General features: G+C 43.0%; 1 protein-coding gene across 2 annotated transcripts; it reads left to right on the top strand.

Moving 5' to 3' along the window:
• Positions 1–57676: 57676 nt before the first annotated feature.
• Positions 57677–191520, top strand: LOC124544626 (glycogen [starch] synthase). 2 transcript variants are annotated; one of them, XM_047123227.1, is made up of 13 exons: positions 57677–57896; positions 58561–58719; positions 75820–76004; positions 95945–96136; positions 104137–104334; positions 120340–120602; positions 133260–133380; positions 133476–133642; positions 147127–147319; positions 157336–157510; positions 167518–167729; positions 181084–181284; positions 189531–191520. In XM_047123227.1, the coding sequence occupies exons 2-13, from the start codon at positions 58581–58583 to the stop codon at positions 189567–189569; spliced, it is 2085 nt and encodes a 694-aa protein (XP_046979183.1). In that variant the 5' UTR covers positions 57677–57896; positions 58561–58580; the 3' UTR covers positions 189570–191520. The 2 variants fall into 2 exon arrangements, with proteins under 2 accessions (XP_046979183.1, XP_046979185.1); XM_047123229.1 differs by lacking the exon at positions 57677–57896 and adding an exon at positions 58259–58381.
• Positions 191521–288358: the final 96838 nt, after the last annotated feature.

Here is a 288358-nt window from a genome sequence, read left to right as displayed (position 1 = left end):
CTTCAAATTTATTATTGGTCCTCGGTAAATCAAAATCTGACCACTCTGCACTGTCATCTTCGTCCGATTCATTTGAATCAGCTGACAACCGTAGCGTTCAACGAATTCCTCTTAGACGTATTCCACTATCTTCTTACGATTCTGCTTCACTTTCATTTTTTTGATATCGAACGTCTTCTTCCCAATCGGCCAAGTCGTCCAGAACGTCCGACATGACGTCCGCGCACTCATAGTAAATAATCCTAATGTCTCTTTCGTCTGCTATGATGAAAGGGCACAAGGACTTATAAAAACAAAACACTTGTTGACGTGTATAACTTATTGTTACCTAAACAAAACACCAACAGAACGCGAAAGATACTAATTGCTGTCGCCGGCCTCTGTGCGATACTATGCTCACAACACCACCGTGTTGTCGGCGGTCACTGAGCGATACTATGCACACGACACCACCGTGGTGTCGCCGGTCACCGAGAGATACTATGCATACGACACCACTGTGGTGTCGCCGGTCACTGAGCGATACTATGCACACGACACCACCGTGTTGTCGCTGGTCACTGAGCGATACAATGCACACGACACCACTGTGGTGTCGCTGGTCACTGAGCGATACTATGCACATGACACCACCGTGGTGTCGCCGGTCACTGAGCGATACTATGCACACGATACCACCGTGTTGTCGCTGGTCACTGAGCGATACAATGCACACGACACCAGCGTGGTGTCGCCAGTCATGGAGCGATACTATGCACACGACACCACTGTGGTGTCCCCGGTCACTGAGCGATACTATGCACACGACACGACCGTGGTGTCGCGGGTCACAGAGCGATACTATGCACACGACACCACTGTGGTGTCGCCGGTCACTGAGCGATACTATGCACACGACACCACTGTGGTGTCGCCGGTCACTGAGCGAAACTATGCACATGACACCACCATGGTGTCCCCGGTCACTGAGCGATACTATGCACACGACACCAGCGTGGTGTCGCCAGTCATGGAGCGATACTACGCACACGACACCACTGTGGTGTCCCCGGTCACTGAGCGATACTATGCACACGACACGACCGTGGTGTCGCGGGTCACAGAGCGATACTATGCACACGACACCACTGTGGTGTCGCCGGTCACTGAGCGATACTATGCACACGACACCACTGTGGTGTCGCCGGTCACTGAGCGTTACTATGCACATGACACCACCGTGGTGTCGCCGGTCACTGAGCGATACTATGCACACGATACCACCGTGTTGTCGATGGTCACTGAGGGATACAATGCACACGACACCAGCATGGTGTCGCCGGTCATGGAGCGATACTATGCACACGACACAACTGTGGTATCGCCGGTCACTGAGCGATACTAAGCACACGACACCACTGTGGTGTCGCCGGTCACTGAGCGATAATATGCACAAGACACCACTTTGGTATCGTTGGTCACTAAGCGATACTATGCACATGACACCACTGTGGTGTCCCCGGTCACTGAGCGATACTATGCACACGACACGACCGTGGTGTCGCGGGTCACTGAGCGATACTATGCACACGACACCACTGTGGTGTCGCCGGTCACTGAGCGATACTATGCACACGACACCACTGTGGTGTCGCCGGTCACTGAGCGAAACTATGCACATGACACCACCGTGGTGTCCCCGGTCACTGAGCGATACTATGCACACGATACCACCGTGTTGTCGCTGGTCACTGAGCGATACAATGCACACGACACCAGCGTGGTGTCGCCGGTCACAGAGCGATACTATGCACACGACACCACTGTGGTGTCGCCGGTCACTGAACGATACTATGCACACCACTGTGGTGTCGCCGGTCACTGAGCGATAATATGCACAAGACACCACTTTGGTATTGCCGGTCACTAAGCGATACTATGCATATGACACCACTGTGGTGTCCCCGGTCACTGAGCGATACTATGCACACGAAACGACCGTGGTGTCGCAGGTCACAGAGCGATACTATGCACACGACACCACTGTGGTGTCGCCGGTCACTGAACGATACTATGCACACGACACCACTGTGATGTCGCCGGTCACTGAGCGATACTATGCACATGACACCACCGTGGTGTCGCCGGTCACTGAGCGATACTATGCACACGATACCACCGTGTTGTCGCTGGTCACTGAGCGATACAATGCACACGACACCAGCGTGGTGTCGCCGGTCATGGAGCGATACTATGCACACGACACCACTGTGGTATCGCCAGTCACTGAGCGATACTAAGCACACGACACCACTGTGGTGTCGCCAGTCACTGAGCGATAATATGCACAAGACACCACTTTGGTATTGCCGGTCACTAAGCTATACTATGCACATGACACCACTGTGGTGTCCCCGGTCACTGAGCGATACTATGCACACGACACGACCGTGGTGTCGCGGGTCACTGAGCGATACTATGCACACGACACCACTGTGGTGTCGCCGGTCACTGAGCGATACTATGCACACGACACCACTGTGGTGTCGTCGGTCACTGAGCGATACTATGCACATGACACCACCGTGGTGTCGCCGGTCACTGAGCGATACTATGCACACGATACCACCGTGTTGTCGCTGGTCACTGAGCGATACAATCCACACGACACCAGCGTGGTGTCGCCGGTCACAGAGTGATACTATGCACATGACACCACTGTGGTATCGCCGGTCACTGAGCGATACTAAGCACACGACACCACTGTGGTGTCGCCGGTCACTGAGCGATAATATGCACAAGACACCACTTTGGTATCGCCGGTCACTAAACGATACTATGCACATGACACCACTGTGGTATCGCCGGTCACTAAGCGATACAAAGCCCACGACACCACTGTGGTGTCCCCGGTCACTGAGCGATACTATGCACACGACACGACCGTGGTGTCGCGGGTCACTGAGCGATACTATGCACACGACACCACTGTGGTGTCGCCGGTCACTGAGCGATACTATGCACACGACACCACTGTGGTGTCGCCGGTCACTGAGCGATACTATGCACATGACACCACCGTGGTGTCGCCGGTCACTGAGCGATACTATGCACACGATACCACCGTGTTGTCGCTGGTCACTGAGCGATACAATGCACACGACACCAGCGTGGTGTCGCCGGTCACCGAGCGATACTATGCAGACGACACCACTGTGGTGTCGCCGGTCACTGAACGATACTATGCACAAGACACCACTGTGGTGTCGCCGGTCACTGTGCGATACTATGCACATGACACCACCGTGGTGTCGCCGGTCACTGAGCGATACTATGCACACGATACCACCGTGTTGTCGCTGGTCACTGAGCGATACAATGCACACGACACCAGCGTGGTGTCGCAGGTCACTGAGCGATACTATGCACACGATACCACCGTGTTGTCGCTGGTCACTGAGCGATACAATGCACACGACACCAGCGTGGTGTCGCCGGTCATGGAGCGATACTATGCACACGACACCACTGTGGTATCGCCGGTCACTGAGCGATACTAAGCACATGACACCACTGTGGTGTCGCCGGTCACTGAGCGATAATATGCACAAGACACCACTTTGGTATCGCCGGTCACTAAGCGATACTATGCATATGACACCACTGTGGTGTCCCCGGTCACTGAGCGATACTATGCACACGAAACGACCGTGGTGTCGCGGGTCACAGAGCGATACTATGCACACGACACCACTGTGGTGTCGCCGGTCACTGAACGATACTATGCACACGACACCACTGTGATGTCGCCGGTCACTGAGCGATACTATGCACATGACACCACCGTGGTGTCGCCGGTCACTGAGCGATACTATGCACACGATACCACCGTGTTGTCGCTGGTCACTGAGTGATACAATGCACACGACACCAGCGTGGTGTCGCCGGTCATGGAGCGATACTATGCACACGACACCACTGTGGTATCGCCAGTCACTGAGCGATACGAAGCACACGACACCACTGTGGTGTCGCCGGTCACTGAGCGATAATATGCACAAGACACCACTTTGGTATTGCCGGTCACTAAGCTATACTATGCACATGACACCACTGTGGTGTCCCAGGTCACTGAGCGATACTATGCACACGACACGACCGTGGTGTCGTGGGTCACAGAGCGATACTATGCACACGACACCACTGTGGTGTCGCCGGTCACTGAGCGATACTATGCACACGACACCACTGTGGTGTCGCCGGTCGCTAAGCGATACTATGCACATGACACCACCGTGGTGTCGCCGGTCACTGAGCGATACTATGCACACGATACCACCGTGTTTTCGCTGGTCACTGAGCGATACAATGCACACGACACCAGCGTGGTGTCGCCGTTCATGGAGCGATACTATGCACACGACACCACTGTGGTATCGCCGGTCACTGAGCGATACTAAGCACATGACACCACTGTGGTGTCGCCGGTCACTGAGCGATAATATGCACACGACACCACTGTGGTGTCGTCGGTCACTGAGCGATACTATGCACATGACACCACCGTGGTGTCGCCGGTCACTGAGCGATACTATGCACACGACACGACCGTGGTGTCGCGGGTCGCTGAGCGATACTATGCACACGACACCACTGTGGTGTCGCCGGTCACTGAGCGATACTATGCACACGACACCACTGTGGTGTCGTCGGTCACTGAGCGATACTATGCACATGACACCACCGTGGTGTCGCCGGTCACTGAGCGATACTATGCACACGATACCACCGTGTTGTCGCTGGTCACTGAGCGATACAATGCACACGACACCAGCGTGGTGTCGCCGGTCACAGAGTGATACTATGCACATGACACCACTGTGGTATCGCCGGTCACTGAGCGATACTAAGCACACGACACCACTGTGGTGTCGCCGGTCACTAAGCGATACTATGCACATGACACCACTGTGGTATCGCCGGTCACAAAAGCGATACTAAGCCCACGACACCACTGTGGTGTCCCCGGTCACTGAGCGATACTATGCACACGACACGACCGTGGTGTCGCGGGTCACTGAGCGATACTATGCACACGACACCACTGTGGTGTCGCCGGTCACTGTGCGATACTATGCACATGACACCACCGTGGTGTCGCCGGTCACTGAGCGATACTATGCACACGATACCACCGTGTTGTCGCTGGTCACTGAGCGATACAATGCACACGACACCAGCGTGGTGTCGCCGGTCACTGAGCGATACTATGCACACGATACCACCGTGTTGTCGCTGGTCACTGAGCGATACAATGCACACGACACCAGCGTGGTGTCCCCGGTCATGGAGCGATACTATGCACACGACACCACTGTGGTATCGCCGGTCACTGAGCGATACTAAGCACATGACACCACTGTGGTGTCGCCGGTCACTGAGCGATAATATGCACAAGACACCACTTTGGTATCGCCGGTCACTAAGCGATACTATGCGCATGACACCACTGTGGTGTCCCCGGTCACTGAGCGATACTATGCACACGACACGACCGTGGTGTCGCGGGTCACTGTGCGATACTATGCACATGACACCACCGTGGTGTCGCCGGTCACTGAGCGATACTATGCACACGATACCACCGTGTTGTCGCTGGTCACTGAGCGATACAATGCACACGACACCAGCGTGGTGTCACCGGTCACTGAGCGATACTATGCACACGATACCACCGTGTTGTCGCTGGTCACTGAGCGATACAATGCACACGACACCAGCGTGGTGTCGCCGGTAACACAGAGCGATACTATGCACACGACACCACTGTGGTGTCGCCAGTCACTGAACGATACTATGCACACGACACGACCGTGGTGTCGCGGGTCACTGAGTGATACTATGCACACGACAGCACTGTGGTGTCGCCGGTCACTGAGCGATAATATGCACAAGACACCACTTTGGTATCGCCGGTCACTAAGCGATACTATGCACATGACACCAATGTGGTGTCTCCGGTCACAGAGCGATACTATGCACACGACACGACCGCGGTGTCGCGGGTCACTGAGTGATACTATGCACACGACACCACTGTGGTGTCGCCGGTCACTGAGCGATACTATGCACATGACACCACCGTGGTGTCGCCGGTCACTGAGCGATACTATGCACACGATACCACCGTGTTGTCGCTGGTCACTGAGCGATACAATGCACACGACACCAGCGTGGTGTCACCGGTCACTGAGCGATACTATGCACACGATACCACCGTGTTGTCGCTGGTCACTGAGCGATACAATGCACACGACACGACCGTGGTGTCGCGGGTCACTGAGCGATACTATGCACACGACACCACTGTGGTGTCGCCGGTCACTTAGCGATACTATGCACACGACACCACTGTGATGTCGCCGGTCACTTAGCGATACTAGGCACATGACACCAGCATGGTGTCGCCGGTCACTGAGCGATACAATGCACACGATACCACCGTGTTGTCGCTGATCACTGAGCGATACAATGCACACGACACCAGCGTGGTGTCGCCGGTCACAGAGCGATACTATGCACACGACACCACTGTGGTGTCGCCGGTCACTGAACGATACTATTCACACGACACGACCGTGGTGTCGCGGGTCACTGAGTGATACTATGCACACGATACCACCGTGTTGTCGCCGGTCACTGAGCGGTACTATGCACACGACACCACTGTGGTGACACCGGTCACTGAGCGACACTATGCACACTAAACCACTGTGGTGTCGCCGGTCACTGAGCGATACTATGCACACGACACCACTGTGGTGTCGCCGGTCACGGAGCGATAATATGCACAAGACACCACTTTGGTATCGCCGGTCACTAAGCGATACTATGCACATGACACCAATGTGGTGTCTCCGGTCACTGAGCGATACTATGCACACGACACGACCGCGGTGTCGCGGGTCACTGAGCGATACTATGCACACGACACCACCATGGTGTCGCCGGTCACTGAGCGGTACTATGCACACGACACCACCGTGGTGACACCGGTCACTGAGCGAAACTATGCACACTAAACCACTGTGGTGTCGCCGGTCACTGAGCGATACTATGCACACGACACCACTGTGGTGTCGCCAGCCACTGAGCGATACTATGCACACGACACCACCGTGGTGACACTGGTCACTGAGCGATACTATGCACACGACAGCACCATGTTGTCGCCGGTCACTGAGCGATACTATGCACACGACACCACTATGGTGTCGCCGGTCACTGAGCGATACTATGCACATGACACCACCGTGGTGTCGCCGGTCACTGAGCGATACTATGCACACGATACCACCGTGTTGTCGCTGGTCACTGAGCGATACAATGCACACGACACCAGCGTTGTGTCGCCGGAGATGGAGCGATACTATGCACATGATACCACTGTGGTATCGCCGGCCACTGAGCGATACTATGCGCACTAAACCACTGTGGTGTCGCCGGTCACTGAGCGATACTATGCACATGACACCACCGTGGTGTCGCCGGTCACTGAGCGATACTATGCACACGATACAACCGTGGTGTCGCCGGTCACTGAGCGATACTATGCACACGACACCACTGTGGTGTTGCCGGTCACTGAGCGATACTATGCACATGACACCACTGCGGTGTCGCCGGTCACTGAGCGATACTATGCACATGGCACCACCGTCGTGTCGCCGGTCACTGAGCGATACTATGCACACGAAACCACCGTGTTGTCGCTGGTCACTGAGCGATACAATGCACACGACACCAGCGTGGTATCGCCGGTCATGGAGCGAAACTATGCACACGACACCACTGCGGTATCGCCAGTCACTGAGAGATACCATGCACACGACACCACTTCGATGTCGCTGGTCACTGAGCGATACTATGCACATGACACCACCGTGGTGTCGCCGGTCACTGAGCGATACTATGCACACGACACCACCGTGGTGTCGCCGGTCACTGAGCGGTACTATGCACACGACACCACCGTGTTGACACCGGTCACTGAGCGATACTATGCACACAACACCACTGTGGTGACACCGGTCACTGAGCGATACTATGCACACGACACCACTGTCGTGTCGCCGGTCACTGAGCGATACTATGCACACGACACCACTGTGGTGTCGCCGGTCACTGGGCGATACTATGGACACGACACCACTGTGGTGCCGCCAGTCACTGAGCGATACTATGCACACGACACCACTGTCGTGTCGCCGGTCACTGAGCGATACTAAGCACACGACACCACTGTGGTGTTGCCGGTCACTGAGCGATACTATGCACACGACACCACTGTGGTGTCGCCGGCCACTGAGCGATACTATGCACACGACACCACTGTGGTGTCGCCGGTCACTGAGCGATACTATGGACACGACACCACCGTGGTGTCGCCGGTCACTGAGTGATACTATGCACACGACGTCACTGTGTTGTCGCTGGTCACTGAGCCATACTATGCACACGACACCACCGTGGTGACACCGGTCACTGAGCGATACTATGCACACAACACCACTGTGGTGACACCGGTCACTGAGCGATACTATGCACACGACACCACTGTGGTGTCGCCGGTCACTGAGTGATACTATGGACACGACACCTCCGTGGTGTCTTCGGTCACTGAGTGATACTATGCACACGACGTCACTGTGTTGTCGCCGGTCACTGAGCGATACGATGCACACGAAACCACTGTGGTGTCGCCGGTCACTCAGCGATACTATGCACACGACACCACTGTGGTGTCGCCGGTCACTGAGCGATACTACGCACACGACACCACTGTAGTGTTGCCAGTCACTGAGCGATACTATGCACACGACACCACCGTGTTGTCGCCGGTCACTGAGCGATACTATGCACACGACACCACCGTGTTGTCGCCGGTCACTGAGCGATACTATGCACACGACACCACTGTGGTGTTGCCGGTCACTGAGCGATACTATGCACACGACACCACTGTGGTGTCGCCGGTCACTGAGCGATACTATGCACATGACACCACCGTGGTGTCGCCGGTCACTGAGCGATACTATGCACACGATACCACCGTGTTGTCGCTGGTCACTGAGCGATACAATGCACATGACACCAGCGTGGTGTCGCCGGTCATGGAGCGATACTATGCACACGACACCACTGCGGTATCGCCAGTCACTGAGCGATACCATGCACACGACACCACTGCGGTGTTGCTGGTCACTGAGCGATAATGTGCACATGACACCACCGTGGTGTCGCCGGTCACTGAGCGATACTATGCACACAACACAACCGTGGTGTCGCCGGTCACTGAGCGATACTATGCAAACGGCACCACCGTGGTGTCGCCGGTCACTGAGCGGTACTATGCACACGACACCACCATGGTGACACCGGTCACTGAGCGATACTATGCACGCGACACCACCGCGGTGACACCGGCCACTGAGCGATACTATGCACACTAAACCACTGTGGTGTCGCCGGTCACTGAGCGATACTATGCACACGACACCACTGTGGTCTCGCCGGTCACTGAGCGATACTATGCACACGACACCACCGTGGTGTCGCCGGTCACTGAGCGATACAATGCACACGACACCAGCGTTGTGTCGCCGGTCATGGAGCGATACTATGCACATGACACCACTGTGGTATCGCCGGCCACTGAGCGATACTATGCGCACTAAACCACTGTGGTGTCGCCGGTCACTGAGCGATACTATGCACATGACACCACCGTGGTGTCGCCGGTCACTGAGCGATACTATGCACACGACACAACCGTGGTGTCGCCGGTCACTGAGCGATACTATGCACATGACGCCACTGTGGTGTTGCCGGTCACTGAGCGATACTATGCACACGACACCACTGTGTTGTCGCCGGTCACTGAGCGATACTATGCACATGACACCACCGTGGTGTCGCCGGTCACTGAGTGATACTATGCACACGATACCACCGTGTTGTCGCTGGTCACTGAGCGATACAATGCACACGACACCAGCGTGGTGTCGCCGGTCATGGAGCATTACTATGCACACGACACCACTGCGGTATCACCAGTCACTGAGCGATACCATGCACACGACACCACTGCGGTGTCGCTGGTCTCTGAGCGATACCATGCACATGACACCACCGTGGTTTTGCCGGTCACTGAGCGATACTATGCACACGACACCACCGTGGTGTCGCCGGTCACTGAGCGGTACTATGCACACGACACCACCGTGGTGACACCGGTCACTGAGCGATACTATGCACACAACACCACTGTGGTGACACCGGTCACTGAGCGATACTATGCACACGACACCACTGTCGTGTCGCCGGTCACTGAGCGATACTATGCACACGACACCACTGTGGTGTCGCCGGTCACTGAGCGATACTATGGGCACGACACCACCGTGGTGTCGCCGGTCACTGAGTGATACTATGCACACGACGTCACTGTGTTGTCGCCGGTCACTGAGCGTTACTATGCACACGACACCACCGTGGTGTCGCCAGTCACTGATCGGTAGTATGCACACCAGACCACCGTGGTGACACCGGTCACTGAGCGATACTATGCACACAACACCACTGTGGTGACACCGGTCACTGAGCGATACTATGCACACGACGTCACTGTGTTGTCGCCGGTCACTGAGCGATACTATGCACACGAAACCACTGTGGTGCCGCCGGTCACTCAGCGATACTATGCACACGACACCACTGTGATGTCGCTGGTCACTGAGCGATACTACGCACACGACACCACTGTAGTGTTGCCAGTCACTGAGCGATACTATGCACACGACACCACCGTGGTGTCGCCGGTCACTGAGCGATACTATGCACATGACACCACCGTGTTGTCGCCGGTCACTGAGTGATTCTATGCACACGACACCACTTTGGTGTCGCCGGTCACAGAGCGATACTATGCACATGACACCACTGTGGTGTCGCTGGTCACTGAGCGATACTATGCACCGGACACCACTGTTGTGTCTCCGGTCACTGAGCGATACTATGCACACGACACCAACATGTTGTCGCCGGTCACTGAGCGATACTATGCACACGACACCACCGTGTCGTCGCCGGTCACTGAGTGATTCTATGCACACGACACCACTTTGGTATCGCCGGTCACTGAGCGATACTATGCACACAACCCCACCGTATTCTCGCTGGTCACTGAGCGATACCATGCACATGACACCACCGTGTGGTCGCCGGTCACTGAGGGATACTATGCACACGACTCCACCGTGTTGTCTTCGGTCACTGAGCGATACAATGCACACGCCACCACTGTGGTGTCGCCGGTCACTGAGCGATAATATGCACACGACACCACCGTGGTGTCGCTGGTCACTGAGTGATACTATGCACATGACACGACCGTGGTGTCGCTGGTCACTGAGCGATACTATGCACACGACACCACCGTGTTGTCGCCGGTCACTGAGCGATACTATGCACACGACGCCACTGTATTGTCGCTGGTCACTGATCGATACTATGCACATGACACCACCGTGTTGTCGCCGGTCACTGAGCGATACTATGCACACGACACCACCGTGGTGACACCGGTCACTGAGCGATACTATGCACACGACACCACTGTGGTGTCGCCGGTCACTGAGTGATACTATGGACACGACACCTCCGTGGTGTCTTCGGTCACTGAGTGATACTATGCACACGACGTCACTGTGTTGTCGCCGGTCACTGAGCGATACTATGCACACGAAACCGCTGTGGTGTCGCCGGTCACTCAGCGATACTATGCACACGACACCACTGTGGTGTCGCCGGTCACTGAGCGATACTACGCACACGACACCACTGTAGTGTTGCCAGTCACTGAGCGATACTATGCACACGACACCACCGTGTTGTCGCCGGTCACTGAGCGATACTATGCACACGACATCACCGTGTTGTCGCCGGTCACTGAGCGATACTATGCACACGACACCACTGTGGTGTTGCCGGTCACTGAGCGATACTATGCACACGACACCACTGTGGTGTCGCCGGTCACTGAGCGATACTATGCACATGACACCACCGTGGTGTCGCCGGTCACTGAGCGATACTATGCACACGATACCACCGTGTTGTCGCTGGTCACTGAGCGATACAATGCACACGACACCAGCGTGGTGTCGCCGGTCATGGAGCGATACTATGCACACGACACCACTGCGGTATCGCCAGTCACTGAGCGATACCATGCACACGACACCACTGCGGTGTCGCTGGTCACTGAGCGATAATATGCACATGACACCACCGTGGTGTCGCCGGTCACTGAGCGATACTATGCACACGACACCACCGTGGTGTAGCCGGTCACTGAGCGGTGCTATGCACACGACACCACCGTGGTGTCACCGGTCACAGAGCGATACCATGCACACGACACCACTGTGGTGTCGCCGGTCACTGAACGATACTATGCACACGACACCACTGTGGTGTCGCCGGTCACTGAGCGATACTATGCACATGACACCACCGTGGTGTCGCCGGTCACTGAGCGATATTATGCAGACGATACCACCGTGTTGTCGCTGGTCACTGAGCGATACAATGCACACGACACCAGCGTGGTGTCGCCGGGCACTGAGCGATACTATGCACACGACACCACTGTGGTGTCGCCGGTCACTGAGCGATAATATGCACAAGACACCACTTTGGTATCGCCGGTCACTAAGCGATACTATGCACATGACACCAATGTGGTGTCTCCGGTCACTGAGCGTTATTATGCACACGACACGACCGTGGTGTCGCGGGTCACTGAGTTATACTATGCACACGACACCACTGTGGTGTCGCCGGTCACTGAGCGATACTATGCACATGACACCACTGTGGTGTCGCCGGTCACTGAGCGATAATATGCACAAGACACCACTTTGGTATCGCCGGTCACTAAGCGATACTATGCACATGACACCAATGTGGTGTCTCCGGTCACTGAGCGATACTATGCACACGACACGACCGTGGTGTCGCGGGTCACTGAGCGATACTATACACACGACACCACTGTGGTGTCGCCGGTCACTGAGCGATACTATGCACACGACACCACTGTGGTGTCGCCGGTCACTGAGCGATACTATGCACATGACACCACCGTGGTGTCGCCGGTCACTGAGCGATACTATGCACACGATACCACCGTGTTGTCGCTGGTCACTGAGCGATACAATGCACACGACACCAGCGTGGTGTCACCGTTCATGGAGCGATACTATGCACACGACACCACTGCGGTATCGCCGGCCACTGGGCGATACTATGCACACTAAACCACTGTGGTGTCGCCGGTCACTGAGCGATACTATGCACATAACACCACCGTGGTGTCGCCAGTCACTGAGCGATACTATGCACACAACACAACCGTGGTGTCGCCGGTCACTGAGCGATACTATGCAAACGACACCACCGTGGTGTCGCCGGTCACTGAGCGGTACTATGCACACGACACCACCGTGGTGACACCGGTCACTGAGCGATACTAGGCACGCGACACCACCGTGGTGACACCGGCCACTGAGCGATACTATGCACACTAAACCACTGTGGTGTCGCCGGTCACTGAGCGATACTATGCACACGACACCACTGTGGTCTCGCCGGTCACTGAGCGATACTATGCACACGACACCACCGTGGTGTCGCCGGTCACTGAGCGATACTATGCACACGGCACCACCATGGTGTCGCCGGTCACTGAGCGGTACTATGCACACGACACCACCGTGGTGACACCGGTCACTGATCGATACTATGCACACTAAACCACTGTGGTGTCGCCGGCCACTGAGCGATACTATGCACACGACACCACCGTGGTGACACCGGTCACTGAGCTGATACTATGCACACGACACCACTATGGTGTCGCCGGTCACTGAGCGATACTATGCACATGACACCACCGTGGTGTCGCCGGTCACTGAGCGATAATATGCACACGATACCACCGTGTTGTCGCTGGTCACTGAGCGATACAATGCACACGACACCAGCGTTTTGTCGCCGGTCATGGAGCGATACTATGCACATGACACCACTGTGGTATCGCCGGCCACTGAGCGATACTATGCGCACTAAACCACTGTGGTGTCGCCGGTCACTGAGCGATACTATGCACATGACACCACCTAGGTGTCGCCGGTCACTGAGCGATACTATGCACACGACACAACCGTGGTGTCGCCGGTCACTGAGCGATACTATGCACATGACGCCACTGTGGTGTTGCCGGTCACTGAGCGATACTATGCACATGACACCACCGTGTTGTCGCTGGTCACTGAGCGATACAATGCACACGACACCAGCGTGGTGTCGCCGGTCATGGAGCATTACTATGCACACGACACCACTGCGGTATCACCAGTCACTGAGCGATACCATGCACACGACACCACTGCGGTGTCGCTGGTCACTGAGCGATACTATGCACATGACACCACCGTGGTTTTGCCGGTCACTGAGCGATACTATGCACACGACACCACCGTGGTGTCGCCGGTCACTGAGCGGTACTATGCACACGACACCACCGTGGTGACACCGGTCACTGAGCGATACTATGCACACAACACCACTGTGGTGACACCGGTCACTGAGCGATACTATGCACACGACACCACTGTCGTGTCGCCGGTCACTGAGCGATACTATGCACACGACACCACTGTGGTGTCGCCGGTCACTGAGCGATACTATGGACACGACACCACCGTGGTGTCGCCGGTCACTGAGTGATACTATGGACACGACGTCACTGTGTTGTCGCCGGTCACTGAACGTTAGTATGCACACGACACCACCGTGGTGTCGCCGGTCACTGATCGGTAGTATGCACACCAGACCACCGTGGTGACACCGGTCACCGAGCGATACTATGCACACAACACCACTGTGGTGACACCGGTCACTGAGCGATACTATGCACACGACACCACTGTGGTGCCGCCGGTCACTGAGCGATACTATGGACACGACACCTCCGTGGTGTCGCCGGTCACTGAATGATACTATGCACACGACGTCACTGTGTTGTCGCCGGTCACTGAGCGATACTATGCACACGAAACCACTGTGGTGCCGCCGGTCACTCAGCGATACTATGCACACGACACCACTGTGATGTCGCTGGTCACTGAGCGATACTACGCACACGACACCACTGTAGTGTTGCCAGTCACTGAGCGATACTATGCACACGACACCACCGTGGTGTCGCCGGTCACTGAGCGATACTATGCACACGGCACCACCATGGTGTCGCCGGTCACTGAGCGGTACTATGCACACGACACCACCGTGGTGACACCGGTCACTGATCGATACTATGCACACTAAACCACTGTGGTGTCGCCGGCCACTGAGCGATACTATGCACACGACACCACCGTGGTGACACCGGTCACTGAGCTGATACTATGCACACGACACCACTATGGTGTCGCCGGTCACTGAGCGATACTATGCACATGACACCACCGTGGTGTCGCCGGTCACTGAGCGATAATATGCACACGATACCACCGTGTTGTCGCTGGTCACTGAGCGATACAATGCACATGACACCAGCGTTGTGTCGCCGGTCATGGAGCGATACTATGCACATGACACCACTGTGGTATCGCCGGCCACTGAGCGATACTATGCGCACTAAACCACTGTGGTGTCGCCGGTCACTGAGCGATACTATGCACATGACACCACCGTGGTGTCGCCGGTCACTGAGCGATGCTATGCACACGACACAACCGTGGTGTCGCCGGTCACTGAGCGATACTATGCACATGACGCCACTGTGGTGTTGCCGGTCACTGAGCGATACTATGCACATGACACCACCGTGTTGTCGCTGGTCACTGAGCGATACAATGCACACGACACCAGCGTGGTGTCGCCGGTCATGGAGCATTACTATGCACACGACACCACTGCGGTATCACCAGTCACTGAGCGATACCATGCACACGACACCACTGCGGTGTCGCTGGTCACTGAGCGATACTATGCACATGACACCACCGTGGTTTTGCCGGTCACTGAGCGATACTATGCACACGACACCACCGTGGTGTCGCCGGTCACTGAGCGGTACTATGCACACGACACCACCGTGGTGACACCGGTCACTGAGCGATACTATGCACACAACACCACTGTGGTGACACCGGTCACTGAGCGATACTATGCACACGACACCACTGTCGTGTCGCCGGTCACTGAGCGATACTATGCACATGACACCACTGTGGTGTCGCCGGTCACTGAGCGATACTATGGACACGACACCACCGTGGTGTCGCCGGTCACTGAGTGATACTATGGACACGACGTCACTGTGTTGTCGCCGGTCACTGAGCGTTAGTATGCACACGACACCACCGTGGTGTCGCCGGTCACTGATCGGTAGTATGCACACCAGACCACCGTGGTGACACCGGTCACTGAGCGATACCATGCACACAACACCACTGTGGTGACACCGGTCACTGAGCGATACTATGCACACGACACCACTGTGGTGCCGCCGGTCACTGAGCGATACTATGGACACGACACCTCCGTGGTGTCGCCGGTCACTGAGTGATACTATGCACACGACGTCACTGTGTTGTCGCCGGTCACTGAGCGATACTATGCACACGAAACCACTGTGGTGCCGCCGGTCACTCAGCGATACTATGCACACGACACCACTGTGATGTCGCTGGTCACTGAGCGATACTACGCACACGACACCACTGTAGTGTTGCCAGTCACTGAGCGATACTATGCACACGACACCACCGTGGTTTGCCGGTCACTGAGCGATACTATGCACATGACACCACCGTGTTGTCGCCGGTCACTGAGTGATTCTATGCACACGACACCACTTTGGTGTCGCCGGTCACTGAGCGATACTATGCACCGGACACCACTGTTGTGTCTCCTGTCACTGAGCGATACTATGCACACGACACCACCGTGTTGTCGCCGGTCACTGAGCGATACTATGCACACGACTCCACTGTATTGTCGCTGGTCACTGATCGATACTATGCACATGACACCACCGTGTTGTCGCAGGTCACTGAGCGATACTATGCACACGACACCACCGTGTTGTCGCCGGTCACTGAGCGATACTATGCACACGACTCCACTGTATTGTCGCTGGTCACTGATCGATACTATGCACATGACACCACCGTGTTGTCGCCAGTCACTGAGCGATACTATGCACACGACACCACTGTGGTGTCGCCGGTCACTGAGCGATATTATGCACACGACACCACTGTGGTGTCGCCGGTCACTGAGCGATACTATGCACACGACACAACCGTGGTGTCGCCGGTCACTGAGCGATACTATGCAAACGACACCACCGTGGTGTCGCCGGTCACTGAGCGGTACTATGCACACGACACCACCGTGGTGACACCGGTCACTGAGCGATACTACGCACGCGACACCACCGTGGTGACACCGGCCACTGAGCGATACTATGCACACTAAACCACTGTGGTGTCGCCGGTCACTGAGCGATACTATGCACACGACACCACTGTGGTCTCGCCGGTCACTGAGCGATACTATGCACACGACACCACCGTGGTGTCGCCGGTCACTGAGCGATACTATGCGCACGGCACCACCATGGTGTCGCCGGTCACTGAGCGGTACTATGCACACGACACCACCGTGGTGACACCGGTCACTGATCGATACTATGCACACTAAACCACTGTGGTGTCGCCGGCCACTGAGCGATACTATGCACACGACACCACCGTGGTGACACCGGTCACTGAGCTGATACTATGCACACGACACCACTATGGTGTCGCCGGTCACTGAGCGATACTATGCACATGACACCACCGTGGTGTCGCCGGTCACTGAGCGATAATATGCACACGATACCACCGTGTTGTCGCTGGTCACTGAGCGATACAATGCACACGACACCAGCGTTTTGTCGCCGGTCATGGAGCGATACTATGCACATGACACCACTGTGGTATCGCCGGCCACTGAGCGATACTATGCGCACTAAACCACTGTGGTGTCGCCGGTCACTGAGCGATACTATGCACATGACACCACCTAGGTGTCGCCGGTCACTGAGCGATACTATGCACACGACACAACCGTGGTGTCGCCGGTCACTGAGCGATACTATGCACATGACGCCACTGTGGTGTTGCCGGTCACTGAGCGATACTATGCACATGACACCACCGTGTTGTCGCTGGTCACTGAGCGATACAATGCACACGACACCAGCGTGGTGTCGCCGGTCATGGAGCATTACTATGCACACGACACCACTGCGGTATCACCAGTCACTGAGCGATACCATGCACACGACACCACTGCGGTGTCGCTGGTCACTGAGCGATACTATGCACATGACACCACCGTGGTTTTGCCGGTCACTGAGCGATACTATGCACACGACACCACCGTGGTGTCGCCGGTCACTGAGCGGTACTATGCACACGACACCACCGTGGTGACACCGGTCACTGAGCGATACTATGCACACAACACCACTGTGGTGACACCGGTCACTGAGCGATACTATGCACACGACACCACTGTCGTGTCGCCGGTCACTGAGCGATACTATGCACACGACACCACTGTGGTGTCGCCGGTCACTGAGCGATACTATGGACACGACACCACCGTGGTGTCGCCGGTCACTGAGTGATACTATGGACACGACGTCACTGTGTTGTCGCCGGTCACTGAGCGTTAGTATGCACACGACACCACCGTGGTGTCGCCGGTCACTGATCGGTAGTATGCACACCAGACCACCGTGGTGACACCGGTCACTGAGCGATACTATGCACACAACACCACTGTGGTGACACCGGTCACTGAGCGATACTATGCACACGACACCACTGTGGTGCCGCCGGTCACTGAGCGATACTATGGACACGACACCTCCGTGGTGTCGCCGGTCACTGAATGATACTATGCACACGACGTCACTGTGTTGTCGCCGGTCACTGAGCGATACTATGCACACGAAACCACTGTGGTGCCGCCGGTCACTCAGCGATACTATGCTCACGACACCACTGTGATGTCGCTGGTCACTGAGCGATACTACGCACACGACACCACTGTAGTGTTGCCAGTCACTGAGCGATACTATGCACACGACACCACCGTGGTGTCGCCGGTCACTGAGCGATACTATGCACACGGCACCACCATGGTGTCGCCGGTCACTGAGCGGTACTATGCACACGACACCACCGTGGTGACACCGGTCACTGATCGATACTATGCACACTAAACCACTGTGGTGTCGCCGGCCACTGAGCGATACTATGCACACGACACCACCGTGGTGACACCGGTCACTGAGCTGATACTATGCACACGACACCACTATGGTGTCGCCGGTCACTGAGCGATACTATGCACATGACACCACCGTGGTGTCGCCGGTCACTGAGCGATAATATGCACACGATACCACCGTGTTGTCGCTGGTCACTGAGCGATACAATGCACATGACACCAGCGTTGTGTCGCCGGTCATGGAGCGATACTATGCACATGACACCACTGTGGTATCGCCGGCCACTGAGCGATACTATGCGCACTAAACCACTGTGGTGTCGCCGGTCACTGAGCGATACTATGCACATGACACCACCGTGGTGTCGCCCGTCACTGAGCGATACTATGCACACGACACAACCGTGGTGTCGCCGGTCACTGAGCGATACTATGCACATGACGCCACTGTGGTGTTGCCGGTCACTGAGCGATACTATGCACATGACACCACCGTGTTGTCGCTGGTCACTGAGCGATACAATGCACACGACACCAGCGTGGTGTCGCCGGTCATGGAGCATTACTATGCACACGACACCACTGCGGTATCACCAGTCACTGAGCGATACCATGCACACGACACCACTGCGGTGTCGCTGGTCACTGAGCGATACTATGCACATGACACCACCGTGGTTTTGCCGGTCACTGAGCGATACTATGCACACGACACCACCGTGGTGTCGCCGGTCACTGAGCGGTACTATGCACACGACACCACCGTGGTGACACCGGTCACTGAGCGATACTATGCACACAACACCACTGTGGTGACACCGGTCACTGAGCGATACTATGCACACGACACCACTGTCGTGTCGCCGGCCACTGAGCGATACTATGCACACGACACCACTGTGGTGTCGCCGGTCACTGAGCGATACTATGGACACGACACCACCGTGGTGTCGCCGGTCACTGAGTGATACTATGGACACGACGTCACTGTGTTGTCGCCGGTCACTGAGCGTTAGTATGCACACGACACCACCGTGGTGTCGCCGGTCACTGATCGGTAGTATGCACACCAGACCACCGTGGTGACACCGGTCACCGAGCGATACTATGCACACAACACCACTGTGGTGACACCGGTCACTGAGCGATACTATGCACACGACACCACTGTGGTGCCGCCGGTCACTGAGCGATACTATGGACACGACACCTCCGTGGTGTCGCCGGTCACTGAGTGATACTATGCACACGACGTCACTGTGTTGTCGCCGGTCACTGAGCGATACTATGCACACGAAACCACTGTGGTGCCGCCGGTCACTCAGCGATACTATGCACACGACACCACTGTGATGTCGCTGGTCACTGAGCGATACTACGCACACGACACCACTGTAGTGTTGCCAGTCACTGAGCGATACTATGCACACGACACCACCGTGGTTTGCCGGTCACTGAGCGATACTATGCACATGACACCACCGTGTTGTCGCCGGTCACTGAGTGATTCTATGCACACGACACCACTTTGGTGTCGCCGGTCACTGAGCGATACTATGCACCGGACACCACTGTTGTGTCTCCTGTCACTGAGCGATACTATGCACACGACACCACCGTGTTGTCGCCGGTCACTGAGCGATACTATGCACACGACTCCACTGTATTGTCGCTGGTCACTGATCGATACTATGCACATGACACCACCGTGTTGTCGCAGGTCACTGAGCGATACTATGCACACGACACCACCGTGTTGTCGCCGGTCACTGAGCGATACTATGCACACGACTCCACTGTATTGTCGCTGGTCACTGATCGATACTATGCACATGACACCACCGTGTTGTCGCCAGTCACTGAGCGATACTATGCACACGACACCACTGTGGTGTCGCCGGTCACTGAGCGATATTATGCACACGACACCACTGTGGTGTCGCCGGTCACTGAGCGATACTATGCACACGACACCACCGTGGTGTCGCTGGTCACTGAGTGATACTATGCACATGACACGACCGTGGTGTCGCTGGTCAATGAGCGATACTATGCACACGACACCACCGTGTTGTCGCCGGTCACTGAGCGATACTATGCACACGACTCCACTGTATTGTCGCTGGTCACTGATCGATACTATGCACATGACACCACCGTGTTGTCGCCGGTCACTGAGCGATACTATGCACACGACACCACCGTGTTGTCGCCGGTCACTGAGCGATACTATGCACACGACTCCACTGTATTGTCGCTGGTCACTGATCGATACTATGCACATGACACCACCGTGTTGTCGCCAGTCACTGAGCGATACTATGCACACGACACCACTGTGGTGTCGCCGGTCACTGAGCGACATTATGCACACGACACCACTGTAGTGTTGTCAGTCACTGAACGATACTATGCACACGACACCACCGTGTTGTCGCCGGTCCCTGAGCGATACTATGCACACGACACCACCGTGTTGTCGCCGGTCACTGAGCGATACTATGCACACGACACCACTGTGTTGTCGCCGGTCACTGAGCGATACTATGCACACGACACTACTGTGGTGTCGCCGGTCACTGAGCGATACTATGCACATGACGCCACTGTGGTGTTGCCGGTCACTGAGCGATACTATGCACATGACACCACCGTGTTGTCGCTGGTCACTGAGCGATACAATGCACACGACACCAGCGTGGTGTCGCCGGTCATGGAGCATTACTATGCACACGACACCACTGCGGTATCACCAGTCACTGAGCGATACCATGCACACGACACCACTGCGGTGTCGCTGGTCACTGAGCGATACTATGCACATGACACCACCGTGGTTTTGCCGGTCACTGAGCGATACTATGCACACGACACCACCGTGGTGTCGCCGGTCACTGAGCGGTACTATGCACACGACACCACCGTGGTGACACCGGTCACTGAGCGATACTATGCACACAACACCACTGTGGTGACACCGGTCACTGAGCGATACTATGCACACGACACCACTGTCGTGTCGCCGGCCACTGAGCGATACTATGCACACGACACCACTGTGGTGTCGCCGGTCACTGAGCGATACTATGGACACGACACCACCGTGGTGTCGCCGGTCACTGAGTGATACTATGGACACGACGTCACTGTGTTGTCGCCGGTCACTGAGCGTTAGTATGCACACGACACCACCGTGGTGTCGCCGGTCACTGATCGGTAGTATGCACACCAGACCACCGTGGTGACACCGGTCACCGAGCGATACTATGCACACAACACCACTGTGGTGACACCGGTCACTGAGCGATACTATGCACACGACACCACTGTGGTGCCGCCGGTCACTGAGCGATACTATGGACACGACACCTCCGTGGTGTCGCCGGTCACTGAGTGATACTATGCACACGACGTCACTGTGTTGTCGCCGGTCACTGAGCGATACTATGCACACGAAACCACTGTGGTGCCGCCGGTCACTCAGCGATACTATGCACACGACACCACTGTGATGTCGCTGGTCACTGAGCGATACTACGCACACGACACCACTGTAGTGTTGCCAGTCACTGAGCGATACTATGCACACGACACCACCGTGGTTTGCCGGTCACTGAGCGATACTATGCACATGACACCACCGTGTTGTCGCCGGTCACTGAGTGATTCTATGCACACGACACCACTTTGGTGTCGCCGGTCACTGAGCGATACTATGCACCGGACACCACTGTTGTGTCTCCTGTCACTGAGCGATACTATGCACACGACACCACCGTGTTGTCGCCGGTCACTGAGCGATACTATGCACACGACTCCACTGTATTGTCGCTGGTCACTGATCGATACTATGCACATGACACCACCGTGTTGTCGCAGGTCACTGAGCGATACTATGCACACGACACCACCGTGTTGTCGCCGGTCACTGAGCGATACTATGCACACGACTCCACTGTATTGTCGCTGGTCACTGATCGATACTATGCACATGACACCACCGTGTTGTCGCCAGTCACTGAGCGATACTATGCACACGACACCACTGTGGTGTCGCCGGTCACTGAGCGATATTATGCACACGACACCACTGTGGTGTCGCCGGTCACTGAGCGATACTATGCACACGACACCACCGTGGTGTCGCTGGTCACTGAGTGATACTATGCACATGACACGACCGTGGTGTCGCTGGTCAATGAGCGATACTATGCACACGACACCACCGTGTTGTCGCCGGTCACTGAGCGATACTATGCACACGACTCCACTGTATTGTCGCTGGTCACTGATCGATACTATGCACATGACACCACCGTGTTGTCGCCGGTCACTGAGCGATACTATGCACACGACACCACCGTGTTGTCGCCGGTCACTGAGCGATACTATGCACACGACTCCACTGTATTGTCGCTGGTCACTGATCGATACTATGCACATGACACCACCGTGTTGTCGCCAGTCACTGAGCGATACTATGCACACGACACCACTGTGGTGTCGCCGGTCACTGAGCGACATTATGCACACGACACCACTGTAGTGTTGTCAGTCACTGAACGATACTATGCACACGACACCACCGTGTTGTCGCCGGTCCCTGAGCGATACTATGCACACGACACCACCGTGTTGTCGCCGGTCACTGAGCGATACTATGCACACGACACCACTGTGTTGTCGCCGGTCACTGAGCGATACTATGCACACGACACTACTGTGGTGTCGCCGGTCACTGAGCGATACTATGCACACGACACCACCATGTTGTCGCCGGTCACTGAGTGATACTATGCACACGACACCACTGTGGTGTCGCCGGTCACTGAGCGATACTATGCACACGACACCACGGTGTTGTCGCCGGTAACTGAGCGATACTATGCACACGACACCACTGTGGTGTCGCCGATCACTGAGCGATACTATGCACATGATACCACTGTGGTGTCGCCGGTCACTGAGCGATACTATGCACACGACACCACCATGTTGTCGCTGGTCACTGAGCAATACTATGCACACAACACCATTGTGGTGTCGCCGGTCACTGAGCGATACTATGCACACGACTCCACCGTATTGTCACTGGTCACTGAGCAATACTATGCACATGACACCACCGTGTTGTCGCCGGTCACTGAGCGATACTATGCACACGACACCACTGTGGTGTCGCCGGTCACTGAGCGATACCATGCACACAACACCACTGTGGTGTCGCCGGTCACTGAGCGATACTATGCACACGACACCACCGTGTTTTCGCCGGTCACTGAGCGATACTATGCACACGACACCACCATGTTGTCGCTGGTCACTGTGTGATACTATGCATACGACACCACTGTGGTGTCGCCGGTCGCTGAGCGATACTATGCACACGACACCACCGTGTTGTCGCCGGTCACTGAGCGATACTATGCACACGACACCACTGTGGTGTCGCCGGTCACTGAGCGATACTATGCACACGACACCACTGTGGTGTCGCCGGTCACTGAGCGATACTATGCACACGACACCACCATGTTGTCGCCGGTCACTGAGCAATACTATGCACACAACACCACTGTGGTGTCGCCGGTCACTGTGCGATACTATGCACACGTCTCCACCGTATTGTCGCTGGTCACTGAGCAAAACTATGCACATGACACCACCGTGTTGTCGCCGGTCACTGAGCGATACTATGCACACGACACCACTGTGGTGTCGCCGGTCACTGAGCGATATTATGCACACGACACCACTGTAGTGTTGTCAGTCACTGAGCGATACTATGCACACGACACCACCGTGTTGTCGCCGGTCCCTGAGCGATACTATGCACACGACATCATCGTGTTGTCGCCAGTCACTGAGCGATACTATGCACACGACACCACCGTGGTGTCGCCGGTCACTGAGCGATACTATGCACATGACACCACTGTGGTGTCGCCGGTCACTGAGCGATACTATGCACACGACACCACTGTGGTTTCGCCGGTCACTGTGCGATACTATGCACACGACACCACCATGTTGTCGCCGGTCCCTGAGCGATACTATGCACACGACACCACCGTGTTGTCGCCGGTCACTGAGCGATACTATGCACACGATACCACTGTGGTGTCGCCGGTCACTGAGCGATACTATGCACACGACACCACCATGTTGTCGCCGCTCACTGAGTGATACTATGCACACGACACCACTGTGGTGTCGTCGGTCACTGAGCGATGCTATGCACACGACACCACCGTGTTGTCGCCGGTCACTGAGCGATACTATGCACACGACACCACTGTGGTGTCGCCGGTCACTGAGCGATACTATGCACACGACACCACTGTGGTGTCGCCGGTCACTGAGTGATACTATGCACACGACACCACCGTGTTGTCGCCGGTCACTGAGCGATACTATGCACACGACACCACTGTGGTGTCGCCGGTCACTGAGCGATACTATGCACACGACACCACGGTGTTGTCGCCGGTAACTGTGCGATACTATGCACACGACACCACTGTGGTTTCGCCGGTCACTGAGCGATACTATGCACATGATACCACTGTGGTGTCGCCGGTCACTGAGCGATACTTTGCACACGACACCACCATGTTGTCGCCGGTCACTGAGCAATACTATGCACACAACACCACTGTGGTGTCGCCGGTCACTGAGCGATACTATGCACACGACTCCACCGTATGGTCACTGGTCACTGAGCAATACCATGCACATGACACCACCGTGTTGTCGCCGGTCACTGAGCGATACTATGCACACGACACCACTGTGGTGTCGCCGGTCGCTGAGCGATACCATGCACACAACACCACTGTGGTGTCGCCGGTCACTGAGCGATACTATGCACACGACACCACCGTGTTGTCGCCGGTCACTGAGCGATACTATGCACACGACACCACCATGTTGTCGCTGGTCACTGAGTGATACTATGCACACGACACCACTGTGGTGTCGCCGGTCACTGAGCGATACTATGCACACGACACCACCGTGTTGTCGCCGGTCACTGAGCGATACTTTGCACACGACACCACTGTGGTGTCGCCGGTCACTGAGCGATACTATGCACACGACACCACTGTGGTGTCGCCGGTCACTGAGCGATACTATGCACACGACACCACCATGTTGTCGCCGGTCACTGAGCAATACTATGCACACAACACCACCGTGTTGTCGCCGGTCACTGAGCGATACTATGCACACGACACCACTGTGGTGTCGCCGGTCACTGAGCGATATTATGCACACGACACCACTGTAGTGCTGTCAGTCACTGAGCGATACTATGCACACGACACCACCGTTTTGTCGCCGGTCCCTGAGCGATACTATGCACACGACATCATCGTGTTTTCGCCAGTCACTGAGCGATACTATGCACACGACACCACCGTGGTGTCGCCGGTCACTGAGCGATACTATGCACATGACACCACTGTGGTGTCGCCGGTCACTGAGCAAACCTATGCACACGACACCACTGTGGTGTCGCCGGTCACTGAGCGATACTATGCACACGACACCACCATGTTGTCGCCGGTCCCTGAGCGATACTATGCACACGACACCACCGTGTTGTCGCCGGTCACTGAGCGATACTATGCACACGATACCACTGTGGTGTCGCCGGTCACTGAGCGATACTATGCACACGACACCACCATGTTGTCGCCGGTCACTGAGTGATACTATGCACACGACACCACTGTGGTGTTGCTGGTCACTGAGCGATGCTATGCACACGACACCACCGTGTTGTCGCCGGTCACTGAGCGATACTATGCACACGACACCACTGTGGTGTCGCCGGTCACTGAGCAATACTATGCACATGGTACCACTGTGGTGTCGCCGGTCACTGAGCGATACTATGCACACGACACCACCGTGTTGTCGCCGGTCACTGAGCGATACTATGCACACGACACCACTGTGGTGTCGCCGGTCACTGAGCGATACTATGCACACGACACCACCGCGGTGTCGCCGGTCACTGAGCAATACTATGCACATGACACCACTGTGGTGTCGCCGGTCACTGAGCGACGATACTATGCACACGACACCACCATGTGTTCGCCGGTCCCTGAGCGATACTATGCACACGACACCACAGTGTTGTCGCCAGTCACTGAGCGATACTATGCACACGGCACCACCGTGGTGTCGCCGGTCACTGAGCGATACTATGCACATGACACCACTGTGGTGTCGCCGGTCACTGAGCGATACCTAGCACACGACTCCACCGTGTTGTCGATGGTCACTGAGCGATACTATGCACACGACACCACCGTGTTGTCGCCAGTCACTGAGCGATACTATGCACACGACACCACTGTGGTGTCGCCGGTCCCTGAGCGATACTATGCTTACGACACCACCGTGTTGTCGCCAGTCACTGAGCGATACTATGCACATGACACCACTGTGGTGTCGCCGGTCACTGAGCGATACTATGCACACGACACCACTGTGGTGTCGCCGCTCACTGAGCGATATTATGCACACGACACCACTGTAGTGTTGTCAGTCACTGAGCGATACTATGCACACGACACCACAGTGTTGTCGCCGGTCCCTGAGCGTTACTATGCACACGACACCACCGTGGTGTCGCCGGTCACTGAGCGATACTATGCACATGACACCACTGTGGTGTCGTCGGTCACCGAGTGATACTATGCACATGACACCACTGTGGTGTCGCTGGTCACTGAGCGATACTATGCACACGACACCACCATGTTGTCGCCAGTCACTGAGCGATACTATGCACACGACACCACTGTGGTGTCGCCGGTCACTGAGCGATACTATGCACACGACACCACCGTGTTGTGGCCGGTCCCTGAGCGATACTATGCACACGACACCACCGTGTTGTCGCCAGTCACTGAGCGATACTATGCACACGACACCACTGTGGTGTCGCCGGTCACTGAGCGATACTATGCACATGACACCACTGTGGTGTCGCCGGTCACTGAGCGATACTATGCACATGACACCACTGTGGTGTCGCTGGTCACTGAGCGATACTATGCACACGACACCAACATGTTGTAGCCAGTCACTGAGCGATACTATGCACACGACACCACTGTGGTGTCGCCGGTCACTGAGCGATACTATGCACACGACACCACCGTGTTGTCGCCGGTCCCTGAGCGATACTATGCACACGACACCACCGTGTTGTCGCCAGTCACTGAGCGATACTATGCACACGACACCACTGTGGTGTCGCCGGTCACTGAGCGATACTATGCACATGACACCACTGTGGTGTCGCCGGTCACTGAGCGATACTATGCACACAACACCACTGTGGTGTCGCCGGTCACTGAGCGATACTATGCACACGACTCCACCGTGTTGTCGCTGGTCACTGAGCGATACTATGCACACGACACCACCGTGTTGTCGCCAGTCACTGAGCGATACTATGCACACGACACCACTGTGGTGTCGCCGGTCACTGAGCGATACTATGCACACGACACCACCGTGTTGTCGCCGGTCCCTGAGCGATACTATGCACACAACACCACCGTGTTGTCGCCAGTCACTGAGCGATACTATGCACATGACACCACTGTGGTTTCGCCGGTCACTGAGCGATACTATGCACACGACACCACTGTGGTGTCGCCAGTCACTGAGCGATATTATGCACACGACACCACTGTAGTGTTGTCAGTCACTGAGCGATACTATGCACACGACACCACCGTGTTGTCGCCGGTCCCTGAGCGATACTATGCACACGACACCACCGTGTTGTCGCCAGTCACTGAGCGTTACTATGCACATGACACCACCGTGGTGTCGCCGGTCACTGAGCGATACTATGCACATGACACCACTGTGGTGTCGCCGGTCACTGTGCGATACTATGCACATGACACCACTGTGGTGTCGCTGGTCACTGAGCGATACTATGCACACGACACCACCATGTTGTCGCCAGTCACTGAGCGATACTATGCACACAACACCACTGTGGTGTCGCCGGTCACTGAGCGATACTATGCACACGACACCACCGTGTTGTCGCCGGTCCCTGAGCGATACTATGCACACGACACCACCGTGTTGTCGCCAGTCACTGAGCGATACTATGCACACGACACCACTGTGGTGTCGCCGGTCACTGAGCGATACTATGCACATGACACTACTGTGGTGTCGCCGGTCACTGAGCGATACTATGCACATGACACCACTGTGGTGTCGCTGGTCACTGAGCGATACTATGCACACGACACCACCATGTTGTCGCCAGTCACTGAGCGATACTATGCACACGACACCACAGTGGTGTCGCCGGTCACTGAGCGATACTATGCACACGACACCACCGTGTTGTCGCCGGTCCCTGAGCGATACTATGCACACGACACCACCGTGTTGTCGCCAGTCACTGAGCGATACTATGCACACGACACCACTGTGGTGTCGCCGGTCACTGAGCGATACTATGCACACGACACCATTGTGGTGTCGCCGGTCACTGAGCGATACTATGCACACAACACCATTGTGGTGTCGCCGGTCACTGAGCGATACTATGCACACGACTCCACCGTGTTGTCGCTGGTCACTGAGCGATACTATGCACACGACACCACCGTGTTGTCGCCAGTCACTGAGCGATACTATGCACACGACACCAGTGTGGTGTCGCCGGTCACTGAGCGATACTATGCACACGACACCACCGTGTTGTCGCCGGTCCCTGAGCGATACTATGCACACGACACCACCGTGTTGTCGCCAGTCACTGTGCGATACTATGCACACGACACCACTGTGGTGTCGCCGGTCACTGAGCGATACTATGCACATGACACCACTGTGGTGTCGCCGGTCACTGAGCGGTACTATGCACATGACACCACTGTGGTGTCGCTGGTCACTGAGCGATACTATGCACACGACACCACCATGTTGTCGCCAGTCACTGAGCGATACTATGCACACGACACCACTGTGGTGTCGCCGGTCACTGAGCGATACTATGCACACGACACCACCGTGTTGTCGCCGGTCCCTGAGCGATACTATGCACACGACACCACCGTGTTGTCGCCAGTCACTGAGCGATACTATGCACACGACACCACTGTGGTGTCGCCGGTCACTGAGCGATACTATGCACATGACACCACTGTGGTGTCGCCGGTCACTGAGCAATACTATGCACATGACACCACTGTGGTGTCGCCGGTCACTGAGCGATACTATGCACACGACACCACTGTGGTGTCGCCGGTCACTGAGCGATACTATGCACACGACACCACCATGTTGTCGCCGGTCACAGAGCGATACTATGCACACAACACCACTGTGGTGTCGCCGGTCACTGAGCGATACTATGCACACGACTCCACCGTGTTGTCGCTGGTCACTGAGCGATACTATGCACACGACACCACTGTGTTGTCGCCAGTCACTGAGCGATACTATGCACACGACACCACCGTGTTGTCGCCGGTCCCTGGGCGATACTATGCACACGACACCACCGTGTTCTCGCCAGTCACTGAGCGATATTATGCACACGACACCACTGTAGTGTTGTCAGTCACTGAGCGATACTATGCACACGACACCACCGTGTTGTCGCCGGTCCCTGAGCGATACTACACTCCTGGAAATGGAACAAAGAACACATTGACATTGGTGTGTCAGACCCACCATACTTGCTCCGGACACTGCGAGAGGGCTGTACAAGCAATGATCACACGCACGGCACAGCGGACACACCAGGAACCGCGGTGTTGGCCGTCGAATGGCGCTAGCTGCGCAGCATTTGTGCACCGCCGCCGTCAGTGTCAGCCAGTTTGCCGTGGCATACGGAGCTCCATCGCAGTCTTTAACACTGGTAGCATGCCGCGACAGCGTGGACGTGAACCGTATGTGCAGTTGACGGACTTTGAGCGAGGGCGTGTAGTGGGCATTCGGGAGGCCGGGTGGACGTACCGCCGAATGGCTCAACACGTGGGGCGTGAGGTCTCCACAGCACATCGATGTTGTCGCCAGTGGTCGGCGGAAGGTGCACGTGCCCGTCGACCTGGGACCGGACCGCAGCAACGCACGGATGCACGTCAAGACTGTAGGATCCTACGCAGTGCCGTAGGGGACCGCACCGCCACTTCCCAGCAAATTAGGGACACTGTTGCTCCTGGGGTATCGGCGAGGACCATTCGCAACCGTCTCCATGAAGCTGGGCTACGGTCCCGCACACCGTTAGGCCGTCTTCCGCTCACGCCCCAACATCGTGCAGCCCGCCTCCAGTGGTGTCGCGACAGGCGTGAATGGAGGGACGAATGGAGACGTGTCGTCTTCAGCGATGAGGTCGTTTCTCCTTTGGTGCCAATGATGGTCGTATGCGTGTTTGGCGCCGTGCAGGTGAGCGCCACAATCAGGACTGCATACGACGGAGGCACACAGGGCCAACACCCGGCATCATGGTTTGGGGAGCGATCTCCTACACTGGCCGTACACCACTGGTGATCGTCGAGGGGACACTGAATAGTGCACGGTACATCCAAACCGTCATCGAACCCATCGTTCTACCATTCCTAGACCGGCAAGGGAACTTGCTGTTCCAACAGGACAATGCACGTCCGCATGTATCCTGTGCCACCCAACGTGCTCTAGAAGGTGTAAGTCAACTACCCTGGCCAGCAAGATCTCCGGATCTGTCCCCCATTGAGCAAGTTTGGGACGGGATGAAGCGTCGTCTCACGCGGTCTGCACGTCCAGCACGAACGCTGGTCCAACTGAGGCGCCAGGTGGAAATGGCATGGCAAGCCGTTCCACAGGACTACATCCAGCATCTCTACGATCGTCTCCATGGGACAATAGCAGCCTGCATTGCTGCGAAAGGTGGATATACACTGTACTAGTGCCGACATTGTGCATGCTCTGTTGCCTGTGTCTATGTGCCTGTGGTTCTGTCAGTGTGATCATGTGATGTATCTGACCCCAGGAATGTGTCAATAAAGTTTCCCCTTCCTGGGACAATGAATTCACGGTGTTCTTATTTCAATTTCCAGGAGTGTATTTACACGACTCCACCGTTGTGTCGCCAGTCACTGAGCGATACTATGCACACGACACCACCGTGGTGTCGCCGGTCACTGAGCGATACTATGCACACGACACCACCGTGTTGTCGCCGGTCACTGAGCGATACTATGCACATGACACCACTGTGGTGTCCCCGGTCACTGAGCGATACTGTGCACACGACACCACTGTAGTGTTGCCAGTCACTGAGCGATACTATTTACACGACTCCACCGTGGTGTCGCCGGTCACTGAGCGATACTATGCACACGACACCACCGTGGTGTCGCCGGTCACTGAGCGATACTATGCACACGACACCACCGTGGTGTCGCCGGTCACTGAGCGATACTATGCGCAGCACACCACTGTGGTGTCGCCGGACGGCATAGGATTTAACAGCATTTGTGAAGTGACCCACTGTGTTTGTGTGTCGCTTGTAACCGAGCGGTAGCCGGCAGTGAACGTTACATTGCAGCAGCAAGTGACAGATGTCAACTATCAAGTAATTTTAGTCGGACTATGGTACTCCAGGTCACTTGATACTTTAGCAAGCAATCGCTATCTTTCTGGAATGGACATTAGTTTGTCTTCACCCGTCAGACACTGACAACTTTCACTGGGATGTCACGACTGTATATGTTACGAGAGTGGGTTTAAACAGCGCCGGCGAATGTTTGCAGGATGACACAGAATGTTGCAGCGAGACCATTACTTCTTCTCGGGTGGCAAACGCAGATGTGGTTATGATGTGCTTGTCGCACAATACTGCGATCCTCGCTTATGGTGCTGGCACGTGGTCGACCAGAACCTTGACGACGAGTATACGCGCCCTTATTTCCCCATAAAGTCCAAAATCGGACCACTGTCGCCTCCAAATGCCCCACAAATGTGGAAATTGCGCGATTCGACCAGCTTGCCAAACTGAGACCCACAACAAGGCCTCTTTCAGAGTCTGTCTGGTGCTGATAGCGCTGTCTCACACGAGTACACAGCATCTTCACAGCGATCACTCGACGTTTGGCGCTGTTCACGCCCTTTATATATGCTACCAGACTTGGTATGAAAAGGCCGGGAGGCTCCATCTGAGGAAGTTCGAGCACTGAGTACAAGTCTTATTTCAGTCGACGTCACATTGGGCGACTTGCGTGCCAGTAATGAAGATGAAATGATGATGAGGGCAACACAACACCCAGTCTACGAGCGGAGAAAATCTCCAACCCGGCCGGGAATCGAACCTGAGCCCGCTGCATGGGAGGCGAGCACCTTACCACTCAGCTAAGCAGGCGGTCACCAGGCCTGGTAACCACGCTAAACACGAACCACACTGGTGCACTTTGGTGGTAGTTTACCTGTCACAGAGAATGCACCACCAACCATTCACATACCCATCTTGGTGTCTACGTTGGCTCAATAATGGAAATGAGAGAGGAGAAACACTAAATGCGTTCTGCACTAAATTTCAGATGGTAATAACGAATACACTCTTCAAAAACCACGGGAGGAGGTGGTATACTTAGAAAGGGCCTGAAAATTCCAGCTGGATTACATCATGGTCAGATTGGAAACTGCTGAGGTCATCGGTCTAAGGTTACGCACTACTTAATCTAACTTAAACTAAGTTACTCTAAGGACAACACACACCCATGCCCGAGGGAGGACTCAAACCTCCGACGGGGGAAGCTGCGCGAACCATGGCAAGGCGCCCTTAGACAACGCGGCTACTCCGTGCGGCCATGGTCAGACAGAGATTCCGAAAACAGATATTTGATTCTAAGGCGTGCCCAGGAACAGATATAGACTCACATCACAACTTAGTAACGATGAAAAGCATGATGGAATTTAAGAGAACCGTCCGAAAGTATCAATGTGGAAAAAAGGGGATACTGAAAGTGAGGAATGATGAGGTGCGTTTGAAATTCTCTAAGGCTGTAGATACTGCGATAGTGAGTACCACACTAGGCAGTTCAGTTGACGGTGAATCGCAGAAAATGGACAGATAAATGTACGTACAAGGAAGATACTTGTAAGGAAAACTTGAGTAACTGAACAAATACTTCAATTGATCGACGGAAGAGAGAAATACAAGAAAGTACAGCAAAGCACATCAATACAGCAATACAAGTCACTTAGGAACGAAATAAATAGAAAGCGCAGGTGAGGCAAGGCGAAATGGCTGCATTGAAAAAAGCGAAGAAGTCGAAAAATATATAGACGTCGGAAGAACTGTCACAGCACCTAAAAAAATTCAAACCAACTCTCGTGAAATTAAAACCAAAGGAGTCTCCAGTAAAAGTGTAACGGGAATTTCATTGCAAAACGCAGAGAACAGAGCAGACAGGACTCTATGTAAGGAAGGAACTGACCGATGGCGTGATAGGAGAAGAAATGGAAATCGATGTGGAAGACGTAGGGTATCCATTATTTGAATAAGTGTTCGACAGATCTTTGGAAGTCTCGTACTCAAAGAAGGACGAAGGCATAGATAAAATTTCTTCGAAAATTCTAGAATCATTGCGGAACGTAGTCTCCAAACGACTATTCAAGTTGGTTTGTAGAATCTATGAGTCTGGAGACATACCATCAGACTTTCCGAAAAGTGTAATCCATATAATCCCGAAGATAGCAACGGCAGATAAGTGCGATAGCTATCGCAGCGGTAGCTTAATGTATCAAGTTGCTGACAAGACGAATATACTGAAGGATGGAAAAGAAAATTGAGGATTTGTTACATGACGATCTTATCCCGTGGAATCTTAGTATATCTATGGACAGAGAAGATAACAGGCGTTGGCATGTGTATATGACCTGACCTCGATCTGTCGTAAAACTTGGAACACTGGGTGATTAGCCGGACAACTCAGACTTACGTAAATATTTTTCCAGTAATTCTGATGAAACATAAAATAAATTTGCACAGAAAAATTAGTGATGATCGAGACGCATGTTCTATAAGATAACAACTTATGTTAACTCAGTATTAACATTACTATTCACAATTAACTTAGAGGTGCAAAATGGCGATCTTACGTTTATAGCGACGGAAGAAGAAGTGGATAACAAGGACTTTAAGAGAGCCTTCTTTGTTCCATACAGAAGAACAACCTAATATAATTCCATCGACTCTAACATATTGCATCCAAGGATAAACACAATTACACAATGAAATTTTATTTGTTATAGGTTAATAGCCACCATGTGATAGTGTGGAGCACTGAACATCCTCACGAAATTGTGGCACATGAACGAGATCTGCCGAAGGTTAATTTTTTCTGTGCAATGTCACAGACGAAGTTGTATGGGCGGCTATTGCTCCGTGAGAAGACTGTGGACTGTGGCGGGTACCACATACTTTGATATGCTTCCGTCCTGGTTGTTTCGACAACTGACTGCTGCCACCGACGATTTCATCCTCCGACAAGACAGGTCACCCCGGATCGTAACATCGATGTTCGCCGCTACCGAAATGATGAACTTCCGCATCGCTGAATTGTTGGGGGTAGTGGAGAAGATTGTTCCCAGGTAGCCTAACCTAACGCCTAGTCACTTTATCCGTTGGGGGTAGATCCAGGACCGTGTTTACGTAACCCCCCTCCCCCCCCCCCCCTCCCCCCGCCCTCCAAGAACACTCGAAAACCTCAGAGATGCTGGTTTGATAACCGTGGACAGGATATTGCTACATAAGGTATGGAACGAACTTGGCTGTTGCTTGGGCATGTGTCGTGCGGCCAAAAGGGTACTCATACATTTGTAAAATGCAAAATTCAAATTGTTCTATTCGTGCAGTAATCATATTTGTACATGGAATACTTTGGATGGTATAGAGCTCTAAAAAAGAATGAATCGTTTTAATAGCCCTGTACAACAGATGCCAGCTGGTGTCTTTCGCAGAAAACGCTTGAAGATTACGTCACGTGCAAAATGGTGGTTGAACTTTCAGACTACTGTTTAAATAGTGCAGACGTGCGGCTAGAAACGACTGAAGCACTGTATGTGACACTGTGAATCCACCGGCGGCGACGAAATTAAAGATCCTAAAGGTTCTTCGAATGGCAGTGCCAATTAGTTTAACAGTTGAGTAAAAATCTCTCGGTGTACATGCCGCGTCAATTCAGGATAAAACTCCAAGCTTTCGACCACTACCTCCATGGTCGTCGTCAGGGCTAAAACTGACTGTCGTGAACTAGCGATGTTCCCACTTTTATATGCAAAGGACGGCTTCGGATTGGCTGGAATACGTCATAGCAGCAGCGATACGGCGCGTAGTGAAGTGGTGCCCTCTACTTCCGTAGATGTAGTTGCTATCCCGCGTTGCTTGCAGCGCCATCCCTTGAATCAGGAGGTAAAGTGCGAGAAGTTTTTCTCTGCGATTTTTCTTTATCCAGTGCACTCTTCCAAGTGTTGCTAAGTGCATAGCCGTTGTCTCTATTAAAGTTATTATCGCTAAATCTAATTTCGACTGTTTCCCGGATCACAGAGTCCCAGTAATTCGATGGTTTCTTCAAATAAAATCTTATGCTTGTTAAGCAGGCTATGTTCAGCCCCCGCTGATTTTTCCAAATACCTGTATTTCAGGTGGCGCTGGTGCTCGATGCAGCGGTCGGCAACGGTTCTTACAGACTGGCCCACGTAATTCTTGCCGCATTCGCAAGGAATAGTATAAATTCCCGGCACCCTTAAACCGAGACTATCTTTGACTGGTCTCAACATTTCCTTAATTTTCCTAGGTGGTCGAAAACTGGTTTTATTCCTTGCCTCTTCAGGACTCTGGCTATCTTCCTCGTTCTAGCACCGCAAAAAGGAAGCCGCGCTATGTGTTTGTCCTCTTCTTGTATGTGGCCGGCATCGTGTCTTACTTTCTTGGACAACACTGATTTAATTTCACCGGCAGAATAACCATTCCTCTTGAAAACAGTCGTCAAATGGTTAATCTCGGGGCCGAGGTGGTCCTTGTCGGAAATAGTCCTGGCTCTGTGTACTAAAGTATTCAGCATAGCTCTCTTCTGAGACGGATGACGGAAGCTATGGCTATGCAGATATAAGTCTGTATGGGTTGGCTTCCTGTACACAGAATGGCCCAGTCGTCCATCCGGCTTTCGCTCCACCAACACATCTAAAAAAGGCAACTTCCCTTCCTTCTCTATCTCCAATGTAAATTTTATGTTTGGATGTACACCATTCAGATGTTCGACCAACTGCTCAAGCTTGTCGCTGCCGTGTGGCCAGATTAAAAAAGTATCGTCGACGTATCTGTAGAAGCATGATGGGCGGAGGTGAGCACTGCTCAGGGCTCGTTCTTCAAAGTCCTCCATGAAAAAATTCGCTATTGCTGGTGACAGTGGCGAACCCATGGCTGTTCCATCCGTCATTTCATAATAATTTCGACTGTATAAAAAATAAGTGGTCGTCAAGGTATGCCGGAACAACTTCAAAATTTCTGAGGAGAAATGAGCAGCCAACAGTTGTAATGTGTCATCCACAGGTACTTTGGTGAACAGAGAAACCACGTCGAGGCTGACCATGATATCACTTGGGCCTATCTTCATCTGTTTTATGATATCAACAAATATTTTTGAATTCTTAATATGATGTGGGCAGTGACCAACTATAGGCGCCAACAATTTAGTTAAGTGCTTTGCAAGCTTGTACGTAGGAGAGCCAATAGCGCTAACAATCGGTCTCAACGGGACGTTCTCCTTATGAACCTTTGGCAAACCGTACAGTCTTGGTGGCCTAGGTGCTCTCGGCCGTAAGTTCTTCACCAGTTCGTCGGAGAGGCCAGAGTTTTTTTAGTAGCTCCCTTGTCTTCCTGCTGAGCGCCGATGTGGGATCCCGTCTGAGAACCCGATATGTGCTGTCCTCCAGTAATAATCCAACTTTCTTATGGTAATCTGTAGCATTGAGGATTACCGTGGCGTTCCCCTTGTCAGTAGGTAAAACAACTAGATCTTCATCCTTCTGCCACAATTTCAGTCCTTGTCTCTCTTCTCTGCTGATGTTTGACTTAGGCGGCTTGGATGTCGCTAAAATCCGGCTAGCAGCAAGCCTTACGTCATCCGCTGCTTCTTGAGGAAGATGACGAACTGCTTGTTCCACTCCACTAATGATCTCAACCACCGGTAACTTACGTGGAGCTGGGGCAAAGTTCAATCCTTTACTGAGAGCCGAGATGGTAGCTTCATCAAGTTCCTTGTCAGAGAAGTTGATAACAGTGCGGTGAATGCCGTTGGACCCAGTAGTTCCTTGATCACGCTTAAGCCGCTCAAATTTATCGGCCTGTTTCGCCGTAGTCCTGCTTAAATTGGCTCGCTGGTGTGCCGCCAAAGTCATATCCACCCATTCCCAGTCCAATGGTGAGAGGACTCCGGCCAGAAATAAATGGCAACTAAATAACAGGCGAGCGTTCATGTCTAGTTCATACCTGGTATGACGTATCCTCTCTTTCACAATAGCATGGCTGGTTTATCGTAAAATTCTGTTTACTGCAGCGCTTCTGATGTGGTGTTTGACGACTGCAAACTTCGGTACTACCTGCTTGTCACGACAGCGTTGTTAGAAAGCTCAGCAACTGAGACTGTTTCAGGGGCAGCTTCTCCAGGTGACGAACGCTGCGCGCTATATCCTCCCCGTAGAGGAAACTAATATGGCTACGAAGTCTTTCGCGACGTATTTCTTGAGTAAAAATCTCTCGGTGTACATGCCGCGTCAATTCAGGATAAAACTCCAAGCTTTCGACCACTACCTCCATGGTCGTCGTCAGGTCTAAAACTGACTGTAGTGAACAAGCGAGGTTCCCACTTTTATATGCAAAGGAGGGCTTCTGATTGGCTGGAATACGTCATAGCAGCAGCGATATGGCGCGTAGTGAAGTGGAGCCCTCTACTTCCACTGCCCACATCATATTAAGAATTCAAAAATGTTTGTTGATATCATAAAACAGATGAAGATAGGCCCAAGTGATATCATGGTCAGCCTCGACGTGGTTTCTCTGTTCACCAAAGTACCTGTGGATGACACATTACAACTGTTGGCTGCTCATTTCTCCTCAGAAATTTTGAAGCTGTTCCGGCATACCTTGACGACCACTTATTTTTTATACAGTCGAAATTATTATGAAATGACGGATGGAACAGCCATGGGTTCGCCACTGTCACCAGCAATAGCGAATTTTTTCATGGAGGACTTTGAAGAACGAGCCCTGAGCAGTGCTCACCTCCACCCATCACGCTTCTACAGATACGTCGACGATACTTTTTTAATCTGGCCACACGGCAGCGACACGCTGCAGCAGTTCGTCGAACATCTGAATGGTGTACATCCAAACATAAAATATACATTGGAGGTAGAGAAGGAAGGGAAGTTGCCTTTTTTAGATGTGTTGGTGGAGCGAAAGCCGGATGGACGACTGGGCCATTCTGTGTACAGGAAGCCAACCCATACAGACTTATATCTGCATAGCCATAGCTTCCGTCATCCGTCTCAGAAGAGAGCTATGCTGAATACTTTAGTACACAGAGCCAGGACTATTTCCGACAAGGACCACCTCGGCCCCGAGATTAACCATTTGACGACTGTTTTCAAGAGGAATGGTTATTCTGCCGGTGAAATTAAATCAGTGTTGTCCAAGAAAGTAAGACACGATGCCGGCCACATACAAGAAGAGGACAAACACATAGCGCGGCTTCCTTTTTGCGGTGCTACAACGAGGAAGATAGCCAGAGTCCTGAAGAGGCAAGGAATAAAACCAGTTTTCCGACCACCTAGGAAAATTAAGGAAATGTTGATACCAGTCAAAGATAGTCTCGGCTTAAGAGTGCCGGGAATTTATACTATTCCTTGCGAATGCGGCAAGAATTACGTGGGCCAGTCTGTAAGAACCGTTGCCGACCGCTGCATCGAGCACCAGCGCCACCTGAAATACAGGTATTTGGAAAAATCAGCGGGGGCTGAACATAGCCTGCTTAACAAGCATAAGCCTTTATTTGAAGAAACCATCGAATTACTGGGACTCTGTGATCCGGGAAGCAGTCGAAATTAGATTTAGCGATAATAACTTTAATAGAGACAACGGCTATGCACTTAGCAACACTTGGAAGAGTGCACTGGATAAAGAAAAATCGCAGAGAAAAACTTCTCGCACTTTACCTCCTGATTCAAGGGATGGCGCTGCAAGCAACGCGGGATAGCAACTACATCTATGGAAGTAGAGGGCACCACTTCACTACGCGCCATATCGCTGCTGCTATGAGGTATTCCAGCCAATCAGAAGCCGTCCTTTGCATATAAAAGTGGGAACATCGCTAGTTTACGACAGTCAGTTTTAGCCCTGATGACGACCATGGAGGTAGTGGTCGAAAGCTTGGAGTTTTATCCTGAATTGACGCGGCATGCACACCGAGAGATTTTTACTCAAGAAATACGTCGCGAAACACTTCGTAGCCATATTTGTTTAACAGTTGTTCAGTCAGAAAGTAAAATTGCTCCGCTAGACCTAAATCGCCGGCCGCGGTGGTCTAGCGGTTCTGGCGCTGCAGCCCGGAACCGCGGGACTGCTACGGTCGCAGGTTCGAATCCTGCCTCGGGCATGGGTGTGTGTGATGTCCTTAGGTTAGTTAGGTTTAAGTAGTTCTAAGTTCTAGGGGACTTATGACCTAAGATGTTGAGTCCCATAGTGCTCAGAGCCATTTGAACCTAAATCGGTGGTATATTGGATGAAATATGGTAGTTGTTATAGATGGAAAGAATAAGATCACTGATTTTAGTGAACATTGTGTCTGCATTGTACACCTGTGGACTATTGAAAGTGAAGTCATGAATTTCAGGATAAAAGAACGCTTTCATTCAAAGGTAAGAAACACAGAGAAGTGATTGCACTGCACTGCACCTACACTTTCATATACTATCAGAATGAAAGGCTGCCGGCCGGAGTGGCCGAGCGGTTCTAGGCGCTACAGTCTGGAACCGCGCAACCGCTACGGTCGCAGGTTCGAATCCTGCCTCGGGCATGGGATGTGTGTGATGTCCTTAGGTTAGCTAGGTTTAAGTAGTTCTACGTCATGTAGTGCAACATAACACAATGTGTCATTAAAGTTTAGGATGTATGCGGTCCCAGTCTGGAATATTTCCTATTATAAAATCATCCGCACCCTCGGATACTTACTGTTGTTCATGCGTCCCACTCTCTAGAAGCACATAAATTTGTGTCTATTTATTTATTCTGACACCCCTCACCATACATGTAGCAGGCGGTTGGTATGGGGCAAATGGTACTCTCAGGAAAAAATTAGCACCTTGCCCAACTCAGAAACCAAAAAATTGTTTTAGCGTCCCCCCACAACAAATCCACGCTCAAAAATTTTATCTCCTCAGAAAAACTTTGTTAGCTAATACATGTATGCTCTTCAGACATGTAATATTATATATTGTTCACTATGGCTTGAGAATCTGCTGGATTTTGGGCACTGGATGAGGGACTTGAGTCTATAAATTGCAAGATGCAGGTATGCGAACACCTTGCAGGTAAGAGCGTTTACTGCACTGTGGAAGTAGGTGCGACTATGTCAAGATGTATTGATTTAAATTCTTATGCTGCCAGATACGTCGGAGAGCTAGTTCCCTTCTTTTACATTCCTATCTCTGCCTAGGATATATTCGCCTGTTTTGTGCTGTGATAAGAGCATTATCCATTCTGGTTCCCAACTTCTGCTCTACCATAACTTTGGCATTAGACCTCCGTAGATTGGCAGCCGATGTAGATTTTTGTTAACTCAAGCGACGAGTGATCCGAAACCGACATTTCATTGTCTTTCGACCCACATTGCTTGAGTTGGGCATCGTAGTCTGTCTAAACATAAGCAAAAGAACTGCAAAACAATGTAGAAGTATGCACGACCAAAGACTATCAACTTTTCATTCCTGTATAAAGATTGACGAATGGACACTTGTTTCGTCTGAAAATAAGTTTGCTATAAGATAGCACAGTAGTTTTTGAAGAAAACGTAGTAGAACATTTTCAGTTGGTTAGAAGTAAAGTAACCTTTTCTCTGACAATTATTTTACGGCAATTTTAGGGTTAGTTTAATTTTCTGCGTGTTCGTCGATAAAGCTTTAAATGCTCGATCAAACGGTATATCATTTTGTACAAGGTGGGCATAATTCTGGTTTAGTACATACATTGTTTTGTACATCCAAAGATTTTTCAATGATTTTAAGGTACTGGTGAATAACATCTTTAACATATAAAGAACGAAACGATGATCAACTGTAATAATTAATTTTCTAAATATTATCCAAATGCAGCGCTTAAAAACCAACACATTTCTACGAAACACAGTTTCATGCACAAACGCGTGATTTTTCGCAAACCCGAACGATGAAAGATTTTTGCAAATGCGTATTATAATTACCGTCAGGATATACTTCTTGTTATCATCCGTGACCTACTATATCACATGTATTTTATGTGGTACTTTAGAACGCTATATTGCCGGCATCGGTGGCCGGGCGGTTCTAGGCGCTTCAGTCCGGAACCGCGCGACTGCTCCGGTCGCAGGTTCGAATACTGCCTCGGGTATGGTTGTGTGTGATGTCCTTAGGTTGGTTAGGTTTAAGTAGTTCTAAGTTCTAGGGGACTGATGACCTCAGATGTTAAGTCCCATAGTGCTCAGAGCCATATGAACCATCAAGACCGCTATATCACTGAAACGGATAAAACTTTCACAAACAAAGAGTCCATTATTAATTACACTTGTTTGTTTACCTTTTGAAGCGACACAGAAGTGGCACGAGTAAAAAAACTCACAAAAACGTGTCTTTTGCACGTAAAATCCGAATGAAACCAGATTTTTGAAAGCGAATGTTTTCAGTTCACGTAAGAACGAATTTTACATGCTACATTTAGCTCGACTTTAAACCAGCGTATCACGACAACGACTAAAGATTAGTGGATAAAAGAGATTAGTTTCGACTATATCCATTCATCTACCTTCGTGCAAAGTTCGAACTGAATCGCACAAGTTTAAAATTATAGAAGCAGCGCGCTTCAAAACCTCCCAGAAAAAAATGTGTTTCTTGCAGGTAAAATCCAAACGAAACAAGATTTTTTCAAATGCTTAAAACATACCTTAGACCAAGGCATATATGCCAGTGGACTCTCACTCCAATCCGGAGATATTTAAAGACGACTGTTTTTGCACGTAGAATCTGAACGAGGGTGAATGTTTCTGCACGTAAAATCTAGAAGGAGCACATACAAACGATGCCACTCGCTGAGGATTAATTTCAGCCCAATTAAAATTTTTTGCAAGAGGGATTAACCGATTTGCACAATTTGCCTGGCCGCCAGTTCCGGTTCGCCATTCAGACCTTGCATAACACACTGTAGGATATGCACAGTAAGACACATTTTCAAATGGCTATACCAATGACGCCTGGTCCGGGCTAAGCCAAAAACATTTTACCCCATATTCCTAGCTCCCAAAACCCCAATTCTGTGGGCAGCCTGATCAGACATTTACACACATCCAAAAAGGCTTTGCATCACCCCCATTCCCAGAACTCCTGAAGACAGATGTTGACTGTGGATATTATATCACGGACACAACCCCTTTGACTGTTCAGAGATGTAAACAGCCGTGCATGAACAGCGCCTATTAGACGGAGGGGGTCCGACAGCCGATCAGTTCCAGTCATTCCACCAGAAAGGAGGTATACGGCTCGTGTTGTCTGTAGTTCAACCATGCCCAAACGGTAAATACCGGGGTTAGATCGCGTACGCATTGTTACTTTGTGCCAAGAAGGTCTCTCAACAATGGAAGTGTTCAGGCGTCTCAGAGTGAACGAAAGCGATGTTGTTCGAACATGGAGGAGATACAGAGAGACAGGAACTGTCGATGACATGCCTCGCTCAGGCCGCCCAAGGGCTACTACTGTAGTGGATGACCGCTACCTAAGGCTTATGGTTCGGAGGACTCCTGACAGCAACACCACCATGCTGAATAATGCTTTTCATGCAGTGACAGGACGTCGTGTTACGGCTCGTGTCTATGGTAGTACAACATGCAATGTGCGGTTTCCATGCGCAATAAAAAGGGCGGAATTGATGTTTATGTTGATCTCTATTCCAATTTTCTGTACAGGTTCCGGAACTCTCGGAACCGAGGCGATGCAAAACTTTTTTTGATGTGTGTATTTGTTACTGCTCTTCCGCATGGTAACGCTAATGCCCGTGATCAGTCTAGATGGTCCGGAGTTACTGTACGTATATTGTTCGTTTGTCTTCAAGAACCAACCCGAAACAATACCCCATGTCTGAAAAGACGAATAGTCCGTAAAAATGCGAAAGAAAAAATTTAAAATTTTCATTAATCACGATTTTCTTCCGTTTTGTGAAAACAAATCCCATGAATTACTAAATTCTTGGAAAGGTCACAAAACTTCCATAAAATTATTAGTTGCATTTCGACGCCTATGGTCGAAAATTTTCGCTGCCTGTGTTTGGCCCAGGCAAGGGGTGAGAAGTAGCGGCATAAAGTATCTGACCACCAGACATCGCGCCAGTGTCGTGGGGTAGGGATATGCGCATATACAGATGGTGGTAGATCTCGTCCGCAGGGTATAAAAGGGGAGTGCGTTGGCGGAGCAATCATTTGTACACAGGTAATTCATGTGGAAAGGGTTACGACGTGATTATGACCGTACAACGGGGTTTAACAGACTTTCAACGCGGAATAGTGTTTGAGGTAGAAGCGTGGGGCATTTCGTTTCGGAAACAGTTAGGGAATTCAATATTCTAAGATACACACTGTGAAGTGTGTGCCGAGAATACCAAAGATCAGCCATTACCTCTCACTACGGACAACGCGATGGCGGACTGACTTCACTTAACGCCTTAGTGCGGCGGCATTTGTGTAGACTTGTCAGTGCAACACTGCATGAAATAACCTCAGAAATCAACGTGGCACGTACGATGAACGTATCCGTTAGGACGGGGCGGTGAATTTTGGCGTTAATGGGCTACAGCATCAGACGAGCGACGCCGAGTGCCTTTGCTAACAGCACGACATCGCCTCTCCTGAACTCGCGACCCTCTCGGTTGGACCCTAGACGACTGTAAAACCGTGGCTTTGTCAGATGAGTCCCGATTTCAGTTGGTAATGGCTGATGATGGCGTCCAAGTGTGACGCAGACCCAACGGAGCCCTGGACCCAACCTGTCTACAAGGCACTGTGCAAGCTGGTAGTGGCTCCATAATAGTGTGGGACGTGTTTACATGGAATGAACTGCTTCCTCTGGTCCAGCTGAACCAATCATTGACTGGAAATGGATATGTTCCGTTATTTTGTGACCAACAACGATCGTATTTTTATGGATGACAATGCATCATCTCATCGAGACACAGGTGTTTGCGACTGGTTTGAAGAACATTCTGGACAGTTCGAGCAAATGGTTTGGCCACCCAGATCGCCCGACATGAAACCCATCGAACATTCATGGAACATAATGAATAGGTTCAAAATGGTTCAAATGGCTCTGAGCACTATGGGACTTAACATCTGTGGTCATCAGTCCCCTAGAACGCAGAACTACTTAAACCTAAATGTGAATGTATGCTTTCCGGGCGTATACAGCTGGCGAAGAGTTCTCGGGCTTCCAGCCGGGTGGCGGTGTCTTCAAACTGCGACGTTTCGACGAGTGACATACTCATCATCTTCTGGCGAAGTGCCGAGACTTTGCGGATGCCGGTCCCTTTATACCTGCGGTGTGCCCCCCACCACCTGGCCGCGGGAGGCTGGGTCCAGAGGAGCCGGCAACGTTGGAGGAAAGCCAGTGAGCTGAGCAATTTGGCTTTCCTGTTGCGTTCTTTCCTCCAACGTTGCCGAGACAAGAACATCTTGCCACGATTTGCGGAATTAAGACATCCTGTGAAAACGAAGAAAACCGAACATATTTTACGGCGAGCAGGGATGGCCATTGTTAGGGAACGCATTCACTACACACAGCAAGAACTGGACAAGAATGCACGCATCCTGATCGCATGTCACCTGAAAATGGCAGAAGCATTACCGGCACACACTTGGGAGTGGGTTGACTGCAGCTCTCACACCGACAGTGAGGTGCAGAAACGACATGTTGCCGCAAAACAGATCAACAAATTCGGCAGACTCTCTGGAGCTCAGTCGACCCAGAAGGTGACAAATAGCACCAGAGCTATTGTAAATTTGACAGATAAGGTGCTAGATGCAGCCACAGCTTCTGTCCTCACGAAAGGGTTGAACTTTGCACCTGTACCAAGGACCATACCGAAACGGGACATCATCAGCAGCGTAGAGGAAGCAATCCGGGGCCTACCCAAGGAGGAAGCTGAGCAGATCCGAAGGGAGACCTGCAGGATCATCGACAAGTCACGACTCCCTAAAGCTAACATTACTGCGCAGGAGCGAGAGGCTATCCGCGCACTGAGGGATGATGCTGACATCATGGTCCTCCCAGCAGACAAGGGAAATGCGACGGTGCTGATTCGCACAGTCGACTACCAACAGAAAATCTGCTCTCTGCTGCAAGACCCAGCCTACAGGAAGCTCAACAAGGACCCTACATCGACGATGACCAGGAAAACCGTGGCGCTACTGAAGGACTCAGATCTACCAGAGGCAGTGCAGAAACGGCTGTATCCCAGAGCGCCAACGACACCGCGCCTGTATGGGTTGCCCAAGATTCACAAAGATGGGGTGCCTCTACGGCCGATTCTGGACACTATCAACTCGCACAGTTATGGACTGGCCAAATACCTGGCGACACTATTGAAACCACTGGTGGGACACTGCAGTCATCACGTGAAAAACTCCGCGGATTTCGTTAGAAAACTGAAGGACATCCGAATACAGAGTGATGACCTACTCGTGAGCTTCGACGTCACCTCCTTGTTCACGAAAGTACCGCTACAAGACGCCTTGGCGCTCCTTGATCAGCACTTCGAGCCTGAAACAGTGAAGCTCTTTGAATATGCACTTACGACCACCTACTTCAAGTGCAATGGAGAGCATTATGAACAAGTGGATGGAGTGGCCATGGGATCTCCCCTTGCTCCAGGGATCGCGAATCTTTATATGGAACACTTTGAGGAGGTGGCACTACAAACTGCTCACCGTAAACCCAGGCACTTCTTCCGCTATGTGGACGACACTTTCGTGATTTGGCAGCATGGCAGGCAGGCACTGGAGGAGTGTATGGACCACCTAAACGGCATACATAAGAATATCACCTTCACGATGGAAGTAGAATGGCTGTATTCCATTCCTGGACATACTGATCAGGAAGAAAGCGGATGGCACGCTGGGCCATTCAGTATATAGAAAAAAGACGCACACGGACCTGTACCTCCATGCAACCAGCTGCCACCATCCGGCGCAACGCCAGTCAGTACTGACCACCTTGGTACGTAGGGCGCACGTCATTTGTGACAAAGAAAGCCTCTCAGACGAATTACACCACCTAAGAGAGGTATTTCGGAAAAACGGGTACAGTGAAACACAGATTGGCAGGGCTTTCAAGAGGAGACAGGCTGACAAATTTCAGGAAGAGGAAGAGGAAGTTAACAAGAGACTCGCCTTTCTTCCATATTTGGGGCCCACATCAGCCAAAATTGGGAGGCTATTAAGAAAAGCAAGCATAAATACCGTCTTCCGACCACCGCCGAAGACGAAAGAGCTGCTGGGCTCAGCTAAAGACCCACTCAAACTAAACACACCTGGTATATACAACATTGCCTGAGAATGTGGTATGCAGTACATCGGTCAAACGCAGCGCTGCATCTCTAAAAGGTGCGAGGAACACATCAGGAATGTTCGACTTGGACAGATAGAGAAATCTGCTATAGCTGAACATAGCATCAAAGAAAACCACACCTTTGATTTCGAAAACACCAGGGTACTGTGCCGAGCCGGGAGCTATTGGGATAGCGTCATTAAAGAATCAATAGAAATACGGGTCCACGGAAATCTTGTGAACAGGGACGAAGGCTATCAACTGAGCGCGGCCTGGAATCCAGCATTAGCCGCAATACGCCAGGAACGCAATAAGAACCGTCCAGCTCACGAGACGCGATCAGAATGCTCTGACGGAGACACGAACGGCGCACCCGCTTCCCCCTCCACCCCGCCCGACGGCTCCGCTGGACCCAGCCTCCCTCGGCCAGGTGGTGGGGGGCACACCACAGGTATAAAGCGACCGGCATCCGCAAAGTCTCGTAGAAGTCTTGGGCGGCATGTTGATACCACTGTCTGAGTAAGGGTACTCCTGCGACGTAGTGTAGTTCCACAGTGTTGAAGTCCTGCGGAAGATGCAGCACCGTTCTGAGGGCCCTGTTTTGGACCGTTTGTAGACGGCGGATGTTGGTTTCGGCTGCGTTGCCCCACACCACCGCTGCATAATCAAACAGTGGGCTGATGGTGGCTTTGTACAAGGTGAGACCTAAGTCTGCTGGTAGCGATGATGTGGGGTTGATGACCGGGTACAACATGCGCAGTCTAGTGAGGAGGAAGGCACTGGGTAGACTGCGCATGTTGTACCCGGTCATCAACCCCACATCATCGCTACCAGCAGACTTAGGTCTCACGCTGTATAAAGCCACCATCAGCCCACTGTTTGATTATGCAGCGGTGGTGTGGGGCAACGCAGCCGAAACCAACATCCGCCGTCTACAAACGGTCCAAAACAGGGCCCTCAGAACGGTGCTGCATCTTCCGCAGGACTTCAACACTGTGGAACTACACTACGTCGCAGGAGTACCCTTACTCAGACAGCGGTATCAACATGCCGCCCAAGACTTCTACGAGAAGGTCGAAGCATCGCGTAACCCCAAGGTGCGCGATCTCGGCCACCGACCACACTGGCGCGCCACGCTGCGCTGGCCAGATCTCCTTCGCATGCATCAATAGAGCCGCGAAGTGAAGACTTTCCTCATGTGATGTTTCAGTGCAAAACAAGACTAAACCACCCAAAGACTTACCTAACATGGTCCTCCCTATTTCCGGAAGAAAGAGCGTCAAGTACGCTGCAAACTTCCTCACAAATGTTAACGCAGAAACTGCGTCACACACACACACTTATGCACACACCGCAAAGTCTCGGCACTTCGCCAGAAGATGATGAGTATGTCACTCGTCGAAACGTCGCAGTTTGAAGACACCGCCACCCGGCTGGAAGCCCGAGAACTCTTCGCCAGCTACTTAAACCTAACTAACCTAACGACTTGACTTTTCTACAAGCCGTGAACTGAGGTCATGTACTGCACTACTTGAAACCGAGTCAACGTTGCACACAATATCCTTTACTACCAAGCTAGTGTCATCAGCAAACATAAATATTTTAGAGTTACCCATAATACTAGAGGGCATATCATTTATATAAATAAGTTTTTACAGTTTCTAACACACAATCCAACAAAACCTGACTTTTAATCTCACAGAACGGGCATATGGTTAGTGAAACTGAAATCTCTAGGTGTTCAAATAGATAGTAAGCTGTCGTGGAAAGCCCACGTTCAGGATCTTGTTCAAAGATTTAATACTGCCATTTCACTATTCGAACAGTATCGAAAGTGAGTGATACTTCGACACGTAAATTAGTCTACTTTGCTTATTTTTATTCACTTATGTCGTATGGTATTATGTTTTGGGGTAACTCTTCCTATTCCAGAAGGATATTTTTGCCTCAGAAACGGGCGGTTCGGGCAATTAGTAATGTGAGTTCACGAACCTCTTGTCGACCTCTGTTCACGAGTCTGGGTATTTTGACATTGGCCTCTCAATATGTATATTCCTTATTGTCGTTTCTTGTTACCAATATTAGTTTATTTCCAACAATAAGCAGCTTTCACTCGGTTAATACTCGGCGGAAATCAAACCTCCATTTGGATCGGACTTCCTTAACTCTTGTGCAAAAAGGTGTGCAGTATACTGCTGCATCCATTTTCAATAAGCTGGCACTCGAATTCAAAAATCTTAGCAGAAATCCACGCGCTTTCAAATCGAAACTGAAGAGTTTCCTCGTGGGTCACTGCTTCTATTTTGTCGAGGAGTTCCTTGAAAAATTAAGCTGATTCTCATTGTATTGCTGATAGCGTTTGCTTAAACTTATGGACTGATTTTCTTTCAGGTTCATCAACATTTATTTTTATCTGTTATTACTTTTATGTTGTAAGTTCATGTACTGACACGTTCCATGACCTTGGAGATTTGCTACTCAATTTAGTCCTACGGAACTTGATATGTAAATAAATAAATCACACATATCCATGCCCGAGGCAGGATTCGAACCTGTGACCGTAGCAGTCGCGCGGTTCCGGACTGAGCGCCTAGAACCGCTTTTTTCATTTTTGTTTATTTATTTTCAATAAAGATCACTCTGTTAAAAGGAACATGTAGATCATTTCATGGTATAGTATATGCATTACATATTGAGTGGTGAGAGAAGCGCGAGGTTCATTATCAATTGTCAAATATGCACACCGACTGCACCCGGCACATCCCAACTGCGTGGAGGGGTCGAGGAAGACTGCCTGAAGATAGTTGGCAAAGGTTTTCCGATAGTGTGACCATCTATGAACCTCACTGTGGGCTTGCTGCAAGAAATACCAAAAGTCAAGTCGCGGCTTGGCAGCATCCCCACAGAGGTAAGCGATCGTCCAACCTTTGACCCAGATGATCGACTGTGATTTAGTCACCGGAAAGTAATCACTCTCCGGATGTAAGAAGGAAGCAGGTGTAATATGTTGGGGGGTCACACGGAGGTAGCAAGCCACCATCTGTCTTCCTAGGAGCCAGACGTCCTCCACCGCGGTACAAGTTAAGCGGTGATGGTCGTCATCCACTTGGCGACATTTCGGGCATAGTGGAGTGTCCACTAGTCCAATTGCATGGAGCCGTTGGTTGGTGTTGAACTTGCCACAGGCGACAGAGAACCACAGTGCCCTAACGAAGGTAGGAAGGAATTTTTGGTGCACATGTCTCCAAATCTTCGGCCAATGCAACCTGGGGTGTTTGAGTTCAATGACATTAAGACTTATCCGTTGTAGCAGCCGAAGATAAAAATCCTTCGCACATGGCGGTCTCGTGCGCGGAAGCTCGTCTCTGATATAGCTAAGTTCCACGATAAATGTTAATACATACGCAAAATGTGGCGTAATGTTGCCCACCGCAACCGGAGGTGTGAAGGACACTGGAACCAGGAGATCCAGTAGGCGAGATGTACATTGTACATCGTGGCTAGAAGGAGCGCCGTCGCTCGGCAGTGAACATTCGTAAGTCCGAGTCCCCCCTTGTCCGTAGGGAGCGTGAGCGTTGCGTATCGCACCTTGAGAGGCGACCCAATCATCACAAAATAGCCTAGTGCTGATTGAAGTCGACGTCCGAGCGTGAGTGGTAGGGGCAGGATCTGCGTAATATGCACCATTCGAGAAACCACATAAGTGTTCAGGTACTCGACTCGCTGCAAAGGATCAAGGCGCCGTAGGAGATGTTGTCGGACCATGGTACGTGTTGTCTGTAAAATACGTCGGTAGTTAACTGACGTAGTATATTTTACAGATGAGGTAAAGTCTATGCCGAGATAGCGGAATCGTTGCACTTAAGGAAACGGACTGATTTTTTTCCGGCGTAAGGCCCCTTCCAACCGGCATTGTCGCCGATTTGTTCATGTTCACTGCACTACCCGCCGTCACACTGTGGTCCAACAACAGTTCAAGAACCGCCTTCACCTCTTCCTCAGAACGAACGAGCAGCAGGAGGTCGTCTGCATAGGCACGACATTTGAAGGTGTTGCCCCGTAGTTCCATCCCAGAAAGAGAATTTGTTAGCCTCCCAATTAATGGTTCCAACGCTATCGCTAACAGCAGCATCGAAAGGGGGCAGCCCTGGCGAATAGATCGTCGAATTTGAATGGGCCCTACTATACGCCCATTAACCTGTACCAAGGGTTGTGCGCCCCCATGAATCCTTCTAATGACCAGTAAAATGGTCTGGAAATTCCATGTGTTCCAGTACAGCGTACAGATAGTTGTGGCGCACCTTATCAAAAGTACTGTCAAAATCAACCGCCACCATCGCTGCTTTAAGCCGGCACTCCTCCGCCAGCGCTATCACATCACGGCATTCGCCAGTAGCTGTTTGCACATTCACCGATCCACCCGGTGTCGTCTGTTCCGGAGAGAGAACGCTACGAATTGACATACGACATCGGGACGCTAGCAACCGTGCAAAGATCTTATAGTCAACATTAAGCAGGGTGATGGGCCGATAATGTGTGACCGTAATTCCTGGCTTCGGTTTATGTACTGGCACCAAGAGGCCTTCCATAAAAGCCTGTGGAATAGGCGCATCGGAATTTAACATCTCGTTGTACATTTCCGTCCATCGCGGTGCCATTTCGTTGCGAAATTCTCGATAAAATTCAGCAGGAAGCCCATCAATGCCTGGGGACCGATTGAACGCACCTTGTGCGATCGCGTCATGTAAGTCCTCACAGCTAATGGCTTCCAGTAAGGTTCCCGCGGCTTCCACCGTCAGTGTACGGAAGACGTACGTGGCTATACGGTCGAGGTCATCGACAGGGGCTGCTTCTTCCCGATAGATGTGTTGGTAATGGTCGACGAATGCAGAGACAATGTCCGCTTGACGCGTCACTCTTCGGTCTTCGCGGGTAATTAATTCCCGTACCAAAACGCGTCGTCGGTGCTTTCGTTCATTCACGACGTGGTGCATGGAAGGAATCTCGTGCCTTATCGTATCGTGACATCTGGTGCGCACCATGGTTCCCTGAAGATGTTTCCGAGCTAAAGCCATTAGTTTAGCTTTTATCCTTTTGCGTTCGATCCAGATGTCCTGTCCCGGCGGACCATCATCCAGGTCGCGCAGTGCCGCAAAATAAAAGTCGGTCGTACGGCGGCGCCATTCTGCCATCTCCCTGCTATATGAGATGAACGTACGGCGAAGCGCCGGTTTAGCACAAGTCAGTCACCAATCAAGCATCGTCATATACCTTCCAACCCTTCGCTCGCACATCGTCCATGTCTCAAGGATCCGTTGACGGCATTCGGGATCATGTAGATATTGAATGTTTAGTTTCCACGGGGCCTTACTGTTCCACACCTCTCTACGGGGAAGAAGCACTGTACAGATGTAAGCGCTGTGATCGGAAAATGCCAATGACCAGCGCTCTGCGTCCTGGACATCATTTGCATGAGCCCGTGAGATATAAATGTGATCTAATCTGCTCGCCGAATGACTTGTCACATAGGTGTATCCTGGTGCATCTCCATGTCGTAATTCCCACGTGTCACTAAGTACAAGGTCGTTGACAGCGATTCGGAACTCCTGGCTGATGTTTGCTTGCGGCCATTGGTCTTTCTGGCTAAGAACACAGTTGAAATCTCCAGCAATTATCACACATTCATAACGTCCATGGAATAGTGGGGCAATGTTTTCTGCATAAAATCGCGTCCTTTCCCGCTGCCGATTATTTCCCGACGGTGCATAAAGATTGATGATGCGTGTCCCAAACGTCGTGAAAGTCATTCCCCTGGCCGACGGAAGATAACACACGTTTTCCACTGAGAAGCCATCTCGCACGTAAACTGCCACCCCACTCCCATTGTGATCTCCATGTGACGAATAGGATTGGTAGCCTACGATGTATGGGAATGCAGCTATGTGGACTTCCTGCAGCAAAGCAATATCCACATCAGATGCCAAATCGTTCGTTTCCTTCAGTAGGTGTATTTTGGCCGGTGAATGCACGTCATTTATATTTAATGTCGCAATACGGTTCGCATGGCGTTGAATCCCACCCTGTCGAGGCGCAACAACATCTCCCTGCATCGGCGCTGGGGGCTGAGTTAGAAGACGTTCTCTCGCCCCTCTCCCTTCACCTTCAGCAATTATTAGGCCGTCTTCGTGAGTGCCGGCTGCCTCTGTATGACGTCTGGCGCCTCCTCAATATCGTCATACCACATCTTTACAGGCAGTGATATATTCGTGTCCATAGCCACAGCATCTGCGTCTGGAGAGCCAGCTGGCTGTGATTCCTCTTCAGCATCACCACGTCCCGGTACCGTCAATGTGACAGACCGCTGCGGGTCTGATCGAACAGTTTCCATTGCCTCATCCTGTTTCGTAGAGGCTGTTGTGTCGTCTTGGTCCACAGGCACATCGTAGTCGCGGCAAGGGGAGTCATCCCGAGGAGATGTCGTGCGACGCCGCCGTTTCCTCCTTTTCGGGGAACGATGTCTGCGTGATCTTCCTTCCGTGTCCTCAGATTGTAGGGAATCACGGCTGCCCGACAGAAAAGCATCCGTAGGAACTGGAAGTGTTTCGAGTCCCATCGATGTACTTGCCGGGAGTTCGGTCGAAACTGATGTTGTCGTCACAGAGTGCGTTCCAGACGGAACAGCATCCGTAGTGCCTGGAATTGCTTCGTGTACTGTCGGTGTGCTTGGTGGGAGTTCGGTCTCATCTGATGTTGTCGCCGTAGACAGCATCCTCTGTCATCCCGACGTCTGCTACAAGGTTTCGGAGAGTGCCATCTTGATCTTCCACCGGGGGGGGGGGGGGGGGGCTGTGTCCTTTCGGTCATCAGCGGGCGCAGTGAGGGCTTTGGCATAGGTGATCGGTAGTATTGTCATCGCCGGCGACGGCACATCTGAAGGCAGTTGCGTAAGCCGCCGTTGCATACAGTTCGACCTGAGGTGTCCCTCCTGGCCACAGCCAGAACATGTACGTGGTTGACCATCGTAAATCACCACCGCCCGACAACCACCAATTGTCAGATAGGACGGTACATGCTTCTGAAGATCAATAGTGATCTGTCGCACTCCGTTAAGAACGGGGTACGTGGTGAACTGTGTCCAGCGTTCTGCCGTGTGACCATGTACCGTGCCGTATGGCTTAAAAGCCGCCATAACTTCGTCAGCCGGGAGCTCAAATGGCAGCTCAAAAACACGTATTGTCCGTACACCAAGACCAGCATGTTCTACAGTTACCGTGCCGACATTCCCGTCACTATGGCAGAATCGGAGACCTGCTTTTGTCGCCTGTAGAATTCTCTCACACGCCCCGTCATTTACCATCTTAACATACACCGTGGGACTGACGATGGAGAGGTGAATTCCGACAATATCGTTTGGCGGTATGTTGACTTCCTCTCGAATGAATCGTTCCACTGCTAAAGCCTTTGGTCGTTCGTAGTCTTTGCAGAAATTGAATCGTAATGCAGTTTTCCTTTACTTGTTCGCCATGATCGTTGTTACTAGTCCGCGCGCAGACTAAGTCCACAAGTAAACAAACACTCGCGCACGCCGCACAGGCGGAAGTATCGGACCTCCGCTTCGAACGGCCGCTAGCGCCGAACTGAGAACCGCTAGACCACCGCGGCCAGGTCAGTTAGTGCACAAAATCCTGCACCGACAGCACTTCCGCAACTACTGGCTGAAATGGTTCAGATGGCTCTGAGCACTATGCGACTTAACTTCTGAGGTCATCAGTCGCCTGGAACTTAGAACTAATTAAACCTAGCTAACCTAAGGACATCACACACATCCATGCCCGAGGCAGGATTCGAACCTGCGACCGTAGCGGTCGCTCGGCTCCAGACTGTAGCGCCTAGAACCGCACGGCCACTCCGGCCGGCTTCCGCAACTGCTGACTGCTGTAAGGCAGCGTGGCTCAGTGTTCTTGCAGAGGCTTCCAACGACTTGTTGACTGCATGCCACATCGAACTGCTGCATTATTCCGGGCAAGAGGAGGTCTGGCACGATATTAGGAGGCATGTCATGACCTTTGCCACCTCAGTGTATATGCCAAAACTCTCCATAGTGTCTCGAGAAGTCATGTCATATGACTCTATCGGTGATGGTGATCTATCTCTCCGTCTGATGGGGAGGTTAAGCTCGACAGCCCTCTCACTGCTAATACGAGTAGAGAGGACTAGGCTTTGTGTCAGCTCCAGGCTTCACCCTCTCCCTTACCATCATCCATGACAACATGCACCCAAACACTGCACTGTACAAATACTCACCACAATCTCCATACGACACACCTGCGGCCCATACTCCACACTTCGTAACAGGTCAGAGGAAGGCAACGGCAGACCCATCTCCTCGAGGAACTTGCCTAGAGTGGCGATGTAGGATTACTGTATCCGCCGTCCACCTGCTTAGCTGCCTGTCAAGTGCTTTCCTCCCACGCACGGGGCCCGGGTTGCATTCCCAGCAGCATTGCTCCGCTCGGGGACTGGTTGTTGTGTTGTCATCATCATCATTTCACCCTCATCACCGGCCGCAAGTCGCCCAATGTGGCTCCGACTGAAATAAGACTTGCACTTGGCGGCCAAACCCGTCTGGGACATCCCGGCCAACAATGCCATACGATCACTCCACACTGCATCTGCTCCACTGCACTTAATCTTTTAACTATGGAACTAAGTCGATTTGTTTTGACTTCTTACCAGTTTGGAACGGAAGTGACAGATAAAATATTTTTCGACCGCTTTCAGTCGGCGAACCATCGGACGTATCCCAAAAGCGATGGAAGCAATGCGAGAATGCGGCGAGAGAGGATTCAGGGCTGTACACCAGGCAGTTTCAAGTGCGGTACCATGCGGTTTATCGTGGTTTTGAGCGACTTCCAATTCATGCGGACAGCTAAAGGTTTGCATACAGATTTTTTTCTGTGTTGACTAACACGTTTCGACATAACAAGTCTGGGCCATTCGTCTGTGACGCAAAAAAATCGTTATCTGCTGATGAAGCAAAACCTCCGAAACGCATTGTAATTGGTAAGTTAATATTTAGTGATTACGCCGTGTTTATTAATCTATAATTTAAAGTCACGGAAGCAGCCTAAAAAAATAAGTTTATGTCACGCTATGTGTAACAAATCAAGTGAAAATAAGATTATACTCAGACACTCACACAGAAGCTAGTAAGCAACTGAACGAAAGGAAAACCTAACATTTGGTCCAATGAAAAGTAGCCAATACCACGCACTTTGTAGCACTGAGAACAGCGATCCGTCCCGAAATGCGATTTGAGGCCACCTCTTTGCCGCTGTCCCGAGATGCGCGAGTAACAGAGTCCTCTGCAGGGGTATGGGAGAACCAAGATCTGTCTAACTCATACGACGTCCGGAGCGGGTTTGTTGTTGTGGCCCATGTGACCTTCAGACGAACTCTGTGGTGCGGTAACCTCATGGTACTGTGCGTCGGCGTAGAAATTTAAGTTGCGTGATCATTTGCGAATCATTTCGGTAACGGCCCAGCAGCCACGTAATTTATGACTGTTCAAGCGCACGCCGACGTACAGTTGGGCTGAAATACGACTTGTTTTGCAGGTAAGGTAAAAAGAAAAGCCGTGGTAGTGAAAACGTGTTGTTACTTCTTCTGTGGGATTGTTGTATTTCACGAATCTGCGCGTGTTGTTTAAGGGAGGTCTGCCCATTACTCTGGGCTTCGTGGCCAAAGCCGGTTGGTTTTACTACACTTTGGCGAGAGTGTATTCGTGCACCACTGATCACACATATTAAACGTGTTGTATTAAAAACATTTTGTCAGCTGTATGCTGATGCGTATTGCCGCCCCCCCCCCTCCCCCTACAGGATCTGTACGTGCAGTAATTTGCCCACGTTCGACTCACTTGCACTCGCCGGTATTTTTACACAGCTTAAATATAGGCTATGTGTTGATGTCGAGATCGTGAAAGAATGCATTTCAAATGGTTACTCTGCATCAGACAAATCTGTTATTTGCCGAATGAAGAGAGTTGAAACATCCATTCATGAACAATTTTCTGATTTTCGTGTACAATTGTTTGCAACAGGTATGATGGAGAGGAAGGCGGCGAAGGGAGTTGTACGGTAAACTGAAATTGTTTGCAAGCAATATGCAGGGTAGCTTTGGATACAGTGTTAACAGCATGTGGTGACTAGAATGTTTACTGGTTGACATTGCATGCCTGACCATAAACGGTATACCGGTACAGCTTTTTTTTCTTCACAGGCGGGGTATAACAGATCACCATGTCAAAGGAACGGGCCTCTCGACGGTTTTATCGTGTAGAAAGTCAAAACCAACTTCTGTCTTTCCTGGACAGAGGCCACTCCGCAGCCCTCGAGAATCGGTGGACATTTGAAACAGCATGGGAAGTTGCAAACAAAGGTACATATTCAATTTCTAAAATGTATTGTTTCTATTATGATGTTTTTTATTCATGTGAAATAGAATTCTAATGCCAAACAAGTGAATATGTAAGCCCCCTCACCCTCCTCGATTGTCATCATTCCTCTATTAAAATCCCTAACAAAAAATGTACTATGTTACTCTATAAGGGAACACACTTGCACAGGGTCTCTCAAACTTTTATTGTACATGATTTAAATTGTGGCTTTAGTATCTATTTTGTCACTAGAACATGAGCTTAGAATGTGAAATGGTCATGTAGTAGAAAAGTTTGTGAAATGTGGGCCTGTTGTTAAAACTTTAGTGTTTTGCCCATAGCCCAGATTCACATCAGTTGTACTCATAGTCTTGTTCACACACATTTCCTGTTACTTTATCATACTGTTGCCATTAACCATAATGTTTAATTCCTAATTGCTGGTCCTAGTTGTTACATTTATGTTAAGAAACTGCCATCACTGTTAAATGGGAGGTGTTTTCTGTACACATCGTTACACTGCGTGTAACTGGTGAACACCACCAACTATTTTTGTTGGTCTTGTTTTTCTCTGGCAGTGTCTCAGTGACCTTGTTTTAATATGGCATGACCAGTGGGCTAAATGCCAAGGCCATATTTTGCTGGTTATGTAACTTTTTGTTCTTGACTCCTTTGCATGAAAATTTAAAGCTTAATGACATCTGCCCCCCTTATAACTGCTTTGGGAATGATTTCAATGTGTATAATTTTTGCTGGCATGCTAGGGGAGGGGGTGTGAGTAGTAACCCTAACCCAGCTGAAATGCCATTACATTGATTGGTGTCTTTTGTAGTATTCTGTCCAAATGCTACTTCTGAAGTTATTTTTTTAACCTCCCAGAAGAATAAGCAGTTTTGTTTGAGTGAGTGACTGGAGGACTCAGAGAATATTCTTAATTTTCTTAGTTTAAAAGTTTAGGAACCAACTTGCAGAATGCAACAAAGTTCAAGAAATAAATAAATAAATAAAGACTCCAAATAAATTTTAAATAGCCATTCATTGAATTTACATTACTCGATGATGCAGTAAGTGCTGCCCAGGCCTAAAAGAAATGAGAGTACAAACATTTAGTTATGAGAGGAGAAATAGATTTTGGAGAGTCATTTCATAAGTTTCTTGGAACTTACTGCAGGGGAAGTTAGTTAAATAATTACATTCAAGAATACAGCACGGAAGTCAATGCTTGCCAGACCCCATCAATTACATGCTACCCTCATACCTCTGTTAGAATACAGTTTTTCATAATAGTTATTGAGTCATTTTAATACACACATAAACACTCCAATACTAATGAAAGAATAACAGTTGCCTACATGATCTAAGAATACAGGCTCATTAACAACAAACGTAATGACTTTTGTCATGGGTTCTTGTCGCACAATTGTACAGGGAACTGCCACCAAACTATTCGCATCTTAGAAAATTTTGCACTGCAGAAAGATTTTAAACTCGCTCATCTGCCTCTGTGACAAGTAATTGCTTATGAAGTTTTCACACAATGCCTGAACATTTGCATTTTTACTTACAGAAGAATATAAAGTTAAAGTGTATTGGAGGTGACCTCTTGCAGTTATGATAAATGACATCATTGGTTTACTCAGACCATGTGAGGGGCTGGTGCTCAATCAAGCAATGGATGAAGGCTATTACAGTTTAGACAGTTACTATTTGTTCTCAGATAATTATTTGTTCTCAGATAATTATTTGTTCTCATATAATTATTTAGTGTTGTACAGGACTACCTTGTTAGTGTCCATACATTCTTGTTAAATCAGTTTCAGAAATATACTTCATTTCTGTTAAAATTGATGTTACAAATATAAACACAGATAATAATTTTTATGAAGACTTGTTCACAATACAGACTGGAGTTATGTACTGTAGTGGTAACTTATCTGATCTCTGTCTGGCATGTAACAAGAAACCACAATCACATCGGTACTGGCACTTTTATTTTGGCATTTGGGGGGGAGGGGTGGGGGACCTACCAAAGGAAGTGAAGGTTTTGGTTTATCAGTGTGACATGAAACTGTATGTCCTATCACCAATGAAGTCTCAAGTCATTTTTGTTTTCCCCAGCTTGTTATTCCAATCCCATCTCCCCCTGCTGTGGTTCCCATGCCCTCCCCTCTGGGTGCCACTCCCCCTACCTGGCTGGGGAAGTATCTGCTTGCTGGTGATGGTGCGCTGTCCTGGGTCCCCTCCTCCTGGCGTCCCCCCCGCCCAGAGACCCGCTGCCACGAGTCACAGCAGGATCCATAGTCTATGTACCCCAAAGTCTCCTACTCTCTTCAGTCTGATATAGCTGAAGACTGCTCCCTCTCCGAGCCCTACCCTGCTACCCCTGTGTAAGAGGAGTAGGAGAAAAAACATAATTCTTGGGACAGTGTCTCTTTGATCCCCCTGGAGATGCTGACTTCACCCTCTCAACATTACCCTGAGCTCTCGTTTGTCGACATCGCCCTGTCCTTCTTGATGATGGGTAGTTACCCAGTGGTGTGTCCAGCATTGGCCTGTTTTCCTCCAATGTGGTTCCACATTCTGAGCTTATTCGATGGAATTATAGGGAATAATTCCATCACCTTCTGGAGTTGAAAGCCCTTATTTCCTTTCACTCCACAGCTTGTGTCATTCTCCAGGAATCTTATTTTACTGATACTCACTCACTGACCCTTTGTGGGTTCTGTGCTTTGTTGGAACCATGTGGGGTGGAGATTGTGGCGTGTGGTGGCAGCAGGTGACACTGAGGCGTAGACTGCCTCATTGTTTCATGCCTTCCCAGTATCACACTCATGTAATCCTCCAGAGGAATTGCGGCGGTTTTTTCCACCACCTGGCTGAGCTACAGCAGCTGTTAAGCTTTACACCTTGCTTTCTACATTGCCTTCCAGGAAACCTGGTTCCCGGCAGTGTGGACCCCTGCCATCCATGGCTATAAGTGATATTACTGGAACTGTAGCGACTATATTTTAATGCCCATAACCCCTTGTGCGGTGGTGCCGTGCTTAGTGGCTGAGGTGGGGACGTCGAAAATTTACTGTCACAATTCGACCTCTGCCTCTTAAATACAGGTGCCCCCATACATTTTAGTGTGGCACATGTTCGGCCATTGATCTCTTGGTTTGCAGTCTTGGCCTTCTCCCATCTATCGACTGGAGAACACATGACGACCTGTGCAGTAGTGACCACTTTCCCATCTTCCTGTCACTCCCCCAGCATCGTGCCCACAGACGCCTACCCAGATGGGCTTTAAACAAGGCAGACTAGGAAGCCTTCACCTCTGCTGTTGCCTCAGAATCTCCCCCACATGGTGCCACTGATGTTGTCGTTGAGCAGATCACTTCAATGTGTCAGAAAACCAGATCCCTCGTTCTTTAGGGTGCCCAGCCAAAAGACGGTCCCTTGGTGGTCACCAGGAGTCGCTGAGGCAATTAAAGAGTGTTGGTGAGCTTTACAGTGACATAAGTCGCACCCTTCCCTGGAGCACCTAATAGCCTTTAAGCGGCTCTGTGGCCAGCTTGTAGAAAGATGGAAACAGGCATGTTGGGAGGGCTATGTGTCGACCATTGGGTGCCATACGTCACCTTCCCAAGTCTGGATGAAGATCAGACGTGTTTTTTGGTACCAGACCCCAACAGGTGTCCCTGGCATTAACATCAATGGCGTATTGTCTACCAACGCACACACGATTGCCGAGCACTTTGCTGAGCACTATGCTCGAGCCTCGGTGTCCAAGAACTACACACCAGCCTTTCGCACCCTCAAATGGTAGATGGAAAGGGAAGTCCTCTCATTCACCACATGGCACAGTGAACCCTATAACGCCCCATTTACAGAGTGGGAGCTCCTCAGTGCCCCTGCACATTGCCCCGTCACAGCTCCTGGGCCAGATTGGATCCACAGTCACATGATGAAACATCTCTCATCTGACTACAAGTGACATCTCATCATCTTCAGCTGGATCTGGTGCGATGGTGTCTTTCCATCGCAATGGCGGGAGAGCACCATCATTCTGGTGCTCAAATCCAGTCATAACCCGCTTGATGTGGTTAGTTACCGACCCATCAGCCTCACCTACTTTCTTTGTAAGGTGCTGGAATGTATGATGTGTCAGCAGTTGTGTTTGGTCCTGGAGTCATGTGGCCTACTGGCTACATGTCAGGGTGGCTTCTGCCAGGGTCGCTCTACCACTGATAATCTTGTGTCCCATGAGTTTGCCATCTGAACAGCTTTTTCCAGATGCCAACATCTGGTTGCCATCTTTTTTGACTTACGTAAGGCATGTGTCACCACCTGGTGACATCGTATCATTGCCACATTATATGAGTTAGTTCTCCACGGCCCAATCCCTATTTTTATCCAAAACTTTGTCGCTCCATACTTCCCATGTCTAAGTTGGTGCCTCCCATACTTCCCCCCGTATTCACGAGAATGGTGTTCCACAGGACTCCATATTGAGTGTGTCTATATTTTTAGTGGCTATTAACGGTCTAGCAGCAGCTGTAGAGCCTTCAGTCTCACCTTCTCTGAATGCGGATTACTTCTGCATTTCGTACTGCTCTACCAGTACTGGTGTTGCTGAGTGGCAACTGCAGGGAGCCATTCACAAGGTGCAGTCATGGGCTCTAGCGCACGGCTTCTAGTTTTCAGCTGTGAAGCCGTGTGTCGCGCATTTCTGTGAACATAGCACCGTTCATCCAGAACGAGAACTTTACCTTAATGATGATCCACTCACTGTAGTGGAGGCAAGTTGTTTCTTAGGACTGGTTTTCGATGCTACCTCACCTTCATCAGCTTAAGCGGAAGTGCTGGCAGCATCTCAGTGCCTTCTGCTGCCTGAGCAATACCAACTGGGGTGCAGATTGCTCTACACTGCTGCAGCTCTACAGAGCTGTTGTTCAATCCTGCCTTGATCATGGGAGTCTGGTTTATGGTTCAGCGGTGCCCTTAGTGTTGGGTTTACTTGACCCAGTGCACCACTGTGGCATTCATGTAGTGACAGGAGCTTTTAGACCAGTTCAGGTACCAGTATCATGCTGGAGGCTGGAGACACTCCATTGAACGTTAGGTGTGCACAATTGCTGGCCAGTTATGTTGCTCAAGTTAGTAGTTCTCCTGTACATCCGAATTACACTCTCCTTTTCCCAAACATGGCAGTTCATTTCCCGTATCGGTAGCCCGGGTCAGGGCTTCCGATTGTGGTTCGCATTCAGTCCCTTCTGTCTGAGCTGGAGTCCTTCCCTTACCACCTCTCCTTGAGGTCCATTCACGTACATCTCCGTGGTGTACACATGGGCTGCAGATTCTTCTGGATCTTTAGCATGGCCCTAAGGACTCCGTTAACCCTGCAGCTCTCCATTATCACTTTCTCTCGATTCTCGACATGTACCAGGGCCATGAAGTGTTTTACACTGATGGGTTGATGGCTGATGGTCACGAAGGCTTTGTGGGTTTTCATGGAGGACATATTGAACAGCACTCCTTGCCAGATGGCTGCAGTGTTTTCACTTCAGTGCTGGTGGCCATATCTCATGGTCTTGAGCACATCCGCTTATGCCATGGCGAGTCATTTCTTCTGTGTACTGACTCCTTGAGCAGCCTACAAGCTATCGGTCAGTGCTACCCTCGCCATCCTTTGATAGTGTCCATTCAGGAGTCCATCTGTGTCCTGGAATGGTCCTGTGGTGTGCGTACTGTAAGACCTTCGGTACACACACCATCAGATTATTTGACTCGTTGCTCTAACGAAGCAGGCGAGTGTCAGCAATATGTCTTGTGGTCTTATCGTGGTGTGTTTATCTTCTGCCGTTAGGTCACACGATAGAAATGCCACTTGCATGCTTAGAGTAGCAGATTGACGATTACCAACTTTAAACAGAACTTGATTAATTTTCACACACATTTATTAAAATAATAACAAGCATAAACCTTATTTAACTTGATTCTGGATGCCATTTACAATTGACAATCTGAAGTTCCTTTGCTCTTGGTATGTCAATCTTATTCTTACATATCTCGGATACTTGACAAAGTGACTATACATTTATCTTCATGGCTATGTACAGGAATATGGTAATCTTATTAGGCGCAGACTGAAAATTGACTATAGACTGGTACAGACTAATGTAGACTGGTACAGACAGGTGCAGATAAATGCAGACTGACTAATCGGAGGTCTGTACACTCGTTATAATACCTCGCGCTTTCAGGTATCGCTACGCGAGTGTGATCCGAGAGGAGAAAAGGTTCTATGTTAGCAGCAATCTCATTGGCTGCGTTACACATTAATATGCGTATTGGCGGAAGCAGAATTTGGTCCGTCTCTAAGGCAGTGCCATCTCGTAGTGCAGAGACGGACGAGCGCTGCGCCTGCGCTGTTTTGCTTAGCGGGGCGTGCTCTAGTGGGAAAGTTATGTACACACTGACTACGCGGAACTATGTACACAACAGGTCCCATCATTTGGTGGTGTTTGTGTGGACCCCAGGACGCGTCGGAATCCCAGGCAACAAACTGGCTGACAGGCTGGCCAAACAGGCTACACGGAAACCACTTCTGGAGATTGGAATCTCCGAAACTGACCTGCGTCCTGTCTTATGCCACATGGATTTTCGGCCTTGGGAGACAGAATGGCATAACAGTACGCACAACAAACTGCATGTTATTACGGAGACTACGAATGTGTGGAAGTCTTCCAAGCGGTCCTCTCTCAGGGAATTAGTTGCCCTCTGCTAGGTTTGCATTGGCCCTATGTGGCTAATGCATGGTTACCTCCTCCGTTGCGAGGACCCAATTCGGTGTCGCTGTAGCTCACAAATGATGGTTGTCCACCTCTTGCTGGACTGCCCAGTTTTAGCCTCTCTGCGGTGGACTTTTAACTTTCCCAGCACCCTACCTTTGGTGTTGGGCGACAATGCCTCAACAGCAGCTTTAGTTTTCTGTTTTATTCCTGAGGATGGGTTTTATCATTTGATCTAAGTTTTAGCGCATTTCTTTCATCCCTTTGTGTCCTCCACCCTACTGAAGATTTTAATGTGTTGCGGAGTGGCTGACTTCTCCTTTCTATTCTCATGGTGTGTCAGCCATGGTAATCTGCTCTCTTATTTTGATCTCTTCTACATGTTTCTTGGATCTCTCTGTGGTTTTCTTGTCTGAATTTGTCCATTTTTAGTGTTTGTTGCCTTTGTCATTCTTGTGGTTCTCTCCTTTCTTCCAGCTGTGTTTTGTATGTCTCAGTTATTTTACTCCCACCCTCATGGAATTATTTTAATTGGAATGAGGGACTGATGACATAGCAGTTTAGTCTCTCCCCCTCTTCAAGTGAGGTGGGAGAGTGGTTAGCACACTGGACTCTCATTTGGGAGGATGAGGGTTCAACCTGCATCTGGCCAACCTGATTTAGGTTTTCCATGATTTCCATAAATCGCTCCAGGCAAATGCTGGGAAGGTTCCTTTGAAAGGAAACAGCCGACTTCCTTCCCTAATCCCATGAGACGGATGACCTCGTTGTCTTGTCTCCTCCCCCAAATAACCCAACCCATCTCCCTCCTCTTTGAAACAAACCAACCAACCAGCCAACTAATTTGACCTTCATGACCAGATAAACTGCTTATTATGGAGCTGACATCTTTTTCATTAAAGACATATGGATCTGGAAAGAAATTAGCAATCACTATTGTGCTATGCTTTTCCATTCTTGTTGTGAATGTTAATGTTGGGGTGAACCAAAATATGGGCATCAGTAGCTCCAGGTGCCCTCGATCAGAGCTATCTGAGATGACATCTATATTGAAATCTTCACACACACTTACGAGGGGCGTTTGAAAAGTCCGTGCAAAAATAGAAACTACTTACGTGTTTGGGGTAAACCTTTTTTATTTTTCGACATAGTCTCCTTTTAGACTTATACACTTCGTCCAGTCCTGTTCTAATTTGTTGATCCCTTCTGAATAATAGGAATTGTCCAAGTCTGCAAAATAGCTATTAGTTGCTGCAATCACCTCCTTGTTTGAATAAAATCTTTGTCCTGCCAGTCATTTCTTCAAATTTGGGAACAAGCAGTAGTCTGAGGGAGCAAAGTCTGGAGAATATGGGGATGTGAAATGAGTTGGAATCTTACTTCCATTAATTTTGCGACCACAACTGCTGAGGTGTGTGCTGGTGCATTGTCGTGATGGAAAAGAACTTTTTTCACCAAATACCTGATCTAACTGGTTAGTGGAATTTAGAGTATTTCCATGGTGGTGGGGCCATGAACTATCAGAACTGCTATTTTCTTTTGATGAAAATCTCTCGGATTTCCAGTTTGGTGGCACTGTGATGGTACAATGGCATCACAGTATCTGAATACTGTCACCTGGCTTGAAATCAATTAGCTTTTGATCACTAGTATATACCAGGAAAGTCTGTATTCACACATGCTGTCTCATATGTTTCCAAGTTTGTTACTGAAATTCAGCATTCAAACAGATGTTCAGTGCAATATCCACTGAGGTATATTGCTAGGGACTTTATTTTACATTTTTTGTTGATTAAGATGTAGACCATGCCACGTGAAGCCCCCCAGGGGATCCACAACTCTTTTGTGGATACGTGTGTAGCGAGCACGGGACCCCGAGCTAATGTGGCCTTCCTTCCTTTCCGGGCTGCATACCTTCCCTTTCCGTATCCTTCCCCATCCCCCGTCTTCGCCCCCCCCCCCCCCCCTCACCTCTGGCTCTTTCCTTCCCCTTCTCCCCCCCTGGGGAGTATGGTTTGTGCCTACGTCCGGAGACGGACGCTTGTAAATGTACCGCACTCTTCGCCTTCCTTGCTTGTATGTCTTCATCTTTCTTCGTCCTTCTCTTTTCCTTACCTCTTCTCTTTACCTCTTCTCTTTACCCTTTTCTCCGCTGCGGCGTTTGAGACCTCTCTTCTTTCCTTTCCCTGTCTCTTTCTTCCTCCCTGTGCGTGTCTGAAGGCCGACCCACGCGCTTCCTTGCGTAGCCGGTGACGGGTTAACGCGTAATTCCCCGCCCCGGGTAGACAGGTAGGACACGTACGTACCCCCTGGTAACGGCCAGGCCCAGGGAGGGGTGATTACCCGAGCTGATACCTTCCGAAAGTGCCGATTGGTCCCTCCGTCCGTTTGTCGGGAGGTGTGACCTGAGGTGTGAACAATCACCTAAGGCGGGTGTGCCCTCGGTGAGGGCCCCCACAAGGGAGGAGCGCGCCATCGGAGACGCCGGTAATCATGGGGGATTCTTCCGCAATGGTTTCCTCACCTTCCACTATGTCTGCTCACAAACGTAAGTTCACTGAGTCTCAGCCACAGACGGTTCTTCCATCGTTGCCACAGTTCCTTGTTGTTTCCCGGTCTGACGAAGGTCACGACTTTTCCACGGTCAACCCTTTCATTATTCAGAAAGGTGTCGACGCAATTGCGGGTCCTGTAAAGTCTTGTTCCAGATTACGGAATGGTACCCTATTGTTAGAAACACACAGTGCCCTCCAGGCTCAAAAATTGCTGCGTACTTCTCTGCTCCACACCTTCCCTGTCCGGGTGGAACCGCACCGTACCTTAAATTCCTCGCGTGGAGTCGTTTATACACGCTCCCTCGATGGATTGTCTGATGAGGAAATTCAGCACTACCTGTCTGACCAGGGCGTCACCGCTGTTCATCGGGTTATGAAAAGGGTTGACTCGAACATCATTCCAACCCGCACTGTCTTCTTGACATTTGACAAAGTTCAACTCCCATCAAAAATCAAAGCAGGCTATGAGATAATTTCCGTTCGCCCTTATGTCCCAAACCCTACGCGTTGCTATCGATGTCAGCGGTTCAATCACACCAGCCAGTCCTGTTCCAATCCGGCCAAATGTGTTACGTGTGGCAAGGATGCCCATGAGGGTGCTTGTCCACCTCCATCCCCTCACTGCATCAACTGTATGGGTGACCACGCTGCTTCCTCTCGAGATTGCCCCGTTTTTAAGGATGAAAAGCTCATCCAGGAGATCAGAGTAAAGGAAAAGGTGTCGACCTTTGCTGCTCGAAAGTTACTCGCCAGTCGACAGCCCACCGTGCCTCAGAAAGGAAAATACAGCACTGTCCTTGCTTCTCCTCGGCCAACAAAGGAGGCGGCCACGCAGACTTGCGACCTCACATTTAGTACCACGGTTGTCAGATCGGCCAGCGCAAAGATCGCCCGTTCAACCTCACCACTTTCGCCTGCCCACTCTATGGCTCACCCTTCGTCGGGTTCTGCTAAATCTCGAGCCCAAAAGTCAGACGCCAAGTCTTCGAAAAAAGAGCATTCTCGTGAAGAGTTTTTACGTACTGCAACTTCACAACCATCAGTTCCTCCTTCATCTAAACATCATACCTCCAAGAAGGCTACGAAGAAACACAGTTCCTCTCCTTCTCCGCCAAGGCGTGTCCCAACTACAGCACCACCTGGCGGAAATCGCCCTCGGCCATCTTCTGTGTCGCCGAGGCGCACTGCTGGTGGCCGGTCAACTGGCCGATCGTTGGTGGCAGGAGCTGCTCCTGACCAACCTATGGATCAGGATCTTCTGCCTTCGACTGAATGCCATTCCATGCTGTCGGTCGCAAGCTCTGAGCAGTCGTTGAGTTGACAGCACCCTTGGTCACGTTTCTCCATTTTCTGTTCACCCTATGTCCATTATCCACTGGAATATTCGCGGCATTCGCGCTAATCGGGATGAATTGTCAATCCTCTTACGATCCTACTCGCCGGTTATCTTCTGTCTTCAGGAAACAAAGCTGCGTCCCCATGACCGCTTTGTTCTCCCTCATTTTCAGTCCGTCCGATATGACCTCCCCTCTGTTGAAGGCACTCCAGCCCATGGAGGACTCATGATTCTGCTCCATGATACTCTCCATTATCACCCAATCCCCTTAAACAGTTCCTTCCAAGCTTTCGCCGTCCGTCTTTCCCTTTCTGGATACACGTTCTCTCTATGTACGGTATACATTCCATCGTCCACACCACTGGCACGAGCTGATCTCCTTCATCTTCTTGATCAGCTTCCACCCCCCTATTTGCTGGTTGGGGACTTCAATGCCCACCACCCGCTTTGGGGATCTCCACATCCTTGTCCACGTGGCTCACTATTGCTAGACGTCTTCCACCAAGTGGATCTAGTCTGCCTCAACACTGGGGTCCCCACATTTTTGTCTGCCTCCACGGCAAATTTATCTCATTTGGACCTTGCGGTCGGTACTGTTCCGCTAGCTCGGCGCTTCGAATGGTTCGCCCTTGATGATACACACTCGAGTGACCACTTTCCATGTGTTCTTAGACTGCAGCCTCAACTGCCATATATGCGCTCGCGACGCTGGAAGTTTGCCCAAGCCGATTGGACACATCTTTCGTCTCTAGCGACATTCGATGACCGTCAACCCATCAACCCATAGCCTGCGTTACCTCCTTCGCCTTTATAATCGAATTTGGACCGACAGTACCTTTCCCAGGCGATGGCGGGAAGCTATTGTCGTCCCCGTTCCGAAACCTGGAAAGGACAAACATCTCCCCTCTAGCTATCGCCCCATTTCTCTCACGAGTAGTGTCTGTAAGGTTTTGGAGCGTATGGTGAATTACCGTTTAGCTTGGTGGCTGGAATCCCGCAGTCTTTTAACACAAGCCCAATGCGGATTCCGACAACATCGTTCTGCCGTTGACCATCTTGTTGCTCTCTCCACTTATATCATGAACAATTTTCTCCGGAAACGCCAAACGGTAGCAATATTTTTTGATCTGGAGAGAGCATACGATACCTGTTGGAGGACAGGCATCCTCCGCACACTGTTCTCTTGGGGCTTTCGAGGCTGGCTGCCCCTTTTTCTTCGCGAATTTATGGCAGAGCGCACATTTAGGGTGCGGGTGAACACTACTCTCTCCCGTACTTTCTCCCAAGAAAACGGGGTACCCCAGGGCTCCGTGCTGAGTGTTGTACTGTTTGCCATCGCCATTAATCCAATTATGGATTGTCTCCTTCCTGATGTCTCGGGCTCCCTCTTTGTGGACGATTTTGCGATCTACTACAGCTCTCAACGGACCAGCCTTCTTGAAAGACGTCTTCAAGGATGTCTCGATCGCCTCCACTCGTGGAGCGTCGAAACCGGCTTCCGTTTCTCACCCAGTAAGACCGTTTGTGTTAATTTTTGGCGACGTAAGGAGTTTCTTCCGCCTTCCTTACATCTAGGTCCTGTCAACCTTCCGTTTTCCGACGTCGCTAAATTCTTGGGTCTTATGTTTGACAGAAAACTGTGCTGGTCCTCCCACGTTTCCTATCTTTCGGCTCGGTGTCTGCGTTCCCTTAACACCCTCCGTGTCCTGAATGGCACCTCTTGGGGAGCGGACCGAGTGGTCCTTCTCCGCCTCTATCGCGCCTTAGTGCGCTCGAAATTGGATTATGGAAGCATAGTCTACTCCTCTGCTCGGCCGTCTATTCTTCGGCGTCTCGACTCTATCCACCACCGTGGATTACGTTTAGTGTCTGGAGCTTTTTACACCAGCCCTGTGGAAAGCCTTTATGCTGAGACTGCTGAACCTCCGCTATCCAATCGGCGGGCAGTCCTTCTGAGTCGTTATGCTAGCTAGCCATCTGTCTTCCATGCCTGCTAATCCTGCCCATGACCTTTTTTTCGACGCCTCCTTTGATGTAGGGTATGCAGGCCGCTCCTCCTCCCTACTACCCCCGGGAGTCCGCTTCCGTCAACTGCTTCATTCTCTTTCCTTCCGCTTTCCTAAAACCTTCTTGACAACTTGGGGTACAGCACCACCTTGGCTCCGTCCCCGGATCGACTTGCTCAGAGACCTATGTCAATTTCCCAAGGATGGTACCCCTACACTTGTTTACCGTCGGGCATTTGCTGCTCTATGTGCACAAATGACGGAAGCCACATTTATTTACACCGATGGCTCGAAAACATCGTTAGGTGTAGGGAGTGCCTATATTGTTGGCAACACCCCAAATCACTTTCGGCTTCCTGACCAGGCTGTCCACTACATCCGCCGCCATCAGCGGATACAGTACGTAATCTGCTCAGATTCTCTCAGCTCTCTCCTAAGTCTCCAAGCTCCTTACCCTGTGCACCCTCTGGTCCACCGGATTCAGGACTGTCTGCGCTTGCTCCACCTGGGGGGCGTCTCAGTGGCGTTCCTCTGGCTCCCGGGACACGCTGGTATCTGTGGAAATGAGGCGGCCGATATAGCGGCCAAGGCTGCAGTCTCTCTTCCTCGGCCAGCTATTCAGTCTCTTCCGTTTACCGATCTACGTAGCGGTTTATGTCGCCAAGTTGCTCATTTATGGCATGCGCATTGGTCAACACTTCCCCATAATAAATTGCGGGAAGTGAAAGCCCTTCCTTGCGCATGGACCTCTTCCTCCCGAACGCGTCGTCGGGAGGAGGTAATTTTAGCTAGACTCCGGATAGGGCACTGTCTTTTTAGTCATCGACATCTTTTAAGCGGTGATCCTCCCCCATTCTGTCCCCACTGCTCTCAGCCGTGGACGGTCAGACACCTTTTAATTGAATGCCCCTATTTTAATCCGTTACGCTCCCGTCTACAGCTATCGCCTGATCTATCGTCGATTTTAGCAGATGACACGCGCTCAGCTGACCGCGTTCTACAGTTTATTAGTGACAGTGAAATGACGTCAGTCATTTGAAGCCTTTTTTTGGGGGGACAACCACCCCCTTTCTATAGTTGATTTTTAAGCATTCCTTCTGCCTTTAGTTTCTCAAATTTTATGTCTTTGTTCCCATTGCTGCTGATTTTAAATTTCGTTTTTTTCCTGTTTTCTACATCACGGGCTGGGCGCTAATGACCATAGAAGTTTTGCGCCCTAAAACCACACACAAAAAAAAAAAAAAAAAAAAAAAAAAAATGCCACGTGAAGAGTGAGATGTCAATCATACCTGTGTGTGATCACCACAGTCTATTGACTCGTGAATCTTTGTGTTTACATTACATTAATCCTTGTTCCGTAGATCATGAATACGACATTTTGTAATGATGTCGAATGTGTCATTTTAATGTAAGTTTTCTTTACACAGAATAATTAATTTTTTTTCCCCCTTCATCCAAGGCTTATTGTATTGCTCACAGTGGAGCAACCTTCATATTTGTGAGAGGAGCAGTTCCACTGATGTGCTCAGTGTCATCTTTGTGTGGTTGAGGTTGCAGTCCAAAACTGTACCAGGCATCCCCAAAAACTACTAAATTATATTATTTACCAAATCTTTTCCCAGAGAGCCTAAACCACAGGTACCATAACTGAGCCACTGCACTTGACCTAAAAGTATTAGTTACCTGGTATTCACTGCCTAAGGAGCTCTGAACTAATTCAGACGTCCCCTTTCTGTGACTACATCCCAACAGAAGGACCTTCTAGGTCTGTCCGAAAGAACAGATTCCATCTTCATATAGTTAAGGCTAACCAGCCATTGACCTCCTTCTGTGCTGGATGCACATACATTGCCCGAACTCTTATGGGACTCTGTAAGATTGTATGCCGCGAGTAATGAGTGTAATGTGCAGGGGCACTACAAATGTGGGGAATGTGGGAATGTTGGGAATGTGGGTCTCATGGGGAGCGTGCAAGGGATAAATCCCAGCAGTCACACTATCCTCTGTGCCCTCGGTGGCTCAGATGGATAGAGCATCTCCCATGTAAGCAGGAGATCCCGGGTTCGAGTCCTGGTCGGGGCACACATTTTCAACTGTCCCTGTTGATGTATATCAACACCTGTCAACAGCTTAGGCTCTTGATTTAATTACTGTTTCAACGTAAAAATTGGTTTTTACTGTGCTATAGAAAATACTGGCTATTTGTTCACAACAGTGTTAAAGTACTGTATGAGAACTATAACTTGGCACACAGGTTCCCCAATTCTGATCAATTGCAGCAAGGAGACTTTGTGCCGTAGTGAAGGATCTCTTCATTTCTGCCTTTCCTTACTCAGCTGAGCTTTGTTGGTTCTACCTGTAGACTGTGCCAGATTTGTCATTGGCAGCATACGTATGTAAAATTGTAAATGCATTTACTAAAATACTTACATTTGGTGGATCATAGTTACCCTCACCCCTGTCCTCCCCTGTAAGTGACTACCTGCACTTCAGACCACACAAATATCACAGTCGGCACCCTGAGGGGTGAAACAAAGTGCTTTCCAATGACTCCCACGTCAAGCAATCGTACAGGGATTGGCATGTACATGTCAGATACTACTGTGTGACCCCAGTGCTGTCAATTGTGATGCAGTGGTTGGGTCTCCTTGTGGTGCTGGGGGCTGGGCCGTGTGATGAGACTCCCGCGTTTCAGACAAAATGAGGTCAGTACCGGTACAGTGAGGAGACAGTGTGCTCTTCCTTTGAGCACATGATACATCTACTATTTTAAGAGTAGTCCTTCACTACACATGGTTAGGCGTATTTAACGAGAACAAGAGTGTTAACTATAATTTGCATTTCTGTGCTCAAATTTTCTGATAAATTATAGTAGTGGTTAATAATTTTTAATATTGGGATTTTCTGCCTTGGGTTTGCCTGCAGCATGTTATATAGACATTTGCATTGAAGTATAAAATTTCATTATGAACAGCAGAGGGGGGCCCACACAGTCTATTTGGAAATTATCTTGAATGTTAGAAATCTCTATCACTGCATTGATTTGCTGACAGGACTGCAAGTGCAAAGTGATTAAAGTGTTTTTATTTGTTTGTAATGTATAGCAGTTTCTTTACATTTGATAGTTAACTGGTGTCAGTACCTGCCAGAGTAGCCCACAAGTTGCAGTGTAGATTTAATAGTCTGAAACCTGTCACATAAACAACCTACATAATCGCATGTGGAAGCTAAAAGTGGTAACCATACATCATACATAGTTACAGCTTCAATAGAAAAAAAATACATAATGCTAGTAAAGATATATCTTGTTTGTCCTTGGGTAAATACATCATTTTACTGGATTCATTTACTATTGTAACCAGATCTGTAATACAAAAAAAGTTGATAATATTGCCAAAATAGCCACAGAAACTTAAAATTTGGTGCCCAAAAAGATGAGGGTCAAAATACAGAAACCTTTGTGTTTATATATGGGTTCACTTATCAGAAATACCAACAAAAGCAATCAATTATTAACAAAATTATTTAATTGGATAAAAAATCTAAACACAAAAGTGGCAGCACAACGCACATATAAGACTGTTGAGGCAATCCCCAACAATCAGTCTTTCCTTCTCATCCCATATGGTAAGTCTCTTCTGATCCGTAGTTCTGGGAGACTTTCCCGAAATCTACCCCTTTTCCTAGACCTCTCCAGTCCTTTTCCTTCACCCTTCTTTCTTCCCGTTTAACCTTTCTGCCTGAAGGAGCCACTGGCTCTGAAAGCTTGCCAATTACAACAGTCTTTTATGTGTGTGTTCTGACACCACTTGATAAGTACATTTTTATCTATACACTTATCAGAAATGAATATAATGGAAACATTCCACGTGGGAAAAATATATCTAAAATTAAAGATGCTGTTACTTACCAAACGAAAGCGTTGGTATCTTGATAGGAGACAATAACACACACACACACACACACACGTACACACGTTTGGTAAGTAACAGCATCTTTATTTTTAGATATATTTTTTCCACTTATCAGAAATGTTATACATTGTCAGGCTGTAATTTGTAGGAATTTGCACATGCATTGCCTCATAGGGGAAGAATGCTTCAGAATATTTATTAAACAGACAGCTGCCAGAATACTTCTAAGTATTTTATATTGCTGATGGGTCTGCTTTATTCCAGTTAAAAAGCAGCTCTTATTGGTAGTTAATCATGGTAGGACATATTGTTTGTAAATGACATTTTCTTGGTTACAACTTCAGGCCTCTAGTATTTCAATTGTGTATTGAAATGTTGGAGACAGATAGTTTGGATAAGTGTGTATATTTTAAACTATGTAGTTCACAGCAAGCATCACATAATTATCGATTGCTTTTGTGTTCAGCATTGAGGAGTTTGATAAAAGAGCAAACATCTGTTGTTTTGTTTTTCAGTGGGTGGCATCTACACTGTTTTGCGATCAAAAGCGTATGTCTCAACGGAGGAGATGGGTGACCAGTATGTTATGTTAGGTCCCTATAAAGAGCACTGTGCCCGCACAGAAGTGGAGGAGGCAGAATTCCCAGTCACCAGCCCACTCAGTATTGCTGTCAACAAAATGCGTGATATGGGATTCAAGGTACTAATACTCTGATAAACTATCTTTTTAAGCTCTTACTGCATAACCTGAAGAGCTGTACTTCAATGTGTCAGTACAATTATATTGTTTGGATGCAAAGTTTTCGGACATGTCAATATCATAATTTAGTAACTTTTTCTTTTGTTTTGGACTGTAAAAAGTTTAGACTTGACATTCTGGATGCATGTAATATTTGGCAGTTCAATGGTATTATTGCAAGCAGCACAAGTACTAGAGTAGAACTAAAGATACACACTTCATTAGTTTACAGAATTTTCATTTTGTTATTCAGAACAAAAGTATGTATTGTAAAATGTGTTCACTACTACCATAAACACATTTTTATAGTATTAATTTCAAACTTAAGCACTTGTCAGCTGTATAAATGGAAATACTAATTTTGTGCTTTAATTTATTTACGAAGTGACAGCTTTTTTTAACATCATAAAATGCATATTTTACTTAGCTGATTCAGTTACTTAGATCCCAGGAGCTTGGTGCACAAAAGCAAATAATTCTGTTTCAGTTAAAGTAAAATTTTTTATTAAATTTGCTCAAAAATTCATTGTCGCAATATAGGAGTAACTGCTGAGGCATAGTAAGAGATACTCAACCAGAGGCATACAAATGCTGAGCCATGTGGTTACGGCTGTTATGTTTATGACGTTTCAGCAATTAATAAATTTCCTTCCATATTAAAAATTGTTTTTGGAATTAGTTTCATTTTTTAAATAATTTCGTAACAAAATTCTCGTGAAAAATCATTTAATGTTTTTGTCTAAATACATTAACATTAGATGCTTTTAGAAATCGGCTGCTCTAAGAGAAATATGAACTTTTTCACATGATTAACATATTGTTTTACTTTTATGGAATTTCTTGCTTGTGATCTGTTAAATTTCTTCATATATGTAGTAATTATTTGTGAACAATATTAGGAAAAGGGTAGTTTCCTACTCAGTGTAGAGATGACACGTTAATTTACACACACACACACACACACACACACACACACACACACACACACAGAGAGAGACAGAGGAAAAAGACTGTTACACATTTAGCTTTTGACCAAATACTTTTCAGAAAAGAAAACATATGCATTCACATACGCAAGTGCACCTCATGCACACATGACTCTGACCAGTATTATTTATTATTATTTCTTAAATATTATTGCACACACTCGTATTTTTGTTTCGGAAATTGTGGATTTACTGGCTTTTAACAATGAATATTATCAGATGTTATTACTTCTGTAAGTTATGATATTTAATTTCAGAATGAAACAAAATACTCAACTATTAACAAAAATGTTAATTTTTATTCAAAATTAGGTTACTGCCAAAACCAGGAATTCACATGTTACAGAATTAAAATTTAAAATTTATTATGTTCTCCACTAAACATTTAGATCATTTAATACATTATAAGCTGTCAATTGCAGTTCCAGTTCTGTATGAATTCTTCATGCCTGTATCTATTTTTCAATACAGCATGTCATCTTCCAGTACATTCCTTCCATTGAAGCCCAAGTTTAAAATTTTCTTGTTTGTAGAATTCCACTGGTTCGGTGTATAACCACCTGCTCACAACGGCTGTCAGTCCTTTCAGCTTCCTGGCCATGTCGGTATCCCTGGGAACGAAGCTGCAGATGCCACGGCCAAGGCTGCGGTCCTCCAGCCTCGGACAGCTTCTTGTTGTGTCCCTTCGTCAGATTGTAGCAGGATCATTTGTCGGCGCATTTTATCGCTGTGGCATGCCGATTGGGCTGCCCTTACCGACCACAAGCTTCGGGCCTTGAAACCTCTTCCCGCAGCTTGGACGTCCTCCTCACACCCTTCTCGGTGAGAGGAGGTCGTTTTGGCCCGGTTACGAATTGGACACTGCCAGTTCAGCCATCGCCATCTGCTGACTGCTGCGCCGGTGCCGTTCTGCCCATGTGGGCAATTGCTGACGGTCCGCCACATTTTAACGTCCTGTCCGGATTTTAACACACTGCGTCTTGATCTTGGCCTGCCATGTACTCTAGATGCCATTTTAGCGGATGACCCACGAGCAGCTGCTCGCGTTCTTCATTTTATCAACTTGACAAACCTCTCTAAGGACATTTGATTCTGCTGGTTTTTTTTTAATCCTGTGCCTGTCAGTCTGTCTTTTATCATGTTTTCCCTTTTAGTTGCTGTTTTAAACTTGTGCCTCGCAGTGCATTCCTAACGTAGTCTGGGCGCTAATGACCATTGAAGTTGTGCGTCCTAAAACCACAAAAAAAAAAAAAAAGGTCCTGTCAGCCTGAGGCTCTTTCAAAGGTACAGACATATGCAAATCAATCACATGTTTGCAGATGCTGAAGCAGTTCTCTCAAGAACTGTATAATCTTGGCAGTATGGTAGCCGCAAAGGCAAATGCGCATTTCTGTGGACCTGCCTGATGTTTGCAGTTACCCGTTTTGACACTCACTGCAGAGAGCACGATACAATTTGATGAATGTTGACATATTTCAGCATTGATAGTGACCCTTCCTGCGCGAAATTCCTCAAACAGAAGGCCATATATTGTCTCTCTGAGGAGGGGGTAGTGCAAATTGCCTTTGTGGGTGTTGCCACGCCGAACATCTTCAGTGGCAGAGGACATGGAAGCTCCCAACTTGAGGCGGAACTCCTTTGATTTGGTCATGTATGCACCATCACTACCCTTTCTATCACTGTTGCCTGTGTAAGGCTTTGTGGTTGAGAAGTGCCTTCCTCTGACACTCTGAGTCATTAGGTTCTCAGAACACCCTGTGGGAACTTACTTTTACCAAGTTATTTTTACCACTTAATGGTGCACAGTACTGTATGCTGTTCTACATAAAATAGTCTCCCTATGATGGTGATTGATAGGAAGCCTGCACACATTCAGTGCAACCTATTTCGTCATTCAGTGGAATCTTTTTGCTTATCAGTGGAACTTGACTACTTCCTTAAAACATTTTTCAGAATATTGAACTTCAATTCTGAGCCTTTCAGCTATATTATTATAGTACTGCTATGTAGTGCTTAAATTTATCTGCAGAGTGGTGCATTGATAAACAGAAAACAAGTACTGCAGATGACTTACTTCAGTTAGGAGATGGTTTTGGATTCTAGGAGTTGGTGAATAACTAAAGATGCAGATAAAATTTTGTTTTGTGTCACTTCAAAAATTTTCTTATGTCTGGAATATTTCATAACCGCTCATCATCACTCTGAGATATACTGAGCCAAGTGGCCACAGCCACAATCACATCTATAATCTTTCAACAATCAATAAATTTATTACTTTACAGAAAATGTAATTAGTTGCCTTTTCGTTACAGACTTCTTGTGACAAATATGTCTACATCCATAGCTAAGTGGCCAGCACAGCTGACCCCCGTGCAGAGGGCCTGTGTTAGTTTCCACACTGTTTCGGAAATTTTATCCTCACGGGGCATGGGTGTTGCCACTGTCCTCATTGTTATTTAATCATCATTGACACCCAAGTCACTGAAGTTACATCCACAACAAAAAGACTGTTGGAAAGTTTGCTTTTGGTTAACAAGGCCAGCGTTAAAAATAAATGCACACGCTCATGCACGCAGCTCACATGTACAGGACCACAGTCCCTGGAAGCTGGAGCCCGAAGGAGATCAGCAGTGAATTGTGGAAGAGGCAACTGGTTGGGGGTAAGAGTAGGCTGGGGATTATACGGGAAGGGATAGCAGGATAGGAGTGGGGGATGGTAAAGTGCTGCTGGGAATGTGCGGGGATGTGGTGGAGAGTAGGGCAAGTAGGTACAATTGAGAGGTTAGATGGAGGGTGGGGGAGAGAGGGGGCAGCAGAAAAGGAGAGAAGTAAAAGGTCTGGGTGCATTAGTGGAATGAGGGTTGTGTAGTGCTGAAATTGGAAGAGGGAAGGAGCTAGACAGTTAAGGACAATGACTAACGAAGGTTGAGGCCAGAAGGGTTATGAGAACATAGTATATATTGTAGGGAGAGTTCCCACCTGTGCAGTTCAGAAAGGCTGATGTTGGTGGGAAGGATCCAAATGGCACAGGCTGCAAAGCAATCACTGAAATGAAGTATGTCATGTTGGGTGGCATGTCCAGCAACAGGGTGATCAGTTTGTCGGTGGGCATTCATGAGAACAGACAGCTTGTTTGTTGTCATGCCCATGTAGAATGCAGCACAGTGGTTGCAGCTTAGCTTTTAGATCACTATATAACTGTTCTTTCATGAAGTTTCTTGAGTATCTTCAGATTTGTTAATTTTATTCAGTAATTATTCTTAAATATAATCACACATACTTCATTTTGTATTATTTGAATTATTTCTATATGAGAAATTGTGGATTTACATTGCTTAAAACAGTGAAGTATGTGGCACTTGCATGTTTTTATCAGAAATTATTAGCTTCATCAATTATAATACTTAATTTCAGAATGAAAAAAAAATAAAAAAAACAGTGGTCAACATTCAGGGATATGACAGGAGTGACTGTTGCAAGCAAAGAAGTCTAGTAAACATGATGTCTAAAATGCATACATAACAGCTATTAACACTTCATCTTTGATACTGTGGAACAAATCCCTTCTGCTGCAAGCTCTTTGCTTTCCATGTTTTTGATGGAGGTACTGTGGACGAAAACAATGGAAACATTGTGAAGTAAACCTAATAATGAGACAGGAATGCGGGTAAGCTACTATGAACAACATAGTGACTGCATTATCACCGAGTGAAGTGGCACAGTGACTGGCACACTGGACTCTCATTTGGGAGGATGGCGGTTCAACCCGTGTCCAGCCATCCTGATTTAGGTTTTCCGTAGTTTCTCTAAATCACTTCAGGCAAATGCTGGGATGGTTTCTTTCAAGGGGCATGGCTGACTTCCTTCCCCATCCTTCCCTAATCCGATGGAACCGATGACCTCGCTATTTGCCCCCCTCCCAAATCAACCAACTAACTGCAGTATCGTAGCAAAGATATATATGAAGCCCACACCCACCACTGTAGGAGATGAACATTTGTGGTAGGGGACTGGAATTGATAGCAGGAAAAGGAAGAGAAGGAAAAATAGTAGGTGAATGTGGACTGGGGGAAGGGAACAAAGGAGAAAGCCGCCTGGTAGAATTCTGCTCAGAACATAATTTTAGTCATCACTAATACTTGGTTTAAGAATCGTGAGAGCAGGCTGTTCACATGAAAGAGATCTCAAGATAATAAGAGAGATTTTAAACCAGCTTTTAAATTGTAAGTAGTTTCCAGGGGCAGATGTGGACTCTGACCACAATTTACTGGTTATGAACTGTAGATTAAAACTGAAGATATTGCAGAAAGGTAGTAAATGATGGAGGTGGGACCTGGACAAGTTGCAATGATCTACTAGAACAAGGGAAAGGAATACAAGAGAGGGACTGATGACCTCAGATGTTAAGTCCCAAAGTGCTCAGAGCCAAAACAGGAGAGGATCAGTGGGTAGCTTTGACAGATGAAAACTGAAGGCCGCAGTTTATGAAATACATAATTCATAAGAACCTGATTTAATGGTCTCCATGTTTCTATAAGAGCAGGCATTGTGTGAAGCATAAATTGCAGAACTGTCTTTTCCACACATTCCGACGATCCTGTGACACCTTCTTGACTGTCCAGTACAACTTTGCTTTTTGTCTGAAAGATAACAATTAAGCAACTTACCTGCTTCACCACTTATACCTAGATATGTAGCTTTGTGTAAAAGTATTTGATGACTGATGCAGTCAAATGCTTTTGATAGATCACAAAATATTTCACCCATCTTCATCTCTTTGTAGATGGACTCTGACATTGGCAGAAAATACAAATATTGTGTCATCTATTGATAACCCCCTTTTGAAATCCAAACTGACTTTCGCCATTGCAGATATTGTGCTGGCTGAGGTGCTGTGGAAAAACTTGTCAGCCATGAGACTGGCTGATAGTTTGCAATATCTGCCTTCTCTCTCTCTTCTTATACAGAGTTTCATAGCTGCATACTTCAGCTTTTCAGGAACTATTCCTTGCTTAAGTGATACATCAGAAATGTGACAAAGGGTTTTACTTACTTGGCGGCGGCGGTGGCGGCAGCGGCAGCAGCAGTATTATTTTAATAATTCGCTATACATATTGTCAATTTCAGGAGGTTGTTACTTTTCAGGGATTAATGATTTTCAATTTCCAGAGTAGTGACTGTTATTACTGAGATCTGTTGTGTTGTGCTGGGTACACTGGCTTGAAGGAATTCATCACTTGATTTATGGAGCCTTCAGGTCCTATTTGTTCTGTTAAAAAAAGTTTGTTGAATATATCAGCATCTGGTTTTTGATCACTAACAGTGCAACCCTCATTTTTATTTGGTTATTTGCATTGCAAACTGGGCTTTTCGCTGTTTCCTTATTTGCAGAATTCCAGACAGTTTTTACTGTATTGTTTGAGTGGTTAATTTCTGCCTTAAAGAACACGTTCTTTGGTGCCTGTATCATTTTGTTAAGAATCTGCAATGCCTAATCGTATTCAGATTATTTTATCTTTTGGTTGCTACGCAATACTCCCTTTTCGATCTACAAGAGATTTTGATGTCGATTAATCCAAGGCCTTGAACCTGATATGACAATTTCCCCTCACTAACTCTGTAGGTAATATTTTTTCAGACAGGTATGTAATTTCATTGATAAATATATTAAATTTGTATTTGACATCAGCAGTTGCGTATACAGGAGTTCAATCCACAGTCTGTAGTTGATGTTTAAAGTTTCCCATGGTGTGTTTGTTAATAACATTAATGTTTCTCCAAATGAAATTTATTTTCTTTGTATGTTCATTTGATTTAAGATGGAGAATTGTCCATCATGATCAGACAGGCAATTTATATTGTTTTCACAGTTACATGCTTCCTTCCCTAAAAATATGTTACCAAAGTAATACTAGAACTGGCTGTTACTCTAGTTGGACTGGCACTAACTTTTAAGAGGACATCAGGTGCTGAAGATCTGTTCTGTTTTTTATTCTGTGTTAAAAAGTCCATGTTAAAGTCACCAATTACAATGAATGGTTTAATTTTTCTAGACAGATAGGACAAGTGATTCAATGTGTGTCAGAAAAGAACATTCAGATATCCAGCAGGTGCCCTGTAAATTGATGAATAATAATTGATAAATTGATAAAATATTGATAAATAATAATTGAAAATAATTGATAAATAAATGTTGCACTATCTGCTGTTATCTTGATTGACCATTCCTTCTGGGACACCTAGTATATTATTACAGTTACAGGATCAAAAAATTTGAGAGTATTGGGATCTTCATTAAATTTTCAGATCTTGTAATATATTATAAGCTATGTGTGAAGACTGTTTCTTCAATCATCTGGAATGTTGTTCAGTGGCAAATCAAACATGGGTTGTGGTAAAGAATGTGCACTGTTTGGACAAGTTGCTGTTGTTTTACCACCTCCACCCACAGCCTCTAAACATACTACTGTGCATTCCACTTGCGATGAATTCTCAGAGTTAATTGTTCCTCACATGGGACCGACAAGATGACACATGCTGATTTTGCTTCTTGCCACATTTTGCTGCTGCCAGGGCGAGAGTCAGTGGGTATTACGTCTGAAATGTGAAATTGGGACTGTGTCTGCTGAGTCCAAGGTTCCCGATCACAGTAACAGGACTCCAAAGATTTGTGGTTTGTTACTTTTCAGTCTGTCGCTGCTGCTGTTTTTAGACCAAATACTGGTTTTATGCAGTGCTGCACAGTAGTTGATCCTGTAAGAGTGTCATCATCTGTGGGTAACAACTGGTGCCTACATTCGTTTGAGCCTGTTTACTGTAGTCAAGCCCCTCTACAATTTTTACCCTCAACTATTTCCTTTCTTACCATATGAACGACTCCTAAGAGGCCTCAAGATATCCATTCTTGTAGTCTGCTTGTACCATAAATCTCATCCCTCTTCTCTTCTGTTGAGTACATCTTCATTAGTCACATGATATAATCACAAACATGCTTGTGTAACACAACATTTTAGAAACTGCTCTTTTCTCTGCTGCTTATTGTCCATGGTTCATGTCTGTAGAAGGCTATACACAAGACAAATTCTTTCATAAGACTGGCTAACACACCAATTTATATTCAGTATTAATAGTTTCTCCATTCCAGAAAAGTTTTTCCTGCTTCTATTGTCAGTGTTCATTTTATATCTTCCTTTTGACCATCAGTTACTTTATGGCCAACTGGCAAGTCATCTACTAGTGTTAGTGTCAAATGACCTAAACTAATTGTCAGTATTGACTGATTTAATTAAACTATTCTCCATTATCCTTTGTTTTATTTTTTCTTGGTTCATTGTGTAACATTTTTGAGGCACTATTTGTTGCATTTTCCAAGTCCTTTGCTGTTTGTCAAAACTAAGCCATTGCCAAACTTCGGATATTATTTTTTGTGCTTGAACTTCAGTCTTTTTTTCTAATGTTAGAACTATAATGGTATAATAATTGAAAATGAAATCTGCAGTAATCTTAAATCATCTCTGTGGATGTTCATATTGGGTCTTACAAAATATATTGAAAAGTCTGCTTAGAATACAGGACATCTTCTGAAATGTTGTATATATTAATTAGGCACATAATCTGTTAATTTAATATGTTTGGAGACAATGGAAGATGCATATTCAGTTGCTTGTATGATTTCATTGGGCTGAAGCACAGAAGTTTAGAAGATTGTTTCCTAGTTGGATCATCTATGAGCTGTTAATGAACAAACTCTATAAAATTTATCCCTCTTCAGAATGTAAAGACTGAAGACATTAACTGTTGCAATAATTCATAATTTTTTAATGTTAACATTGCTATTTTAGACAGTGTTGTATGTATTCAATCATTTTGCTTCAAAGTACTTGACAACGTTTTGTCTTGTAATGCTGTTACCTTCATGTTAAAATCTCCTTTGAGGATGGCATTTGTTAATTTTATAGCCATTTTTTATTTTGTGCTGTGCCATGCAATGCATATGATGACTGAAGTATGTACCAGCTAAATATGGTAACTTGTCTTATTAACTGTAATTCAGCTCATTTTCTAAAATGTGCAGTCTTTTGCTATTTACACATGTTTTCCATTAAAATTGTAACAGCAGAATGGATAGCAAATAACAAAATTGTACTTATGCTTATAGTGAGTAGCAGGAAGAATAAGTTACTAAATTTTTAGTCGGTGTGCTACATTTAGTACACGGAGCTTCTACCTCTGGTGGTAACAGTGACTCCAGCCCATCTACCAAAGATGAACTGAGTTCAGATGACTGATATGGGTGGGGTCACCCCATGTCACTTCACCTCTGTGCTAGAATCCATCAATTGTAGTGGTGCATCAGTCTCTTGGCAAATGCTCAACCCTGTGTGTTCAGTGTGTGAGAGGTTGGGAAAACATGCTAGGTGTCGAACTTTCCTGAGAGAGTGTCATAGAGACCTTTAAACTTAGCTATGACCACTGCCCTTACACAGCAGAAATGTAATGACCACTGGCCAAATTACTACTACGTGAACTGTACATGACTGTATTGTGTAACAGATGACACCCAGTGGTAACATTTGTTGTTGTTGGAGTGTCCACACGTAGGTACCTCCATCACAGTGCTGCGTGCAGAACCAGGCTCTGAAAAGGTGTGGTGCCTTTGCTGTGACGGGTGCTGTCAGTGTCTGCATCACTGTTGGTGTGTCCTCTCTGTCAGAGGAAGCCCCGATGGTCACAGTGCTGCTAGACTATAGCTCTGAGACATCGTCATCCTATCCCAGCCGAACCATAAACCAAGGTCTTGATAGGCCACAATAGTGCTCCTATCAAATTTTGATACATGCTGGTTTTCCCTCTTACACAAGGCATAGGTTGATCTTTTTACAAACAACTGGCATTCAGATATGACATCTGAATGAGAAGTCCACTGTGGAATCTTTCTTTATATAGCGTTTCCCAGGAGAAATGGTCAGAATTCAGGGATATGGCGGGAATGGTCATTTCAAGCAGAAAAGTCTAAGTAAATGTGAACTCTAAAATGTGTAACTTAAGAGCTATGAGTGGTATAGATTCATGGTCTGGGGGTAGCATCTTTGACTAGCAATCAAACTGACCTGGACCCCAGGTTTGAACACTGCCACTGTTTAAATTTTGAATAAAAAAAATCATCAGCAATGCAGCCAAAATTCTGCTGACAGCCTTGTCAAAGAGGATGGAGGAGTGGACAGAGGTTTAGGGCACTCTCTTGCTCTCATGTTGAGAAACTTCCTGTAAAAAGTGGAAGAATCAGCAGTGGTCATGTGATATGAGGATGCAAAGGGCAATTAAAGATATATAATGTGCATGCCTGTGACATTTGGCCTGTAAAAAAAAGTGTCATGGTGAACTTCCCATTGGGAAGATGTTGTAGGCTAGTTCCTCATCCTGATCTCCAGTAGGGGATTGAAAAGGAGGAGGTGACTGTGAAAATAAAATATAGCAAATGAAAGTGTAATGTTCTGAGCATCAGGGCATGGAATGTCAGAAGTTTGAATGTGGTACAGAAATTAGAAAATCTGAAAAGAGAAACGTGCAAGCTCAATCTGGGTATAGTGGGGGTCAATGAAACGTAGAATGAAGAAGGGTTTCTGCTCAGACAAGTGTCACATAATATCAACAGCAGCAGAAAATGGTGTAATGGGAGCAGGATTTTTAGGATCAACAGCAAACCAACACCAATAACAATAGGTATAGGTGCTGACACTCAGAAGATGAAAAGGTAGAGAAGGTTTATGAGGATATTGAATGGGTACTACAGTATGTAAAGGGAGATGAAAACCTAATAGTCATGGGGGACTGGAATTCAGTTGTGTGGAAAGGAGTAGAAGAAAGAATTATGAGTGAATATGGGCTGGGTAGTAGGAATGAGAGGGAAGAAAGACTAATGGAGTTGTGCAATAAATTTTTGCTAGTAATACTGAATATTCCGTTTAAGAATCACAGCAGGAGGAAGAGGAGGTATACTTGGGAAAGGCCAGGAGATACAGAAAGATCTGCTAGATTGCATCATGGTCAGGCAGTGATTCTGAAAGCAGGTTGTAAGGCATACCCAGGATACAAACTCAGTTCACAATTCAGTAATGATTAAGAGGAGACTGAAGTTTAAGAGATAATTTAGGAAGAGTCAATGTGAAAAGAAATGGGTTGCGGAAGTACTAAAGAACGAAGAAATAAACTTGAAGTTCTGAGGTTGAAGATACTGCAATAATGAATACCTCAGTAGGCAGTTCAATTGAAGAGGAGTGGAAATATCTAAAAAGGGTAATCACAGGAACTCGAAAGAAAAACATCGATACCAGGAAGATAACTGAAGAAACCATGGGTAGCAGAAGAAATACTTCAGCTACTTTATAGAAGAAGGCAGCACAAAAATATTCAGGGATATTCAGGAATACAGAGACGCAAGCCAATTGTGTTGTATTATGTTATTCAGTCCAATGACTGGTTTGATGCAACTCTCCATGCTACTGTACCCTGTGCAAGCCTCTTCATCTCTGAGTAACTGCTGCAACCTACAGCCTTCTGGATCTGCTTAGTGTATTCATCTCTTGGCCTCGCTCTGATTTTTACCCTTCAATCTTCCCTCCAATACTAAATTGGTGATCCCTTGATGCCTCGGAATGTGTCTTACCAACTGATCCCTTCTTCTAGTCAAGTTGTGCCATAAATTCCTCTTCTCCCCAATTCTGTTCAGTACCTCGTCATTAGTTACGTGACCTACCCATCTAATCTTCAGCATTCTTCTGTAGCACCACATTTCCAAAGCTTCTATTCTCCTCTTGTTTAAGCTGTTTATTGTCAATGTTTCACTCTCATACAAGGCTACACTCCATACAAATACTTTCAGAAAAGACTTCCTGATACATAAATCTATACTGGATGTTAACGAAGTTCTATTCTTCAGAAATGCTTGCATTGCCATCACCAGGCTACCTTTTATGTCCTCACTACTTTGACCATCATCAGTTATTTTGCTGCCCAAGTAGCAAAACTCATCTACTGCTTTAAGCGTCCCATTTCCTAATATAATTCCCTCAGCGTCACCTGATTTAATTAGACTACATTCCATTATCCTTGTTTTACTTTTGTTTGTGTTCATCTTACATGTTCCTCTCAAGACTCTGTCCATTCCATTAAATTGTTCTTCTGTCTCTGTCTCTGAGAGAATTACAATGTCGTCAGCAAACCTCGAGGTTTTTATTTCTTCCCCCTGGATTTTAATTCCTACCACAAATTTTTCTTTTGTTTCCTGTACTGCTTGCCCAGCATACAGACAAAATAACATTGGGGATAGGCTACAACCCTGTCTCACTCCCTTCTCAACCACTACTTGCCTTTCATATCCCCTTGCCTCATGTAACTGCCATCTGGTTTCTGTACAAATTGCAAATAACTTTTCGCTCCCTATATTTTACCCTGACCACCTTCAGGATTTGAAAGAGAGTATTCCAGGCAACATTATCAAAAGCTTTCTCCAAGTCTACAAATGCTAGAAACATAGGTTTGCCTTTCCTTAACCTACCTTCTAAGGTAAGCCATAGGGTCAGTATTGCCTTGCGTGTTCTTAATTTCTATAGAATCCTAACTGATCTTCCCCAAGATTGGCTTCTACATTTTTCCATTCATCTGTAAAGAATTCATGACTTATTAAACTGATAGTTCAGTAATTTTCACATCTAGCCACATCTGCTTTCTCTGGAATTTGAATCATTATATTCTTTTTGATGTCTGATGGTATTTTTCCTGTCTGATACATCCTGCTCACCAGATAGAAGAGTTTTGTCTTGGCTGGCTTTCCCAAGACTGACAGTAGTTCTAATGGAATGTTGTCTACTTCTGGGGCCTTGTTTTGACTTAGGCCTTTCAGTGCTCTGTCAAATTCTTCATGCAGTATCATATCTTCATCTTCGTCCTCTTCCATTTCCATAATATTGCCCTCAAGAACATCTCCCTTGTATAGACCCTCTATATACTCCTTCCACCTTTCTGCTTTCCCTTCTTTTCTTAGGACTCGTTTTCCATCTGAGCTCTTGATATTCATGCAAGTGGTTCTCTTTTCTCTAAAGGTCTCTCTAGTTTTCCTGTAGGCAGTATCTATCTTACCCCTAGTGAGACAAGCCTCTACATCCTTACATTTGTCCTCTACCCAGCCCTGCTTAGCCATTTTGCACTTCCTGTCGATCTCATTTTTGAGACGTTTTTATTCCTTTCTGCTGCTTCCTTTGCTGCATTTTTATACTATCTCCTTTCATCAGTTAAATTCAATATCCCTTCCGTTACCGAAGAATTTCTACTATACCTTATTTTTTTACCTATTTGATTCTCTGCTGCCTTCACTAATTCATTCCTCAAAGCTATCCATTCTTCTTCTACTGTATTTCTTTCCCCCATTTTGTCAATCATTCCGTAATGCTCTCTCTGAAACTCTCTACAACCTCTGGTTCTTTCAGTTTATCTGGTACCATCTCTTTAAATTCCCACCTGTCTGCAGTTTCTTCAGTTTTAATCTACAGTTCATAACCAATAGATTGTGGTCCCTGGAAATGTCTTGCAACTTAAAATCCAGTTCCAAAGTCTTTGTCTTACCATTATATAATCAATCTGAAACCTTCTGGTGTCTCCAGGTCTCTTCCACGTATACAACCTTCTTTCATGAGTCTTAAACCAAGTGTCAGCTATGATTAAGTTAGGCTCTGTACAAAATTCTACCAGGTGGCTTCCTCTTCCATTCCTTACCCCAGTCCACATTCGCCTACTGTTTTTTCTTCTCTTCCTTTTCCTACTACCAAAGTCCAGTCCCTTAACTAGCTGAATAATTTCTTTTATCTCATCATACATTTCTTCGATCTCATCATCATCTCCAGAGCTAGTTGGCATTTATACTTGGACTGCTGTGGCAGGCATGGGCTTTGTGTCTACCTTGGCTACAATAATGCATTCACTATGCTGTTCGTAGTAGCTTATCTGCTTTCTTATTTTTTATTCATTATTAAATCTACTCCTGCATTACCCCTATTTGATTAATTATGTATTCATAATCTTGTATTTACCCGGCCAGAGGTCCTGTACCTCCTGCCACCAAACTTCACCAATTCCCTCTGTATCTAACTTTAACCTATCCATTCCCCTTTTCAAATTTTCTAACCTACCTGCCCAATTAAGGCATCTCATATTCCACGCTCCAATTTGTAGAACGTCAGTTTTGTTTCTCCTGATAACGATGTCCTCCTGAGTAGTCCCCACCTGGAGATCTGAATTGGGGACTATATTACCTCTTCAATATTTTACCCAAAGGATGCAATCATTATTTAATCATACAGTAAAGCTGCATATCCTCAGGAAAAATTACGGCTGTAGTTTCCTCCTTGCTTTCAGCCTTTTGCAGTACCAGCACAGCGGTGCTGTTTTGGTTGATGTTACAAGGCCAGTTCAGCAAATCATTCAGACTGTTGCCACTGCAACTACTGAAAAGGCTGCTGCCCCTCTTCAGGAACCACACCTTTGTCTGGTGTCACAACAGGTACCCCTCTGTTGTGGTTGCATCTATGGTTCAACTATCTGTATCACTGAGGCATGTGAGCCTCCCCACTGACGCCAAGGTCCTCGGTTCAGGGTGGAAAGACACAAGCCATTTAGGAATCAAACAAACAGGAAGTGCAGAGAAGCTAAGGAAAAATGGGTTCAGGATGAATGTGCAGAAATTGAAAAAGAAATGATTGATTGGAGGACTCACTCAGCATGTAGAAAAGTCAAAGGAACCTTTAGTGGAATTAAAAGCAACAACAATAGCCTTAAGAGTGCAATGGGAATTCCACCATTAAATGCAGAGGAGACCACAGATATATGGAAAGAGTGCATTGAAGGCCTCTAAGAGGGGGAGACTTGTCTGATGACTTGATAGATGAAAAAAATAGGAGAGGTAGGGGATCCAGTATTAGAATAAGAACTTAGGATGACATAAGATCAAATAATACAGAAGAGATAGACAACACTCTGCCAGAATTACTAAAATCATTGGCAGAAGTGGCAAGAAAATGATTACTCACGTTGGTGTGTAGAATGTATGAGACTGGTGATACACAGTTAGACTTTTGGAGAAACATCAACGATGTTGCTTTCCATTAGAACATTCTAAATGAGGTACTAGCAGTAATGGGCTGCCCGGGTGGCTGACTAGTGGGATAAGGATATCATGTAGAACAAAGTGGGAATTATATCAGAATGTTAGAAGTAGTCGCAATCAAGCTACGGTAGCCCATTACAAACAGTATTGTAAGGTGCTTAAAATTCTTATTAGGAAGGTAAAGAGTATGGTATGCAAATAGATTAGCTAATTCACAGGATAAAATTAAAACCATATGGTCAGTTGTGAAGGAAGTGTCTGGTCAGCAGCACAAGGTCGACGATATAAAGTCAGTTCGCAATAAAAATATTTCTGTTACTGATAAATCAGACATATGTTCAGTATTTAACAATAATTTTCTGAGCATTGTTGGTGAATTAAATAAAAATTTAGTTTCTACCGGAAATCATATAACTTTCTTGGCAAATGCCTTTCCGAGATTGATGTCTGAAATACTCCTCTGTGATACAGACAAGGGGAAGATTGAGTCACTAATTAAATCACTGAAGACTAAGGACTCTCATGGTTATGATGAAGTGCCTAGCAGAATATTAAACTACTGTGCTGCACATGTTAGCCCTGTATTTAGCCATATTTGTAATTTTTCCTTTAGGAATGATCAGTTTCCTGAGCGATTAAAGTACTCAGTAGTAAAGCCACTTTATAAAAAGGGAGAAAGGGATAATGTAGATAATTTTAGACCTATTCCTATGCCATCAGTGTTTGCAAAAGTTATTAAAAAGGCTGTGTATGTGAGGATAATTGATCATTTTTTATGACACTATTTGCTATCAAATATACAGTTTGGCTTCAGAAGTCGTTTAACAACTGAAAATGCTATGTTCTCATTTCTCTGTGAGGTACTGGATTGGCTAAACAAAAGGTTTCAAACACCTGGCATATTTTTTGATTTAACTAAGCCATTTGATTGTGTTGATCACAAAATATTGCTCCAGAAGTTGGACCATTATGGAATACGGGGAGTAGCTCACAATTGGTTCACCTCTTACTTTAGCAACAGGCAGCAAAAGGTCATTATTCAGAATGTTGATAACGGGTGTGATGTGGGGTCTGAGTGGGGTACTGTCAAGTGGGGGGTGCCCCAGGGCCACTCCTGCTCCTTATTTATACAAATGATATGCCCTCTAGTATTATGGGTAACTCTAAAATATTTCTGTTTGCTAATGACACTAGCTTGGTAGTAAAGGATGTTGTGTGCAACATTGGCTCAGTTTCAAATAGTGCAGTACATGACCTAAGTTCATGGCTTGTAGAAAATAAACTAATGCTAAATCACAGTAAGACTCAGCTTTTACAGTTTCTAACACACAATTCAACAAAAATTGACATTTTAATTTCACAGAATGGGCATATGATTAGTGAAACTCAACAGTTCAAATTTCTAGGTGTTTAGATAGATAGTAAGCTTTCCCCACAACATAATATCATTGGCAAATAACTTCATCTCCCTCTATGACTGTCTTTTGTATCTTCCAAGATTTCATCCATCGCCATTGTAAATAATAATGGTGACACCACACTTCCTTGTCTCAACCTTGTAACACCCTTAATGAATCAGTTCTTCTGCTTTGTCTGGACACAGCTGAAGCTTTTGTCATACATTTCTCTCTGTGGTTGCCCATACCATTTCTTTGTGGATGCTATCTTATGCCTCCACTCAGTCAATTTATAGAGCAAGAACCAATTCATTTTGCCAATTCATTTTTATTAAGGAAACTACAATAAATCACAAACAGTAACACACTCTTCAAAAACACAAAACAATAAGGATTTCTTCTGCGGATCAAACAAATGACAACTAATTCCCACAATCAGAGTTGCCTTCAACTCTATACCCCTACAACTGTTCCATGTCGAAGCCAGTTGTTAGCAGCTGGTAGATAGCCTAATATGACAGAAGCAACATATCACAATCATTGCAGAAGAGAGGATGGTTGAGATGGCACTGGAATGGCTGATCATCTTGGCACTTGGCTAGTTGAGAATCACCTGCTGAATGGCCAGGTGCCAGTGTATGCAGGCCCGGGTAGAAGGATATTTCTGCAACTATTTGCACACAAGTGAGTGCCAGGAAATACTTCGTTGATTGTCATGCCTCCTTCCTCTGCTGCTGGTTGATGCCCTCTGTTGGACATTGGCCGCACGTACTTGTTTGTTGTCAACTGTGGTACTTGCTTGTAAACATTCTTGTGTCAGCCAGACTTTGCAGTGGAATCGGCAACCCACATCACTGTTCTGTCTGCGGTGTTGCCACTGCAGTAGGCATCTGTGGTGACTGCAGCAGTCATCATCAGATCTTTCCCACAAGCCCAGTGCCTTTCCACCAACTGTCCTACACTAAAGATTGGGTCCAGCATCGATTTACGGTATTGAAAGCTATGCTACTGATCTTCTAATTGACATTCCAGTTTTCTGTCAGTCTTCTTTCCAGTATCATCTCTATTGTTTTCACTATTTTTGATAAGAGTGTGACTCGCCTATAGTTGTCATGTACTTTTCTTTCTCTTTCCTTGAACACTGAACGTATCAGGAATGGTGGAGTGTTGCAAGAGTTATTAATCAACTCCACCTGACACACACTGTCATTGGTAGTATGTTGATTCAAATTTAAAAACTTAAGTGCATATGGATTTTAATCAGATTGGGTTGGATGCCAGTGACCAGTTACTTCAGGGCAAATGAGCCACTCTCTCCATTTACCAGGGTGGACAGCATGCCAACGGCCATCTCATGTTTGTGAAATGCCACAAGTGCCGCAAACCCCGTTATTTTGCCATCTAGTGAAAGAGGCGCTAAAGGATAGCACTGATAATCTGCTCTCACATGTACACACTGTAATTATGGAAATCCTAATCATATTGTGGGGTCCTGGGAAGTAAGTTTGGTTAGCCACAAAGAAAAAGAAGAGCTGCAATAACTTTCAAATGTGTTTGAGTAGCACTTTGTCCTCTAGTAAACAGCAGTTACAATAGCAAGGGATTGACAGCTGTTTGGCACCTATTAAGACAAGAGCACATGAAAGACAGCCAAATACAAAAGACAGCAGTATCAGACAAACATCTAACCTTTGTGCCATGTATCATACTTCCATCCATATGTTAAATATGGTTCTTCTCTCTAATCAACAATTCACTATGAAGAAAGCTGTACTAATGTTACCCATTTTAAGGACTCCAGAAATGGCTCAAGCACTGTATGTTAATGCAGTAACAACACACAAAAGTAATATGTAAAGAAACTTTCATTTGCGTTAATCAATTTTACACTGCTGTGTGGGTCTGTTGATAATGATTCTATACTTCACTCTTTCTCGTCTCAATAAAGTATCGAGATTCAATACTACTGCCATGCAGCCACTTGACCATCTGTGTATTTAAACTTTTGAGGACACAACCATCAGAGATCTCACAAGCACCAAGGTGTGGGCTGAAATCACTTACCCATCATGTTGAGACAGCATGGCAGGAAATTGTGATCCTGCCATCATTCTAATAATCGACATAATTGGAAATGATACTTGTACACACATTAAAGGTCACTTCATACTCATACATGTTACTGCATATAATATTTGTAGAATAACCTGTTGCAACTTAGATCCTTTTTCAGACACTTGGAGCAGTATCCAAAAATGATAGTACTCCTAAAGTATTGTATTACAGCAGGAATGAGCATTATTGCTGAGCGTTCATCTTTGCAACCTGCCTCTCTGGAAGCCCAAATAGCAGCTTCATCTTAAGATTGTGCCAACACCTTATCTGGTGCCCTCTGTACTGAACATATGCTTCTGTGCCGTTAAGTTGCAGTAGATGTATCCACTTTTGAAAGTTAATGAAAACGTATGAACTGAAACAGAGGAATCTTACCTATTAGGTATTGTCCTCTATCATGTTCCTTAGAGCACAGTTAAAATAAATATTTCTTAATGCGGAGGGCTAAGAGCTCTTGGGACTTTGTTATGTCTTTGTGCTACATGTCGATCTATTGCGTAACAGACGAGTATGGGAGTTCCCCTTTGGCTTAACTTTTCCGTGTGCTTTTAAGCTGATAAAAAGGTGTACCTATGCATAAGCCCTTCTGTAACAATTGAGATGTATTGTGTGTTCTAGTTCAGACGCCACACACACATAATTCCAGCTACTTCACTCTCACCTTCCTGCTCTAAGCAACTCACCGCCTTCCATACATAATGTTCAGTTGTCTGCCTGCCTGGTGTTCTTTCAAGTGCTCCCTCTTATGTTAACTGAAATACAAAGTAAATAGATTCTTTCATGTCCCCTTATGGGTGGCATGTAAGTCTTCTATTTAAATTTTGTTGAAGCCTTTAGTTATTGGTATTATTATCAGAAGTAAGTAAAAATAAAAATGGAGGAGGCTGCATCGATACATTACTATGTAAAGTAGTTGCTAGATTATGTGCTTGGAATCATTATTCCTTTTCTCATTCTTCAGACTTGTATTTCTGAGTCTATGTGCTTCTTAGCAATCCATATAACCATTGTAGACCAGTAGATTAAGCCACCTTTATAATCTCCACTCTTATTTCATCTATTCCAGCTGCTTTTTCTGTTTTTATCCTGACAGTGCAATACCTATTGTGAGTATATTGTAATAATTTTTAGATACATTTACAGAATTCCTTTTGTATATATGAAATGTAGAGCTATAATGTCAGGCCTTGCTCATGCATCACATTGTCTTTCAGCAAGGATACAGATTGTTGCTATTGTTTCTAGATACACACGGGAACATGGTTAGTAGACGGAAACCCACAGCTGATCTTGTTCGACATCGGGTCGGCTGCCTGGAAGATGGACGAGTACAAGCAGGAGCTGTGGGAAAAATGCCACCTAGGTGCACCACACCCCGATGTCGAGTGCAACGATGCCATCATACTCGGTTATCAAGTTGCACAGTTCATTGAAGAGGTTAGTATGGAATTTGTGTATGACAGCTGCATACTGGAACAGTATTTTTGGTAGTTATTGTGTACTGATTTGCTACAAGTAATAGTTACTGCTTTAGTTCAAAATTTATGCACAAATAATTTCAGCAATTTACAACAGGCCTATGTGATAAAGAACAAAGCTGTGGTTGTTACAGTTTCCAGGTGAAACATGTAGGTGTATGTATTGTTGGTGAAAGAAAACTGTCAACTTTCTTATTATGTACTCCATTGTTTCTGTACCTTTTAGAGATAAGCTTTAGTATTAGTTAATTGCCTGTTCCTGACTTCCTTTTGCAGAGATGACTTACATTCATTAAAGTGGCATGATAGACTGCTGTAACAGAGACATGAAATGTCATTGAGAACACAGCAGGTGGCATAAAGAACATTTTCAAACAATGTATTATGAATGTATAATTTCTGGCTAATTGTATTACATCTTCTTCTTAATTTACACAGTTGACAAGAGCTCTCTCCCTGAGTGGCAGTAGTGTCTGAAGCACGTGTGGGATAATCACTGAAGGCATTTAGCTGAAGGGGCACTCACTCTTCTACTGGGGCACAACTGTTGCTTCATACATGATTCCCACTGTGGCTTCTTGACCAGAGTATAAATTCCATATGATGTAAATGAGGTGACCTGGTGCTCCTATGTTTTTGAGTACCTTCTATAATTTATTGTGGTGGACATACTTGAAGGTTTTGACATAGTCAGTAAAGCAGAGATACACATCTTTTCAGAATTCTCTTTCCTATAATACATCAAATGGTGGCAGTCTTATCTCTGGTCCCACTTCCTTTACCTCTTGGTCTTTGTGAAGCAAAATCCATTTTGTAAGAATTTAACATGGCTTTGATATCATGTGAGATAAGTGAAATTGTGTGGTTAATTTGAACACTCTAGAAATCTCCCTCTTTAGAATCAGGTTTACTGAACTCTTCCAGTCTTTTGACCACTGTTGGGTTCTCCATATTTTCTGACACATTGAATGCAAAGCTTCCACTGAATTCTTTCTAATGGCTTTGAACAGTCCTGCTGGAATTCTGTTTGTCCACTAGCCTTGTTTTCAGCATTATTTTGTTGGCCCATTTGACTTCATTCTCAAAACTATCTGGCTCTGGTTCTAAAATCACATTAACTTGGGAGATTCTTCCACTACAGCCATCGTGTGTCGGTGTTTCTTACAGTTCTCATGGCTAGTTAAGAGTCATGAGTTTAATCTGTCTCCTGTTCAAGTTCTCTCTCAAAACATTGCTTTGACATCATTTGCTTGACATATTTTTATTTTTGGATTGTAGTCCAATATTCTATGTTCTGCCTGCTGATCCAGCTATGTAGTTTTGATTTGACCATTGCCTTAATGATGGTTGGACTGGTTCTGGTCCAATAAATGGAATCATTGTGCTTGCTGTGGCCAGACTATCAGCTTGTACATTGGTACTAATTCCTGAGTGATCAGGGATCCACACCAGGTTTTCCTGTTCCTCCCCCTCTCCCCCCATTTTCTCAAAAACTACTGGGTTCTGTATCAAAGTTTTGTCTTCAGATAAGTGTGAGATTGTCTTTCCTACATGACCCCCATCTGTTTCCCAGGGATTCCTTATAGGCCGTGGCATGTTTAACACTCATTTCAACCTCAAACTTAATATACATCTGTCAGATAAGGATGGTTCCTTCATCACATGCCACTAATATAACTACCCATTAGAGTGGATCCAAAACTTGTCAATTGCTTCTTCCCTTCTCCTATTCCTGTAGGTAGGTTCCCTACCACTATTAAAGATTTCCAGATTATGTTCTAGTAAAAATTCAAGGAGGCACTCACCTCTGTTGCTTGTGTCACTAATCACTCTGCTATCATGAGCTGTGTACTTATCTCCTTGCTTCTTGTAAAGGTGTGTTGTCCTCATAAGGAAGGTAAGCTGAGGCCAAAACAATTTCCATTGTGCTTCCTTCTTCACATTGTTTCATCCTGATTGTTACTAAGTCCCTGGAACAGAAGTCTGCCATTGGCATAAATGAAATTCCATTCTCAACAAAAATACATGTTCTGGAGTTTTTTAGATTTCTGGCATAAATCAACTTTCCTCCAGTTTCTCAGAGCCCTGAAACACTGCCTTTTGTATCGAGAGGGTTCCTGGATCAAGGCCATGTCCACCTCCTGTCTTCTATAACAAATTAAATTTTGTCATTAGTCCTCGAGTGGCACATTGATTTTTGTAGCTCGAGTGGGTACGTGGTTAACTTTGTACACATGTAAAGAACTGCAGTCTTTGTTACCAAGTACTCACATATGAGCACAATCACAGTTTAGTCTCAGTTATTTAAACAACAATAAAATAAACTTAAATTATCTGAAGTAAATCACTGTTTAAACAATAATAAAATTTTCATTGCCACAAGTGTTACCCCAGAGTTATGAAACCCTCAGAGCATAAAACAGTGCAGCTGCATCAGATACCAAACTGATCATCTCTTAGACAACTGTCTCATTGTGGGATTGTGCTGCTAGCTCAAAATCTGGGTAATTTTCTTGCACAGGTCATAATTTTTTTCCTTTAGCTTGCTGTTTATTTAATATTACTGCTTCTCACATGGATGTATAACAGTAAAACTTATCACTGTGTTAGCTAAATCAGTGGAGAATGAATAAGCATGGGTTCAAAATTGGAAAAAATTAATGGAATGGTACAAGACAATGTTATTTGTGATTAATGCTCTTTATACCTAAGTGCCCCAGCTTGAGAGTTAAGTAGTATGCTGAGAGATGTGTGTATCCTTGAATTTGGTGTGTTAGTCACTGAAATAATTGCATTATTCTTTTAAACAAAACAAAGGAAGTTCTGTACAGTGCAACCTGCAATAACCCTAAGTACAGTTTCATGTCCTGTTCTCACATTGCCGACTTCCACTGCAAAGGTTTGGCCATCTGGTACAATCTTGTAATTGATGACCATCCAATCCTCTGTTGAGATCTTCTGGTTCTGCACCATTATTTCTTGAACAGTGTTTTTGAAAAGCTCAGTCACTGTCTTGACCAACAGCTTCACCTCTTCCCACGGAGATGTCTTGGGCACCATCTCTTCAAACCACTTCACTTTTTCCATCCCCTGGAAGACAAAGAGCATCTTTGTCTAGATAGACACTCCTGAATTTGGGTCCTGCATTTGTGTCCCCCTCCAATGTTCTCAGAGAGCCATCTGGAGAGGTTCCATCTGCTGTGAAGTGATGTTGACTTGTGGGTGTCCCAGTTGGGTAACCACCATCCTGAAAACAGAGACTGCGGTACTATAGGTCTCTTTCCCTATTACCTGCCTCGGCTTTTTCTGATAAGTGGGAATATTAATACTCTTCCCTTGTTATGTTGTTCTTTGTCATGGAGGCAGCCCATTCACTCTGTGACATTATTTTTTTGGAGTTCTTAGGTTTGAGACCTTTTATTTCACTCCATTTATATTAAGGAAGCCATTCTTTACCTTCTTTTAATTAACTGGGAAGTTTCCTCCTCTGAGCCCCAGACAAGAATTTTATCTTGATCTGGCCCAACTTCTCAGTAACAGTTCCCACTTCTTGGACTGGTCTATAGCCATAGTCAATTGTAGAAAGAGCTTCCATCAGTCCCAGTCCCAATGGTTGGTTGGTTTGAGGTCTCATCAAGTTCCTGTTTTCTCCATTTAGGACCCACAAGAATTTTAATCTATTTTCTTGACACACTGGAACTTCACACAGCTTGAAGTTAATTATTCGTGGAGGTTGCCCAGTATCCCAGAAGCTCTGTTAGTGACACATCTTCCCATGTGCCATACACCCCTTGGCATTGATTGTATCACACCTTGGGTTGGGTATCTGGGAAATTGGAAGGAGTATGAGAGTAGATATGGGAGAGATGTGGCATTATGGGGACAATCTTCATCTGGTTCATCCTCAGAGTTTTGTCTGGAATGGGAGACTCTGTCAGTAGCTGCACTACAGCCAGCGTAGCCTGCAGCTTCATGCGAATCTCTGCCTTCACAGAATGTACTTCAGTAAGGCCGTGGCCTGGCAGAGGAGACACAAAAGCATATAAAATGTCAGGGTGTGAGAGAAGTCATACACCAGCTATTGTCTGTGAAGCAAAAGTAACAAATGTTTCAGTAGTAACAAATTCTTACATCTATGCTGGCTGCTTCAGACAGCTGGCAGTCACAGTAGAAGGTACGTAGTCTGAGACATGACAGATATTTGCAAAAATCATAAATATAACTTTGCTATCACAGAAAACAACATAAGTGGCACAGTGTGGTACTATGTCTGCCACAGTTTTTGATTTTCTGTAATTGGCACAGTATTACATCCATCATATGTAAGTGTTAAGACTATAAACTATTATTCAAGCTAAACTTAACATAGTAAAATCACTACAAAAGCTAATAATTCTTCTGCTTCTTCAGTAACATTTAACAACTAGAATTTATCTCCTGTTGCTAGCTCTATATTTATGTTGTCATGAACAACAACAGACAGCTAAATATCATGTGGTTATCAACATTTGCAACGAAGTTCTATTTACAATGAACATTGCTTCTTGCTTCCTCCCTTCCTTGAATTTATATAAGCAGGTAATATGTGTTTAATATTCCTTTCAGTTGCTTGGATACTCAGTTTTTTGCTTTGTCTTTCTGTTCTGAACCCTAGACAAAGAGAAAAGTCCACTAGAAAATTAATTTCTATCTTGTATTTTGGTTGCCTCTCTCTTCTCAACTAAATAAATCAGAAACACAGGTAATCATGAAAATAGTGGCATTCTGAAAGTCCTGCCAGATGAGATGTGTAAATCAGTTTGGAATATGAAAAAATGAAAAGGCTATGGAGATGATTATGGTCTTTCAGTAGAAATGGGCAAAGCTGAAGGGAAAGTAATGCAAAAGTAACTTACAAAATTATTTAGTCAAAGTATTTGTTGGGAAATTGTTCCCCAAAACTGAAACACTGCTGTAATAATTCTGCAGCATGAGGAAGGGGACAGACAAGAAATAATTGTGCAACTAAAATTGTCGATGATATAAGGGAGGATGAACTGTAATTGGTTTTGAATCGGGCAATGGAGTGAGCTGCTGTAGTGGTAGATATAGAACAGTAAATCACTGGCAAGTCTTCAGCAGAATTTTAGAACAATGTGAAGAGGGGCAGTTTCTAGTGTACTTGGATTTCATAGATTTTCAGAAGCTTTTGAAATAATCTTGACAAAATCTGTGCTAACAGCTCTTCAGAAATAAGGCACTGGGTTCAGTCTTTTTTAGTATAGTGCAGAATGTATGTATACGATCCTAGATTGGGTTTTAATGACTAGCCGTGGTGGAAGTTTACTGTGGTTTTTTATTCCTTCAGGGGGGATACACCAAGAAAAACACTACACAGAAACTATATTCCTCTCCTCCTGCAGGATGACACGTACATTAACAACCGGGACACTGGCTAGTGCCCAAGAGCCAGACAGAAAATAAAAAATCTACACAGATAGCACTATAAACAGAGCTTCACTACAGGTTGTCATCCACTTTGTTGGCACACCGATGAGAGCTCTAGAAGGTCTACAGTGCAGCCAGCACATGAGGTGCCAGCTCTGACCGATGGGAACTGCCTGCAGTGGTCACTGCATCTTCTTAAATATCCGTTCTTCTGGAAGAGATGTGCTGCCCTCTCCGCACACGTGACTGGCAGGGGCGTGAGTAGGTGGTACTGCAGTGGCCCCTGGCTACAGCTGGTGAGGATCCTCTTCCCCAGTGACTTGCCAGCAACTCAGGCATCTGCCGATGTTGCAGCCATGTCTACGAGCAGCGCTGTCCCTTGTCCGTGTGGCATAGTTGTCGTGCGTGTTTCAGACGGTGCTCCCTGGGCACTGTAGCGGGATGTGTCAGTGATACAGCTTCCATCAAGTTTGAGATGAATTGTAGAATCAAAAGAGGAGTTTGTCAAGAAAATTTCAGTAAAACTTAGTCTCAGGAATACCAGAGGGGGATTTCAGATCTTTAAACTGAGAAAAGTAAGAGGAATATGTGTAGATTTTTATAGTTCTTACAATCAAAGTCCTTGGCAGTCACGCAATAGATTGCTATGGTTCAGCATCATGCAGGTTGAACATGAAATGTAATGTTGGGGACCAACACTATTCACCCTTAGTGTAGCTACATAGGGGACACTGCTGTAACAATATGGATAAGACTGCAGGCTGGAGCCTAAGGACCCACAAAGAAAAGACAGCAGTCTACCATAGCCTTAGTTGTTAATTTGAAGCCATCACATAGCTACTTGTATCCTGAGATGTCTGTCCATTTCAGGGCATCCCACTGATAACGGAAAATATATGTTGTGATCATTTAGCAGCTGGACCACTAGGCTTCTCTAACATTTAGGGGTAATCAGCTGTGAGGTTTGAAGCGGGTTGATTAAGCACAGTTAGTCTACATGCAATTACTAGGTCAATCATTCCCAGATGTACCAGTTTATTGTTCCATGTTTAAAAGTGTGTAATTTTATCCGTAATGGCTTGCTGGGCTTTATCGTAGCTGGATTTGTTATTGGAGTTTTCTCTCTGCCCTTTGATCCACGATGTGTATTAATTCCCTCCTACGCTTCAGCAGTCAGGAGCTGTTGCTGAGTGTTTCTGATTCGCCACTAGGGACTCACCCTTTAGGATTAAGGCTTGCTTGAGAGAAGCCTGTGCAAGAGATTGTACAAAGGACAAAATTGAGGTTCTGTGGGCACGTTAAAAGAATGGGTGCATGCCCATGTTAAAAGAATGGGAGTTGTTAGGATACTGAGGCAGGCTGACAGCATGACAATAGTTGGCAAACGGTGCTACAATTTTTCATAGATATTCAAAGTTTATCTTGTTCAGTCCACTCAGAATTATTTTTGTGAAAATAAATTAACAGAAACAATTACATCAAACTTTCGCATTAGGTATAAGCACAAAATCTTTTGCAAGTGGCTTCTTGTAATACAATTCCATGTCATAGTTGCCACATTAATTCTCAAATGAACAATACAAGTTTACTGAGAATGTTTGATGCTACTTCACATAGAGTTTTAACCCCATATCTCAGACTAGTTCGTAGAATGACCAGTAGTTAACTTTTATAATAGTGCTCCTTTTAGCTCTTTGTTACTATTTAACATCAGTTGACATCTCGGCCACTAAATTGCTGTTTAGAGAAATTCTTATGAATGATGATTAAATTTCAGAGTTGAAGATCAGAGGAGAAATGTTTACAGTTTTGTAACACTGCAGAAAGTAACTCACTGCTGATTAAAAGTTTCTAAGATTGCTACAATAGACGTTAAACATGGAAACTTTTCAAGGTACCAGGATTGCTTGAAACTGATAGTTGTTTAAAGTCAACATCATTGTTTAATGACAACATTTTAACTAATTTTATGACAACATTTAAGTAGGATGCTTATGACATAGTAAGTAAAGACAGCAACACAAGCACCACTTTTCACAGTATAGTTTAGGAATTAATTGTATGTATATTGTCTTTGAAATAATGACAGGTTAAGTGATGCCATCTTGGGGAGAGCATTTTTTAGGGTTGCATGCAATCGGAAAATTGAGAGGATATCCTTCTTCATTTATGATGCCCTTAGAACAACTTCATATGTAACTACAAATGTATTTCTGATGCCAATCAACCTGGAACTTAGCTTATGAAAGTGTGTGTCTGCCCCTCCCTGCCCCCCCCCCCCCCCCCAACACACACACACACACACACACACACACACACACACACACACACACACACACACACACACACTCTGTGTGAAGAAGGTGTTCATAAGCAGGTATTCCATGCTGCAGTTCTTTTATTTGCGAACCCACTGCGCTGCATTTAAACTCTGTTGCTGCCTCTACACAGTCCACCATGTATCACCAAGGATCTTCTAGCACCATATTAACCTGAATACTGTATGCCTAATGACTTGTCTTCTCTCCACAGTTCAGGCAAGTTGCTGAGGAGTGTTCGAATACTCCGCCACACATTGTGGCACACTTTCACGAGTGGCAAGCAGGGGTGGGGCTGATAGCTTTGCGAACTCGTCATGTGGACGTCGCCACAGTCTTCACAACACATGCTACATTGTTGGGACGGTTTCTGTGTGCCGGGAACACAGACTTCTACAATAACCTGGAAAAGGTAAGCAGCTCTGAAAGTTTTAGTAGGAACTTCATGAGTTTGGATTCCAGACCTCTATTTCTTGGCAAGTAAAGTGATTTTGTATATATTGTACTGATTTTATTTTGTTAAAGACAAATGTATTTTCTCATGTCCACTAAAAGTCAGTTTGACAGAAAAGTATGGTTATCTCACAATTAAGTTTCCCTAGGACTAGTACTTGAAACAAAACACAGTGGGCCAGAAATATTTATTGAAGTGAAGTGTATATAGCAATTTTTGAGCTACTTATCAATATATTAACCATCTAACGAGGCATATTGTCGTCCGTGGTCTCGGGTACAAATATGACTTGTCTGCATTTATTGCTGTATTGTTGTTCACTAGAGTGTAACTTATTCCAGTACAAGACAGGCTCCCAACCACTGGGATTGTGATGACTACCATTGGATCAGTGTTTTAACACATTGGAGTTTAACATCTTAATGACTTCAAAAATCAATTAAATAAATAAATATAAATTAATGAATGAGGATTATATATATATATATAATCATTTTATTCACTTTAAAAACTCATCACAGTCTGAAATACAATATGCTTACATTTTGTTTTTGGGTCTGGATCAAAAAACAGTTTGTGTTGTATGCTAGTATGCATATTTTCCAGGCATTCTTGCATTTGGTGCTGTTATTTCTGGCCTAGTTTGTAGCACTGTATCTTTTTTGACGTAAAACACAACTAAATGTCACATCCCTGTTTACATTCTTTTGATTAAACTGGGGGTGGTCAACCTTCTGTACCTATTGCCCCCTCTTGTATCTCTGTTACTGGAAAAAAATTCTTGCCAATCACAGACGCCACAGTAATAATGATTTTATAAAAGAGAGAAGTAACTTTTCTTCAATAAATTCGCAAAGCAGTTGTACAGCTAACTAAAGCATATAATAATAGTTGATGAATTCTTTGTCAAAATTTTATGAAAACCTTATGAAAAAGTTTTTAGAACCCTTACCACCCACCATGAATGCTGGAACACGCATTAGTGAAAATCAGGGACTAGGTTGCTGACCACTGGACTAAACGGTGTGTGTGTGTGTGTGTGTGTGTGTGTGTGTGTGTGTGTGTGCATGTGAATTTCCATTTTGTGTAATTAAAAAAAAAAAAAAAATATTAAATTATTTTTGTCTGTGGTTTCACGTGTATGTATTGTTTATGTTCATGTGTATTTTAGTGATGAAGTTGTGTGCAGGACATGTAACTCTAAATTAGTGAAGGGATTCAGTTGTAAATCACTAAAAAGAATGTATATTGATAGTATCTGCAGGTACAATAATTACCCCCTCCCCCCCCCCCCCCCCCCCCCCAAAAAATTAAGCAATAGATAAAAAAAAAACTAAGCTTGTATATAGCAAAGTTAATTGCTTTTAAATAATAAGTGATTGCATTAGCAAAGTGAATGCTCTATATATTGACCACTAATTATCTAACAGTAAAGTAAGAGATACCTCTGCTTATTTGCTCACAATATGCTAAGTTTGTTCATTTTGTGGGTCAACTGCCAGTCTGTGCACCAAGTTTCAATGCTTAATAGGTCTCCCTGTATTTCACTACAGTTTCTATGATTTCGAATTCCCTAAACACAACACCACTTCCTTGCCTACTACCTTATAGAGCTTCCAATACTATCTACCAAAATAAGCACTGTAAATACTTCAGAGGTGCTGCAAAGAATTCGCTAAAACTAGTGTCAGTAATTTTCAGTGACTTTCGTAACAGTGAATGCTGAGAGAAATAATGAATGTATTGAATGATAAAATTATTTGTGAAATAGAGGAATTCACATTTTTCTGCTAGCATAAATAACTGACAACCATTTCTCCAGCAGGTTGATTCTGGAAAGGACTGACTGAACAGAAGACATATAGCTCCAAGTCCTTGCACAGCTCCAGGAAACCTTGTTGAAGGTGACTACTCCTCTTCATTATCCTCACCATCACTGTTACTGCCACCACCACCACCACCATTTAATTAGCTTGTTCCTTCGCAAGAGCATGAAACAGCTTGTTTACAGCTATTCACACTGTGATAGTGAGGATGCCATGACTTTCCAGTCTTCTTTGAGAAAGCATCTTCTGCAATGATAACTGTCCTACAGTGCATTTGAAAGACAGCTCAAAGCGCACTGTTGAGCCAAAGCATTCCAGGCAGCTACATACTTTCTTCATCTTCTTCTTCAATTTCACTTCAAGGAATAGGCATCACACCCATTGAGCTCTCAGTTTAGCCGTTTCTTCTGTGGTTTTCCAGTATCTCATTTTGGTTACATCTGCTTAGCCTGTAAAAATATTCATTTTCTTTACTCTCTTTCTCTCCAGGAATGTAATTGACCTCTTGCATAATGGGCAGTCCTCATTTCGCTTTCACAGAGTGAAATTTTGCAGTTCCAGAGGTGCAGATGGTGCATGTTTAATGGATGGGTGATTGGGGGGGGGGGGGGGGGGGGGGGGGGGGGGGGGGGGGGGGAAAGAGAGAGAACATTCTTGCCAAGAAATGAATCTTCACACTCCATGGCTATGGTGCAGCAATGTAGGTGATATATTTCGGTAATTGTGCCTAGGTTGCAAAGAACATCAGAAACTTTATTTTTGAATTTAGCCTTTTTGAGGCATTTTAAGTATTTCTAAATGGGAATAATAAATAGAAATAGATTAGAGGTGTGGTCATATCTAGCATGAGAAAGTGGTAAAATGCTGTACAAAAATCCAGTAAGAAGGGGCACTGATGTGTGAAAAAGCGGGTAAGGCCTCTGATTCTTCTTCTTCTTCTTCTTCTTCTTCTTCTTCTTCTTGCAGATTATCTATATCTGGCACCACTTCCCTGCCCCCAGTGGATAAAGCAGTAGTCTAAATAGGCAAAATTTTGGCATGCACCTGAAATGCAAAAGTAAAAAATTTTAAAAAAGTGTTGCCCAAAAAAAAAAAAAATAGTCATCGTAGAACTGTACAAATTATGATGATACTTACCTTTGGTGAAGACAGGCATCAATGCTAAATAGAGCCACACTTATAATGTTGAAACATAAATATGATAACACAAATTACAGTAGTTGTGAATGCATAACAACATTTGCATGTGCTACATAAGACTGACAGAAAGCTGCTGATACAGTAGGTGTAAGTTCAGTGTTTGTGTTTGGAAGTACAATAAATAATAATAAAGTAAAACATACACCGGTAAGTAAAAGCAATCGAAATTAAAACTAGATTTAATATAGGCGATAGAAGTGAAATAGATGAAAAGGTTACAAAAGGAATAAAATATCTAGTACATGGTGCTATGTGTCGGCATCGAGAGTAAAGACAAGATGTATGCAAGAAATGTGTAAACATTAAAATTCTTATACAAAACAAGCATAAATTATGTAAAACTTTTAAAAAGTCAAGTTTAAAATGTAAGATGCATATGTGAATTAACATTTTGAAATGGAGAGTTCTGTCAGTGCTCAGCTATACTTTGAAAAACTGTCATCATTGAACCATAAAACATCTGAGTCTTAACAGTTAGCTGGTTGATTAAGTCTTAAATCTTTGGCTACGTGAGAGTGTTTCACAATCTCAGATTCCACAAGCAAAGTTAGTTTTTTTTTCTCTTGGATCCTCTATGCAAAATTTGGAGAGGATCTTATAAAGGCACTATGTGCCCACCAACTTTTATTAAATGCCTAAGAAATGAGGAATTACTTTTAATTGTATCTTCTTTAGTCAGCATAAGCTTGTGATATCTTGTTTCGAACATACAGCCGGCTTGAACAATGTGAGGCATAGGACATCGACTACATGTTAGTTTCTGAATGCCAGAATAACAGAAATTGTCATTAAAAGGCTGCTCATTATGTATATAGTCAGACTAGATCTTGTAATGAGTGGTGTAAGCTACTTTGACATCATAGCTCATAAACAGCCTAGCAAGCTGATAAGAAATGCTACCCAAGAACAGTAGGACAACAAACTTCTATTTCGGAATTTCAGAATTAGCTTCTGTTAGACTACTACTTTTCTCCAGTTTTTGTTTGTACAGCTTATTGACAACGTTAGAGTTATTTACATTACTAGTAGCAGCAAACTCTAAGTTGGCTAGTTCAAAGTCAACAGCAGCTGGAGTTAAAGTAATTTCACATACTTGGTCTATCATGGGTTTGAAAAAACTTGTTTTATATTGGTGTGTCTGGCAATGTGATATATGGATTACTGAGTCGCTAGTAACTGGTATGCAAAAAATGTCAAAATTAATTTTGTTTTTGGCAAGCTGAAGTTCTACATCCACATTATCCAGACCTTTGTCCCATTACTTCATAAGTGGAAAACATTTTAGAAAACAAAATGTTAAATTCATCTTACACTAAAGATATATCGCCCAAAGGGCCATAAATACAATGAATATGCCATTGAAATGTGGCAATAAAATTTGCTTGTAGAAAGCATTTACATTCTAAACTGTTCACAGAAGTGTCTGCCAGGCAGCCAACAGGACAGTTGCCTATAGCCAGTCCATCAGCTCGCTCCTAGCAACAATTATTATTATTATTTTTTTTTTTTGTTAAGTAATGATAGGAAGTTACCAATTTAAAAAGTGAAGATAATTCTCTAATTTCATCAGTACTGAAATGATCACTAGAATCCAGATTTTCTTGGATAATACTGATTGTTTTGTCACTAGGAATGTTAGTGTACAAATTCTTTATATTGAGAGAAACTAGGCAACAGATTGATGTAAAGACCTTTCCATGCAGTTTTTGAATTGTTTCTGTCCTGTTCAAGACAGAAAAGTTTGTTCTGTATTCAAATGCTTTGCATATTATTTGCAGTAAAACTTCAGTCAATTCATGTGGATTTCCTATTCCATTGACAAACGGGCGAATCAAAAATCCTGTTTGTGCATCTTAACTTGTCCACAATGTGCTGGCTCTCTTTGGCTCATTACTTTCATTCTGAACAAATTTCCAGGACTAATAATATTGCTACACTCAAGAAGAGGCATCCTAAGTTTGTTACTATATGCATAAGTTGGGTTATTGAACAACTAGGATAACTGGGGAGGAATTAGCAAGCACGGAAATAAGAACTGCAGCATTTAAAGGATGATTAATCTGGATGACGACGATCTCTTAAAAATTTTCACAGCAACATAATCTTTTCTATAGATGACAACAACAGTGTTACCTTTGTGTGCTGTAACATTCAGAGCTTTGTTATATTTAAGTTTTTCTATTAGCTGAATTTATGACAGACAGATATCTGTTCGACGATGTAGTATAAGGTCACTAGATTTACAAGCCAATTTAAGTCCTGTTGTCAAACAGATTATCAGGTGCTGTTTTAAAAGTCAGTTACAAGAAATGAGATTACTTTCTTATGTGGAGGACATCTGCCCATAATAAAATGAATCTTTCTTTCCATGTTCCAGACTTGTCATATAAACAGCCTTTTAAAATAATTCTGCAGCTGTCCATACATGAAGTTGTAAATGTAGGGTAGTGTTTTTATCATCTTAAAATATGTGGCTGGAAGTTTCAAATTGTAGTTGGCAGCAACCTTTCATTTCTATTAGCCTTGACACAAAATAATGCCGTCATGTTTTCTCTCTCTCTCTCTCTCTCTCTCTCTCTCTCTCTCTCTCTCTCTCTCATTCATTTATTTTTTTCCTTTTTAACACAGTATTTTGTTTGGAAAATAAACAGTAAAAGATAGCAAAAATGTTTTTGTGCATGTGTCCTGGTCTCAGCTATGGAACAATATTGTTCTCCCAGTATTCTGCTGGGTCACTTCTTCCATATGTAAGCTAACAAGCATTGTTCTGAATCTTCAGTCCCATTTGTGTCTTCTATCACAGTACATTTCTGTCCAAACACATGTTCTCATTCTTCAAACATCTTCCTTAAAACAGCTCCAAGGACTAGTAAGCCACTGAATGATGAGATATGTTTTAAATTTTAACATGCATCCACCTTTTATGTCAGTATTTGGAAATTCCTCTTATATTAAAAAAAAAAACTATGTAAAAAGACTGCACCAAATCCTATTTCTCTGCAGTGCCAGGCTGTCCAACATTATTATTGTCTTAGACATCACAAATAATCATTGGATTCTTCTTCTTCTGTCCTATGGATCAGCTAAAGACCACGATATTCAACTTTTCAGCCTGGAGAGGGACTTGATGTTTGTCCAGTAATGCTGCATTCTCTGGCTATGTTTCTCCTTTCTCCCCTTTGTCCAAAGGGCACCGGTCTTTTTATGGGGTGATCTGTTTTTAAACCTCTTTTCTCTTATTCTTCTGGGAAGTGCTCGGTTTCTAATGTCACTTTCTGTTTGTCCAGTTCCTGGATGTCCTCCTTGGCTTCTATCAGCCATGGTGTCATGGTTTTTCTGCTCTTCCAGTAGCTGAGAGTCAACTGATCAGTCTTGTTTGGTATGTCCACAGAATGTGAGACATCTCTTCCTGTCTACATCTGTGATTTTCTCAGTATGATTGTATATCTCCTGGTTTGATAGTCTTCTGTGTTCACCATCTGTTCTGATTGCTCCCAGAATTTTTCTCAGGATCTTCCTCTCCTGCATCTCTAGTTAATCTGTCAAGCCTTTCCTGTTCAGAATCAAGCATTCTGAGGCATACAGGGCTTCAGCGTGGATAACTGTTTGGTAGTGTTTTAGTTTAAAATTATGAGATAGGCATTTATTATTATAAATATTTTGGTTAATCACTATACTAATTTTAACTTATTAATGCCAGTTGTTAGTGCTGTTCCTTCTGATAGATGAGGTTCCAACCACTCTCCTAGATACTCGAATCTGTCAACTTTCTCAATTTGACCTTGTTCCAGATGTAGTTAACTGGTAGTATCACTGATGTTGGTAAGGTATTTTGTCTTTTCTAGTGACAGTTGAAGTCTTACCTTGGCAGCCTGGAGTTTGAGCATATTGAGCTGCTTTACTGCTTCTTCCACTGAGCCTGCTATAAGTGCCAGATCATCTGCGAAAGCTAAACCGTCTAATACTAGTCCCTTCCGTTTGTGTCCCAGGTAAATACCACTTGGTATATTTTGTACTTTAATTTCTTTTCTCCACTCTCTGATCACCTTGTCCAGTGCACAGTTGAAGAGGAGAGATGAAATTCCATCATCTTGTCTAACTCCTGTCTTTATCTCAAAGCTTTTTGAAAGTTTTCCCCTGAACTTTAGTGTTACTCAGGGTCTGGATTCTGTTTTAAATAATAAGTTCTTTTTGTGTGTGTGCTGGCCATAATGACATGAAACACACTCACCTGCACAGCTCAACAATTTGATAAATAATAGGATGTGCTAATGGCTTCATTTTTGACATCAGAATGTTTGCTATGGTCAGTTGTGATCTTTCTTTAATTAATCTTGCACGAACGCATTTCAGGAGCACATACCCACTGCGAAGTGATTTTTTTAAATTACACTATGGTGTGTTAAGCTGCTGCATTATTCTACAGGCACATGTAAATTTGTTGCTACTGTCACTTATTGTCCTACAGATCCTCAGAGGTATGAATGAAACTATCACTCTTTTGACTAAGGTGCACCAGTGATGATGACTTTTGGCATGTTTGCTTTACAGTGAAGTTTCCAGAAATGCTGTAATTCACACAAAGTAGGCATGATATTAACTCTTCATGGTGTAGTAAAATACACTTTTCTGAGGAGTAAGAATACTTGTAGGTATAAGTGCATAGAAGTTGATGTGGATTATAAGAAAAAATTATATTGATTTAAAACCAGTTTTGTTATGCAGCTATTTGTCTAAGTATTGAATGACTTTTGTAAATGTCACTACCACTTTCCTGATCAGGTACATGTTTTTGTAAGTGCTTATTGTATGCAAAGGAAGTCCAATGTCATTTTCACATCCTTTCATAAATTTCATGCTCCTCACAGGCCAGGAAATTATTTCAGATCTCAGTGAACTGGTGATGGTCTTTGTAATAGCAAAGTTCAGGAGATGGAGATTACTAGTTTGAAACAAATGAATGTGATATAGATGCCAATGCAGTTACTCCAAGTGAGTAATCTGCAAGCACATCTGTTACTAAAGACTACTACTTGAATAGGCTCGAGCAGACTGAATGGCAAAAAATAATAATAATAATAATAATAATAATAATAATAATATTATTATTATTATTATTATTATTATTATTATTATTATAAATCACTAGAAACAAAAACTGAAAAGCACAATTCAGTTCATGATATTTTGATAGGTTAATGGATGGTGCTCATTATTCATAATGTATGACAATTTGTGGGCATTTTGACAGACCTTACAATCCACAATGTTACACATGATATGGAGTATATGACCAAAAAAAGGACTCCCTCTCAAATGTTAATCTAACTAAAAATGACTTCGTCCATGTAATAAAAGTGGAGGAATTCTAATGTGTCTCCGCAGATACCCCACGTGTGTCTCAGTTTGGAGGTACTTTAGATCAAGAGTATTTACCATTTCTCAGGATTAAAGTACTTCACCATTGGGATCACACTGGCTGTTTGTGATCGGTTGCTGCTTGCTTGTTCAGTGACGGGCCGCGCACGTGCACATCATGTGTATTTTCCCAATATACGACAATAATCCACATGAAATTTGGCACAAAAACAAGACAACACACTAATTCAGAAAATAACTCACAAAACAACACAAATATTCATTCATAGGCAATGAAGGTGAATAAACTAAAGTATGATGGCTTTTGTATGACAAATAATACACTGTCCAGTCACATTAATGTGACAACCTGTCAAAAGCCTGAATAACATCATTTTGCAGCACAGGAAGGGTGTCGGTGAGATTTTGGAAGGTACAGACAGGGATGTGGAGCAGTATCGACTCAAGTGCCATGACCAGCTGCACTAGCTTTCTCGGTTGAGGTTCCATGGCACGAACAGTCAGATTGAGGTGGTCCCATAGATTTTCAATTGGGTTTAGATCAGAGGAGTTTATTGGTCAGGGGAGTGTGGTAGACTCATGCCTTTGCTCTTTGAACTATGCACGTATACTGTGAGCTGTGACACTTTCCTTATGTTGCTGGTAGGTGCCATTGTCTCAAGAAAAACAAACTGCATAGCAGGGTGGACATGGTCCCTAGATGTAGATGCATACTTGTGTTGATCCATTGTGCCCTCCAGAATGACATGACCACCCAGGGAGTGCCATGAAAAAACATTTCCCCCATCATAACACTCCCTACTCTGGAATGGACCTTTCCGATGATTGTTGCAAACTGTTTACTTCGAGCCATTTCGTGCAGGTGCAGTATAAAACATGAATAATCTGAAAAGGCCACCTGTTGTCCCTGTAGATATTTGGTTGTGGTATTGGCATGCAAATTCCAGCCTTAATCGCCAGTGAATGGCAGTCGGCACGGGTGCACGAACCAGGTGCCTGCTGCGGAGACCTGTATGTAGCAATATTTGCTAAACTGTTGGTAGCCCTGTGCTTCAACTGGGTGGTTAGTTACTCAACAGTTGCATGTCTCATTGTACACATCTCCCCAGCTGTTGTTCAGTCCTGTCATCTATGACCGATTTTGGATAGTGCCATTTTTGCCACGCACTGTATGCTTTAACTGTGGTGGCACACAAACAGTTTACACACTTAGCAGTTTTGGAAATGATTCTGCCTGTGACCCAAAAACCACTGATCAAGGCCTTTTGGCAGCAGATAAATTGCACCATTTTGGCATTATGACAACCACTGTACTGTTTCCTGTGTTCCTCATACACAGTTGATGAATATCCTATACTCCTAGTGCTACCAGCTGCTGTATGTGAGTGGTTATGGGACGTTGATGTTGAACATAAGTGGTGGCCACATTAATGTGACTGGACCATACTGTGCTAATCTGCAATCATAACAGTGGTGTTAAAAGGTAATGGTGTTAGAAACAGAAACAGTCAGTTTGATGGGGACTTCGGTTACTAGGAAGATGGTGACAATGAGATTAATAAAGCTTAGAAAAAATGATAACTTTATTACCAAACGTTTTCCAGTAATAGTTCATGAGTGCTGAGCCTTTTTAACATTTGCAAACTCTACATTTAGCTGGTGCCTCATACTAATCCTCTTGATCATATCCTCCCGTTTGTGGATATAGTGGTAACACATGATATTTCTAGAACCCTCTCAATTAGTGTGTCCACAAGTGGTGACATGAGTAAATTGTACTTCATTTGATTGACAAATGACGTATCCTGATGTCATAACATTTCTTAGCCATTTGTCATATGGCTCTAAATTTATTGTTCCCCATTTGATTGTGACTTCGAACATTTCAAAATACCGCAATCCCCAATAAGAATATGCATTAATGTATCTGTAATTTGATTTAACAGTTGCGATATGTGCAAAACAGTGCATACTGTTCACAATAGTTACTATATGCTTACTAGAGATGGGCAAAACTGTTCTTTTCATCGATCAGATAAGGAGTGATCATTCACTGGAATGAACTAGATCTTTTTTGTGACTGAGCACCCACCATTCACTCACAAAAATAAGTAAAAGAAAGGTACATTGCCTTTTTAATTCAGATTACTAAACCTGTATTTTTATTTGATTCGGTCCTGTTTTGAAGGAAGGAGAAATAATTGTGTATTGTGTCCCTAGTAATTTTCATATACAAAAGCTTTAAATTTAGTCTTCTGTAAAAATGATAAATATTGAAACAAAGCCCTAAGTATTTTTATTATGTAAATTTTAAGAGTGAAGACAGATTCTTTTATATCTTGATACTTTCATTGGAAAAGCAATATAAAAATTATAACCACTGTAATTGAAGTGTATTTGCAGTTGGTGTTACCATATATGTTCCCAAAAAGGAAAAATTAATAAATTTGTCATTTATAAATAAAACTTGACACAATTTAGTTGATACGCATCTCTTTAATTTCTTAGTGTCCATTTGTCCTGCTTTTGAAAATATTCATTCACACGCCACTGATTTTGCTGCGATACACAATACTTTTAGAACCAACTGATACAGCACTGGTCACAAAAATTTTCTTGTTTTCCACCAGTTTAAGAGATTGCTGTCTCTGCGCAAACATCCCTCCACTAAATATTTGTCCACTTCAACAACCACCACACTATACGGGTTGTGACTTGCTTGAAGCTAATAGTTTCGTTAAACTCCTCCCAGACTGAAGAAATCTCTTGTCACAGCAGTAACTGGTTGTGAGAAATGAGCTCTGTTTTTTCTTGATGGACAATCAACACTTTCATTTTGCAGTAGCCTTTGTGTAGCTGTTCTGAAATGGTTTGTCATCTGAAAATCCTTGCCTTTTGAGTTGGGGGTCCAGTAATGTTGTCTGATGAATCAGTTTGTATTCTTCTAATAAGTGAAGGCAATGTGTAGGATATATTTTTTGCAGCGCTGAAAGGTACACTGCTAAAATTCAAACATATACAACTAAACATAGCCATTTCAAATTGTAAAAGCTTAAAGCTAGGGAGAAAATATATATGCAACACTTTCTGTAATCAGAAGTTACCTGAAACCCGCAGGCGTGAAATTTGTATCATATATGAAAAGATCTGAAACAATCATAGTGATTGAGAAACTCACAAAGACAAGCCAGATAATATGTGAAGATTACACTGCTGAAAGATAAAAATTTTGAATAATGTGACATCTGAATTTGGGCTACATAGCATTGAACAAGAAATAATGGTGCAGATAAAGGCTGGAAAAAATGAACTCTGAAGACTGTGCTTTAGGAGCTATGAACTTGTCAACTCTTGCAGTGAATAGTTCCAGTGTTTCTGTATTGTTACTATAGAACATAGTTAGCCATCATTTTCAACTCATTTCAATGAACTCTGCAATATATTTCAGAATATCGACATACAGGTCTTCTGGCTCAAGCCAAGCATGCTCTCCAGTTCCCTAAATATAGATTCCACTGTCCTAAGACACCACAGAAGCAACAGATGAACACGTATAGTAGTGACATACAAACACATTGACTTATTACTGACTGTGTTACTCACATCCATTAGTAATTAAAACAAAAAAACAAATCAAGTCAAATATATGTTCATAAATATCAAAGAAAACTTGCCTAATGTGTGTCCTCTACAGACCTCCAAAAGTAGGTGGAATAGCATTTTCAAAACTGATTTTTGAAAAGTTGATTCGACTTGGAACACTTTCATAAATACCTGTGATCCTCTCCCCTGTTTCTTGATAATACAAAACCTGCTGCTTCTGTTTGAATTTTCTCAATGTACTCCATTAATCCTACCTGATAAGGACCCCAGATTACACAGCAGTACTCCAAAAGAGGATGCACAAGTATAGTGTAAGCAGTCTCTTTACTAGACCTGTTAAATTTTCTAAGTGTTCTGCTAATAAAATGCAGTCTTTGATTTGCCTGCCTCACAATGTTTTCTATGTATTCTTTCCAACTTAAGTTGTTTGTAATTGTAATTTGTAGGTGATTAGCTGAATTTATTGGCTTTACATTTGACTTATATATTGTTTAACTGAAGTTTGGTTCCTTTTAGTACTCATGTAGATGATCTCTCACTTTCTGTTGTTTAGGGTCAATTGCCAAATTTCGCACCATTCATATATCTTTCCTAAATCATTTAGCAATTTATTTTTATCTTTTGTGACTTTACTAGACAATAAATGATAGCATCATCTGCAAACAACCTGAGACAACTGCTCAGATTCTCTTAAATTGTTTATGTAATTAAGAAATACCTTATAGCTTTATTCATCAGCGTCATGATAAACTGGTTATTATTTCAATAATTGTTATAGTTATTGTTGTATATCAAAATTAAATAAGATACTGCAAGGAAGTTGAATGATTTGCATGCTGCATACCAAATTTGGCTAACATATTGAACTACTCTGTAAACTTGGGATGGGCTGTATAACTGACTCCATTCTTGATATAATGGATTGTGTATAGTGCACTCTGTTCCACTCATCCACCCAGACGATAAATTGAGAATGAAATATTCATAACATTCTTGTATCTTGCAAAAGGTTTGAGTTGTTGAAATGAGATTTTGGGAACTGATAGCAGACAAAGGAGGACTATGCTGTCACGTGGTTACTGTGCATAGCTTCCTTATCTAGCATGATATACTTGTAAATACAGTTTTTTTCAATGGAATAATGTAGCTTTTTATGGATTATTCAACAGCTGGTGAGACAAGAATTGTTACAGCATCCTAGAAACCGGATGTAGTTTTCAAGATTTGGCTTTTGACGTTAACAGAGGGATTCACAACCACTTTAAGAGTTCTGGAGTCGACTACCAATGTGTGTTGTGGGATTGCCTCCAGCCAATCTGCTTCAGTGTGCCTTTGGAATATGATTTTGTAAATGCTGTAAATCACTTATATAACATACAGAACATTCCAAATGCAGTCAGTGTTGTTGAGGGAAAAAGAGATTCATCTAAAATGCCCAGAAAATCTGGTACAGTATTTTCTAGTTATAAACATTTTCAACCAATCATACTACAGGCAGCAGCAGCAGCAGCAGGCGCTCATGGAAGTTCATTATAATTGTTGTTGGGGGGATTCGGGGAGGAAATCGAAGCATGGTAGATTTCATTCTTCTAGTGTATTTCAGTTGATGCTAGAAGGGGAGCTTAATGTACTGCCAGACTCTCCACTAACAAACACATCAGCTGTATTGACTTTTTATTCATTGGCGGTGAGATGTATCCATTGTTAAGGTGTTTTATCTTGCATTCAATGGGTTTTGTATCTAGGGAAAGAATATTTAAACAAACACAAAGTAAAACAGTTGCAATCAAGGTTTCCACTCATGCCATTTTCTGAACAGCACAACTGAAACAGAAGCACTGGCAACAGCAGTGACTCCGCTTCCTGCAGCAACAGCTGACAGCATTGCCCAAATGAAGCTGGAGTCACTCGAATGCTCTGGTAACCACACTGTGAAACATACATGTTTCATTCACTCGGCACTGCTCTGGTAACCACACTGTGAAACAGACATATTTCATTCACTCGGCGCTGCTCTGCTCGCAACAGCACTGCAATCACACACACTGGGGAGCACTGGTTTGTTCCACCAGTGCTGCTCCGGTCGTGCCATGCTGCTGCACTATAACTGCAACCCCATTAATTTTATGGTGGTGCTAAGTGCTAATCTTACTACAATTTACTGTCTTTTAGGTTTAAATTGCAGTTGGGTAGATATAAATGGAATCCTTGAAATAAATCCTTTTTTCACTTTTTTTTGCTTCAGTTTTATTACAAACAATCCTGTTGGCAGACCATCTGCAACTGAGCATTATAGCAGAGGTTGAAAATACCGCTTCAGTTGTAAATTGCTTTATTTTCATACGACTGGTTTTGGACTGTTATAAGCCCATCCTCAGATTAAAAACTTTTAAAAAACATTTTGAAACTGCCGGTCGGGCTAGGTGCTATAAAACCTATGTCAATGCGAAAGTGGCACCAGACGGTACTACGGATGACTGCCTGGGTAGGGAATTTACATTGTGCTGTGGTCCCTGAGTGTCGTGTGTACCAGGCGCGGTGTGCTGCCTATTAGTGCAGAACAGGGAGTAGCGGATGCGAACAAGGAGGCAAATTTGTGATATGTTTTTTATGTGTGTTGTGGTGTGTGAAAATTATCTCCCATCTTTTCTATTTCCAGTACGACACCTGAGGATGGGCTTATAACAGCCCAAAACCGGTCATGTGAAAATAAAGTAATTTATAACTGAAGCGGTATTTTCAACCTCTGCTTCAGTTTTATTGTTTGATAACTGTTCGTCACCATTTCTTGTTTTGAATTTTTAAATTAATATTGTCAGCTACTGTGTTTCTTACTGCAAAAATTGCTCTTTCAAATAACTAACTTAATTAATTTTGGGCAATGTTTGAGAAAACTTTATTAATTCATTTTGGTTGTTACATAAGTCATTTAGAAATTCATTTTGACCAGTTACACAGTTAGTGAGTGCCTTCTCCAAGACAGAATGGTTTGCTGCTTCATCGTTGGAAAGTTAAGCTTTCGTATTTATTCTTAATTGTACTTTCCTCACTCAAAACCAAAGAAATGGTTTCTTCAAACATGCATTGATTTAATCCGCTGGTGGTTGTGAAATAACTGGAAGTATTTGCCGAAAGTGTCGAGAATTTGCAAGCAATGCACTTCCCATTAATTCGGGATTACATTGGAGATCTAGAACAGTCTAGAATCTTCTGAAAGATTCTATAACACTTTGGAACATTCTAAAACATTCTCCAACATCTTGGAAGGGACATTTTAGTCAGTCTTGGCTCCTTCAGCACCCGATTCCAAGCTACTTCACTGTCTTCCCATAAGAAGTCCATTAGTTTATGCCCTCTTTTGACACCCATATCTTAGAACCCAATCCCTCCAGCTCCAAACCACCCATGTGGACGGGAGGGGGGTGGAGGGCTGACGTAGCACGTAACATCCTTATGGCTGCGGAAGTGTGTGGCAGAGTTAAGACGACATGCACAGACAAAGCACACTTACATTTATTATGTCGACATATACAAATGTCCTCTTTAGACAGCAACATCTTCATAACTAATTCCTAAAGTTACAAAACAAAACCTTCATGGATGGGGGATGGGGGGTTGTCACACAATGTAGCCACCATGATGCTGCAAAATTCACTTGCAAAGTTTTGACAGGGATTTATCACTTTGAAAGTATCAGTGTTTCTTCCATGTTTTGTTTTAGTTTTTAGTATTTTTTATTTCTGACATTAAGTACACAACAAATTGTTTATTTTGAATTTTATTTAAGCTCTGTACACAATTTTAATGCTATCTTACACATCTTTGCTTAACAATTTTTACAGAAAAACCATTTAGCAGCTTAATATTGAAAGATTTAGACTCTGAGAGAGAGAACTTAGATACTGTATCTGTTGTTTCTTGTAGCGGACAATAATAGGTTGTTTGCTTTGAATAGTTCAACATTGACGAAGAAGCTGGGAAGCGAAATATTTATCACCGATACTGTCTGGAACGAGCAGCTACTCACCTTGCGCATGTCTTTACTACTGTGTCCGAAATCACAGGACTTGAAGCTGAGCACCTCTTAAAGCGAAAGCCTGATGTAATTACTCCAAATGGTCTTAATGTCAAAAAGTTCCTCGCTCTCCATGAATTCCAGAACTTGCATGCTCTGTCAAAAGAGAAAATACATGAGTTCGTAAGAGGACACTTTTATGGGTGAGTTGAACTTCTTCATTCTCTTACACGTTTTGTGTGTGTGTGTGTGTGTGTGTGTGTGTGTGTGTGTGTGTGTGTGTGTGTTGTGTTGTTGTGACATTTTTCCTTATTTATTCATTGTATATATTTTCCAGAATATTTCCTTCTTTATTCATTGTGTGTATTTCCCTACACATTTCAGTGGTTTGCTGTAGTGAAAAATGACATTTTGGAAATGAAGGCTGATATCCCGTATTCATAGTTTCTTGTATCCTGCATAGTTCCTTTTCAAGTAGCTTTGCTTCAGATCCATAACACTAGATAAAAATGTTTTTGCATGTAGCTTGCAGTCTGTACATTCTCTTAATGCCCTGTGCATATTTATAAACTGGCTGTTTTCTTATAACTTTTCATAAGCATGCTATGCTAAAATTAACCATTTATCTGCCTAAATCATTTTAGTGAAATAATCCAATCAAATTGATAATGGCACACAGTCCGATATGATTCATTAGTTCTTAAAAAATCATGCTTCGAGATGTTAGTTGGCTGTATTTCATTTTTAATTACTTGGTCACATACCTAATATTTTTATAACTAAACAATATGACTATGGTGGACCTAATTTCATACCAAACAAGTGCCCTTTTTTCTTGTTTGATGGTTATTAGTTCAAAGTGTAATGTAAATATCGTCATTATCTTGTCTTTTGATCATACAGATTATTCATATTTCACGTGAAGTTGGAGTGATTCTTCCTTTCAATACATACTCCATGGAAAGAATGTATCTGTGGCCTCATTGAACACAACTCTCAGATCCTCAGATGAAGACCAGCATGCACTCATATATTCTCATCTGCACAGCCAATCACTCCATCTGTGTCATCCATTCATTATTCGCAAAGATTGTACTTCACTGGATGAGGTGGAAGCCTGAGGATCGTTGTGGTACACTGTATGGAAACCACAGACCAGCCTAATTCACTTCTGTTGCCAAAAAGGTGTACGGTTGCCTCAAGGTCCTCGGTTACTCCTTCGTCGTAACGGTTGCTTGAAGTGTCCCAATGTACAGATTGCTGTAATGAGTTTAGCATGTCAGAAAATAACGGACAATGACATTCTTAAGAAAAAGTTACAATAATAGTATGTGCTGCTAATGAGATTTTAAAGATGATAGGACTGGAGGCAGTGTGACATCATTTCAAGGAGCTATTCGTTGAAGAATGCAATTTGTGATATAATTAAGAGGTATGTGTGAAAATTCTTGCCATGTTAAAGAGGGAGGTGAAAATGAAGTCAAAGGAATTGGTTTACATAGGTATGTGTTTTTCAATCATGCAAATGCATCATCAAATAATGAAAAATCCTAGATGGAGTGATGACAAAATTACTGACCATACGGAGGATGTGTTGAGTCGCAGATAGGCACAACAAAAACACTACTACACATTTAAGCTTTTGGGCATAAAGCCTTTTTCTAAAGTAGAAAACACTCACACTCTGTCTCTGGCTGCTGTAGCCAGGCCGTGCACAGCAACTGCACCTCATGGGAGAAGCAGTCTATGAATGGTGGGGATATGGAGGAGGCTGGGGTGGGGAGGGGAAGAGAGAGGGATAGCAGGGAGCAGGGTAGGGGTGGGGGAAGGTGTAGTGCTGCTTGTGCAAGCATGTAGGGATGCAGTGGAGACAGGGTAAGGCAGCTAGGTGCAGTTGTGGAGTTTAATTTGGGGGGAAGTGGGGGGGGGGGGGGGGGGAGGAAGGGTAGAAGTAGAGGAGAGGAAAAATACTAAAGAGTGTGGTGATGAAATAGAGTGGGGGCAGGAAAGGTCACAGGTGGATGAAAGGCAGGGACTAACGGTTGAGGCCAGGGGGCTGTGGGAATGTAGGATACATTGCGGGAAGAGTTCCCAACATCTCCTCTGTATGGTAAGTAGCATTCTATCCCTTTCATAATATTGTTGTTACTCCAGCCTGAATTTGTCATTGTTTGATTTTGCCTTGTGGCTTTTCTTCCATCCCACAACTCAGTGCTGTTTTCCTTTGTTACACTCTGTAATGCATTACTTTACTCAGTGTCTGTGATTTTCTTTCTCTTTTTTCCTGTGTCTTATTTGTCACATACCAAACCACACGTGCTCTGACTTACAAGCCACACTGTGTATCAACCTTCTTGTCTGTGCACATCACAGTTATGTGACTGCTCTGATTACTGGTCCAGCATTGTGTGTTCCACATGATTACTGCCAATATAATTGATCCTAGACCTTCAAATTGATCACTATTCTTGCCTCACTCTCCCATATTTTTGTATGTTACTTTCTGTACCTTCCTGTGCCTCATGAATCTGGTTACCTTGACCTACCAACCCCGTCCCCTTTTTCTTCCTTGTTGCAGCACGCACATGCTAACCTCACATCAGCTACTCTTCTTTTCATACATTTCTACCCGTCTCTCCCATCTTAGATTCATTGATGACGTCTTTGTGATCTGGACAGTGGGTGAGGACATCCTATCCACATTCCTCCAGACCCTCAGCACCACCTCTCCATTTTGCTTTGCCCGGTTCTTGTTAACCCAACAAGCCACCTTCCTCGGTGGTGACCTCCACTCCAAAGATGGCTACGTAAGTACCTCCATCCGTATCAAACTTACCAACCACCAGCAATACCTCCAGTTTGACAGCTGTCAACCATTCCATCCCAAGAAGTCCCTTCCATACAGCTTAGAGGCCTGTGGCCGTCACATCTGTAGTGATGAGCAGTCCTTCTCCATATATTCCAAGAGTCTCATTGAGGCCTCCACAGACTGAAATTACCCTCCTAACGCTATATAGAAACAGATATCTTCTGCCTTGTCTCTTCTAATGACTCAGTACAACCCAGGACCATAGCATCTGAATCACATTCTTTGCCAGGGTTTTGACTGTCTTGTCATGCTCTGAATGAGGAATATCCTTCCAAACCCTCCCTCAGTGGCATTCTTAGGCCCATCAGACCTATGCAATATCATTGTCGATTCCTACTCCAACCCTGCTCCCATCCACTAGTCTCATGGCTCATATCACTGTAATAGACCTAGATGGAAGACCTGTCCAATACATCCTACCACCACTCTGTACTCCATTCCAGTCAAAGGCATTATCTATCCCATATGAAAGGCCAGACCACCTGTGAAAGCAGTCATGCGATCTAAAAATTAAGCTGCAACCAATGTGCTGCTTTCTACATGGACATGACAACAACAAGCTGTCTGTCTGCAGGAATGATCAATCACAAACTTTGGCAGGCACACAACTGGTCCATTCAGTTGCTGAACATGATGTTCAAACAGTGTGCTAAACTTCAATGACTGTTTCATAACCTGCTCCATCTGGATCCTTTATACAAATACCGTGTACCAATACCAACTTTTCCAAATAGCACCGAGAAGGGGGGGGGGGGGGGCAGAACTCTGCGCAATATATCCTAAGTTTTTGAAACACCCTGGCCTCAACCTTCATTAGTCCCTGTCTTTCACCCACGTATCCCCTTCCATGTTCCCGCCCCAGGACTACACAGCCATCTATTCCACCATCACACTCACAATCTTACACTTTCCCTCATCCATGCCCTGCTGTCCCTCCCCTCACCTTCCCTATCACAATCTTCTTCTTACCCCACACCACCCATGGATTGCTTCTCCCAAGAAGTGCAGTTGCTGTGCACATCTGGCCTCAGCAACCAGGGACAGTGGTTAGTTTTGTGTGTGTGTGTGTGTGTGTGTGTGTGTGTTTTATACTTTAAATGTTAGCTGTGCAGAATAGTTTTGTTTGACTTTTTAAAGTGGTTATGTTGTGTGAATTTCTGCTGCCAATTAGCAGTCCAAAACAGACATAATAAAGAAATAATGTTTACAAGGAGGCTGCATTGACTCAATGTAGGGGAGGGGGGAGTGGGGCCGCAGTCGGAAGGAGCACACCATCGGAGACTCTAGCAGACATTGGGGATTTTCTCACAATGAGCCAATCACCATCTCAGTCGATGTCTAATAAACATAAACAGAATGAGGCTAAAGATTCAATCAATCTCCCAACTGCACTTCGGTTCCTCGTGGTATCGCATACTGGAGGGGGTCAGTCCTTTCCTACAGTTAATCCACTTATTATTCACAAAGGTGTTGATACAATTGCAATCCTTGTGAAATCCTGCTCTTGTTTATGTAATGGAACTTTACTGTTGGAGACCAATTGTGATTTTCAGGCCGAACAATTGCTTGCAACTTTGCTCCTCTGTAGTTATGCTGTTCATGTCGAGGCCATCGAATGCTGTATTCGTTGTGTGGTGTTATGTACACTGGGCTCCTCAGTGGTCTGACTGGAGGAGAAATCCAAACTTGTCTCTCAGGTCAGGGTGTCACTGTAGTCCGTCGGGTAATGAAAAAGGTTGATGCAACCTCAGTGCCTACACGCACTCTTCCTCTAGTTTGATAGAGCAGTGCTTCCACCAAAGATCAAAGCACGCTATGAGGTCATCTCAGTCTGGCCATACGTTCCAAACAGATTCTTTCCTACCAGTGTCAATGTTACAATTATATTGACATATTCTGCAAAACATGGCCAAGTGTGTAACCTATGGTAGAGATGCCCACAAGGGTGATTGGTCACCTCCTCCTGTCTGCTGTCTCAATTGCAGTGGTGACCATGCAGCCTCATCATTAGAACGTCCTATGTATCTTGATGAGCAGGCTATCCAGGAGATCTGGGTGGGGGGGAAAAAGTATGTTACCCTGTCACTCACAAATTGTTGGTTAGTCAAAAGACCTGCATTTTACCATCTGGCACTTACAGTAATGTTCTTGTTATGCCTCACTCCATGGAGGACATGGGCACATGGATTTGTAACCCCAAATTCAGCACTACAATTGTAAAATTGCCCAGCGTCACAGTAGCATTCTCATCTTCTCCTCCAGCTGTGCAACAAGCCACAAAATCTTTGCCCCCAACAGCAAAATCACCTGCTTCACAACTGGCAGGCCAGAAAAGGAAGAAAGAACACTCCCTCACGCCAACAGATATCTGAGTCATCATCTGCCAAATGCAAAGATTCTAAGAAATCAAACAAACGGTCTTCTCCTTCCTGACTCGAAGAGTTCTTCAGTGTTGTTGCCGCATGATACTGTCACCTGGCCGGCCTCCATTTCACTGGTGCATACCACCTACCATTTTTTTGTCCTGGACTCCACAGGTCAACCCAGAGAAAATGCTGACACTTCTGTAGATCTCAAGAAACAGGATCCTCCAGCCTCTATGCTTTGTAGCAGTGAGTCTTCAACATTGGTTCCCTCACTGTCAGCTTTCCCTGTCAACACTGTCATCTGGTGGAACATTCATGGCATTAGATCCAACAGGGAAGAATTAAGACTACTGGTGGAATCACAGTGTCCACTTGTTTTCTGCCGCCAAGAAACAAAATTGCATCCTCATGACTGCTTTGACCTCTTGCATTTCCTTCCGGTCTACATTGACCTTCCCCCTGTGGGTGGCATTCCGTCTCACAGGGGAGCCATGGTGCTCATTTGGGAGGACATCCACAGCCAAACCATCTCACTAAGCACGCAGCTGCAAGCTGTTGCAGTCCATATTTTCCTTCCTTGCTTCAGCTTTTCTCTTTGTAACGTCTACATCCTTCCATCATTTGGTGTAACCAGGGTAGACGTCCTCCAGCTTACTGGTCAACTCCCTCACCCCATTTTGCTGCTTGGTGTCTTTAATGCACACAGTCGTCTTTGGGGCTCTTCCAGAACCTGTCTGAGAGGTTCCCTCTTAGCTGACCTCAGTCAATTCAGCCTCATTTGTCTTAACACTTCAGCACCCAAGTTGCTTTCAGACTCCACTCACACCTATTCACATTTGGACTTCTTGTTCTGCAATGTCCAACTTGGCCATCGTCTCAAGTGGTTGATTCTATGACACATACTCGTGTGACCATTTCCCTTGTGCTATCCGTTTTCCGACTCCCTGTTACATCCTGGAGTTCACTTCCATTCTTGCTCCGGCAGCTGAACTTCACGCTACCTGAAACTTTCCCAGTGGGTGTGAACCCTTCACCACCTTGGCTTTGTGTGGTGGCCTGTGTTCACCTTGGCCTTCATTCGCTTCCCATGGATGCTACTCCAACCTTGCTCTATCGCCTTCAGTTTCATGACCTTTGCGCAAAACTATGTGATAGTCCTTTGTGTACATGGGTGACTGTCTGACTGACAGCTGTGTTGGGTGTGCCTTCGTCATTGGCACCAACACTTTTCCGTATTGGCTTCCAGAACGCTGTTCAGTATTTACAGCAGAGCTCTTCACCCTGTATCAGGCCTTGCAGTACATCCGGCAACAGTGGCTTTCGAATTGCTTCATCTGCTCTGACTCCCTGTGCCCTTTAAAGCCTCAGTGTGCTGTACACTGTCCATGCCTTAGTGCAGTGGGTCCAGGAAAGCTCACTTGCTCGGTCTTGATGGAGCCACTGTTATGTTTCTGAGTGTCCCTGGTCATGTCGGTCTGTCAGGAAATGAGGCTGCTGACACTGCTGCCAAGACTGCAGTCCTCGTACCTCTGTGTTGTCGTCTGTCAGCAGGTGGTGTCACTTTGGCATCACCACTGGCCCTCTCTTCATGTGAACAAGCTCCAGATTATTAAGCCTCTTCCAATAGGTTGGAAAACCTCCTCTTGGCCCTCTCGCCATGAGATCATTTTAGCTAGGGTGTATATCACGCACTGTCTTTTTAGCCATCGCCATTTAAGTAGTGCTCCCCCACCACTTTGTGCTTATTGCACTCAACCTGTGACAGTCTGCCAGTTCCTGACGGAATGCCCTTTTTTTAACCACTTACGTTCTCGTTTGTGTTTGCCGTCCGAGTTATAGGCCGTTTTAATGAAAGACACGTGGACTGTTGACCATGTTTTACTTTTTATCTGTCATAGCAGTATGGTGAAGACCATTTAATTTTTGGTTCAGGACCTCCATTTCTCTATGGCATATTTTCTAGACCTTTCTCCACATCCCTGTTTTTAGTTGTCTTCTCTTCCATCAATTGGGATTAATGTGTAGTCATTTTTAACTCCTTTCCTTGTCTTCATGTTCTACAGTTCTGACATGGGTGCGTATGATCCTAGTTGTTTCTGTGCTCTAAAAATAAAAATATACATATACCCCCCACCCACCCGGATGATGCAGCACCTTCCTATTGCAGGCAAGCACTTTCTCCTTGATATATACGATCAAATTTGGGCAGATGACACATTTCTCAGACACTCGCATGAAGCTACTGCCATACCCCTACCTAAGTTTGTTAAGGACAAACACTTCCCTTCTATCTAACACACCCTTTCTCTCACCAGCTGTGTTTGCAACGTGATGGAACATATGATTCATGGCTGGATGGTATGGTCGCTTGAATTTTGCAATCTACTAACCACTGCAGAATGTGCATTTCGAGTGCCATTCTGCAGTTGACCATCTTCTTGTCACTTTGTCAATCCATGTTAAGAATGGTTTTCTGCAGAAATATGAGACTGTGGCCATGTTTTCTTATTTGGAGAAAGCCTGTGACACCTGCTGGAGGACTGATATCCTCCGTACTCTATACACAGGGGGCTTCTGATGCCACTTGCCCTTTTTCCTTCAGGAATTAAAAAAAAAAAAAAACAGTTTTCAGGGTATGTGTTGGTTCAGCCTTGTTGGACACCTTTATCCAGGAAAACGGGGTGCCTCAGGGCTCTGTCCTGAGTGCTCTTTGCTGTAAGAGTTAACCCCATTATGACCTGTCTCGCTCCAGGCATCTCCGGCTCCCTTTTTGTCGATGACTTTGCTATGTATTGCAGACTCCACAGACTTATCTCCTTCAGCAGCATCTTCAGTGATGTCTAGATCATTTTCACTTGTGGAACATTGACAGTGGCTTTTCCTTTTCCACTGACAAACTCATTTGAATTTCTGATGGTGCAATGGCTTTCTTCCACTGTCTTTACATTTTGGGCCTGTTGCTCTTCCATTTGCTGAAACTAGGAAATTCCTGGGGCTCATGCTTGATAGAAAACTGTCTTATCTGGTCACATGCTGTACTTGGATTCTCAATGTCTTATATGTCCTAAACAGTACTTTCTGGGGAGCCAATTGGATAGCCCTCCCCCATTTGAACCCATCCCTTGTCTGTTCAAAACTACACAATGAATGTTTTGTTTATGTGTCTGCATGTCCATTCATCTTACGCCATGTTAATACGATCCACCACCATGGAATCTGTTTGGCCACTGGCACCTTCTACACTAACATGGTCGAGGGTCTCTGTGCAGAAGCTGCTGAACAACTGCTGTCATACTGCTGTGATGTTCTCCTTGAGGATACTTGTGCCATTTGTCTGCCATGCCCGGTCACACATCCTATGCTGCTTCCTTCGATGACTCCTTTGACTGGCAGTGTGGAGCGTGTCCCCTATTACCTCCTAGAGTTCGCTTTTGGCTATTGCTCTGGCAGCTTAACTCCTCACTACCTCCCATGTAAAATAAATTAATTTACATCTGCTAGTCATGTGAGGGAGAAAAGATATGGGAAAAATGTCTTTCTGGTTATTTGAGAAGATATTCTGCTATAAATTCTGTTAAAAGCTAATGCATAATATTTTGTGGTACCCAGAACATTTCATTGTTATTGCATGGTAACAAAACTTTATTTTTATATTTTTACAACTTGATATATATTATTGTATACACTAGTTTGCAATAGGCATGTGATATTTTGTTCATAAAAAGTTAATTGCCATAGAGCATAAAAACGATTGAAATATACCACAAGAACACTATAAAACAAGAGTAAAGACTTCTATAGTCTATGAACACATCATGAAATGCCTTAATAATGGCTATACTTCACAAAAAGGTCTCAGAATGTCTGCAATTATTTTGTGCAGTTATGTTCGTAAGCAGACATTAGATATGAAACAAACTACTTAACACACATTGCACCCAGAAAAATTCAACAGCAAGACCAGTATCACCAGCCAGAACACATTCATCTGGGACATCAGGCCATTCAAAGATGACACCTCAATTTTATGTTTTCTTTTAAATTTCTTGTGTGTGTGTAAATCATTGATGTTGGTGATCTGACAAATATTATTTTTTGTGCAGAAATTGAGTACAACCCAAGTACAAGTTTTCATAGAAAATTAGTATCTATTTCATCCACATTTGGCATAACAACTTATATATTAGGTAGACCTCTATTAAATTCAGAATTGATATTTCCATACATACAGTGATATACATATGTGGTGCTGTCTCATGTAGCTGGTGAATTTGAACTAATGCACATGTGCTATGGTACTTCACTTTGCTTCATGTACTGCAAGGATAACATTCCTTGCACTTTCTGAACCTTTTTCCGTTTTTCCTCAAGACCAAAAAGTAAGGCAAGCAATTTATTCTGAAGGAACATCTGAAATGCATGGTTTCCTCACAACCCTTCATACAACCTCTGCAGATGTTTGTGCACTAGTAGCATGTTCCTTCCTGTGCAATGCACGCAGCCATACAATCCTTACCATCCTCTTGACATCACCTCCAACTCCATCAACAGCACCCTTTATGTGAGCTGTTGCAAAGAAGCTTGAGTCAGTGGGAAATCCAAAGTCTCCTTAATATTATCAAAAATTAATCTATTTATGAACTGAGGTCCTGCTTCACCCGTCCAATAATGACAGAAAGTAACTTCATGGCCCTGTTGTTGAAAATCTGTTAAAATAGCAATATGAAAGGCAACAACAGTGTACTTGTCTCAGTTTGTAGAGTCAGAAACAACACTATGATAGTACGAGGGTCTTCCATGAAGTAAGTTCCATTTCTATTTCTATCTCCAGCAGCACTACAATCGCAGTTCTGAGCATGCACGGCAGTTACTCTGACTCAAGGAGAAGGCATGTATGCCATTTTCAGATATCTGCTGCCAACGTGCGATTTGTAGTGCTTCTTTATAATGTCAGCTGTAATGGAAAATGCCACCACATGTGAAATCAGATCTGTGATTCGTTTTCTAAATGCAAAGAAAGTTAAACCGAAGGAAATTCACCAGCAAATCTGCAAGGTTTATGGACAAAATTCTATGAGTGATTCAGTGGTTAGAAGATGGATCAGACTGTTCAATGAAGGATGTGATAAAGTGCACGATGAAGAATGGACACCCTTCTGTGGTTACTGATGAACTGTTTCACAAAATTGAAGAGAAGATTAATGAAAAGAAGTCCTAGCGGCTTTCATCTCTTCTTACACCTAAAACCTGCCTTTGATGGTTAACACTTAAACGATGACTACGAAGAAAGAACGTGTTACAACATGGTTGAATACACAGGTGGCAAGCTTCTATGAAGAAGGCATACAAAAACTTGTGCCACACTGTGACAAGGGCCTACAAAATTTCGGAAGCTATGTAGAAAAGTAGTTTAACAGTTGTAGATTTTTGTACAATAAATATTTTTCTGTATCTATACACATTTGTTTTATATAACCAAATGGAACTTACTTTGTGGACATACCTTGTATATCACAGCTGTGAACAATGACACTTTCAGAACCCCAGCCGGCTTGCATTATTTCCTTTTGAAACTTGATGACACAAGCCTCTGAGAGACCAGAATGCAGCATTATTTCATGATCCTTCAAATTTGCCTCCAGTACACGGAGTTCTTCGTGTAATGCTGTTTAGGATGTGAAGAGAGAAATCTTTAAGGCCAGATGCTTTTGCAGTGGTCATGAATTGAGTCATCTTTGTTGTGCTTACTTTCTACAGATCCACTGCAAGAAGGTAATGTCTTCAGTAATGTCAACTTCAGAAATAAATTTGCGCTCTACATGCACTCCACAGTTTTGCCCTTCTCAATTTACACAGGTGATATTGTAAGGAATACAAACCATTTCAGCAACCCATTGCATCTGCACTGGATGGAAATGATGGTATATTGTGAGAAAGTTTATTCAAAAGTAACCACACATTCTCGTGATATATGCACATGATGACTTCTTGATCTTTCTCTGTTGTAGGAAGTACTTGAAGTGGCTAATAAGAATACTTTGTAGGACCTATATTTATATGTGGATATTCCTCTTTAAATAATTTGTAACCCTTCTTTGACATGCATTTTAAGGTACCTTTTCTGCATGAGGCCAACTTCTATGTATTTGATATCCTTCATGTTGAGAGACATTTGGCTAATATTGTTGTGGATATAAAGCCTTAATCACATCACTGATATCGTGCGCAGTCTTGTCAGCTCTCTCTTTGTGTGTTGTTTCACCAAAAACTGTTTTTTTGACAATTTGCTGTTGATTTGCTGCCAATTGGACGACTTCGGCAGTGCTTCCTTCTCTCTGGAGACAGCTTTTCTTATTGCTTGAGGAAAAATTTTGTGCACATTTTTAAGTTTTTCTTGCTCTCTCTGATGGCATTTCTATTTTACAGAACTTTTCCATTTGTCTCCCTTTTCAGCCACTGTTGGACTACTTTTCATCTTTCGGCGATACTCTACCCCTCTCTTGCTGCTTGACTTTATAATGTTTTCCTTCTTCACCTGCTAGCTTCTTTCTCCACTTTTGTGTCTTACTTTCCCAGATGTTTGAGACATGACCATAGGATTTACACAATATTGGAAGAAGACCACATTTTGAAGTAAGAACAAGCCAGTCACATGTGTAACATAGTGAAACTTAGATTGTTACTCCTCATATTTTAGAAATAAACATAATTAAATGAGAATTGATTCTTCAGTTAGGCTTACTTGATGATAGAAATTACAGCATAAAAGGTTTCAGTCCGAAAGGCACTATTTATAGCTTTAGCACAGAAAAATTATCTCTGATTGTTTGGCATGTGATTAGAGTCGTATGTTCAAATAGATTGTTGGCAGCCCGTTTGAATAATTTGAGGATACTACATATGATTGACAGATGCTGGATACAACTATTAGACACCAGCTTTCAAAAATATTTTCCTCTAGATCCAAAAAGAAACAAATTTGTCACAAACCTTACAGAAATTTTACAATTTTCATGTCTACCGTTGCACAAGTGGGAGTTGCTTTTTGTGTGTGTGTGTGTGTGTGTGTGTGTGTGTGTGTGTGTGTGTGTGTGTGTGTTGCGTCTAATGCAGGAGGTGGCATTTAATCAGTAGCAATCTATCCTTTTTGTAATATTGACATTAAAAAAATTATTTTGTGGGTGAAGGGTGTGTGACAGAACACAAAGCACAATCATTGTTTTATAAAAATTTCTTAAGCAAAGGAGTTGAAAATGATCAGACTGAACCATGTCATGAAAATGATAAAATGAAATTATAGATACTGCGTTGTGGCAATGAAAGATAAGGCTTGATACTCAATGGCATGAAATCCCATACTCCTGTAACTGGTAAAAGTCATGGTTGCTTTGTACAAAAAAAATTTCAGAATTACTCCTATTTTTGTTAATGTGTATTACTCTCTTTACTGGACATGAGTGCAGATTATATTGAAAACTTTAAAATCTTTCACATTTTGTTGCATCTATTGATATTCTAGAGTGTTGTTGTCTAGTAAGTAATATTTTTCCTACATTGCTAACAGCATTTTTTCTCTGTTGTTTCCAGTATTGGTCTCAACTGTAAAATATTTCGTTCTGTTTCAGACACTATGACTTTGATTTGGATAAAACATTGTATTTCTTCATAGCTGGAAGATATGAATTTGGAAACAAAGGTGCTGATGTATTCATTGAGGCATTAGCACGGTTAAATCATTTTTTAAAGGTAACATTAATCATTGTTTTATTTAACTAAAAGTCAGTTAAATTTATAGAAGTGTTATACATTTCTGTAGTTTATCATAAAGTTTTTATTTTTAGACATCTTACCCAGAAATCACAGTAGTTGCATTCCTGATATTCCCTACCAAAACGAACAACTTCAACGTAGAGAGCTTACGTGGCCACGCTGTGACAAAGAGCTTACGAGACACAATCAGTGACATTCAGCAAAAAATTGGAAAGAGGATGTATGAGGTTTGTCTGAGGTATGGATTTATTATTAAAAATACAAAACACCTAGTTTTATCGAGATATTTCCTTGATGTTCATTGAAAACATTGGGCAGTTGTTTACTTTTTTGTTTGCAACAGTCTGATATGTTAAAGTAATTTGTTAGCATGTGTTCACTAAGTGAAAGTGACATAAGCTCTAAGCCAAATTAGCACACTGGACTCGCATTCGGGAGGACGACGGTTCAATCCCGTCTCCGGCCGTCCTGATTTAGGTTTTCCGTGATTTCCCTAAATCGTTTCAGGCAAATGCCGGGATGGTTCCTTTGAAAGGGCGCGGCCGATTTCCTTCCCAATCCTTCCTTAACCCGAGATTGCGCTCCGTCTCTAATGACCTCGTTGTCGACGGGACGTTAAACACTAACCACCACCACCATCTAAGCCAAAAAAAGGCAGAATTGGACCAGTGTTAACATTTATGTGCCCAAAATAGAAACAACAGAAAATTTAAATTCCACATTACCAATTTATACGAGTTGGTATGGTGAGCTCTTCTTTGTAAATTTGTACTAAGAGCTCTTCATCAGAACTTCTCACTGTGAACTTCCTGTTGGAACTGCCTTGTACAGACACCTGTTTTGGCTCTGGTGGTGCCACAATAAAGCATGTGAATGAATTCAATGAAAAGATTAACTCTGAAATTGATCAACAAGATTTATCAATTTTCAGTGCCACAATGCTGTTGTTTTATAACAAAATGTTTTCTATAAACTACTTTTTTGTTCCTTACACTAAGTTTCATTTTTTTGTTGCTATATTTTGACTAACTACATAATTGTAATGGCTTCCATCACTATTTTTCATTTTGATTTTCAGTATGTGTAATAATTACACAATCTCTCTGGTAACATTTTACTCTACAAAACAATTATACCATTCCTTTCATTGTCAGATAACAAAACTAATATTTCAAATGCTGTTTTAGGCTTTCACTTAAGAAATGGTAATTTAATTTGTATTTACAGTAAATAAATTATAACTAAACGAAAGCCAATTTGCAGTACAGGTCTCAATCATTGTGTATAGATCACATTTTTACCTCATGTGATCCCTACAATAAGTGTCAGAACACTGACACTTTCTAGTTCTATACCTGATGCACTGTGGCATGGCATTCTTTAGTAAGCCACCTGACTCAGTGTGGTTCATTATAAATACCAGGAAAAAAAACCTAACTTCCTTTGGCCACATTTGGCATGACTGGAAGCATACTAATAAAAATGTCTGACAGAGATTTAAGAGGTGAAAGGGTAGGTGTCGCAAACATGATTTAAAGCTGAGAGAAGTAACAAAGTAAGTTGCACTAGTTAGAAATATTTTTAAACATGAGGTCATGAACAGAAGATGATTAGAAGATATCAAGACTACTCTACTGATAACCATGGACGGAAGAAACACTTGATTCATGCCTCAAGAGAATGAAGGGCTTGGGGACAAGGATAAGTGAACTTGGTTCAAAACTGAAGTAAATATGTCCCCAAAGGAAGCACTAGGATAATAAAAGATGGTTTTCAGCTCAGATAGATAGATAGAGAGAGAGAGAGAGAGAGAGAGAGAGAGAGAGAGAGAGAGAAAGGCGGGGGGGGGGGGGGGGGGGGGGTTGAATGAAATACATTAATAAACCTTGAAAACTGTCAAACCTCAATTGTTAATAGGCATTTGCTTCATATTCTATATCTACTTTTATCTTAAAATGCAGGCAATACATGTTACATTTGTAGCATCATTCTGGAAGCTGCTACTCAGTAACGGAATTCAGGTTTGGGGGACCTTCAAATCACTAGCAGGGAATGGGTTGGTGCAGCCAGTCCACTTGCTATTGGCAGTAATTGACCTTACTTAACCAGATCCTGTAAAAATATCACAGCAAAGATCTAGCAGCTTATTTAATTGACAATGCTGCTTTGTCACCATTCTGTATTCATCAGTATACTCATTTCCATGTGTCAAAAGCAAGCCACAAATTTGCACCCCTGTCTTACAGTTGCCGCTGAAAATTAGTATTTCTTAATTTTAGCTATAGTGGCTACAGTTGGCACCATACTGATCTAAATTTTTAAAATATCAAGTGAAATTTGCATATATTCCCCAGTCAGACTTTCCATAAGAAAAATATGCCACCATTGCATGTAAGGTATTTCTATCTTGTCTCATCAGTCAGTTCATAAAACTGGTTGTTTTGTTTTACATACATAGTAATGAGACACTATATAAATAACTAAAATATCAGCAAGAAAAATTTGATGTAGTTGTTCAACATCATCAAGTGTCACAAACTAAAATACCTTGGCCACTTCATGAGGAATCAAAAAAGATATGAGCTGTTTCAATGTATCCTGCAAGGAAAAATTGAGGGAAAGATACCTCTGGGATGGAGAAGACTTTCCTGGCTGAACTATCTTAGATCTTGGTTTAATATTAGCTCTGAAGAACTGTTTCCATTGCAACTAATAAAGACAGAATAGCCATGATGTTCGCCAATGTCTGAAGCAGACAGGCAGGCAGGCTAAGAAAAGAAGAAGTAGTAGTAGTAGTAGTTGTTCCAACACCTCATGAAGTTGAACTGAACTACATGATAACACTGTATGGAAGCTGACTAAGGCCGGCCCCTCACAGAGCACTTTACAGTGCTGCCCAGTGGGTTGCAAGCAGTGCTTGCATTTTGCTGCCTACCACGAGTGGTGCTCCAAATGATGTTAGTGGCACTGCAAGCTCTGCTCAACTTGTGTAGAGTACTGAGCAACAAGTGGAGTATATTTCATTAAATGTTCAACAAGATTTGCCAGAAATTACAGGTGAGACTTGCTGCCTTCTGCAAAATTTCATCAGGGAAAGAGATGAGTATAAATTTGAGGACCACTATGTTTTACTAGACTAGCGGGTGAGACACCAGTAGACAGTTCTCTACCTGGAAGTGCTGCTAAATGCATCTGAACAGAATTTACTGTTTACTTTATGAATGAAGGGGCATGGAAATGTCTTACAGGTACATCAAATTTGAATTCATGATTAATGTGCAGCTGGAATATTTGCTTGAAGAACTTTGTATGCACTGAATTTGTGAAGTATTTTAGCTACTGCAGTATTTCCTGTATTACTGATATTTACTGAAAATAAACATTACTTTACTTACTGATTAACTTTTTCTCTTTTGTGGACATGTAAGTGAAATTTGTTTTGAATTTCTCTACGATGGACTACCACGCATTCTTCATTGTGGTCTCATTGCTGTAATTGTCATGGTTCAGAGCACACCTAGCAAACCATTTTCCAATGTCAGTGGCAAAATCTCTGTATTGATGTGATCTTTTTTCCAATGCCTTTGTCTAAGACAGTGTAAATGAATCAGTTCCTCTTTGCAACAGCTGCTGTGCTGGAGATATACGCTGTAGCAGCACTGTCCTCGTGTTTTTGAAATAGTGCTGTGGCACAGTCAGAAAACTACCATTATGTTCCTTGCACAGTCTAGAGCAGAGCCACTTTCGGTGTGGTCACCACTCACAATGAATCAGACCACTGAGATGGCCAGTAGTGCCACCATTCAGTGACTGTGGCTGCAGTTGAAACCACTCGTATACCTGCAGCACTCACCTTTGGCAGCACTGCTAAGTCTCAAAAGGATCTAAAACACTGAGGTGACAAAGGTCTGTACACAAGGTATAAAAAGGCAGTGAATTGGAGGAGCTCAGGTGATTAACATGAAAAGGTTTCCGATCTGATTGTGGTCACGCAATGGAAATTAACAGACTTGGAATGCAGATTGGTAGTTGCAGTTAAATGCATGGAACATTCCATTTTGGAAAGTGTTAGACAATTCAGTATTAATAGATCCACAGTCTCAAGAGTGTTCTGAGAACACCAAATTTCAGGCATTACCTCTCACCACGGACAACACAGTGGCCTAAGGCCTTCACGTAACGACTGAGAGCATTGGCATTTTTATAGAGTTGTCAGTGCTAATAGACAAGCAACACGGTGTGAAACAACCACAGAAATCAATGTGCAATGTATGGCAAATGTATCTGTTAGAACTGTGCAGTGTGATTTGGCGTTAATGGGCTATGGCACCAGGCAACTGACGTGAGTGCTTTTGCTGACAGTAGCACCTCTCCTGGGCTTGTGACTGTATCAGTTGGACTGTAGACCACTAGAAAACTGCGGGCTGGGCATATGACGTCCAATTTCAGTTGGTAAGAGCTGACGGTAGAGTTAGTGTGTGGCACAGACCCCATAATGCCGAGGATCCAAGTTGTGAACGGGCCACTGCGAAAGCTTGTGGTGGCTTCATAATGGTGTGGGCTGTGTTTACGTGGAATGGACTGGGTCCTCTGGTCCAACTAAACCTATCATTGACTGGAAATGCTGATGTTTGGCCACTTGGAGATCATTTGCAACCATTCTTGGACTTCACGCCTCCAAACATGTCACCAGGCCACAATTGTTCACGATCGGTTTGAAAAACATTCCGGTCAGTTCGAGCGAATGACTCAGCTACACAGATCACCCAACACGAATCCCATAGAACATTTGTGGGATGTAATTGAGAGGTCAGTTGGTGCACAAAATCCTGGAACGGAAACACTTTCACAACTATGGTTGGCTATAGAGGCAGCACAGTTCAATACTTCTGCAGGGGACTTCTAACAACTTTCCTCTTCAGATTGCTGTGCAATGCTGGGCAAAAGGAGGTCCGAAATGATATTAGGAGCTATCCCATGACTTTCGTTGCTGAGCACTTTGCCCAAGCCTCTGCGTCAGAAAATTACCCCCCAGCCATTTGCACACTCAAACGACAGCTGGAAGGGAACGTCCTCTCGTTCACTACACACTGCAGTGAATCCTATAATGCCCCATTTACAGAGTGGGAGCTCCTCAGTGCCCTTGCACATTGCCCCGACACAGCTCCTGGGCCTGATTGCATCCACAGCCAGTTGATTAAACATCTCTCATCCGACTACAAGTGACATCTTCTCATCATATTCAACCAGCTCTGGTGCGATGGCGTCTTTCCATTGCAATGGCGGGAGAGCACCATCATTCCGGTGCTGAAACCCATTAAAAACTCTCTTGATGTGGGTAGCTATCAGCCCATCAGCCTCACCAACGTTCTGTGTAAGCTGCTGGAACATATGGTATGTCGGCGGTTGGGTTGGGTCCTGGAGTCATGTGGCTTGCTGGCTCCGTGTCGGGGCAGCTTCCGCCTGGGTCCCTCTACCACTGATAATCTTCTGTCCATCGAGTCTGCCATCTGAACAGCCTTTTCCAGATGGCAACACATGATTGCCATCTTTTTTGACTTACGTAAAGCATATGACATGAGTTGGCGACATCATATTCTTGCCACATTGTATGAGTGGCGTCTCTGGGGACCGCTCCCGATTTTTATCCAAAACTTCCTGTCACTTTGTACTTTTGTGTCCAAGTTGGTGACTCCCATAGTTCCATCCATATCCAGGAGAATGGAGTCCCACAGGGCTCTGCATTGAGTCTCTCTATTTTTAGTGGCCATTAACGGTCTTGCAGCAGCTGTCGGGCCCTCCGTCTCACCTTCTCTGTATGCAGACGGCTTGTGCATTTCGTAGTGCTGCTCCAGTACTGTTGTTGCTGAGCGGTACCTCCAGGAAGCCATTAACAAGGTGCAGTCATGGGCTCTATTCCATGGCTTCCAGTTTTCAACCGCAAAGTCGTGTGTCATGTGCTTCTGTCAGCATTGTACCATTCATCCGGAACCCGCACTTTACCTTAATGTTGATCCACTCACTGTAGTGGAGACATATCAATTCCTAGGACTGGTTTTTGATGCTCGATTGACTTGGCTCTCTCATCTTAGTCAGCTTAAGCAGAAGTGCTGGTAGCACCTCAATGCCCTCCATTGCCTGAGCAACACCAATTGGGGTGCAGATCGCTGTACGCTGCTGCTGCTCTACAGAGCCCTTGTCCAATCCCGAATTGACTATGGGAGTGTGGTTTATGGTTCGGCAGCGCCTTCAGCATTGCATTTACTCGATCCTGTGCACCACTGAGGGGTTCGATTAGTGACAGGTACTTTTAGGACAAGTCCGGTGACCAGCGTACTGGTGGAGGCTGGTGTCCCTCCACTGCAGATCAGACGTGCGCAACTGCTCGCCAGTTACACAGCACATATTCATCTGATCTGGGCTAACAATTGCGGTACGCGTGCGGTCCCTTTTCTCCGAACTGGTGTCCTCCCTTTACCACCTCTCCTTGTGGTCCATTCACGTACGCCTCTGTGGTGTACACCTCGGCCGCAGCTTTGTCTGGACCTTTAGCATGGCCCTACAGACTCCGTTAACCCCGTTGCCCTCCGCTGTCATTTCCTTTCGATTCTTGATGTGTTCTGGGGCTCTGAAGCAGTTTACAGAGACTGCTCAATGGCTGATGGTCACATAGGCTTTGCATATGTTCATGGAGGACATATTGAGCAGCACTCCTTGCCAGTTGGCTGCAGTGTTTTCACTGCAGAGCTGGCGGTCGTATCTCGTGCTCTTGAGTACATCCGCTCATGCCGTGGCGAGTCATTTCCCCTGTGTACTGACTCATTGAGCAGCCTACAAGCTATCGACCAGTGCTACCCTTGCCACCATCTGGTGGTGTCCATTCAGGAGTCCATCTATGCCCTGGAACATTCTTGCCGTTCCGTGGTGTTTGTGTGGACCCCAGGACACGTCGGAATCCCCGGCAACAAATTTGCCGACAGGCTGGCCAAACAGGTGATGCAGAAACTGCTTCTGGAGATAAGCATCTCCAAAGCTGACCTGCATTCTGTTTTACACCGCGGGGTTTTCTGGCTTTGGGATGGCATAACAGCACGCACAACAAATTGTGTGTCATTAAGGAGACTATGAATGTATGTAAGTCTTCCATGCAGGCCCCTCGCAGGGAATCGGTTGTTCTCTGCTGGCTCTGCATTGGCCATATGTGGCTAACACATGGTTACCTACTCCGTCATATGGGCCCACCACCGTGTTGCTGTGGCTCCCAAATGACAGTCGTCCACCTCTTGCTGGACTGCCCACTTTTAGCCGGTCTCCGGCATATGTTTAACTTTCCCAGCACCCTGCCTTCAGTGTTGGGTGACAATGCCTCCACAGCAGCTTTAGTTTTACATTTTATCTGTGAGAGTGGGTTTTATACTTCTATGCAGCTTCTAGCACACCTTCTTACCTCCTCGATGTGTGGTCCATAGGTAAAGTGTTGATCAGGTTGACACCCCAGGAACTGGCGGCATTTTGTTTTTCTTCAATTTTTTTATTACACACACACACACACACACACACACACACACAGTGAAACCACCTTTAACACTTTTCAAGGGACTTCAAAAAATTGGTGTAAAATGCCGGGCAATGTAAAATTTGGGAAATAACATGTTAAGCTGTAAAAGATATGTACAGGAGCCGATGCGACTTTCTTCCTCTCTTAAATTTCTTGTCTGTTCCGATTCACTCAGTGCCCTTCAATCCTTGCACCGTTTGTATCCGGCGGATAAACTAGTCCAGACCATCCAGGATGCCCTCCTCCGACTACAGCGACTAGGGAAGGTTGTAGCTTTCTGCTGGGTTCCGGGGCATGTCGGCATTGCTGGGAATGAACGGGCAGATCTCGCAGCCAAGGAGGCGTGTCTTGATCCACACGTATCTCAGTGTGCTATCCCGTTGCACGCACTCACCTCGCTGTTGAGCTCCAGAGTCATGTGTCGGTGGGAGGATGAGTGGCTGGAAGTGACTGACAATAAGCTCCGTCTAGTCAAGCCCACAACGCGTGTGTGGTGTACCTCCTTTCAGCCCCATCGACGGGACGAGGTTCTCCTCACTCGGCTTCGAATAGGCCACAGCCCTATGACGCATGGCTTCCTGCTCCGGCGAGAAGACCCTCCATTGTGTGGTGCTTGCGGCGTCCAGGTCACTGTGAGCCACATTTTACTGGATTGTGTTTTATTTTCTGACCAGCGGGCCTCGGCTGATTTGCCAGCGGACCTGCCAACTCTTTTAGGCAACACTCGGACGAATGTGGTTAAAGTTTTAAAGTTCTGTGCCTTGTCAAATGTTTTTACAAAGATTTTAGGGAGCGGATTTTAATTTGCTCACTGTGTGCCAAGCTCGCCCATCTTTTCTGTAAGTGGCCAGCCAATGACACATTCCTGTGTCATTCTTGTTGCTATGTTTTCCCTTCCACTTTCTTATGTAGTAATTTCCCTCTTTTCCTGTTTTCCTTGAATGTGTTTTTCCGTTTTATTAGGTCTCTCCACATTCGTTCCTTTTAATGTGTGTCAGGGCGCTGATGACCTCGATGTTGAGCGCCCGTAAACCCCAACACACACACACACACACTGTACACCATACCCCATTACATTTTCGCACTTTGTGTGATATATGTACATAACAGGCATCGAAAGACTTGTCAAGGACTTGTTTATTATCTAATGAAAACTGCTGCTGTAACTGAAACTGATAACTGTCTGGGAAGTAGGAACATGTTTCATAATCAATGTTCCTGAAAGCCTGCAGCTGTCATTCATTATTTAAATAATGAAATACTGCACAAGGTATGTATTTTTTCACTCTTAGCACAATGTGTTTTGAGAATTTTTTCGTATTGTCAGGTGCAAATATGTTCATAAGTATTTTGTGTGGTGTTTGAATATGTGTCATTCTGCTTCTCTTGCACCATAGGTGTCTTTTGGAGGTTATCAGGTACCTCATTTATGTGGAAAACCACACACACACACACACACACACACACACACACACACACACACACACACACACATTGTTTGTTTATCTAACATCACAACAAATACATGCACTTAACAATGAGAATAAATTCTCCTAATACGTTTTGCTTAGTATGGAAAAACATGTAACTGGCACTGTTTAAACCAAATACATTTGAGCAATACAAAGTGAATGACTGTTTCAACTAGTGCTACAAGTGGTCAACCACCGAAACATGCCACATATGGTTCGACAATGATGTCACGATGATCACAACAATCACAGAACTGCATTTGCACAGTAGACAGTTTGGAACTGGTTGTGATTGGTCATAATATCTTTATTCAAATGAACTTAGGTACTCTCATCAGCCACCATGCCAAGTAGAGAGCTTGGCAGCGGCAGGAGATACGGCAGGAATTGTCCCAACTTTTACACATTTGCGGGTTCAAATACGTGGAGTAGAGTGCCCTGGTGTCAAGTAACTTAACTGTGTTATATTTGTAAACACTACTGCACGGCCAACAACATGCCAGTGTCATTTTTTTCCCCCACAAACATTTTTTTGTAATGTGTAAATCATGAGAAAGTTATAAATATTTAACGCAAAATCAAGTGCAAATTCTCATTGTGAACATGAGAAATTTGACGGGAATGATGAAAAATGTTGTAAACGGCGGGAAAATGTTAACTCCAGGAACATAAAGCAGGGTTATACTGTATATATTCTGGGTGATAATTCAGTTTTCCTTCCAGGAAGATGTATGTGGACCTTAAGCATCACCATTAATTTTGTGTTTGTGCACTACATTTTAAGTATCTAGGGTCTCTCCACATGTTTTATTGAGTTGATCTGTACTGGCAAGAGAACATCATTCACATAGGCCACAGTCACAAGATGGCTACTTCTTGCTGCAAGTTTTTGGCAGTGGCTGCATTGTAATGTCCCAAAATACTGGCCTACACATGGAACCACGAAGGCACCCTCTCTGAGACACACATTTCAGGGGATTTGAGTTTTGTAGCTCTATCCTTGAAGTAGCTCTCCAAGCAACTCATAGCCAGCGATACTAAATTTATTAAAATTTCCGAGACTGTTACGCCGTGGCCAAATGGCTTTCCTTAGTAAACAAAATATTTCGTACCTGTAAACATCTTCGGTGGCGTAAGATGGAGTTTTGGAATAACTTCAATTATAGCAAAGCTATCACTAATTTGTTACTTCCTCAGAAATCGGCAAACCACTAATTAAAATGACAGTGCAGATTTGACTTAATTGTGTGTGTGTGTGTGTGTGTGTGTGTGTGTGTGTGTGTGTGTGTGTCATGGATAACCTTATTCTAAAAATTCTTAGCGCCCAAACTCGAGTAAGAATCTAGATGTTAAAATTTTGCATAATGATTGCCTTAGTAAATCAAAACAAAAAGTTCTTTTACAGAGAAATACCAACAGTCATTCTTTGCACATACCACCCGTAATTGTAGTAGGGAGAGGGTGTGGAAAATTATTCTACTGCATGGTGTACCATGCAACACTTGGTGTACAATGGCTTGTGGACTAAAATTGAAGATGTAATGGCTGCGTAAGAGCTTCTAACTTTCTGACGGTTTGTATCTGGATCTGAAATGATGAAACATTGTTCCCTTATTATGATGGAAGTTGCTCTCCTGATTCAGACCACAAAAAAAATCATATTCCATGTGTCACTTGCAATTTGCTAGAAACATGTCTTGTGATGGCAGTGTCCACGGTTCAGTCAAATGTAATTCCTCTTGCCTGCATTCTCTTAAAATAATTGGAACTGTGCTGCAGATTAACTAAAAATAAGCATGTATAGCACTTAGTTGCGGCTAGGGAAATGTATTGAATTTTAAGAAATATTTATGAGGAACTCCTTGGGTGCAAAGTTGCAAGTTCAGTCTTTAGTAAGGTTCATTTGAAAGTGTTGTGTTACCAGTTATGACATGAAAAATATATGCTGCTAATGACTCAACAAGTGCATTAGGAGGGCGGCAGAAAATGAGTGTCCGGGAGGAGCAGAGATCAATGTTCTGTGGGATGTATATATTACACTTCACAAAATGGACATCTTTGACAGTCAAGAAATGTTCAAAACAAACCATTAACTTCCATTATGAATATCAAATGAAAAATGGCACTCCACAGTGATAACAAAGGTTCACACCATCGAGATCAAAGGCAAGCTCCTTGGGAGTTACAAACAGTGCAGGATGTTAAACTGTTTCCACACTTAAAGAATGCATATAGAATCATATTGGTATAACAGGATGATGAGAACTGGTGGAATGTGATGATATTCAAGTGAAAGGGAAACAGTCTGTTGTGGAGCTTATCATGAAACTGACTATCCTTTAAGGCATAGCTGCAGATAATGCGAGAACATGTTTTATACGCATGGAAAAACAAACATCCAGAGGCTGAATTTGTCCAGTGCTTCCAGGTGGTGTGAATTGCAATGTCACACATTTGTCAGGAGAGATAGTTTGCTCTAAGAATATGATTTTTATATGCAGACCAAGAATCAAGCAAAAGCAAGTAATTTTGGCCAGCTATTGACCAAAAGCAGTGCTCTTACGATGGTTGTAGTTCTCTTACGCTCATTTTCCCACTCTTGTTTGGTGTGACATAAATGTTCCCTACTGCCCTAGCATGACCATGCGCACGAGGAAGAATCAGAGGGACAGAGCACCTCCAACTTATCACAGAATGATAAGTAACTTTGCAGCCAATTGACCACCCAGATTAACAATTGGCATAATTGTGTACGAATGTGTTAGTTGATTTTGATACAGCTCTCTTGGTACTTGTAATTTCCAGAATTCCTTATATATGCATTTCCTTTTCAACTCCTGATTGGTTGTAGTTGAATACAAATTCCTTACTGAATGATGGGATAAGTTTATCTCCTCTACAAATTTACAGGCCAGTTCCACAGTTTATATGTGCATTGTTAAGTTGATGCTTTGTTTGAAATTTTGCTATCTTAAATGTTCCATTTCGATAGCACTGTTTGAAGTTATGTAACCATCCACTGGTTCTCTTGAAATCACTGTAATGTATGTTGCATGCAATTTGATGTGTATAATGTAGTAGGTAACCACCATGCACATCCTGTAAGTGCATACTGTCCTCTTGAATATCCATAGTTTTTTGTATGCACTACAGGATTGTATTGCTGCAGATGTATTCAAAAGCTGTTCTCTGTCTGTCTGTCTGTCTGTCCATGGCTCGACACCTATTTCAATATCGATTTCACTTGTTAAGCATGTATTGCACTCCTCATGTACAGTGTATATGATGCCACACATTTCACTGACTCATCCTGCAGAAATGGTCATATTTCATCTTCCACTTCTTTCTCACTCCATGAGATTCCTTGGGTTCCTTTCTGGTGAATGTCAACTGCAGTAACCATTGCTTTAGATATAATACAAAGTTTGTTTATCATTGCCATTGCTGTGCTTTGTATCAACACAACTAGCACTGTTGTGAGTTATTCATTGACTAAATAGTTCAGTTACACTCTGTAGTGTAGTGCTGTGATCATCACTGGATACTTCCAGTCCCGCCCCCTATTATTGCCACTAGTAGCCAATGTTGTGGGTGTATGGTAGACAGTTGTGTGGGGCATCAAGTGCTATAAATGTCACTGGCCTTTTGTGAACTCGCACTCAAGGGGTACCTCGTTAGAAAATCATCAAATGTCTGCTGTTAATGGGTCATAATTTGGAACTCCAAACAGAAAATTTGACTTGTAGCTCATGTAATGTTGTGTTGTCTTAGTCTGTGACATATCTTCATAAACTTTATACAGACTGGTTAAATAACTGGTATATCTATTGTTTCAAACGTTTAGAACTGACAAACACATGAGAAGTTCATAATTAGTATTAGTACTCTTGTAAAGTTATAATTAGAAATTTATTTCACAGAACATGTTTGACAGTAAGTTTCACAACAATCAAGAAAAATCTGACAGTTTTGCTTTCTTATACTATTTCTTCCTATACAATATTTTTTAAAATATTGAATTTGAATGATTGCTTTCAACAAATATAAATACCTACTAATGTGTTTAATTATTTTAATTACTAACACTTACAAAGGTTTCAATGTAAAAGTTATATTATTTGTTACAGCCAACTATACAGTAAACCATGTTAAAGATTCTTACTGAACAATCTACGATTTGAATAATTGGTCACATCATTACGCATTATTTTTCTAGATCTTTCTATTTGATGATTTTATGTATTTCCTACAAAAACGGCATTATGAAAGCAAATTATCATCTTCTTGGATCTGAAATCATTATTTTTATGGAATGAAGATAGATATACATGAAATTCCAGATTACCCCGTTTCGTAATTTTGTGAGTGAAATAGTATAACCAACTTTGTTATTTACAAGATTTTGAGTTATTCAATATAGTGTTAGTTAACAATTTAAAAGATGAGAAAGGAATAAGCAAACTTGTAAGTATGCAATAACACACTAAAAATACAAAATGTCACGTAATTCGCAAACTCCTGTGAAAAATATAAGGATATTATATTACAATAGAACAACAAAGCATCATATAGAAAAGCTAAAACCAGTAACAGACAACTCTTTGGACTAATATTTGTGAGGTATCTCTTAGATATACTTGTTCTATTCTATCTATGAGCTATGTTCTAAAACTGAGTTGTCCTGCTTACCAGTGGGCGGCTGCCCAATCCAGCAGACCTGCTACTGAAAGAAGACATGGTGAAGATTAAGAGATGTATATATTCTCTACAGAGAAATGGTTTGCCACCTGTAACGACGCACAATGTAGCTGACGACTGGAACGATCCTGTTCTGAATGCTGTCAGAAGGTGCCAGTTGTTCAACACGAGTAACGATCGTGTCAAGGTAAATGTTTGCTGCCATGTAATTCAAAATACTCCTCTCAGACACTCTGGATTATTAGTGTTTGCAATGTTGCTTCTTAACTTATTCAGTTGTTCAGCTTTCCACTGCCTGCTGCTTTCCAGAGCCATATAATACACAATGTGAGGCTATTGCTGAGGCCCAACTGTTCCCCGTGTGAACACATGTGCACTAGGGTGTCCCAAGATATAATGGGGATTTTTTTTCATGAAATTGAAAATGCATTCCCTCTATTTGTTTCTATTTGACCTTAATAACTCACATACTACATATTATTACAATTAAATTATTATAACATGTACCGACTTGATGCTAAACATGAGAATTGAAAACTTTTCCTGTTTCAGAATGTAGGGATTCTGGAACTTAATGACTGTTTGGTAAACAAAACACCAAATTGCCCAAATCATGTTTATTCACTATTTAACATGTAAAAACATTAGTCTCTAAATTTTTATTTCAAAGTTTGTTTTCTGCAGTCAGGATAAATCTTTCAGTGTTCTTGTACGCAACGTAACAAAATTTGTTTTTGTTTCTCCTGAATCAAGATTAAACCAAGTCTTGCATCTACTTTACCGCTCTTTCAGGTGTGTCATTCACTGCTCTCAGTGCTGAAACCTTCTTCCTGGTTTCTTGAAAGGAAGCATTGTTTGACCACATGGCAGGACATTTGTGGAGAAAACTGTTATCAGTTTTAAGGCGATAGAACAATGACTTGCTTCTGACTGAAATAAAGTCGTAGATGTTTTTCTCTGTAATTAAGAGAGAGCTAACCAGTTAACAAAATTGTGATGTAAATGGAGAACTAAAGAAACAGTGTCTCTATTATTTTATTTAACACACCATACAATGGACCACAAAGTTCTTTCTTCGAAGGGATGTAACGATTAGCATGAGCTGATAAGTTATCTTTGGTTAAATTTTCAACCATTCTTACTTTTGTTTCTAGATCCACATCATCATCAAACAGTGAAAAGTCAGAAACTTCATCAGTCAAATACCATATATGCTGGCTTATCTTCTGTAGAGCTGCTTTTGAGACGTCTTTATCTAATTTTTTGTGTGCCTTCATTGACTTCAAAAAGCACAAATCTTGGTAGGGTGCCTTTACTGCCAAAATACACTGAAGCCATGGCTTGACATAGGATGTCATGATGAACAGGCAAATGTCAAACAGTGCTACCTTCTCCTTGCTCAGAATTTTTAACTGACCACAAAGTAATGATATTTTTAGGGAATTTATAGCTCTCGCCATCCATCAAGCTTGGTATATGGCACCTGGAGGCCATATCTCGAATTTTCTGTCCATATCTCCACCTAAAAATATAACAGAAAGCTCTATCAACTCTCAGTTATCATCTCTGATTATTTCTTTTGTCAGATCAGTGTGGTAAAACTCAAGCAGATTGTCAATTTCTGAAACAGTTTGGTGCATTGTGACTTTTTCCTTTTAGCAGTGTATATTATCTCGATCTACACTTTTCCAGATATCTCTGAACTTTTTGAAGAGTGGAATATCAGAACTTATTGTCACTGAACTGATTTTTACGTGGAACACGTTTTTTAACGCTAGTTCATACATGTGGTGGCAGCAAGGAAAATGAATGACACTTCTGTTAAGTTTTTGCTCAAGTAGCACACAGACACCATTGATATAACCTGTATTTGAAGCTGTAGTGTCACAACAAAGAGACTGCACTTGTACGAATTCTTTGGATCAAGGACTTACTTATAGGAAATTTATCAGTATTATATCCAAGTGCCTCAATGGTAGTTTCAAGAATATACACTGAATCTCTCACACTCAACTGACACCTATCTAGTGCTGCTACTAATTTTGGAGTACTGAAATTTTTCCGCATAGTTGTTTTACTGGTTTCAGATTTTATGTTCTCAATCACAGTTGGGAAACTTCCTTGCGAACACATCTCATTTTCATTACAGTCTGAAGATGAGTCATTTTGTAATGCTCCATAAGATGCTGTTGAAGGATCTGATGTGGAAAGATATTTAGCATGTCGGTTTTCTTCCTCAATAGTTCTTATGCACGACCTTTCCTCTTTATTAGCCAGTTTCTCGTCCACTCCAGCTAAGTGGCCAGGCCAATGTGGCTCTCTCTGTCACTGTAAAAAGATTTTATCTTCATCTATTTTCATTAACTGAAGGGCATTGGCGTGTGCAACTCCCTCCAAACTTGATATAGGTTCACTAATTCCTTCACACAATTAGGTACAGATTTGGTAGGTATACACACCTTTTCCCAGAAGATCATACATTCCCGAATAGTGAGATTTGCACTTTCACTGACAGTTAAATTCATTTCCCAGATATTATAAAATAAAACTGCTACAACTTGACATCTAGGGTTGTCGGGTGTTCTGCCGGATATCAGCGTCGTACTTGCACGATATTTCGGTCACGTAGCTTGTAACCTTCATCAGGTGCGACCTGAGACTGCTCCTCAAGTGGACCTGGTCCAGTATTTATGCCTATGGCCTTCCCCCTCCACCAACGGCTGCAGGCGCTTCCTCTGTGGTCCGCGCCCATTCCCTGCGACCTGCTGGTGGAGGGGGAAGGCCATAGGCATAAATACTGGACGAGGTCCACTCGAGGAGCAGTCTCAGGTCGCACCTGATGAAGGTTACTAGCTACGTGACCAAAATATCGTGCAAGTATGACGCTGATATCCGGCAGAACACCCGACAACCCAAGATGTCATTAGATCGCCGGGAAAGCCTGAAGAGTTACTGCTAGAACTTGTCCGTTAGATGGCAGTTTTGAACCTTTTATCTGATATTTTATCAGACCTATTAAAAATATATGTGTTTTAGAACTACTAAGTAATTCCACTGACATTTTCACTTGCTGACGACAATTTAGACTAACAATGTTAGAGACACACCAACACGAGGGCACGTGCCTTCGCCTTTCTTACCAAGCACAGCCAACCTGACATGTTTCAATGCAAGTCAGCACGGGCTGCCAAGATCCTAAGGTTCTGAAATTTTACATATTGTTGTTTTGGCATCATACAAATAAATTAAGAGGGTATGCGAAATAAATTAAGAGGGTATGCACTCAAATAAAAGCTACATTGAATTTTTGGAACACCCTAATGTGCACCTATCCATATGACCCAATTACTCTGAAATATTTGTTTATTGCTCTCTCTTTCTCAGTTTTAATTTTTACTTTTTTGTCTCTACATTACTGGATGCACCACATGTAATAATGTAACGTATTTACTAGAAATGAAGGGAATAATTGAATCTTGGAATAAATGAAGTTTATTGAAATAAATTGTTAATGAGGCAGGTGAAGATTGCAGTCAAAGTGAAATTCAGTAGTGTGGACATGCATACATGCATGCACACGTGGAGGGGGGGGGGGGGGGGGAGGAGGTTGAGAGAGAGAGAGAGAGAGAGAGTAGTGTCACTAATATATGATGCTAAACAGTGGTTAAAATGTGTATCAATATGAAACCTGGTCATAACTATAGATGAACATTATAAAAGTACAGAGTGTTATATACTCCACCCAAAAAATGTACTATGTACTCTTACATAAGTCTGGTATTGGGATATTTCATTGTCAGAGTTCCTATCAATCCAGTAGCATCTCAATATCTTGATTATTTGTCTGTTATTGCTTTTACACGCAGTGCAAGGAATTTATTTATTTATTTATTTATTTGTGATACTGATTTCAACTATTGCCTTTCTAAATGCTAGTGTGTTGTTTAGGTAGCATTTAAAGTTTGATCTTGCAGTTTTGTGTGGTAGACAGCTATAAGATCTACCAATCATGGGCAATTTTGCAATGATATAGTTCAAGTGATTTTATTGCACCAACTGACAGAAACTGAGGAGGAAGCATTGTAATAAGAAATATAGCTAGTGACACTTCATAAAAATCACTGTCGAATCCATGAGTGGAATGTAACAAATTAGTGTGAAAATGGGACCCACTCTGTGGTCTGTAACTGCACTTAACAAGGTTATTAAATAAATATGCCAGTTAGATAGTATTTGTAATAAATGTGGAAGAGCATGGAATATACTGTATTTATCCACCTGTATGATTCCATTTTTACCAAATTTATCATTCGAAAAATACAAGCTTGTGTTACATTCAGAGGTAAAGTTTTGGTTGCTGAGGCCAATGTGTTTTTACATTGTGTAATACATTAATAAAGGGACTGTCTAACATTTTCAGATGATGCCTTGGTTGTTGTGGTCATATGCAGATTTGACCATTTTATAAGTATAGAAAAGAAGGTGGAGGGTGGGGGCGTGGGAGAGGGGGGGTTATGGGGGGGGGGAGGGAAATGGCACCAGATCAACCAAATGTGTACAGGATAGAACAAGAGTGGGCAGCAAATTCCTTTGTGGTGCCAGTCATGGGGGTGCATTCCACATACCTTGCATTTTATAACTTCTACCATGTTTAAATTGCAGTTTGCCAGAATCTAAGTTTAGTTAGAACTGAACTGACTTTACAAGTGGACAAATACTAATCAGTAGTACATGTTTCTATAGGAGATGTTGTTTCTAATGTAGACCTATTCACATAGACTCTTGAGGGCACTCACATCTCTTTTGTGATTACATACTTGGTGACCAAGGGCCCTCAGTCTTTGCAGAACTACTTCCCTTTACATGCTACAAGTCTATCATTGTACTATTATCTTTTCCTCTCTACCTTTCCAGTGGACAACCTTCTTGATGCCAATTATGCTTGGATCTGGTTTGGGTTTTGGACATTTATTTACTTATCTTCCAGCCTTCAACAGCTTTTCATTATTATTTATATTATCCGCTTGTTGAATTTGACTTGCCATTTCTTTTCTAAATTTTACAGATGTGCAGATCATGCAGGGAAGGTTGCCCAGTGCGATGTATATTTCAACTTTGTGCTTTTCTTCATTTGCACCATTCTCTCTTGCAATAGTACTACCCTGAAAACTCAGAACTGTAACCATTTACCGGGTGATCAAAAATTCAGTGTAAATTTGAAAACTTAATAAACCACGGAATAATGTAGACAGAGAGGTAAAAATTGACACACATGCTTGGAATGACAAGGGGTTTTATTAGAACAAAAAAAAAAGTTCACAAAATGTCTACATATGGCTCTGGACAGCAAAACGTCTGTGACTGCGCATGACAATCGTGTATAAAAGGAGCTGTAATGAGAGAGAGAGAATCGGATGCGCCAGCAGTCACAACATGTTGACGTTATCTGAAAAGGCGCTTTTAGTGAAGCTGTATTATCAGAATGGAGAATGTGCTAGTTCAGCGTTACGATCCTATCGCCATAGGAAGGGGATTTGAGCGGGTAAAGGTCCATTGACAAATGCAGCTGTGGCGAGAATGATTTTGAAGTTAGAAGCCACGGGTTGTTCAGACGATAGACCCCGTAGTGGCTGACAGAGCACAAGGCATAATGCTGCTGAGACAGTTCAGCAAGAAAGTGAGACTGTAGCGGGTTCGTCTATGCACGGGGAAGTCAGCGCTCGTGCAGTCGCACGTCACACCGGCATTCCATACACTACTGTTTGGTTGGAACTTTGGCGTACCCTCCGATGCTATCCGTACAAAATCCATCGGCATCATGAACTGTTACCTGGCGATTTAGTGAAGCAGAGGGCATTTGCGGCGTGGGCGTTTCAAAAGGTGGCAGAAGATGACGATTGGTTGAGTAACGTGTTGTGGACCGACGAAGCTCATTTCACACTCCGAGGGTCTGTCAACGCCCACAACTGCAGAATTTGGGCTACTGAAAATCCTAGAACTGTCTTGGAAACGCCATTGCACGACGAGAAAGTCACGGTATGGGTTGGATTTTCTGCATCTACCATTACTGGGCCTTTTTTCTTTGAGGAAATGCGTGATTCTGGTGTTGTAACTGCTACCGTGATGGGTGAAAGGTATGCCAATAAGTTACAGAATCGCATCATCCCTAGCCTGGCTGATAAACACCTGCTGGAAAGTACGATGTTTATGCAGGATGGCGCTCCACCCCATATTGCTAGATGTGTGAAAGATCTCTTGCTCTCGTCGTTTGGTGATGATCGTGTGCTCAATCCGTGCTTTTGGGTTACCTGAAGTCGCAAGTGTATCGTGATCGACCGACATCTCTAGGGATGCTGAAAGTCAACATCCAACGCCAATGCCTCACCATAACTCTGGACATGCTTTACAGTGCTGTTCACAACATTATTCCTCGACTACAGCTATTGTTGAGGAATGATGGTGGACATATTGGACATATTGAGTATTTCCTGTAAAGAACATCATCTTTGCTTTGTCTTACTTTGTTATGCTAATTATTGCTATTCTGATCTGTCGGACATTTTTAAACTTTCATATTTTTTTTGTTCTAATAAAACCCCATGTCATTACAAGCGTATGTGTCAATTTGTACCTCTCTATCTACATTATTCCGTAATTTATTCAGTTTTCAAATTTATACTTTCTACATCTGGCCGTCGGGTTTGTCCAACTGCACCTGCTCCCCTGGTGGTAGGGGATTCTCCTCCTATTGCTTCCTCCCTCTCACCCCTTTTTGGGAGTGTTGACTCCCTATTAGCTGGGGCGTCAGTCCCCAACCCCCAGCTGGAGAAGCAATGCCCTCCTCAGGTGCCCCTTATCAGGAAGGAGTTGCACAGAACACTCCCTCCCCCAGGAATTTGCTGACCTGAAACTGGATGCCATGTGGCTGAAGGAGCCACAAGTTGTAGGTTGTAAGTCTTCGCATACCTCCAGTGTCCCAGAATCTGGGGCAGACCGACCACTGTAGAAGTCTAAATCTTCTAAAGACAAGAAGATAAAAAGGAGTCCTCCAAAAAAATGAGAGATTGTGATGTCCCTCATGCAACCTCTTCTGGCAAGACAGCGTTCCTGGTGGTGCCTGTGGCCCTGAACCTTCCACACACCCTGCTTTGGAACAAATGTGTATTGATAGGGTACCTTCACAACCAGTGGCAGCAGGTGGCAGTAAAGCATGACCTGCCTTTTTGGTACCTTTATGTCTCCACAAGATACTGACTCTGTGATCCTACAGTGGAACTGTAGCATCTGTTTGTCACTTGGCTGAGCTCTGATATCTTTTGCGCGCTTACCATTTTTTTGCATTCACCCTCCAGAAAACTTGTTTCCCAGCCAAGTGGTCCCCATCCTCCATGGCTATTGTGATTATGTTAAGAATTACACTGACTATGAAAGAGCATTGGGTGGTGTTTGCCCATATGTTCTGGCTTCTGTTTGAACATGCTGAACATGCTTGTAGACATCTATCTTTGCTTCTTGAGTACTGATGTTCCCACACACTTCAGTGTGGCATATAGGTCTTATTTGGCTATTGACCTTGCCGTTTGCAGCCTAGGTCTTTTCTCATCCATCCACAACTACCTGTGCAACAGTAGTCATTTTGACCCTCCCTTGGTGTCACTTCCCTGGGTGTCCACCCAAATGGGCTCTCTCCAAAGCTGATTGGGATGCTGTCACCACTGCCATCACCCCTGGCACCTAGCAGTGTGGAGGTATCAGTGCGGCTCTTCGGAGCAGGGCTGCAGCAATTCTATCGGCAGCTGATTCAGCGATCACCTATTCCTCGGCATCACACCTTGGTGGACTCCTACAATTGCCATTAGAGATCACAGGTGGGCCATAAGACACAACTATTGATGGACCACCTCATTGCCTTTAAGTGGCTCCATGCCCACTGCCATTCCTCATAAAATGATACGAAGAAGACTGCTGGAAGCGGTATGGTGCTACTGTTGGACTGTGTACCCCTCCTTCACAGTTTCAGGAAAAGATTCAATGCCTCTGTGGACACCAGTGCACCACTGTTGTAATGGTATCTCTGTGAATAGTCATGTCTACACTGGTACAGACGCTGCTGCTGGACACTTTTCTTTTCATTATGTTCGAGCCTCTGTGTCTGAGAATTACCAGCCTGCATTTAGTGTCCTGAGACAGCAGGTAGAGCAACTTCCTTTACCATTTACTGTATGTCACCTGGAAACATGGCACTGGCAATGTCATCATTCACCGCTGTACTTTAAACCTAAGTTTAAGTACTATAATACAGACAGTTTAATCTTTAGAGCTGTCAGTCAACTTTAAACTGTATATTCTGATGGTGCTCTTGTTCATTTGAAGAGTAAAACTTGGTCAAAAATACGAGGGTCCTCCACAGAGTAAGTTCTGTTTTTATTTCTATCCGTGGCAGTGCTATGATCGCAGTACCATGCATGTGTGGCAGCTACTCTGAATCAATGAGAAGACATGTATGCCATTTTTAGATCCCTGCTGCTGACGTGTGCTTTGTAGTGCTTCTTTATAATGTCAGCCGTAATTGAAAATGCTGCCGTTCATGAAATCATATCTATGATTCATTTTCTAAATACAAAGAAAGTTAAACCAAAGGAAATTCATTGGAAAATCTGCAAGGTTTACAGACAAATTGCTATGAGTGATTCAATGGTTAGAAGATGGGTCAGACTGTTCAATGATGGATGTGATAAAGTGCATGATGAAGAACAAAGTGGATGCCCATTTATGGTTGCTGATGAACTGGTTCACACAGTTGAAGAGAAGACTAAGCACAACTGTAAGTTTACACTTAGTGCCCTTACTATGGAAGTTACGCAAATCTCACAATCACTAATTCATTAAATTGTTACTGAAAAACTGATATTTTGGAAACTTTGCTCACATTGGGTACCCAAAATTCTTACTGAACAACACAAAAATAAACAATGGATGGACAGTGCACTTCAGTTTTTGATATGTTACAGTGAAGAAGGCGACAGTTTTCTTTCTCAGATGGTCATGTGAGATGAAACTTAGGTATCATACGACACCCCTGAAACAAAATGGCAATCAATGGAATGGAGGCACACTTCATCCCCAATGAAGGTTAAGCCTAAGCAAATCTTGACACCTTGAGAAGTCATGTGCACCATTTTTTTGGGACAGAAAAAGCATTCTGCTGATTGATTTCTTACCACGTGGTTACTGCAAGAGCATTAAGAAATTACGCCACGCAATACAGAAAAAGCGGCAAGGATTACTGTCAAAAGGTATTTTTTTTCCCATGATAATGCCTGGCCTCACATGGCGAATGTGGCCAAACTCCTTGTATGGGAATTTCACTGGAATGCGTTTAATCATCCTCCGTACAACCTGGACCTTGTTTCTAGCGACTTTCATCTCTTCTTACACCTAAAATCTATCATTGGTGATCAACACTTCAAGGATGAAGACAGGCTGAAAGAACATGTTACCACATGGTTGAATACACAGACAGCAACCTTCTATGAAGAAGGCATACAAAAACTTGTGCCACACTATGACAAGTGCCTACAAAATTTCGGAAGCTATGTAGAGAAGTAGTCTAAAAGTTGTAGATTTTTGTGCAATAAATATTTTTTTCTGTATCTGTACATGTTTGTTTTATATAACCAAATGGAACTTACGTAGTGGATACACCTTGTAAATACAAAGTGTGACTTCTGGCTGTTTTCAAAAACTTAGTTTTAACAGTTGCTCCCCCTGCAGGCAATGCCTGCTCTTGATGAAGGAACATTATTGCCAAGGAGAGTGACAGTGAGTAATGTTAAGTTACAGGGTGTTACAGGGTGTCAGTGTGGTTTACTGTTTGGAAAAGTGTAAAACTTATGTTTTGGAATTTTATAGCTTTTTACAGATAATTTTTATTTTGTTTTATATTATTCTTGTAATCCCCATTTCTGTGTAAAAATATTAAGGTTACTAGTCTTCAGTTATGACAACATTCTCTCTTGCCTCCTCAATTTCCTGATCCAAATACATCCCTTACTATCTAATATTTGTAAAATCTGCACAATGTTGTGAATAAGATTCCACTATTTTCATTTCATCATTTTGCCATATGAAGCCTATTTAAGCAGAAGTAAATATTGAGAGAAGCTGCAACTGTGTGACTAAGAGCATTGTGCTTCTTTGCAGATTGTTTTTCATCCAGAGTTTATGTCCTCCACCAATCCACTGTTCGGTCTCGATTATGAAGAGTTTGTGCGTGGTTGTCACCTTGGAGTGTTTCCGAGCTACTACGAGCCGTGGGGTTACACACCAGCAGAGTGTACAGTTATGGGAATACCATCTATTACCACAAATCTCTCAGGTAATGACATCATAATAAGTCTCACAATTTCTAAGTTATTAATAGTTTATTAATTTGTAATGGTAGTGGTGAGTATTTCTTAGTTTGAAGAGAGAGTAATTAAGTAGACCAGATTTAGGAAAAATTTATGTTGTGATCATGAGGATCATTACTGTAAACAATTTGACACATTGGATAATTATATATGTGTAGTTAATTTAACACGATTTTTGTAGCAGATGATGACTAACGCAATTTTCTTGCAATGTATACATGTGTGTGGACTAATGAAGACTTCGGGAAATGTGGCACAAAGATGATATTTTTACTACCACAAAGAATGTGTGGCCTTGTGCACGTTACTTGTTACTTTGTAATCCAGTTAGTATATATGTTCTGAAGAAATGTAATTCTAAAGCATTACTGGGCAAGTGAGGATGATGCACTGTATGTTGAAAATTATACATTGATTGATTGCAGAAAGCAAGTAGTAAATTGAGGAATATAGCTGATGAAGTATTCTGGGCAAAATGAGTGAGGGGATTAAACAATTACAACACCATATAAATTTCTTTCGAGGGTTTATGAAAAATTCTCATAAATGTGAGTGCCAACTCCTCTGTGTGTTCACTCTGTTTATTAGGTGATTATACCACCTTTATAAGAAATGGCAGTACATTCACGTCATCTAAGTTATGAAACACAGAACTTTCCTGTTTGTTTATTTAGCTCTCCATGCCTTGGTGGTGACCATTCTTGCTACTGATGCCCAGTGAACACTGTTAAGTCTTTATGCGGGTCCCATCACTGGTGTTTGGGTGTTTTTGTCACCAGTAAATATAATCCCAACTGCTATGTATAACACTGTAATTTACGAATTTTATTCAGGCAGTGATTGATTAGAGAGCCTGTTGCTCAAATAAAGGAAATAATTGATTCAGCCCTCAAAAAATTTCATAACATGTTGTAACAATGTAACACCTATAATCATTTTGGTGAATGTAGTAAGAAAAAGTACAGAAATGCAATAGACAGGATCCAGAAAAGGAGGAGGAAAAATTCATTTCGATGCTCTACACAGTGTTGTCAGTGTTGTCCACTAAATCTTCTGTGGTTGTGTGTGGTTACTATCAACAAAGCAAAGGAAAGAGGTAAATTGCTAATCACCATAAAGATGACACATTAATTTTTAGACAGGCGAGTCCAAACTGCTGGAGATTGCATTCATGTGCGTGAGGTGTGCTTGCTTTTATGAATGAATGTGTGTTTCTTTTCTGAAGAAGGCTTTGGCCAAATGTAAATCATAAGCCTTTTTATTGCGCCTGCCAGCAAATCAGTGTGTCATCTTTACATTGAATAGCAATCTGTCCTTTCTCTTATATTGTTGGTATGTGAACCTGGAGTTTTTATTGTTTGAGATTACTATCAAGTGTGTTATACTTGTAAGTAAAGAATAATCTTGACTGTATTTTCCCATTTAGGATTTCACAGAACACTTGGAAACATTGGATGGCCTTTCTGTGTGCCCATGTCTTTAATTCTTTTGCTGTGAGTTATTACCCCACTTCAAAGTTGTCCTGGCCTTCATTTTGGGTTTTCTCTCCTGCTAATCATGCTATTGTTAAAATTTTCATTGAAAAATTTCCTTGTTCTGGGCATCTTCTTGTGTGATGCCTGTCAATTTCAGATGGTTTCTGTTTGTCCATTTAGTTGCCTCTTTCACAAAATTAAACTATTTGTCTTATACTTCTTTTTGATCTAGTTATTTTGTGGGTTTCTGCTCCTGATTTGATGATGATAAACATATGAAACCAACAGAACATTTTGATACATATTTTTTATTGATACGAACATACACTATCAAGCTACATGCAAGCAAATAGTGGAACAGAACTATCCTAGTCAAAAAACTTAATCTCACAAAGCATCAAGTTCACTTTCCTGGATCAATAGTAGCCACAATTTTGTTGTGGACACTTTTAATGTGTTTTTTATGTCACTGATGTATGCCGGTTGTGGAACTCTATGTACTGTTTGATTTCAAGATTGTTTGATTTCAAAGTTGCTCCCTAATAAGTGATCAGCTATGCATTTTGGTGTAAAGACTTTTCCTCTAATTTTTGTTCCCTTTTTCCAGTGTTTCGACATCATCACTGTATCACCACCACCACCACCACCACCACCACCACCACCTTTATTTTCACAACATATTACCTCATTTGCTTTGTTTCATAATGACTTAAAGTTGCTTTTAGTTTCTTTAATACAGTCATGTTGGTTTGTATGACTTTAATAGTACTTTATGTAGCTTACTTTCAATTGCCATGTTATCCCAGCATTTACCGTATTTACTCGAATCTAAGCCGCACTCAAATCTAAGCCGCACCTGAAATTTGAGACTCGAAATTCAGGGGAGAGAGAAGTTTTAGGCCGCATCTCCAAATCGAAACAAAGTTGGTCCATTGTAATATGAGACACAATTTAGGTCGAATGAATGACGATACAGCTATAGTACTTTGGTTCGAGCCGTAAGCTTAGCAGTTAAGCTTTACCAGGTAGCCATTGCTATGCGTCAGGCACTCTGTCCGTATTTATACGGGTACCCTGCCTTTTTCACGTGCTTCGTCTGATTTGAATTGATTGCTTATTTTTCTTTGACCTGATAAGTGCCGTTCTCTTTGTTATAGGGGTTTACGTCACTCTAAGCTGAAAATGCATTATTTTAATGTGTCATGCATTGTTTGTCGCATTCTGAAAATGAGTGTTTACGGCCTGTCGCCGCTTGCGGCATGGCTTGCTTTTGTGCACGCTACCGCCGCTTACAATAAAAGAGAGAGAGAGAGAGAGAGAGAGAGAGAGAGAGAGAGAGAGAGAGGGGGGAGGGGGGGGGGGGAGGAGGAGGAGGAATCATTAGTGAAACAATGGCAAGAGACTGCTATTTGTTGTTACTTATACTTCTGCTTTCTTTGATAATGATAAACAAGAACCAAATAATAGACTGCATATGAGAGATGATGATCTGAACGAGAGTTTAGCGAAAATTTTTCCCCATATGAAAATCTTTGCAGACGCCTCTTTAGTACATTACATTCTGCACAGAAATTAGTCATCTTAGATTTAAAAATCTAGTCAATTGCCATACTTCATTTCTGACTGTATCACTATTAGGCATATGAATATAAACATGACATGGTATGTATATTCTTCCGCATTTGCTGTTGTCTCACTCTAGTTTCGTAGTTTATTAGGCAGACACGATTTAAATGAGATAGCAGCAAACACGAAAGAATACATGGCAAAATGTTTATGTTCGTATTATTCTTCTGGTGAAGAGAATAATGCATGTGATTCACAATTCATAAAAGTTCCTATTAGGAACCATCTCTTCTCACAGGTAGGAAAGAATTCAGAACGTAGAGTTGGCCATATTGACAAACATCCCAGTCTTGCCAGTCGGATTTTCGTAGTACATTGAAATTCTGCTACATTCGAGGATGAGCAATACGGAATTTGTATTTACCTCGTTGGACAACGTATGAAAATGCAGTGGTCGAAACTCGGGGCAGAGAAAAAAAAGCTCGTCTTCCACCTTTTTTTCTTTTTATTCACTGACGCAGAGGTTTTGGCGCCAGTATTTATCTTTGTGCCTGCAAAGCATGCCTGTGTAGTGCTACATATATTCGACGGCAGAAGTTAATTGCGGCGGCACCTACCAACATTTTTCACAACTTCCACTTACTTTGCACTCGATTATAAGCCGCAGGTGGTCTTTTGGATTACAAAAACCAGAAAAAAAGTGCTGCTTAGATTCGAGTAAATACGGTACTGCATCCTCAAACATATGCCAGCGATGACTTATGATGTGTAGTGTTCATTCCAGGACACCATTTCTGATGGGGATGACCTGTTTCAACCCACCACATACGATTATTGTCTGTGATCAGGTTCCAGTAATTCTGAACTCTTTTTTGTTGTTGTTGTTGCTGCTGCTTCTTTTAGTTATATTTCTCCATTAGTGGCAATGCAAGCCATGACTTCATCATTAACACTACCAAGACAATACATATTCTATTATTCAGTTTAACAGTATTAAAGCTGATCTAAGCTCTTCAAATATTTTAGGCGTGTCAAGTATATTGCAATATACACCACCATTCTAGTTATCAGCTATTCTTCTAATATTAAATATATAGCTCAAACAAAATAGCTATCCACATTCAACACAAGTGACAAATTTGGTATGAAAAGTTCTGGCAGAATGCGAATACCTTAAGGGTATGGATAACATCTTTCTGGATAGTAGAGGTGTTGAGTTGTCAACAGACACAAGCCACACTGCAAAATTTTCTAGCTTTCAGAAAAAACCTTATTCAAGGCATGCACATCAAGTGACTTCTATTGGATTGTGCACTACAGTTCAGAAGTGACACAGATATGAAACACTACTTTCTCAACATAGAAAGTCTCTGTTAACAGTGGTCAGAATATTGTACCAATAATTCAGGTCCTCAATGATAAAAATCTGGTCCTCAATTACGAAGTGATTGGAAAACTGCCGCGTGAATGTCCTCACCATTGGAAAAGTCTGTGATTGCTGCGACTGGGTTCCTCAATCGCGTACACATTGTTGTCTGTGATTGATATCGACGTCTTTCCTTCCCGATGAGTCATCTGCATCTGAGCAGCCTCGATCAAATTGTCAGCACCATTTTGCTATGGCTGGATGTGACATCATTATTTATCTATGTAGCATCAGAATTTCGCTGTGAATCTGTGTGCAGCTTAGACTTTTTGTCCACAAGAATTGTACTGTCCCATGTACTTCAACTTTGTAGTGTGTTTCCCACTGCATGGCCATTTCCATCCCACACACTGATGCACCTCTCATCCATGCAACAGCAGAACTGTCTGTACAGGAAGTGCAGAATGTGTGTTCTCTTCTGACTGTGCACCACTCTTGTTGCACAATGGTGTTAGTGTGGGCAGGATGTATAACTTACCTCTGAAGCCCTTCATAAGTGTTCCTTGGCTCAAGAAAGGATCTGTCTGAAAGCTAGTAAAGTTTACAGTCTAGCTTGTGTGCCTGTCAATGACTCAGAGCCTCTACTATCTGGTGAGCTGTTGCCTTTACCCCTAAACTGCCTGAGTGACAAATTGTAATTCATAGCTTCTCTTTCTTATCTTCTCTGAATCACGGGGTCCCGTGTTCGATTCCCGGCCGAGTTGGGAATTTTCTCTGACTGGGGACTGGGTGTTTGTGTCATCATCATCGTCATCATCATTCATGACAGTGGCTTAATTGGACTGAGTAAAATAACTGGACGGTGTGAAAAATTGGGACTTTGTTTGGGCGCTGATGACCGCGCATTTGAGTGCCCAACAAAACCGATCATCATCATCTTTCTTATCTATGTAGTGGAATCGCATCTGGTGTGAAGTTTTTCACTTCAGATCATTAGACAGTTACAATGTCAGTTTTCAAATAATTGAATAAGAACCTCTTCCACATGCATTTTGTTTCAGAAATATCAGTACAACTAGTGGAACAAAACATGGTTTGCTTCTCATTCCTACATGTAATGCTTCTACCGGGATGTGATGGAAGAATTCATTACCAAACTATTATTTTATACCTAGCCTAGATCTACCATAACCTATTTCTGTCCAGTTGTCCACATCATAGATTTATGTGCTCTTATTACCTGAGAAGCATGGATGGGAGGTAACAACAGCGGACACTCCTGTAGCTTTAAAAGTGAGCACTGTGACATAAGTACTACATAACTGTAAGTGCCACTGAATGAAGCACCTATTCAGAAGAACAACACAAAGCAGTATAGGATATCTTATCTCAGTTGCTCACAACATTGAGGTGACAGTATACCTAAAACTAACTCCCGCAGTGATGTCACTTCTTCCTTAGCTGTGTTTGTCGATTCGTCATCTCCTGTTTCAGTTGAAGATGACAGCATTAGTTTCAAATCTATCCCCACTGATTTTATTATTTTTTGTTTCCTTGTCAAAGTATCTCTCCTCCGGTGATTTTCACGTATTTGTTTGACATGACATACAACCTTTATTGTCGTGTGATGTTACAATAGCAAAAGTGCTGACTGCACAGTCTTGTGGTTAGTGTGTTTGGCAAGTAACATGGAGGTTCCGGATTTTATTCCCAGTGTAATTTTTACCTGGTGAAAATGTCTTTCGAAGCTCCAGTCAGCCTTTTGTGGTTAACTGAAAAGCTGCTTGAATATGGAAGCAGTGAAACTGTGGCACAAGTTGCAGAACTGATGTCACTTTGAGGGACTTCCGCCAGGTAGGATTAAACAAGATGTTTATTTATTAACAACAAAAGTATTGGCTGTTATTTTTTCAAGTGGGAGAGTGAGGTGCTGTAAGATTACAACTATGTATTTATTCTTCTTAAGATTCCAGTAGAGTTTTATATGATTTAGGTCTAGGTGGAACAGCATCAGTAGGAGGAAACCATTTTCTTGCAAAATTTTGTCAGTGGAACTAACAGAATGGAGTTGTTGCTCTTTGATTAATACTAGAAGCTTGTCTCTAAATATTTTAATTTTTTTTATATCCATTTCAGAGCTCTGTTGTTGCAGTCATTTAGAAGTAGTGAATACAGAACAGAACTCCCATCACAGCCTGCATTTACAACAGTGAAACATTGACTGGAAACTATTGTTTGACAATACTCTTCACACACAGTCCCTTTGACATCATTTATTCATAGTATAATGTGTATGAATCCATGGTTTCTCTAAACATCACATCATCATCATCAGTTATCTGCTATATTAGCAGGTCCTTTGCCTCTCCATTTTCTGCGATCCATTGCTTCCTTCTTAAGGCTGCTGTATGTTGTACCGTCCATCATGTCATCCAGTATCTGGAATCTCTTCCTTCCTCGCTTTCTTTTCCCTTCTACATAACCTTCTAAAACTGTTTTTATCAGTCCGTCATTCTTTCTTAATATATGCCCAATCCAATTTCTTTTTCTTCTCTTTATTACATCTAGTAACTGCCTTTTCTCTCCCACTCTTCTCAGTACCTCTTCATTTTTTACTCTGTCCATCCAACTTATTCCTTCCATCTTCCGCCATGTCCAGATCTCAAAAGCCTCCAGCTTTTCTCTGTCTTTTTTCCTCATAGTCCATGTTTCAGCGCCATATAGAAGAACACTCCCTACAAGACATTTTATGAGTCTCTTTCTGAGTTCTCTGTCCATACCGCTGCAGAAGATTCTCCTTTTCTTATAAAACGCCTCTTTTGCCATTGCTATCCTTGTTTTAATTTCTGTGGTGCACTTCCAGTCGGTGTCTATCCTGCTTCCAAGATACTTAAAATTTTGCACCTGTTCTAGTTTTTCTCCATTCAGCACAATTTTTAGTTCCTTATTTCCTCCTATTGCCAATACTTTTGTTTTATTTGTGTTAATTTTCATTCCATATTTTTTTCCGTTAGTTGCAATGGTGCCCACCAAATCCTGTAATTCTTTTTCCCCTGTGGCTAGAAGGACCATGTCATCAGCAAATCTCAAGCACCCTACTCTTCTTCCTCCAATTTCTACTCCTTTGTCATCTAATGAGCATTGGTCAATCATATTTTCCAAGTACAGGTTGAAAAGAGTAGGTGATAAACAGCATCCTTGTCTTACTCCTTTCCCTAGTCTGATCCAGTTCGTACTTTCTCCTCTCACTTTAACTGAAACTTTTTGATTAAGGTACAATGAGTTTATAAGTCTTCTGGTTTTCCAGTCCACTCTCTTTTCCCTCATAATAGTCGCCAGCTTGTCCCAAACCACATTGTCAAATGCCTTTTCTAAATCGATGAAGCACATATATAGGTCTCTTCCTTTTTCAATAAACCTTTCTCCTAAGATTCGTAGGAGCCCTATTGCATCTCTGGTGCCCGTATTCCGTCTAAAGCCAAACTGCTCCTCGCCGAGATTCTCCTCTATTACTTCTTCAAGTCTTTTATTAATTATTCTTAACATCACTTTGGCTGCATGTGAAATGAGGCTGATTGTCCTGTGCTCGCTGCATTTCTTGGTTCCTTGTTTTTTCGGCAATGGAATCATTACTGTTGTCAAAAAGTCCTCAGGCCATTCACCACTGTCATATATTTTATTACATAACCTCAATATTTCTCTTATTCCATTGTGGTTCAAGCATTTTAGTATTTCTCCCGGTATTGTATCTGTACCTACTGCTTTGCCATTTTTCATTGCAGCAATAGCAGACTTTACTTCTTCCATTATGATGGTCGGTCCTTTCTCTTCATCACTTACACTGTTGTGTGATTCAAGTTCCAGAGTTTCTGGTTTGCTATTTGTGTCATATAGCTCTTTTATATATTCTTCCCATCTCTGGAGGACATCGTCACGATCTTTATACACTACCTCTTCGTCACATAGCTATCATTTATTCATAGTATAACGTGTTTGAATCCATGGTTTTTCTAAACAAGCAACTGGTCACTTTAATTCTGAAGTTTCATTTTTTTTTTTTTCATAAAAAAATCTAATGTGATGTGCTTTTTATGTGAGTACATTATCTCATCTGCACATAATGCCTTTGTAATTCTGGAACTTTTTAAAACCAAAACCAATACACAGAACAGTTTTTCTGTTCTGTTGCTAACCTGAAAGTGCAGCTCTGTGAGAGGAAGGGTATGAAGTTTTTGCAAAGATGATATTTCCTTGTATCGTTAATAATATTCCATAAATTGCTGCCTAATAATATGTTTATATGTATCATCAATTAAATATTTATTGTGTGTGTTTTGCTTCTTCTTTGAGGCAGATACTAAATCCTACTTCCCTCAACACTGCCCCCCCCCCCCTTTTCACAGACTTTACGTTCACCTGTCAACAATTTCTTCCAGCTGCAATCACTCGTTGTTTGTAAAATTAGTTTTTGCTTTGTAATTAATATATGCCTACTTCCATAGCTGAGTGGTCACTGTGTCTGACTGCAGGGCAGTACTATCAGGGATTTTTCTACACTGGTAGGACTGGAATGGGGAGAACTCAGTCTCTTGAGGCTATCAAACAGCTGTTTGAGTGAGGAGCAGCGGCTCCGAGGTCTATAAAAACTGTTGGCAGTCAGGAGTGTGGGGTGCTCACCCCACATTCCTCCATACTGCATCCAAATGGCACTGTATAGCAGAGGATGACCCCACGGACAGTCAGCATTGGCTGTCCTCTGGGCACAATTGTCTAGTTAACTACTTTTTGTAATCAGTTTATCTGTTGTAGACATCCCACATAATCTCTAGTACTATTATTCACTTCTTTTACATGATCTCTGCTTTTCCTCCAATGCTGTTTCATTTCCACATTCTTTTTCTGTATTTTCAAAATAATTGTGTGAAAAATATGACTCACTGATAAATTACTGTATATTTAAGACAGTAGTTCTACAAAAATTATGCACCATGATATATCTTAATAAAGTAAGCTGGGTGAAAGGACTTGTTTACTAACACATTTAATTTCAACCTGATTGACATGTACCTTACCTCCACTGTGGATTAAGTAATTTGTGTTTCAGAATTTCTCTTTTCATTCAGTGCTGAAACTTTTTCTTTTTCAGTTGTATCTTACTGAATCATCTGGGGCAAATACTGGTTACTACAGTTCATAACATCTATTAATTGTGAACATTTGCCACACAGTTTCTCTGCAGAATAATAATCACTGCAGAATGATAATCGCTGCAATATATCTTGTATTGTCGAACATAACAGAATCGGTGCTGTCTGTTGAATTACTGATAAAGTTGCACATCATGCTGTAAAATATAGGAACTGTAGAGGTAAATCAAATACCTTGAGAAGTTCTTACACTCACAGACTTGCAAACACTATTGTTATGGAACTGACTGTAGCTGATTTTTCCACCTTCCAATGTGAAGAGTATGGTTGTTTCCTTGATCTTTTTCTCTAGGGATTTTTGTGTTAAAAAAACACAACTTTCTGTACAGGTGTTTTACAGCTTCCATTTTTCATTCCAGGTTTTGGCTGCTTCATGCAGGAACACATCGCAGACCCCATGAGCTATGGTATTTATGTTGTAGATAGGCGCTATATATCTCTTGAAGGCTCTGTGCAGCAATTGGCAAGCTACATGTATGATTTTGCACGACTGAATCGAAGACAGCGAATCATTCAGCGAAACCGAACAGAACGACTGAGTGATCTACTCGACTGGAGAAATCTCGGAATAGTGAGTATTCTAAATCAAACACTGATATAGTGGACAATTTCATACTACAAAATTCCCCACTATGGAACAATGATCAAATACAGATAAAAAGCACTTGTGGTAGTAGGTGTCAGCATGGAATGAAGTGGCACAATTATTAAGGTATTAAGTAGGAAAGGTGGTGAGTTAATTCCATGCTGCATGTAGTAAGGGAGACTGGGGGTGGATTTCTCCACAGAATTTTGAGCGTCCCCCCTCCCCCCAGATTAATTGTGTTTGAAAGTGATTAGTTTTGCAAGATGGTTAACAAAGCATAACTGGGTATGTATACTTCTAACTCAGAATTGCATTTGAGAGTGTTAAGTGTCAATCAGTCGACCATTTGCCTTTATTACAGCAATCCTTACATGACCATTCAATTATGGTTGAGCTACACTTTTCCAAAATGCTCCCTATAAATTGGTCAACCATGCACCTTCCCTGCTACCAGCCTGACTTTCTAGTTCCATTTCATATCGCTTTGCAATGTTACATCTAGATATTTGATCAACATGACCGTGTCGAGCAGCACAGTACTAATGCTATATTTAAACATTGTGGGTTTGCTTTTTTGTACTCTTCTTCATTAACTTACATTTTTCTACATTTAAAGCTACCTGCCATTCATCACACCAACTAGAAATTTAGTCCATCATCTTGTATTCTTCTACAGTGACCCGACTTTGACTCCTTCCTGTACACTTCGTCGTCACTATCATCATCGTTGTCATCACCACCACCACCACCACCCATCATCATGAGCAACATCATGAGCAAACAGTTGGAGACTGCTGCGTATCCCATCTACCTGATCATTCATGTTTACAGAAAAAAACAGCTCTTGTCTGACTTCTGTGGGGCACTCTTGACGATACTGTTGTCTCTGATGAACACTCAGCACCAAATGCAATGTACTGGGTTCTATTGCTTAAGAAGTCTTAGAGCCACTCACACATCTGGGAATCTATTATGTATGATCATATCTTCATTGACAGTTGACAGTGCAACACAATGTTAAATACTGTATGAAATCTAGTGGTATGGAATCCGCCTGTTGCGCTTTATCCATAATTTGCAGTAGGAAAAGGCTAGCTGAGTTTTGTAGCAGTGAAGTGGTGAAAAAGACACTTCTTTCACAATTCTTGAGTATAGCTCATAGGCCTAGGGACATAACCAGGAAGGGTTAATAGAAGAGACAGACAATCCAATGAAGTGTGGCATATTCTGTCATTGGATTCTTTAAGTCAGTGTGAAAATGTTGTGGAGATGTTCAACAAATTCTGGTGGCAGTTGCAATGAGACAGTTGTTGTGCATTAGCATTGAAATTCTGAGAGCATACATTCTGGAAATAGCTGGAGAGCATATTACTTCCTCCTCCCATATATGTATACAGTGAGGCAGTCAGAGAGGAATCTGAGCTCACACAGTGGTTCACCAACAATCGTTCTTTCCATCGTGCCATTCGCAAACGAAATGGGGGGGGGGGGGGGGGGGGGGAGGTGAGGATCGTAGTGGTACTATAAGTTCTCTCGACCACATACAGCATGAGGTGACTTAGAATATAAATGTAGATTTATATCTACATGTCCATTGGCACTAAATGACATTCTGTGATGGATGGAGAACAGAAGGTGGCCCAGTTTTGTGGCTTCCATATTCTCTGGATCAGAACACAAGACTTAGATTTGTGGGGCATTTGGAAGCTCATGCGCATCAAACCTAGGTATGAGATCCAGTGTGTCTTAGAGCCATAGTTCTGGAACGCTGCAAAACTGTACACAATACTAAGAGGATCTGTCAGCTCTTCTATGATTTAATGTGACAAGTTGACGTACGTACCAGTGCCAAACTGCGCTATGAACATTTTGTGTAAAAAAAAAAAAAGAAAAAAAAGAAAGAGTTCAATGTGATATGCTGGTACATTCTATTCCTGTGTAAACCCATGATTAATTTACTATGCAGAGTTGTAAAATTAGTTTTAACATGGAAATAAAGTGCTTACGAATGCATGTCCATGTAACATATTGTCTTCTTCGGTATTTGAAAGCTGTGTCCTGAAAATTTAGCCAGACCAGTTTTTTAGACCACATGTAAACTGACTGCCATAAATGAAATTGCTTACAGGACAAAGAACTCACAACAGTCAAACATGTGCTGCCAAAATTTGAGTTAAATGATTTGTATTGTTTGATATTACAACGATATCTGAAACTATAGTTACAGAACAATATGAGAGTAATGAAAATGAAAACTACTGCAATAAGCTACCTAATAACGGTTAAAGCAGGACTATGTTACTGATAGAATCTACTCATTCAATCAGAATTGTGTAATAGGAATTCTGAAAATACAGGACACTGTAACAAGAAGAAATAATTTTGGTTCAGCACAAATTCAGAGAATGTAAAGGTTGGGAATGGAATATTTAATAGACCTAAATACTAAATATTAACCTTACACTTCCTTAAAAAATGTAATTTTTTATGAAGAGTAATTTAAAAATACTACACTCACCTCACAGATGTAATACGAATTAACATTCACATCACCAGAGGCTAAAAACATAGCAAAAGTAATTAGTCAAGAATCTGATATTTGCAGTATGGCTGAAATACTTGTTGACATAGGATATTGAACTAGACAAAATTGTTTCACCATCTCCAGTGATTTTATAAAAATATATGCACGCAAAAGCAGTTTGTCTGATAATATGCTAAGTAAAGTTCACATCTTTAAATTATTGCTACTTTTTGGATATGACGTCCATCTATGTACTTAAATAAAAAACAACTGTTTGTTTCTATGCCATATGCATTTCACTTCCTTTTGTTTATGAAACATCCTTAATGACTTTTGTAAATGTAAAGAAACAAAACACGCATATCATAGGAACCTTCTTTTATGTGGTCAGACAGAGGAAGGGGTTTTGTGGTGGTGGTAAAATAATGTATCGGTGTGACAAACTCGTGATATTTTTTAAGGATGAAGCTGTTCACTCTTCTATCAATTATGTGTGACATTGTACTAATGTAGTCTCTGTTCTTGTTTCTTCCTTTTCTGACCACATAACTACTTAGTAACACTGTTCATTGGGAAGTAGGCATTTTTTATTGTACCATATAAAGAACTACTGATGGGAATATTACATTGTGTAGCACTGCTCACAATTAATAAGTGCTCAGTCCCACACTGTGAATAGACTTGAATAGTTTTATTAATCCAAACAGAAGGAAAACAATCAGTTGCTATAGGTGACTTGTCAATAAACAGCAAGAAGATAAATGAATAAACATAAACTGAGTAAGTTAAAACTCCAAGGAATAAGTAATAAACAGTAACATAGTGCTTCAAGTGACGGACACAAACTTGGTGACAGCAGCTGACATGTGTAGTGGTTGCTGCCAGAGCCCCTTTGGTGAAAGTGGGTCACAAAGCATCTTCTCTGAACCGGGACTGGAACTAGACATGTCATGCAGAGTAGGTGGTGCATGTAGGCCCTGCAGTGATTCAATGTGGTGGCGGGGTTAGAAGTCGAGATGTCGCGCCTGCCTTGTGTGCAGCTCTTGACCAATAGGTGGGTGATGCCTCCATCCAATTCTGACAGTAGGCTGGTATTGACTAACTCCCCTGGCAGGTGTAAAGTCTTGGCACAAACAAATTCTGCTGCTGAAGACTCTATATCTAGTTTGTACATGGCTCTTGGGCCCAGTAAGACTGTGAGCAGTGCAAACAAATTAGTGCAGTCTTCAGCATCCAGAACTGATATGCCACCATTCTGTTGCTGGCCAGATGATAACTGGTTGTCATGTGATGGACATAGCCACAGAGCTTTGCCAACTGTGTGAACAAGTCTGACTCGAACTTTCTGCCTCTGTCAGCAGTGATATGGAACAGACAGCCGGTCATTGCCAGTCAGCTCGACGTGAAAGCAGTAACTAGAGTTTTTGCAGAGATGATATCTGTAGGTACTGACTCAGGCCATTACATATATCCCTCAGTTATTGTGAATATAGAACGCTGGCAGGAAATGGTCCTGCCACATCAGTGTAAATGTTTGTGAAGTGTGAAGAAGTGTCTGGGAACTCTCCAATCAGGGATAAATGTGACAAGCTGGTAATGCTGGCAAGTTCTTGTCCATTCGTGGCAGTCTCTCTATAGCCTGGTTGCACGAACCATTAAGATACCACCTCGAATGTTGACCGGACTCCAGAGTGACGACGATTGTTTAAAGCCACGAACGTCAGCCTGTAAAATGCAATAGGGACAAAAGGAAGTGATCTGCCGTGTGACACCTCACAATACAATTTAATGTTCTTGCCAGGCATGTTGATTAGCTGTATCTTAAGTGCCGCAGTCTCATCATTCAGTATGGTGGGCTTCAGATCTTCTTCTTGTGCATTGGCAAGTGCCATGTCCTAGGCCATGAGACACTCACCACTTGAGAGTGAATCTGCAACCACGTTAGTGATGCCTGATATCTGGCAAATGTCTGTACTGAAATGGCTAATGAATTCCAATTGGCTGTACTGCTGCAGGGAGCAAGTATTGCCATTTTTCTTGAAAGCGCATGTTAAGGGCCTGTGCTTGGTGTATATCGTGAATTTTTTGCCTCAACCTGTGGTTGGAATTGCCTGTTTGCTTAATATATGGCTAAAAGTTCCCAATTGTATGTTCTCCAACTCTGCTAGGAAGGTGATGGCTTGTGCAAAAAATGCATTGCCCACCCATAAGCCAGCCGGTGTGGCCAAGCGGTTCTAGGCACTTCAGTTTGGAACAGCGCGACCACTACTGTCCAGGTTCGAATCCTGCCTCGGGCATGGATGTGTTTAATGTCCTTAGGTTAGTTAGGTTTAAGTAGTTCTAAGTTCTAGGGGACCGATGACCAGAAGCTGTTAAGTCCCATAGTGCTCAGAGCCATTTGAACCATTTGAACCCTCCCATGGATGGAGTTGTTTTGCAGTGTGTAGTAAATTAGTAAATGCCATTGGTAGAAGTTGAGCATTCCCAAGTACATGTGTAGCTCTTTTACTGTAGACAGCTTAGGCAGCTGCAATGTGGATTCAACCTTCTCAGTGACTCGTCATGAGCCTGCTCAAGATATTCAGTGACTTAGGAATTAAAATTCAGGTTGTCTAAACACACATTTCTGTGTGTTCAATGCCATGCTGTACTTTCTAAAATGCTCAAAAACTTCTCTCAGGTGCTGGCGATGTTGATCCTTGGGCTAGGAATGTGCTAAGATGTTGTCCAAAGAGGCTAAACAAAAGGTCAGCTTGAACAAGACAGTCAATGAGCTGCTGCCAATTTTATGCAGCATTACGTAGCCCAAAGGTTGTAAACCCAAGTAGCATCATAATTACAGTCTTGAGAGTGTCCTCTGTTGGCATGAGAATCTAGGTATATGCCTTGGCACACTCTGCAATACTGAATATGGTGGCTGTATGCAGCACGTGGCTCTTAATAGTGACTGTGGGTAGAGACTAGGCACGGTTCACGAGTTGAGCACTCTGTAATCACTCGCATGACGGGCTCCTCCCTTTTTGGGTATAAATGTAACGCAGACACCCGTGGGCTGCTGGAAGGTCAGATAATGGCTTCTTGCAATATTGTGTCGAATTCCGCTTTAGCAATGGCGGAGTGTCTAGGAGACAACCTTCTCGCCTGGTAGGACACAGGCAGTCTGTGTGCGGTTTTTATGTAGGGGCCGTATTGTGCAAAACTTGCTGTAGCACGCCTGGAGGTCTTATTAAAGTTGGGAAGTGATGCTGCAGTATGCAGTACTACTCACGTGCAATATGTATGGCCTTGATTGCCATTGTTCCACTGAGGTGCCTGTAGATTTAATCCATTAGGAAGCTTGACTGTTATTCTGGATAGGTTGTGGATTACTACTCCATGGAGCAGAATAACCTCCTTGCTTAGAGTTTTTCAATTTTGGATTCTTATTTGAGCTAGTGATTCCTATCCTCATGTCATCTCTTCCTATTAAATGACTGGTTGTTGCCATTATTACTATATCCATTATGTGATCTATTATTATTATTATTATTATTATTATTATTATTGTAATCATTTTTCATTTACCATTCCCATTGTTATGTGGCGAATGGTTCCTTTTGTCATGCTTAGATAGTGACAAATTGCCATTATTATGCTTGCTACTGTGCTTTAAATCCTCTTCTGTTAAGTCTGTAGAATTGAGCACAGACATAAACTGGTCTGTGTCACTTTGACATGTTTATCAATTTCTCCTTTATATTGTGAGACAGTCTTGCCTTCAAAAATGTAATAACATCTCTATTGGAGATTGGCTCACCCCAATAAAGAGTCTGCATTGAAAGTAATTTCGGAGTGCCCCTTGCTTATAATCCTAAAGTTTTGGTGAATAGGCTTGTTCTAGTGAGTGCTCATGAATCCTGTTTGACCAAAATTTGGCCAACAATGCCTTTTAAAAATTTTCTTACATTTCACAAGTTTCAGAAATTTGTGTTTCCCACAATGCAGGTTCTCCCTGGATTGAAATGTGTTCGTTCCCTCTCACTCCATATTTTGGACAGGATATTTTTGAAACTATATATGAAAACTACAGGCTGTACAAATTTTTTGTCATGTATAAATAGATGAAATTTAATCCTCTTCATCAGACTTTTTTCCAGTGCCAATGCTGATGTTGGAGGCACTGCCCTCTCAAACGAAGTGTTGCATTGGATGGTGACTACAATTGTTTGAATGAAAGGCATTTTGTAGCATCTGCCCACACAGAAAGTTGGGAGCATTTTACTGCATTTGTCCACATGGATAGTTGCATACGTTTTGTTGTCAGTTTGCTCGGGAAAGTGCATGTATTACCATATCCGTCTGTGCATCTGAACAAATGTTAGCATTCTGCCTATTACCATTCACAGCATATCATCTATGCCTGCACCCTCTGAAGCAGTCCACTGCCAAACTGTTGCGTTAATTTTGTTTCTTAACATTGTGTCATCTGACACAGGCGTTGCACATCTGAGATTGGCATTGTAATTATGTCTATTTTTACCTGTTATGCATTGGACCACATTTTCGATTTGGTTTTCAACATGATCAGTTATTTAGTTACCTTTAGTCTGCAGCTATTGGTTAAAGCTATTGTCACATTTCTCAACTTCTTTCTCACATTTGCATTCTACACTTTTATTAGCTTCAGTAGCTAAATTATCAAACCTTTTGGTGACTTCTGCTACATTCTCTCTTACCTTTAATTGCTCAGTCTGCACTGCAGTTATTTTTGCAGGCAAAAATTACACAAGCTGTGGCAAATCTTTATGTGCTTCCAATTCCTTTAATTTCCTCTGGGATTTTATTTTTGCATTTTCGCAGTCAACAGTCATGTTTTTTCTCTCTTTCAGCTTGCAACCATTTGCATTCTTGGTCTCTCGCTTGTAATTTACGTAAGAGCTCAGTGAAAGGATCAGCTATGCATGAGCCAATAGCCATATCTGGTAATCTATCAGTTTCCCTATGATAATTTTGCTTTGTATCATACTGCCACTGGGGAAAGATGGTTCATCTATTTCACTTATTCTGGATTCTGCCCAATTACTGGCGCCTGTAAATTATACTAAATTCTTAGATTTGTGCTCTGTTGGTGGCACAGTTTCAATGTCAGATAAGCCTTTGCTAGCTTGCTGTTATACTTGTTTTCTCTGTCTAACCATTTCAGTCACACAAGTCACAGCAAGTCTTCACGATACATACACACAAAAAATGCAATAAAATCCTACACAGAAAAAACACACTTATAAATGATTCAATGCTATTGCCTGAAATGGCACTACTCTTACCATAGTTCTGCTGTGCATCCATAGTTATTTATTTCCAACGGTGGGAAATTAAACTCTGCTGACCTTACCTTTACCTTGAACTTTTTGTTTGTGGTATACAGTCATAGACTTCCACCTATCTTTTTCCTCGTATCAGGCATGATCTCTCTGTCAGGTGTAACATGCAACAAATACATACAAATACAATTACTGCACTGAAATAATTGGTTGTAGAACAATATGAAATTGTGTACTGTAACAATTGAAAAAACAATGCTCCTAAATGTGGCACCATTTTTGTAATGTCTTAATGGAAAATATTAATACTTTTTTTGTTAGTTATTTAGTGTGTTTTGGAACGAGAAATTATTATTGTTATGGACACAAAATGTTTTTGCAAGTGGTGTGTGTTATAAACGTTTAAAGGCTGTACACTCTTTAAGATCAGAAAGTTTCATACCTTATCCATAAACACGAAAGTAATTGTGTGCGTTCTTGTTTGTGCACTTTTGCATTGCATGTAGGGCCTACAAATAATATGTTCACTTTTTTATTCTGTGCTTTATATATTGAAAGTAATTGGAGGTTAATATTTTAAATTATTCTGGTACAAGTGAAAATAATTTAGTCTGTCTATTCAAGGAAAACAGTCTCACAATATTAAGTGTCTGTACCTACATGCACATAAGGTATGAATTAGACACCAAAATCACAGTTTCATTACTGCAAAAAAGTGTCAATATCTTTCACATTCACACCAGTATAAACTGAGAATTGATTATTTTACCTTAAACCTTGAGCTAAGCCGTTATCGCTTCTGGACTTTTTACTTACATCACTTCTATGCCTTTTGTAGGACAATATTTGTGGTAGTCAGTTCTCAGAATTCCTGGGGAATGGTAATGCAGCTGTCTGTGCACTTTACATTCTGTTTCATAATTACTGAAAATTGAAATTTCCCTGTAATGGTGGACAACACACGGCGGTCAGATGGTCCCGATGGGCCCCTTGTGGCCTGAAGACGGAGAACTAGACTAGACTAGATATGTTCGTCTCTACAGCAGCTTGTGCTAAAAACTCAAGAATGTGGCAAATGGGAATTACATTTTGATAAATAAAAGCATATAACCACATTTACTGCTAAGTCTGTATTTCAGAAGAAATCAAAATTAACAGACTAACAGACCTGAGTACACCAATTCGCTGTTACTCACATTGAGTATATCAGATTAATAATGACAAGCAAAGGAAAATGACCAGACAACAGCAAGAGATAGCAAAATGAACAGAAGAAAGTGCCATAATCTTATTGCACAATTATATACAGTAAATTACAGCAGCCAATGATTACATGTTGGCTTTTTCTATACACATCCTTGTAATAGTCTTTAGCAATCATAAACAAAATATTTGCTGAATGTGCATAATTAAAGATTTCATCACTGTTTCTAGTACCAGAATAATATCTCACTTTCAACTCTCTCTCTCTCTCTCTCTCTCTCTCTCTCTCTCTCTCTCTGTGTGTGTGTGTGTGTGTGTGTGTGTGTGTGTGTGTGTGTGTGTGTGTGTTTATATTTAGTTGTCAAAAGTATCCATGGGGATAAGTCTGCTACTACATTGTTAGCTTACTCTCTGAAAATACCTGTGCCTACTTACCCTTAATACTGTTTTCAGTGGTGTCATCACTATGCACATTCTAGAGGCTTATGCTGCTTCTGCTTGGAATCCATTATCAACTTTCAAGGAACAAAAAATAAGAGAATTGTGAAACACTCGTATTGTGAATCATTTGTCTTCTATACATCAGCAACTGGGACAATTTAAGTTTCCAGAATGAAATTTTCATTCTGCAGTGGAGTGTGTGCTGATATGAATCTGCCAGGAAGTTACAATATAAGTTATTTAGTAAGGGAGCTAAGACCAATTTTGCATTTCTTTCGGTACAGCCAGTGCAACGAATTATAGCTCTGATCGGGTGTCCTAGCGAGTGGCTGCTGACACTTCAGACCATGAGTTATGGTACAGATCAATATAATTACATTTTTACCATGAAATTTTGATTTGGGCTATGTCAGTCATACCGTTGCGGAAGTAATGTATGTGTACGTTATTTGAATTTCAAATCATTTTAAAAGCATTGTCATTAAATTCCTTATTTGTGGTATAGTGTGTAAAATTGTTACAGACAATGCTAGGTATTATATGAAGTGCAAATATACGTAAATCAGTAACAAAAATGCACATCATGGTAAAAAATATAACTATTGGAATTTCAGGCCAATTAGCTCATCACCAAAAGTTGATAATTGGTGTATACAACATATTCTGAATACAGTGGTATTAGCTATAAGATAAGTGAAACCTAGATCTTCAATAAAACTGGATTACTATGCGAGTCATTGCTGTAAATACCTACCTTGTTTTCCAAGTCATTGTACAGTCACTGTGCAGACCAGTCTCCTATGAAATCCAATCTGATGTAAATCAGTTCTGCTTGTGAATGGATACAATACCATTTGTTCACAATACAAAAGTTCTACATCTACATGACTACTGTGCAATTCACATTTAAGTGCTTGGCAGAGGGTTCGTCGAACCACAATCATACTATCTCTCTCTCATTCCACTCCCGAACAGCGCGCGGGAAAAACTAACACCTAAACCTTTCTGTTCGAGCTCTGATTTCTCTTATTTTATTTTGATGATCATTCCTACCTATGTAGGTTGGGCTCAACAAAATATTTTCGCATTCGGAAGAGAAAGTTGGTGACTGAAATTTCGTAAATAGATCTCGCCGCGACGAAAAATGTCTTTGCTTTAATGACTTCCATCCCAACTCGCGTATCATATCTGCCACACTCTCTCCCCTATTACGTGATAATACAAGGCGAGGTGCCCTTTTTTGCACCCTTTCGATGTCCTCCGTCAATCCCATCTGGTAAGGATCCCACACCGCGCAGCAATATTCTAACAGAGGACGAACGAGTGTAGTGTAAGCTGTCTCTTTAGTGGACTTGTTGCATCTTCTAAGTGTCCTGCCAATGAAACGCAACGTATGGCTCGCCTTCCCCACAATGTTATCTATGTGGTCTTTACAACTGAAGTTGTTCGTAATTTTGTCACCCAGGTACTTAGTTGAATTGACAGCCTTGAGAATTGTACTATTTATCGAGTAATCGAATTCCAACGGATTTCTTTTGGAACTCATGTGGATCACCTCACACTTTTCGTTATTTTGCGTCAACTGCCACCTGCCACACCATACAGCAATCTTTTCTAAATCGCTTTGCAACTGATACTGGTCTTCGGATGACCTTACTAGACGGTAAATTACAGCATCATCTGCGAACAACCTAAGAGAACTGCTCAGATTGTCACCCAGGTCATTTATATAGATCAGGAACAGCAGAGGTCCCAGGACGCTTCCCTGAGGAACACCTGATATCACTTCAGTTTTACTCGATGATTTGCCGCCTATTACTACGAACTGCGACCTTCCTGACAGGAAATCACGAATCCAGTCGCACAACTGAGACGATACCCCATAGGCTTGATTAGAAGTTGCTTGTGAGGAACGGTGTCAAAAGCTTTCCGGAAATCTAGAAACACGGAATCAACTTGAGATCCCCTGTCGATAACGGCCATTACTTCGTGCGAATAAAGAGCTAGCTGCGTTGCACAAGAACGATGTTTTCTGAAACCATGCTGATTACGTATCAATAGATCGTTCCCTTCGAGGTGATTCATAATGTTTGAATACAGTATATCCTCCAAAACCCTACTGCAAACTGACGTCAATGATATAAGTCTGTAGTTAGATGGATTACTCCTACTACCCTTCTTAAACACTGGTGCGACCTGCGCAATTTTCCAATCTGTAGGTACAGATCTATTGGCGAGCGAGCTGTTGTATATGAGTGTTGATATTATAACTGCTCATTACAATACAAAAGTTGATACTATAACTGCTCAGTACATTTAGACAAAAGTGTAAAATGTTTCACATGTCCCAGCTATCATCCTCATCATCACATTTTTATTATGTGTAGCCTTCTCCACTGCTCTCATCGTCTGCAGTTGACGAGTTGTCATTGCAGTTGATGATTAAGGCTCGATTGCAGTGTCTTTGATTTCTTTCTCAACATTCCTGTCATTGTTCAATTGTGTTATTTTCCAAGGCCACTTGCAGTGAGTGTTCAACATCTGTGGTTTTAAACCTGTTGTTTCTTGTGGCTACTTGGTGTACCCTTTCATTTGTCAGTACATTTACCTTTAAACATATTTTATCCAACATTTCAACTCTTGTGTCTGTAGGTGAGAAAACAGTATTTTTCATGGTTAGCCAAGTGGCAGTGTCAGCCGTCTGTATTTTCATTGTTGGAGCTCAGTTCATGACAACCGAATGATACTTAGTGATGTTTATGACAGTGGTGGAACCTATGTCCAATAGAGTAAAGAAAGAAAGAAAGAAAGAAAGAAAGAAAGAAAGAAGGGGGAAAAAAACTGGCCTTGAGCTCTTTTTCCAACAGCCAACAGGTACCTCAAGACTCCCACTTAGACTGAAATTCTGGCAGATGTACTTCAGTAAATGGTTTTAAGTAAAAAAGTTTCATCCAGAACCAGTACGTCATCACATTCAAGTAAAAAATTGTCCACTGTCATTTAGGTTCTTGTATTTAAATCCTGTATTGTTTAGTAGATGTCTTGTAGATTTAGCAGATTCAGTAACATTTATTTTTTGAATTAACATTTTTCTCAATTTTTGCAATGCCATTGACATAAAATTCAGAGTGTGACCACCTGACAATAACTTTTATAAAAGTCATTTTGTATAGCTAAAAAACTGTATTGTTTAATATTTTTTCTGACAGAATTGAATGTCAGGGGATTTTCCAACAAGATGCATGTGCGCGCACATGTGCACGCACGCACGCACACACACACACACACACACACACACACACACACACACACACACACACACACAAGATTGTTCTTAAACCAATGCCACAAGCTGCAGCACAGATAGCCTGTATATTAGCAACTTTTTTTTCTGTTACAGTGGTTTTTTTCCCAGTCAGTGACATATCACTGTATTTCTCAGTATCATAACTATTGATCATCTGCCTTCTGCAAATATTACCTAATGAGCGTCATTGTCTACAACTTTTAAAACAGCTGGTATGGACAGATTTGTGATAAGAACATACTGCTTTGTAATATTTGCTGTGCCTATCTTACTGATGATAGTCATCTCAGAGCTGTCAGAAATAAGAAGAGAGTTCTTGGAATTGATGGAACACAAAGCGCACTAGTACTGCTTGTGAGATGTGTATTTGAGTAATGTTACATTTCTACGAAACTGATGCTATTTATCATTTTTACTGTGTGTGAATTACCAGCTCTGCATAATGCACTTAATTTCAATTTGTTGTGAGTAGTATTCACTTTGAGAAGATTTTCACAGACTTTACCATATTCCACCTTTACAGGTGTCACTAAATTACAGCAAGTTATTTTTTTTTTTTATCAGTTCTACAGACAAGCACGGCAGAAGGCCCTACTGAGAACATTCTCAGACATGGCATCTGAGGAAGACGAAGGTGCCTTGGGCAAGTTCAGATACCCTCGCCCTCTTTCCGAACCACCGTCTCCCGCCAGTTCGCGACCGACGACACCTGCGACGTCATTGCCGGGTAGTGACGAAGAGGATGAAGTTGATGAAGAGAAAGAGGTATGTAGTAATGTAGTTGCATATAACTTTAGTAGCAGATTACATCTTTCTCCTTGGAACGTGTCACTGAGGAAGCACACGTGAAGAACTTTTCAGTCGTGTAGTCTGTGATTCTTTGACCATTGTTCGCCCGACAACTTGTCTGTAAGTAAATAAGAAACTGGTTATCATCCATATCAAGTGCGACATTTGTGGTGATAGTATCAACTGAATGACAGAGAATGTATGATCACAAAAGGCTGTCTAACCTAAAATGTGCCACCATTTGCAACAGATAAATCAGTAGTCATCCATATTGTGTGACACTTAAACCTACATCAGAGGGGAAACTTTGCAAGAAGCCTACAATACGGACAACATGAATGACAAATATAAAACATTTTTTGTAACATATATCATTTTCTTTGATAGCTCTGTACTATTAAAAAATGCAGGCAGATATGCAGCACTGATAAGGAACTGATTTGCATAAGTAGTAGCACTCAGATGTCATGTAGGAGGAAATGGGACCTGTATTGTAATATGTAGGGTAATCACAGCCCAGTAACAGAACTTCACTGCAGACTATATTGCAAAGAGCTGAGGAACATCATCAGACAGGCTAAAACAGTTCAATATATGAAGAGAATCGGAAGGTTTTGGAACAAAATTGAAATTGTATGTCAAAGAGGTAACAGGGCAGAATGTTGTTACTCAACATATTACACTTCTGTGGTGAATAACTAACAGTTCCATTGTCACACAGGAGCTGTGCAAAGTATTTAATAAACATTTCATGTCAACAATCAGCAAGTTAATTGAAAATATTACTGGTATAGATAAATCTGCATAACTCCTTAAAGCTGGTGTTCAGAGAAAAACATACCATATGCATCTACAGCAAATGAGCAATGTTGTTGAATCATCATTAAAGAGGAAAGTGTGAAAGGGGTATGAGCGAATTTCATACAGGATTATAAAGATTGATGCACCATATACACTGACCAAGAAAAAAGTGTTTTATTTTCAAAACCCTGTAACTGTCTCCCATTGTGATGGAGCAGTTTGAAATTTGTCTCAAAGGTACCTTCAATTTTCCTCCGTAATAGTGCAAAAGAGTGGTGCACTGTAACTTCACCCTCGGGCTCAGCGATCCTTCAAAGAGCAAGGTTTCTGCATGTGTGAAAAAGAGCCAGGCTCAGTAGTTCATGTGAGGTGGAAGGTGGGTTAATGGTTGTCACATTAGCACTAAATTTTGCCACAATTCTATCCAACATCATTGTGGATGTGTCACATGATGAGTAGGTCATCACAGCCCCACTTACCCACATTTCAATCCTTTGGCACCTCTGCACTGGAGGTCAGAACTGTGATACCCAGTGTTAAAATCAATTGCTTTGCTTATGAGTGGCTGAGGAAATCACATCAAACACATTACTGCTTGGGAAAAATTATATATAAAAACAAAGATTAGGTGACTTACCGAACAAAAGCGCTGGCAGGTCGATAGACACACAAACAAACACAAACATACACACAAAATTCAAGCTTTCGCAACAAACTGTTGCCTCATCAGGAAAGAGGGAAGGAGAGGGGAAGACGAAAGGAAGTGGGTTTTAAGGGAGAGGGTAAGGAGTCATTCCAATCCCGGGAGCGGAAAGACTTACCTTAGGGGGAAAAAAGGACAGGTATACACTCGCACACACGCACATATCCATCCATGTGTGAATGGATATGTGCGTGTGTGCGAGTGTATACCTGTCCTCTTTTCCCCCTAAGGTAAGTCTTTCCGCTCCCGGGATTGGAATGACTCCTTACCCTCTCCCTTAAAACCCACTTCCTTTCGTCTTCCCCTCTCCTTCCCTCTTTCCTGATGAGGCAACAGTTTGTTGCGAAAGCTTGAATGTTGTGTGTATGTTTGTGTTTGTTTGTGTGTCTATCGACCTGCCAGCGCTTTTGTTCGGTAAGTCACCTCATCTTTGTTTTTATATATAATTTTTCCCTAGTGGAATGTTTCCTTCCATTATATTGATATCATTACTGCTTGGGATTGATATGGAAAGCCCTGAGGAGGAGCATGAATGGATTAGTGAAACCACCACTTGAATTGGGGGCACTGATTCCCCACATGTTTTGTGGTCAAAAATTACAGTTTGCTGTGCGATGTCCTGCAAAATGATGGTCACGTCCTGCAGAAAGTGTCATCACTTCTGTCTCTAAGCTGGTCATAAGTTGTGTTCCAAAAACGAACAGCATAGAGACAGAAGTGATGCTGCAGGACCTGACCATCATTTTGCAGGACAATGCTCAAGCACGTACAGTGCAATCTGTTACTGATTTGTTTGACTGATGGAGCTGCTAAGTGCTATATCACCTACTGCACTCCCCTGACTTAAGCCCTTGTGAGTTCAATTCGATTTCTAAACTGAAGGAAACACTTCATGGCATTTGCTTCAGAACTGCTACAAATTCATCAAGCAGTAGACTGCACCGCTCTGTCAACACAACTAGCACTGCTAAGAGTATCCTACGACTTCCACATCAGTGGCAGTGAGTTATACAAAATGCTGGTGACTACTCTGAAGTTCAGTAAAACTGTGAAACACGTATCTATTTTGTATGAGCTGTAAATAAGTAGTTGCCACTATTAAAGTTCCAACCCTTGTAGTTTCACTTGATTAGTCTCAATGCCTGGGTTTCAGGCAGGATCCCCATTTTGAGTGTCTATGCAGTGCTGTTAAGAGTTCGTGGGGAATACCAAGTAGCCTGAGGTGCAAATTGGGAATTTGTATTGAAGAGGGAGGTATGCTAGAGTAGACATGTAGCTGTACAAAGCCACTGTGCCAGGATGGCATAGTTGTCTTCATATATATAATGTAAGCCTGTTATTATTTTTAGCACAACTGAAAATATAAACAAATACTTAATGCCTTTTGTTACATTCTAAAATGTTAATTACATCCGGAGGAATTTGTAACGTCGACACTTGAGTAACTCCGCAGCAATTCAATCGTGTTTATCGGAGAGAACCAAATTAGTTAGGGATACAAAAAGAACAGTGATGTGACATAGGTACAGAAGCAACATGAACAGCACATTACGTCCACATGCTAACGTTTTTATTAGTCTTTTTCTCTGACTAATACTGTCTTCAGAGGCAGAAGCAGTGGCAGTTGCTATTCCCAACGAGAGTCCCACGAATTCACATCACTCAGTGCTCGGTGTTGGGACTGCTAAAATGACTTGGAGTTTCGTGGCAGTATCTTAGTTCTAAATCCTCAGCAGTTTAGTGGCTTCTGTTCAGACTGCTGCAAATACATACATATTCGGAGCAAGTGTCATATCTGAAGGCAAACAACCAGTCATACATGACATTTAATTTGTAAGTGGCCATCCTCACCTGGCTGGCATATATTTCCCCCTCATGCTCATAAGATCAATGGTCAGTGCCTAGGGACATCAGTTCCTTAAAGCAGTATCATGAAATTAGATAGAGAGAGAGAGAGAGAGAGAGGGCAGGGGAGGGGGGGGGGGGGGGGGAGAGTGAGTGATGAGAGGTGAGAGACCTGCAGACCTACCTTTAAAGATTGGATTATCTCCAAGCACTTGTTAAGTACAAAACACTTGCCGCGTATAAAAAGCACGACTGGACGCTGAATGCATTGTGTGTGTGTGTGTGTGTGTGTGTGTGTGTGTGTGTGTTTTCTATTCATGAGGTTCTTGGTTTTATTTTCACTAGTTGCATTTTTCTTTTACTTCTGTTTACAAATTCAAATGTAAATGGTAATTAACAAATATTGAATTGTAACTTTTATTAAAAATAAAATATTTTAATTTTTCATTAGTAATTGCATGTAAATGCCACAAATACTTTTAAAATGGCTAACATTTGCAATTACAGTAAAAACCCATTTTTAACCAAAAAAGGTGCAACATTGTTATGAATGTGATTCGTGAAAGCCCATTACAGAGAAGGCCATCTTCAAAAGAGAGTTTATTTGTATAAATGACTGTGAAATTAAGCTGTTCTAATACAATGAAATGAACAGAAGGAAGGTTGCAATTACAGTCACTACCAACGGATCACGATTATCATTGAGTCAGTGACTTGGCATACTTGTCCACCCTTTCAAATGCTGTGAATCTGTAATACAGGTGGTCGTGACACACCACGTTGACAATGAAAATCTTGCTTACTGTGCTAACAATTACATGAGCAAGAACTTTGCATATAATCTGTGTTTTCTGCTTTGTTCCAAGGCTGACTTTGAACAGGAATATAATGGATGTCTTGCTGAAATCTGTATGAAAATCAGTTTTAAAGTTCATGATAGTATCAAAGAAAACTGAAAATGTGGGAAATGTAACGTAAAATTGTTAATGGTGGGGAAGGATTGTATTGAGAGAATTGAACTTCTGTTGGGACCAACAAAAAACAACATAAAAAGTTGGAAAATGTAAAATGCATCAACATAAAAACATGGTTCTACTGTAAATTGATGTTCTAATTAGCTGCATATCATCTGAATATTTAGAGCCACTTTACATGTTACTTCGGTAATAAAAAATGCTCATGTGCCTGCATTTATTTAGATAAAAGATGAAATAGTTTTACACACTTACTTGTGTTTCTGTGGATGAGGATAAATTTTGTAGTAGTCCTTATGGTTATCCAAGGCACTGTGTATGGTGTTGAAATGCAAACAGCACACACATTGTAAATAAATCACTTGGAACACTTCATAATACTCTTCATGTGATTTAGAGCATCACACATGTTTAACGCTCAATGTTTCTATTTAGAATGCAAGAGTATCCATTAAAGAAAGATGTAAGGATATTTCTTTCCTGTTGAGTGCAGATGTAATCTACGCAGAGATGATGTGTGGGCAAATTTATTATTAGAGGAGTATAGGACAAGGGGTGTGTGTGTGTGTGTGTGTGTGTGTGTGTGTGTGTGTGTTTGTTTGTTTGTCATGTAGAAGAAGGTGTAATTGGATGAATGACAAACACTCACTTCGCTTAACGAAGGTTTATTCAGCACTTGCACACACAAGAGCGCGGAGTGAACTGCTTCTGGCCAGAACACGTACGGTATACATACAGTTATAGAAAATTCCAGGAAAATGATTCTTGACATTTGTGGATACTTCTAGAATGTACTCAAACCAAATATAGAAATTAATATTTTACAATTAAGGTGAGTTTTGAATTCACGACCCTCCATGAAACAGTCTAATATCATAATCACTACACCGTGGTTACTGTGCTACTCAGCTTCTTCTGTGACATTGCTCCCTCCCAGAGAGAACAGTGTCTTGGTGTTACGTCGTCCTAGTCTGGGAACGAGTCATCGGTCCTGCATACCCTGACCCCCGATGACTGATGTTTATACCCTGGCAGTGATCTTCTTAGAACTTCCTTTGCCGCTACGCTCTTCATCACCTTTCCACTTGTTGCCTGTTGCTGGAGCTTCAAATTTACCTTGGGTTGCAGGATCCTTATAGGGCTTCATTCGAAGGATGTGGACCGTATCTCTGATCTTTCATTGTCTTGTGTCGAGGTCGAAATCTTAAACTTTGTAAGTATCATCAGACAAGTGTTTTACAACCTTATAAGGTCCAAAACAGTGCCTGAGGAGCTTCTCAGAGAGACCAACCTTGCAAACAGGAGTGAGGATCCAGACGAGATCACCAGGCTGGTAAACAATGGGGCAGTGGCTTGCATCATACCTTCGGTGATCGTTTTCTTGAGCCTGCAGCGTGTGGAGTCGAGCTCACTGCCAATCCTCAGCTCTCATTAACACCTGGTCAATGTAGTCATCATCCACATCATCAGGATGTAACTGAAACATAGTGTTCATCCTCGTCATTGGCTCACGCCCATGCACCAGGAAAAATGGCATAAATCGTGGTGTCTAGTTTGGCGATGTTGTAGGCAAACATTACGAAAGGTAGCATCTCATCCCAGTTGCTCTGCTCAACATTGAAGAAGATTGATAGCATGTCAACCAAGGTCTTATTAAAGCATTCAGTAAGTCCGTTAGTTTGCAGATGGCAGGCAGTCATCATGTAATGAGCAATGTTGCACAGTCAGTTTTTCTATCACAAGATTAGATTGAAAAACTTTCCCTCAATCTGTAATTAACGACCTTAGGGCACAATGTTTTAATACAATGTCTTCCACGCTGAATTTGGCTACCTCAAATGCTTTTGCTGTTTTCACGGCTTTTATAATGGCATAGCATGTCAGATAATCAGTGCAAACAATAATCCATTTATTGCTATTAGCAGGAGGTCAATCCCAACATGCTGGAAAGGTGTTTCGGCTGGTGGAATTGGAATGAGTCAGCCAGGTGGTTTCTGAGGGACTGCCTTTCTCCTCTGGCACTCTCAACAGTGCGACATATAGTGATGGACAATCCTAAATAAACCTAGCCAGAGAAACCTCTTGCAGATGCTATCGTATGTCTTAATAAATCCTAAATGTCTGGCCTCGGGTGTGTCATGGAATTCCTGTAGAACATCTAAGTGCATGTGTTTAGGAATCACTGGTAGCCACCTCTTTCCAAATGGATCAAAGTTTTACTTGCGAAGTAATCCATTATCTATCTTAACACATCCTCTGACTGATTTAAGGCAAGCATAATTTGAGATATTTTGGTGTCCTCCTTCTGCTCAGCAGAGAGATCCTGGAGTGCAGCGAGACAGTCACTATCTTCATCAAAGTCTTGATGGTCTTGCACAGGGTTCCTTGAGAGACAGTTGGCATCTTGATGTTTTCTTCCACTTTTGTACATTATAGTAACGTCATGCTCTTGAAGATGTAGTGCCCACTTGGCGAGTCATCCTGTTGGATCCTTAAGATCTATCAACCAACAAAGTCTTGATATACTGGAACCATTTTATGAAGTCGTCTGCTGTCGAAACCTCCTTCAGGAGTAGGGCTTGATACATGTCCTCAGCAACACACTTCATGAGATGTGCAACATTATGTTCCTCCTTCATTCTAGGGTCCACTATTTTACACAGCTCCAAGACGTCTTGAATGTAGGATACTGTAGTTTTTCCTGGGTGCTGTGCCCTGCACTTTAATTTATCTTCAGCCTTGTACTTCTGTCGTCGTGTGTCGCCAAAATACTTGCAGCTCTGCCTGGAATACTTCCCACCTTGTCAACTTCTCCTCGTTGTTCTCATACCATTGCTTGGCAGTGCCCTCCAAGTAGAAAAATACATTAGCCAAACATACGGTGTCATCCCATTTGTTAAAATTGGCTGTACGCTCATATACCTTCAGCTACCATCGTCACCAGAGAGAGGATGTCTCATGTGGTGGCACACGGTTGCTGTCATTGTAACGTCCTCTTCTTCTTCTGTCTCTGATAGATTCGAATCTGTTGAATATGGCTTGAACCTGGGTTTCTCGCCACGTAAACAGCGGCTCTGTCATGACCTGATAGGAGCCACTGTGTTTTATAGAAGTTATAGAGCTTTGTGATGTCGTAGGCAAAGATTCGCATCAGTTGTCTCAAATTTACACTGAAAAGGAGCAGTAGTGTTTTGATTATTTGTACCTCCTAATTTTTAAAACTAAATACCCTGAGTTTTTGGTTTTTAAAGTTTGTTAGGTATGTTTGTATCATTTCCAGGTCAAAGGTAATGGATTCAGGGACAGAACTGCACTTGACTATGGCAGGAACAGTAGTGTACACTCTCTTTCAGGGTTCAAAATGTGTAGTTTTGAAGTATTACAGTGAGAGAGAATTAACAGTGGCCATAATTCATACTCACACCAGCTATGCAACCAAATTTGACCTGCAGTCAGGAGAAAATGATGACTACTTCTGACTGGAGGTGTTCCATTGCAACATGACAATGTTCATTCCCACACTGCCTGTTCAACCATAGTAACTATACAGAGTATGAAATTTTAACATCTTAAACAACTTTCTTATTCGCCAGACTGCACCCCAAGTGATTTTTATATATTCAGACATCTCAAAAAAGCACTGAGAACAAGCATTTCAGAAACTATAAAGATGAAAACTGTAGTGCACTAGTGGACACATCCACAAACAAAAATTCTTCTCAAGAGGTATGCACACACTTCCAAAAAATTTATAAGAACTCTTGTCAATGGAGTATGAGGAGTTGATTGACATAAAGTTTTTTAATTCAGTCTCAAACTCCACCACATTATCAACATGACATTTAATGTGCTCTGGCAAGTAACACTGTATCTCATGTAAGTATTGTTTCTCTTCACAGCTTCAAGAACTCAATGCTGTAAACCATGTTAGCAGATGAAGAACAAAGAAGTCGCTGCATGCAAAGAAGAGAATAACAAATCATTTGTCGTGTGTTCTGTTGATAGAATCTTAAATGTTTAAACTAGGTGATTAAAAATCAAAATGTAATACTTTTACTTTGCGATAGGTAGGGCTAATTCTATTTTCTTATTGTACCAGATCTTTTAGACAGATTTTTCAGTGAATATATTTTTGTAACTGTGTGTCTTATTCTTATTAATCTGCTCAGTACTATCCAGTGTAATTTATTGCTATGTAGTATTGACTTCTTCTCTTTTATAGAGAGTGTTTAGCAACAACGGTAAAAGGAACTGTGCTGCAGTCTCTGGAATATGGCAGTGATGGTTCCAAATTACTCTTAAAATTTTCAATATTTGTAATTATGGTACTCAATTTTGGAGGATTCCAAATAACAGCAAAATTCTTTTTGTTCCTTTGTTTAAAGTAATACACATTGTCTTGGCAATTTCAGATATTTTACTTTATTGCATGTTGATCAATTTCAGTAAGCTTTTAGTGCTGTTACACTAAAATGGTAAAAGGAGATCTAAATTTCAACAGTGATATTAGTGTTATTTCAAACTGCTGTATATGCATTCTCCTTGTAATTAGTGTAATGTAGCTCTGCTTCATATATCACTTTAGACTTGTGTGCTAAATCCGTTTTAAAGGCAGATGATATGTTCAGTTCTTTCAACATGTTGTGGATCACACTTAGTCAGGGTATTGTGTTCAGTTTAATACACATAAACGTTAACTACATTACTGGCAAAAATGTGTGTGTTTTTGTTACTGCCATATTGTGCCAAAAGAGGTTATTAGTGTATGGAAGATTTGAATACACTATGTTGATGGATGCTTAATGGTTACATGTTGTAATTTAAACTATAAAAATGGAATATGGATGTCAATGTTGAAGATATTTAAGTACATATCATTTGTAAGTGTGCATGTATCTTGAAGGAAATAGTGCAGAATTCATTTGCTTGTGTGAAGTTTAAGTGAGTACTTCTTAATGTTAGGGAGCAAAAGTACAATATTAACTGTTTTACTGTGATGGTCTGTTGTTAAATTTTATTTTTAATGTTCAGACTTCTTAGCAGCTAAGAAAATCTCCCATTTTATCTTGTTTTTATTAGCAAAATATATTTACTTTTTACCATTTAAGATTGTAGTTTTCTTGTCAACTGGGAGGTTTGAGAAAAAGAAAATATTCCTACACAATAATAGGATTATCTACAGTATTATGAGAAAGATAGATTGCTTCTTCAGAAAAGATGCACACCTTCACATAAGCGTGCACACACACACATGCACATTTGTCCAACTGCTATCTTTGTGTGCTGTGACAGTTTGGCTGGAGACAGTGGTCATATGTGCATGTTTGAATGAATGTGTGTTTGTTTTCTGAAGAACATGATGGGTGAAGGCTCAATGTGTAGCAGTCTTTTCACTGTGCCTCTCTGCAAATCATCTTAATGTTGAGTAGCAATCTATTCTTTTCATAATATTGTTGATATTACAACCTGGACTTCCAATTGTTCAATATTAGAATACCTTTTGTAAAGTTAAACATTTGGTAGATCCTGGAAAATGTAATTCTCATAAAGCCTTAGTGTGTGCTGAGAAATAAGTTGTATTTTATACTGCTGGTTTGGTGTTTAAAGTGTAATTGTAACATGACAACTGTTAAAAGATCTGAAAATTTAATTTTTGGGCATCTTCATGTTTTATCTATCCAGAGTTTATTCAAAGTTATCGTGAATCACATTTTTGTGTATTTAAAAGAAACTTGATATACATATTTACAAGAAAGTTGTGGCACATTTTCATTCATCATTGTATTTAGCTCATACAGTACAGATGTCCTCACATGCATGAAATATTTGCTTGTTTTTCAGGCTATTGTGTGTAATCAGAATGTATTAAAGATTCAACTGATCGCAGTACACATTCTTGTAGAATACTAGTCCCTCTTATATGCTATCATATCATCAGTGATCCTTCTTGTAGGGTTTCAATTACATTGTGGGAATATATCATTATCCCATTCCAGAAACTATGTTGGAAATGCTATTTTTGTCTTGTTGGTTTGTTCAGTCTAAGTATGGTATATGTTTTCTTTGAATACATTGGACAAAGTAAGGTCACTTAGGGATGTCAGCAAAAATTAAAGATAGTGGTCAGGGAACCATTATTGCAAAAGTTGTATCAGTGTTCAAACTAACTTGCAGTGTATTTACCACTGCAATTAGAACATGACATACTGTGTTACCAACCTTTACATTAAGTGCCACAGTAAGTCTGCTGAATGGGATCAAAAACATTGTGAGGCAGTCATGATAAATCAGTACAATTGTTAATTATTCTCCATATACAAATACATGACAGAACAAAGCAGATTAAGATATTGGCTTATATTTAGGTGAGATCAAAATTCTATTACACAGCAACATTGCAATCTTTAAGGCTACTTTTAAAATAATAACTAATGTTCTCTTACCTCCATATAACAGATATTGACTGCATAATTCCAACTGTGGGACCAAAAAAGAAATGAGAAAATGTGTTATACCATTCCCAGGGCATTTTCAATATTTCAGGCAAATCTTCTATAAACTAGTCATATTTACAGATACACGAACAAAATGGATTTGTATGGAGTTATCAACCAAGTGTAGGAAATATACCTAAGTCTCTCAGAATTTTATAATGAAATTCAACAGCATGTTGTACTACTCTGTATGTTTGCACACTGAACTGCATTGCAATGCTCTGCAACTTTGGCTTTGCCCATTTAGTCTGCCAGTTTAAGGCTGTTCGGTGTCCACCTATTGCAGACACAATTTCCATGCTTTTGCTACTCTTTTTTCCATGTCTTTGTCATTGAACAAGGAGATGTTTAAGGTCCACTGATTTTTAAAATGATGTGTTGGCTGTTTGGTCAGATCAGTGCAGGCAAGTACACTACAATGGACTCTAAAATACAATGTATGTGTGTGTGTGTGTGTGTGTGTGTGTGTGTGTGTGTGTGTGTGTGTGTTTTAAATGTCTGATCTTTTTGATTTATAATACAATTAAAACCACCATCAACTACGATGTTAGTTTCTTAACAAGTAAATAAGCTTTCTTTAAAAAGTGGGGCTTCGTCTGTTCTATGGAAGTTGCCTGATGGCGCATAAACATTAATAAAGGTTACATCCAGAATATTTATGGATATTGCCATGTCTGATTCAGTTATTCAGTTTCCTTTAATGATACCCCCTCTCGTATTAAGAAAACTGTTCCTATGTTTGCTTCAGAACACATTTAGAAATTCTACATATCCAGAAATCTTAAGCTTAGTAGTCAGTACTTCTTGCAATAAAGCAATGTGTGCTCCAGATTCATACAGGAGGCCTTTAAATGCAGCAAATTTCAAGTGTGATCTACTTTTATTTATATTTGTAGTAGTTACAGAATACGGTTACATCATATGACCAGTTGTTAAGAGTTATTTATAAGAGAGACCTAAGAATTAGGCGCTAATAAAAGTTATTCCATTCCACATTGGTGTGGTGGTACAGCAACCTTGTGTTGCTACTGGTTAAAAAAACAGTCGTAGGTTGCATAACATTCTGTGTTTACTGAAGAATGATGCATTTAACCTGGATAGAGCTTCATCAGGGTATGTTAAAAGATAATAAATTATCTGCCAAAAAGATACGTCAAATATGCATGCACTATATGAATTCAGACGGGCCTCCGGTGCCATTCTAGTGTATGGCTGTGTTTACGGTTTGCATGTGAGGAACTGGCTCCGAGATGTACTAAAAGGCATTTTCATTCAGTATCATACCTTTGCTGACAGATACTTTTTGGCAGAAAATTTCTTATTTTTTAACATAACTTGATGATGCCCCAGCCAGGCAAAACATGTCATTCTTGAGTTAATAAAGAACATTATGCAGCCAATAACTTTTTTAAATAATTAGGCACTTACTCAGGGAAACAAAGTATTACAGTAAAGAAATTACAAGGAAATGTTTTATCAATGCTACGTAAGAGGGGCATCACTGAAACCTTTGTGATGATCATTTTCAGATACTTCTGACCATTTCATAGCTTATATTCTTAGATTGTGTCAGTTTTCCCCGTTTTTCATTTCCCTTGATTTCAAGGTAGAGAAAGGCTGGTGCAAAGAAAGCACATGGCAAATAAGACCTTTACCAGCAGCAACAACACAGTGTATTTTGCTGTCATGGAGAGCACATGAAATGCACCAGATGAGGATTGAACACGTGACCTTAAGACTGAGACACTACCTACTGCACTGCTGAGCTACAGAGGCACATGTGACAGATAATGTCCGGAAAATCAGGAAGAGCACTGTCTTAAGTAAGGAAACATTCAAGATATCATTGGCATCAGTGGGAGGTTCAAGTCAACTTGGATCCCATCTGCCCAATAAGATCCAGGCTGTGTTGTCTTCAGAGGAGTCAACAGCCTTTCTGAGTGACTGAATAAGAGGACCACTCTTTGCATTCTTGCATCAAGTACATTGAGGCTGTTCTTGTGTTTACGGTGAGATCAGGGTCTGAAAGCTGACCTTGAAGATGTTATTCCTCATAACAAACCAGCAGAAGGCCCTCTGCATGCTGGCAGCTACAGGGGGTGGCACAGGAAGGATCTGCACCAGGTAACTAAATTTGCTGGCAACTGTAAGTTTGAAATGTTAAACTTTTTGTAGTATATGTCCCTATGTCACGGTGGCCATGAAGACGTGCTGTTGAAGTGCTCCTTGCTTTTGATGGTGTTTTGGTGGTATTTTCTTTGAATTTTGTAATGAAAGTGATATCAGTGATTGCTGTCCTGAGGTACTGTTCTGTGCATAAAAATTGTGATTGTAACTGTGCAAAATAAGGCATAGGAAGATTTTTCCTCACTGTATGCTGCTAATCTGTCTTGACTGCTAATAAGTTAATGAATACCCCTCTCAATTAGTGTCTTTCTGAACCTAAATTGGGAAAACACGTTTTACTATTTCCTGTACTGCTTGGAAAAGTGTTTTATGTGTAGATAATGAGACTGAATTGAGCAGAAATTGATGTTAAAAACTATATATGCCAACGTATTTTAGTTTTGGTGGGATAGACTGGTCTGCCATTGGTTGCTTACGTAGTGACGTCATTTTGACGGTAACAGTTCTGACAGGTCATCTCACCACTTGTTGGTGATTTGCTGTGCACTCTTCTATGTCATTATGGAGGGAAGTCCCATGATTGGTGGTTCCCCTTCTGCTATCCTATTCGCTGAAAGAGGACTCACTTCATTTCGGCGGGAAATTCTGTATTGGTTGGTTTCTAGTGTGAAAGTCGATTTGTTGAAATCATAACGACGTCATCTTGGCTTAAATATTTTATTGATTGACCAAACTGACATGGTAGGAGAGTATTTTATTTGAAGACGTGCTGATAACAACTTGAAACATGCGACGTTATTGGACACAAGGAAATTTAAACGGGAGAAACTGCGCTAGGGGCGCGTATTGAACGTGCGCAGATCTACGGGACAGTGGATGTAAAGAGGCACCAATGGAGTGGCTCTCTACTGAAGGCACATGGACAAGATGTAAAAAAGCAAGGTACATCACCATGTACATCGAAAAACAGTGAAGAAGCACATGGAAACAAAATGGCAACTTTTGATACACCGAATGTGCATCAAATGCCGAGAAAATTACCCCAGTAGAAGAAATACTTGAAGATATTGTGGCCGAATTGAAAAGCAAGGTGGTTTCTAACAATGTTTCCCAGCTCATGAGAAATAGAACCTGGACATTAGTATTGACACAATCGAGACTAGAAGGAGAGATCGACATATTGAATACAGAAAACACCCAACTTCGACAAGTAGAAGTGCTCACTGCAACCAGAGCACTACAGGACTCGCAGTCCAGCGAGGCCCTCCAAAAGGCAAGGCTCAAAGGCCAAATAGACATGTTAAAAGAGGAGAATGACAGGCTGAGACAACAAGTGGATGAGCTGCTGTGTGAAACTGTACCAGACGCAAAACAAAAAATACAAAATTTAGAAGATGATCTGCGAAAAGCACGAGAGGAAAACAGCCACCTTCAGGGCGTTGGAATAAAAACGATACAGACTTTCGCATCTGTAATTGCAGTAGGTAGCCCAAAACAATGTAAAATGGATGCAAAGATGGAAAAAGCCAAGGAAAAGCAGGCAACAACACAATTTTTTAGACCTACAATGAATCAAAACACTGAAGATGTTCGGGACGCATTGACAAGAGAAATAGATCCTCAACAAGAAAAATTGAAGATCATGGCCATAAGAACCACACCAACAGTCATGATAGTGGAAACAGCATCTGAAGAAGACTGTAAAAAGTTACAGGCAAGGGCAGAAACAATACAACACGTTAGGTGTGAAGAAACCAAAAAACGTCGATGATTACTTATAACTCATGGGGGTCCCAACTACAGTTACGGAGAGTGAATTTCTCTTACAGCTTTATAGACTAAATATGGAAGGAAATATTAGCGAAGAAGAATTTTCTGAGGGGGCGAAGATCAAATTCAAAGCAGGGCAGAAGGGGAGGAGCCCAATTAGCATAGTGTTGGAAGTTACACCAAAGATAAGAACAATTCTTTTGAATCAAGAATGAGTTTTTATAAATTTCCTGGCACTGTATATTGAGGACTATGATGCAGTAAGTAAATGTTTTAAATGTTGTGGGTTAGGCCACACAACTAAGTACTGTGATGATGAACAAATAACCTGCGCCAAGTGTGGGGAGAAGGGACATAAAAAAGTTCATTGCTTGTCAAGGAAACCACCAATAGGATGCATCCCATGTAAAAGAAGAAACAAATTTTGTAACAAAGGAGGAAGCTCAGACTGCCCAACATACAAGATGCTGCACGACAGGCTGATCGCTAAACTTCAATATGAATAGAGAAGAAAATGTAAATAAACTGAGGATACTACAGTTAAATATGAAGAATAGCATCATGGTGAGCAATGAGCTTTCTAAGGCAATGGAGGAGACATGAATTGATATAGCATGTTTGCAGAACCCTATTCAAGAAACGGCAAACTGACATGTATCCCAAGTAATAGTAGAGTGATAACAGGAGATACACCACCAATAGCAGCATTGGTAGGAAAACCAGCAGATATAACTATTACTAAAATTACTCAGTTAAGTAATACTCATGCAACAAAAGTAGAACTGAAAAGAGGAAATGATATGTGGATAATAGCATCCTTGTACGCCCAATACTCCCATGACGTAGAACCATATGCGGATTGGATTAAGATGGTGGCAGAATATGCAAGAGGAGGAAAATTGCTCATCACAGCTGATATTAAAGCAAAGTCAACCCTTTGGCATGCAAACACCACAGATGATAGAGGAAGAATCATCAATGAAATCCTCGCTGAACACAATCTATACATTCTAAACGAAGAGGGAGAGCCACCAACGTTCGACAATGGCAGGTCAGAGTGAGATAGGTATAACTATAGTAAACGACAAAGCTTTACCACACTGTTACAGGTGGGAAGCGCGGCCAGGGCTGGTACATAGTGACCATAATGGGACAGTGATAAGAGTTACATAGGACTCTAAGAGACCAGTAATCAAGAAGGAAAGAAGTTCAACCTGAAGAGAGCAAACTGGCCTAAACTGAGACAGATAGTAGAATCAGCTGATCTTGCTTCAAAATGTGGTAGTGTGGACTACAAAATCCATATCCACACACTACTATTAGTAGTAAGGGCACAGGAAGAAAGCATTCCAAAGCACAACTGCAGGCCCAAAACACAAACGCCATGGACCAATGAATTATCCCTACTCCAAAAAGATAGTAGGAAGAAACGCAAATTTTATCAAAAGGTGATAACCATACAAGATAAAGAAATCAGATTGGCTGACTATCGTGATACGAAAGCAAAATATAAAGAAAAATTAATTGTCACAATGAAACAGCATTGGGACAATTATGTCAAAACGCAACTAGCTGAAAATATCTGGGGCACGCCATATAAGCTTTTTACAGAGAAGATTAAATCGCCCACCATACTGTCTACACTGAAACAAGAAAATGGGAACATGACGAGAGGATGGAGGAGCACTGCACAATATCTGCTTTTTAAACTTTTACCAGACGATGACCCGACGTCAGATAACCCAGAACATGCAAATATGCGACGAAGTTTTAATGATGTCTATCTGACAGAAGCAGTAACTCCCCCTTTCGCGAATGAAGAAGTACAAAGGGCAATTTTCAGTATGGAAAGCCGGAAAGCGCCAGGCCCGGACAGTACATCCGGAGACATTACACCAAGTAGCTGTACAGATAACGCCTTTCTTGACAAAGGTTCTAAACAAGGCGCTATTGGAAGGGAAAATACCAACTTCGTGGAAAACAGCAAACACAATGATGATAAAAAAAGGCATCCGATAAAGACCCTACAAATCCGAGGTCATACAGGCCCGTATGTCTATTAAACACGCTGGTGAAAGTTCAAGAAAGACTATTATGCGATCGTCTGCAAGCCCACAGAGAGCTTCAGGGACAGTGAGCATCAGCATGGTTTTAACAAGAATAAGTCAATAGATGATGCCATCAATCAAGTGCTTCAAATTATTAATGATACTGACAGGAAATATGCAGTAGCAATACTGATAGATATACAAGCAGTATTTGACAACATGTGGTGGTCTGGATTATTCTTACGTCTGAGAGAGCTGCAGATCCCGGGAACCCTGTACCACAGCTTGAAAGATTACTGCCGAGATAGGGTTGTCCAATGAAAAGAAGGCAACAGAAAAGTAGTGAAGAAAATAACAAAAGGATGCCCACAAGGATCTATCCTACGGCCCCTATTCTGGAATTTTACAATTGGGCCACTTCTCAGTCTCATGGAAGAAAGCCTCAACACAGAAGGGATCGTGGGCTATGCTGACGATCTAACAGTTAACTCAAGAGCCGAATTGGAAACAAAGGCAAATGACACCCTGCTTGAAATGAACAACTGGTGCCAGAAATAGAAGTTAACAATAGCCCTAGCAAAGACGTCATATATGTTGATGAAAGGAAACCTACAGCGGAATCCAATGATAAGATTAGGTACTAATAACATTGCCAGGAAGAAGGTAACTAGATACCTTGGAGCCCATCTAGACAAAAACTATCATTTATGCAGCATATAAAACTGACAACAGACAAGGCAGTAGCTATTCTACATAAACTCGCCAGAATAAATACTGTATAGGATGCCACTAGGAATGATCAAGACGTATTACTACGCAATATACGAGTCGATAGTGAGTTTTGCCTCTAGCACACGGGCACACACATTACGTCTATCGACATATGTGACAGCCACCAGAAGTGGTCAGAGGGATGTACTCCTGCGGCTATCTGGCGCCTTCGGAACAACATCTACTGAAGCCCTATGTGTAGTGCTTGGCACGTATCCTATAGATATAGCGATCAGGTACAGAGCGGCAGTTTATTGGCTGAGACGGGGACAGAATCACAAAGTTCAGGAGATAAATGACGAGGATATCCCAACCAGACACGACTTAAAGCGATGGAGACTGATGGAGTGGCAAAGGCAGAGACACACCAGTGAAAAGAGCAGGTGCCTATATGAGTTTTTTTCCTAATATTGAAGAGCATCTAAAAATGAGACATGCATTTCCTTACGAGTCACGGACCGTACCCAACATACTTTAACCGTATACATCAGGACAGAGCTGCCAATTGCACATGTGGGAACGTGGGCACACCAGAGCATGTTGTTCTCCAGTGCAATAGACATGAACCAAGCGAGGCAGTACAACTGCTACAAGACGATGTGAAGCAAGTGCTGCAGGACCCTGATACATGGAAGTTAATCAGTGACACATCAGAGTCTCGAGGGTCCTTAGGGAAGAGTACAGGAGAGAGAGGCAACGCCAAGCTGCGCAGTTCCGGCCACAGCAATGACAGACACTCCAGGACGACAGTGACAGCAAGGAAACAGAGGCAGATAGCACCGACGAGAGCTAACACGATGTGTTATACCAAGAACTGTAAAGTTGTAATGCTCTGACGGTATAAATAGATATTACAGCTACGACTGACTAATTGTAAGTTTTATGAATTGACGCAGTAGTAATATGTTGTTTTTAACTTGTGTTTGAAAAATTTAAGCTAGTGACTGAACAACATTCTCAATGTTAATATTTATGTCAATGGCAAGTTTTATGTTACCACGTCCTAGATAGATAAGGTTTTAATGCATTAAATGCAAGTAACAACTGAACAACCATATACATATGATACCTATTAATGTTAAGTTTTATATTCACATAATTAATTATTGGTGAAGTTTCAATGGTCTTACAGAAGTAGCAAATTAATATGAGCACGAAATAAGTCTGTCTCAATTTAAAGTCTGCACTCTTGATAAATGAACTGTGAGTGTAAGCATAGTTAACTTAAATGAAATTTTATCAATGAACTCTTGCATGTTTAAGACATAAATCTTTAATCATTAATTAATTTTATACAATATCTCAACTTAAACCAACTTTAAACTCTAGAATTATAATTTTGTCAAATCTTCGTATATCCATTTTTCAATAAGTATTTATGGCTGCAAATCAATACTCAGAAAGAGGGCATAGTGGTCCACCTCCACGTTGGTGGGGCACGGGCAACGACACACAGAGTATGGTCGTAGCGCTCTGTGTGTCGGCTAAGAGACCAGCCCATAGGCTAGAAAGGACCCATCTCATGTATAAAGATGGTGGGTTATTACAAAGAGTAGCAGCAGTGAAAAAAAAGTGTATGAAGTTGTGTGTCCTTGTACTTTCAAAGGACTGTCCTAACCTGATTTAGCATGTCGGCCTAGTTCCTGGTGTTCATCCTAGTTGGTTTTGGACCGCGATTTATAACCAGTAATTTAAGATTACTGCTGGAGCTGCACCAGTCCATGACTGGTGCTCATTCAGATTTGCCTAAGAACAGTTTGTATCATTCAACTTGGCCACACATGCTAATGTGAATTCAAGAGTGGCATGTCCAACTCATATAAGGTATTTTTGAGATGTGACCCCTATGCATATGTCATCTGCATAAGCTTTACATCAATGTCTGACACTATCAATCGCCAACTCTGAGGTTCCTCTGTTAATGTAGTTAGGAGAGATTCTACAGCAATGACACACAATCCCATCAATAAAGGGTGCCTGCCCAATAGAATGCTTGATATTACCAGTTGGCTTAAGTGTCTATCATAATGCGAGATGTTACAATGCTTCCATGGTAGTACATAAATAATCATGACTGATGTGGTCGAATGCTTTTCAAATTCCAAGAAGAAGAATGCAGCAGATTGCTTGGACTCTGCATAGGTGGTAATGATGTTTCAAAGGGAACAGGTGGCATTTGTTATGCTCCTCCCAGAAACAGTACTATGTTGATGGTCACGTATGAGTGTGTTCACAGCTCATCTCATAATTTTAAAATCAGCATTCAATAATGAAAGTGCATTTTATTCAGTTGTCTGCTGTTGCCCTTCTTTGATAAGAGTACAGTAATCCTTTCTTTAAAATCTCAGGGTGTATCCTCTGCCATTGTGAGGTCATTTGCAATAACTTTCAGTGCCTATAGAACTCGGATGTCAGCCCATCTGCTCCTGGCATTTTCTTGTCTGTTGCATTGTGAATGGTATCATGGATGTCTTCTTTGTCAAAAGGAGACCCGAAGGTATCCACATCCTTTAGGGTGTGATGTGAGGACATCCTATGCATCAGGGCATCAAAGATTTGTGCATTTACTGGTTGTATCTGATAGAGGTTGTAATCTACCGCTCCCTCACAACATTTGTTGATTGTTACTGACTCCAAAATAAACTCTTTTAATTAGCTTTGAGAGGAGTAAGATTTACAATAAACTTCTTACTTACCTTCTTTTCTCTTAGTTGGCTCCAGTTCTTCACGTCTGGGCGCTGATTCTTGAAGCTAAAATTTGTGACATAGTAGTTTCTCGTGGTTACAGTAGACATAAATAATGCTGAAGTATTGCTTGAATAAATATTTCTGTTTCTGTAATTTTTATTCTTTCACATTTTTTTATATCACACTGTCTTTACAATTTACAGTTCAAAACCAAAAATTACATTGTTATTGTAAAAACACATCTGATCACAACAGAAGCATACCCACTACCCCACCATTCTGTGGTACTAACAGTATTCCATAGAGTTAAATTTTCTTGACAAGTTAATCTCCACCAATTTATATCACTATTTCAAAAATGAATCCAGAAGTAAACATAACAAGTATCATCAGATTGCACAATAAATAATAGGAATTTCAAATGTGTCAGATATTTAGTAATTTCAAATATTTATAAAAAATAGATGATTTTAACTGCGCATTATAGCCTGAAATGTAACACATTGTGTACAAAATCATATGAAAGTCTTTTAGAAAAACAATTGAGATAATCTTAACCTGTTTACAAAGTTGTAATTATTTTTGGTATCGAGTACTTCTGTTAAGGAAAAGTAATGCTAGAGGAGGATGTATGTTTACATTATCCCCCACACAAAATTGGGAAACAATGTGTTTACAATATTTTGTGACAGACTATAAGGTTTGCCAAACGGTGTAGAAAATGATGCCAGAAGATACACACATCAAAAAAAATTTTGCATCATATCTGTTCCGAGAGTTCTGAAACCAGTACAGAAAACTGGAAGAGAGATCAACATAAACATCATTTCTGCCCTTTTTATTTCTCATGAAACCCACATATTGCATGTTGTACTGGCATACAGTGAGACCTTCAGAGGCAGTGGTCCAGATTGCTGTACACACCCGTACCTCTAATAACCAGTAGCACGCCTTCCTGCATTGGTGCATGCCTGTATTTGTCATGGCATACTATCCACAATTTCATCAAGGCATTGTTCATCCAGATTGTCCCACTCTTTCATGGCGATTTGGTGTAGGTCCCTCAGAGTGGTTGGTGGGGTCAGGTCGTCCATAAACAGCCCTTTTCGATCTATCCCAGGCATGTCCGATAGGGTTCATGTCTGGGGAACATGCTGGTCACTCTAGTTGAGCGTTGTCATTATCCTAAAGTAAGTCATTCATAAGATGTGCAGGATGGGGGTGTGAATTGTCGTCCATGAAGACTGTTGCCTCACCAGTATGCTGCTGATACAGTTGAAGGCATATGCGACACTCATTGGTGAAGAGAACGTGATGTCAATCCTGAGTGGTCCATTCCACGTGTTGTTGGGCCCATCTATACTGCACTGCATGTTGTCATGTTTGCAAAGATGGACCTTGCCATGAACGCTGGGAGTTAAGTTGCGGATTGTGCAGCCTATTGTGCACAGTTTGAGTCGTAACATGACGTCCTGTGACTGCACGAAAAGCATTATTCAACATGGTGGCATTGCTGTCAGGGTTCTTCTGAGCCATAATCTGTAGGTAGCGGTCATCCACTGCAGTAGTAGCCCTTGGGCAGCCTGAGCGAGGAATGTCATTGACAGTTTCTGTCTCTCTGCATCTCCTCCATGTCTGAAAAACATCGCTTTGGTTCACTCCAAGATGCCTGGATAATTCCTTGTTGAAAGCCCTTTCTGGCACAAAGTAACAATGTGGACATGATCGAACTGCAGTATTGACCACCTAGGTCTGGTTGAACTACAGACATGAGCCGTGTACCTCCTTCCTGGTGGAAGGACGAACTGATCAGCTCCATGTAATAGGTGCTGCCCATGCATGGTTGTTTACATCTTTGGGTGGGTTTAGTGACATCTCTGAATAGTCAAAGGGACTGTCTCTGTGATACAATATCCACAATGTCTATCTTCAGGAGTTCTGGGAACTAGGGTTATGCAAAACTTTTTTTGATGTGTGTAGAGTACAGATGTATAGAAGTATCTGATACATAACATATTACAGAAAACATAAGGAAAGAATCTTCTATAGAAGTCCTAGTTTACACATGTATTAGGACATGGCATTCAGATTTTCAGATCTGTGGAACATATTGTCACAAGACAAATAATACAAACTCAAAACTACATTATTACAAAACTAAACTATAGAAATAAACACAGAGACAATGTAAATTAATAGAAATACAAAGTGCAAGCTTACATCCATAAAATCACACCTTCAAAATGTTAAAAAGAGAAGAGGAAAAAAAATTCAAGGCCTAAGAGTGAGCCAACTCGAAAAACTCGTAACAGGTACAGATCAGAAGAATATACTCAATCATGTGTAGGAATATACCGTATTTACTCGAATCTAAGCCGCACTTTTTTTTCTGGTTTTTGTAATCCAAAAAACCGCCTGCGGCTTAGAATCGAGTGCAAAGTAAGCGGAAGTTCTGAAAAATGTTGGTAGGTGCCGCCACAACTAACTTCTGTCGTCGAATATAAGTAGCGCTACGCAGGCATGCTTCACAGGCACAAAGGCACATACTGGCACCAAGATCTCTGCGTCAGTAAATAAATAAAAAAAAGGTGGAAGACGAGCTTTTTTTTTCCGCCCCGACTTTCGACCACTGCATTTTCATACATTATCCGACGAAGTAAATACAAATTCTGTATTGTTCCTCTTCGAACGTAGCAGCATTTCAATGTCCTACGAAAATCCGACTGGCAAGACTGTTTGGGATAGTTGTCAATATGACCAACTCTGCTTTCTGAATTTTTTCCTAACTGTGAGAAGAAATGGTTGCTAATAGGAACTTTTATGAATTGTGAATCACATGCAGTATTCTCTTCACCATAAGAATAATACGAATATAAACATTTTGCCATGTATTCTTTCGTGTTTGCTGCTATCTCATTTAAATCCTGTCCGCCTAATAAACTACGAAACTAGAGTGAGACAACAGCAGACGCGGAAGAATATACATACCATGTCATGTTTATATTCGTATTATTCTTATGCCTAATAGTGATACAGATTTTCAAACGGAAAAAAATTTCGCTAAATTCTCGTTCAGAACATCTTCTAACATACGCAGTCTATTATTTGGTTCTTGTTGATCATTATCAAAGAAAGCAGCAGTGTAAGTAGCAACGAATAGCAGTCTCTTGCCATTGTTTCGCTAATGAGACGATTTCTCTCTTTGTTTTTTTTATTGTAAGCGGCGGTAGCGTGCACAAAAGCAAGCCATGCCGCAAGCGGCGACAGGCCGTAAACCCTCATTTTCAGAATGCGACAAACAATGCATGACACATTAAAATAATGCATTTTCAGCTTTGAGTGACGGAAACACCTATAACAAAGAGAACTGCACTTGTCAGATCAAAGAAAAATAAGCAATCAATTCAAACCAGACGAAGTATGTGAAAAAGGAAGGGCACCTGTATAAATACGGACGGAGCGCCTGACGCATAACAACGGCTACCTGGTAAAGCTTAACTGCTAAGCTTACGACTCGAACCAAACTACTACAGCCGTATCGTCGTTCATTCAACCTAAATTGTGTCTCATATTACAATGGACCAACTTTGTTTCGATTTGGAAGTGCGGCCTAAAACTTTTCTTTCCCCTTGAATTTCGAGTCTCAGATTTCAGGTGCGGCTTAGATTCAGGAAAATTTTTTTTCCTCGATTTCGAGTCTCATTTTTCAGGTGCGGCTTAGATTCGAGTGCGGCTTAAATTCGAGTAAATACGGTAGCACAAAGTCAATCAGCCACATAAATCAAAGGATATGCGATGTGGGGACCGACCCATGAATCCAAACCACACTTACACATCAGTGTACGAAAGCAGAAGTATACATTTTGTTATATTGGTTATAGTAGTACATGTCTTCCACACTATTTGCTAATTGTTCATACAAACCAATCTATGTCCATAGATACCTAGAAAAATTCATTTACAATTGATAAAAAAACATACATTGATTTAAAGTTACATAATGTATTGGCAAGTCAATCCCCCTGCTTGAAAAAACACACATTTATGTGGACTAACACTGTCTTTGGCAGTCTTCGTTAACAATTTGCAAATCTCTGTCACAACACTGATGTAGTTGACAGATGCTTTAGTACATTACCCAGCACCTATGATATCTTGTAAGGCAGCTGGTCCATCAGGGTACAGGCGTACGACAATGGAGAGTGTGGATCCACTGCTGTCCCTGTTTCCTGCCTAGAGTTCTCATCACACACTCCAGTGGATAGGTAACTTCCTGTCTAGCATTCACATCAAATCCTGAAACTTTGTTTAATGTATTAAATATACTGTTCAGTACATTACTCACATCCCACAGCGTATGCTCTCCCTATTTATATTGCAAAACCAAGTATAAAGGATTAACGTCAGATGAGATTAAAAAGTGGTCACATATGAAATTTTAATAAACAGAGCCAAATGCAATGAAAAAATGAACTAATAAGGTGACACACACATATTTACTAAGATACTATTCCTAATTTTTGTAGTACTAATTATGTTGTTGTTGTTGTTGTTATTGTTGTGGTCTTCAGTCCTGAGACTGGTTTGATGCAGCTCTCCATGCTACTCTATCCTGTGCAAGCTTCTTCATCTCCCAGTACCTACTGCAACCTACATCCTTCTGAATCTGCTTAGTGTATTCATCTCTTGGTCTCCCTCTATGATTTTTACCCTCCACGCTACCCTCCAATACTAAAATGGTGATCCCTTGATGCCTCAGAACATGTCCTACCAACCGATCCCTTCTTCTGGTCAAGTTGTGCCACAAACTTTTCTTCTCCCTAATCCTATTCAATGCTTCCTCATTAGTTATGTGATCTACCCATCTAATCTTCAGCATTCTTCTGTAGCACCACATTTCGAAAGCTTCTATTCTCTTCTTGTCTAAACTATTTATCGCCCATGTTTCACTTCCATACATGGCTACACTCCATACAAATACTTTCAGAAAAGACTTCCTGACACTTAAATCTATACTCAATGTTAACAAAATTCTCTTCTTCAGAAATGCTTTCCTTGCCATTGCCAGTCTACATTTTATATCCTCTCTACTTCGACCATCATCAGTTATTTTGCTCCCCAAATAGCAAAACTCCTTTACTACTTTAAGTGTCTCATTTCCTAATCTAATTCCCTCAGCATCACCCGACTTAATTCGACTACATTCCATTATCCTCGTTTTGCTTTTGTTGATGTTCATCTTATATACTCCTCTCAAGACACTGTCCATTCCATTCAACTGCTCTTTCAAGTCCTTTGCTGTCTCTGACAGAATTACAATGTCATCGGCAAGCCTCAAAGTTTTTATTTCTTCTCCATGGATTTTAATACCTACTCCGAATTTTTCTTTTGTTTCCTTTACTGCTTGCTCAATATACAGATTGAATAACATCGGGGAGAGGCTACAACCCTGTCTTACTCCCTTCCCAACCACTGCTTCCCATTCATGTCCCTCGACTCTTATAACTGCCATCTGGTTCCTGTACAAATTGTAAATAGCCTTTTGCTCCCTGTATTTTACCCCTGCCACCTTTAGAATTTGAAAGAGAGTATTCCAGTCAACATTGTCAAAAGCTTTCTCTAAGTCTAAAAATGGCAGGAACGTAGGTTTGCCTTTCCTTAATCTTTCTTCTAAGATAAGTCGTAAGGTCAGTATTGCCTCACGTGTTCCAGTATTTCTACGGAATCCAAACTGATCTTCCCCTAGTTTTTCCATTCGTCTATAAAGAATTCGTGTTAGTATTTTGCAGCTGTGGCTTATTAAACTGATTGTTTGGTAATTTTCACATCTGTCAACACCTGCTTTCTTTGGTATTGGAATTATTATATTCTTCTTGAAGTCTGAGGGAATTTCGCCTGTTTCATACATCTTGCCCACCAGTTGGTAGAGTTTTGTAAGGACTGGCTCTCCCAAGGCCGCCAGTAGTTCAAATGGAATGTTGTCTACTCCGGGGGCCTTATTTCGACTCAGGTCTTTCAGTGCTCTGTCAAACTCTTCACGCAGTATCGTATCATCTTCATCTACATCCTCTTCCGTTTCCATAATATTGTCCTCAAGTACATCGCCCTTGTATAGACCCTCTATATACTCCTTCCATCTTTCTGCTTTCCCTTCTTTGCTTAGAACTGGATTTCCATCTGAGCTCTTGATGTTCATACAAGTGGTTCTCCTATCTCCAAAGGTCTCTTTAATTTTCCTGTAGGCAGTATCTATCTGACCCCTAGTGAGATAAGCTTCTACATCCTTACATTTGTCCTCTAGCCATCCCTGCTTAGCCATTTTGCACTTCCTGTTGATCTCATTTTTGAGACGTTTGTATTCTTTTTTGCCTGCTTCATTTATTGCATTTTTATATTTTCTCCTTTCATCAATTAAATTCAATATTTCTTCTGTTACCCAAGGATTTCTACTAGCCCTCATCTTTTTACCTACTTGATCCTCTGCTACCTTCACTACTTCATCCCTCAAAGCTACCCATTCTTCTTCTACTGTATTTCTTTCCCCCATTCCTGTCAATTGTTCGCTTATGCTCTCCCTGAAACTCTGTACAACCTCTTGTTCTTTCAGTTTATCCAGGTCCCATCTCCTTTAATTCCCACCTTTTTGCAGTTTCTTCAGTTTTAATCTACAGGTCATAACCAATAGATTGTGGTCAGAGTCCACATCTGCCCCTGGAAATGTCTTACAATTTAAAACCTGGTTCCTAAATCTCCATCTTACCATTATATAATCTATCTGATACCTTTCACTTTCTCCAGAGTTCTTCCATGTATACAACCTTCTTTCATGATTCTTAAACCAAGTGTTAGCTATGATTAAGTTGTGCTCTGTGCAAAATTCTACCAGGCAGCTTCCTCTTTCATTTCTTAGCCCCAATCCATATCCACCTACTACGTTTCCTTCTCTCCCTTTTCCTACACTCGAATTCCAGTCACCCATGACTATTAAATTTTCATCTCCCTTCACTATCTGAATAATTTCTTTTATTTCATCATACATTTCTTCAATTTCTTCGTCATCTGCAGAGCTAGTTGGCATATAAACTTGTACTACGGTAGTAGGTGTGGGCTTCGTATCTATGTTGGCCACAATAATGCGTTAACTATGCTGTTTGTAGTAGCTTACCCGCATTCCTATTTTCCTATTAATTATTAAACCTACTCTTGCATTACCCCTATTTGATTTTGTGTTTATAACCCTGTAGTCACCTGACCAGAAGTCTTGTTCTTCCTGCCACCGAACTTCACTAATTCCCACAATATCTAACTTTAACCTATCCATTTCCCTTTTTAAATTTTCTAATCTACCTGCCCGATTAAGGGATCTGACATTCCACACCCCGATCTGTAGAACGCCAGTTTTCTTTCTCCTGATAATGACATCCTCTTGAGTAGTCCCCGCCCGGAGATCAGAATGGGGGACTATTTTACCTCCAGAATATTTTACCCAAGAGGACGCAATCATCATTTAATCATACAGTAAAGCTGCATGCTCTCGGGAAAAATTATGGCCGTAGTTTCCCCTTGCTTTCAGCCATTCGCAGTACCAGCACAGCAAGGCCGTTTTGGTTATTGTTACAAGGCCAGATCATTCAATCATCCAGACTGTTGCCCTTGCAACTACTGAAAGGCTGCTGCCCCTCTTCAGGAACCACATGTTTGTCCGGCCTCTAAACAGATACCCCTCCATTGTGGTTGTACCTACGGTACGGCTATCTGTATCGCTGAGGCACGCAAGCCTCCCCACCAACGGCAAGGTCCATGGTTCTTGGGGGGGGGGGGGGGGGGGGTTACTAATTATAAACTAATTATAAACATTGTGAAAGGATCTACTCATTTAGTCTCATGGCATATATGTATCAAATTCTAAAGCACAAATCTATTACAGATCACAATTATGTAGCGTATCATGGATTTAAACTCAGTCAGTAGCTAAGACAGAACTAAAAATCGCATCATCTTACATACTACATTCATGGCAAACAAAACACAATTATTTAGTCTTATGAATCTGTAAACATAGTGTATATTTTCTTCCAGACTAGGGGTTGTTATGCATCCATGTTCAAAGGTCTTATCTTCCATACTAAAAGTTAACAGTACTTGACATTTTACATATTTGGTTTTGCTTAGCAGTAGCTCCTCTTATCTTTACATGTGCAACGTACATTTCCACAAAATTCTTACTACAGTGGATCTTGTCTCTAAATTGTTCAGATATACCTCAAATTGCGCTACCTGTATCAGTCAAACCGCTACTTTCCCACTAATCAATCTTAATCTTAATGTAAGGACACCCCAAACCTGAATCGCCTTCACTGTTGTTAGACACTTCAAGTGAAAGGTCACTTTCAATTTCATCACATGCAATATCCACACTGTCTCTACTGAATTTTTCAACTTCATTGTTATCATAGCATTACTTCGGTTACTCATATTGTCAGCTAAAGATTGAACACAATGTCGACTCCATAGCACAACTAACATCATTTATTACAGAGGGAACACAATATATATTACTGTCAAAATTACACTTCATGCTTAGACTTTCTTTCACTTCATTCCACCAATCTGGATACAAATTTTGACTAACCACAGCTGTTATTCCAGAATTCACATTTATTTATGTTATCATCAATCTGGCCCCAAAAAAACTTCAAAAAGTTTTCACATTTATTCTCTAGGCTTACAGATAACTCACCTTTACTGTTTGGATCATTACTCTGCATGACATTAATGAAAAACTGCTTTCACTGGGCTGGTATTCCATGACTCTCACTTACATCATCACTTATATCTCTTACCTTATCTGTATTGTCAACATCATTCATAAATAACTCTGAAACATCATTATTCTTAAACTCTACAAACACCTAATAATCATCATCATCATTAAATTTTTCAAAATTTCTGCACCAACAACATCATTAACAACACAAGTCTCATCTCCATCAACACCTACATTCATTTGCAATAAACTACCAGTCTCAGGCCATCCAACCTCAGTTATTTCCAAGCTCTCATTCACATATACGTCAAAAATACCATCTAGTTCAGATCCAGTTCAGTCAACACCTGATTTACATACATCAATAACACTATTTTCTGACCAGGATAAGAAATCATTAGTACATACTACATTAAAGTTTCTCATTACTCTCACATTCTGGTTTGTGATTAGTGCCTACACCACCATAATTAAACATAGTATTCAAAAACTTTTGATCAAAACATAAATGAGAAATCTGATATTCCTTCATTCAACTTCAGATACCTGTACCATATCATTAATACTGTTATTATTGTCTACTTGCAAGTGTAAATTGGTCCTGTGCTTGATGTGTTTCCTCGCCCCAAAACTGGACCTTCATTGAGGCAAACTGCTGTTTCCTGAGTAGTTACTTCTATGATTGTTTCTTCCATTAAAATGCTCATGATTATCCCCATTATTCCTATCCTGCTGATGTTCATTTGTCTCTCTTAACGTTTTGATCCTGATAGAAGTTACCATTATCTCTGTTTTTGCAGTTATTACCATTGTCATCTCTATCATTTCAATTATTGTATCTAAAAACAAAGATGATGAGACTTACCAAACAAAAGCGCTGGCAGGTTGATAGACACACAAACAAACACAAACATACACACAAAATTCAAGCTTTCGCAACAAACGGTTGCTTCGTCAGGAAAGAGGGAAAGAGAGGGAAAGACAAAAGGATGTGGGTTTTAAGGGAGAGGGTATGGAGTCATTCCAATCCCGGGAGCGGAAAGACTTACCTTAGGGGGAAAAAAGGACAGGTACACACTCGCGCGCACACACACACATATCCATCCGCACATACACAGACACAAGCAGACATTTGTAAAGGCCTTTACAAATGTCTGCTTGTGTCTGTGTATCTTCATTTCCTCTAGGTTTACCAAAATTAACTTCAAAATATCAGTTTTTACTGTTTCTTTGCTGACTAAGATTCCACTTGGTTCATATATGTCTTTGCTGGGTCATACAGCTTTCACTTCAATATCACTGCTACCCTTCTCTCTCACGTTCCACATCATTACAAAGTGTCGTATTCATGATCTATGGAACAAGTATTAATCTAATCTAATCATCATTTTGATAACAAGAACACAAGATCACAAAAAATTAATTTCACAAATATTTTGTGCTTATATTTTGTTTTTGATGTCCATGGTTTTAGTTGTATAGTCCTCTTTCATTCGATCCAGTTCGACATTGTTGGTAGTACAGTGTCACTGTTGATACAACTTTGTCAGGCATTGCTCAGTTTTATTTCTTTGAGTGATCAGAAATCCATTTGCACATGAACTGCAAATGATGCAAATTGCTCTCCCTTCTTCTGCAACAGACAAAACTTCATTATCAGCCAATTGATCCCAGACGGCCCCACCACTTATAGTCTACACCTCCCTCACGTCATTTGTTGATTGTCATTGACTTCATAATAAACTATTTAATAAGCTTTGAGAAGAATAAGATTTACAATAAACTTTTTACTTATTTTCTTTTCTCTTAGTTGCCTTCAGTTCTTCACATCTAGTGGCTGATTCTTGAAGATAAAATTTTTGACATTGTAGGTTCTCATGGTTACAACTGACATAAGCAATGCTGAAGTATTGCCTGAATATATATTTCTGTTTCTGTAACTTTTATTCTTTCACATTTTTCTATATCACACTGTCTTTACAATTTCCACTTGAAAACCAAAAATTACATAGTTATTGCCAGAAATAAAAACACATCTGATCACAACAGAAGTCTGCCCACTACTCCACTATTCTGCAGTACTAACAATATTCCAAAGAGTTCACAAATTTTCTTGACAATTGAACCTCCACCAATTTATATCATTTTTTTTTTGTAAATGAATCCAGAAGTAAATATAATAAATATCATCGGATTGTGCAATTAATTATAGGAATTTTAAATGTACCACATGTTTTGTAATTTCAAATATTTCTAAAAAAAGAAAAAGGAAATATTTTACTGTACATACAGAGCCAGTAGATATCGATTGTAACAATGAAAATAAAGCAATTTCTTTTTATGGATTATCGCCTGAAATAATTCACATCGTGTACAAAACCATACAAAATTGTTTTGGAAAAACAGCAGAGATAATATTAACTTGTTTAAAAAGTTGTAATTATTTTTGGTATTGACTACTTCTGTTGATGAAAAGTAATGCTAGAAGGGGGAGTCCCTTTAAAAGGTCTTTGGCATGTTGCGAGTGCTGGTGAGTTTGTGTCCTGCTGCATCCATGACATCCGCAATGAAGATTGACCGATCGCTCTGAGGAGGCGGTAGAGGAAGTAAGTTTCATGAGGCACCATTCTTGGGGTGTGTACAGACTATTTAACCTTCCAGTTTTGTCCTCTGAATTGCCATTATTCTCGTCGTGCTCTTAATGTTGTGAGCAGTATCAGAGCTGTAGAAGCTAGTACTTTGTACATTTCTCATATGCCTCGTTAGTAGGTTCAATGTAGTTAAGCTTCGCCAGTTCCATGCGTAAATAAATACGGTTCACTTGCACTGTATGGAACATTCTTCTCACCTTTGTTGCAACCGTATATAGGTAAAACTGACACTCATATTAAAAATTCCATGCATTTTATCGAAAAACTGAGGGAGATCACAGTTAGTCCAAGTGACATCCTTGTCAGTTTCGATGTAGTATCCCTGTTCACCATGGTCCCTGTTGATGAAGCTCTTTCTTACATAGCTGATATGTTTCCTACTGATATAATGGCTTTGTTTCGACATTGTCTATCCTCGACTTATTTTCAATATAACAACGAGTTTTATGAACAAATTGATGGGGTGGCCATGGGTAGCCCTCTAAGCCCTACTATTGCTAATCTATTTATAGAATTTTTCGAACAACAGGTGCTGCAGTCGGCCAAAAAAAGCCCTTTGAAATGGTATCGATATGTGGATGACACCTTTGTGATATGGAATCATGCTGAAGAGGAACTGAGTGATTTTTTGGTGCACATAAACAGTTTCAATCCAAAGATACAATTCACCATGGAGAAAGAGAGTAATGGACAACTAAATTTTTTGGATGTATTGGTTATTAAAATGGGCAGATGGGACTTTAGGGCACAAGGTATATAGGAAAGACACACACACACCGATTGTTACCTACATAAGAATTCGAATCATCATCCTAGGCAGAAGAGAGGAGTCATAAAAACTTTAGTGGACAGAGCTAATAACATCTGTGAGCCAATTTACTTGCATGATGAATTAAGCCATTTGCGAACAGCTTTCAAGAGAAATGGGTACACTGACAAGGAAATAGATCGAGCACTCCACCCTAGAAGAAAAGTGTCCGAAAACACACGACAACAACAACTGTTGGCTGAAAAAGTTTTTCTTCCATTTATTCATAACATCACGGACCATATTGGTAAAGTTTTGGCCAAGTTTCAAGTGGAGACAATCTTTCGACCTACCAAGAAAATTAGTGAAAGTTTAAGATCGGTGAAAGACGCACGACACCCCTTAGCTACCCCAGGTGTGTATAAAATTCCGTGTAGCTGTGGCATGGTGTATATTGGAACAAATAAAAGGAGTGTTAATACCCGCCTAATGGAACACAAAAGGAACTGTAGATTGGGACAGATTGACAAATCAGCTGTAGCGGAACATGTTTTCAAAGACAGTGATCATGAAATAAAATTTTGTGAGACCAACGTGATAGCTAGGACCTCACATTATTATACTCGCATGTATAGAGAAGCTATAGAGAGCTACAAGCATGGAAATAATTGTAATAGAAAAGGAGGAGGATTAAAACTAGACAAGATATGGCGGTCGACTTTGTACCAACGAAGTGACAATCGATTACCTTAGTAATCTTTAGAAATGGCACTAGCCAGAGATCGTTTTAAAGTTGAAAGCATGTGACGAGTGGTGGCACCATCTAAGCATTCTATATAAATGGGACCACCAGCGCCTAGCAGCCAGTCACCGACTTACCTCAGAAGATGTTGCCAGCAGTAGGCAACGAAACGTCAGGAAGGAGAAAAAGTTTTATATATGGACCACGGCAATTCAGCCCAGAAGTTTTAATTAATAAAGACGCCAGCCGTGAAAGCTTACATGTTATGATTAGACAGAGAGCAGTATGTCGTTCTCAATGGGGTGACTTCAACAGAAACAAGTGTAACTTCAGGTGTGCTCCAGGGCAGCGTAAAAGGTCTGCTGCTTTTTACGATTTACATAAATGATCTGGTTGATGGTATTGACAGCAACATTAGACTGTTTGTCAGTGATGCTGTAGACAGGAAAGTAGTATCACACAAAAGTTGTGAACAAATCGAGAAATTTGTTAACATCGAGTATAGATTTAAGTGCCAGGAAGTCGTTTCTGAAAGTATTTGTATGGAGTGTAGCCATGTATGGAAGTGAAACAAGGACGATAACCAGTTTGGACAAGAAGAGAATAGAAGCTTTCAAAATGTGGTGCTACAGAAGAATGCTGTAGATAAGGTGGCTAGATCACGTAACTAATGAGGAGGTATTGAATAGGATTGGGGAGAAGAGAAGTTTGTGGCACAACTTGACTAGAAGAAGGGATCGATTGGTAGGACATGTTTTGAGGCATCAAGGGATCACAAATTTAGCATTGGAGGGCAGCGTGGAGGGTAAATATCGTAGAGGGAGACCAAGAGATACACTAAGCAGATTCAGAAGGATGTAGGTTGCAGTAGGTACTGGGAGATGAAGAAGCTTGCACAGGATAGAGTAGCATGGAGAGCTGCATCAAACCAGTCTCAGGACTGAAGACCGCAACAACAACAACAACAACAACAACATGGGACCCTTACCAGTTGGGTCTCATTCAAGAGATTGAAAAGATCCAAACAAGAGCAGCAAGATTTGTGACGTACATTTAGCCATCGCGAGAGCATTACAAATCTCATAGAAAGTGTGAAGTGGGATACACTTGCAGATAGATGATGCACTAAATGGAAAGGGCTGCTCACTAAATTCTGAAATCTGATCTTCACTGAGGATGTAGAGCATATATTATTATCACCAGCTTTCAACTCGTGCAATGATTGCCATTCAAAGATAAGGGAAATTAGAGCTCGTACTGAGGCATTCAGACAGTCATTTTTCCCTCATGCACTCTGTGAGTGGAACACTGGGGGGAAATATGACTTTGGCACAAATTGTGCCCTCCGCCACACACTGGTTGGTGGCTAGCGGACTATATATGTAGATGTAGATGCACTCCATCCTCCTGCCCCTCCCCATCTTCTTCATCTATAACTGGGACACTTAAATGGGTGTACCTCCCTCTGGAGGTGGACGGCATAGGGAGAGATTGTAGGTTGTGTCAACTTGTTAATAATGAATTACATTAAGTCACATCACTTAAGCTTTATTTGTTAATATCTCATCATTTGAGGCATCAGCAGAGAGCACATTCTGGCATATATGGAAGTACTCTTATTCTTCCACTTTTTCTACATTTCTTGATGTCCTCCATTTTTATGTATTTTCCAACCATTTTCAATTTTCTTCACACTTTTTCTGTTTTATAACTGTGGCACTTATGGAGGGAGAAGCCGTAGGCAGTCTATATGTTAATGACAAAACACATTTATTCACATCACCCAAGGTCTGTTTGTTAATAACAGTTTAATATAATATAAGTCGTAGCATCAGCAGAGGTCAAACACAGGCAGAATTGTAAGTACGCTCATTCCTCCAAAATTTTACATATTTTTCACTAATTTCCCTCAATTTTACACATCTTACCAAACCGTGTGAGCTCTGACCCACTGCTCTCAATGTCGCGTTGAAACCATCATGCTCTCAGCCAGTCACAACACAGCATGGGCCCAATTTGTTTGCTGTTGCTAACCCACAACTTCATTACTAGTGTATGTGACTTAGTGCATATGCAAGTAACATACATGTTTGTTGAAATAATGACCTCATTGCAAATTCTGTAAGCATTGCTGATTTGCGAACAAAGGTACTGTACATATAAGAAATATCAAACTGTGACAGACAAACTCCCTGTCAAGTCACCACTACAACACTGGATTGTGTCACATAGTAGCAAAAATTCTGAGGGTTATTAGGCTTCCAACCAGTGACACTGTGTGTGAAGCATAGTGCTACAAAATACTCACCTGGGGGAAGAGAGCTACACAGTATACGCAACCACTCCAGCTAAAGTATCTCGTCTGCAGTGTAGAAATAAAATATGAGCTCCATATTCTTCCATCGAGTCATGTGATGTCACTTCCAAACTCGCTGTGTCTGTTTTGAAACTCGACTCCCCCATCTCTGACACTGCCCACATAACCGAAAACACTTTACTCGAGTCTGGTGTCTAGTACAAGTCAACTCATCCAACATTGAAAGGAGAGCAAGTGCATAAGTTTGCAAGTATAACAGTGGACTCCCAACATTTCACACATGTGGAACTGTTGGCAACGTCTATTACTACTTACATGAACAATGACTGATCAGTTAACAGAGCATTTTGTTCTATTTATAAATACATTTATTAAAGAAAAGTTTGTAATAAAAGTTGTTCCATCTCAAAGGGGTACATCTAATAACACTAACCTCGACCCATCTTCCTCACTCCCAGGGGGAGGAGGTGGATCAACTTTGAAATCAACCTCAATTTTTTATTGCAGATTTGGACTTTGTAGGAAAAATATACACGACTTTTCCATTTAACATTTTTTTTGTTGTGTGAGAGATGGTGCTATGGATTAAAACCATTGAAAAATGATTATATCAGAACAAATACACATCAGATTAGGGTCCCAGGAAGCTAGAAAAGCAGTTACTCTAAAATCTTTAATGGGAAACCTGTTTTTACAGCAAAAAACTTGGTTATCCAAAGCTTAATACATTACTTTGTCCATTTTATTGGTGTAATTTTTTTTCACACATGTCATGGAGTGGGAAGCAGTCCGAAGAACTCATTGGTCTGTTTACCAATTAATTAAAAATTACTTTCAGTTTTACCCAGGAAGAAGGAAAGAAATTTACACCAATAACATGGCCAAAGTAAAGTATCATGTTTTCGAACTATTTTTGTGTTCATCGATTACAGTGCCATTTATTGTACAACGGAAAAATGTTAAATACAGAAGTTACATATTTTTTCCTGCAGAACCTGAATCTGCAATAAAAAAATCTATGTTATTATTTAAGATTTCAAAACTAATCTCCTCCCCCCCCCCCTGCCCCCCTGCACTCTTGGGTGGGGTAGGAAGATAGTTTGTTGTCATTGGGTGTCTGCCTTCCGGGCGAACAACTTTCATCACAACCTTTCTATAATCTGATTAGTTGTTTTCCAGATGTGCCCAAAAACAGTTTAAAATGTCTCACCTGTATATGTTCATGTGTGTGCTATATATTACAACCCAGGATAGAGATGAGATACAGCAAAATGTTTTACATAAAAATTGTGAAGTTGTAATTGTCAAAGAGGGTTATGTATGCTTTGTTACTAATGGCCGTGACCTTGGATGTGATTTTCAAGGTGATTTCGTGGTTTAAGTGATTTTCTTTAATGGGAACCCTCATATTTTATTTAAGATTTGAAAAGAACAGCAAATTTTACACATAAAATGGAACAGTATTCGAGGTCATAGCAAGGTTCAATGAAGGTCAACCAAGCAAATACGTGTTTTTTGTTGTAGTAGGGATTAACTTGGAATAGAGGAGGAATATAGCAAAATACAATGTCAGATACAAACTGGAAGGGGCTTAAGGGGTCACGTATCGTCACCAATAACCATGACCTAAAGGTAATTATTGAAGGTCATTCGTAGGTTGAGTTTTGCATCATGGAATCTCTATTTGTGATGTCAGATTTTGAAAGAGCAATGAGAGATCTGAACTTTAAGTTTTAATTAACATATTAACACTAAGTTTGGATCTCTTGAAGCAGGATCAGCTTTTATTTTATGCAGCACATAACATGCTTAGCAACATGGCTAAAATTGACTATCGATACAATTATTGCATTTCAACTGCAGATATTTATCATGCATCATAGATACACTGTATTATTGAAGGTGCTGTGCCATAACCATGGGAGCAACTAAACAGGAAAAGAAGAGATGGTCAAATTTCTCTCAGTACAAGAAAGATTTACTGCTGGAAATTATGTTGAGCCAGTATAAAAATATAACTGGAAGAAAGGAAATATCAAGTCACTGTGGCCTATAAGGTAAAGGCATAGAGAGAAGTTGCTGTAGACTTTAATTCTCTCGTAAGGCTGATACCTTAGGAACAGCTCTGCAAGCTGTTGCTATGTCTGCTTTAAACAGATCACCAACCACTATTTGAAAGGTTCTTGTGGCATAAAATATTAAGGTTAACAGCAACATTTACATCGGAGTCAGTGGTTAATTTCTTTTGATCGGCTTCATCAGATAGTCTCTGAGTCTTAGTTGCAACTGCTCTACAGTACTTTTCACAAATGAAACATCAGCTTAAATGACTTATTTAGCTCCAAGAGTGGGTTCATCCTCTCACGGAATGTGCAAGGAGCTCGTCATCATCATCCTCTGTGGGCACATTTGAATGTTCAGATATTTGTAAAGTACATGAAAAGAAACAATGTAATTCACATTGCTTATTGTTACTGCACACAGAAATTTGCCCGGCAGTGGACCAGAATGTTAGGAAAATGGTGAGTACGGTATGGTTTCAGTGGTATGAAATAGTATTACAATTATCTTTATTACCAATAAAGTAGAGAAAGTAACAATTTGGAAAAAAATTACAAAAATCAATGTGGGTTCAAACATGTGATCTTCTGCACTGCAGTTCACAATACAACCTCTGAGTCACCGGAATGAATGAAATAGGTTTATCTGGTTAATTAGTTTATTTCAAAATACTTGTTTATGTTCTATTTATCAATGCATGTGGAATTGTCTTAGCAGTTTAAGGATATGTTTGTTAGTTTAAAAAAAAGACAAATGTCATAGCTACTGCTACTCGAGCCAAAAGAGAACGTATATATGTAATCTTGAATCGTTATTGGCTGCTGTCAAAATTGCCATACTGTTCACTGCAAATATTTTGAATTTTCCTTTCTTACCCTGCTGCTAAATGCCCATAAAATGTCTGAACTAATCAAGTAAATTATGAGTCATCTCCCAAGAGCTGTTACTAGATTGATCATTAAGTACTCATGGTAGCCGGTAAGTTCCTTAGCCTAACCTTCCAGATTGAAAAAGTATTTTGAGCATCAGTGGCATGAGAATGGTGTAGTCTCATATTCACTTACCATTTTTGTGTTAACAACTACTTTTATTTATTATCTCAGTTGGTATCTGTTAGAAACAAAAGGAATGAATTGCATTGCCATTACACTATAAACTTACGATTAGAGCTGAACCTGACTTTGAACTGCAGATTTTCACCAGTCAACTACGATTTGACTTCACAGAAATGTAATCAAGGATTAACAACATTCATACATTGCAAATTTCCAAGTTAAGCTTGATTTAAGGTCTTTTCTGCCTTAACCTGAGATTAAATGCTTTATACAATCGGCCCTAGCTTTTCACTTTGCACCTGGAAATTAACCATTGAGCATGTGCTCAAACCAATGAAGATTTGCTTCAATGCACAAATTAATCCTCCTTAAGAAATCTCTGTCAGTGGAAAGCAGGACATCTTGTCAAATGGCTACACAAGCTCTTGGGATGCGTTTGGTAACATCTTCTCTTGTCATCGGCTGCTGCTTGTAACAACTGTTTTCCTTATATCCCCAAAGGTAAAAAATCAGGGGAAGACAGATAAGATGAATAAGCGAGTCATGGAATTGGTTCACTGTGTCAAATCCATTGGTGTGGCTATTGTTAATTTAAAGAATCAGTGAGTAACGTGGTGGGGCACCTTCTACATCTACGCTCTGCTAGCCACCAAGCGGTGTATGGCAGAGGGCACAATTCACGCCAAAGTCATATTTCACCCCCCTCTGTTCCACTTGCAGATTGCGCAAGGGAAAAACGACTGTCTGAACACCTCAATACGAGCTCTTATTTCCCTTATCTTTGAATGGTGATCATTGTGCGATTTGAAAGTTGGTGGTAATAATATATACTCTACATCCTTGGTGAAGATCCAACTGCACCCACATTCTTTGTCAGGTATCATCTTCAAATAGGCCAGGTAAATGGTCTCTCAACATTTCTAAAAAAATTATGATGATTTACATTACCATTAAAAAAAGTCGAGACCACTCATATAGCCATTGACTATTCCGCATCAAATGTTAAGGCTTCAATGATGTTGGTTGTCAACAGATCTGTACAAGTGTGGATGGACATCCAACCAGTGATGACAGTTGTGCCTTTTTAGTTCACCACAGTTTGTAAGACAGCACTGATGTGAACACCTCTTGATGATGTATGGCCCAATGGCAAAGAGCAAGACATTCTTCAAACTTCTGAAACATTAGTTTTGGATCAATGTGATATGGTAAGCATGTAGTCTCCATCCCTTTAGAATTCGGAGAACTTTGAATTTTCTGTGAACTAATATGAGGGTTTAGCTGCACCATTGTGTGAATGGCTAAGATGTGATTATCATTTTCTCCATAGTTGTCACAAAGACGTACGTGGCATAACTGATCATCCAGGGCTCTGTCAGTGAGACTGCCAATAGTGACATTACTTGAGTGTCATTTGCTGGGAAAATGTCCAGCATAAAGTGCAGCCATGTAGGCGTAAACACCCTTGCACTCTCCTAAAATCATAATCATGTCTACAATTTCATTTGGAGTGTAGTCAGCCATTGTAACTACCTGACTCAACCAAACAAGCAAAATAGTTGTAGTTTTGATGAATTAACCACTCAAATTAGCACTGAAACACGAACAGTGTTCCAGCTTGTGGTCATGGCCGACTCTTCTCTCTCATTGTACGCTCCCAAGGCTAAAGCGTTGTGGCTCCAGACGACTGCCCCCTCATCTGCTCTGCAAGTGGCACTGTACAAGAGCACTCGAATAGACTGTGCAGTGATCTACTGCGATACGACCACATAGTGGTAATTAATAGTTACTTTATCTGATTCAAATTCAATAAGTAAACCAGACTATTATGCACATAAATTGTGTTACAACATAACACTGGCAGCTCATCTATTTTCGTTGCCTTCTCAAACTGAGAATGCCCTACAATAATGTGTTTTCTTTGTTCAGAAAGCATCATTTTATACATAAATGTGCTGATCTTTTCAAATCTTTAATCAAATATCAGGGTTCCCATTGAAAAAATTACTTTAACCTCCAAATAACATTGAAAATTATGTTCAAAGTCATGGCCATTAGTAGCAATGCATGATCCTATCTGCCACCATCAACTTTTATCTAAAACGCTTTACTATATCTCATCTCTATCCCGAATTATTCCGTGTTATGGATTAAAATGGTCCACCCTGCATATTAGTTGAGTCCCCAGTGTGGACTGGGTACATATTTATTCCAATCTTTTATTAGCCCTGCTCCCTCAGAGAGAGGGCTCTCGCTGTCCATTTACTCCTCTCTCTGTGTCCATCTCCTCCTCCCCTTCTGCCTGCCCATATCTTCCTCTTCCTTCTCTGTCCATCTTTTTCTCTCCAAATCTTATGTTCTCTTCCCCTTTTGCTCTCTGCCTGTCCACCTCGTCCTCCTCCTTCCCCATCTCTCTGTGTGTTATAACCCTGTGCCCTAATAGGGTGTTACTGGTTCTTACTCTCACAATATTTGTTTCCAGATAGTAAGTAGTAAGTAGCATATGTACCAAGTGTGGTTGAAATTGATCTAGGGGCTTGGAGGAGCTTTTTACCCATAGCTTTGCCTGTATATGCACACATCACACGTATTTCACATGTATATTAAACACATATTTGTACACACAATTCTCCTGTATCTCTAGCGAATTTCATACTGCAGTCTCATTTTCACACAGCTCAATGTTTATGGTGTTCTATCTCCTGAACTATGGGTCGTACAATGAAGTAATTTTATAGGTACATTCAGCAACATATATGTATACTTTCCCAGAAATGTGTTGCAAATGGGGATAGTAGCAAAGAAGTAATAAACTAAAACATCATGCCTAATTGGTCAGATTTGTGAACAACAAAAAATGTAGTAAGTGATACACTTTTTTCCTTTCACCATTTTATGGGGTTTGCAAATGAGGAAAAATCTGTAAAAGTTTGAAATTATATGTAACATTTGTTGGAATCACTTAGTCCTTTCATTCTCAAATATTGGATGGATGTACTCCAACTATATGTGTGTCATTGGCTGCACTTCTTTTTTCAGCATCACTGCCACTCCTTTGATAGGTAGGTCAGTATCTATTCAGGGAATGTGTAAACATTATGCTGATATACACAGACTTTCGAGGCATTACCAAGTCTGTGACAAGAGTACAAAAAAACACAAGGTGAGGATCAAGTAAATTCCCTAAATGGTGATTAATTATTAAATTAATTAACTGTAATTGAGCCTTTGGAGAAAATGCTCATCAACAGACTGTGCTTGATCTTTGCAGCTTACTAAGGTCGCCTATTTTATTGTATTGCTGGAGAAGTGCAGTGACTTATGTGAGTCCATGACTGTGCACAAAAAAAATAATTTATATTTGCTGTACTGTGGCCATTGGTTAGTCTCATTTGAGTGTGGTAGGCATGTATATACTTCAGATTAGATCCATACCTTTTTATTTGTCTTAAAGTGATGTTGCATCACTGATAATTTGTGAGTTACATGCCTTTTTATTCTATACGAGAACCGTGGCATATCTCGTGCTCAGTCAGTGTTCTTGCAGACAGTATATAAGAGTCTTATAGCATCACCACAAACTAATAATAATGCACTTTTATTTTTTTAGGTATCATAATTATAATTACATGACACTTCATTCCAATTAGCAAGGCTGCCTAGCTGAAAATGGGTTTGCCCATGCATAAGCACAAGTTTTAAAAGGATTATGTTTACGGGAGGAGGGGGATTTTGTCCTTATAAGTCTAGAGAGACATGTGGGTTGTGGAATGGTTATCTGCAAAGGCATCCACAGATTTTCTCTGGTGAGCACATAGGAGTCTGTGAGTTATGAATGGTTGGCCTAGATGGTATGCTCCTATGCTCCCTATGCAAATGCCCTATTTGCGTAGCAGTGGCTATTGTGCCAGCTACCTGGCCAGAGACAATTATACATACATTGTGCAAATATCTTGCTCACTGCTGACTTTTTGGCAGTGTATTCACAACTGTACTCCAAGCATCAGTGTTCACAGTTGTGGCTGTACCCCATATGTAAGCATTAGGGTTGTGGGTTACCCTGCAGTAGACATGAGATACAGAGCAAGTTCAAGGCAAATGTTGCAGGATGCATGCTTTACATTTCTACGTGCCACTTGCTGTGCCTCCTTCCATCATTCCCACTGTAGCTTGACAAGTCTGAGAATGGTGACACTGTCATCCCTTTGTACTGATCAACTCTCTCTCTCTCTCTCTCTCTCTCTCTCTCTCTCTCTCCCCCCCCCCCCCCCCCCCTCAAAGTGTGTAGGAGCCTCACTTTAACAAGCTTTCAATTACAGCATATCTCATTATTATTATCATCTCATTACTGTTTAAGTAGACATTCAAACCTCCTAAATTTCAGCACCTCTCAAGACATTTTTAACAGATTTCCGATGTCACCTTAGCCTATGCACTATTCCCCCTACACCATCCAGAACAGATTTCGAATCACCATCCAGAACAGATTTCGAATACCTGCAGCTTCCTCATCAGATCATATGCCCCTGCTCAACTCCTCCTTATCCCAAAGTAAAATCAAACAATGTAAACTCCAGGTTGATATATCAGTGGTATTAGGAAAAGGATTGATTGGTGCTCACCATAAAGATGACCCAGTCAGTTGCAGACAGGCACAATGAAAAGATGGTTACACATTATAGCTTTTGGGCAAAGCCTTCTTCAGCAAAGGAAACACACACGCATTCACACAAGAAAGCACACCTCATGCACACATGACCGTCACGGGCAGCTACGACTGGAATATGACTGTCACGTGAGTAGCAATCTGGAGCTGGGCAAGGAAAGGGAAGGGAGAGGAAGGGGGAAGGGGGAGGAGGGAAGGGGCAACAGAAAGGTACTGTCTGACAGGCAGGGACAAGATGGCGGCCTGATAAGACTATCTGGTGCAGAGTCGGGAGGTGGGGTTCGAGAGAAAAAGTGAGAAGTGGAAAAGGAGAGGAGCAAGGAGAGGGAAAGAATGAGCAGGTGCATTGGCAGCGGGGAGCACACCGTGAGATTGGGAGATGTAAAAAGGAGGCAATTATAGGACAGATGTGGATGAAAGCTGTTGGGTGGAGGGTGTGGGAACAGTAGGTTACTGTGGGTTGAGGCTGGGATAGTTTTTGAGAATATGTTATAAGGATAACTCCCATCTGCACAGTTCAGAACTGGTGGTGGAGAGGAGGAGCCAGATGATCTCGGTTGTGAAGCAGCCATTGAAATCAAGCACCTTATGTTCATGTTGTCCAACAGGGTGGATTACTTTGCTCTTGACCACACTTTGGCAGTGGCCATTCATCCCAGAGGACAGCTGGTTGTTAGTCATCAATATAAAAAGCTATGCAAATGGTTGTCACAAGCTGGTATATGCAGTGAACACACAGTGTGTTGTGGGGTGATCACTCTGTTGTATAAATAATTCAAAAGCCAAGATTGCTTAAACACTGTTTACTAGGTGCCTGGATTCAACACACTAAAGGTGCCACCATCAGATCTGGATGTAGCTTAACATGCATAAATCATTTGGATATAATGATACATGAGGCAGACCAGCTGATATAAAATCATTGTTGCAGAAATAAAAATTTAAAAAATGACTATGAGAGCAGTTTGCCCACAAAAGGCAAAGGTCCCGAGTTCGAGTCTCGGTCCAGCACACAGTTTTAATCTGCCAGGAAGTTTCATATCAGCACACACTCCACTGCAGAGTGAAAATCTCATTCTGGAGACATCCCCCAGGCTGTGACTAAGCCATGTCTCTGCAATATCCTTTCTTTCAGGAATGCTAGTTCTGCAAGGTTCACAGGAGAGCTTCTATAAAGTCAGGAAGGTAGGAGACGAGGTACTGGCAGAAGTAAAGCTGTGAGGACGGGGTGTGAGTCGTGCTTGGGTAGCTCAGTTGGTAGAGCACTTGCCTGTGAAAGGCAAAGGTCCCGAGTTCGAGTCTCAGTCCGGCATACAGGTTTAATCTGCCAGGAAGTTTCATATCAGCGCACACTCTGCTGCATAGTGAAAATCTCATTCTAGCGCATAAAAAGTTTTTCACATTCTAGCCCTGTACAGGCCAAACAGGCTCCACCAACGCCACGTCACCCTCTGCCTATGGCATCATCGGAGGCGATACCGCAGGCCACGTGGTCAGCACGCAACTCTCCCGGTTGTTGTCAGGTTTCCTGACCTCAGAACCTCTACTAATTGGTTGACTAGCTCTTGAGCCAGCCTCATGAGGCTGAGTGCACCTCGTAAAAGTCCTCTCACTTATGAAAACTCCCTGGCTGTACTGGGAATTGAACCGAGGTCCCTCACATGGCAGTCAACTTCTCTGACCACTCATCTGTTGAGGTGGACAGAAGGGACCTGTACTAATTGTAAGCACTGCTCACCTTTTCTGTTGGCACTGTGATGTTGAGTGTCTCATATTCTTCCCGATAATCTTCTCATGGTACAGGTACTTGTAAAGAATACAGTCAGTGTCTGACAAACTTTGCCTTCTCCTGGCATTTATTCATTAGAGTAAGCCCATCAGTTGATTGTCTAAAACTCTAAAACTTGACACATTGCAGTTAATATACAAATCTTAGTTTGCTGCAGGGCCAGCGCAAGCCCAAGTGCCGCCCCATGCGAGCTGCTAACTTGCGCCCCCCCCACTGTAATTTTTTTTTTTTTACATAATGTTTGTGGAATTTTATTTAAACAAATCTGTAGGAAATGTCAGTAATCAATCGCAATTTTTGTTTTTACTTTTCAGATCTACCTAGGTTTCGGCCACTGAGTGGCCAGTCTCAAAGCTTTTAATATGTGCTTACATCTAAACTGTCGTGTTGACAGTTACGTTCAGCATGACAGTATAGATGTAAACATAACTCAAAGCACTGAGAATAGCCACACTGTGCCCGAAATCTATGTAGATCTGGAAAATAAAAACAAAAATTGCGGCTCATTGGTGACATTCTCTACAGATTTATACAAAACAGTCACTGGGCACCAGGTCAAAATTGGAGTCAAACCTGATTGAAGAAATCTAGCTAATTTTAACAAGCCTTGTGAATTTACAAAGTGTTCAAATGTGTGTGAAATCTTATGGGACTTAACTGCTAAGGTCATCAGTCCCTAAGCTTACACACTACTTAACCTAAATTATCCTAAGGACAAATACACACACCCATGCCCAAGGGAGGATTCGAACCTCCCCCGGGACCAGCCACACAGTCCATGACTGCAGCGCCTAAGACCGCTCGGCTAATCACGCGCGACATGAAATTACAGTTAATGTAAATAAACATTTTTCAGTGGTTGTGAACAGATAATGTATTCAACGGGAAACAAAATATATTTACAATTTAACAATCATTTGGTTTAACAATAATATTTACACTAACCATTTAATGTTGAACAAAATAAGAAACAACACAGTAAATAACCAAGACACTGATCATAATATAAAAATTTAAAAAAATACTAGACAAATCGAACCTTACTGGCTTTTGCTTGTGCAAACTCTTTCACACTAACTGTGTAATTTAAGTCCTCTGCAAGCTCGTGCTCAATGGATATTGTTGCAAGGTCATTCAAATGAGTTTGGCTCATCGTTGATCGGAGGTGTTGTTGTTGTAGTGGTCTTCAGTCCTGAGACTGGTTTGATGCAGCTCTCCATGCTACTCTATCATGTGCAAGCTTCTTCATCTCCCAGTACCTACTGGAGCCTACATCCTTCTCAATCTGCTTAGTGTATTCATCTCTTGGTCTCCCTCTACGATTTTTACCCTCCGCGCTCCCCTTCAGCACTAAATTGGTGATCCCTTGATGCCTCAGAACATGTCCTACCAACCGATCCATTCTTCTAGTCAAGTTGTGCCACAAATTCCTCTTCTCCCCAATTCTATTCAATACCTCCTCATTAGTTATGTGATCTACCCATCTAATCTTCAGCATTCTTCTGTAGAACCACAATTCGAAAGCTTCTATTCTCTTCTTGTCTAAACTAATTATCGTCCATGTTTCACTTCCATGCATGGCTACACTCCATACAAATACTTTCAGAAACGACTTCCTGACACTTAAATCAATACTCGATGTTAACAAATTTCTCTTCTTCAGAAATGCTTTCTGTGGTGTCACCGTCAGACACCACACTTGCTAGGTGGTAGCCTTTAAATCGGCTGCGGTCCGGTAGTATACGTCGGACCCGCGCGTCGCCACTATCAGTGATTGCAGACTGAGCGCCGCCACACGGCAGAGAGACGTCCTAGCACTGGCCCCAGTTGTACAGCCGACTTTGCTAGCAATGGTTCACTGACAAATTACGCTCTCATTTGCCGAGACGATATTTAGCATAGCCTTCAGCTACGTCATTTGCTACAACCTAGCAAGGTGCCATTATCATTTGCTATTTATCTTGTGATGCATCTACCGTCAAACCGATGTTCACCAATTATGGATTAAAGTTAAGTATTCCAGAAGCTACATACCTTTTTTACTAGACTCAACTCCTTTAACTGTTCCAGACCTCACGCCAGCCTGCGTGAGTTTAAACGCGTGCCTTTCGACTTCCTCAGAGTGGCTTGGTTGTCTTGCCAAGTCACAACACTTTCCTTGCCATTGCCAGTCTACATTTTATATCCTCTCTACTTCGACCATCATCAGTTATTTTGCTCCCCATATAGCAAAACTCCTTCACTACCTTAAGTGTCTCATTTCCTAATCTAATTCCCTCAGCATCACCCGACTTAATTCGACTACATTCCATTATCCTCATTTTGCTTTTGTTGATGTTCATCTTATACCCTCCTTTCAAGACACTGTCCATTCCGTTCAACTGCTCTTCCAAGTCCTTTGCTGTCTCTGACAGAATTACAATGTCATCGGCGAACCTCAAAGTTTTTATTTCTTCTCCGTGGATTTTAATACCTACTCCAAACTTTTCTTCTGTTTCCTTTACTGCTTGCTCAATATACAGATTGAATAGCATTGGGGATAGACTACAACCCTGTCTCACTCCCTTCCCAATCACTGCTTCTCTTTCATGTCCCTCGATTCTTATAACTGCCATTTGCTTTCTGCACAAATCGTAAATAGCCTTTTGCTCCCTGTATTTTACCCCTGCCACCTTTAGAATTTGAAAGAGAGTATTCCAGTCAACATTGTCAAAAGCTTTCTCTAAATCTCCAAATGCTAGAAACGTAGGTTTGCCTTTCGTTAATCTTTCTTCTAAGATAAGTCGTAAGGTCAGTATTGCCTCACGTGTTCCAACATTTCTATGGAATTCAAACTGATCTTCCTCGAGGTTGGCTTCTACCAGTTTTTCTATTCATCTCTAAAGAATTCGCGTTAGTATTTTGCAGCTGTGACTAATTAAACTGATAGTTCAGTAATTTTCACATCTGTCAATACCTGCTTTCTTTGGGATTGGAATTATTATATTCTTCTTGAAGTCTGAGGGTATTTCGCCTGTTTTATACACCTTGCTCACCAGATGGTAGAGTTTTGTCAGGATTGGCTCTCCCAAGGCTGTCAGTAGGTTTAATGGAATGTTGTCTACTCCCGGGGCCTTGTTTCGACTTAGGTCTTTCAGTGCTCTGTCAGACTCTTCACGCAGAATCTTATCTCCCATTTCATCTTCATCTACATCCTCTTCCATTTCCATAATATTGTCCTCAAGAACATCACCCTTGTATAGACCCTTTATATACTCCTTCCACCATTCTGATTTCCCTTCTTTGCTTAGAACTGGGTTTCCATCTGGGCTCTTGATATTCATACAAGTGGCTCTCTTTTCTCCAAAGGTCTCTTTAATTTTCCTGTGGGCAGTATCTATCTTACCCCTAGCGGGATAAGCCTCTACATCCTTACATTTGTCCTCTAGCCATCCCTGTGTAGTCATTTTGCACTTCCTGCCGATTTCATTTTTGAGATGTTTGTGTTCCTTTTTGCCTGCTTCACTTACTGTATTTTTGTATTTTCTCCTTTCATCAATTAAATTCAGTATCTCTTCTGTTACCCAAGGATTTCTACTAGCCCTCATCTTTTTACCTACTGGACCCTCTGCTGCCTTCACTGTTTCATTCCTCAAAGCTACCCATTCTTCTTCTACTGTATTTCTTTCCCCCATTCCTTTCAATTGTTCCCTTATGCTCTCCTTGAAACTCTGTACAACCTCTGGTTCTTTCAGTTTATCCAGGTCTCATCTCCTTAAATTCCCACCTTTTTGCAGTTTCTTCAGTTTTAATCTACAGTTCATAACCAATAGATTGTGGTCAGAGTCCACATCTTCCCCTGTAAATGTCTTACAATTTAAAACCTGGTTTCTAAATGTCTGTCTTACCATTATATAATCTATCTGATACCTTTTAGTATCTCCAGGGTTCTTCAATGTGTACAACCTTCTTTCATGATTCTTGAACCAAGTGTTAGCTATGATTAAGTTATGCTCTGTGCCAAATTCTACCAGGCAGCTTCCTCTTTCATTTCTTAGCCCCAATCCATATTCACCTCCTACGTTTCCTTCTCTTCTTTTTCCTACTGTCAAATTCCAGTCACCCATGACTATTAAATTTTCGTCTCCCTTCACTACATGAATAATTTCTTTAATGTCATCATACATTTCATCAATTTCTTGATCATCTGCAGAGCTAGTTGGCACATAAACTTGTACTACTGTAGTAGGCATGGGCTTTGTGTCTATCTTGGCCACAATAATGTGTTCACTATGCTGTTTGTAGTATATATACTCCTTCCACTTTTCTGCTTTCCCTTCTTTGCTTAGAACTGGGTTTCCATCTGAGCACTTGATATTCATACAAGTGGCTCTCTTTTTTTATTCATTATTAACCCTACTGCTGCATTACCCCTATATGGTTTTGTATTTATAGCCCTGTATTCACCTGACCAAAGGTCTTGTTCCTCCTGCCACCGAACTTCACTAATTCCCACTATATCTAACTTTAACCTATCCATTTCCGTTTTTAAATATTCTAACCTATGAGATATGTCTTTATCAATTTCAGTTCTGAGAAACTCCTCTCTCCACTTGTAACTGTCACTGGGAGTGCTAGGAGAATTCTCAGAGCAATGTTAACATTAGGGCAAAAATTATGTCTTCCCTTAAGCTTCAGAGTCTCTTCTGAACCTATTCCAGGTTTCAACAATGTTGAAAGCACTTTTAGTTCCTCCCTCAACTCCAGTGCATCAATGTCGCTTGACTCATGATCTTGCAAAACCGCTGCGAGGTTTCTACACTGTGTGTCCAGGCTGTCAGGAGGTGCATTCTTCAGCTCGCCGATGTCGTAGAGAAAATCCAAATAATCACAATGAGATTTCATTTGATTGAATCTCTCATCCAAAGATGTGGTTACTATATCTAAAAGATAATAGTAGAATTCAATCTTGTAACGTTTTGTTGGGTCATCTATTGTCTTCCTTCATAGGTAAAGTGTATTGGCTTCTTCCTTCATCGCCGGAAAACTTATCCGTGGTAACATTAGATCTTCTAGCTCTAATTCTGTAGCCAGTTCTTTGGAATCCGTCAAGAAAGACCCAAACTTTTCTTCTGTTCTGCAGGTCTCAAAATATGCTTTCGTTTTTTTCAAGCATTTCCACGGCCTCAGAAACATTTATGTCAATGATCTGGAGTGTCTTACTGACTACACTGATGTGAAGCAGAACGTCGTACCAGATTACCAGAGAAATGAGAAAGGTGTAATTTTTTATTTGATTCGCAAGTGACCTTGCTTCGAGAGCGGTCATGCCATCGAATTCTTCTGATATCTGAACCAGTGCATCATAAACGCCTCCAATTTGAAACCTCAGGGGAGCAAGTGCATCGATGCGACTTTCCCACCTAGTATCGTTCAGTGGCTCCAGCGACAGGTTAGGCAGATACTTCAAGACATCCCAACATCGAACGGAGGGCGAGAAGAAGTCATACAAGCTTTTGACTGTCGAAAACATGGAAACAGCATATTTATAAGACATAGCGGTATAGTTTACAACAAGATTCAATGAGTGACTGCTACATGGTACATAAAATTCTCTCTTGTTCATATCTGAAATTCTTTTCTGGCGACCAGACTTCTTTCCTTTCAAGTTTGCTCCATTGTCGTATCCTTGCCATCTCATATTACGCAATATGACTTTTTTATCTTCCAAGAACTTGAGTACGACCTGCGTCAAAGTGGAGCTTGAAGAATCAGGCACTGGAAGAAATCCCAAGAAATGCTCCTGAATTCGGACATCGTATACCCCATCGAGTCTTGTCTCCTGGACGAAACGTACCACAACTGTCATCTGCTCAACTTTTGAAATATTTGGTGTGCATCCCAGAATTATACTGTAATACTTTGCAGATTTCATCATTAATAGAATGTTGTTGGTTACAGATGATCCAATAAGATGGATTATTTCATTCTGTGTTTCTTTCCAAGATAATGATGACCCTTGTTCTCACCTTACTTTGCTTTGTTCTGTGCAGGTGCTCCATCATCAGAGTGTCGAACTTTCCGAATAATTCAACAAGTTTCAAGAAGTTTACGTTGTCAGGCTGAAAGAGTGTATCTGCACTTCCTCCCAAAGGCAGATATTGCTGTTAAGCGCTCAAGAACGTTTTTCCAATGTTCGCTTTCAGTATTCAGAAGCCTTTGATGATGGGCGTCGACAGTTAGTGACTTTTTAGATCCCTCGGAAAACACGATCTACTTTTTATGTGAATTCAAATGCTCGGTAGACTTCCCGTGACTTTAGAGATACGAAGCAAGGTGCCTCCAGTCGCTTATACCGTTCTTTGCAATTTTTAATGTAGATGACGAAAAACGTTTGCAACAAAAGCAGAACACAGCATCCTTGCTCTTTGATTACAACAACCAATGTCTATCTGCTTCTTCTAAATTCAAAGAATAGCTGTAGTGCACAGGACTGAAACGCCGGTTGTCCGCATTTTTAGGACATTCTTCAGCTTCCTTAATGCGCTCGGGAAGACCTCGCATAACCGAAGTCGTTCGAATGCAGTCGGTAATAACTTCCGGCCATCTTCCGGGATCTGAGTCAATTGTGTCTTCCAGTTTAGGCTCGCCTTCTATCCCTTCTCCGGTGGTGAGTACCTCGGCCGATGTTCCTCCGGTATTTTTCGAATCGGGTCGCCTAATTTCAGTTCTGCCTGATGTTTCAAACTCGGAGCTTTCGTTACAAAGCAGGTCTTGAGTCCAGACGAGGTCTGTTGAACACGTTATGGATGGCCCACCGTCAGCATTGCTACTGTATGCGGTGGTCGCACTACTGTGTTCGTCAACTTTCTGGTCATGTCCTGAAGATAAAGATGTAGCTACAGTAGCTCCACTAGTTTCTGTACTTTCAGGATCTATTTTTCCACCCTCGCCGCTGCTAGGTCGTTCTTTCTTTGGCTTGAAATATCGTTATAGTGCATCCTTTGGCTTCTTATCGTCATCTTCCTTCAGCGCCCGTCTTTTCCTATATTCACTGCCAGACAGTCTTTTTCTATCGTCGGACGTGTTTCGATCCAGTCTGTAAAGAACTATTACGTGAAACTAACTGTTGATGTCAGTGTGCTAACTCTATTTGCAACACACTTCGCAGACAGTTTCCTGATATTCCACTGCACGTAAACGGAAAATTATATTACTGTAGGGTACACTGTTTGGGAGATGAAGTCATAAGAATTGAGCCACGTGAAATTGAATTTCAGGCCGAATTTCACTACAGACGCAGGTGAAACGGTTAAAAGGTGGGGCGGAAGACAACGGAGAGAGGAAGAATAATGAGATGGAGTAACATAATAATGCAACAAATACACACCCGGGTATCGATGGGTACTAATGCTAGTCGAAATACATTAACTCACTGCACTGCGGTTGTTCATTTCAAAGAACTGACACTCGACATCTGTCGTAATTTCCATGTGTCACTTCTTTCGTGTCTGATTATGGAATAAGGGGTAACAAATTAGTCATCGCCATATCACTTTACTTGTCTTCGCTTTATTTTCATTCTAGCTATTGGGACGACGAGTGCTTATTTACCGACTTGCTAATTTTTGAAGTAACATCATAAGAAAAATAAATTTTCCTATTCTTCAATCTTGAAGGAGAAAAATTCTAACTTATGAGTAACGTGCATGCGCAATACTAATTGTACGTTATATGAAAACATCCCAAGTTGCAAGAAATTCGGACGCACCAATTCTTCTGTTCTTACGAAACGGAATGAAAGTGCTTCTGACCTATCTTGACTCCCTCGGCCAACTACCGAAACTAATTCTGTAGTTTTCGTTGCAGAGAACGCAACAATACCTATTGCCTGGAAAGGCGAAGTGGTGACGCGGCAGTGCGAGGAACTAGATCATGTGACGAGGTACAGCGAGGCTACGGTTAAACTAGCGCCCAAGAAGATGAAGCACGAAGCACATAATAAGTATGTGAACGATGATATGGATAAATGTATTATCAGGCAGCAATTTCTATGGCATTACGAATAGAAAGAAATACAAACTTTGTAAAAACTGCAGAACTTTTGTCAAACAGAAATGTGCTTCAAAGTTAGCAAGGAAAACCTTAGAAGCAATGTTTTGTCTATGGATTTTCGTTTCAGAAGGTGTGCGGACTAGAGGGCATTGTTGCTAAAAGACCATACTTTCTCAGGTTTTCATCAGAATCAAAGCGACCAGTTGTTTACTAAGATGAAACATGGATACACACGCATTATACAGTAAATAAATGTAGGCAAAGTGATAATGTGCGAGTAGTATTGTCAAACAAAAGTGCCGGTCAGAGTTTAATGTTGTTCATGTACGCGGAGACAGGTGTCTCATGGCTCTAAAACCAAAACGTCCGACTATCACTCAGAAACGGACAGCAAAAATATTCAAAAATACGCCGAAGCCCAACTTATGCCAGGCTTATTAGCAATGTCTTTATCCCTTGTAATTACTCGCAGCGTATTTACCCATTCGGAATACGTCTAGCCATTGTAGGTCTCATGGCTCTAAAACCAAAACGTCCGACTATCACTCAGAAACGGACAGCAAAAATATTCAAAAATACGTCGAAGCCCAACTTATGCCAGGCTTATTAGCAATGTCTTTATCCCTTGTAATTACTCGCAGCGTATTTACCCATTCGGAGTACGTCTAGCCATTGTAGGTGTTGGACATGTTTGACTGTAGTGATGTTCAACCATTTTTTTGCATAATGTAGGAAGAATAAAACACTCGGAAACTGCCATTGAAGGGCCTAGCAAAGTTGCTTCAGGCTAAACATGTAACCGTAGTTACGACCATTGCATTCGAATTTCCAAATTAGATTTCGTCTTCTGCAAAATTAGTTGTGAGTAAACGCACGGCGCGTAACAGGCTGGCAGCGCTCCACTCGTAAGAATACTGGCGTGTTAGCCAAACTGCTTCTGCGTCTCTGTTCCTCCGGCGTAAACATGATGGTTTTGGTAAGGAGGAAATTAGTCTTCCTCCCTCCCCTTGTACAACAGTGGCGGCCGGCAGGTAGTCGAGGCGCCATGCCACAGTTGCCGAAGCCGCTCCCTCCGAGGTTTGGTTTCGAATCCCCCCAATGTTGAGATTGTAAAAAAAAAAATAAAGAAAGCGGGGAGGGGGGGGGGGGGGCGGCAGATTTGCCACCCTTCGGAAATTGCCGCCCGTGCGGCAGCACGTTTCGCACGTGCTTTACGCCGGCCCTGGTTTGCTGCCTTTGCAATATTAGTAATTTTCGCCTCAAAACATTAATATAAGCTCAATAGTAAACGACTGATGGCCTAAAGTTACCGAACACTTGTTAAGTAAAAGAAATGAACCATTGCATAGCAGCGACAGAATCTATTATTCTTTATCTTTGCTGTTCTTTAGCGGTGCCTGTAATTCTCTATGTACATGTATCGATTAATGACAGGCCCCACAACCGCACGAGTGGTCGACTGCGAAGAGCGGACAAACTGAATAGCTGGGCGGCGGCCATTAGAGTGGTAAATTGACGCGCGGAGTTCGAATGTTTATACATCGCTTTTGGTTATAAAATGCCTTCCCTTGAGTTAGGTCACAAACACAATGCCTCATTTAAATACTTTACTACAATATACTTCTTAATTTATGAACAAACAGCAACTAGTCACTGTTTATGAATTTATCTTATGTACTACATGGAATCTGCCGCAGCTAAAAGTTATGTATTGGACCCCTAGCATTTTTCGTAGTTCATTTACGATAGATGTACGCAGAATGCATCAAAATACTCGAAGATTTGCCCACTATATTAATAGATATTTTCTGACTCTACCTTGCTTTAGATTTTATGACGAAAAGTGTGTTTTATATGGCATTGTGCTTTGGCAACTCACGACCAAATTATCAAGTTTCAACCTAATCTGGACCATGAAAACACTACGATCAGCCAACTTTCTTCAAAATGATCAGAACATATAAAATGGTATTCTGTCGGTCGGAAATCTTGCCTCCTGACAGCGTGTAACCATTTTTGTAGCAGCTGTGGTTTTGAGAAACGAAACCTGCAAATAGATGCACAGACATTATGCTAATACCGTGTTACAAAAACATTTATTAAGCAAGTGCACTGACATACAAAACAACTTAAAATATTCACATATCTGTGAAATGTAATATTCGTTCCTTTCTCAAATTTATTTGTACAATTAATCGCTGCACAACTCTTCACCATTGTACTTCTTTTGATTGGAACGTACAGACAGTAGAATTACGAGTAACAAATACTGTATGTACGCCCAAACAAATATACAACGTTGAATCTGGGTCTTCATACACAACAATACTACACAACACATCAGACTACAACCACTATAATGGCGTCCAGCCGAAGGTTCAAATTATCTCGCGACTGCAGCGCCATCAGTGAGTCTAGTTATTTTTTACAAGGTCTTTGATTAATGATATAAAAAAGAATTCTGTTGTTTCAAGACAAACAAGGGAGTAGGGAACAACCACCGATCGTGACACACACCGGATTTGACGTAGGATAAGTTAGTTTGTAGGACTTAGTTATAGGAAATTAAGATAGGGACTGCAGCGAATTAACATCAAGGCCTGCCCAGTGCCAGGGGCATGCTCTTCGGGGTTAGCTCGAAGAGCAAGGCAAATGCAAGTAGGTTTATATCTTTACTGGCACACATGTGACGCTGCAGAATACACATACAAATTAAATTAGTCATAGGAATAGGAAATAAATAGTATATGTAGATATTAGATGCCCATTGTTATTAATGTTAATATTAACTGCAGCTCACCAACTAATACTAAACTAGCTGCAACATTTCAATACAAATGTATAAATGTTAGGACCCACTAATGTAGTAAGGTAGTGGGTTAATTTGTATAATTATAATGGTTTTGATAATAAAGAATTAAAAAAAAATAAGTCATTGGGCGCCTCACCTTTTACTGTTTGTAATCCATGAAAGGTGGACGCAGACTTGCTGCGTTCCGCATCGGTATTTTATATTTTATGTGAAAATATTCAGTAAATATGCTAATTGTTATTTTTCCAACCAGAAAACATATAGTTTCTTCTAATTGATTTCGAACAGACAGCATCAAGAGGACATTTTGACTGTTATATACAAAGTATTTAACCACAATGGTCATCTATTGTGATTTAATAAGAAAAGGTATGTAGCATTAAAAAAGCGTGTGTTAAAGATAAGTGTGCTTATTTTAGTAAATTAACTTTGATGATTTCCATCTCCTCATTTACTTGAATGTTAATTATTTTGTGTTAGTTCATCACCAGAAATTACGATCACGCTGATGGGCCGAACGCAGCATGAGGCAGAAGGAACATTATCGTTTTCCTATTATTTCTGAATCAGCTCTTTTTTTTTTAAATTGTGTAGTGTTGCATTTATTTTAAAGTCTATATATCTTCTGGTCCCTTAGTGTTGTTTTGGGTATTACTACATCGCGATTATAAAAATGCACAGAAATGATAATGTTTCTTCAGAATGATCTCAAATAAATCAATCTGTTGCTCTTTTTCAAAATAATCCAACCAGGTATTTAATGCTCAACGTATGTTGTTATAATAGTGTAATCAATCCCTGATACTGTTGCCAAGTGGCCCACCAAAATATTCACTTTTTCGACATTTTTCGAAATATATAAAAACAGCCGGCCGCGGTGGTCTAGCGGTTCTAGGCGCTCAGTCCGGAACCGCGCGACTGCTACGGTCGCAGGTTCGAATCCTGCTTCGGGCATGGATGTGTGTGATGTCCTTAGGTTAGTTAGGTTTAAGTAGTTCTAAGTTCTAGGGGACTGATGACCACAGATGCTAAGTCCCATAGTGCTCAAAACCATATAAAAACAACAATCTTTAATTTTCTTTTCGCACCCCAAGAGCGACGCTACACCTGGTGCCCGAACAGGGACTTGATCAAAAATCATCTTATGAATGTGTTTTTTTTTTTTAATTCTGTGCTTGTTCTAATAATTGTTTCGTTTACTCATGTGGATGCAATTCAACCGAGAAAGAGAAGTGAGACAAACCTTTAAGCAATTCAGAAGAACGACTTAAGATAAGGCTAAATTACGTGAGTATCCAGCCATACAGCCATCAAGACAGCCATAGTAAGTGAAATTTTCATAAGCAGTAGCCAAGCTTTTGTAGTGACGTAGCATCTTTCAAGTTGATCACAAACGTAAACCTGTCTTTCCTCGCCTTGAAACAACTTTATTTCAATTTCTCCATAGTCCATTCTTCTGTAGTTTAATTCAGTGAAAGTGTACCATTGTTGTCAGTGCAGCAAAAAAAATTTCAATATGGTTGATAATTACGCTCAAAACTGGTAAAACGTGTGATATTTCATTTGTTTGTAATTAGCAGGAACGATCTTGTCCTCGTGGCGGACGAGAATATCAGTTGTTACTCAGAGTTAAAATTTCATGTTAGGTCCCAGCAAGCCAAAGCACTACGTTACCGACAAACGACTGACTGCAGTGACAAATAATATCTGTAGCGTTTTGACGTTTGATAAATAATTCATGAACATGGCTGACGGTAAACAGCGGATACAAGCAAAAGCAGACGACAGTGGTGATGCGAATGGACCTCACTATCTATTACGATCACGCGCGATAGGTACACGAGCGGAGGCAGAAACAGCCCCGACAGAAGTTTTAGAAGCTAGTCCTAGTGTGCAAACTATTCCCGCATTTGAAAAAAATGACTTAGCCGCAATGATTGAGGCAATAATGGAACGTAAGTTCGAAAGTCAAAAATAGGAAAGATTAGATGAAAAGTCCCGCGAAGAAAAAGAGAAGGCCGAAAGAAGGCATAATAAAGATCAGGTCCTTATAAATCTGTGCAATTCTGTAAAAGCAGGCATACATTCAGTAAAAAAAGACATAAATTCAGTAAAAACAGATCTGCAAACGGAGATAAAAGACCTAAATACACGGTTAAATTCGGTAAAGGCGGAACTAAAGGCAGACATAACAGCTGATTTAAATACGCTGTTGGGTAATGTCCAAAACCAAATCAGTAGTCACATAACGACCATGAGGTTAGAAATTGACACACAAATAGATTCAAAAATAAAGGGTATCTCGAAACGGTTAGATGAAAAAATCGAATCAGCCAATGGAGAGAGAAATTCAAAAGTGATGGAATATCATCAAAAAGCTGCGACCTTAAAAGAAGATTATAATGCAATCTCTGATGAGGTGAAGGGAGTTAAAACCGCAGTAGACACGATCGAGAATGTTGCTGATGATCTTTCCAAACAGATTGAGACTCTTAATGTAGAGGATCAAATAAAGAATACTGTTAGGGCACATGCTGAAGCATTGTCCGACCACTACCAAGAGTGGATTAAAAGCAAAGACGGATTCATAGAAAACAAGGTCAAGAACGAACTCAGGGAAACTGTCAAAAACGTGACCTTTGAAATATTGGCAGCCCCTGGAAAAACAGGAGACATGGTCATGTCAGAATTGGGCCAGATAAGGCGAACGTTAGCTCAAGATTTACCTGAATGGCGTCAACAGATAATTGATGAAGTTCGTACACTAAAATGTCAAGTTGAAAATTCCCCACCTCCCGTGTCAGGAGAGTGGAATAATTCACCACGATGTAATGAACAACAGCAGGTACATTACCGTTCACCATTTGATAACGCTCAAACTCATAGTTCTATAGAAGCACTATTTAACCAGAGTACCAGCCCACCCACTTTTGTCAGTTTGATGCAGGAGGAAAGCGTGATCAAACACCGTGTTTTTTAGACCTTTCACCCGCAGAAAAGAGAAATTCATCCTATAGTATTCCTCCGAAAATTTTCAGGAATTTTTCCGAATAGCTGGAGTGACCGCCAGCGAATTCAGTTCGTTACTGGATTTATCGTAGGCGATGCTGCATTATGGGGAACCGAAATGGTCGACTCTTGTAAAAGTTACAAGAGTCTGAACAGATGTTTTTAGCTAAATTATGGAGAAAAGAGGTTTACAACGCCGAAGTATTTAACAGTAAGCGCAGTAGTCTGAGGAGATATTTTGAAAAGTATTTAGCGAAAATCAAGTTCTGGGATTCGCCGATCACCGCCAAAGACATTATGATTCTAAAAACAAAGCTACCGATTGCGATCAGATAAATGTTAGTAAACGTGTCTGAGGACGATACGGACACCTTCCTATCTGTGTTAGACTCGTTAGATCTGATTTACGAGGACGCTAGAGTTGATGTTGGCCATGCCCACTTCAGTGCAGGCGGCCAGCACAATACAGAATACGCAGGCAACAATGGTGGCCGAGCGAAAGCGCGTCACAGCGACGGCCAGTACCAACCCCACAACGGTTTCAAAAATAAACACACTACGTACTCCAACAGTAAATACAAAAATAAGTACAATAACGGCCAGAGATACAATCCAATATATAATTCGTCACCACATCAGTACGGAAATATGGAAACACGCAACTGACCAACTCTAATTATCAAAACGATCAGTCTTACGATTCATATCGTCAGTGGAAAGGAAATAAATGGCATAATCAAGGTGGAGACCAGCGTACACCATTCAGTAACGGTTACAATCAACACAACCCACAGCAAAATACTTTTCAGCCACAAAATATACACTTCACGCAACAAGCGAATGGACCTTCGGGAAGTCTAAAGCCTAAACGCCCACATGATACGCAAATTTATTATGCGCAAGCGAATACGCCAGGACAACAAGATCCATTTCCACCCGAGTTCGCACCACAAAACCAACACCAGTTCGAGACGGAAGAAACTTTAAGAAATATAAATCAACAGGAAAGTAAGCGTCTAGCGGAAAATTAAAAGCAGCACCTTTGAGCCTCCTAGAGGATGTTACAGGTTTGAATGGAGGCACCTTGTCCATTAGTCCACACGAAATTAAAGCAATTAGGTATGACAAAGAGACAAACTTGCGGGATGATCTAGTAGCAGACACTGAGACGAAAGACAATGATGACGCATTGGACGAACAAGTTCAAGCTTTCATAAGAGTATCAATCGCCAACATACCAGTAACAGCCATCGTAGATACAGGAGCTAATATAAATGTCTTATCTTTATGTTTATTTAAGCAAATATCAAATGGCTCTGAGCACTATGGGACTTAACAGCTATGGTCATCAGTCCCCTAGAACTTAGAACTACTTAAACCTAACTAACCTAAGGACATCACACAACACCTAGCCATCACGAGGCAGAGAAAATCCCTGACCCCGCCGGGAATCGAACCCGGGAACACGGGCGTGGGAAACGAGAACGCTACCGCACGACCACGAGTTGCGGGCAAGCAAATATCCTCTGTATGCAAAGTTTTATCACTTCCAATTCAAGGTTGCACCATTTCAGGAGCAATTGGTCCATTAACACAACGTGTAAATCTTCTGACTCAGCTTCAAATCCAGATAGAGTCTATTTCAGTAACATGCATTTTTCTTATTGTTAAAAACCTATCAGTACCATGTATCCTGAGTATGGAATTCTTGAGACAGACGAAAGCTAAAATTGACATCGAGTGTGGAATCTGTACTCTGGTAGCAGGTCGGCAACAAGTAACAGTAAATTTGTTAAGAAGTAAGGTGAAGACAAACTTTGGTGTGCTTCAAATATCAGTACGACCCTGGACTAAAAGACAACAGTACAGTCACACAGGAGATATGACAGATCTTGAAAGTGTTAATGACGATGAGCATAAAGACCTAATTCCCGGTCAGAATGAATTATACGTTAAAGCTAGTGAGTCCACTGAATTATCCAAACAACAGAAGAATGAGCTGTACAATTTGTTAACAGATTACGTTCAAGAATTTTCTAAGAAACCTGGAGTAATGAAAGGCTTTGATTATCGAATGGATGTCCTGCCCCATTCAACCTACTGTAGAACAAGCTATTCCATTCCATATGCGAGACGCGAAGCCGTCAAGTGCGAGATCAGGAAAATGTTACGCTGGAATGTGATAGAAGTATCTCATTTACCTTATTCGAGTCTTTTATTGTCTGTACTAAAATCAGATGGTAGCGTAAGGCTAGTCTTAGATGCAAGATTAATCAATAAAATTATAGTACCCATAAGAACGAGACCTGAGGCTCTTGAAGAGCATCTGCAGAAGTTTCATGGAGATAAGTATTTGAGCACCCTCGATTTGAAAAGCAGTTACTGGCAAGTGAAACTTGCGCAGGAATCTAGGAAGTACACTGCGTTTATACACTCCTGGAAATTGAAATAAGAACACCGTGAATTCATTGTCCCAGGAAGGGGAAACTTTATTGACACATTCCTGGGGTCAGATACATTACATGATCACACTGACAGAACCACAGGCACATAGACACAGGCAACAGAGCATGCACAATGTCGGCACTAGTACAGTGTATATCCACCTTTCGCAGCAATGCAGGCTGCTATTCTCCCATGGAGACGATCGTAGAGATGCTGGATGTAGTCCTGTGGAACGGCTTGCCATGCCATTTCCACCTGGCGCCTCAGTTGGACCAGCGTTCGTGCTGGACGTGCAGACCGCGTGAGACGACGCTTCATCCAGTCCCAAACATGCTCAATGGGGGACAGATCCGGAGATCTTGCTGGCCAGCAAGCACCTTCTAGAGCACGTTGGGTGGCACGGGATACATGCGGACGTGCATTGTCCTGTTGGAACAGCAAGTTCCCTTGCCGGTCTAGGAATGGTAGAACGATGGGTTCGATGACGGTTTGGATGTACCGTGCACTATTCAGTGTCCCCTCGACGATCACCAGTGGTGTACGGCCAGTGTAGGAGATCGCTCCCCACACCATGATGCCGGGTGTTGGCCCTGTGTGCCTCGGTCGTATGCAGTCCTGATTGTGGCGCTCACCTGCACGGCGCCAAACACGCATACGACCATCATTGGCACCAAGGCAGAAGCGACTCTCATCGCTGAAGACGACACGTCTCCATTCGTCCCTCCATTCACGCCTGTCGCGACACCACTGGAGGCGGGCTACACGATGTTGGGGCATGAGCGGAAGACGGCCTAACGGTGTGCGGGACCGTAGCCCAGCTTCATGGAGACGGTTGCGAATGGTCCTCGCCGATACCCCAGGAGCAACAGTGTCCGGTCCCAGGTCGACGGGCACGTGCACCTTCCGCCGACCACTGGCGACAACATCGATGTACTGTGGAGACCTCACGCCCCACGTGTTGAGCAATTCGGCGGTACGTCCACCCGGCCTCCTGCATGCCCACTATACGCCCTCGCTCAAAGTCCGTCAACTGCACATACGGTTCACGTCCACGCTGTCGCGGCATGCTACCAGTGTTAAAGACTGCGATGGAGCTCCGTATGCCACGGCAAACTGGCTGACACTGACGGCGGCGGTGCACAAATGCTGCGCAGCTAGCGCCATTCGACGGCCAACACCGCGGTTCCTGGTGTGTCCGCTGTGCCGTGCGTGTGATCATTGGTTGTACAGCCCTGTCGCAGTGTCCGGAGCAAGTATGGTGGGTCTGACACACCGGTGTCAATGTGTTCTTTTTTCCATTTCCAGGAGTGTATTTGCACGTAGATCTTATTATTTCAATGTTGTACCGTTTGGACTAAATGTGAGTTTCGGAATTTTTATTTCAGCCCTTGACTATGTACTAGGTCCTGAACTTTGAGATGAGGTAGCAGTCTATGTGGATGACGTTCTTGTAACATCGAAAAATTGGGAAGACCATGTGGCCCTACTACAAAAGGTATTTCAACGATTCAGAGAGTATGGTGTTACAGCAAATCTTAAGAAATCCAAGTTTGGTAAAAGTGAAATTAAATTTTTTGGACACATCATCACCCATGAAGGAATTAAACCTGACCTGGAAAAATTGTCTGCTATAAAAAAACTTTCCAACCCCTGTTACAAAAAGGCAACTGAGAGGATTTATCGGTCTTACGTCATTCTTCAGACGTTTGGTTTCCAATCAAGTACTGAACAATCTCGCTCTTCACAACCTTTTGCAAAAGAATTCACATTGAAATGCCAAGACGGATTTCAGGAAATTAAAGACAGTTTTGTTAACAGTAACATTCTCCATCGTCCTCAGAGGGATAAGGAATTTTGCATTACTGCAGACGCTTCCTTTGTGGGTATCGGCGCTTGTCTTTTCCAGATTCAATTAGTAGATGGACACGAGAAAATCTATCCAAGTGATTAGCTTTGCGAGTCGAGTGTTATCTGAGTCTGAAAAGTCTTACTCGGTCACGTAGTTGGAGGCACTCGCCGTTGTATGGGCTTTAGGCGACTTAACTATTATATCTATGGAAGAAAAATTAGTCTGTTCAGGCCATCAAGCCTTATCATTTCTCCTTAGACGCAAGTTTCAACATCACCGTCTTACTCGGTGGTGCTTATTCCTACAGGGATATGACTTTGACATTGTATATATAAAAGGTAAAGAAGATGCACTTTCTCGCTCACCTGAGGGCTTACCAGAAACCAGCGAACTGCTGGAACAAATGTCTAATTATAAAATTTTGTTAATGAAAGATCCAATTCACCGAAAGTATTTTCTTCAGTTATGTAGGCAGATTCGGCTTCTTCAAAATACAGATCCACAATGGAAAAAGGTGGAACAAATTCTTCACGAAAATCCAGCCCACAAGTTGTCAAAGTTTTATAAAGTACATAACCAAGCGCTATTTCATAAGACGTCAGAGTCATCTGAGAGGTGGTGTGTTTGCATCCCTCGAAATTTCATTGAACATCTTCTGTGGTACACTCACATTTCATGGGGTCACTACGGACCAGAGAAATGTAAAAGGAAAATATCGACTTACTGTTATGTTATTTTGTCTAAAACTGACATGTTGAGACCGTGGCTGTGTACAATTAATGTAGGTTAATTCTTAAAGAGAAGAAAACAGCAACCAGCCTCTATTAATACTGCTATTTATTAGGTAAATAGCGCCGTTACCGGTTTCGAACTGGCAAGTTCATCATCAGACGGCTGTTCACATGATTTTCAAGATACACTTTACATTATCGTCTGTTTTTGATTTTTATTATTCCACTGTGGCGAAGTATTTTTGGTGTGTTGTTGCCGTCGAAAATTCCGCGCGATTTTGTTGCGAAGTTGCAGGATTGCATTTTTCGCATATTCCTAAATATATCCAGCACTTATGTAACTTGTACAGCCCCATATTGTGCAAAGCACCACAGTCAAGAACACACCAAAAAGAATTTTGCCTCCAGCAATCTAAAAAGCACAAAGCTACGATCCGACGAGCAAAAGCGACGCACGGCACCTCAAACGCGAAATCAACGCTCTGCAAGTAAGCTCCGGTGCAGACTGAATTTCAAGACTACTCGCAATACTGGAGCCGGAGAGCCACCATGTGACGAAATAATGCAGACGTTCAACCGCCAACAGCAGTTGCTGTTGTAAGGTGTCAGGCAAATCCAACACCTTCCATGAAAACCCTGACATGATAAGCAAATCCAGTAGTATGTCACATAGCTCCGAATAAATCGTGACAGTAAATTAACCAAAGTAATACGAGTAACGAGTGAGCAAATGGAATACCACAGACTAACACAAGAATGCCTAAATGCATGTCATACATTCCCACCGTGAGACAGACACAGTTCCGAGGGGAGAAACGAGAACAGAAGCCGAGAGCAGAACCGTGTTAAGTTAGAAGGCCCTACGATAAGGGACGGACACCCACGTCTCCAGCTAACAGTTAGGACCACCCCCAGCCCATGTTAAAAGCTAGAGCCCTCCAGAAGAACATTATAGATCTTACGATAACACAAAAGGGGCCACCCCAGCCGCATGTTTTAGCGTGAGACTTTTTCGCGTCTCTGTTACGTTGCAAACTTTAAAAACATTGCCCCACCACGAAAAGTATAACGTTTCTCATTGGATAGACAGAATTTTTGTAGGCGGAGCTTAAGGTTAACATTGAGACCCTGATTGGTCAGATGAAAACACAGCCAGATAGTTTTTTTTAAACCAACTTCGGTAAATTGTAGTAAGGAGAAGTTAGAGAGAGTTGGTTCCGAGACGGCGAGGTGAGCGGAGCTGTGCTGCCCGCCGTCCCCTGACGAACACCGACAAGGTAATGAACGCACGCGATGCCGCATAACAGCGCATAAAGCTTCACTCAGAACTGCAGAAGTCTTATCTGTTACACCCCCTTTTTGCGTAATACTAGTGTGGATCGTCAATTAAAGCTCATGGTGTTCACATTTGCCACTTGAAGTAAAAATCTGAAACGCGATGATTTTTCTGTTATATAGATATTGAGAAGCCACATCAGCCACTGTAATTTACGACAAGTTAGATAAGTAATTAAAGATAATTGAGGGTCACTGTAGACCATTTTGATAGTTTTCTCTTTTGTGAAACTTAATTTAAACCTAGATTATAGATGTGATATGGCATAGGTCATCCTTCGATCCATTGTAGAACTTGGAAATCCATTTAGGGAATATTCGTTCACGATTTTGTTGAACGCAGTTGGTTTTTATCATATTGTATTAAAACATTTCCTTTTATCAATAGTGCAATTTATAAACAATGTTTTGTGAGTAGAATAAAATTTCCAGTGGTAAACTTAACTACTTTTTCGACGTTATTTTACCAGCTAACTAAAAATAGGAAAGCCTTGAACCCCTTCCACTAAATTTAGTTAGTATTAAGATTCTTTTACAGGGAGTGCAGTGGAGCTGACGCTGAAATCATTAAGTATTTGGTTATATCATCGCTAGTCTCACTGAACTCTTCTGAATTCTACATGTCATGTGTGGTCTGGCGTCTCCTTACCAGCAACAGGTCCCAGCTTCAAACTAGTCAATTCCCTAAAAAACACGCTCAGAGCGTCGTTGCGCGAAAGTGGTTGGGAGACACGATATAGAACAAACAGGCTCCATGCAGAATGTTAGACTGTGCGTTACATCCTGCAGCAAAATCATTGACACCCAGTACTGAAATCATTTTTGTGTGTATAATAAACCTTCTGAGAGACTCTAAGATAGAGTATAATGACTGATTATACACAGAGATAAGTCACAAGGTCACCTCAGAACACTGTTGAAATGTAAACTTTAACGAGAGGTCACGATTCGAATGAAAATAAGCACACGAAAAAAAAAAAAAAAAAGTCAAAGGATCCGATCCTTCCTATGTCCCATCCCACATGTATATAAAATTAGTTTTGTAAGCTATTCTAATATAAGATATTTTATCTGTTTCATACGTGAAATAATTTGGAGAGCCACTCCCGAGCCCTGAAAGTGAAAGACACGGACTTCCTCGTCGAAGCCTTCACCAATGGCCGCTCTACAATCCAAGTCTATCATAAAGAGTGTATGTGCGACGAAAATAAGTGAATAATTAAATGCGATAACGGTCAAAGCAATCAACTGACAAGACGATGACAATATAATGAATACAGTCAAAACAGAAAGTTGTGTACCAGTTGTGATAGTCAAATAACTTTTGCAACGATGAAAAATGAAGTATGACTTTTTTTCCTTATAAATTTTGTAAATATGTGTACTTATAGCCTTAATTTTAAGAATCTTCAAGAAAAACTGAATCCATTCAAAGATTGTTAGAAACACAGTACAAATTCACAATGATCTACCGTGCGTAATTACAAATTGTAACGTTAATTCTTTTATTATGGAATGAATGCGAAATGAACACTTTTAATAACCTGTATGTTACACCCAAAAATTACAAATATTCCAATGGGCATGAGGATGAAGGTAATACCTTCCGTATTCCTTCCCTCCTCATGGGAGGCAGTGTAATATTAGTAATTTTCGGCTCACAAACATTAATATACGCTCAACAGTAAACGCCTGATGGCCTAAAGTTATCGAACAATTGTAAAGTAAAAGAAATGAACCACCGCATAGCAGCGACAGAATCTATTATTCTTTATCTTTGCCGTTCTTGCGCGGTGCCTGTAAATCTCTATGTACATGTATCGATTAATGACATTAAAAAGGAATTCTGTTGTTTCAAGACAAATGAGTCATTGGGCGCCTCACCTTTTACTGTTTGTATTCCATGAAAGGAGGACGCGTACTTGCTGCATTCCGCATCGGTATTTTATATTTTATGTGAAAATATTCAGTGAATATGCTAATTGTTATTTTTCCAACCAGAAAACATATAGTTTCTTCTAATTGATTACGAACAGACAGCATCAAGAGGACGTTTTAACCACAATGGTCATCTATTGTAATTTAATATGAAAAGGTAGGTATCATTAAAAATGTGTGTTAAAGATAAGTGTGCTTATTTTAGTAAATTAACCTTGATGATTTCTATCTCTTCATTTACTTGACTGTTAATTATTTTGTGTTAGTTCATCACCAGAAATACACTGCTGGCCACCGTAAATGCAACACCAAGAAAGACAAGAGGTAGCACAACAAAATTTATTTTGTAGATAACATGTTGACCAAGTATCAAATGATTACGTTTACAGACGTCTGTGACATGTGGTTCCTGCCAGGATCAGTAGCCAGAGTAGCCGCCATTGTTGGAGATCACCGCTGCCACACGTCTCGGCATTGAGTCAAAGAGACGTTGGATGTGTTCCTGGGGTACAGCAGCCCAAGCAGCTTCCACACGTTGCCAAAGATCATCTGGTGTGGCAGCTGGGGATGTAATCTGGGTCACTCGTTGAGCAACCATGGACCACATGTTTTCTATTGGCGAAATATCCGGAGAGCGAGCCGGCCAGGGAAGCACTTCAATCTGGTTATTGACGAAGAACCTTTGGACAATGCGTGCCACGTGTGGTCGCGCATTATCCTGTTGAAATATGGCTGTGGCCGAGCCTTGAAGGTAAGGAAGGGCAACTGGCTCCAGCACCTCGGATATGTAGCGCCGGCTATTTAAAGTACCGGCAATGCGTACTAGAGGCGTGCGAGAGTAATATCCAATACCGCCCCATACCATAATACCCGGTGCAAGACCAGTGTGGCGGTGCATAATGCAGCTGTCCAGCATCCTCTCTCCACGGTGTCTCCACACTCGAATCCGACCATCGTGGTGCTGCAGACAGAAGCGTGCCTCGTCAGTAAAGACAACGTCATTCCATTCTGCCGTCCACATCCGTCTGTCATCACACCATTGGCGACGGAGACGTCTGTGGTTCTGCGTCAGTGGTAGACGAAGCAATGGACGTCTTGCGGACAGATCACTCTGCTGTAAACGGCGTCGAATGGTACGCGCAGACACTGGATGATGCGTTACAGACGCAATGTGCTGTGCTATGGTTCGGGAAGCCACTGAGCGATCCGTCACTGCCATGCGCACAATTTGCCTATCAGCACGTGCAGTGGTGCACCGAGGTGAATGCGATCGACCACGTCGGTCCGTCGTACCCTCCTGCATCCAACGGTCACATATCCGCATTACAGTTGTTTGGTTTCGTCCAACACGACTAGCGATTTCTCTGTATGATAATCCACAATCTCGGTAAGCCACTATCCTTCCTCTGTCGAACTCGGATACTTGATCAAACGATGTTCGCTGTTGTCTACGAGGCATAACTGATCGTCTTGTGAAACAACCACAAGGTAAACACACGTGCCGAACGTACACTCGTCGAAATCGCCAAGCCTTAAATGGCGCTATGAGGTGGCGCCACAGGCGCGCGTGATGTGCGTCTGCGCTGAAATTCTAATCAGTTGCATATCTCATCGCTGCAAACCCATGGTGTAAATTTCACTTGATTCGGATGCTTCCTTCAGGGTGTTGCATTTACGGTGGCCAGCAGTGTACGATCACGCTGATGGGTCGAACTCAGCATGAGGCAGAAGGAACATTATCGTTTTCCTAATATTTATGAATCAGCTCTTTTTTTTTATTGTGTAGTGTTGCATTTCTTTTAAAGTCTATAAATCTTCAGGTCTCTTAGTGTTGTTGCGGGTATGACTACATCGCGACTATAAAAATGCACAGAAATGATATTGTTTCTTCAGAACGATCTCAAATAAATCAATCTGTTGCTCTTGTTCAAAATAATCCAACCAGGTATTTAATGCTCAACGTATGTTATTATAATAGTGTAATCAATCCCTGATACTGTTGCCAAGTGGCCCACCAAAATATTCACTTTTTCGACATTTTTCAAAATATATAAAAATAACAATTCTTTTTCTTTTCGCTACATCTTGATGTTTTTTGTACAGAATTCTAGTTGGGAACACCACAAAGGCTTTTATCATGCCTTAACAAATCACAGTTCATTAAGCAGCGAATGCTTTCAGCAGTGCAAAACGCCTGTATCTCTATTACTCCACTTACCAACAGCCTTAACTCATCTTTCAAAAACCATCAAATATGTAAAAAAGGTGGAAATGAAGTCCTTGCAGAAAGATAATGTTTCAATGTCTGAATGGATACCTGCCTACAATTCATCTCATCAGCTTGCACCAAAATGGTTAAAAACTGTCAAAAACAAAACACCCTAAAATGTTGGTACATCAGTCTTATCTTCTCGATCAACTTTTCAGCTTTGGAAGACAAGACACAGGACATGGAATAATGCGCTGACAATGCCAGTATGGCCCTGTGGGTAGCTTTGATTCCAGGGTTAGGTCGACAGGAAAACCACTACCTGAAACGAGGAATAAGTTTTATGCTACAACGTGGCCATGCAAACACTACTGTCTTAGACAGTGGGCTAATTGCGAATTACAGAAATTGTTCAGTCACTCCATCTGGCAGCTGCCTCAGACCGGGACTGAAACTCACCTCTGTTTCGTGTAGCAGCCTGCCAAAGGTTTAAGGTTTTCTTTCTAAAGTCAATAAACAGTTTGCATTACTATCAGGTTTAGTGGATGAGATGCCCATCTACACTATGGGGTTCTATTTTGTTGATTGGCTACCTAGCGCTGGTCATAACAAGTAAAGAGTAATAATTGTTCACACTCAACTTTTCCGTTTCATCCTAGCAGAGAAATGACCTTGTAAAATTATGACGGTTTTCTTTTTCAATGATATTTTGGTCTCTGCCATTTATTTCAGTTAGTTCTTCTTTTAATCCCTCCCTCACAACTATACCCACTCCAGTTTTAGTGCCCTCCTCAGCGCCTATGCGGCACACTTAACTTTTTCTCCGTTCATCACACCTTCCTTTGCCCCTCTGCATTCTTTCCACTATCTTTAATATATCCAGTTTTCACCATTCTGTCGTGTTAACAAGTTCTTCCACTATTCCTTTCAATACTTTTACTATTATGCTCAAACGTATCTGAACAACCTGAATTTCGCCTGATTTGCTTGAGCTGACATATCGCAGCTGCCTTGCAGGTCCTCTAAACTCTTTGCGCTACAGGCGTATGACTACACAAACTGAATACCGCAAAAGATCACTAGAGAAAATTGTTCTTCGAGGTAATAAGTCCAAATGTAAATAAACACCACGATGTTTCAAATACTAGGAAACACGTGATTAGAGATGAGACTGTCTTTAACGCTTGTAAATCAATTTTATTACTGTAAGTGATATTTCAAAATCATTACCACACTCATTCGGATTTGAGTTAATTAACTCCGTCACATGTCATTCCAGCAATCTTTAGGCAAAAGTATATATTTTTATGAATTTCGTGACAGTATCTGGACTCATAAAGTTCTCTGACAATTCGAAGTATTTTTGACGTTTAAAAGGTTTTCCCACACCTGTGAAACGTCATCCCTGATGCGAGTGGTTTGTCATAAACTGGATGTTGAACTAACCCGTTAAAAGCAACGCGATTAACAGCGGCATGCGCTCCATGGAAACCTCAAAATGAACATCGTATCTCCAGTAATTTCTCTTTACTCATGACTGAGCAATCATTTGTCCACACGTCTGAACTTTAAACGAGATGACGAACTTTTTGTCCTGAGCCTGGATTGAAACGAAGCACCTATTGCCGTTGTATCTAAGCAAAGCTTTCGTGCCTGGCGGAGACTATCACAACAACTTAGTCAGTCATTAATGACTAGGCATAAAGGGTTGTAAAATATCGAAGTTTTGACCGTTATCAGTTAGCAAATCTGAACTTGTCAATTTTTGTGCTCTGCCTGGATTCTCTTATCTCGCTGTTAATTACGCTAGTCTCACGTCAGCGCCATGCAAAGCGCTTTTAGCCACCATAGCCTCGATTCGAAGCCATTCTGAAATTTTCACTGTTTCAAGAAATTTCATGGATCGAGAAATACCATTGCAGAGTACGAAGTTACCAAATACTTCGATTATAACTGCCATTATCCCTCTTAACTTCATTCTGTTGCTGGTACAGGTGTGCTTGAAGGAGGCATTTAACACCACTTCGTCATTTTCGGAAGCAGTAGCCCAAAAATATGTAAATATTTAGTTCGAACCAAATAGTTGCGATGTTCTGTGGCAAGTGGATCTTAAAAAGTACCGGTAGTTATTTAGTTCTTTTCATATCTAGGGAATACTTTTCAAGTTAATATCGGACGACTCTAATTTTCGTAGATTGATATGAAAACTAAATTAACTGATGAAGACGTTGCTTCACAACGGAAATTGCGTAGCACTACTTCATTTACTTGCGCTTAGCAGCGACGTTTGTAAAATGCTAAAACTGGCGGTAAAAACCACTTTCAAAGCCAGAGGATGTTAATGTCTTCTATTAGGGCTAAATGTCACGATCATTCTCTCCAGATGACTTGGTCTACGTCATCTATTTTAAGTAGAGCGGGGAGGACAATACTGCAGAAGATCAACTGTTTTCCGTTGCAATGAACTCATTTTTTTGTTAAGGTCTTATGGAACCAGACTGCTCAGGTCATCGGTACTTAAGCCTACACACTACTTAATCTAACTTTAACTTACGCTAAGGACAACACACACACACACACACACACACACACACACACACACACACACACACACACACACACACACACACACACACACGAATGCCCGAGGGAGGACTCGAACCTCCGACGGCGGGGAGTCGCACGGACCGTGACGAGGCTCCTAGGCCGGCCGAAGTGGCCGTGCGGTTAAAGGCGCTGCAGTTTGGAACCGCAAGCCCGCTACGGTCGCAGGTTCGAATCCTGCCTCGGGCATGGATGTTTGTGATGTCCTTAGGTTAGTTGGGTTTAACTAGTTCTAAGTTCTAGGGGACTAATGACCTCAGCAGTTGAGTCCCATAGTGCTCAGAGCCATTTGAACCATTTGAGGCTCCTAGTGGTCCAAGTTCACATTTTCGCGGAATTATTGTAACTGTAGTATCCAGTTCAACAGTGCAGAAAAATATTTCAACATTGCATAGCTGTCATCCGACCCAGACGGCTTACATTTCGCGCCAACCCGAAATTCTAACTCTCTGAGCACCACTTTCAGTAAATTGGTGTAGCGAAGAGTGTTTGCCGCTGCAGTTTCTCACCTAGGGCTGTCATATCTAGCTGTAACCTCGTCGCGACACTGAGATGGGGGTGTAGAAGGAAAGTAAAAAAAAATGTTTAATATAATTACTTTTTATTTAGAACACAATTACATGGAACTTGTTGCGGCAGAAGTAGTTGGTGCACCATATTTTTTCGGAACATTTCAGCTTTTTCAGCAAGTCTTTTTTCCATTTTATGTATTTATAAAATTCCATAAAAGTCAGCTTGTAGTTAAACTGGCACTGTAAGATTGATTCCGCAGTCCTTGGCAGCAGTCGATTTCTTTTATCAGTCCATCGGGCCGACATCGGCGAAAATACTTCGTGTGCGGGTATAGGAAGCAAAGATTAGCATAAGATTAGCAGTTGGCATTTGACTTCAGGATTTTCAGTTTTCTTAAGAAACTAAATCCATTTTTCTTCCACTTAGTGTTTAGACTTCCAGTCTTCGACTAGCACTTAGTTTCTACAAAGATCTTCAGGTTCGTATATTCCTGAAAACAACTGTAGCCTGAAATCTTCACACCTTTTCTGGTCAGGTATATAATAGTGTTTTCAATCATCACCAAATCTGGGGTTTCAGATAGCGTCATCCAATCAAATACTTGATAGTTACTAAAAGAAATAGTCCATTTCCCTAAGTAACCAAATGCTATGGCATAGAAAGCTATTGTCTCTCTTCCTCAAATTTCGAAATCAAATTAATTGTTTCTTGGTTATGGTTCTCATTCTTTAAATTGGAGTGTTCCTTTCATTGAGACGTCTTTGAGTGTCGGTTAACGTATTTCTTATTTCAATTATCGAGACTATTCTTCTCCACGCTTTTTATATTTTTTCAGAGCCAAGTTTGAGTGCAGAAACATGAAGTAAATTTCATGGATCGGACAACTGAAAAAATCTGAAATTAAGTCAGGTGGCCTGCCTTACGCGTAAAAAAATAGCTTTAATCGAATCCACAGCTGAAGAATTCTCTCAAGTGCGAGCATTAACGACAGCTGTCTTGTTTTTGAATTAGATAGAAGAGTCTGATGCTTGATATCAACGTAAGCAGAAGTCTTTCAGCTTCTCTGTCCTTACCTTGCACATTGAAAACAATTAAGTATTTTCATGACGATTATTTCAATGTCGACAGTAAAGACTCCAGCAACGCTTGTAGTATTATGGACAGTATGGGCGTGGCATCCAGTTCCTTCTACATTATTTCTAGTTTTCTTTAAGTCGGTAACTCGCATTCCGCTGGCCGCATCGATGAAGCCCTCCAAAGTTGGTATTGATACTGTCACCACAAAAACCGATTAACTTATCTAATGGATTTTGCGATTGTCTTAAAGTGTCCAAACAAAACTTTTCAGTTATGTCCGACGTTTCGTTATTCAGAGAACCAAACTTCAGTAGCCTCTGTTGTATTCCATCAGTTCCAATAAAGTATTGAACAAATAAAGAAAACATCTTTTCAGCGTTGTGGCTCTGCACATCGGTGCCTATGCCATGAAATGAAACTTGTTGCAATTGTTTTAATGCACAGAGTGTGGCGCGAGAATATTTTGAGACAATCGCTGCAGCTTTAGTCCCGGTTGGAGGTTGCATTGCAGAATTCAGTTTTACCGTAAAGTCGACAGGACTGAAGGACTGTCGATGCCCGACAACTTTATGAGCTGGTGTTAGTTCTGGAGCAGCACCGAGCAATTCTTCCTGAGTATTTCCTTTAATCGCGAACGTAGATGAAACGCCTGGCTTAACCCACAGGACAGGACAGGTAGTTTAAATTGTGGAAACGGGCCAGAATAAGGGGCTGTCAGTTGCACTCGAACATACAACTTCATTATTTGATCAAACATTACAAGAGCCCAAAAAAAATTTTTTTTTAACACACAGCCTTAATCTTTGGGACTTAATTACCGGCTGAAAGCCACTTTAATTTAAAAACTGCTGAAGGCCAAGCATAATCAGAAATTTAAAAGGCAAGTCTTATCTTACAACATTTCTTTATTTAGGGTGAGGGCCCAAAGAATCTGAGATTTTCAGAACAAACAATTTGAATTCAAAATAGGCTGAAAGCCAAACACTTAAGGTTAAACAACATTAATTCTTTTTTTTTTTAAAAAAAAACAAGGCCTTATGTAAAACAGTTCTTAATTAGGAAACTCAATCAAAACAGAAATTTAAAAGTCAAAGCCTTATCTTAAAACAGTTCTTTAGTCGGGTTGAAGGCCCAAAGAATCAGACTCTTCAAGAGCAAACAAGTCAAATTCAAATCGGCTGAAGGCCTAACACTTAACCTTGATGCGCTCGCGCTAGAAACAGTCACGCGAGCGCTGGCGCGGGCGGTCGGCCGACCGCCCGAGAGTTTTTCATCAATCTCTTGAGGTTTTCGGTTTTTAATGGTCATATTTCCATAAAATATCGACATAGGATATCTCACACAATATTGCAAACACATTTGTAATCAAAATTACTTATTTAACAATAAAATATACGATGGAATACAAAAAGGAAACCAAATACCCAAATGAAATATAAGAACATTTTTTTAATTGTAATGTTTTGGGACTATATAATGTAATACTTAAGACTAGAATTATTCACTGTCTTAACTCGTCACAAGAAAAGCTAATTTTGCTTTGAAAAAAGAATTTTTTGTTGAAAATGTCACAAACATTTCTGTCAAATGATAAATGCTGATCAGTCTGTATCCATTTCATTTCCGTTTTGAGGCTGACAACAATTATTCCACGTAACTGTTGTAATTGAATGTCGTAGACAGACGTTTCTTCTACATTCACCGCATTCTCGCTTTGTTTTATATTCTTTTTTGAGCCACACAAATAACATATTCCTCTCCTTGTAGGGGTTGATACAGCTGGATAAACGACGTCACTCTCTCTGTAATTTTCCAAAAATACTAACAGATCTTTTGGTAAATGCTTCAGTTTAGCTCTTTCTTTCTGGTTTTCGCTTATCAGTTCGAAAGATAACACATGTAAGAATTGTCTTCTCGTTTTTTATTTCATATTACTTGTGTTGAATTGAAAAATGCGTAACAAATTTATTCCTGCCAAGTCAAGTAAGCGGAAAAATATACGTGCAGGCCACCTTTGTGTTCTTCTTGATGTTGAAATTATGGAGCACATGAGGTCTACAGTATCAACTCCACCTTTGGTTGAATTATAGTCTGTGATTTGCACAGGTTTTTTGGTATCTTCATCAATGATGTCCGTATCATGCGTTGTGGAGAGCACTACTACAGCTTTCCTATTTTTTTTGTAGTCATAGAAATCAAAGTTTTGTCATCTTGTAATGTCACCACAGAAAATACCCTCTACCACGCACCAATTAATCATTGTCAATTAAACCATCCACATTCATTCACTTTGGAAAAGTATATGATCTGATTTTCTCGTAACATATGCGGCGACAGCTCGACGACGCCAAAGTATTTTCTAGTGCGTTTATTCTTTGAAATAACAGATGCATATATGCATTCTCCATGGTTGTTAGAGTGGTAACTAGGACAGCTTCTGGAGTATTGGTTGAGGGATTGACGTGTTTCTAAGAGATACATGTCTTGCTTTTCTTCTCGCTAAAGCGAGCCAATTAACATTTGTGCCACTAGTGGGTGGGTTTGAAGAGAAAGAGACTGTCAACAGAAAATAATTAAGACGTGGAATCACCGGAGATCTGGACATGTAATGGAGATGGATTTAATACACAATTTCCTTCATAAATAAGGTTTGTGACTCTTTTTGTTCTGGAGTGAATGAACGAATGGGTTTTTTCTGAATCATTTGATGATCACGTTGGCCCTGTAATTAGTGGGGAAGTTTCAGCTGTGTCGAAGGGAGCCTGCAATCACAGTCAGTGTTAAATCGTCCAGAAAGGCTTCGTACACATCTGGAATTCGCAATCTTTCGTAAAAGGAACAAATTGTCCACACGATTGATTCTCCCGACTGAATGCAGTGTTTAACAGTAATAATAAATGTAAAGATCTCTTACAGCAAGCCACCCGCTGATTACCAAGACGAAGGACTCCACCAAAGATTCTGTTTGGCTGATTTCACGTAATGAAATATTATATTAAAAACTGTACATAGATAAAGGAGAGAAAGAGAGAGAGAGAGAGAGCGAATGAAAATAGAGATAATACTAATAATCCTCCATTAGTCTAACTTTTCGCCTGTCTTATCACGGATCAGCCAAGAAATGGGAGGCCCTTACTTTACTGAATAGATTTATGTGTGAAGGTGAAGGGATCTTAAAGGCAACAGATACACGTCTATACAGACAAGACATTACACAGAGTTAGCGGCTAGCTGCATTCATCATCTGTTGTTGTTGTTGTGGTCTTCAGTCCTGAGACTGGTTTGATGCAGCTCTCCATGCTACTCTATCCTGTGCAAGCTTCTTCATCTCCCAGTACCTACTGCAACCTACATCCTTCTGAATCTGCTTAGTGTACTCATCTCTTGTTCTCCCCCTATGATTTTTACCCTCCACGCTGCCCTCCAATACTAAATTGGTGATCCCTTGATGCCTCAGAACATGTCCTACCAACCGATCCCTTCTTCTGGTCAAGTTGTGCCACAAACTTCTCTTCTCCCCAATCCTATTCAATACTTTCTCATTAGTTATGTGATCTACCCATCTAATCTTCAGCATTCTTCTGTAGCACCACATTTCAAAAGCTTCTATTCTCTTCTTGTCCAAACTATTTACCGTCCATGTTTCACTCCCATACATGGCTACACTCCATACAAATACTTTCAGAAATGACTTCCTGACACTTAAATCTATACTCGATGTTAACAAATTTCTCTTCTTCGGAAACGCTTTCCTTTCCATTGCCAGTCTACATTTTATATCCTCTTTACTTCGTCCATCATCAGTTATTTTGCTCCCCAAATAGCAAAACTCCTTTACTACTTTAAGTGTCTCATTTCCTAATCTAATACCCTCAGCATCACCCGACTTCACTCGACTACATTCCATTATCCTCGTTTTGCTTTTGTTGATGTTCATCTTATATCCTCCCTTCAAGACACCATCCATTCTGTTCAACTGCTCTTCCAAGTCCTTTGCTGTCTCTGACAGAATTACAATGTCATCGGCGAACCTCAAAGTTTTTATTTCTTCTCCATGGATTTTAATACCTACTCCGAATTTTTCTTTTGTATCCTTTACTGCTTGCTCAATATAGAGATTGAATAACATCGGGGAGAGGCTACAACCCTGTCTTACTCCCTTCCCAACCACTGCTTCCATTTCATGTCCCTCAACTCTTATAACTGCCATCTGGTTTCTGTACAAGTTGTAAATAGCCTTTCGCTCCCTGTATTTTACCCCTGCCACCTTTAGAATTTGAAAGAGAGTATTCCAGTCAACATTGTCAAAAGCTTTCTCTAAGTCTACAAATGCTAGACGCGTATGTTTGCCTTTCCTTAATCTTTCTTCTGAGATAAGTCGTAAGGTCAGTATTGCCTCACGTGTTCCAGTATTTCTACGGAATCCAAACTGATATTCCTCGAGGTCGGCTTCTACTAGTTTTTCCATTCGTCTGTAAAGAATTCGTGTTAGTATTTTGCAGCTGTGGCTTCTTAAACTGATTGTTCGGTAATTTTCACATCTGTCAACACCTGCTTTCTTTGGGATTGGAATTATTATATTCTTCTTGAAGTCTGAGGGTATTTCGCCTGTTTCATACATCTTGCTCACCAGATGGTAGAGTTTTGTCAGGACTGGCTCTCCCAAGGCCGTCAATAGTTCCAATGGAATGTTGTCTACTCCGGGGGCCTTGTTTCGACTCAGGTCCTTCAGTGCTCTGTCAAACTCTTCACGCAGTATCGTATCTCCCATTTCATCTTCATCTACATCCTCTTCCATTTCCATAATATTGTCCACAAGTGCATCGCCCTTGTATAGACCCTCTATATACTCCTTCCACCTTTCTGCTTTCCCTTCTTTGCTTAGAACTGGGTTTCCATCTGAGCTCTTGATGTTCATACATGTGGTTCTCTTATCTCCAAAGGTCTCTTTAATTTTCCTGTAGGCAGTATCTATCTTACCCCTAGTGAGATAAGCCTCTACATCCTTACATTTGTCCTCTAGCCATCCCTGCTTAGCCATTTTGCACTTCCTGTCGATCTCATTTTTGAGACGTTTGTATTCCTTTTTACCTGCTTCATTTACTGCATTTTTATATTTTCTCCTTTCATCAGTTAAATTCAATGTTTCTTCTGTTACCCAAGGATTTCTACTAATCCTCTTCTTTTTACCTACTTGATCGTCTGCTGCCTTCACTACTTCATCCCTCAGAGCTACCCATTCTTCTTCTACTGTATTTCTTTCCCCCATTCCTTTCAATTGTTCCCTTATGCTCTCCCTGAAACTCTGTACAACCTTTGGTTCTTTCAGTTTATCCAGGTCCCATCTCCTTAAATTCCCACCTTTTTGCAGTTTCTTCAGTTTTAATCTACAGGTCATAACCAATAGATTGTGGTCAGAGTCCACATCTGCCCCTGGAAATGTCTTACAATTTAAAACCTGGTTCCTAAATCTCTGTCTTACCATTATATAATCTATCTGATACCTTTTAGTATCTCCAGGGTTCTTCCATGTATACAACCTTCTATCATGATTCTTAAACCAAGTGTTAGCTATGATTAAGTTGTGCTCTGTGCAAAATTCTATCAGGCGGCTTCCTCTTTCATTTCTTAGCCCCAATCCATATTCACCTACTACGTTTCCTTCTCTCCCTTTTCCTACACTCGAATTCCAGTCACCCATGACTATTAAATTTTCGTCTCCCTTCACTATCTGAATAATTTCTTTTATTTCATCATACATTTCTTCAATTTCTTCGTCATCTGCAGAGCTAGTTGGCATATAAACTTGTACTGCTGTAATAGGTGTGGCTTCGTATCTATCTTGGCCACAATAATGCGTTCACTATGCTGTTTGTAGTAGCTTACCCGCATTCCTATTTTCCTATTCATTATTAAACCTACTCCTGCATTACCCCTATTTGACTTTGTGTTTATAAACCTGTAGTCACCTGAACAAAAGTCTTGTTCCTCCTGCCACCGAACTTCACTAATTCCCACAATATCTAACTTTAACCTATCCATTTCCCTTTTTAAATTTTCTAACCTACCTGCCCGATTAAGGGATCTGACATTCCACGCTCCGATCCGTAGAACGCCAGTTTTCTTTCTCCTGATAACGACATCCTCTTGAGTAGTCCCCGCCCGGAGATCCGAATGGGGGACTATTTTACCTCCGGAATATTTTACCCAAGAGGACGCCATCATCATTTAATCATACAGTAAAGCTGCATGCCCTCGGGAAAAATTACGGCCGTAGTTTCCCCTTGCTTTCAGCCGTTCGCAGTACCAGCACAGCAAGGCCGTTTTGGTTATTGTTACAAGGCCAGATCAGTCAATCATCCAGACTGTTGCCCTTGCAACTACTGAAAAGGCTGCTGCCCCTCTTCAGGAACCACACGTTTGTCTGGCCTCTCAACAGATACCCCTCTGTTGTGGTTGTACCTACGGTACGGCTATCTGTATCGCTGAGGCACGCAAGCCTCCCCACCAACGGCACGGTCCATGGTTCATGTGGGGGGATTCATCATTTTTAAAATGTTAAAGATAATAAGTTGCCGTCTCTTTATCTAAGAATAGATTCATCATCTATTCTTAGATAAAGAGACGGCAACTTATTATCTTTAACATTTATGAATCTATTCTTAGATAAAGAGACGGCAACTTATTATCTTTAACATTTTAAAAAAATGTTAAAATCTTGACAATCGAACGTGTAGTCTTCTGCCACTGCATTTCCATTTACTGTCACAAATTCTGGGAGAGTTTATTTTTAATTTTTTCTCATTGTACCTAAAAAAGTGAGGCCTTTGCTAACGAGATGTTCAGCCAACGGGTAACTTGAAAAATAATTATCAGTTGTTACCTTTCTATTTGTTCCTTCTATGCATTCAACCAATCTAGCGACCAAGTCGTATGGTTTCTTGGAGAATACGTTACGGCCTGGCGCTTGTTTTCCACACTACGCTTCTAAATTATATGTATAAAGAGTTCGTGCATCACACAATGCATACATTTTAACCCGTATTTGACTGGTTTTTGAGACATGTACTAGATCAATGAACATCGTCCTCCAAACGCAACCAACATCTCATCAACAGTGACAAATTCCCCTAAACTGAATGATTTTTGGCTGTTAGCAATGAAAGAAGACAAAATTTCTCGTATAGGAGCAAGTTTGTCCGTTGCTTGACGTTCCAATCTCGTGTTTAGGTCAACAAATCTTATAGCTCGTAGCAAAAATCTAAATCTATTTAGGCTGAAATTGGCTCGCAAAATTGTCAGACCTGTTCCATTCCTATTGAAATATTCAGAGAAATTTGCACGGGTTCCTCTTTTGACCGCAATCAAAAACAGAGCACCAAACAATGCTAGCATTTCAGCCGTCGTTGTCGGCTTACAGTCCCCTCTCACGTACTTCAGAGTCTGCCAGTGCATGACATGCCAATTTTTTTTCCTTTCAATATAAATATTCGAGTACCTTACGATCCCTTCTACCATTTCGGCAGTTATTATACATTGGAAACTTTCCAGTCGAGTTTCAAATTGTCTGGCTTGTCCTCTAGAACCTGGTAGAGTTTTGATTATATTTTTTGACTTTGATTTTGTGCTGGTAATATTGGCACTACTAGCCCAAATAGTTTCCATGTCCTTATCTATACAAATCATTATCAGGAGAAAGAAAACTGGCGTTCTACGGATCGGAGCGTGGAATGTCAGGTCCCTTAATCGAGCAGGTAGGTTAGAAAATTTGAAATGGGAAATGGATAGGTTAAAGTTAGATATAGTGGGAATTAGTGAAGTTCGGTGGCAGGAGGAACAAGACTTCTGGTCAGGTGACTACAGGGTTATAAACACAAAGTCAAATAGGGGTAATGCAGGAGTAGGTTTAATAATGAATAAGAAAATAGGAACGCGGGTAAGCTACTACAAACAGCATAGTGAACGCATTATTGTGGCCAAGATAGATACGAAGCCCACACCTACTACAGTAGTACAAGTTTATATGCCAACTAGCTCTGCAGATGACGAAGAAATTGAAGAAATGTATGATGAAATAAAAGAAATTATTCAGATAGTGAAGGGAGACGAAAACTTAATAGTCATGGGTGACTGGAATTCGAGTGTAGGAAAAGGGAGAGAAGGAAACGTAGTAGGTGAATATGGATTGGGGCTAAGAAATGAAAGAGGAAGCCGCCTGGTAGAATTTTGCACAGAGCACAACTTAATCATAGCTAACACTTGGTTTAAGAATCATGATAGAAGGTTGTATACATGGAAGAACCCTGGAGATACTAAAAGGTTTCAGATTATATAATGGTAAGACAGAGATTTAGGAACCAGGTTTTAAATTGTAAGACATTTCCGGGGGCAGATGTGGACTCTGACCACAATCTATTGGTTATGACCTGTAGATTAAAACTGAAGAAACTGCAAAAAGGTGGGAATTTAAGGATATGGGACCTGGATAAACTGAAAGAACCAGAGGTTGTACAGAGATTCAGGGAGAGCATAAGGGAGCAATTGACAGGAATGGGGGAAAGAAATACAGTAGAAGAAGAATGGGTAGCTTTGAGGGATGAAGTAGTGAAGGCAGGAGAGGATCAAGTAGGTAAAAAGACGAGGGCTAGTAGAAATCCTTGGGTAACATAAGAAAAATTGAATTTAATTGATGACAGGAGAAAATATAAAAATGCAGTAAATGAAGCGAGCAAAAAGGAATACAAACGTCTCAAAAATGAGATCGACAGGAAGTGCAAAATGGCTAAGCAGGTATGGCTAGAGGACAAATGTAAGGATGTAGAGGCTTATCTCACTAGGGGTAAGATAGATACTGCCTACAGGAAAATTAAAGAGACCTTTGGAGATAAGAGAACCACTTGTATGAACATCAAGAGCTCAGATGGAAACCCAGTTCTAAGCAAAGAAGGGAAAGCAGAAAGGTGGAAGGAGTATATAGAGGGTCTATACAAGGGCCATGTACTTGAGGACAATATTATGGAAATGGAAGAGGATGTAGATGGAGATGAAATGGGAGATACGATACTGCGTGAAGAGTTTGACAGAGCACTGAAAGACCTGAGTCGGAACAAGGCCCCCGGAGTAGACAACATTCCATTGGAACTACTGACGGCCTTGGGAGAGCCAGTCCTGACAAAACTCTACCATCTGGTGAGCAAGATGTATGAAACAGGCGAAATACCCTCAGACTTCAAGAAGAATATAATAATTCCAATCCCAAAGAAAGCAGGTGTTGATGTAAGAATTACGAACAATCAGTTTATTAAGCCACAGCTGCAAAATACTAACACGAATTCTTTACAGACGAATGGAAAAACTAGTAGAAGCCGACCTCGGGGAATATCAGTTTGGATTCCGTAGAAGTACTGGAACACGTGAGGCAATACTGACCTTATGACTTATCTTAGAAGAAAGATTAAGGAAAGGCAAACCTACGTTTCTAGTATTTGTAGACTTAGAGAAAGCTTTTGACAATGTTGACTGGAATACTCTCTTCCAAATCTAAAGGTGGCAGGGGTAAAATACAGGGAGCGAAAGGCTATTTACAATTTGTACAGAAACCAGATGGCAGTTATAAGAGTCGAGGGACATGAAAGGGGAACAGTGGTTGGGAAGGGAGTGAGACAGGGTTGTAGCCTCTCCCCGATGTTATTCAATCTATATATTGAGCAAGCAGTAAAGGAAACAAAAGAAAAATTCGGAGTAGGTATTAAAATCCATGGAGAAGAAATGAAAACTTTGAGGTTTGCCGATGACATTGTTATTCTGTCAGAGACAGCAAAGGACGTGGAAGAGCAGTTGAACAGAATGGATGGTGTCTTGAAGGGAGGATATAAGATGAACATCAACAAAAGCAAAACGAGGATAATGGAATTTAGTCGAATTAAGGTGGGTGATGCTGAGGGTATTAGATTAGGAAATGAGACACTTAAAGTAGTAAAGGAGTTTTGCTATGTGGGGAGCAAAATAACTGATGATGGTCGAAGTAGAGAGGATATAAAATGTAGACTGGCAATGGCAAGGAAAGCGTTTCTGAAGAAGAGAAATTTGTTAACATCGAGTATAGATTTAAGTGTCAGGAAGTCATTTCTGAAAGTATTTGTATGGAGTGTAGCCATGTATGGAAGTGAAACATGGACGGTAAATAGTTTGGACAAGAAGAGAATAGAAGCTTTTGAAATGTGGTGCTACAGAAGAATGCTGAAGATTAGATGGGTAGATCACATAACTAATGAGGTGGTACTGATTAGGATTGGGGAGAAGAGGAGTTTGTGGCACAACTTGACCAGAAGAAGGGATCGGTTGGTAGGACATGTTCTGAGGCATCAAGGGATCACCAATTTAGTATTGGAGGGCAGCGTGGAGGGTAAAAATCGTAGGGGAAGAACAAGAGATGAATACACTAAGCAGATTCAGAAGGATGTAGGTTGCAGTAGGTACTGGGAGATGAAGAAGCTTGCACAGGATAGAGTAGCATGGAGAGCTGCATCAAACCAGTCTCAGGACTGAAGACCACAACAACAACAACAACAACCTATATAAAATCTGATGTCATTTGTTGGTAGCCCCTGTTGATCTATGTCATTTTCTCCCCCGTTTTCCAAATCAATTTTTGACTCACTATGATGTATATCATCTACAAGCCGTTCTTGTTCATAATCTGGGTCATCGGAAACGTCATCTTCTAGGGATTTCTCATGGGCTTTCCCCTCTGCTTCCTCTACATTCAAATCAGCCAAGATTCTATGTATGTCATCAGTCGTAAGGTTTCGTCGTTCCCTTTAAAAAATAAAAATAATTGTTACTTTTGCCAACAGAAATTCATTTGAATGACGAAGTGCTAAAGTAGAAAGAAAAACAGAATTTGTGAATGGCAAAATTTATAGAAAGTAATGCACATTCACTAGAGAATTGGAAGAGTCTATAAAATTGAGTAGTTATAGGGGAATTACAAAAAGAAATACTTACATTCCGAAGTAGACGAGTAGAACAAAGTCTCGTAAGCGCTCGCAAGGCGGTAAACTGACCGCCGAACGTGTTCGGACCTATCTGAACTTGTCGTGAGAGGCAGAGAGGTGCGACTTGGACGAACTTTGAGCAGCATCTGTCGGCAAAAGGTGCAACTAGAAAATACATGTGCCTCCCGCCGCCTCGTTAACTTTGTGGAGTAAGTATGGCGCGAAACTGGAAAAAGGCGGTCACTTCACCGCCCGCGCGAGCGCGTGAAGGTTAAAATTCAACAACATTAAAACCTTTAAAATGCCAAAGCTCTTACGTGAAACAGTTCTTTAAATTAGGCTGAAGGTCTAAAGAAGCTTACGACTTAAGGGTAAAACAATCTTAATTTTTAAAAAAACGGCTGGAAGCCATACAAGTACAAACAACACGAACAAATAAAAAAAAAGGGCACTCGGATGTTCGAGGTTCGGCCTGGAATTCAAACACTAACGCTCGCTTAGGTGAGACAGGCAGTCGGGCGTCGGGCCAACAATTCACGATCCGATGACAACCCAACCGACCGACAGTCAACAGACCCACCGACATGATAACTTCCACTTCTCCCGACCAGGGCACAACAGGGAGTACAACGGAACAACGTAGAAGATATTGGCGCCCACAACCAATCATACATGGAGCTGTCAAACTACACACCATGCTGGACAGCAACAACACGATTAGGAAACTATACTGCCTGAAATTTACTTCAACGGCCAGGGCAGGTAACCGGAACGTTAACGGCCACAAGGCAGAAGATCCCGCTTGTGCGCTTCAGTTCAGATAATCAAATACAGTGAAACTCCACTGGAGGGTGGCTAGAATTTTCCAACTTGAAAACAACGTTGTTGCTCGTGGGAATATCCCAACAGCCGACAATGAACTCCAAACGACACAATGTGAACAGTCTTGACTTACCGGTAGATTAAATCAAAACTCAACTTTCGTGTCCACGGTCGGTGAACCACGGACTCCGTAGCAATGGGAACAGCCCCACACACTGTGACACCGCGCAGAGACCGCCAACGGCCCCGGCCAAACTACGTCCCAAGGAAAAGTTCTCGCTGCTCCACGCCAACTGACCGACTGGTCGCACACCGGCCAGCCAGAAACGGTGAAAGGACCAAATATACGCCGGGAGATGAGACGACCAACCGAACGACCAACCAACAGTCGTCTCGCTCCAACCTCCCTCCGTCGGGCAGTTCATGTGTGTCGCCAGCGGTCGGCGAGCACTGGCTGTCGGCGCCTCACCGGGGCTCCGTCCCCGACTGCACTGCTGGCCCGTTCCGAACAGAGTGCCAGACACACGACGACCCGGAAATACTATCTGTCGCTCCAGAGATGGTACGACAGTGCACTTATCGATACGCGCTGCTGCTGCCGCTCACGGGCAAGAAAGGCAGGAAGCTAGAGACGCCAGTAAATGGAATAAGAAAACGAGGCGGCAGTACCGTAATAGGAGATGACAAAGAGTAAATGGGATAAGCGCAAGCAGTACATGGCTAAGTAGAAATAGGCTCTGATACCGATGCTACCGCAAATCTACTTGTAAGATTCTTCGTAGAAATGTGATGCCTCACATCTGCCTGACCTCCGAAAGTTACTGGGACGAAACAGCTACAAATCTCACACGTGTTCCGATCTGTACGTCCTTGTTTGACAAAAGACGACTCTTTAGTGTAATCATCGGAAAAGTGACACTTTCTCTTTCCATCCTGACGCATTTTCGTAAACTATGATAAGTTTATCAGACAGTAAACACTGGACAATAACACTTTAGTCGCCGGCCCGTGTGGCCGAGCATTCCTAGGCGCTTTAGTCCGGAACCGAGCGACCGCTACGGTCGTAGGTTCGAATCCTGCCTCGGGCATGGATGTGTGTGTGACGTCCATAGGTTAGTTCGGTTTAAGTAGTCCTAAGTTCTAGGGAACTGATGACCTGAGATGTTAAGTCCCATAGCGCTCAGAGCCAACACTTTAGTCATCGATGTGTACATCATTACACACTTCACGGCCTATATACTCTCAATAAACACTCTTTCTTCAGGTCATCAGGTCATCGGGTCCATCCGACCGCCGTGTCATCCTCGGATGAGGATGCGGATAGGAGAGGCTTGCAGTCAGCACACCGCTCTCTTGGTCGTTATGACGGTTTTTCGTGACTGGAGCCACTACTATTCGGTCGAGTAGCTCCTCAATTGGCATCACGAGGCGAGTGCACCCCGAAAAATGGCAACAGTGCATGGCGGCCCGGACGGTCACCCATCCAAGTGCCGGCCACGCCCGACAGCGCTTAGCTTCGGTGATCTGACGGGAAGCGGCGGAGCCACTGCGGCAAGGCCGTTGGCATGCTTTCAGTAATCACTTCAAACATTATTACCTTGCACTCCTTGTGTGCTCCGCGGCAGAGACAGCAGCCCGCCACACTCCGAGGAGTGGCTCGCCCGCCCGCGCGACTAGGCTCCTCAAGCAGCAGTATCACTGTTGCAGTGCCGAACGAAATCTCTGTGACCCGTGTGTAACCAGTTTCTTACATTGCATAGTATTTACCTGTACGCGTGGTCTAGTGGTAGTGTCTTTGATTCATAATCAAAACGTCTCAAACGCCCTCTGCCGAAAATCGCAGAGCGGCTCTCCTGCGCGGGCGCGGGCGCTGTACGCTGCGTCTGCCAACGGTGCGGCCAGGCGTCACTCACCAACGGCCGTACTAGGCGGGTCTGTTATCGAAAAATCTTGATTTTCGTGTTGTGATTTACCTGCAGGCAATGCAAGGTTCCAGGTTGTGCTCAGCTGAAATCCTGCATCCCTGTTGATGAGATTATCGGCTGACGGATATGTATTGCTCCCTTCATGACGCGTTCCCAGAAGATGATGCCGGTGATAAAATGTGGTGTCACCGCCAGACACCACACTTGCTAGGTGGTAGCCTTTAAATCGGCCGCGGTCCGGTAGTATACGTCGGACCCGCGTGTCGCCACTATCAGTGATTGCAGACCGAGCGCCGCCACACGGCAGGTCTAGAGAGACTTCCTAGCACTCGCCCCAGTCGTACAACCGACTTTGCTAGCGATGGTTCACTGACAAAATACGCTTTCATTTGCCGAGACGATAGTTTATCATAGCCTTCAGCTACGTCATTTTCTACGTCCTAGCAAGGCGCCATTATCAGTTACCATTGATAGCGTGAACCATGTACCGGCAACACCGACGTTCTTCATTAACGAATTAAAGTTAAGTATTCCACCAGCTACGTCCGTTTTTCTAAATTCTGATTTCCTTGTCCTGTTCCAGACCTCACGCCAGCCTGCGTGAGCTAAAACGCGCCTTCCGGCCTCCTCTAGTAACACGGTGTTGGCTCTCCTGCCAACCAAAACATAAAACTTCCGTCTTTTCATAAATCATGCGATGTCCTGTATTCAGAGTGTTCTGCAATTGCCGACTTTTCCGGTTGACGAAGGCGCGTATGACGCTGATGTTCATCGCAGCGTTCTTGTACTGTGCGGCCTGTCTGGCCTACACTCCTGGAAATGGAAAAAAGAACACATTGACACCGGTGTGTCAGACCCACCATACTTGCTCCGGACACTGCGACAGGGCTGTACAACCAATGATCACACGCACGGCACAGCGGACACACCAGGAACCGCGGTGTTGGCCGTCGAATGGCGCTAGCTGCGCAGCATTTGTGCACCGCCGCCGTCAGTGTCAGCCAGTTTGCCGTGGCATACGGAGCTCCATCGCAGTCTTTAACACTGGTAGCATGCCGCGACAGCGTGGACGTGAACCGTATGTGCAGTTGACGGACTTTGAGCGAGGGCGTATAGTGGGCATGCGGGAGGCCGGGTGGACGTACCGCCGAATTGCTCAACACGTGGGGCGTGAGGTCTCCACAGTACATCGATGTTGTCGCCAGTGGTCGGCGGAAGGTGCACGTGCCCGTCGACCTGGGACCGGACCGCAGCGACGCACGGATGCACGCCAAGACCGTAGGATCCTACGCAGTGCCGTAGGGGACCGCACCGCCACTTCCCAGCAAATTAGGGACACTGTTGCTCCTGGGGTATCGGCGAGGACCATTCGCAACCGTCTCCACGAAGCTGGACTACGGTCCCGCACACCGTTAGGCCGTCTTCCGCTCACGCCCCAACATCGTGCAGCCCGCGTCCAGTGGTGTCGCGACAGGCGTGAATGGAGGGACGAATGGAGACGTGTCGTCTTCAGCGATGAGAGTCGCTTCTGCCTTGGTGCCAATGATGGTCGTATGCGTGTTTGGCGCCGTGCAGGTGAGCGCCACAATCAGGACTGCATACGACCGAGGCACACAGGGCCAACACCCGGCATCATGGTGTGGGGAGCGATCTCCTACACTGGCCGTACACCACTGGTGATCGTCGAGGGGACACTGAATAGTGCACGGTACATCCAAACCGTCATCGAACCCATCGTTCTACCATTCCTAGACCGGCAAGGGAACTTGCTGTTCCAACAGGACAATGCACGTCCGCATGTATCCCGTGCCACCCAACGTGCTCTAGAAGGTGTAAGTCAACTACCCTGGCCAACAAGATCTCCGGATCTGTCCCCCATTGAGCATGTTTGGGACTGGATGAAGCGTCGTCTCACGCGGTCTGCACGTCCAGCACGAACGCTGGTCCAACTGAGGCGCCAGGTGGAAATGGCATGGCAAGCCGTTCCACAGGACTACATCCAGCATCTCTACGATCGTCTCCATGGGAGAATAGCAGCCTGCATTGCTGCGAAAGGTGGATATACACTGTACTAGTGCCGACATTGTGCATGCTCTGTTGCCTGTGTCTATGTGCCTGTGGTTCTGTCAGTGTGATCATGTGATGTATCTGACCCCAGGAATGTGTCAATAAAGTTTCCCCTTCCTGGGACAATGAATTCACGGTGTTCTTATTTCAATTTCCAGGAGTGTATATACGCTGCCCTGCACTGACGAGGAATCTCGTACACAACACATTTCCTCACGCCAAGATCATCATTAACCGACCCCAATAGGTTTCTCAGTTTTACTTAATGCCATATCTTCCGAGGACTCTTCCGATTTTTGACGACATGGCACCAAAATACGGAGAAAAGGAATTGTGGAGTTCGCACAACGTGATCCGGTGGCAAACCCGTGAAGACTATTTGCAACATATCTGCCGGGAAAGCTTGAAGAGTCACATTTCTAGACGATGTTCCAACTGTGGATCAAAGTTTAATAAAAGTTTAGCTACAAAATTTGAGATCAAGTTTTATAAAAGAGCTCAGGCTCAGGAACGTGTAGGCTACAGAAAGAAGCGGGCAAAGGAACGAGTGAAGTGTATAAACCAATAAAAAAAATTCTTGTTGTGTGTTCGCTATAGTATTACGCATTGCCGTGTTACATACATAATTTTACTTTTTCTTTTGCTGCCGGGGGGGTGGGGGGGGGGAGGTAGCAGAGTGGAGCGCGCGGTCGGAGGCGATTTGTGCGATTCGTCGCACATAAATGAGGCGCGGTGCACGGCTCCAATAGTCCATACAGGATACGTAACACGCAGCGCCATACGTGAGACAACCTCGTCGGCATATACTTGTTGACATAAATGAAACTAATTGAAGCTGCGTGTACACGTTGCGCTAACGGGTGGCGTTGCATTAGTACCTGAACCAAGCTCGTAATAGTATTTCGCAAAATCGTGACAAAATTCTGATATCGGGACAGGAAGGTCCACGACAGCGCAGGTCCCGATATATCGGGACCTATGGCAACACTGTTCTCACCAGAAAATATGCAACTGACTTATTGGGCTCTATAACTACACTGCAACAGTAATTTCGCGTACAAGCAATGCATACGAACTGTAGAATTTAGTACTGCCGTGGCTTCCAGTTCTGTACATGCCTGACCTAAATTGGCTCTGCATCATTTCGGGCCCAGGTGCTGCAACGTCATACTGACACGTACAGCGTGTTCATACTGCCAAACCGAGCGAGGTGGCACAGTCGTTAGCACACCGGACTCGCATGTGAGAGGACGACGGTTCGAACCCGCGTCTGGTCATCCTGATTTAGATTTTCCGTGATTTCCCTAAATCGCTTTCAGACAAATACGGGGATGTTTCCCGTGAAAGAGTCCGATGGGACCGACGACCTCGTTGCTTGGTCCCTTCCCCCGAATCGACCAACGAGCCATACTCCCAACTTCATTGTTCGTTACACTCGATTTTGTAATCCTGGTCAGTAATCCTTTTCCCCTTCAACCAGCGAAATGCGGCAAAATACGACCAGTAATAGCTTCACAAATCGCTATTTAGTGCTGTTAAGAAGATTTCTTTCAACGTAGTCGTCGGTGCAGAAATTTAGTTTAATTTTAAAACAACTTAAGCAACAGCCTTTACAAATTTATCGAATAAGAAAAGCTTATTGTCCTGGAAAGAAAAGATTAAAAACAAAGTCTGGGCAGTTCGATCTTTGCGTCTGATAGGACCGCATTACAATTTGCCTAAGAAGTATCACACGTTTTGTTCGTGTAGCTGGCGAAATCGTTTGTTGAAACCGAGTTCAACATCTCTAAGTGTATGGTACAGCTAAAAATACAAAACGATTGACAATCGAACGCTGAATTCATCATCAAACTCAGGTTTTCTTATAACAGGGAAACCAGGGGAGAATGTTGGTCCTCGCCTTGCTCCGACTAATATTGTAAGCCGTATACATAAATGTTTACAGTACTAAGAGTACTTTCAACATTACAATTGATATTATCCTCCTAAACTAACAATTCTTTGTTTACAAAGAATTCAAATTTGTAGAAGTCGTGGAATTCGAACTCGATAACAAGAGATTACAAACTCACCGCTTATCATACTCCATTATACTCCCATTTGTATGAAGCGGTGTTACAGATTTCTCTCGTGTAGCATGTGTGAGGTAACACAGTTGACTAAAATAAGATAGCCGGAGCAACATGACTTGCATCACAACGTGAATCAAATATTTTACCTACAATCTCTGAAAAGGTGTCATTATTACTACTACGCATGGTATTCGGAGTGAAAATACATTCATACGATACTCTGAACAGTACTCACAAGGAACTAATTCATTAAATATTTTTTCAAAGCGTGTAAACGGTTATGAATTTGACTTCTGAGGCGAAGGAAGTGCTCTCCACTTTGTATCGCACCTTGTTTCCTCCTGCCTCGTCAACAGGTCCTTACTTGGGAAATGTCACCGCTCAAGGAATTTCATAGGGGTGGCAATTTTGCGCTTTACGAAGATGGATTCTCTATCAGTGCCATTTCCCGTACTTTATGAACTTTGATCAAAAAGGCTGAAATAAACGTGAAACTAATTGTGAGATTTAAAACTTTCCCGGCTTACATACTGTCCCACAAAATATCGGGAGAACTGCCGGATATTTGTAACTTCGTGCCACAATATTTCGGGGCAGAGTCTTCTGGCCATCTTCAGATGAGCGCGTTCGACTCTGCTGCGCCGCGGGCCCCCCGTGGCGAAAACTCGCCGCATCGATAACAATTCGATTGCCTTCCCGCGGATCCGTTACAGAACTACACCGGTTACGGAGGACACGAAGTTTTTCAACGACTGGGTTCCATGGCGAATTTAAGTGAAAATCGCTGTCTCGATTAAGAAGAGACTCACTGTCAGACAACCGTATTTCCACGGATTCATTAATAATAGAACTCAAAAATTTAGACGTATGGGCCACAATTTTTGTCTCACTGTAATTCATGACGTGAACAGTGGAAATACAGTGTTCGGCGATGGCAGATTTCCAAGGCTGAAGGACGCGAGTATGCCGCTGATGTTCTATAATGCGATTCTGCTCAGTACGCGTCGTTTGCCCTACATCAGATTTGCCGCATTCACACGGAATCCTGTAAATACCTGCCTTGCGCAGCTCGAGGTCGACGAAATTTTTGCGGGAGGGCGAAAGATTCCTTTCACTTTTCATTTTCTTAGTATTCTGCCTATTTGCGCTGAAATATTACCAATATATGGTAAATAGGCAGTCGTTTTAAAGGCCTCTTCCTCTTCTTTGTTCCGACGTTTACAGGTCTGCAGCGCTGAGACGAATACCATTCTTCAGGAATACAGTCTGCAGGTACTCCAGCTCCGTTTGCAAACTATCGGTGTCAGAGATAATGCGGGCTCGGTGAATCAATGTCTTCAAAAGACCCATCGTTTGTGCCGGATGGTGGCAACTAGCGGCTTGCACGTAAAGGTCTGTATGAGTGGGCTTTCTATACACTGAATGGCCAAGTGTTCCATCGCTCTTACGTCGCCAATACGTCTAAAAACGGCAGGCAACCCTCTTTCTCCAGCTCCATAGTAAATTTTATGTTTTCGTGTATGGAGTTCAGATGATGTAGGAACTCTCGCAGACGATCCAAACCATGAGGCCAAACTAGAAAAGTATCGTCAACATATCGCCAAAATACTGTTGGTTTAAAAGTGGCTGAGGCGAGTGCTCGCTCCTCAAAATCTTCCATAAAAAGATTGGCCACCAGAGGTGACAAAAGCACTCCCCATGGCGACACCATCTGATTGCTCATAAAACTCAATTTTGCTCCTACACCTGTTTGACCGCCACTACTGTTGTATTGCGAAACCGTCGAATGGTGTTTACATGTCAATGGCACGTTAGATGGATACACCGTATTCGGCGAATGTTTACTATTTTGCACGATATACGAGAGAGAATTGTCAGAGCATGTGCTTCGATAAACGCCGATGTGATAAGGAATACCACTCAATCCATGATAAGAAGATTGCAGCTGTGCATTGATACCAATGGTCATCACTTCGAACACCTTCTGTAAGTCGACGTCCATGCCACCTTTTTGACCTTCGTTGACCTTCAAAGACCTTACTGTTACACATCATTGGATTCGTCTCGATAGCCGCTATCAGAAAATAAGTACCAAACTATAGCAAAAAATGGTTCAAATGGCTTTGAGCAGTATGGGACTTAACATCTGAGGTCATCAGTCCCATAGAACTTAGAACTACTTAAACCTAACTAACCTAAGGACATCACACACATCCATACCCGAGGCAGGATTCGAACCTGCGACCGTAGTGGTCGCGCGGGTCCAGACTGAAGCGCCTAGAACCGCTCGGCCACACCGGCCGGCAAACTATAGCATCCCATTTAAAAAAACAAAGTTGACCTTCATATCTCCAACGCGACCCCACCTTGCAACAAAAAGCAACGTCATATTGCGGCTCCCGTTGTCCCATGTAGCATTTTTCCCACAAACTTTTCAGCTCCTATGATACCTTCGGAGTTATTCTAGGTGGCAATAGTTACTGACTCACCCTGTGCACGACGAAGTGCAACCATTTAGGCATCGACACGGGAGAACGCCAGGACCGGATGGACTGACGGTAGAGTTCTACAAGCATTAGTGGGAGCTGCTTGTGGACACATTACAGGCCATTGCAAACGAAGCTCCTATGTCAGGGGATATACCGTGGTAATTTAACGAAAGGATTACTGTACTGATATAGAAAAAGGGTAACAGCAAACAAATCAACAAAATGCACGCTATTACCTTACTGAATGGTGATGAGGACAAGAACTTTCAAGACTCGCATGCAGAAGGTCTTAGCTACGATTCAGGATGACCATCAACATAGCGCTACTCATGGGAGGAGCATAATAAATGCCGCCTGTGCCGTGTGGGTCATCATCACCACCTATGTGGGGTGCACCTGCTGATGCGGGACGAGTGAAATCGGACCAGGTACTGAAGGGAACCAGTGCGTTGGTAACGGCGCGTTGAACCCGGCAGCTACGGGGGGTGAAGCCAGTGGGCGAGCTGCAGCATAGTCACTCCCCCCACCCCATGCCAGAGGAGCCGGTCCGGGGCAAGAGACGTGGCTCCCAATCTTTTTCCACTTGTTAATAAATGATGGCTACTGAAGAGACAAGCTAGTCAGGTGCGCCCATAACGGTTTCAATGCTAGCCGATCCCTCGCCACAAGATAGCCTGGGTCAGGCGACGGAGGATAGGATCTTGGATAGGCATACGAGGATAACTCAGGAAAAGTAGTCAGGCCGCAGTCCAGGCCATCAAAGCGAGCTGGCGGCATGGGCAGTTGCCATTGGCAAGTTAGAAGGTAGAATTGAGGAGCTAGAGAAGGAAAATGAAAGGCTAAGAAAACAACCTGCCAAAAGATGAGCTGGCGTGGCTGCACAAGTGCAGCAAAGGCCCAGGCAACGAAGGACGCCACAGCCAAGGTCTTCAAACGTCCGGGCACGGCGGTCTTTTTAAGACCAATGGCCAGACAAGATGTGAAAAAAGTTCAGGAGATATTCGCCACTACAGTAAACCTGGCCAGAGAACAAATTAAAATTAATAAGAGTTAAGGCAACTAAAAAAGTTGTCATAGCTGATGTTGCCTCAGAGGATGATAAAAATAAGTTATCAGCTCATCAAAAATTGTGCAAGTCAGTTAAATGCGAGCCACCCTGGAAACAGAACCCACTCGTTATTTTGTACGGTGTTCCCACATCACTAACGAATGAAGATTTATGTGAAACCCTGCACCAACAAAATTTAGATGACATGGACATATGTACCTTTATGAAAGATTTCAAGTTAAGGTTCAGGACAGGATCCAGGGACCGAGATGTAGTCCATCATGTCGCGGGGGTCTCTGGGGGCCCTGTGGAAGAAACTTACAGCTATGGGAAAGGTCTACATGGGGTTCCATGGCATAAACGTTGAAGATTACCGTGTGGTACCTCGTTGCCACAATTGTGGGGACATAGATCCTATACACAAATACTGTAGCAGGAAGCCGGCATGCTCCAAATACGGACCGCTTGAGGAAAAGCTGTAATAAACCAGGCGTCTGTATACCATGCACGCGTAGGGGCAAAAAGATGTGCCGTGCAACTGGTAGAAATTGCTCAACATATAAAATGTTGGAACAGCGTCTAATATCTCGAACAGATTATGGCTGATGCTGTCTCTGAGACCAGGATAGCCAAGAAAAGAAAGTCCCCGAGTAAGAGGAGGAGGGATGCGGAGAGGGCATGTAAATTTAAAGACTTTTTAAATTTATCAGAGACAAGATAACAAAGAACAACGATGGTTGATGTAGGTATTCAGACTGAGCCTGTTGCTCAGGCTCCTCTAGGAGTCTTCTCCTCCCTCAACCGGGGGTCCAGTCAAACAGAGGAAGCGGAAAGACATGTTGGGCGACCAGTGACAGTGGGCCGACCAGACGGAATTCAAGGTGGCCTAGTATCGGACAAGAGCTCGCGTGCCGGTACAGTAAACGGCGCCATAGCCGTACAAGTAGCGCCTTCACAACAAATACTACAGGACAGTACAGTCACCAGCACGGTGCAACCACCGGCAGCACAAAGAGCTACGGGAGCAGGCCCGAGAAGGGTGCATCCGAACCTAGAGCTCGTCATGCAGCTGTCTCGCTTGGAGCAGCTGGCTGTCTTGACAAATGCGCTCAGACACGCCGTACGCGTAGGGCACAAATATGGCAGAAAGGTCACCTTTTCGACAATGGAGGCTATAGACAGGATACAAAAGTCGATGAATCTCCCCACTGACTTCTGAGCCCTACTTGACCTTATTAAAAAGATTTTTGAAAGGCGAGATGAAATATTTGATTTGGAGGAAATTTACATACGGTCTGTCCTAACAAATGGACGCATTGCATCAGAGTGGAAAAAGACCTGGCGTGATTGTAATGTACATACTTACTTTCGATAATGTCAAGTGAAATAGTGATTGGAGAGATAAACACACACAATAGTCGTTTGTTTATGCAGGAACTGCGAAGGGTACTGGAGGATGCAGTCTGGATGTAATCTGCCTACAGGAGCCATACTCCCAAGCTGCGCAAATTCTCTTTGTCGCTGCCACTACGCACGTAATTTACATCGGAGAGGAGCCAAAATCATCTATAATTGTACCAAATAAAGCCTTACGGGTCACTACTATAACACAATTATCAAATAGCCACTGCAACGTCGTGGAATTACAATCACCTGTAGGACTCGTTTACATCATTAACATGTACTTCCAATACGGAGGTAACTCCGAAGATTTCTCGGATCATCTCACTCGAGTCACCACGGCGTTGCGAGGGCGGAAGATTATCGTAACCGCCAATATGAATGCCAAATCCTCCCTATGGTACAGAGGCACTAGAGATGCAAATGGGAAGAAGGCTGAAGAGCTAATCATGGCCTCCCAAATAGTTGTGGGGAATCCCCCCACCTATAGAGGTGGAGGCGGATTTGGAACAAACATGGATGTCACCCAGTGTCATCAGCAACATCAAGAATAGGAGTGTGCTAGATCAAGTGACAACAAGTGACCATAATATGATCATTTTCGGCCTTGGTGGCGAGGAGTGCCGCTGGGATCTGGGGTGGCAGATCCAATACAACTTCAATAAGACGGATTGGGAATGCCTAGTTCGGGAGTGTCACTTTCCTCCATTGCCTGAACGTGACGTAGAAGTGGATAGGTACGCTGAAGAACTGGTGGGGTCAGTAGTTAGAGCGGTGAAAGCTGCTGTATCAACCAGGAGGAGAGCCGTTGCGGCCTCCCCATCAGCATGGACTGCCGACCTTGAACGTATGCGCCAGTCTGTGAGAAGAGCGAGGAGGTATTACCAGCGAAGCGTCGTCTGGCAAGAAAAACAGTTCTGGCTGCAGCGATACTGGAAAGCCAAAGACGTCTTCCACAAAGAGCTGAAGGAGGTTAGGGTTAAAAGATGGGAAAGTATGTGCTACACCAACTGGCAACTGACCCTTGGGGAGTCACCTGCAAGTTGGTCAGAGAAAAAATAAGATCTCCTGCGGTTATTTCGAGGATCAGAGATGACGGTCGAATGACAGTCCTGCCAGGAGACCGCCAAGGTCCTTCTTAGGACTCTGTTATCAGATGATGAGGAGAATGACGACAATGAAATCCAACGCCAGATTCGTAGGGAAGATCATCAATACACGAACGACACCTTGGTCTACCCCTTCTCGGAAAAAGAAATGGCAGTACATATCTCTCAGAAGGGGGAAGGCTCCAGGGTCAGACGGCATAGTAGCGGAGGTTGTACAATTCCTCGCCCCTCAGCTAACAGCACTTCTCACAGCGTTCTTCAATGAGTGCCTAAGGTTCGGTAAGTTTCCGAAAATCTGGAAGATGGTAAATGTTGTAAAGAAAGGGAAAGACAAGGACTCCATGGAAGCCAAGTCCTACAGGCCGATATGTATCCTCGATATCCTTGGGAAATCAGTGGAGAATCTATTAGCTGACGGACTGATGGCACACAGGATACTGTGCGGGATGACCGACAGGCAGTTTGGCTTTCGGCCGGGGCGATCGGCACCTGACCCAAATGCCCTAGCGGCCGAGGTCTGCAGATCAGCCCCGCACAAGTCATGGTGGACATCAGTGACGCGTTTTAGAACCTGTGGTGGCCCTCGCTCTTCTCCCACTTGTGTGACAAGGAGTGCTCAGGACCCCTCCATGGCTATCTCAGGAGCTATTGTGAGGACAGGGAGGTTAGGTTATCGTCGCCTAGTGGAAAAATAACTAAAACCATTATGAAGGGGTGCGCCACGGGGATCTGTCCTGGGCCCACTCTTTGGGGGTATAAATATAGAACCTCTGCTAGAGAAACTACAACTCAGCCAGGACGTGCTAGACGTGATAGCCTACGCAGACGACCTCCTCCTGCTGGTTGGTGGCCGCAGTCGTGAGGACCTAGAACCCAAAGTGGAACAAACAATAACATCACTTGTTGAATGGTACCACGAAGCGAAAATGAAGGCTGCACCACACCAATCCACATATCTATTGCTGAAATGTATCCTGATTAGAAATCCAACCTTTAGAATCGAGGAACACCAGTTCTTTGGCGCCGCGAGGCCACATATCTCAGGGTTATAATTGATGAAAAGTGGAGCTATACATCACATATAGACACCATATCGAGCCCTAGAAGTTTTACACAGTCTCCTCAACATAGGTCAAGATTCCATCTGCCACCCAACCTCATTAAACTCTATCACAATAGTATTTTAATGTCAATAGTAGGGTTCGGGTGTACAGGTGTGGGGTCTGGGCACACAGGCTCTCGAGGGTGATGCCTACCATGACTGTAAGAAGGGTGCAGAGGGATATGCTGTTTAGCTCTGTTGGGGCATATCGAAGTACTCCTGGGAGGGGGGGGGGGCTTTGTTGGTTTTGATGGGGCTATGTCCATTAGACATCAAGATACGGGAACAGGTAGCATGGTACTGGATAACGAAAGGGAAGATTGAAAAGGCCAGGGAAATCGTGGGAGTATAAGTAGGTGACATGTTTACTATTAGAAGGAGGGGGGAGGAGCTATGGCAGCAATCATGGGAAAATGGAGAAACGGGGAGAAGGGTTCTTCAACCGCTGCGTAATATTAAGGAAAGATTAGAGATGGGTTACTTTGAGGCAAGTAGAGGTCTACTGCACTTTCTTATAGGGCATGGACCATATCCGGCATACTTATGTCGATTTGGTAAACGGATTACACCAGCGTGTGACTGTGGCGCTCAGGATGGCACACCCGAACACACCATCTATGACTGTCCAATATATGACGACGTGGCGAATGATTTAAGACATCAACTATCGAACAGAGTCACCTATTCCCCAATACGATGTGCTGACACCTATCATGTTCTAAATAGGTTGGCAAATGGAGTATCACGTAAGATTATGAGGGAATTGACCAAAATGGTCAATAAACAAAAAACCGAGAGAGACTGAGGTGCACCTGCCCAATACCGCCAGGCACTGAATGGCCGCTCGCCGTTACGACCGAGATCCGCCGCGCTCCAGGATCAGGTAGGCAGGTGTACCAAATTTCATCAACAGTAACAGCACTTCCAATTAGAAACTGGGTATTAGAAGTATAAGTTAGAATGCAGATATAAACTGACAATGCTAACAAGATTGGGGTCTGCAGCGACTCAAAGTAATTGACCAAGCCCAGCGCCAGGGGCATGCCCATTGGGATTAGCTCGGCACGCCTACAACGCTGCAGAATAGACTAGCATTAGAGTAGAGTAGTACATTAAACTAATCTCGTCCACAGAAATAGTGCCGGACACAAATTTAGTAGAAGCTGCACCTGTTATCGTATTAATTATGGCCCACTAATTAGTTTAGATGGTGGGTTATTTGCATAATAATCATTGTTTTGTATTGAATTAATAAAGATAAAGAAACACACAAGATCGCACCAAATAAGTCAACATATTTACTGGTTAAAGGTAGCCTAATTAGGAATCCCACTGTGAGGATAGAGGGAACACCAGTTCTTCAGTGCCGCGAGCCTCGATACTTAGGAGTAATCATAGACGAAAAATGGAACTTTACAGCTCACATAGATGTCATAGCTGAACGATATTTGAAAGTTTTAAATAATCTAATTAACATTAGACATAAAAGATTCCATTTCCACCTGATTTAATCAGACTTTACCACAACAGTAAATTAATAGTAGGATACGGGGTGGGAGTCTGGGCGCACAGGCTCACGAGGGTGATTCCAGCCATGGCTGTGAGGAGGGTACAGCGGAATATGGTGTTACGCTCTGTTGTGGCGTACAGAACAACTCCTGGGGGGGGAGGGGGAGTTTGCCGGTGTTGATGGGGCTATGTCCGCTAGACATTAGAATCCGCGAACATGCAGCATGGTATTGGGTAACCAAAGAGAAAATTGTAAAGACTAGGGAGATTATGGGGGTACAGATAGGTGATAAATTTGCAATCAGAAGAAGAGGGGAGGAACTATGGCAAGAGTTATGGGAAAATGAGGAAATGGGGCGGAGGGTCTTTCAACTGTTGCCTGACGCTAGGGCAAGATGGGTTATTTTAAGCCGAGTAGGGGTCTGCTGCACTTCCTAACAGGGCATGGACCATATCTGACATATTTATGTCCTTTTGGGGAATGGGCTACACCCGCGTGTGACTGTGGCGCTGAGGGGGCACTACTGATCACGTGATCTATGAGTGCCCAATATACAACGATGTGGCAACCGGATTACAACAACTACCCAACTGCGACACCTTTTCTTTAGTCAGACGCGACGGTATCTTTCAGACACTTAAAAAAGAACGTGAGGGAGTTTGTAAGGGACCATAATGGACGCTGAATGAAAAGATCCGACTAAGACTGAGATGCATGTGCCCAATGCTGCCGGGCGCAGAATGGCCGATCTTCATAAGCTCGTGATCCGCCGTGTTCCTGGATCAGGGAGGCAGGTGTGTCACCAACATCGATCTGACAACAGCACCTGAATAGTAGTTATTAGGTACTGCTAGTTTAGAATGGAATCTAGACACAAATTAACATTTTTTTTATTTGGTCATCAGTCTACTGACTGGTTTGATGCGGCCCGCCAGGAATTCCTTTCCTGTGCTAACCTTTTCATCTCAGAGTAGCACTTGCAATCTACATCCTCAATTATTTGCTTGACGTATTCCAATCTCTGTCTTCCTCTACAGTTTTTGCCCTCTACAGCTCCCTCTAGTACCATGGAAGTCATTCCCTCATGTCTCAGCAGATGTCCTATCATCCCGTCCCTTCTCCTTATCAGTGTTTTCCACATATTCCTTTCCTCTCCGATTCTGCGTAGAACCACCTCACTCCTTACCTTATCAGTCCACCTAATTTTCAACATTCGTCTATAGCGCCACATCTCAAATGCTTCGATTCTCTTCTGTTCCGGTTTTCCCACAGTCCATGTTTCACTACCATACAATGCTGTACTCCAGACGTACATCCTCAGAAATTTCTTCCTCAAATTAAGGCCGGTATTTGATATTAGTAGACTTCTCATGGCCATAAATGCCTTTTTTGCCATAGCGAGTCTGCTTTTGATGTCCTCCTTGCTCCGTCCGTCATTGGTTATTTTACTGCCTAGGTAGCAGAATTCCTTAACTTCATTGACTTCGTGACCATCAATCCTGATGTTAAGTTTCTCGCTGTTCTCATTTCTACTACTTCTCATTACCTTCGTCTTTCTCCGATTTACTCTCAAACCGTACTGTGTACTCATTAGACTGTTTATTCCGTTCAGCAGATCATTTAATTCTTCTTCACATTCACTCAGGATAGCAATGTCATCAGCGAATCCTAAGCGAATGTTAATATTTGAAGTGCAGACTGACCCCCGGAAACTTCTGAGCGCCGCTCGCTGTACTGCCTTTGCTTATTGGTGTTTGATTGTGTATTTTAATGGCACATAGCAGATGGTTTGAATTTGTATGCCTTTAGTTGGTTTTTAAATAATGAGCCTTCAGCCGTTTTAGAATTGAAAGTTCCTTATTTAAAATTCCTTACTTGTTAAGTCTTGGATTGTTTGGGCCTTCATCCTCATTTGAAATATTATTTAAGGATGAAACCTTGCGCTTTCTGTCTTTTGAAAATTTAATGTAGTTGTGTTTATAACATGGGCCTTCAGCCGTTTTAAAAATTAAAGAGGTTGTACCCTTAAGCAATAACATTGTGTGACGTATTCAGTCAATAGTTAAGCTCGGAATTTTTCGCTGGAATGTTTGGGCAACTGAATAAAGTATATGTGTTCGAGTGTAACTAACAGCCGCTCATTTTTGGCCCCTTTCCACAATTCCAATACCTGTTCTGTCCTGCGGATTTAACCAGGCATTTCATCCTAAGTTAGGTAAGTTCAGGCTGGTATTCCTGCCCACAATTTATCATTCACTGTCTCTCTCACAAAGAAAACACCTAGCGAGGTAGTGCATTGTCGAGGCACTAGGCTCTCATTCGGAGGCCTAGGTTACAGACCCTGTCCATCCATCTAGATTTGGGTTTGCTATGATTTGCCAAGTCGCTAAGGCGAATGCCGGTATGGGTCCATTGAAAAAGCTGTGGTTGAGTTTCCGTCCCATTCTTACCCAATCCAACCAAAGTTACTGCATTCTGTGTATATTTGTAAAAACATGGGTGTTCTACGTACAGTCTCTGGCATTACAAGGGAACCGATAACATCACAGACAGGCTTCTATGATTAACTCGGTCAATCACAACCATAATATCACCTCCCAAGGTAACCTAGACTTCGAGCTAAGTTACAGATCAATCACCACAATGCATATTTGAGACACTAACATAAATACAAAAGAGACATTGTCAGTGTTCTATTCTCTTTCTGTTTGGTCAGGTATGACATCGTACAGCACATCATTGTTATATTGCAGGGTAAAGTCGAGATCTGCTGTAGGTAGGAAGAATTGACCTGGCTCTAATCGCCACATGAGCCCCAGCACATTGGCTGCACAGTGTGGCAGATGGAGTGTAGGTTTTAATTGGGAATAAATTAGATAAGTTGAAGACTGACCTTGGAAAATGTCTGAGACAATCGATCCAACATTTAGCACCTGAGACTGACGTGTCATTAACATCTGCTTATAAAGGTTTTAGCAAACTTAGCCTGAACGCTAGAAAAGTAACCACAATGTACTGATTTACCAATTCCCACGCTGCTCCTTGATGCCAGTACTCCAACTGACTACTGCAGGCTGCGCACGATGGAGACAGAGGTTACGTCAAACGTGGAGCACCGCACCCTGTATGTCAGTGTCTGTATTCTTTTTAATTATATTAAATCTTCAAAGGACAAATATGTAAATGAAAGATATTCACAATGTTTGACTTTACATCTGTGGCACAATAAACAAAAATTAGCAGTTCTTTATATATATCTGCTGTTGAAAGAAATTCGTGAAAAAAAAAGAAACCTGTTACCCACTTTAAGAATGCAGTGTTTATTGACAACTATTTCCTGTCATTTAACATTCTCATATTGACTTATGTGTGAGAGAAAAGTATAGTTTTTACTCTCCTTTGTTATGTAGGTAAACTGCCTCCAAATAATACCCCATTTAATCTGTTCTGCAAAATAAAATTTGTCTTTCTTCGATTATGGGCTGTACACTGGTGTAGTAAATCAGATGTTGGCACTGGAGCTTTGTGTTACTCAGTTAGTATAAAATTAAGATATTTTCCGTTCGATAGCACATTCACTCTACTATAGGAGGACTTGAGTTTCTTTCATGCGTTGAGAAAGGAACTTGGCCACTTTAATCTGTTTCATTGTTTTCCAGGAACTTAAAACTGCAATGTTGTGTTACAAAAGTACATTTCGGATAAAAAGAAAGAAGGGGCAGATGAGGTGCCCATTGTTATATGAAAGTGTGGTGTCTGTAGTTTCATACATGCTTGAAAGAAGAGGCAATATGGATTCATATAATTCATTCGTCTCTATGGGCAATAAATCCGCCATCTTTAGCGTGGATGAACAAGTACGTCTGGATAATGGAGGAATCTCAAAGCAGCAAGCATAGAGAATATGGGACGGAGCTGCTGACAGGTGGGGGTGTGATTCACCAGGATGCGTCCCGAGATAGCGCAGTGGCGGTAAACACTGTGTCCAGGTAGTGCAGCGGTTGACGCAACCGCCTAGTAACCAGGAGATCCCGGGTTCGAATCAACGTCCGGCACTCATTTTCACTTGTTGCTCCTGGTTCCACGTGAAGTCCTGATGCAGCTGACAGGAATAGTTCCTTCCCTTTCCTATCCTTTTACTCACCTCCAGCTTCTATTTACATAATAAGTGACCATTGCACCAGGAACATTGATAAGCCTCTCTTGTTAGTTTCCTGCTTGTTTCTTTTAATCTTTCTACGCAGCGTGCTGTGTCGGTAAACGTAATCTGCATCATGTTACTGAAAGTGTCAGGTAACATTCATAAGTTGTCACAGTGCTTGCTCGCTGCTCAGTATTAAGCTCTTAATTACAAATGATGATGTTGTGTATTGTAGCAAGTCTAGTTCAGGAGGAGTTTGAGGAGATACAACTCACACAGATTACTAGCAATTTATGAAAACTTGAACATGGTAAATACTTAACTTTGCAAACAAGTAGTGTTCACACGTACGACATGAAATGGATGCTGTTGCTGACACCTATATAACATATTACAGGACAATGATTTAACGTCAGAGTTTAATTGTCTTTAACGTGAGATAATGTTCAGTGAACATAAAAAATTTTCTGGCTGCGGCAGCATAAGGAAACACTTGTGGCGTGTCTATGCCGATGCTTCTGGTTCGTTGCTGCGTCTTGCTGGAACTGTCTTTATTTGTAGCGCCATCTTGAGGTTCCAACTTTGCTTTCTGTGAATGACACCACACTTAATGACTAAGGCATTCCTGCTTGAAAAGGCGACAATAGTTACCCAAACGCCTTCACTTGTTATTAACAGGTACTAGAAACAACACATTTTAACAGAAATCAGTCCCCTGCAATCATCCTCTCACTCAATAAAAGTTTAAAATCAAATAATACACTTTCATACTTTCATCATTGGATCTACTGGCAAATTCTGTACAACTAGAGTTAACTAAATGGAGTAACATACAGTGCAATGGAAGTACATTCACACTATACCACATTATCATATGCATAAATAGGCACTTCAATATATAATATTTTTGCTGCATAGTATTACTGGGCATAGTAACTATGTACTCTGTCATGAATAATGCAAATCATACTCGTCAGCAAGAAGCAACACTATTCAGGGGAGAAATACATACTCATGCCATGATATAATAAAGTTGAATACCAGTTCTGTAAAGTTCTGATAGCATGCAGTTCTCCATTAAATGCGAGAAATCACAAAAAACCGGCGCAGACTAAAATAAAGTAGAATACGAACAATATACTTACAATGCATTTAAATATGTCAGTTCACACAGGAATTTGCAGGCCATAACAAATGTCCACATAACAATACATGAAGCAAAAATATGGAATCGTTTATTTCACCCTCATTATGTATGTGGGCAAAAATCAATGACCATAATAGTATTATTATTATTATAATTATAGGTATAATAATAATAATAATAATAATATGAACATTATTATGAAAGTCATTAGATATCGCCCAGTAATATCTACTTCTCATCGTAGTTAGTACAAAGATGAGGTGCAGCTCACCTGAGGATCTCGACGTCTGCGATAAAGAGAATTCTAGAGGAACGAAAATGGCATCACCAACAGGTATATGCAAACGATTTCCAAAATCAGGTATCGTTCTGCAGACGTCTTGTAAATAAAATACCCGTAAATTCGGCTTTTCATCAAGTAGATTTTATGCGGAGATGAGTGCTATTTCGCCAATGATACCACTGTCAATAGACACAATTACCATTACTGGGCTTCTGCAAATCCTCTCTGGCTACGACCATGTCACATTGAAGCGCTCTGGGGTGTTGACGTATGGAGCGGCATTCTAGGAGACCACATTACCGGATCAGTTTATTTGGTTTCCAGAGTAACTGGTCGGCTGTATTTGCAATTCCTACAGAATGAGCTGAATCTTGGGTATCTCCTAGAAGACATCCCATTTCAGTTACCTGTGAGGCACTGGTTTCAGCAAGATGGTGCACCATCCCATTATTGTGTGGAGTTTACGAATATCTTAAAATGTATGCCCCAAACGGAGGCTAGGTCGTGATGGTCGGCATTCGATGACCAACGAGATTGTCTGGTTTAATGCCCTTACATTTTTGTCTTATGGGTTATAACAAAGCCACGGTTTACGAAACGGAACCGAAAAATCCAGATGTGTTAAAAGAATGAATACGCCATGCTTCCATTTCAGTATCTGCAGTAATCTTAAGTGGTGTCCATACTAACACCAAGAGGCGCTTATATCAATGCATCCAGCGAGACAGACATGTATTCGAACATTTCTATTATGAATAATGCAGTTACAAAGATCTGTCGGTCTATGACGTAGCTTTAAAGAAACATCATTTCTGATATTCATTATATTCATTGTTCTTTATTGCAATCAAAGATATGATAGCATTTATGTAATGCTGCCAATTGTGAAGCACGAACTGGCGTATTTTGTGATGTTAATAAAGTAGCTGTCATAGTTGATATGCCTTGATACAGATAATTAATATGTTTTGGCCCCTGTGCGTATTTTTTTGGTCAGGGACAATCATTCTTGAATACAGACACCTTTCTCGAGCCCAGGAACTGAACCCAGCACTCCTCCTACAGCAAGCAAGTTTTCTAGCGGCGACTTATAGGACCAATTACAGCTGTAAAGTGTTTGTCGTCAAGCGCCAGTCTTACGTTTAGCAAGGTCTCCTCTCTGTCGGTGTGGAGTCCCCTTCTGCTTAGGCAAACCTTTCAGCTTCTGTGGTACCGGATTTAACTAACATCAACGGGGGACGGCATGCCTGGGCCACCTGTTCTATACACTCCTGGAAATGGAAAAAAGAACACATTGACACCGGTGTGTCAGACCCACCATACTTGCTCCGGACACTGCGAGAGGGCTGTACAAGCAATGATCA

The sequence above is a fragment of the Schistocerca americana genome, chromosome 8 (assembly GCF_021461395.2).
Source record: "Schistocerca americana isolate TAMUIC-IGC-003095 chromosome 8, iqSchAmer2.1, whole genome shotgun sequence".
Taxonomy (NCBI): Eukaryota; Metazoa; Arthropoda; class Insecta; order Orthoptera; family Acrididae; genus Schistocerca; species Schistocerca americana.
This window is presented reverse-complemented; position numbering and strand designations above follow the sequence as displayed.

Coding starts and splice junctions, on each gene's coding strand:
- LOC124544626 (XM_047123227.1), top strand. CDS start 58,581: ATGTCAAAGGAACGGGCCTCTCGACGGTTTTATCGTGTAGAAAGTCAA. Junction 104,335..120,339: donor TCTACAATAACCTGGAAAAG/GTAAGCAGCTCT, acceptor TGCTTTGAATAG/TTCAACATTGACGAAGAAGC. Junction 133,381..133,475: donor GGTTAAATCATTTTTTAAAG/GTAACATTAATC, acceptor TTTTATTTTTAG/ACATCTTACCCAGAAATCAC.